This window comes from Homo sapiens, chromosome 6, assembly GCF_000001405.40.
Source record: "Homo sapiens chromosome 6, GRCh38.p14 Primary Assembly".
Classification (NCBI taxonomy): domain Eukaryota; kingdom Metazoa; phylum Chordata; class Mammalia; order Primates; family Hominidae; genus Homo; species Homo sapiens.
In genome coordinates, this window is record NC_000006.12 from 89,055,571 (window position 1) to 89,339,624 (window position 284,054).

Here is a 284,054-nt window from a genome sequence, read left to right on the forward strand (position 1 = left end):
GCATACACACTGGTCAGTGACCAGGGAGTATGAGAAGCCAAGGGATTCATGTGATCCATCTTCTAAAATACCAGTACCACTCAAAGATTGTAAAGTAAGCGGAATCTTGCTTTTTCACATATGAAAATCTGGAAAAGAAAGAAACCGTATGCACTGAGCAAATAGAAAATTTGGCACTTTTGAGAACCTGGTGGCAATGGTGTTGCTGTTGTATCAAAGTAATAAGGGTGAGTGAATTTTGAGAGATAAATTATGCCTGACCATTGGAACCAGTGAGCAGCCGAGCATGTGACAGCAGTAAGCCTCCAAAACCTAATTTTTTGGAAAAACAAGCCGATCAGCTTACAACCAGTGTTTATGATTTTTAATTTTCTTTTTCAAGAGACAGGGTCTCCTTCTGCCACCTAGGCTGGAATGCAGTGGGGCAATGATAAATATTAGTAGCACCTCTGTAGCAGAAACTACTGTATCAAAAAGAAGTATAGGATATTCTTAGATGTTCATCTAAAATATGGATTTTAACCTGTGGTAAATGTGCTCAAACCAAAACCTTCTCTTGAGAATATCCTGACCAAAAAATGGCCAGAGATTTTGTTCCTGCAGCCAGAAAAATCACTCATATATGTCAGATGAGGGTGTAGTATATAGACTATATAAAGAACACTTACATCTCAATGACAAAAAGACAACCCAATTAAAAAATGGGCAAAGGATTTGCCTTAGTCTATTTGGGCTGCCATAACAAAATATCATAGACTGTGGCTTATAAACAACAGAAATGTATTTCTTACAGTTCTGGAGGCTGGAAGTCTAAGATCAAGGCACTGGTAGATTCATTGTCTGGTGAGGCTTCACTCCCCCATAGACTATCATCTTTTTATTATAACTCACACAGTGGAAGGGGGCAAAGGATCTCTCTAGGTTCTCTCTTATACAGGCACTAACCCATTCATGAGGGTTCTGTCCTCATAACCTAATCGCCTCCCAAAGGCCCTTCCTCCTAGTATCACCACCTTGTGGATTAGAATTTCAACGTATGAATTTGGGGAACAGACATTTAAGGACTTAAATTTAAGGATGTTTAAGGACTTAAATAGACATGCTCACTTCGGCATCACATACACTTGTTTGTTCATTTTATATATTTTTTATTTTTATTTTCATCTTGAGACTGGGTCAGGAGGCTGAGGTAGGAGGATCACTTGGACCTGCGAAGTGGAGGCTGCAGTAAGCTGTGATTGTGCCACTGCACTCCAGCCTGAGTGACGGAGTGAGACCCTGTCTTAAAAAAGAAAAAAAAAATCATGTTGTTGTTTGAAGTAAAGTAAGTACTACCAGGTCTAAAACAATCCCAGAGGTCTCCTGGACTCCCTCTAACCACCCTTGCTTCCTGTCTGCTCCCTCCTCCCCCAGACAACCTTTCAATCCTTCTTCTTCCTTCAGTGTATACCTTCATATTTTAAAATAAAATGCATATAGTTTTATACACACACACACACACACACACACACACATATATATATATATATATATATATATTTTTTTTTTTTTAGACAGAGTCTCGCTCTGTTGCCCAGGCTGGAGTGCAATGGCACAATCTCGGCTCACTGCAACCTCTGCCTTCCAGGTTCAAGCGATTCTCCTGCCTCAGCCTCCTGAGTAGATGGGATTACAGGCATGCACCACCATGCCCGGCTAATTTTGTATTTTAATAGAGACAGGGTTTCACCATTTTGGTTAGGCTGGTCTCAAACTCCTGACCTCAAGTGATCCACCCACCTCGGCCTCCCAAAGTGCTGGGATTATAGGCGTGAGCTGCCGTGTCTGGCTAATTTTTTTGTATTTTTAGTAGAGATGGGGTTTCACCATGTTGGCCATGCTGGTGTGGAACTCCTGACCTCAGGTAATCTGCTCACCTCAGCCTCCCAAAGTGCTGGGATTACAGGCATGAGCCACTGTGCCTGGCCTGTATAGTGCTATAATTTTTATATCTTGGTTTTAGATATAAACTGATGACTTCTACTGTGAAGATGAGGTTTTTAGCTCTATTATTACCCAGAATGTCATCTAAAGACATTTAAATATATACATACATTCTCCTTCCCCATCCTCCTAATAGTTATGTCCTAAGTTTGAATTCTATTGATATTTATGTTTACATATATAATGAATTGTGCTATAGAGACCATTTCTTGTACTTTTTCTTTTTTGCAATTAATAAGTGCCTTACACTTGCTTGAAGAAGTGAATGATATGCCTTCCCAAAATATACCAAATTGGTATTTTGATTATTTTGAGTTGAAAACATTGGAGATGTTGTAGTTTTGGAAAGGGCGAGCTGACCATCTTCTCCCGCATGCAGCAAGCCATCAACATTCCTCTGGGAGGGGCACTCTCCTGCACAAGGCTCAGAAAAGAGCCATTATCCCAGAGTGGGATTGCAATGTACCTGACAAATATATTTATGGAAATCACCCTTATCTTCCATATATCTCCTAGTGACACCCCTGGAAATGTATTGCTCCTACTCAGGTCCCCTTAGTCCTGTGTTTTCTTCTCAGATTCATCATTCTTTGTCCCAAAAGTATAAAAAAAACTGTCTTGCTTTGGCCATTTCTTTGGACTTGACGCTCTTGTGAAGATCCCCATGTATGTGTAATACTAATGAATTTGGGCCAGGTGCGGTGGCTCACGCCTATAATCCCAGCACTTTGAGAGGCCAAGGCAGGCGTGTCACTTGAGGTCAGGAGTTCGAGACCAGCCTGGTCAACATGGTGAAACCTCATCTCTACTAAAATAAAAAAATTAGCCAAGTGTGGTGGCACATGCCTGTAATCCCAGCTACTCGGGAGGCTGAGGCGGGAGAATCACTTGAACCTGGGAGGTGAAGTTTGCAGTAAGCTGAGATATTACCACTGCACTCCAGCCTGGGTGATAGAGGGAGACTGTCTCAAAACAAAACAAAACTAATGAATTTGTATGCTTTTCTCTTGTTAATCTGCATGGTGTCGATTTGGTTTCTAGAACCAGCTGAAGAACCCACGTAAGACCAACAGGGGTACTAGAAGTGATCTCTGGCTCTCCTACACTCTTTTCTTTAACCTCATTTTTTATTTACCCAGTATTTATTCATCCCCAAGATCTCTGCCAGAAGTGTACATCTCTTCTTAAGTTCTCCAAACATACCGAGAATTCCAGCAATTTCATCTTCTTCTTTGAAACCTTCCCCTTGCCCCAGGACTCATCTGTCCTCCTGCTGCAGGCTGGGCTAGTCGGCTCTCTCGCCCTGTTGTACAGATGCCATATGGAGACTGCTTCTTACCCTCCCCCCAGAAATTCCTCTCACTCTTCTCCTGAGTGAGCTCTCATGCGTCCTAGATTCCATGTCTTATTCTTTCTTGGTTTACTCTCTTCAGTGAAGCACTTCTTCCGGTAGCTTCCTGGAAAAGACTGCATCGGGAATAAATTTCTTGAGGTGTTATGTGTTTGGAAGATTTTTATTCTACTCTTATGTCTGATTGACAGTTTGGTAGGAAACAGACTTCTAAGTTGGAATTAATTTACCCTTGAAATTTTGAAGTCATTGTTCATTGTCCTCTAGCTTCAAACTGAGATTTCAGATACTATTCCAATTCTGATGCTTTGTGTGTGACCTGTCTTTCCCTTAGAAAGACTGTGGGCTGAGAGTGGGGCTCACGCCTGTAATCTCAGCACTTTGGGAGGCCGGCGTGGGAGTGTCACTTGAGTCCAGTTGTTTGAGACCAGCCAGGGCAACACAAGGAGATTCTATCAATACAAATAATTTTTTTTTTTAATTAGCCGGGCATGGCAGACGCCATACTAAAAGCCAAAATGGCTGCCCCGAGGAAGCGCGCACCGCGTAGCTAGTGAAGGTTGGGGAGCAAGCTTCTGCGGGAAAGAGGGAGGGGTTCTCCAGGAAAAGCCGTTGAGAGGACCATCACACCCCAAGCAGCACAGGTTCCAGTTACAGCCATCCTTTGTCATAAGTCATAACTTTTGAACTATATTTGGAAAAATACTGGCCAAGAAAGAAAAAATGATAAAATTTTTCCTCATGGTGAATAAACAAGGGCAGACTCGACTTTTTAAGTACTATGAACATGTGGATATTAATAAGCATACACTTCTGGAAACAGAAGTCATAAAGAGCTGTCTCTCCTCGATCCAATGAACAATGCTCTTTCATTGAATTATAAGGATTTTAAGCTGATATATCGGCAGTATGCATCTCTCTTCGTTGTGGTTGGAGTTAATGACACTGAGAACAAGATGGCTATTTATGAATTCATTCATAACTTTGTGGAAGTTTTAGATGAGTATTTCAGCTGAGTAAGTGAATTAGATATAATGTTTAATTTGGATAAAGTACACACAATTTTGGATGAGATGGTGTTAAATGGCTACATTGTGGAAACTAACAGGGCAAGAATTCTTGCCCCTCTACTAATTCTTGATAAGATGTCAGAAAGCTGAAAGGAAGTCTCTTCCAGACAACATGGATTTATCAGAAATGCGAGTACCATGGAATACATCTCAACATCTGTAACCCAGAAGAATATGGAAGACCACAATTACAAAATGGGGTATCCTTCCAAAGACATTATAAATAGGCATTTTCCACAGTTCCTAAAAATACAACAAAACTGTACTTTAAAATATGTACAAAAGAAAAAAATTTTTTTAAACTGAGAGCGAAGTTTTACTTTCTAATTGTAAACATATCTTTCCTACTTCTTTAAATTCTGTTGAGCACCTAAGGAACCCTTCTTGGTCTGTGCTGCTTTTTGCAAATTGAATTCAGGAATAGCAGGATGGTAGTGGGAAGAAAGTATGGCAGTTTTCTGTCAGCCAATGAAGTTTTAAAATTTAAACACAAGGCATTTTGAGTAACGTTGTTTTCTGAAGGCTGTCTTTTTTTTGAGACGGAGTCTAGCTCTGTCACCTGGTGCATTCTCGGCTTGCTGCAGCCTCTGCTTCCTGGGTTCGAGCGATTCTCCTGTCTCAGCCTCCCAAGTAGCTGGAACTGCAGGCATGCGCCACTACACCTGGCTAATTTTTGTGTTTTTAGTGGAGATGGGGTTTCACCGTGTTGGCCAGGCTGTTCTTGAACTCCTGGCCTCGGGTGATCCGCCCGCCTCGGCCTCCCAAGGTGCTGGGATTACAGGCATGAGCCATCACGCCCAACCTCTTAAGAGGTGTTTTGTTTTTGTTTTTGTTTTTTTTTAAGAGAAGCAGGTCTTGCTGTGTTGTCCAGGCTGGACAGCAGTGGCTATTCACAAGCATGATCATGTTGTACTACAACCTTGAACCTTGTGGGCCTAGCTTTAAAAGCTTTGTAATGTGGGGCTGGTGCAGTGGCTCACACCTGTAGCCCCTGCACTTTGGGAGGCTGAAGAGGGAGGTTCGAAATTTGAGACCAGCCTGGGCAACACAGACCTCGTCTCTACAAAAAGTGCAGGGGTTAGCCAGGTGTGGTGGCGCATGCCTGTGGTCTCGACTGCTTGGGAGTCTGAGGCAGAAGGATTGCTTGAGCCCAGGAGTTCAAGTCTGCAGTGAGCTATGATCGTGTCACTGCACTCCAGCCTGGGTGACAGAGCAAAACCCTGTCTCAAAAATAAAACAGTCCGTGGGTGGAGGCTCAGGCCTGTAATCCCAACACTTTGCGGGGCCACGGCAGGAGGATTGCTTGAGCCCATTAGTTCAAGACCAGCCTGGGCAACACAGCAAGATCATATCTCTACAAAAAATAAATAATTAGCCAGGTTCGGTGGCTCATGCCTGTAGTCCTAGCACTTTGGGAGGCTGAGGTAGGCAGATCACTTGGGGTCAGGAGTTTGAGACCAGCCTGGCCAACATGGTAAAACCTTGTCTCTACTAAAAATACAAAAAAAATTAGCCAGGCATGGTGGCAGGCGCCTCTAATCCCAGCTGCTCAGGAGGCTGAGGCGATAGAATTGCTTGAACCCGGGAGGCGGAGGTTGCAGTGAGCCGAGATCATGCCACTGCACTCCAGCCTGGGCGACAGAGCGAGACTCTGTCTCTAAAAATAAATAAAGAAATAATTAAAAAGTTAGCCAGCTGTGGTGGTGAGCACCTATACTCCTAACTACTCAAGAGGCTGGGTGGGAGGATTGATCAAGTCCAGGAGTTTGAGGCTACAATGAACTATGATCACAACATTGCACTCCAACCTGGGTAATGGAGTGAGGCCCTGCCTCAAAAAAAACAAAACAAAACAAAAAACTTTTATAACGTGTACCTAACAAAGATTGCAGAGTTAAATTTTATTTGCCAGTTTGTAAAAGCCTTTGATATTCATTTTAAGGGCACTTAGTAATTACAATGCCATTATGTAATTAACTCTATAGAGAACATTACTTCCAAATAATGGATGGTCAGACATTAAGAGAGCCCCAGAGAGTCCCTACAGCTATCCTTTATGTCCCCTTTTTTGTTTGTTTTTTGGAGACAGCATCTCCCTCTGTCTCCCAGGCCGGAGTGCAGTGGTGTGATCACGCCTCGCTGCAGCCTCTGCCTCCTGGACTCGGGTGGTCCTCCCGCCTCAGCCTCCCGAGTAACTGGGACCACAGGCGCGCACCCTCTCCACCCAGCTAATTTTTGTATTTTGTTGTAGAGATAGGGTTTCGCCATGTTGTCCAGACTGGTCTCGAATTCCTGCGGTCACATGATCCATCTGCCTTCGCCTCAGGCCTGAGCCACTGTGCCCAGTCTTTTTATGCCACATTTTAAAGGGTTTGCTTATTACCAAGCTTACTGTTAATGAAATTTAGTTCAAAGTTTAAAAGTAGAATGCAGCCAGGCACAGTGGCTTATGCCTGTGATCCCAGCACTTTGGGAGGCCGAGGTGGGTGGATCATTTGAGGTCAGGAGTTCAGGACCAGCTTGGCCAACATGGTGAGACCCTGTTTCTACTAAAGATGCAGAAAGGTTAGCTGGGCATGGTGGTACGCGCCTGTGATCCCAGCTGCTTGGGAGGCTGCGGTGGGAGGATCGCTTAGGCCTGGGGGGCGGAGGTTGCAGTGAGCTGAGATTAAGATCGTGCCACTGCACTCCAGCCTGGGCAACAGAGCAAGACTCTGTCTCAAAAAAAAAAAAAAAAAAAAAAAAAAAAAAAAAAAAAAAAAGTAAATATCTCCCATCTCAAAAAAAAAAAAAAAAGTAGAGTGCAAGAAAATGTCTCTGTACAGGTAGGCGTGAAATGAATCCTTCTCTTCCTGCCTTTTACTCCTTTAACCCCGTCTCCTGCAATGTCTTGAAGTAAATTACTGTCATTACAGAAGAGCAACACACTGCATCCCCCCAAAACCTTTCTATATGCTTTTGCTACCCAGTTAACAGAAGAATATACAGAACTATCTTAGGCGAAAATATGTACAGTAGTCCCTCCCTTATCCACTGTTTTGCATTCTGTGGTTTGTGTTACTCATGGTCAACTAAGGTCCCAAAATATTAAAAGAAAATTCCAGAAATAAACAATGCATAAGTTTTAAACTGCAAAAATAAATAAATAATAATATTTTAATTTTTTTTCTTCCTTCCTTCCTTCCTTCCTTCCTTCCTTTCTTTTCTTTCTTTTGAGACGAAGTCTCATTCTGTCACCCACGCTGGAGTGCAGTGGCATGATCTCAGCTCACTGCAACCTCCGCCTCCCAAGTTCAAACTATTCTCCTGCCTCAACCTCCCTGAGTAGCTGGGATTACAGGGGCATGCCATCACACCCAGCTAATTTTTATATTTTAACTAGAGACTGGGTTTCTCCATGTTGGTTAGGCTGGTCTCAAACTCCTGACCTCAAGTGATCAACCCACCTCAGCCTCCCAGAGTGCTGGGATTACAAGCATAAGCCACCACGCCCAGCCTCTTTTTTTTAGTTTATAGCATGTGGGGTGAGAGAGCACAGATCCTGGAGGTACTGCAATACCAGGTCTATGTGTGGAGTGGATGGAGCATGCTCCTATTCCATCTCCCTGCTCCAAAAATCCATTTAATATATTGTCCTCAGACAAAGGACGTATCAGATATTAAACTGATAAGAAGAGACACTGTACTTGATCTTAGGCAAAAAGCCAAGAAGCAATTTTAAAAAGGTGTTAATGATCATCTCTTTTTATTATTACATTTCTTGATGTAGGACTCATTTCACACATGTGCTGAGCACTCAGTGAGCTACTTCAACCTGCAGACTCACGTTTTTCAGTTCTGATGTATTTGCATAAATTATTTTTTTGTTAATTTCCTCTCTTCATTTACTCTGTTTTCTCTGTCTGAAATTCCTATTTGAAATATTGGGCCTCCTGGACAGATCTTCTTTCTCTTTTCCTTCTTTTCAAATTCTCCATCCTTAAATTTTACTTTCTGGGAGATTGTCTTAAATGTGCTTATATTTTTCAATTTCAAATTTTTATTTCTGTCACAATAAATATTTTAAATTTTCCTTCCTTCCTTCCTTCCTCTTTCCTTCTTTCCTTCCCTCTCTCCCTTCTTCCCTCCCTCCCTCCTTCTTTCTCTTTCTTTCCTTTTCTTTCTTTTCTTTCTTTCTTCTGTCTTTCTCTCTCTCTCTCTCTCTTTCTTCCTTTTTTTTTTTTTTTTTTTTGACAGGGTCTTGCTCTGTCATGCAGGCTAGACTGCAGTGATATGATCATGGCTCACTCTAGCCTTGACCTCTTCGGCTCAAGTGATCCTCCCACCTGAGCCTCCTGAGAAGTTGGGACTGCAGGTGCATGCCATCACACCTAGCTAATTTTTTATTTTTTGTAGAGACAGGGGTCTCCCTATGTTGCCCAGGCTGGTCTTGAACTCCTGGGCTCAAGTGATCCTTCTACCGCAGCCTCCCAAAATGCTGGGATCACAGGCGTGAGCCACCATGCCCAGCTAGAGGAGTTTTCTTTCTTTGTTTTTTTTTTTTATTATACTTTAAATTCTAGGGTACACGTGCACAATGTGCAGGCTTGTTACATATGTATACATGTGCCATGTTGGTGTGCTGCACCCATTAACTCGTCATTTACGTCAGGTATTTCTCCTAATGCTATCCCTCCCCACTCCCCGCATCCCACGACAAGCCCCAGTGTGTGATGTTCCCTACCCTGTGTCCAAGTGTTCTCATTGTTCAGTTCCCACCTATGAGTGAGAACATGCGGTGTTTGGTTTTCTGTCCTTGCGACAGTTTGCTCAGAATGATGGTTTCCAGCTTCATCTATGTCCCTACAAAGGACATGAACTCATCCTTTTGAGAGGTGACAGCGTGCTGGCAGTCCTCAGAGCCCTCGCTTGCTCTCCGCACCTCCTCTGCCTGGGCTCCCACTTTGGCGGCACTTGAGGAGCCCTTCAGCCCACCACTGCACTGTGGGAGCCCCTTTCTAGGCTGGCCAAGGCCAGAGCCTGCTCCCTTAGCTTGCAGGGAGGTGTGGAAGGAGAGGCGTGAGCGGGAACCTGGACTGCGCGCCACGCTTGCGGGCCAGCTGGAGTTCCAGGGGGGCGTGGGTTTGGTGGGCCCCGCACTTGGAGCAGCCAGCCCTGCCCCTGGCCAGGCGGGGCGCCCGCTCCAATCCGACAGACTCACAGGAACCCATGGAGGCGGGGGAAGGCTCAGGCATGGCGGGCTGCAGCCCGAGCCTCCCCGACAAATGCCGCCCCCTGCTCCAGGGCGCCCAGTCCCATCGACCGCCCAAGGGCTGAGGAGTGCGAGTGCATGGCGCAGGACTGGCAGGCAGCTCCACCTACAGCCCCGGTGCGGGATCCATTGGGTGAAGCCAGCTGGGCTCCTGAGTCTGGTGGGGCCTTGGAGAACCTTTATGTCTAGCTCAGGGATTGTAAACACACCAATCAGCACCCTGTGTCGAGCTCAGGGTTTGTGAGTGCATCAATCGACACTCTGTATCTAGCTGCTCTGGTGGGGCCTTGGAGAACCTTTATGTCTATCTCAGGGATTGTAAATACACCAATCGGCACTCTGTATCTAGCTCAAGGTTTGTAAACACACCAATCAACACCCTGTGTTTAGCTCAAGGTTTGTGAGTGTACCAATCGACACTCTGTATGTAGCTGCTCTGGTGGGGCCTCGGAGAACCTTTGTGTCCATACTCTGTATCTAATCTGATGGGGACAGTGGAGAACCTTTATATCTAGCTCAGGGATTGTACACCCACCAATCAGTACCCTGTCAAAAGAGACCACTTGGCTCTACCAATCAGCAGGATGTGGGTGGGGCCAGATAAGAGAATAAAAGCAGGCTGCCGGAGCCAGCAGTGGCAACTCGTTCAGGTCTCCTTCCACACTGTGGAAGCTTTGTTCTTTTGCTCTTTGCAATAAATCTTGCTGCTGCTCACTCTTTGGGTTCACACTGCCTTTATGAGCTGTAACACTCACCGCAAAGGTCTGCAGCTTCACTCCTGAAGCCAGTGAAACCACGAGCCCACCAGGAGGAACGAACAACTCCAGACGCGCCGCCTTAAGAGCTGTAACACTCACTGCGAAGGTCTGTAGCTTCACTCCTGAACCAGCGAGACTACGAACCCACCAGAAGGAAGAAACTCCGAACACATCCGAACATCAGAAGGAACAAACTCCAGACGCGACCTTTGGAGTTAACAAACTCCAAACTCCACCTTAAGAACTGTAACACTCACCGCGAGGGTCCACGGCTTCATTCTTGAAGTCAGTGAGACCAAGAACCCACCAATTCTGGCCACACTTTTTTATGGCTGCATAGTATTCCATGGTGTATATGTGCCACATTTCCTTAATCCAGTCTATCATTGATGGACATTTGGGTTGGTTCCAAGTCTTTGCTATTGTGAATAGTGCTGCAGTAAACATACGTGTGCATGTGTCTTTATGGCAGCATGATTTATAATCCTTTGGGTATATGCCCAGTAATGGGATGGCTGGGTCAAATGGTATTTCTAGTTCTAGATCCTTAGTTTTCTTGAAGTGACTCTCTTATCTATTACTGCACAACAAACTACCCCAAAACATAATAGCTCAAAATAACCTTGAAGAAGACAAAAGGGATATAGAGAGGAACCACTTTATTTGCTCACAATTTTATAATTTGGGCTAGGCTCTGTGGGTCAGATTTTCGGCTGGGTGTGGTGGCCCACACCCCTGATCCTACCAAGTTTTTAAATTTTTTTTTATTGCATCTTGTTTTTGTTTCATGTATGTACTATATTCCTAACACACTGAGGCTATTAATTAGAGGGGCTTTAAACATTTTTTCTTCTGCTGTATTTATGTCCTACAGGTTCCTTTTATTCCTATTTAATTGTATGTGTGGTTTGATTCTCAAAAATTAAGTCACCCTTGCCTGACTGCTTACACTTTAGGATATTGCAGTAAGAGGCCGATTGTATGCTCTGAGTTTGTTGGGACTCAGAAACCAGTATCCCAAAATATAGTGCTTTGATATGCTGAATGGAAGAAGCTTCAAGTTTTCTCTGACGACACTCTCCACCATCTCTCCCAAAGCACGGGATCAAGCTGAAGTTCCTTCATCTGCCTAAGATCCAGACCCACGAAAAGGAACAATTTTTTTCTTCCTCTTCCTGTAAGACCACATGTGAAGAGACTCTTTCAGGAGATAATGTAGAAATTAAGCTCTGTTCCCCTATCACTCATTCTCTTTACTAATCCCCTAAACAGAATGCTGCTGCTTCTTCCTCCCACAGCCTTTTTGTCTGGATGATATATAAGTTTCTAAACTCCCCTGTGGAGTAAGTAATCACTCTGTGATTCTCCCCAGGTAAAATTTCTATGCCTTTTCTCCAATTAATGTCTTTTGTGAGCTGATTTTTCAGCAAACCTTCAGAGGGCAAAGAGCAAGTTTTCCCTTGGCCCCTGCAGTTCACTGGCTTGTGGACTTCCCTATGGGATGATCTATCTATCTATCTGGCTGGGCTCTATGGTTTTTGTTTTTGTTTTTGTTTTTGAGATAGGGTTTTTAGTCTGTCACCCAGGCTGGAGTGCAGTGGCACAATCATGGTTCACTGCAGCCTCAACCTCCCAGGCTCAAGTGATCCTCCCACCTCAGCCTCCTGAGGACTGCAGGCCCATACCTCTATGCCCAGCTAATTTTTTACTCTTTGCAGGGGTAGGGGTCGCCCAGGCTGGTCTCCAACTCCTGGGCTCAAGTGATCCTCTGGCTGGACTGTATCTTAAAGAACATTAGAAATTAAAGAATATGAGTGTCAATATTTAAACTAATCACATTATATGCACTTGCATATGTTAAGAATAACTGTAATATGCTAATTTACTAGTTAAGCTAAAATATCACCCTCTTCTCTCCCCTGAAACTCAAAAAGCTAATGCCATCATTTTAGATATAGCATTTATAGCAATGAGTCATATTTGGCTGTGAATCATAATCAATGTCTCAAATAAAACTTGGCAGAATATCAGCCACACAGGTTCATCCTGAGCTTTCCTGTGAAGGTGGCTGTGCTTGTTCTTCAGCTCTGAAATCCAAACACACTTCTGGTCTTTCTCTGTGTGTTCAGGAATTTTAAAAATGACATAACTTAGGGAATGTCAGTTTTGTCTTCTTGTACAAACCTTAGATTTTTAAGGATGAACTAAAAACATGATAAAGATAACTCGCTGGGCGTGAGGGTTCACGCCTGTAATCCCAGGACTTTGGAAGGCTGAGACGGGCAGATCACTTGAGGCCAGGAGTTCGAGATTAGCCTGGCCAACAGGGTGAAACCCCGTCTCTACTAAAAATACAAAAATTAGCTGGGCATGGTGGTGCGTGCCTGCAGTCCCAACTTCTTGGAGGCTGAGGTGAGAGAATCACTGGAACCCGGGAGGCAGAGGTTGCAGTGAACCAAGATCATACCACTGGACTCCAGCCTGGATGACAGAGACCCTGTCTCAAAAAAAAAAAGATAACTCAGGCAATGTCAATTTGATTGTTCTGCACAAATCCTAAATTTTTCTGGATGTTATAAGGACATGAAAATGTTCTTTTCTTAGTATGAATTGCCAGAAAATCATTAATCAAATCTCATTTTTCTTCTTATGTTCCAGTGTTACAAACTAAAGAAAAAACTCTATACAGTCTCACTCAGGTTAAAAAATTACAAGCATTTCTCCAAAACAAGTGTTCGTTTTCTAACCTTTTACTATCACATAGTTGAAAGAGCTCTACAGTCTGAAATTTTATTCTGTCATATCATTTTAAATTCAAATACTGTAAAAATTGGGGCACTGCAGTATTTTGTAAAAATGAAATATGCTATTTCCCTTATGGAATTGTTGCTGACTAGAAGGACAGGAATGAACTGACTGTCCTGAGGCCTGAAAAGTAAATGAGATTTGGCAGGGTATGTTTCAATCCATTTTCCTTAATTTATTTTAAACTTCTTGAAAATAATTTTACTCTCATTCTGGAGATGTCAAGTGAAATAACCAAGGATAACTAGAATGATAAATAAATAGATTTCCATATTTTACACAAGAGTAGGAACACTTTTTGTATAAATAGTTCACTGGCAACTAAAAAGCAACTTAGTTATTTGGGGATTCTTTTGTTTTTAAGAGAGAAAACATAAAATTTCAATTCATTAGAATTTTTTTTTTCTTTTTTGGGGGAACAGAGTCACTCTGTTGCCCAGGCTGGAGTGAAGTGATACAATCATGGCTTACTGCAGCCTCAGCCTCCCAGGCTGAAACAATCTTCTCACCTCAGCCTCCTGAGTAGCTGGGACTATAGTTGTGTGCCATCATGCCCAGCTAATTTTTTAAATTTTTTGTAGAGACAGGGTGTCACTATGTTGCCAGGCTGGACTCAAACTCCTAGCCTCAAGTGATTCTCCTCCTGCCTCAGCCTCCCAAAGTGTTGAGATTACAAGTGTGAAACCACTGTACCCAGCTTCATCGGGCTTGAAAGTGAAGAACATGAAAAATAAAACCTGGTTGGGCACGGTGGCTTATACCTGTAATCCCAGAACTTTGGGAGGATGTGGTGGGAAGATCACTTGAGCCCAGGAGTTCAAGAGCTGCCTGAGCAACATAGCCAGACCTTGTGTCTACAAAAAAATAAAAAATTACCCTGGCTTGGTGGCGTGAGCCTCTAGTCCCAGCTACCCAGAGACTGAGGTGGCAGGATTGCTCGAGCCAGGGAGGTCAAGGCTGCAGTGAGCCATGATCGCACCACTGCATTCCAGCCTAGATGACACAGTGAGACCTTGTCGCAAAAGAAAAAAGGAAGAAAGGAAGAAAGGAAGGAAGGAGGAAGGGAGGGAGGGAGGGAGAGAGGGAGGGGGAGAGAGAGGGAAGGAAGGAAGGAAGGAGAGAGAGAGAAAGAAAGAAGGAAGGAAGGAGAGAGAGAGAGGGAAGGAAGGAAGGAACGAAGGAAGGAAGGAAAAGAGAGAGAGAAACAGAGACAGAAAGAGAGAGAAAACCTTACTAAACCAGGATAATCAGACGGGCACGGTGACTCAAGTGCTGTAATCCCAACACTTTGGGAGACTGAGGCGGGTGGATCACTTGAGGTCAGGAGTTTGAGACCAGCTGGGTCAACATAGTGAAACCTCGTCTCTACTAAAAATACAAAAATTAGCCGGGCATGGCAGCAAGCTTCTGTAGTCCCAGCTACTCAGGAGGCTGAGGCAGGAGAATCGCTGGAACCAGGGAGGTGAAGGTTCCAGTGAGCTGAAACTGTGCCACTGCACTCCAGCCTGGGTGACAGAGTGAGACTCTGTCTCAAAAGAACAAAAAATCACAGCTAGGTGCCATGGCTCACACCTGTAATCCCAGCACTTTGGGAGGCCAAGGCAGGCAGATCACTTGAGGTCAGGAATTCAAGACCAGCCTGGCCAACTTAGTGAAACCCTGTCTCCACTAAAAATACAAAAAAATCAGCCAGGTGTAGTGGTGGGCGCCTGTAATCCCAGCTACTCGGGAGGCTGAGACAGGAGAATTGCTTGAACCCAGGAGGTGGAGGTTGCAGTGAGCTGAGATCGCAACACTGCACTCCAGCCTGGGTGACATAGTAAGAATCTGTCTCAAAAAAATAAAAATAAATAAATAAATAAATAAGATAGTCATATTTTCTTTCCAAATTGTCCTGTTGATTTTCATATCCCTGTCAAAGCTATGGTTCCTCTCAAAGTCAACTAGATTTGGAAATTCAGGAGCCAATCTTTTACTCTTCTTTCTTCTCGCCTCTCCTGACCCTCATATTTCCTACCCTGTCTGGTCTCCCAGCTTGACCAATGTCACCAGTTGGGAGGGAGGGAGGGAAGGAAGAAAAGAAGGAAGAAAGGGAGGAAGGGAGGGAGAGAGGAAGGAAGGAAGGAATTCAGTTTTCCAAGAGAAGTCAGAGATTCCTAGAGTTGCCCTAGGATTCTTACTTCCTGAAGTTGCCCTGGATTTCTTACTTTCATTCCTAAAAAAACTCCACCTCATAAAACTACTACATTGGCCTGGCCAATCCTCTCAATGCTTGTCTGTCCATAGTTTCTGAAATGGACCTAAGTGGGTCCTTATAGACAGGTGTCTCACCATCCTGGCCAGAAGCCATCCAGCACAGGTCTAGTAAAAGAGTTCTGTTGAATGTAGATGATATTGACTAATCATCCAATTATCCTGTCTGGACCAATCCATATTGAACCAATCAGCTTCCCTCTCTCTGGAATTTGAACTTTAGGTAAACAGCAAGCTAGGTGGTGGTGATAGTAGAAGTAGAAATACAGAAAAAGAACAAACAGAAAGAGTAGTTGAGTCTTTTAGAGTAAAGCTCAACAAACATCTGCTAAGAAGTAACAAATAACCTAGTAGTTAAGGCTACATTGGATCTTGAATCAATTTTGAGTTTCCAAATGTCATTTCAAGTCGGTCAGGTACTACATCATAATTTTTGTTCCTTCCATGAGTTCTGGGTATGAAGGTTTTCCTGGTATCTTATGAGGCCTGGTATGTGGTCAGTCTTCTTGTCTTCCTTATGTCTATGTGTGCATATCCTTAAAACAACCCATTACTTTAGGTAACCTGAGTTAATTCTTGCAATGAAGAAAAAATAATATAAACAATAATCTCTCTCTCTCCCTGTCTCTCTCTCTTTGTTTTTGAGATGGAGTCTCACTCTATCACCCAGGCTGGAATGCAGTGGCATGATCTCGGCTCACTGCAACCTCTGCCTCCTGGGTACAAGCGATTCTCCTGCCTCAGGCTTCCGAGTAGCTGGGATTACAGGTGCCCGCCACCATGCCCGGCTAATTTTTGTATTTTTAGTAGAGACAGGGTTTCACCATGTTGGCCAGGCTGGTCTCGAACTCCTGACCTCAAGTGATCCACCCACCTCAGCTGCCCAAAGTGCTGGGATTAGAGGCATGAGCCACCGTGCCTGGACTCCTGTATCCTATATATATTTTATAATAAACCAGTAAATGTATGTGTTTCCCTGTGTCCTGTGATCTGTTTTAGCAAATTAATCTAACTCAAGAAGAGGGTAGAGGGAAGCCTGGCACAGTAGCTCATGCCTGTAATCCCAGCACTTTGGGAGACCAAGAAGATTACTTGAGCCTATGAGTTTGAGACCATCCTGAGAACAAAGTGAGACCTCACCTCCACAAAAAAATTTTAAAAATTAGCCTGGAGTAGTGGCATACACCTATAATCCCAGCTACTCAGAAGGCTGAGGTAGGAGGATTACTTGAGTCCGGGAAGTCAAGACTGCAGTGAGCTATGATAGCACCACTACACTCCTGCCTGGGTAAAAGAGCAAGACCCTGTCTCAAAAAACAAACAAACAAAAAGTATAGGTGACAACCTACTACTTGTCATTGGTGTCTGAAGTGGTGGCAGTCTTGTGGGACTGAGCCCTTAACCTGTGGGATCTGACTCTAACTCCAGGTAGACATGTCAGAACTAAATTGAATGATAAATATAGGACACACAGTTCTTGTCCCCTAAAGTGCTTGCTGTGTGAGGCAAAACTCCATGCATCAGGTGACAGAAGTGTGCTGTGTTGATTGTTGTGAGTGTGTGAGTGGAGAGTAGGAAAAACAGTTTGGTTTTTCCTATCTCAGGTCTCATGAGGAACAATCCGATGTTGATCCCTGATGCCTAGATTTTGCTGCTTTTTCTTCATTTAAAGAAATAAAGATTTCTTACAGAATAGAATAGCTCACTCCATGTCTTGGGTCAGAGAAAGGCCAAGATAAGTATGGAACATCTTGTTATGGATATAAAGCAAAAATGTTCTTAAAAATATTTGGGAGAAGTGCTAAAGAGACAATAGTGAGGGAGGAGAAAAGGAAAAATTTAGCAGACAGCTAAAGCTAGTCTTTGGTAAAATTCTTTTAAACAGAAAGACAGCCTGAGAAATCAAGCTAAAGGCACAAATAGAGCAGCCTGGGGAAAAACTCACGTTGCAGCTGCACAGAAAAGAAAGCAAGGCCCAATATAGAAGCTTTTGTTCTTGGTGTAATCAGTTGGCTCCCAGGAAAAAGTTTCCTCCCCTTTTCAGGCATGTACACGGTGGGCTCCAGGGGAACTTGTACAGAGAGTGGGGGTGCTTACCCAAAACATATCCACAGTTGCACAAATGAGAAGCTGTGCTTTGTGTTTGCCTAAAGACATGTCTGCAGCTGCACAGATAAGGGGAGTTACACAGACAGCTTCACATATAAGGGAAGTTACACAACAGCTACAGAGAAGAGAGGAGTGTCTTACAAAAGCTTTGTATTCAACTGTAAAAACGGCAACCCACTCGGACTCCCTCTCTGCTGTGGAGAACATTCCTCTTCTGCCTATTAAACTTTTGCTCCCACCTCACTCTTGGTGTCCACGTTCCTTAATTTTCTTGGTTGTGAGACAAGGAGCTCAGGTAATACTTCAGGCAACAAGACTGCTACAATAGAAATATCTTGGCTTTCATTGGCTACACCCTAAGGTTTGAGCAAAAAAAGGGAAATGATTATAGATAATTGAAACTATTTGAATCTATTAAAGTCCATAATGATTCTCCAAAGGGAAAATTTAGTAATAAACAGTTTGACTATAAAAGATAGTGAATGTGATAATATAGATGTTAATTTTTTTAAAATTGCAGAAATAAAGTTATGTGTATGGATGATTTTTTTAAAATCTAAAGCATATATTAGTTTATAAAGCACAGACATGACTTTCCTTGTGAAAGAAGGGAGAGAAGAATAGCGGGAACTGAGAATCAGTCAAGCAGTCCTGGGAAAAAAATTAACCATACCAAGAACAGAAAGAACTACTCCACAGCATCTGTCACACCTACCAGCCAGGCAGAAGGAAGATCCAATAGTCAGTCAGCACCAGAGTCACACAGGACCATGTAGAAACAGAATTCAATAATGTGTTTCAAAATGAAGATTTGCCTAATCAAATGCCGTGAAGAAGACAGCTGACTGCACATTCTATCCCTGCCTCATGCATGATGAACCCTTTCAATGACTCTATTAATCATAACAAGTTAATGAGGCAAAATCAGTCTACAAAAATGGTTAACAGGCCAGGTCAATACATAATGATAAGAAACTAGGTTCTGCAAGGCTAGCCAACTGAAACTTGAAAAAATACACCGTATTTCAGGGAGAGGCATCAATTTACTAGAAATTAAAAGTTCTGCAGGGCCAGGGGCATTGGCTTATGCCAGCGCTTTGGGAGGCACTGGTGGGAGAACTGCTTGAGGCCAGAAGCTCAAGACCAGCCTGGGCAACAAGCAAGACCCTGTCTCTATAAAAAATTTAAAAATTAGCTAGGTGTGGTGGTACTTGCCTGTAGTCCCAGCTACTCAGGAACCTGAGGTGGTAGGGTTCCTTGAGCCCAGGAGTTTGATACAGTGAGCTACGATCGTGCCACTGCACTCCAGCCTGGTCAACAGAGCAAGACCCTATCTCCATAAACTAAATAAAGAAATACATTCTGCAAATGGCAAGGATTTTTAAAAGCTTGATCAATGTATACAATGAGAGCAAGGCTCAGGTAAGGAAGGCATAATGGAGACTGTTACCCAGCTAAGATGCAATTGGTTAAACATCAGCTGGTCTAAATGACATGCTTTTTCTATTTTTTTTTTTTTTTTTTTTTTTTGAAACAGGGTCTCACTCTGTCACCCAGGCTAGACTGCAGTGGCGCAATTATGGCTCCCTGCAGCCTTGACCTCCTGGGCTCAAGCCATCCTTCCACCTCAAGTCTCCTGAGTAGCTGGGATGACAGGTGGGCAACACCACATCCAGCTAATTTTTGTGGGTTTTGCCATTTTGCCCAGGCTGGTCTCAAATTCTTGAGCTCAAGTGATCCTCCCACCTCGGCCTCCCAAAGTTTTGGGATTACAGGCGTGAGCCACTGCACCCGGCCATGACACGCTTTTTCTTTTGGTTTTATATCTAGGCTGAAATAGAATCAAATGTCCATCATTATTATTGTACCCTAAGGTTGCCACTAGTCCTTTTGACACCTTCATACCAATAAGAAAAAGCCACCTTAGTCCATTCTGGCTGCTAAAACAAAATATCATAAACTGGGTAGATAACAAACAACAGAGATTTATTTCTCACACTTCCAGAGACCGGGATGTTCAAGATCAGGGTGCCAGCTGGTCAGGTTCTGGTGAGGTCCCTCTTCTGGGTTGCAGACTGCAGACTTCTTGCTGTGTCCTCAGTGGTATAAGGAGGAGGGGCCTCTGTGGCCTCTAATCATATGCATGAGGGCTCCAACCTGATGACCTAATCACTCCCCAAAGACCCCACGTCCTAACATTATCACACTGGTTATTAGGTTTCAACATAGGAATCTGGGGAAGACACAAACGTTCAAATCATAGCGATGCCCAGATGGCCCCAGCCCTTGGGAAGATGTCTTCAAGAGCAGAGTCAAAGCTCTGTTTCAGCTCTCCCTTGACTCTTTGGCCAGGTACCCTCATGCAAATTATAACCTGTACAAACCTGTAACCCCAGAGAGATATAAGTATAGGGATAATGGAGACATTAATTTCAATCTATGGTAACAATACTTTATAAGCACTCCAAGTGTCATAAATTTGTCATTATTGTGAAAATTTGTGCATATTTTGCTTTTTAACACAAATTTTAGATTTTTATTTAAACTCTTCAGAGTACATTATAAAATAAGTTTTGTAATCAATGCTGAAATGTTAGGAAAATTTTTACTTGCTAAACAAAAACATTTTGATTTCCTGGTTGTTTTATGTTTAGAAGACTATTATTTTATAAATTTGAAAGATTAATAATTTGAGCATTAAGCAAAACAGAAGGCCGGGTGCAGTGGCTCACGCCTATAATCCCAACACTTTGGGAAGCTGAGGCGGGCGAGTCACCTGAGGTCAGGAGTTTGAGACCAGCCTGGCCAACATGGTGAAACCCCATCTCTACTAAAAATACAAAAATTGGCCAGGCATGGTGGCATGCACCTGTAATCCCAGCTACTCAGGAGGCTGGGGCAGGAGAATCACTTGAACCTGGGAGGTGGAGGTTGCAGTGAGCCGAGCTGAGATCACACTACTACACTTCAGCCTGGGCAACAGAGTGAGACACCGTCTAAAAAAAAAAAAAAAGCAAAATAGAAGTTTGATTAAGTGTTCCTCTTTTCACACAGGTGTCCCTCACACCTTAGACATTACAGATCTAAGCAATAGGCTGGGTGAGGTGGCTCATGCCTGTAATCCCAGCACTTTGGGAGGCCAAAGTGGTTGGATCACTTGAACTCAGGAGTTCGAGACCAGCTTGGGCAACATGGCAAAACCCTGTCTCTATCAAACACGCACACACACAAATTAGCAGACATGGTGGCATGCGCCAGCTAGGGAGGATGAGGTGTGAGAATCTCCTGAACGCCAGAGGTGGAGGCTGCAGTGAGTTGTTATCGCACCACTGCACTCCAGCCTGGGTGACAGAGTGAAGCCCTGTCTCAAAAAAGAAAAAGAAAAAAAAATCTAAGTAATAATAGGTAGAAAAAATGGTAATAAAGTCTATATAAAGAGGAAAAAAGACATTCAGGGTAGGAGGAAAGAAAATGACATTTCATACAGAGAGAGGGAGAGAAAGAGGACAGAGGTAAAATACACGAGAGACAAAGGTAGATAGAAGAGAGAGAAGTGGAATTTGGAGTTCTGCTTAGTGTCAATGCGGGTAAGCTGCTTATTTCATAAATGGGCATTACCTCTTTTTTCTGCTATTTAATACCTAGTTTACTTTCCAATCTTTTATTTTTCTTCTAACCTCCTCTAAAGATTAGCTTAACAAAAATAAAATCAAGATGTACACTGGAGCAAAAAGCTTCAAGAACTCTGAGAATTCTCCTAAAATTTCCTTTACCCTTGGAATATCTTGTTACCTCCAAGTTTGGCCTTTTGGGCCCAAGCAAAAGGATCTGATTTTTTTTTTTTTTTTTTTTTTCCCTGAGATGAAGTCTTGCTCTGTCGCCCAGGCTAGAGTGCAGTGGCGTGATCTCGGCTCACTGCAACCTCTACCTCCCAGGTTCAAGTGATTCTTCTGCCTCAGCCTCCCAAGTAGCTGGGACTACAGGCATGCACCACCACAACTGGCTAATTTTTGTATTTTTAGTAGAGACAGGGTTTCATCATGTTGGCCAGGCTGGTCTCCAACTCCTGACCTCAAGTGATCCATCCACCTTGCCATCCGTGAGCCACTGCACCCAGCCTGATCTTTTTCCTTTATATCATATAGCACAGCTAACACTATATGTTTAAACCTGTAACGCTTAGGTTTAAACATTAAAATTAGACTTTACTAAAGACTAAGGGTTTACAAAGACTACCCACACAGAGTAACATTAAATCCAATCATCTGGCTTATAAAACCTCGACCTCTCTCTTCTAAGTGCCCCATTTCAGCTCCCATTCTGTTTCTTAGTGGTGGGCACCATTTTAGCAATCTCAGCACCCATCACCCAGGTGGTCACAGCTGCAAGGTTACTTTTCTTACAGTACAGAACCCAGGGCAAACATGAAGCCTACACTTAAGGCCTCAAAATGATAAGTTATACACATAATTACTCCAACAATCACCCAAGAAATACACATAGACAATAATAGGTATCTTTGACCAAGGGCCCCACAGAGCTGGCTACCAATGACCAGCTCCCTGAAGGGTAAATTATTCTCTAGGACAGTATGATATTATCCCCAGATAAAGTCAAGCCTAAAATCATGGGATATAGTGAAAAGAACACTGGACTAGGCATCAGGAGTTCGAGTTATTCCTACCTCATTTTGTGAACCCCCCCCCCCAAGCAAGTTACTATATATTTAAATTTATTTACACCATACGTTAAATAGGACCTCTCTATATCAACCTTAAAGTGCTAGAGTAAGAATAAAATGAGATGACAGATGGAAAGTGCTTTGAAAAAGTAGATTCTTTTACAGCTCTGGATGTCCATGATTCCCATCCATCCAATGAACATGAGCACTTACTATGCATTACATGTTGCAGAAACAAAAATGAGTAAAATTCAGCAATTGGAATGAAATGGAGTTTTTTTGGTTTCTTTTTTGTTTTTTGAGATGGAGTATTGCTCTGTTGCCCAGGCTGGAGTGCAGTGGCATGATCTCGGCTCACTGCAACCTCTACCTCCCAGGTTTAAACGATCCTCCTGCCTCAGCCCCCCTAGTAGCTGGGATTACAGGCACATTAGCCTGTATGCCCAGCTAATTTTTATATTTTTAGTAGAGACAGGGTTTCGCCATGTTGGCCAGGCTGGTCTCAAACTCCTGACCTTAGGTAATCCAGCCGCCTCGGCCTCCCAAAGTGCTAGGATTACAGGTGTGAGCCACCACGCCTGGCCTGAAATGTAGTTTTAAAAGCTTATAAGGTTGACTGGGTTTGGTGGCTCACTCCTGTAATCCCATCACTTTGGGAGGCTGAGACAGGCAGATGGCTTGAGCTCAGGAGTTTGAGACCGGCCTGGGCAACATGGTGAAACCCTGTCTCCACTAAAAACACAAAAAATTAGCCAGGAGTGGTGGTGTGTGCCTGTGGTCCCAGCTACTCAGGGGCGTGGGGGGCTGGGGTTGGAGGATCTCTTGAGCCTGGGAGGCGGCTGTTGCTGTAATCCGAGATCATGCCATTGCACTCCAATCTGAGTGTCAGAAAGAAACCCCGTCTAAAAAAAAAAAAAAGTTTATAAAGTGATTGGGAAGCATTTTTCTGGATATGCAATCTGTCCAACTTTGCCATCAATCATAAAACGTTTCATTGCTTACTAATTGCTTACTACTCCAAAGCTGAAAACTATTGTAGAGGCGGTGAGGATACAGAAGTGTAAGATTACTGTGGTCTTCTAATAATGTAGAATCTAGTGTGGCAGGGCTGGACGCGGTGGCTCACGCCTGTAATCCCAGCACTTTGGAAGGCCGAGGCAGGCGGATCACGAGGTCAGGAGATCAAGACCATCCTGGCCAACAAGGTGAAACCCCGTCTCTACTAAAAAATACAGAAATTAGCTGGGCGTGGCGGGTGCCTGTAATCCCAGCTACTAGGGAGGCTGAGGCAGGAGAATCTCTTGAACCAGGGAGACGGAGGTTGCAGTAAGCCGAGATGGCGCCACTGCACTGCAGCCTGGCCACAGAGTGACACGCCGTCTCAAAAAAAAAAAAAAAAAAATTAAAACTTTTGTCTTGCAGTACCTGGACTGGAGATCAAATTCTGATGTTAACTTACCGTTTGATCTTTGACAAGTCCTTTAGCCTTTCTAAGCCTGTTTCCCCAGCTGTAAAATGGGAATAAAATACAGTACTGTCCCTCCAAAAAGAAGCTGAGGCAAAATCAGGCCAAGCTTGAGGACTGCAACCCAGGACCATAGATTCAAGCTGCCCTGAATATACACTCGGATTAGCAAGTTACAAGTAGGTTTTTAAAGGAAAAGAGGCAGCTCCTAAATTGTTTACCAATTTACATTAAAATATCGTGGGCTCTTGACTAGCTATACATTGTTCTTTGTATCTTAAATTTCAGAAACTTAAAGATAATGCGTAGGCAGCTAATCAGGAACAAAATGCCTTTAAACAATTGCCCCAGGCATTAGTAGTGAAAGGAAGAGAATGACAGCCTGCCTACTTCGCAGAGCTGAGGTCTGATCTATTTTTCTTAGTACCTATTCGTAAGGGTTGTTGTGAGGTTAAAGTGAGACAATCTATGTAAAGAACAGTTCCTGGAACATAAATGCTTGATAAATTATGGCCACAATTCTTTTTTGTGGTTGAGCAGTGCGGGGAGATCGCGAAAAATTTCTATTTACGCGCAGCTAACAAAATACTCTATGTTGCAGAGCTGTTTCACTTTCTCCCTTTGAGACGCAAGCCGGCTTGCCGCCTCCTCAAGTAACCAGGCACAATGTTCTGATCCCAAAGTCTCACAATCCTTCAAGTATGAAATCAGTAAAAACTCCAACTTCCATTTATGGATTTACGGAGAACTTTTTATACATCGAGGGGCTAATTCAATCAGTAAGTCACTTTGATTTTTACTCTGATCACCGAGACTAATAAGCAGCGATGCCGAACCAAGTAAATGAAAGAATCGTGAGCCATACTTCAGTAGATAAAATTTAAATGTAGACTGATTTTCTTCACGATTGCTAGGGAAGAAATCCTTACAGCGTACTTAGAAATCTTTGTTTTAAAATGATAACGCTGTTATGTTGGGCTGAAAATAAAACGGATACTTCCCCAAGGTCAGCAGCGGAGGAGGCAACCGTGGCCTTGCCAAAGTCATCCCCTCTTCCCAGCCCCCGTTCTTCCTGCCGCCCTCCCCCTGCCCCCTCCCTTCCCCACCCCCATCAACAAACTCCGCCGGGACATTTCAGTACCACCACTCCCTAGCCCGGCGAAGCGCAGGGGCGTGCTGGGGAGGAGTAAAGAGGGTGGGGCGGAAACCCAATTTCATTGTTCGCGGGACCGATTCTTCCCAAAAGAGCTCGCTGGCAGCGCCTGCGCAGTGCGCCCTCTTTGTGCCAGGCTGCAGCAAGCTGGTTGTTTGTGTGTGTCTACCCGAAGCTGCGGAGGCGGAGCGAGGGGGCGTGGCCTGCCTTGTCGCACTCTAATTGGGCTTTCGCAGGAAAGTGGGCGGGCGCGGGGCGGAGCTTCCGATAACAACACTCGGAGCTGGGGCTGTGGCTATTTGTTGCTGCGCCGCCACCGCCCGAGTCATGTTCCGCGATCTTCTCAGGCTCTCCTAGCAGCATCCATCGCCGCCACCCTATCTTCACTGGCTTCATTCACCTTCTCCTTCTCTCTTCGTTGCTGAGCGACAAGCTTCCTAGCGCTATGACTGTCGTCTCCGTCCCGCAGCGGGAGCCGCTCGTCCTGGGTGGCCGCCTTGCGCCGCTTGGCTTTTCCTCCCGAGGTTACTTTGGGGCCCTCCCGATGGTGACCACGGCTCCGCCTCCTTTACCCCGGATCCCGGACCCCCGGGCACTGCCCCCGACCCTCTTCCTCCCTCATTTCCTAGGGGGAGATGGCCCGTGTCTGACCCCCCAGCCTCGCGCTCCAGCAGCTCTGCCCAACCGCAGCCTCGCCGTGGCGGGAGGCACTCCTCGGGCAGCGCCGAAGAAGCGGCGAAAGAAGAAGGTGCGGGCCAGCCCCGCAGGGCAGCTGCCCAGCCGCTTCCACCAGTACCAGCAGCACCGGCCGAGTCTGGAGGGCGGCCGGAGCCCCGCGACCGGCCCGAGCGGAGCGCAGGAGGTCCCGGGCCCGGCCGCCGCCTTGGCCCCGAGTCCTGCAGCCGCAGCCGGCACGGAGGGAGCCAGCCCCGACCTTGCCCCGCTGCGGCCCGCGGCTCCCGGCCAAACCCCCCTCAGGAAAGAGGTGAGGCCGCCAGGGGGCCGTTGGGGAGTCGGGCCCTTAGACGGTCGCGGCCGAGCTCTGGGGCTGCAGACCCTGCACCCGGGGGGTCGGGCGGGTGGGGGCGGGGTGGGGGGGGCGGCTGTTTACTCGGGAGGGAAGTTTCCGTGACGCCCGCTCCATTCTTGCTTTGGGGGAAGAAGGGGGAAGGGGAGGCATGCGCTGGCGCTTCTGATTGGCTCCCAGGAGTCGGCCAATGAGAAGCGCCGCTGCGCCCCAGCAACAGCCCCGATTTAGAAGGCTGGCGGCGTTCCAGGGGGTTTCGGCGTTCCGGGCGCGCGGCGGGGTGGGGGCAGGGACAGGGCCCGCGGGAGGGCTGACGTCAGCGCGCGCTACGTGCCCGGCGCTCCGGCGCCCATGAAGGAGGCGAGGCCGGGTGGGGGCAGCTGGGGAAGGACTGGGCCCGGCTTTCGGCCTCCCGGCTATCGGGAGCCCCAGTCCTAGTCGGTGAAACGCGGAGACGGCCTCTAACGTCCCGCCGTAGGGGGTGGAGTGGGCTCCGAGCGGCTGGGTTTCGTTTGGTTGGAGTTGTGCCAAAATGTGAGGTGCCCGGTGTGGGACGCGCAGTCCAGTTGGGGCTCTGCCCGCCTCGGGCCTGACCTACTTAGTGGTTCCAAGTTAAGAGTTGGCAGGAGCCGCACAAAACTGATTTTATTACTTTTGCCACTGTGGTACTTCGTGTTAGTGTGTCCAGAGTAAGTTTTCAGAAGAGTTAGCAATTGAATTGACTTAGCCCGTCTGATTGCAGTGCTATTGCATTAGGATAAAATGGATAGAAGTTTAAATAGGATTAAGTCTACGAAATGATTTCAAAGTCTTGTCAGAATAACGTTTTATGGACTTAAGTTCAATGACTTAATCTTCGTAATAATGAAATGAAAAAGTTCCCGTTATTTAGTGAAGAATGTTGCATTGAATTAGAGATTTGCGGTTTATCTGTGCCCTTGGGAAAAAATTTGCCCACCTTGTTTCTTTAAATTATCGTCTCAATGTCTCCCTTTTAAAATTCCACGACTTTTGAAATATCCGTGATTACCTAAAAGCTTTTGTGCTTGTTTCCTGGCCTGTTTTCTAGAACAGGTACTAACTAGGGAGCTCTGGCAGTGAACCTTATTGACGTGGAAAGTTGTGGTCCTCTTTCGTGTCGTGTCTTGCTTACTACCGCGTTACAAGTGTTGGTAGTGCAGTGATCTAGTGGATTACCTTACGCTTTTCCATCCTTTCAAGACTTCCTATAAGGCCCACTTAAGTTGGGAAAGATTAAGGTGAGTGAAGCAGCGTTCTTGAAGCAGTTACTAAACCAGAAAGGAGGTACACAGCAAAGATTGTTTCTGGCACTCGTATTTGGAAGAGAGCTCATTAGTCTTCCTTACAGTTGTAGAAAGGTGGACTTGGGTTATTTCAGACTTTTTTTAGTTTGACATTTTAGAACTGGTTCACGTTGCATACTGGTAACTAGCAGTGGTGATTAACTGCATTTTTAGTGGCGAACAAGAGTGAACTTAAAAGTCAAGGGAAATTTAAGTTTTTTGTTGTTTTTTTTTTCTTGAGACAGAGTCTGCCTCTATCGCACTCCAGGCTGGAATGCAGTGGCACGATCGATCTCTGCTCACTGCATCCTCCCCTTCCCAGGCTGAAGGGATCCCGCCTCAGCCAGCCTCCCGAGGCGCGTGTTACCACGCCGGGCTGATTTTTATATTTGTAGTAGACATGGGGTTTCGCTATGTTGCCCAGGCTGGTCTCGAACTCCTTGAGCTTGAGCGATCTGCTTGCCTTGACCTCCCAAAGTGCTGGGATTACAGGCGTGAGCCACCATGCCCAATTAAAGTTTTTGTAATTTTCAGCTTTTATTTTAGATCAAGGAGGTACTTGTGCAGGTTTGCTACATGGGTATATTTCGTGATGCTGAGGTTTGGAGTATGAATGATCCCATTCCAGGTAGTGAGCATAGTACCCAGTAGGTCCCCATCTCTCTCTCAACCCCCCTTCTAGTAGTGCCTAGTGTCTGTTGTTGTTCCCCACTATATCCATGTTGTACCCAGTGTTTAGCTCCCAAATTCACTTGTAAGTGAGAACTTGCGATATTTGGTTTTCTGTTTCTGCATTAATTCGTCTAGGGTAATGGCCCCCAGCTACATACGTGTTGTCACAAAGAACATAATTTTGTTCTTTTCTATGGCTGTGGGCAAACTTAAACACAACAAAACTAGATATGTGATATGAGGTTCATAACTGATTTTTATCTAGAAACTATATTTACTTTTGTGTTCTTGTCTTTGTAGGTTTTAAAATCAAAGATGGGAAAATCGGAGAAAATTGCCCTTCCCCATGGCCAGCTTGTTCATGGTATACACTTGTATGAGCAACCAAAGATAAACAGACAGAAAAGCAAATATAACTTGCCACTAACCAAGATCACCTCTGCAAAAAGAAATGAAAACAACTTTTGGCAGGATTCTGTTTCATCTGACAGAATTCAGAAGCAGGAAAAAAAGCCTTTTAAAAATACCGAGAACATTAAAAATTCGCATTTGAAGAAATCAGCATTTCTAACTGAAGTGAGCCAAAAGGAAAATTATGCTGGGGCAAAGTTTAGTGATCCACCTTCTCCTAGTGTTCTTCCAAAGCCTCCTAGTCACTGGATGGGAAGCACTGTTGAAAATTCCAACCAAAACAGGGAGCTGATGGCAGTACACTTAAAAACGCTCCTCAAAGTTCAAACTTAGATTTCAGATTTCAGTATGTGTGTAAAACATAATTTTTCCCATATCCCTGGACTCTTGAGAAAATTGGTACAGAAATGGAAATTTGCCTTGTTGCAACATACAATTGCAAAAGATGAGTTTAAAAAATTACATACAAACAGCTTGTATTATATTTTATATTTTGTAAATACTGTATACCATGTATTATGTGTATATTGTTCATACTTGAGAGGTATATTATAGTTTTGTTATGAAAGTATGTATTTTGCCCTGCCCACATTGCAGGTGTTTTGTATATATACAATGGATAAATTTTAAGTGTGTGCTAAGGCACATGGAAGACCGATTTTATTTGCACAAGGTACTGAGATTTTTTTCAAGAAACAGCTGTCAAATCTCAAGGTGAAGATCTAAATGTGAACAGTTTACTAATGCACTACTGAAGTTTAAATCTGTGGCACAATCAATGTAAGCATGGGGTTTGTTTCTCTAAATTGATTTGTAATCTGAAATTACTGAACAACTCCTATTCCCATTTTTGCTAAACTCAATTTCTGGTTTTGGTATATATCCATTCCAGCTTAATGCCTCTAATTTTAATGCCAACAAAATTGGTTGTAATCAAATTTTAAAATAATAATAATTTGGCCCCCCCTTTTAAAATAGTCTTGACTCTTTGTGTGTGACTGTTTCTCATGTTTGAATGTGTGACTAGGAGATGATTTTGTGTGGTTGGATTTTTTTGACTTCTACTTTACTGGCTGAGTGTGAGCCGCCATGCCTGGCCATAATCTACATTTTCTTACCAGGAGCAGCATTGAGGTTTTTGAGCATAGTACTTGACTACTCTAGAGGCTGAGACGGGAGCATCTCTTGAGCCTGAGAAGTGGAGATTGCAATTGAGCTAGGATCAGGCCACTGCACTCCAGCCTGGGTAACAGACGCTGTCTCAAAAAAAAGGCCAAGAGAAAGTAAGGGAGACAGATTTTGAGTGGGAATGTTAAGCAATCAGGTCAAGTAAAGAAGATCGAATATACAAAGGAACTTCTGTTTGATGTTTTGTGTGAGTCACCATTCCTTCCTTACAAATGCAGATACACCTTCCTCACAAATGGAAGGGAAGCTCATTTAGAAGTTTAGTTTGAAGATGCCCCCAATTTTTAGTCACCAATTTTAGCTTTTGTTAGTAATGTGTTGTAAATATTAATACTAATGACTGACTACAGTGAGTTCTGACATCTCTCCCAAATCAGTTTGTGATTCTAGAAAGGGACACATTAACAGGTTTTAACAACACATTTTTGCACATGGTTATAAAAATTCCTACACAATGTAATATAAGTCCTACCGCCTCAACCACCCTTCTTTCCTTGTCCAACATTTCTCAGCTCTTGTCATTTTGAGCAGTATGTCTGCAGTTTAATGTGTGAGGGCTTATGTGTAACGTATGTTCAGGAAATAGAAGGATAAATGGCAGAGCTGAAAGTTTAGGTGGGATGGGGAGAAAAGACAAATATAACTAAAATACAAGCTATATTCCCCACTCTACAACAACAAATGCCTGAAGAGAGAAAAAGGTAAAGTCTCTTAGGGTGAAGGGACTAATTTTGGTGAGAAAATTTTCTCTTTGGGAATCTGACACCTTAGAAAGTAACAGTGAGTTGAGCTGGGCATGGTGGCTCACGCCTGTAATCCCAGCACCTACGGAGGCTGAGGCGGATGGATCACGAGGTCAGGAGTTCAAGACTATCCTGGCCAAGATGGTAAAACCTTGTCTCTACTAAAAATAGAAAAAAATTAGTCGGGCTTGGTGGCAGGCACCTGTAATCCCAGCTACTCAGGAGGCTGAGGCAGAAAATTGCTTGAACTCGGGAGGCGGAGGTTACAGTAAGTCGAGATCGCGCCACTGCATTCCAGCCTGGGTGACAGAGCAGGACTCCATCTCAAAAAAATGAAAAAAAAAATTGAGTTGAGCCTTAAAAGATAAGTATTTGACACACAAAAAAGGAAAAAAATTGTGAGGTAAAAGTTTGAGCAGATGGTGGTGTAAAAAGATGCACAACGCTGAATCCCAGCACTTTGGGAGGCTGAGGCTGGTGGATCACCTGAGGTCAGGAGTTCGAAACCAGCCTGCCCAACATGGCGAAACCCTGTCTCTACTAAAAATACAAAAAATTAGCTGGGTGTGATGGTGGGTGCCTGTAATTCCAGCTACTTGGGAGGCTGAGGCAGGTGAATCGCTTGAACCCAGGAAGCGGAGGTTGCATTGAGCCAAGATTGTACCACTGCACTCCAGCCTGAGCGATGAGTGATACTGCATGTCAAAAAAAAAAAAAAAAAAAAAAAAAAAAAAAAATGTACAATGTCCAGTAGCTTAAGAGAAATGCAAGAAAGGAAGGGAAGTTTTTAAAAGGTATATTGGGGTAAGAACACGAAGGGCCTTCAGTGTCACGCGGAAGAGCTTCAACTTTATTTTGTAAGCATGGCAGTTCTCAAAGGTTTATGAGTAAGGGAATGGAATTCTTGCTTCAAAAAGAAAACGTAGAAATATGGAGGACAGCTTGATAAGGGAAAGCTTGAAACAGATTACTTAGGTGAGGATATTTCAGTAGCTCAAAAGAGAAAAGGGCCTAGAGGGCATTATCAGAGGTATGGGCTTATTTGGGGGAATGTTTTAGAGCTAGAATTGAGGATTGAGCATCTGAATAGAGGGTAAGGAAAAGACTTGAAATTGAGCAACTTGAAGGATAAATCTACCAATTAGGGGATTGCAGGGGGATCAGAATTATAAAGGAAGGTCATTTTGATTTGGCATGTTGAACTTTGGGGTGCCTCTAGGACATCCATGTGGAAAGGCACAGCAAGTAGATAGAAAATAGGTCAGATCCAGAGGTATGGCTTTGGTAAATAGTGCACAAAGCAGTAATTACAACAGGGAAATGAGAGTGGAATATTTTATCTCTATCCTTTTCTTTTTGTCTCATAAGATTTAATGCTTTTAGGCCAGGCACGGTGGCTCATGCCTGTAATCCCAGCACTTTGGGAGGCCTAGGGGGGCAGATCACTTGAGTCCAGGAGTTCGAGACCAGCCTGGGTGACATAGGGAACCCCGTCTTTACTAAAAATGCAAAAATTAGCCGGGTGTGGTGGCACATGCCTGTGTTCCGAGCTACTTGGGAGGCCGAGGCAGGAGGACCGCTTGAGCCCGGGAGGCAGAGGTTGCAGTGAGCCGAGATAATGCCACTGCACTCCAGCCTGGGCAACGGAGTGAGACTCCCTGTCTAAAAATAATAATAATAATAATGCTTTACCAGTAGTCTTGACCTCATCCTCTCTGCCTCCTATGGACTGTCAACTTCACTGTGATAGTAGTTGAATTATAATTTCCTCATGAAACTTATATAGAGGTTGTTTTTTTTTCCGTACCTGTAAAAGTCTGTGTTAGCAGACAGTTCTAATTTAAATTCTGAATTCTGATAGCAGGGGCCCAGTTGGTGCAAAGGAGGAATAAAGTTTCCTTCCCTTTTCTACAATTTGAAATTGGGTGAAACTGATCTTTTGTAACTCTTTATCTCTTCTTGCAGCTCTCTCATCTCCTAATAACCCTCCTCATCTTATTGCTGGATAAACTATCCTTTGTTTTCGTGGGTGGAAGGCAATTTATATGCAATCAATATCTGCTTCAGGTTGAAGGAATCAAGTATATGTATCCTTGGGTATGAAAGGCTGATAGTCCCATCATACTCCTATATTTAAATTTTTGAAGGACATTGCTAAACTAAATACATTTTAAAATCACAGAATTGCCTTGCTGAGTCTGATCCCTGAGCTAACTCCTCCAAGTTGTTTTCTCATTGTTGTACTTCTTTCCTTCTGAATCTAGAAATCTCCCGGAAACTGTTGCATAAGTTTTCAAATGGGGAAAGAAAGTATGCCTGTGTTGTGAGATGAGATGGTGTAGGAGACAGAATTGTGTAAACACAAATAATGTAATTCAGGAACTACTTGTTTTGTTAACTTGAATTATAAAAATACCAAATTCAATAACAATTTAAGATGTATAAAAGGTGTTGCATTTAGTGAGGGTCCACTGTTGAGATTTTAGAATTCATTTTCTAGAGCAGGGTTTATAATAATGTGGGCTTAGTGTAGAACTGGCTACACAAATTTTAAATTCCCTCATTAAAGGAATAGCTTATCATAGATTATGTGGCATTAATCATAGTTTCTGAATTTAGTAATGGTAAAAAGGGACAAAGTGGGACAATTGATAGAAGCAACCTACAAAATTTATGAAAGTCAGATACACATTTATCAAAGGAGGCTACATGTTCTATTCAAGCTGCATTTAATTAGAAGAGGTCAGATAATCTTGAACATTTAACAATACTTTAAAAGACAAAATGACATTAAACAATGATAAAAATACCTCATTTCTCTAGTTATTCACACAATATTTTTATGAATGTGGAAGAAAAGATTCAGGAAAGTTAAGTAATTTTTCTTAGTCTAATACAATTAGCATTCAGAAAAATATGTGTTATGTCTGGTTGTAAAGACACTAGATGATAATCACACTCCTCCAAAGCTGGTTATATATACATGGCTGCTCCTACTAAATTATTACAGATAGTTCTCTTATTCCAAGATTAGAGTTTGTTAATCTGACATTGTCAAATGCAAATTACAAATGTGTTCTTGGCATCTTGGCATTTTAGGATCTTGGGCAAGGGATGGCAAGTAGAAATGTTTTCTTTTTTTGGAGACAGAGTCTCACTCTGTCATCCAAGCTGGAGTGCAGTGGTGCAATCTTGGCTCACTGCAACCTCCACCTCCTGGGTTCAAGTGATTCTGCCTCAGCTTCCCAAGTAGCTGGGACTACAGGTGCACGCCGCCCTGTTTGGCTAACTTTGATAGTTTTAGTAAACACAGGGTTTCGCCATGTTGGCCAGGCTGGTCTCGAACTCCTGGCCTCAAGTGATCTGCCTGTCTCAGCCTCCCAAGGTGCTGGGATTACAGGCATAAGCCACCCCACTGGGCCTTTTCTATTTGAGACAGGGTTTTGCTCTGTCATGCAGGTTGGAGTGCAATGAGTGGTGCGATCACAGTTCATTGCAACCTCTGCCTCCTGGTTTCAAGTGATGTTCCCACCTCAGCCTCCTGAGTAGTTGGGACTACAGGGACGTGGACATGTGGTTTCACTGTGTTGTCCAGGCTGGTCTCAAACTCCTGAGCTCAAGTGATCCACTGGCCTCGGCCTCGCAAAGTGTTGGTATTACAGGAGTGAGCCACCAAGCCCAGCCGAAAACGTTTTCCCTTTTTGTTTTCAGGGTTTTTAAGTGATTTCTTCCTTTTTGTAGCCATTTTGATGATTTTTGGTTATTTCCAATTGCAAATGTTTGATTTAAATTGAACTCACAATTGCCTACTAACAGTAAGATTTTTAAATACAAGATCTTTATTATTTCACTTTACTTGACAACATGGAATCAGAGGGCTTTTTGGTCCCATCAAACCTTTGGATAAGTTACAATTTGAGGGGATTTTCTAACTATAAAACAAGGGCTTTCAACAATCCCTTCCAAAGTTGAGCAAAATTAACCTTACTCTTCAAATGACTAGGCATTTAATGCTCTCAAATTTTAGAAAGGATTACTATCAAAGACTGGAAATGTCCCTTTTCTACCAGACTTTCAAGGCTCTTAGAGTCACTGTTCATTCAGTCCAGTCTCCTTAACCATCCAGGTCTATTTCTTAAGTTCCTGTAATCATGTGATGCCTGAGACCAGATCCTGAATTTCAAAAATAAGAAAACAGAATTGTTTATGAAAGGTATTCAACCAAGGTTTTCTGGCTGTACTTTAGCTAATTAGAATACCTCATGTATGAATATTCCAGGTTTTTTTTGAAATACTTTGTTAAATTCAAAATACTTGGGGGATAGATGGAAATATATGTGGCAAAGCAGGTGTAATTAACTGCTAACTGTAGAATCTAGGTAGTGGGTATATGGATGTTCCACTTTAAAATTCAGCTACATTTAACATTTTTTTATACTGAAGATTTTTATAATAAAGTGTTAAAGAAAATAGAGTTAGGGAAAATTAAGGCTGCTTTACTGGTTCACTCCAACATTATATATAATTTGAATATTTGCTTTTTTTTTTTTTTTTTTACTAATAATTCTAAAAGCTCACTTATATGTAGCATACAGCACAAATAAGCTGATCTTATGAGGTTGTAAACTTTGAACCTTCTGAATGTTTTCCTCTGCATTTTCAAGTAGGTTGGCTAGTTGGTTATAACATCTAAAAAAACAGAACTCTAGTTAATGACAGAAACACCAAGGCCATTGTAAATAAGAGCTGAAAGATTAGAGAAACAATAACATATTTAAGCACTGGCTTATTTAGGAAATGTGACAGATAACATTTAATGTTAATGTTATCTGTTATGTTAATGTTAACATTAACATAAATGTTAATACTTGAAGAATAATTAGAGAAGGATAAAGAGGTAAATTGGGATTATAAAGATTCTGAAAAGGGCTTGGTTTGGTGCTCACGCCTGTAATCCCAGCACTTTGGGAGGCCGAGGCAGTAGGATCACTTGAGGCCAGGCATTTGAGACCTGGCAACGTAGTGAGACTATTTCTACAAAGATTCTGAAAGGGATTTATAACTGTCCGTGGTTTGAGAAGAGAGTTAAAGAAATGAAAGTGGAATAACAAACTGCAAGCAGCAAAAGGAAATGTGTTTATGAAGAATGTCGCCAGGTACGGTGGCGCGTGCCTGTAGTCCCAACTACTTGGGAAGCTGCGGCAGGAGGATGGCTTGAGTCCAAGAGTTCTGGGCTGTACTGTGCTATGCCAGTTGGGGGTCCACACTAAGTTCAGCATCAGTATGGTGACCTCCCAGGAAGGGGGACCACCAGATTTACTAATGAGGGGTGAACTGGCCCAGATTGGAAACAAGCAGGTCAAAACTCCTGCGCTGATCAGTAGTGGGATCATGCCTGCGAATAGCCACTGCACTCCAGTCTGGGCAACATAACAAGACCCTGTCTCTTAAAAAAGAAAAAAAAAAAAGATGCATGTCCCCAGAAAAGAAAGGGGCTGACTGAGGGCTACTTAGCACTGAAGTGACTAGGGAGTAGAGTGTAAGGCAGTGTGCAACTCTTAACATTTCACTGTTTCCTGCCTTTTAAAGCCTTTAATGCTGAGTTAACACCAGTGGAGTAAATGAGATGCTAAAAGCATTGTATGAAATTATTCCTTAAGTGATGTAGTTCCACTTTCTATGATAGACACTGAAACTACAATCTTTTGGTCAAAATAAAGGGTGGACAAGGTGTGGTCACAAAAGCCCAAATGAGTATCAGTTACATTTGACCACTGATAGGCAGCTCAGAGCTTTGTATATAAAGGACTATTTGTACTTTAGAATATAAAATTTTCATCCATGTTTTTAAGAAGATTATAATGGAGCATATATAGAAACCTGATACATGGCACTTAATGTGGTACTGCAGATCAAGTCCCAGAAACATCGCCATTACTGGTATTCAGTAATGGTGCTGGGACATTTGAATTTCTATATGAAAAAATATATGTAAATAAAAATATACATACCATTCTAGATTTGTGTAAGTACACTCTATGTTTGCACAACAGAATCGCCTAACAATGTGTTTCTCAGAATGTATCCTGTCATTAAATGATCTATGACTATATCCATTAAAAACTGTAATGGGCCGGGCACGGTGGCTCACGCCTGTAATCCCAGCACTTTGGGAGGCCGAGGCGGGTGGATCACGAGGTCAGCAGATCGAGACCATCCTAGCTAACACAGTGAAACCCCGTCTCTACTAAAAATAGAAAAAATTAGCCAAGCGTGGTGGTGGGCGCCTGTAGTCCCAGCTACTCGAGAGGCTGAGGCAGGAGAATGGCGTGAACCTGGGAGGCGGAGCTTGCAGTGAGCGGAGATCGCGCCACTGCACTCCAGCCTGGGCGACAGAGCAAGACTCTGTCTCAAAAAAAAAAAAAAAAAAAAAAAAAAAACTGTAATGAACATTCTAACTAGAATATTAGTATTTTAAATTCAGCTACATTTAACACTTTAAGGCCAAAATTTTAAGGTTTACTGACAACAATGTTTAAAGATGTTTTTCCTAATAGTCTTATGAAATTATATAAATACTAGCCAGGTGTGGTGGCTCACGCCTGTAATCCCAACACTTTGGGAGGCCGAGGTGGGCGGATCACGAGGTCAAGAGATCGAGACCATCCTGGTCAATATGGTGAAACCTGGTCTCTACTAAAAATACAAAAATTAGCTAGGCGTGTGGCACACGCCTGTAGTTCCAGCTACTCGGGAGGCTGAGGCAGGAGAATAGCTTGAACCTCGGGAGGCGGAGGTTGCAGTGAGCCGAGATTGCACTACTGCACTCCAACCTGGCGACAGAGTGAAACTCGATCTAAAAAAAACAAAAATTATATAAATACTTCACAGTGTTAAGATAAATTTGAGTAACACTTTTTTTTTTGAGCCAAGGTCTCGCTCTGTCACCTAGACTGGAGTGCAGTCGTGCAAACACCGCTCACTGCAGCCTCGACCTCCTGGGCTCAAGTGATCCTCTCACGTCAGCCTCCTGAGTAGGAGGACTACAGGCCCGCTCCACCACACTCCGCTAATTTTTAACAATTTGTTGCAGAGACAGGGTCTTAACATGTTGCCCAGGCCAGTCTTGAACTCCTGGGCTCAAGTGATCCTGTGGCCTCAACCTCCCAAAGTGCTAGGATTACAGGTGTGAGCCACCATCCCTGGCCCCTTCTTATTTTAAAGATATAAGATTGCTTAGAAGAGTCTGACAAGTTAATAGCTTATATCAATTCTGAAAAGATATTTAACAGAGTAAAATTGTTACTATGAATCTGATACTGCCTCACAAGTGTAATTCCCCCAACCCACAAAAGTCCGTTGATGTTTTCTTATTATTAAAAGAAACAGGGTATCAGTTGGGGCTTAGAAGGCTATTTTATATTGAGATTTTTGTTGACATTAAAGTCAATTTAACAGCATTTTAAGTCCATACTATTAGGAGTAAGCTAAGAAAACTGGAATGTAGTTTTTGTTTTTTTTTAAATTTTTATTATTATTTTTTTAATAGAGATGAGGTCTCACTATGTTGCCCAGGCTGGTCTCGAACCCCTGAGTTCAAGTGATCCTCCCACCTCAGCCTCCCAAAGTGCTAGGATTACAGGCCTGAGCCACCGTGCCTGGCCATAGTTGTTTCTTTAGATAACAGGTGATCAGTCTTATAAGCTACATTTCTGTAAAAACAAAACAGGTGGTCACAAGCAAATACTAAGAATTCTGGATCGTGTAAACAAAAACAGGTGGTCACAAGCAAATACTAAGAATTCTGGATCGTGTCCCTCCATCTACCTCTAAGAAGTAAATTTCTAAAAAGCATGTAGTACTTATGCATTTGGTTAATAGAATTTTACTCCTAGAGAAGTAATTTTGCTTCTCGCTTCAATTACACATTTTCTGAGGAACTACTCACCTTACACAAGCTTTTGCACACAAAAACCAAACAGTAATGAACATGCAAGCAATGTAGTTATAGGACTAAATATTAACTACTGGCTAGGCAGTCTCTCATGTGAAGAGACTGACCCTTTAATCTACCAACATTCTAAAAGAACCTGAAACCTGACACACAGTAAGATTTTTTTTTTTTTTTTTTTTTTTTTTTTTTTGAGATGGAGTCTCACTCTGTTGCCTAAGCGGGAGTGCAGTTGAGTGATCTTGGCTCACTGCAGCCTCTGCCTCCCAAGTTCAAGTGACTTTCCTGCCTCAGCCTCCTGAGTGTCTGGGATTACAAGTGCCCACCACCATGCCTGGCTAATTTTTGTAATTTTAGTAGAGACAGGGTTTCACCATGTTGGCCATGCTGGTCTCGAACTCCTGACCTCAAGCGATCTGCTCGCCTCAGCCTACCAAAGTGCTGGGATTACAGGCATCAGCCACCGCACCGGCCTCTTTATTTTTTTTTATTTTTTGAGACAAGAGTCACTCTGTTGCCCAGGCTGGAGTGCAGTGGCACCATCTTGGTTCACTGCAACCTGTCTCCCAGTTTCAAGCGATTCTTCTGCCTCAGCCTCCTGAGTAGCTGGGATTACAGGGTGTGCCACCACAGCTGGCTAATTTTTGTATTTTAAGTAGAAACGGGATTTCACTATGTTGGCCAGGCTGGTCTCGAACCCCTGGCCTCAAATGATCTGCCCCACCCCCCGGAACCTCCCAAAGTGCTGGGATTACAGGCACGAGCCACTGCACCCAGCCTAGATATTTTAATTTGTAACCTATTTACTAGTTTATAAACAGATGTAGGTTGAGTATGGTGTTTTGAATTATGTGAACCAAACATATACCTAGGGTATCCTCAATATCCTATTTTCATCCAGGGAGTGATTTAAATGCTAAGGTGCATAATCCACATTTAGTACTAGGAAATGTTTTCTAAATATTTAAATAAGAAAAATGAAAGAAGAAATTGACATTTGAATGCCTGTCAGGTACTCGGCATTCTGCTACGCATCTTTTTTTTTTTTTTTTTTTAACCCTAACAACCCAATGGGGCAAATATATCATTTTACAGGTAAAGAAACTGAGGCTCACAGATGTTAGGTAACTTGTCCAAGGTTGCATAGCTAGTAAATGTGTATAGAATTCAAACTGAATTCTGACTTCAAAATCTGTAAATGTCTCACTGAACCATTGGTCCTTAAACCCTTGGGAGTCATGGACTTGTTTCAAAATTGTATAAAACTACATCACCTTTCTTTCGAGAAATGCACACACAGTAGTTTGGCATTTCGCTTTACAGAGCCTAGACCTGAAGCTCTGGGTCTATTATGCCACGTGAAGATACCCTGCACCAGACAGTACTGCATTAAGTAACATATATCTATCTATACAAGTACCCTACATATTCTACTACCCTGTCTTTGGAAAACAAATCTAATTTTTAAATCTAAGAAATTATAATTTTATTTATTTTTGAGACAGTGTCTTACTCTGTAGCCCAGGCTTGAGTATAGTGACACCATCTCGGCTCTCTGCAAACTCCACCTTCCAGGTTCAAGAGATTCTCGCGCCTCAGCCTCCTGAGTAGCATGCGCCACCACGCCCGGCTAATTTTTTTTGGTATTTTTTAGTAGAGACCTGCTTTCACCATGTTGATCTGCCAACCTCAGCCTCCCAAAGTGCTGAGACTGCAGGTGTGAGCCACCAGTCAGCCAGAAATTTAATGTAGTTTAGAAGGATTACAAAAGTATTTCTACATACCTTTAAATTTTGACTAATTTTGCCTCTGGCAATGGGATCAAAATAAATGCAGCAATTCTTATTTGTAATGCAACAGCATGTCTTAGAACAGTTAGATCTCAAGTAAACTTTACAAATAAAGTACTGGAATTAATTTACATTTAAAAATAAATTAGCCCAGTGGCCTAAAATTAAATCCGAGGCTCCAAATAAAAATTTCAGCAAATTCCCCTATTATCTGTTAACACCGAAAAATATCAGCTGCTATAAATTATTTGTGCATTATTCCTGGGGAGAAAGCAAGCAAGCCGCTGTCATGGCAGTCTCTATTTTCTTTGACCCTAACTTATCCTCTATGATCCTGAATAAATGGTAGGTAGTACCCCTGCACTAAACTTGGGAAGTACTTAAATAAATATAGTCTCTTTAAAAGAACTGATCACAGATGTCTAAAATTAAAACGTTTGATTTATTAATAAACAAAGTATCTCTCTTAAATGGGCCAAGAAACAATTCTATGACAAAAGTGAACCCTGGAATATAGATATTCCCAGAAGACAATTTTCCAGGATACCCAGCCAAACAATTTTCACCTAGTCACAAAAGTCATTTTCATCGAAGCCTACAGTCATTCCTTTTTCTAATTCTATTCTCTCATTTCTTTCTAAACATGATTTTAATAAAGCATATACCTGTCAAAGACTTCTCTTTGCAAAAGACATAGGAACAGCAGTCAGGAAGAGGACTCTGAAGCCCAGTCACTCCACAGATCCAAAGTTTATGGCTGTGTGCCCTTGTAACTTAGCCTCTCTGCATCTGTTTCCTTGTCTGTAGTGGTACTAGGTTGGCGCAAAAGTAATTGCGGGATATTTACCTCATAAGAGTGTTGATGGTTAAATACAAGAGTGAATAACTTAAGACATATAGAACAGTGCCAAGCATGTACTAAATGCTCAAAAGAGTTTGAGCTATTATCATTCCAGCTTTTTCATCAAACCAAATGGTATCCTCCTAAGCAGCCCAGGGATTACAATGACAAACCTAGTCAGAGGTAAATCAAAGGATTAAATATGTTCAGGAATACAGAGATTTGTGAATACAGAGTAAAGATACTATAATCAATCCCTAGTTATTATTTTTCACAATGGTACCTAGTTATTATTATTTTTATAGATAAAGGGGTCTTGCTATGTTGCCCAGGCTGGTCTCAAACTCCTGGGCTCAAGCAATCCTCCTGCCTTGGCCTCCCAAAGTGCTAGGATTACTGGTGTGAGCCACTGTGCCCAGCCCCTAGTTTTTAAAATGATTTCACTTATGTGTATGAACCCAAACATTCTGAAAATACTAAAAATTTCTATCAATATCTGTCTTACTCATTCTTCAGATTATCCTTTAGATTTTCAGTAGTGCCACATAATTTTATAACTAAATTTTATTATAGCGGAATAATTCAAAGAGTTGTAGTTTTGAAATAAATTTTGCTATGATTAGAGAAAATCTATTCAGAAAGTACAATATACATTAATTTATGGCACTTGTCCAAATATTACCAGCATACAAATTATTGTTTAAGGTTGTTTCTTACATATGGGATCTAATATGCAAAGAAAACTGGAATTTGTATTCAAAACAAATAGAAGCAACACTGGCTCCTATATACTAAAAATATAAGACAGATTTTTTTCTTAAACACTCTGGATACAAATACTAACTGTATGGATTGAGAACTTTGAAGTTTTCATAATGTAAGTCACAAAGTATACAAGTAGAGCTCTATAAATATATCCCCTATAATAATCATATGCAAAACCATTCTATCACAAACACTACCAAAACCCTTTGAAAAACATAAACTACAACACATTTTCAAAGAAATTATTAGTTATAACAACTACAAAAGCAATAAATATCAATAAAGTTATTTGGCTGTCAGAAATGAAGGGCAGTATAATGTAAAATTCAAATACTGCAAAGTTGTTTTTTGAAGATGTAGTCTCGAGTTTCTTCTTCTTCTTTTTTTTAAATTTTAGAGACAGGATTTCACCATGTTGCCCAGGCTGGTCTCAATCTCCTGGCCTCAAGCAATCTGCCCGCCTCGACCTCCCAAAGTGCTGGGATTACAGGAGTGAACCACCACGCTTGGCCAAGTTTCTTAATACAAGGTACTAAACACTCTTTCAAAAATAATAAGACTTGTTCCATATAAAGTTGAGCAAGAACTCTAAAAAGAAAAAATTAAGCAACAGATGAAAAGTAGGTATGTGGAAATAATGGTATCAAATATGATTTTATACAAAATGTACCATTCTTCAAATGTGTAAGTCTTAATATGAATATTTTTGGATTGTGAGTGTTGCTCAGCCTAATTTTTAAAGAATTAGTCTCAAACCATTCAAAATCCAGTATTTCTCAAAAGTTCTGATATTACTAATGTGGTCATGGTGCAGGATGCAATTTCATGTCAACTTACCTATACTGTTCTACCCAATAAAAATATAACCTTTGAGCTTAGGAGAGAATGTATCTTTTGAATGTTTGATCTCTATATATATTCTACTTTTTGGAACATCAGAATTTTGTAATATGAACTAATATCCACCAGGAATTGGCCCAAGTTTAAACAGAAGACACAAAAGAGACATAGGTGTCAAACAGCTTAAGTCTGCTCTATGCAATTATACAGTCATAGTTACTTTTTACATGAAAGTGCTTTAAAGTCAAAAATATTTGTGTAAAAGGTATTATTAATAGTACTAATACTATGCAAGTAGAATTTTAAAAATTAGTTCCAGTTTACTCATTTCCCTTGAAAAGTACCCTTCTGCCACAATGTAAATAAAAAATGGTCCATAAAATGGTGACATTAGACAAATCATAATTTGTAGTGTGGGCCCTTTAAATGGAGACCAAATTTTTATTAATCCAAAGCTAGAGATTTTATTTCTTCCATATGCCCAAAGTAACTAATATCAACTCGCATTTTCTGTATGCCTTAAAGAATTTTTATTTAACATAATGAGAGTTTAATAACTTATATTAAAGACGGCGTGGTGCTCTTTCTGTTGCTGTTCACCAACTGTTTTTATGACGATAACTTCGAGATCTGGAATGTGACCGAAAATGAGAATGCTTTGCTGTTTGTACTTTAGTTTCAGAATTGGTATACCCTTTGGGAGATTTACACGGGGATCTTGCTATTGAGTCAGAATGTCTTCCATGTGATCTTGATTTTGTTCCTGAGCTAGTCTGCTTTTGAGGTGAACTTGACTGTGATTTTCCTATTGACTTGGACCTCTTTTGTAAGGACTTGGACCTTGACCGTCCTCTAGAGCCAAAATTCCTTCTTGGAGTTCTTGACTGCCTTGCTGAGGTAGACCGCCTTGGTAATGATTTGGAACGAGATTTAGACTGGCTATAAGAAAATCGCCTGTGTCGAGACCTGCAAACATCCATAATGTTAGAGCATATATTTCACACAAAATAAGAGATCAGGAAATAACACTTTCAGGAACTTACATACTTTACATAACATTAGTTATATTTTTACTAGATAAGCTAAAAAAATTTCTCATTTTATTATGCATGCTTTTGGTTCAAACATAAGTAACAAGTTTGTAATATTTGTTATACTAGAATATATGGCCAAAAATTTTTACTTTGCTAGACATATAGGGATCAGTTCTGAAAAATACACTGCATATTTGGTCTGAGTTATACAGCTCTTAAGAGGTACAAAAATCTGAAGAAAAAAAGATTAAAAAAATCAATTATTTACAGTTCAAATAATGCTTATAAAAATAAAAATCTAGATGTAGGACTTTTGGGTCCTGCCATGACAGAACAGCTTGTATTAGACTAATCTTCCCATAGAAAACAGCTCTCTCTCTCTCTCTCCATATATATATACATATATATATGTGTGTATATATATACACATATATATGTGTGTATATATGTGTGTGTATATATATATGTGTGTGTATATATATATGTGTGTATATATATATACACACACACACACACATACATGTTTTTTTTTTTTTTGAGACGGAGTTTCGCTCTTGTTGCCCAGGCTAGAGTGCAATGGCACGATCTCAGCTCACCGCAACCTCCGCCTCCCAGGTTTGAGCAATTCTTCTCTCTCAGCCTCCAGAGTAGCTGGGATTACAGGCATGCGCCACCACGCCCAGCTAACTTTGTATTTTCAGTAGAGATGGGATTTCTCCATGTTGGTCAGGCTGGTCTCAATCTCCCGACCTCAGGTTATCCCCCTGCCTCGGCCTCCTAAAGTGCTGGGATTACAGGCGTGAGCTACCACACCCAGCCGAAAACAACTATATTGAAAAGCTACACAACATTTATAAAACAACTGTTCGAAGGCACTGGAGGATAATCAACACAAGCAGGAAGAACCTGAGGGATTACAAGCCTTGGCTCTTTTACTAAGACCATTTTTCAAATGACAGCATGGAGGAGTTGAGCCCAACCAGAAAATGGCTATTTGACTAAGCTGAAGAGAGAAAAGTTAATTCAGGGCTACCAAAATGGGTGGGACACGAGAGGCAAAAACTCTAGAGAAGAGTGAATTAGAGACCAAAAAGTACCTCTAAAATTTGCCTACAAATTATCCTTAAATCACTGGCCATCTTCTAAGTTGTGTGTGTATGGAAGAGATTCCAAGGGACCAGCAAAAAACCGGAATTCAGAAATTCAAGAACTGCGCTGAAATTTTTATCAGACACACAGTGCTGAGAGAGAGATTAGAGTTCAAACTCCCAAAAGGTCAATGAGGAACATTAGGTAACAACCCAGAAGGGCTACAATCTAGAGGTAAGGGCCATGCCCTAGGAATAAATTCAAAGCCAAAACAAGCAGCTTTAACAACACCCAAAACCAAGCCTTAAGATCAAAGTGATCTGCCAGTACTCTGTCTACCAGAAGAAAACTGTCTTTGGAGAATGATAATGTCATGCAGAGCCTCTATAATTTTTTGTCCATGTCCACATGTTATGTTAAAAAAAAAAAAAACAGGCAAGAATAACTAAAAACTAAGGAAAATAAAAGGCAAAGAATCATTCCCAAAGTGATTTGGATATTGGCATCATCAAACAGGAATTTAAAAAATTACTATGAGTAATATATTTAAGAAAATAAGAGGAAAAGACAAAACAGATAAAAAGATCGTTCAGTGGAAAACTACAATCTATAAAAAGAAACAAATAGACATTTAAAACTAAAAATATATGATATCTGAAATTAAAAAGTCATTAGATGGTCTTAACAGCAATCTAGATATAGCAGAAGAAATAATGAACTAGACTGGGTGCAGTGGCTCATGCCTGTAATCCCACTTTGGGAGGCCAAGGCGAGTGGATCACCTGAGGTCAGGAGTTCAAGACCAGCCTGACTAACATGGTGAAACCCCATCTCTACTAAAAATACAAAAATTAGCCTGGCATGGTGGTGCATGCCTATAATCCCAGCTACTTAGGAGGCTGAGGCAAGAGAATCAATCACTTGAACCTGGGAGGCAGAGGTTGCAGTGAGCCAAGATCGTGCCATTGCACCCCAACCTGGGCAACAAGAGAAAACCTCCAAGACAAAAAAAAAAAAAAAAGAAAAGAAATAGTTAACTAAAAGATCATTAGAAAAACATCCTACCGAAATACAGTGTGAGAAAAGGAATTTTAAGAAATCCCTAAAAGAACACAGCAGATGTATAGCATACAGTCACACAAGCCAGAGGAAAGACTGAATAAGGCAGAAGCAATATTTGAAGAGATAATAGCATAGAATTTTACAAAACTAACAAAAAGCATTAACTCACAATTTCAAAAAGCTCAATAAACCCCACATAGGCAAAGAAAACTACACTGGGCACATCACAGTGAAACTGATGAAAACCAAAGTCAAAGAAAAAATCTGAAAACCGGCCGGGTGCGGTGGCTCATGCCTGTCATCCCAGCACTTTGGGAGGCTGAGGCAGGTGGATCACCTGAGGTCAGGAGTTCCAGACCAGCCTGGCCAACATGGAGAAACTCCGCCTCTACTAAAAATACAAAAATTAGCTGGGTGTGGTGGCGGGAGGCTGAGGCAGGAGAATCGCTTGAATCTGGGAGGCGGAGGTTGTAGTGAGCCGAGATTGTGCCACTGCACTCCAGCCCAGGTGACAGAGTGAGACTCTGTCTCAAAAAAAAATAAAAATAAAAATAAATCTGAAAACCTTGCCAGAGAATGAAAGACAAATTTCTTTCAAAGGAGCAACCACAAGACTGACAACTCACTATGGGTATCAGAAAAACAATGGAATGACATTTTTAAAGAGAAAAATAAAATCACTGCCAATATAGAATTCTATCCTCAGCAAAAATATTTCTCACAAATGAATTTTAAATAAAGATGTTTTCAGACAAAAGCTGAGATAATTCACTATCAGCAGATGTGTACTATAAGAAATACTAAATATTCACTGCCCTGGTACTTCTCGGTGAGCTGAAAGAGGAAAAAAAGAAATACTAAATATTCTTTAGACTGAAGAAAAATGATACTAGATAGTAACATTGAACTAGATGAAGAAATTTAAAAAGCTTTCTTTGGAGAATGATAACACCATGTAGAGCCTCTTCAATTTTTGGTTTTGTTTGTTTGTTTCTGAGACAGAGTCTTGCTCTGTCACTCAGGCTGGAGTGCAGTGGGGCGAGCTTGGCTCACTGCAACCTCTGTCTCCCGGGTTCAAGCGATTCTCCTGCCTCAACCTCCCAAGTAGCTGGGATTACAGGCACGTGCCACCATACCTGGCTAATTTTTGTATTTTTAGTAGAGATGGGGTTTCGCCATGTTGGCCAGGCATGTCTGACCTCAAGTCACCTGCCTCAGCCTCCCAAAGTGCTGAGATGACAGGCATGAGCCACTGCACCTGGCCTCTCTTGAATTTTTTATTATATATTTATACTGAAAATACATTGATGTAGAATATATTCTGGAATAAATTCACAGTCTTTTAGAAATTATTAAATTTCATTCATTTTGTAGACAGCTGTAGGAAGCAAAATGAAGAAAATGTCCTTGAAAAAAAATCCTAACATAGTAAAAGAAGGACGCTATAATATATTTGGACTAAAGAAAAGGGAGTTGAGGAGCAATTTTAACACTGTTCAGGAACATTTAGAGTTCTAACATACACATTCCTTGATATAAAGTTAACAAAGATTTACAGAATACCTTTTTTTACATTTTAATAATTTATTTATTTATTTGTTGTGAGACAGAGTCTTCCTCTGTTGCCCAGGTTGGAGTGCAGTGGTGCAATCATGGCTCACTGCAGCCTTGACCTACTGGGCTCAAGGAGTCCTCACACCTCAGTCCACCCTCTCCCTCCCTCCCAGTAGCTGGAACAGGTGTGTGCCACCACACGTGGCTAATTTTTTTTAGTTTTTGTAGACATGGGGGTCTCACTATGTTGCCCAGGCTGGTCTCTCAAATTCCTGGACTCAAGTGATCTCACCCTGGCCTCCCAGAGTGCTGGGATCACAGGTGTGAGCCACTGCACCTGGCCATAAGACAGTTTTTAAAATGAGAAAAACTGGTGTCAGGGAGGTTAAGCAATGGTCTTATAACAAGTACAAAGCAGAATAGCATTGCCCTGAAAGATGTGGTCCTTCCATCCCTGATACTCCAGGATGATTTGAGACAGTCAAGTATTATACTTTACTTCCACTAGAAGGCAGAAAATGATGTGAATATCCACCTTATTTAAATCAAGCAAGAGAAAAAAACTGGTTCACTAAGGCTGTAATGCATTTAGAAACAATCAATTTAAATTCTTTTTTTTTTTTTTTGAGACAGAGTCTCGCTTTGTCACCCAGGCTGGAGAGCAGTGGCGTGATCTCAGCTCACTGCAACCTCTGCCTCCCAGGTTCAAGCGATTCTCCTGCCTCAGCCTCCCAAGTAGCTGGGATTACAGGCCTGTGCCACCACACCCACCTAATTTTTGTATTTTTAGTAGACACGGGGTTTCGCCATGTTGGCCAGACTGGTCTCGAACTCCTGACCTCAGGTGATCCGCCCCCGCCCTGGCCTCCCAAAGTGCTGGGATTACAGGCGTAAGCCACTGCGCCTGGCCTGAATTTTTAGTAGAGACAGGATTTCACCATATTGCTCAGGATGGTCTTGAACTCCTGACCTCAAGTAATCCACCCGCCTTGGCCTCCCAAAGTGCTGGGATTACAGGCGTGAGCCACTGCACCTGGTCCATATAATTAATTTCTGTTGTGATTCACTATTATTCTAATAGAAATAAACTCCTGGCTAGCAAAATAAATAACTTGAAAATATCTTTTCCCCTGCCCCCAAATTACTATTTAATATGTCTTCTTCAATACTGCCATACTTGGAATTTATTCTTGATAACTTATCTTTTATAAGTAAATTGATTTACATTAACTTTAGTCAACCACCTTTCACAAGGGATTTTATTATATTTCTTTTTTTTTTTTTTTTTTTTTTTTTTGGAGAGACGGAGTCTCACCATGTTGGCCAGGCTAGTCTCAAACTCCTGGCCTCAAGTGATACTCCCACCTCAGCCTCCCAAAGTGCTGAGATTATGGCACCTGGACATTTTATTGTATTTCTTACACATTTAAACATTTTTAAAGTTGAAGATTACAAACTGTTGGGCACATTTAGGAAAATTTTATTTATCTAAAACTCATCACCTTTTTTTTTTTTTTTTTTTGCTTTTTGTTTTGAGACGGAGTCTCGCTCTGTCGCTCAGGCTGGAGTGCAATGGCGTGATCTCAGCTCACTGCAACCTCCGCCTCCCAGGTTCAAGTGATTCTCCTGCCTCAACCTCCTGAGTAGCTGGGATTACAGGTGCGTGGCTACCACACCCAGCTAATTTTTGTATTTTTAGTAGAGGCGGGGTTTCATCATGTTGGTCAGTTTGGTCTTGAACTCCTGACCTCGAGATCTGCCCACCTCAGCCTCTCAAAGTGCTGGGATCATAAGTGTGAGCCACTGCACGCGGCTGAGTATGTATTTTTTTTTACTTTTTTTTTCTGCTCACTATATATTATCTTCTCATGTAAAAAGATAAAGTTAAGTCTGTAACTTTAACAGAAGAATTAATCCCATAAACCCAAGTTAAATAACAATATATGATAAATAGAGAAGAGTGTTATCTTTTAACAAAAATTGATTATGTTTGTACATTAAGCAAAATGACTAAGGTGGACTGTTTATAAAAACTTTAAAATATTTTCCAGGCTGGGTGCAGTGGCTCACACCTGTAATCCTAGCACTTTGGGAGCCTGAGGTGGGAGGAACACTTGAGCCCAGGAATTTAAGACCAGCCTGGGCAACATAGCGAGACCTCCAATCTCTACAAAAAATTAAAAAAATTAGCCCAGTGTGGTGGTGCACACCTGTAGTACCCGCTACTTGGGAGGCTGAGGTGAGAAAATTGCTTGAGTCTAGGAGGTCAAGTCTACAGTGGGCCATGATCGCACACTACTGCACTCCAGCCTGGGAAACAATGAGACCCTATCAAAAAAATATATATCTATTTCCCAGAAAAAGTAGAAAATGAAATTTTCAGTCCTCTTATACTCACTCTTTAAGGCTGTCTGACCGCCTCCTATTTCTTCCCCATGAAGAACTTCTACTTCGAGTTCTTCTTTGGCTGGGGCTTCTTGATCTCCTGTGATCACTTGGAGAACAAGGATGACGTTCTTTTGATTTCATTTGGCCTGGTGCTGGAACATAAAGAACAAGACTTATGACATAATTCGTTACCTGAACACCACAGTAACAACCACTCAACTAGCAATCATTTACTGAAAGAATTTTAAATTAAAAAATCAGTCATCACTGAAACTCATTCTGCTGAATAAATAAAATCTAGCATTCAGTCACACTTACTTTTGCGATCACCTTGTGCAAACTGTATTTCAATCTGACGGCCACATACCCACTTTCTATTGAGGTTATAAAGAGCATCTTCAGCATCTCGAACATCTTCAAATATGACTAGCTGTTAAGGACACTTTGAACATGAGATATCAAGTAAACATATTTTAAAAGCATTATTTACATGTGAAATGAAATTAATAGGAAAATCAAGTTCAAGTTATTAAGCTCACATCTTCAATATAATATGAATAATCAGAAAAAAAACTTTCACTTTTTCTCATGAAAACAAATGACCCATTATGTTTAGAAGAGTGAGTCTAAAAATAAAAAGAACAAAACAAACATGTAACTGTACTTTTAGTGTCTACAATAGTGTGGCTGCAGTATGCATGTATAATTTGAAAACAAGAAAAACAAAAAAAAAGTCCAAATTTGGCTAGCATTATAAAATTACAAACTGTTTAGGACTCACTCCCTTCTTTCAGATAAAGGATCCATCAGATTTTTCACTGAATATCAGCATGCAGAAGCCTTTATTCTGAAATTAAAATTACTCTTTCATTAAAAGGCTTAATTTTAAATTTGACATTTAAGAGAGATTACTTATAAACAAAACTGCACATATACAAGTGAGTTAAAACAAAACCGGATTTAGTGCTTTAAAAATGGTATCTACTTTTGAACCTACCACTTTAAATGTTTATGTTTTTTTCTGTTTTTGAGATGGAGTTTCCCTCTTGTCACCCAGGCTGGAGTGCAATGGCGCGATCTCAGCTCACTGTAAGCCCAGGTTCAAGAGATTCTCCCGCCTCAGCCTTCCAAGTAGCTGGGACTACAGGTGCCCGGCACCACACCCGGCTAATTTTTGTATTTTTAGTAGACACGGGGTTTCACCATGTTGGTCAGGCTGGTCTCAAACTCCTGACCTGAGGTGATCCACCCGCCTCAGCCTCCCAAAGTGCTGGGATTACAGGCATGAGCCACCGCACCCAGCCAAACATTTATGTTTTTACTACTTGGGATATAAATATAAAAGAAACATAAAAGCAATCTGTAAATATCTGGAATTACATATACTGGTTTGTAATATCCCACTAAACTTCCTTATGTATATAAATTATATAATATTAAACCTAGCTATAATGGAAATTAGCTATATAAAAATAAGTAACTTTTTTTAGGAGGTTGTTCACTGGTTTAATTAAAAAAATAACAAACAGAAAAAGCTCAAGATACACAATATAAAACGAGACTGGCAATTACCTCAATGTCACTTGATCTTGAACCTTGACCTTTACTCTTTAAGGCTTGCAAGATGGACTTTATAAGAGACGCAGAACCAACAAAATCAGACTTGGCTTTGACTCTGGAACTCTGAGTAAATGTAGGAAAGCCGAAGTCTCAACCTGGTGTTGGCTTTGTCTTTTGCTTGATAAAGACTTCCCCTCTTCCAGGTCTTTATATCTGTGTCCACCCTCCCTCTTTACTCCTTGATGCTTGAACTTTAGGTGCCTTTTGTCTCGCCTGCTGGGTTTATGCTTGGATTCTAGCTAACAGGTTGGTTCAAACTGGGGGGTGCTTGCCAGCTACTGTGGACTGCTTTAGATCTTCTGAGATAAAGAAATAAACACATTTAATTAGGCAATATTAATCTCATAACATATGCTACTGAATACATATATGTATAAGCACGCATATACAGTATATTCACATGCACACAATAAAATAAAGGATATTGAACATAAGCAAATCCTCTTGGGCGGCGAGTGTAGAAGTCAAGTGGAATGTAAACGTCTACTATAGGGCCATATCGACCAAACTCACGGCGCAAGTCCTCAGGCCTGAAGTGTTTTAGAAATAAGGCAAAGAAATATGAATAGCTGGATTAAAATATTTTGCCTACAGAAATCCACTTGAAACCTTCAAAAGAAAGAACATCATCTAGACCAGCATTATCTAAAATTGTTTTTTGTAAGAATCATGCAAGGTTTTGAAAGAAAGGGAAAAAAGAAAGGAAAAAAACATTCTCAGGCCAGGTGTGGTGGCTCACACCTGTAATCCCAGCACTTTGGGGGACCAAGGTATGTGGATCACTTGAACCCAGGAGTTCAAGACCAGCCTGGGCAACATGGTGAAACCCCGTCTCTACAAAAAAATACAAAAATCAGCCAGGTGTGGTAGCGTGTGCCTGTAGTCCCAGCTACTCGGGAGGCTGAGGCGGGAGAATCACCTGAGTGAGCATGGGGAGGTTGAGGCTGCAGTGAGCCAAGATCACACCACTGCACTCCATCCAGCCTGGGTGACAGAGTGAGACCCTGTCTCAAAAAAAAAGAAAACACGAAAAAAACCTCCCTAGATTCTCAGACCTCTCTTGGAGGTTCTGATTCAGGAAGTATGGATTAGAGGCTGGAAATCTGTATCTTTACAAGCACTCCAGGTGGTTGTTATGCTTAATTTCCAGAAACACTGACCCAGCATATCCACCTCTGAAAGTTATTATAAGACCTAATAAGTAATTGTTTCACTAAGAACACATTCATTTTGCTTCACTTTAATTTCATGTTTATGTTAATCTTGTTTTCAGATAGCAAGAATTAGATTCTAAAGAAGTCCTAAAATTATTTATCAGGCTTTAAAGAAAAATGGATGTTTTAATATTAAACATAAAACAAAGTAACTACTGTATTCCCAAATCTGACAGGTATTTCGAGCCTGCTTATGTGCCTTCTAGTGCGATTAGGTGCTTCAGAAGGGGTACCAAAAAAAAGAAACAGCATGATATTCATCTTCATGGAGCTACAATTTAACTGAAGAGACAAAATATTTAGCAATAATAGCTAACAGTTACAGTGCATTTATATGTTAGCCAGTGTTCACCTTACAACCACTTAATTCTTACAATTTCCCTGTGGTTATTTACAGATGATACAGACAGATTATGGGTGATACAGACAGAATTTCAGGTTATTTACAGGTAATACAGGCAGATTACAGGTGATACAGACAGAGTAACCTATCTAAGCTCACTGAGCCAGCAAGTGACAAAGCTAGAAATCAAATTTTCAGTCTCATACTGGTCCATCTTAACCACTACACCCTACTGCTTCATGGTGCTATCATAGGGATTCAGCATCAAGCTATGATCATAAAATGTGGCTCGGGAGAAATAAAGATTCAAAGATGACTAAGAAGCTTCTAGCTTGGACAAATGGAAAAAAGATGGTGTCAGTGACAAAAATTAGAAGAGAGCTAGATCAAGGAGGAAGAAAAGAGGCAAAAGAAGCAACTTTCAGGTTTAGAAATGCAGTATTTGAGGTGATGGTAGAACACTGATAAGAGTTCTATAAGCAACAGAAAATTGTGATTATATGCATATTAATTAGTGTGTATTAATATAATTATTAGAAGCCAGTGACTAAGGCTAGAGATGGGGATTTAGAAATTACATATAAGATTCAACAAAAATTGACTAAGCATCTACTTTTTGCCAGTAGCTCAGTCAACATTATGACATACTTTATTTCATTTAACACTCATAGAACATGTTTTACTATTAGTTTCTGAGGACAGTGACAATGTCTTTTTTCTTTTACTTATTCAGAATTAAGCAAATACTTATTGAGCACCTACCATGTGCCAGGCTCTAGGAATATAATGAGAAACAAGAAAAACACAATTCCTGCTCCCACAGACCATAGACTGGCATAAAGATTCTCAACCTCTCCTGAGTACTGTAATCATCTGTGAAGGGATGTTACAGACAGAGGCACCCCAACCCGATGCATTAATTCTGGACCTAATTAGTGTTTTCCATAGTGAGGCCCAGTTATGTTTAATTTTTTCAGGACTTCACAGGCAATTCTGAGACTGAAGGTTAAGAATCACTGCTAAAGCAGGTGTCTTCACCAGCATATCTCTGTACCTAATGTAGCTGCTGGGCACACAGTAGGTACTCAATATATATTTGCCTATCAATGAAAAAAGAATACATTACTGTTACCATTTAAGAGTTAAGGAGACTGAGGGTGAGAGAAGTTACCTTGCCCAGAGATCTACACAGCCAGTAGTAGAGCTAGGATTCAAATGAAGGTCTTCTGAGACAACCAATCCCATCAACCAAATGTAGTGGCTAAGAGGAAAGGGATCATAGATAATATAAAAGAGGAGGCTGCAGCACTGTGTGCCACAGAGGTCTGGAGTCTGGAAGCCAAGGGTGATGGGAGTCAGATGGAACAGGTCTTTTCAAAAGAGCCAATTCCCATTCACTGTCTCCACTCCCTCACCTGTTAGCTGTTGTTTTATTTTTGCACTTTTGGTATGATCTACTTCAATATTCAAAAAAGTACAGAGAATAATAAACACCCATGTATCTACCAACAAGATTTATTTTCTGGCCGGGCGCGGTGGCTCACGCTTGTAATCCCAGCACTTTGGGAGGCCGAGGTGGGCGGATTACGAGGTCAGGAGATCGAGACCATCTTGGCTAAGAGGGTGAAACCCCATCTCTACTAAAAATACAAAAAATTAACTGGGCGTGGTGGCGGGCGCCTGTAGTCCCAGCTACTCAGGAGGCTGAGGCAGGAGAATGGTGTGAACCCAGGAGGCGGAGCTTGCAGTGAGCCAAGATCATGCCACTGCACTCCAGCCTGGGCAACAGAGCAAGACTCTGTCTCAAAAAAAAAAAATTATTTTCTCCGTATTTGACATACTTGCCATAATTTTCAGTATTTTTAAAGAAATATTATATCCTTCTGTTACCAATGGAGGGTCTTGCCTATGAGTCCTCCAGGTTCTTGGCATTTTTAACAAAGAATTGGACAAAATGCACAAAGCAATGAAAAAATGAAGCAATGAAAGCACAGATTTATTGAAATGAAAAGATACTCCACAGAGTGGGAGCAGGCTCAAGCAAGCCACTCAAGTGCATTGGTTACAGAATTTTCTAGGGTTTAAATACCCTCTAAGGTTTCCCACTGGTTACTCGGTTACACCCTATGTAAATGAAGACTTGGCCCACCACCAGTCTGGTGGAGGGAGGCGACCAATTAGAGGCTGAAGCAAAGCTACAAAGTTACACATGAAGACTTGGCCTGGGACCAGTCTGATTGGTTGTAGGAGGGGACCAGTCAGAGGTACTTTCCATTTTTTATCTGTAATACAGTGCAAAGGGAGTAGCCTCTGATCCTTTTGTTACTTGGGTGTAGAGAGGTGGAGTTCTCCTTTTGATTCAGTTCTAGGAAGTCACTGTGAATCGGCCTTAGGTTCCCTGCCTCCAGACCCTATTCTCCTGCTTCAGTATCACTAGCAAAGAAATTGGTAGGCTGGAGGGTATGCCTACCTTAGCTTCACTACATGTTCTTCAGAGTGGCCCAACCAACTTACATTTCCAAAAACATGTGTTAGAATTCCCACTGTTGCCCAGGCATGGTGGCTGATACCTGCAATACCAGCAGTTTGGGAGGCCAAGGTGGGAGGACTACTTGAGCCCAGGAGTTCAAGATCAGCCTGAGCAACATAGTGAGACCCCCATCTCTACAAAAAATAAAAAAAAATTAGCTGGGCGTGGTGTCTATAATCCCAGCTACTTAGGAGGCTGAGGAAGAAGAATCACTTGAGCCCAGGAGTTTGAGACTGCACTGAGCTATGATCATGCTACTGCACTCCAGTCTGGGAAGACAGGGTGAGACTTGTCTTTTTTTTTTTTTTTTGGAGATGGAATCTTGCTTTGTCACCCAGACTGGAGTACTGTGGCACAATCTCGGGTCACTGCAGCCTCCACTTCCCAGGTTCAAGCTATTCTCGTGCCTCAACCTCCCAAGTAGCTGGGATTACAGGCATGTGCCAGCACACCTTGTTTATTCTATTATTAGTAGAGATGGGGTTTTGTTATGCTAGCTTTTAAAATTCCTCTTGAAAATATGTTGTAGTTTTTGGTGCAAAGGTTCTGCACATTTTTTGTTAACTGTTTTCCTAAGTAAGTATGCCTTTTGATGCTATGGTAAATGCAACTGTTTTTTAAAATTGTCATTGTTTTCAATTGTTTGCTGTTAATATATAGAAATAAAGTTTTTGTAAATTTACCTTATATCCTCATAACTTACTAAACTTATTAGTTCTAGCAGTTTTTTTGTTCATTCCCTAGTATTTTCTATGTAAGCAAATATGTCACCTAAGAATGGTTACTTTTATCTTTCCAATTTTTGTATTTTATATCTTTTTTCTTGCCTTGTTGCACTGGTTAGGACCTGCAATAAAACGTTGGCGGTTGTGAGTGGCAATCTTTTCTTTTTCCTGATTTTATAAGGAAAGCATTGTCTTTCATCATTAAGTATGATGTTAGCTATGTTTTTTATAGCTGACATTTATTAGGTTAAGAAGTTCTCTTCTATTCCTAGTTTGCTCACACGTTTTGTTGTGTTTTTGTTTTTGGAGACAGGGTCTCAGGTCTCACTCTGTCACCTAGACTGGAGTTCCATTAATACACTATATTTAACATTAAAAAATTATTCCTTTATGCAGTACAAAAGCAAAGATATTATTTTTCCTAAGCTACATCTTGTTTCACCAGTGAAAAGAAACATAACACAAATTTTAAAACTATTTATTTTGAGACCGAGCCTCACTCTGTTGCCCAGGCTGGAGTGCAAGGGCGTGATCTCGGCTCACTGCAACCTCCTCCTCCCCGGTTCAAGAGATTCTCATGACTCAGCCTGCCGAGTAGCTGGGATCCTCAGGTGAACCGCCCGCCTCGGCCTCCCAAAGTGCTGGAATTACAGGCATGAGCCACCTCTCCCGGCCTAAAACTTATTTTTAAAATTTCTTTAGTTCTTGTGTTCAATTTCATTTCTGTCAAATTTTACACTAATTCACAAAGCCTTTTAGTGTCTTCTGCTTTTAATTTTTTAAAAATTTGTTTTGTTTTAAAACATTCTTAGTAAATAAAATTTGAAAAATATTTGAAAAAAGGAAGAAGAAAAGTAAGTCCTACTGTCCAAATTAATTTCTTTCTAGTCTCATTTTCTTTTCTTTCTTTTTTTTTTTTTTTTGGAGACAGGGTCTCGCTCTGTTGCCCAGGCTGCAGTGCAGTGGTGATATCATAACTTGCTCCAACCTTGAACTCCAGTACCTAGGACTACAGGCACGCATCACCATGCCCGGCTAACTTTTTTTTTTTGGTAGAGATGAGGCCTTGCTATGTTGCCCAGGCTGGCCTTGAACTCCTGTCCTCAAGGGATCCTCCTGCCTTGGCCTCCCAAAGCACTGGGATTACAAGCATAAGCCACTGAGCCTGGCCCTAGTCTCATTTTCCATATATAGCTTTTTCCTTTTTTCATTTTTTAATATAGTTATGCACCACATAACAATGTTTCAGTCAATGATGAACCATATATATCATGGTGGCCCCATAATCTTATAACAAAGCTGTCCTAGACAGGTGTACCTTTTAAAAAATCTTTTACACCATATTTTTAGTGTCTTTTCTATGTTTAGATACATGTAGGTAAATGTCTTAAAATTGCCTGCGGTATTCAGTATTGTAACATGCTGTACAGGTATGTAGCCTAGAAGCAACGGGCCACACCACATAGCCTAGGTGTGTAGCTGGCTTTACTGTGTAGTAGGTTTGGGTTTGTACAACAACAAAATCACCAAATGGATTTGTCAGAACCTATCTCTGTCCTTAACTGATGCATGACTGTAACTGAAATCATGCTGCATATATAATTTTACATATGTTTTATTTAACATTTTATCCCAATGATTTATTTTTTTTTGAGACACAATTTCACTCTGTCACCCAGGCTGGAGTGCAGTGGCCGGTATTGGCTCACTGCAACCTCTGCCTCCCAGGTTCATGCGATTCTTCTGCCTCAGCCTCCCTAGTAGCTGGGACTACAGGCGAGTGCCACCACGCCCAGCTAATTTTTATATTTTTAGTAGACACAGGGTTTCACCATATTGGCCAGGCTGGTCTCGAACTCCTGACCTCGTGATCCGCCCACTTTGGCCTCCCAAAGTGCTGGGATTATAGGCGTGAGCCACCGCACCCAGCCCAATTTTTTCTATTATTAGTAGAGATGGAGCTTCACTATGTTAGCCAGGCTCATCTCGAACTCCTGACCTCAAGTGATCCACGTGCCTCGGCCTCCCAAAGTGCTGGGATTATAGATGTGAGCCACCGTGCCAGGCCCCAAAGATTTTGTTTATAAGCATACTAAATGTTAAAGCCTATTTATTTATTTATTTTTGAGACAGAGTCTCACTCTCACCCCCGGAGTGCAGTGGTGCCATCTTGACTCACTGCAGCCTCGACCACCTGGGCTCAGGCGATCCTCCCACGTCAGCCTCTCAAATAGCTGAACTACAGGTGCGCACTACCACACCTGGCTAATTTTTGTATTTTTTGGTGAGACAGGGTTTTGCTATGTTTCCCTGGCTGGTTTCAAACTCCTGAGCTTAAGTGATCTACCCACCTCAGCCTCCAAATGTGCTGGGATTACAGGCATGAGCCACTGTGCCCTATCTTTAAAGCTAATTTTAAAAGTGTCTACATGTCACATTGCTAGTTAACTTATACTGTATACTACTTTGTACTAAAAGGTTAATACAGATTACATGTGATGATTCTAATTTCATATCATCACTCACCTGCTATTCGATCTTAGGCAAAATACTTAACCTAAACGTTGATTTCTCATCGGTAAAATGGGGTTAACAAAGAACATACGGCCAGGCGCAGTGGCTCATGCCTGTAATCCCAGTGCTTTGGGAGGCCAAGGTGGGCGGATTACCTGACATCAAGAGTTCGAGACCAGCCTGGCCAACATGATGAAACCCCGTCTCTACTAAAAATACAAAAATTAGCCAGGCATGGTGGCACACATCTGTAATCCCAGCTACTCGGGAGGCTGAGGCAGGAGAACTGCTTGAGCCCAGGAGGCGGAGGTTGCAGTGAGCCGAGATCGTGCCACTGCACTCCAGCCTGGCTGACACAGCAAGACTCTGTCTCAAAATAAAACAAACAAACAAAAAAACCACCATACATTATAGGGTTACTGCGAAAATTTAATATATGTAATGTTTTTAGTATGGCACCTAGTACACAGTGAGTATTCAACAAATGTTAGAGATTTCATTCATGTAATATAATCTTGTAGATTTTGATTGTCTGCCAGTGGCAAAGCTAAAAAAAAAAAAAAGTGAAAAAATGGAAAAGGAAATCAGTCAATCTCAACTATCAGTCTCAATCACTCACTGGTGAATGAAGTACATAGATCAGAGATCAGGTGTCACCTGCAGATGTGTTTTATTTGGCCTGCATGACGTTTAAACATTTTTAAAATGCGTATAAATATGAAATTGCCAATATTTTACTGCTTTTATTTTTTTAGTTTTTGAGACAGAGTCTCGCCCTGTCGCCCAGGCTGGAGTGCAATGGTACTATCTCGGCTCACTGCAACCTCCACCTCCCGGGTTCAAGCGATTCTCCTGTCTCCGCCTCCCGAGTAGCTGGGATCACAGGCACGCACCACCATGCCTGGTGAATTTTTTGTATCTTTAGTAGAGACGGTGTTTTACCATGTTGGCCAGGCTGGTCTCAAACTCCTAATTTCGTGATCTGCCCACCTCGGCCTCCCAAAGTGCTGGGATTATAGGCGTGAGCCACCACGCCCGGCCACAGCTTTTATTTTTTTAGACTCTCTAAAGGTCTCTCTGTCACCCAGGCTGGAGTACAGTGATGTGATCATCGTTCACTGTAACCTTGACCTCCCGGGCTCAAGTGACCTCCCGGGCTCCCACCTCAGCTTTCCCAGTAATTGGGACTACAGGTGTCATACACCAGGCTACATTTTATAGCTTTCTTTTATTTATTTATTTTTTGAGACAGAGTCTCACTCTGTCGCCCAGGCTGGAGTGCAGTGGCCTGATCTCGGCTCACTGCCAACCTCCACCTCTGGGGTTCAAGCGATTCTCGTGCCTCAGTCTCCTGAGTAGCTGGGATTACAGGCGCCAGCCACCACACCTGGCTAATTTTTGTGTTTTAGTACAGACGGGGTTTCACCAGGTAGGCCAGGTTGGTCTCGAACCCCTCACCTCAAGTGATCCGCCGAACTCGGTCTCCTAAAGTGCTGGGATTACAGGCGTGAGCCACCGCGCCCAGCCTTATATTTTACAGCTTTCAAATCTACAAATGGGGTTTTCTTTTTTCTTTCTTTTTTTTTTTTTTTTTTTTTTGAGACGGAGTCCTCGCTCTGTCTCCCAGGCTGGAGTGCAGTGGCGCGATGTTGGCTCACTGCAAGCTCCGCCTCCCGGGTTCACACCATTATCCTGCCTCAGCCTCCTGAGCAGCTGGGACTACAGGCACCCGCCACCACGCCCGTCTAATTTTTTTATTTTTAGTAGAGACGGGGTTTCATCGTGCTAGCCAGGATGGTTTCCATCTCCTGACCTCGTGATCCGCCTGCCTCAGCCTCCCAAAGTGCTGTGATTACAGGCATGAGCCACCGCACCCGGCCACGAATGGGATTTTCATATGATTCAACTTAATGCATCTAAAGACTAAGATTACACATACAAAATCCAGATTTCTGATTTCTCTTTACAACTAGTAAGATATATCAACAATAAGTCCAGATGTCTACATGGCAGCTGTCAGCTGGAGCCTAGAGGCAGATGCTGCACCTTTTAGATGGCATATTTCCTTTTCTATTTGCTATTCTATTTCTATTTGATAGTCCACACCATCCTACTGTGCCTTATAGGCTGGCAGCTTCACTCGTTTATATTACCCCGGCTGGCCCCTGTGAACCATTAGAATTGGAAACCTCTGATTTTTCTACAGACACCCTGAAGAGGCTTGATGCTTATTCCATTTTCAAGTTGTCTGTTCAACTGCAAGGTTTTTTAATTCTGCCCAAATCATAAATTATGTTCGTGTTTTCTATGTAATATATTGATAAAAAGGCTGACAGAAGAAATGTAAACAAGGCACCTTTTAGATGTTAACTAAGATATATTAACCACAACATATAGTTGTGATACATGTACTTGCGGTGATCAAATAAAAAATACTTGGCCGGGCACGGTGGCTCATGCCTGTAATCTCAGCGCTTTGGGAGGCCGAGCTGGGCGGATCACTTGAGGTCAGGAGTTGGAGATCAGCCTGGCCAACATAATGAAACCTCATCTCTACTAAAAATATAAAAATTAGCCGGGTGTGGTGGCACACGCCTGTAATCCCATCTACTTTGGATGCTGAGGCAGGAGAATCGCTTGAACCCGGGAGGCAGAGGTTGCAGCCAACCAAGATCGGGCCATTGTACTCCAGCCTGGGGGACAAGAGCGAGACTTTGTCTAAAAAAAAAAAAAAAACTAAAAAATAAAAAATACTTAACGTTTATTTACTCCTCAAAGGTAAATTATAATACTCATCTCAGATGACTATGGAGTCAAGAGCTCCATGTATCTATACCTCTCTGGCCCCAGGTAAATCATTAAAACTCTTAGTTTCCGCTCTCCCTTATGTACAATAAAACAGTACTGCATAGGTAGAAAGGCTGGGGGGAAGTAAATGAAGCCCAGTGAAATGAGAATGTCTATTAACACCGTTCCCTCTCCCCCCGCCCCCAATTTCTTCAGCTCCATTAAGGAAGGAAGTGCTATATGAAAAAGTCATTCCTTAGTATCTGTGTTCAGACACTCTGTAGACAAAATTCTCAACGGAGGGGTGGGGCATCAGAATCAACCAGGTGAGCCTATACTCACGCCCTTAAAAAGGGTGTTAATACTGGACTCAGAACTTTAAAGAAAAACGCACTGATCTCATTCATTGAAGTTATTTTTTGTATGCAGAATAAAATTGTGTGAATAAAATGCAAGCAGCACCGTCTGTAAGTAGACCAGAACTGGGGGAAAGAAACTGTAAGGCCCGAGTACGCATTATGGTACAAAACGTTCTCACCAGCCCCAATTCCTCTCCATCTAGGAGGGTTGGATGCGCGCGATTTTATCGGGGCACGGCGACAAAGGAGCTGAAACGCGGGCACTCGCTGGAGCGCAAACCCTCCCGACTCCCGGCGGGGAGCGACCTGAGCTCGGGAGAGGGGCGCCCCGTGTCCCACGGCCCGCCGGCTGCGGTGCTGAACCGCGGAAAGCGACGCGGGCCCGGGACACGATGTGCGCGGCGCCGGGGCTGAAAGCTGGCCGGGAGGGCGGAGGCGCGAGTTCCGCCCTGGGCCGCGGAGTAGTCCGAGGGCTCACACCTCCCCAAGTGGCGCAGCCTGGGCCCGCGGGGAGGCTCCGCGCAGCTCCCCCGAGCCTCCGCCGGGCCTCGGCCGTGCTCCGCGGCGCGGCTGTTACCCCGCCCCTCCTCCGCGCCCCCAACCTGCAGCCGCGGCCGTTCACCTGGTGGCGTCCGCGACGTTCCTGATGAACAGGGAGGTGTTGGGGGGCCTCGTGTAGCGAGACATGACCGCTTCCTCCGTTCCCTCCGGGTCTGCCCGCGGCCGCTGGACTCGCTCCGTCTCCCGCTACCGCTGCTACCACCACAGGAGCTCCGCCGGCCCCCGGCGCGACCCCCACCCCTCGGCCTCAGCCCCGCCAGCGCGCAGCCGCAGAGGCCGGCGCAGAGGGGGCGCAGCGCGGCGCCAGCCTGGACGCACGGGCCGGGGGCGGGGGCGGCGCCGGCGCGGCCCAGGGGCCGCGGGAATTCCGAAGACAGGAGCGCGGCCGTTCCCAGGCCCTATGGGATCCGGGTATGGGGGGTCCTGGAGTGCGACGGGATTTGGGGAGGGGGCGGCGAGGGCCAGTGTATGTCAGGAGGGCGGAGGCCAAGAGGGGGCTTGAGGCCGCGGCGGGGACGCCGGGGGTTAGAGGACCCAGAGGTGGTGGCGGGGCTGCGGCTGGGCGGAGGTGGGGTCAGTGAGAGCCGCTTTCAACCGCGCCCCCGCTCAGCCTCCGCGGCCCTCAGCGCATCGTCCTGAGCGCAGGACCTTGGCAGTTGGTAGGCCTCCTGCCCCTCTGGTCTTGAGCCTTCGGCTTTCCAACTGTGAGGTCTCGGTTTTGTTCGGATTTGTTTTTTTAATAGAGACGGGGTCTCGCTGTGTTGCCCAGGTGGTCTCAAACTCCTGGGCTCAAGCCTCTCCCGCCTCGGCCTTCCAAAGTGCTGGGATTACAGGTGTGAGCCACCGCGCCTGGCCTGTTGGATTTTTAAGTATTATATGATTCTTCATCCTTTATTCACTTGGGGCATAACACTCAGCTGTGAGTACATTCATTCAGATGTTTATTGAGCGTCTACTATGCGCCAGGCACTTAGCGTGGGATATAGCAATGAACAAACAGGCCAAGCCCCGCCCTCTGAGCTTACATTCTAGAGGGGGGACAAACGAATGTACAAATGAATACATGATGTAGAAGACAACAGTTTAAATGCAGGGACAGTTAAGCAAAATTTAAATTACCCTCTCCCTATTCCCCCAAAATGTTGTAGCCCATCCCCTTCTAGTTAGACTCGTCTTCGCCTTGCTCCTGTGGCCGGCAGGCACAGCCTGTTATTCAGGGCTGGGAGTGTAACCAGGCAACTCCTAAGTGTGAAGAGTGCCCCTTTTCGCTCGCAGAAGTGGTAGGCTTTGAAGAATACATGTCGTGGTCACCCTTCTAGCTCACAGCCCTCCCAGAGGCTGTGGAGGTTCCTGGGTCTGCAGCTGTACTGGAACGGTGGCTATTCTTTCATTCAGAAGGGATTGCTCTGGCACTGCAGGCACAGGGCTAGACTGGCACCGTGCCTATTCCCCTAGAGCTTAGAATTTGGTAGGGAGGCAGAATCTAACAATCACACTGGTAAAGATACAAACTATAATACAGGGCTATGAAAAGAACTATATGCTGCTGAGAGCAGGCATTGTGGGATGGTGAGCAAGGCTAGAGGGTCACTTATGTTCCCTGAACAAGTCTTGAAGAGATGGGTAAAGAATGGAGAAGAGTAATTAGTGCAGTGGAACAGCACGTGCAAAGGCTTTGAGGCAATATAGTAAATGAGGCAAAACAGGAGCATGAGGCTGGAGAAGAGTTGGAAAATGAGGCTGGAGAGCAGGCTGGATTCATAATACAAAAGCTTAGAATGCTTACCATGTGTTAGTTGGCTAGGGCTGCCATGACAAAGCACCACAGATTTGGTGGCCCGAAACAACAGAAATTTATTCTCTTGTAGTTCAGAGGCCAGAAGTCTGAAATCCAGGTGTCCGCAGGGCCATCATCTATCTGAAGGCACTCTAGGGGAATCCTCTGTTTCTTCCAGTCTTTGGTGGCCCCACACATGTTTTGGCTGTGGATACATAGATCCAGTCTCCACTTCTGTCTTCACATGGCCTCCTGTCTTTCTCTCTCTCTTTCTCTGTCTCTCTCTCTTTTTATTTTAGATGGAGTCTATGTTGCCTAGGCTGATTTCAAACTCTTAGGCTCAAGTGATCCTCCTGCCTTGGCCTCCCAAAGTTGAGATTACAGGTGTGAGCCACTGTATTAGTCCGTTTTCACACTGCTGATAAAGACATACCCAAGACTGGGGAGGCCTCACAATCATGGTGTAGGGCAAAAGGCACATCTTACATGGTGGCAGACAGAGAATGAGAGCCAAGCGAAAGGGGTTTCCCCTTATAAAACCATCAGATCTCGTGAGACTTATTCACTACCAGGAGAACAGTATGGGGAACTGCCCCCATGATTCAGTTATCTCCCTCTAGGTCCCTCCCACAATACGTGGGAATTATGGGAGCTAACAATTCAAGATGAAATTTGGGTGGGGACAGAGCCAAATGATATCAGCCATCTATCCTATCCAGTTCTATCTCTTATAAGGACATTTGTCGTTGGATTTAGGGCCCACTTGGTTAATTCAGAATGATCTCATCTTGAAATCCTCACTTACATCTGCAAAGATTCTTTTTCCAGATAAGGATACATACCTGGAGATAGGACTTGGACATGTATTTTTGGGGGCCGCCATTCAAACCACTACATTGACTTTGCAAATAAAAAACTTGACCAAAGAAAAGAAACTTGACCTGGTGGGTAGTCACAATTACTCATCCCTGACATACTGTTAAGTGGAGAAAAATCAATTCATGAGACATGTAAACGATTAACCTATTTAGTTAAAAATATATTGGCCAGGCGTGGTGACTCATGCCTGTATCCTGGTGCTGTGGGAGGCCAAGTTGGGAAGATTGCTCCAAGCTAGAAGTTCGTGACCAGCTGGGCAACATAAGAGAATCTCCCCATCTCTACAGAAAATTAAAAAAAAAAAAATTAGCCAACCATGGTGGCACATGCTTGTAGTCCTAGCTGCTCAGGTGGCTGAGGCAAGAGGATTGCTTGAGCCCAGGAGTTGGAGGCTGCAGTGAACTATGTTTGTGCCAGTGCACTGCATTCCAGCATGAGTGACAGAGCAAGACCCTGTCTGTAAATAAATAAATAAATTTATCTGTATGTTCATGTATAAATAGAATTTTTCTATTCTATTTTTACCTATTCAGGTATAGGTATTATACTCTGATACTTGCTTTCTTCTTATCTTTTAGTATTGTCAGATTTTTTTAATGCTTTTTATAAATATAGAAAAAAACCACAAAGCTCTTTACAGTTTGAAAAAAGCTTTTGTAGGAGTATCCAAAAATACTTAGCATGCATGTATGGATAGGGGGTGTTTTTTCTGTTCCTTTTGATGGAAATACCTGAGGAAAGGGTCTTCAACTGTGTAAGGAGTTTCTCTTAGCAACTTGAACTTAAAAGGTAGCTGGAATTGATATAAAATAAGTTGTGGAGCCATAATTATTTATATTACATAAAAACGTATGTTCTTTTTTCCAGATATGATTTGAGGCAGCTAGTGTAAAGTGTAAGAAAGCTGTTTTCTGGTTGGAAGGCCTAAGGAGAGAACATCGTCGGGCACGGCCAACTAAGGAATGTTACAGTCAGCTTGGCCAGTGTCTTGCCCTGGTCCTTAAACCAGTTGAGATGAGTAACTGATGAAGCTGTATTTTGTCTTCCCTTTGGCAGATTAGGATACTTGAAGAGGTAGGGGAAAGGCTTAGGTCAAGAGTAAACACCCTGCCTGTCCCTGGACTCATAAACATATTCATATTTACCCTTTGTTCTAGAACTTAAGTGCCATTTAACAAAAGTATTGCTTTATTGAATCATTGCTTTAAGGCACCAAATGGTACCCTCCAGGCTTAGGAGAGTTAATGTTTTTCTTAAATTGCCTGAGGATTCCCAAGGAGTATACCACTGGCAAATCTGACAACTGTTCCCATAACAAAAGCCTCATTTTTACATGAGAGTTTCATATATTGTTCTTCGAAGTAACTGTTGCTTCCATTACTTTTTATTTAATACATTTAAAAAATTATGATCAATTAAATGCTTTTTAAGTTTTCACCTAAGAGAGACTTTGATTTGAAAATATTTTAGGAAAACCTGTGTCATATCTCATTTAGATATCATCACCTGACTTTTCAAAAGTAAATACATTTTAAACTTTTTCATTGGAATCACGGTTTTATAAAGTGTATTGCAAGAAAAATTCAGAATCTCTTTTCAGTTTTACAAGTCTTTAAAATTAGTAGTCTATGTTGTGTTTAAAATAGAGCCACATGTGAATCTATTTATAATGTTTGGTTGTTTACTCCTGAATCCTGTCTTTGGGGAAATTGCTGATATGACAATAACTTACTGTCATTTAGAATCTAAACACTTAGGACTTTCCTCTTATCTCTACCTACCTGCACATAGTCTGAGCTGACTATCTCTTACATTCTTTTTGTCTCTTAGAAACATCTATTCTGAATGGTACAGGAGAAGCACAAACCTCTCAATATCATCAGTAGATTTGTGGGAGAAGAGTTTGGGTTATTAGTAAAGTTCACAATTCAAGGCTGTCACTATTTCTTCCTAATTACCATGGATAATCAAGAAGTTGAGGCAGGTTTACAATGTTGAGCAATACATACGATATTTGTTATTCTAAAGCAATCTGATAGAGTATGTGGTTGAATAAGCTTTTCTTCCATTTCTTAAATGGCTCAGAATGGGCTAATTATCAGGTCTAATCAAGAAGTCAAATAGTAAAAGACTGATTAATATTTTAACTGCATTAAACAATACATCTGATTAATATCTTAATCAGATTAATTAACTAGTTTTGTTTATTACTGTCATAGTGGATAACTAGAACTAATTGAAAATTAAATTGTATTTAGGTAGGTATTAGTGTCTTGAAATTTGTGTGATTAAAAAGTACCTTGAAGAAACAGTGTCAGGATTAATGAAGTCAACAGAGAATATCATTTTATGTTGTGAACTCACTCTCCAACAGATGGTGCTAGCTTTCCTCTAGTGAGAGCTGCCATGGCCTATCCTTTCTTAAAACAAACCATGAAGAGTGATGTGGGGATTTGTATAGAACACATTGTAAACATTTTTCTATTACCTATGTACTTTGGTTTATAAGACATCATCATTCCACACAATCAGTTGGAGAATCTATGATTGTATCCTTTTATGAATTTGATCTCTTCTGCTATAGCCATAAGAAATCATGTTTTTAAAAAGGTCATTTGTGTGATAATAATGTAACTAGGAGGGATCAAACTAACTTTTTCAGAAAAGTCAACTTAGAAGGCCTGTCACTTTTCCTGTATATTCCCTAAAATGATGTTGGGTATTGAAAATCTTGGGGGGGTGTTTCTTTCTAATTAATTTGCCATTTGCTTAGTGTTGATCTATTGTATGTGAAGCACAGTGCTAGGAACTGGGGATGAAAATAGAAGTTATGCTCCTTAATTCTCAAGGACCTAGTCCATTGTTTCCCAAACTTAAGTCGTTTTCATCCATCCTGTGAGATTTTTGCCATAATGATGTACTTCTTTACCATAATATGTTTACTTTAAATTAGCTCACTTTTATTTAAAAAGAAAGCTCTATCACCAATATTAATTTTTAAAGTTTTATGGACAGAAGGAGAGCCAGGCACAGTTGCTCATGCCTGTAATCTCAGTGCTTTGGGAGGCTGAGACAGGAGGATTGCATAAGGGCAGGAGTTTGAGACTAGTCTGGGCAACATACGATACCTCATCTCTAATAAAAATAAAAACAAATTAGCTGGGCATGGTGGTGTGTGCCTGTAGTCCCAGCTACTCAGGAGGCTGGAGCACAAGAATCTCATGAACCCAAGAGGTGGAGGTTGCAGTGAGCTGAGATCGTGCCACTGCACTCCAGCCTAGGCAACAGAGTGAGACTGTCTCAAAAAAAAAAAAAAAAAAAGGTTTATAGACAGAAGGAGAGCCAGGCACAATGGCTCATGCCTGTAATCCCCGTGCTTTGGGAGGCTGAGGCAGGATGATTGAGGCCAGGAGTTCAAGACTAGTCTGGGCAACATATGATAACTCATCTCTAGTAAAAATAAAAACAAATTAGTTGGGCATGGTGGAGTGTGCCTGTAGTCCCAGCTACTCTGGAGGCTGAGGTGGGAGGATCACTTGAGTCCAGGAGGTTGAGACTGAAGTGAGCTGTGTTCGTGCCACTGCACTCTAGCCTGGGCAATAAAGCAAGATCATGTCTCAAAATAATAATAATAAACAAAACCATGTTGGAAATTCCAGCCGATTACTTTTGTCTGCGCAGGCTCCAAGCCTGCTCTCTCTTATAAAAGGGAAATTAATCACTCAATATAGAGATGTTGAAGACATACTGGCACAAAACTAAAACTTTCTCCCTAATGTAAATATGGAAAGGGCCTAGTCTGGGCAACATACGAAACCTCATCTCTAATAAAAATAAAAACAAAGTAGCTGGGTATGGTGGTGTGTGCCTGTAGTTTTAACTCTCACACTATGCAATTCCACATTTAATGTCTCATCAGTGTAACATATAAAACTAAATAGTACCACCACTGGTGAGTATCTTTAATTTTTGAGAGACGTTCTTGCTAGAGATAGACACGTATGTAAATAAGTCATTATAATATTGTTTCATTAGTGCCACATAAAGGTATTTCGGAGTAGTATGGAGGATATAATGGAAACAGATTAGTTCTCTGGCGGGGAGTACTAGGAGTTATTTTAGAGGAAATCAATGTTTGTGCTATTTATTGGATTAAATTCACCCAGGAATAAAAAAAGCAAAGTGAACTCGATGAGCAAAGGGACATTTGTGGTGAGAGTAGTGTAGTGTTGCTGAACTAGGGGAGAAGGAAGGAAGAATGCTAAAGAGATTGGAATGGAGATTTAGAGCCAAAGTTGTTTTTGTTGTTGCTGTTGTTGTTTTTTTTTTTTTTTTCAATTCGGGGTCTTGCTTTGTTGCCCAGGCTGGAGTGCAGTGGTGCAGTCATGGCTCACTGCAGCCCCAACCTCCTGGACTCAAGCAATCCTCCCACTTCAGCTTCCCAAGTTGCTGGTGCTACAAGTGTGTACCACCATGCCCTGCTAATTTTTAAATTTTTTATAGAGGTAGGTCTTGCTATGTTTCCAGGCTGGTCTCACACTCCTGGCCTCAAGTGATCCTCCTGCCTCAGCCTTCCAAAATGCTGGGGTTACAGGTATGTAACCCCACTGTACCTGGCCCCATCAAGATTTTTTAAGCAGGAGATTAAGATCAGATTTGTGTTTAATAAGGATATTCTGACAAAAATGTGGAGGATGAATTGGAACAGTAGAGACTGGTACAAGCAGATCAGTTAAAAGGGTCTTGTGTGTGATATATTTTCTCTTTTAAAAAGTATTTCTCACCGGGCGCGGTAGCTCACGCCTGTAATCCCAGCACTTTGGCAGGCCGAGGTGGGCGGATCACGAGGTCAGGAGATCGAGACCATCCTGGCTAACACGGTGAAACTCCGTCTCTACTAAAAATACAAAAAATTAGCTGGGTGTGGTGGCAGGCGCCTGTAGTCCCAGCTACTCAGGAGACTGAGGCAGGAGAATGGCGTGAACCTGGGAGGCGGAGGTTGCAGTGAGCCGAGACCGCGCCACTGCACTCCAGCCTGGGTGACAGAGCGAGACTCCGTCTCAAAAAAAAAACCATTTCTCAGCTGGGTGCAGTGGCTCATGCCTGTAACCTCAGAACTTTGGGAGGCCAAGGCAGGTGGATTACCAGAGGTCAAGAGTTCAAGACCAGCCTGACCAAAATGGTGAAACCCCGTCTCTACTAAAAATACAAAAAAATTAGCCGGGCGTGGTGGCGGGTGCCTGTAATCCCAGCTACTCGGGAGGCTGAGGCAGGAGAGTCTCTTGAGCCCAGTAGGCGGACGTTGCAGTGAGCCAAGGTCGCACCATTGCACTCTAGCCTGGGCAACAACAGCAAAACTCTGTCTCAAAAAAAAAAAAAAATTCTCAGCCAGGCACAGTGGCTCATGCCTGTATTCCCAGCACTGTGGGAGGCCCAGACAGGCGGATCACTTGAGGTCAGGAGTCCGAGACCAGCCTGGCCAACATGGCAAAACCCCATCTCTAGTAAAAATACAAAAATTAGTTGGGCATTGGGGTGGGTGCCTGTAGCCCCAGCTACTTGAGAGGCTGAGACAGGAAAATCACTTGAACCTGGGAGGTGGAGGTTGCAGTTAGCTGAGATCATGCCACTACAATGCAGCCGGGGCGACAGAGTGAAACTCTGTCTCAAAAAAAAAAAAAGTAAAGTATTTCTTGGCTGGGCATGGTGTCTCATGCCTGTAGTATCAGCACTTTGGGAGGCCAAGGCAGGAGGATGGCTTGAGCCCAGAAGTTGGAGACCAACCTGGGCAACAAAGTGAGACCCCGTCTCTACAAAAAATTAAAAAGTTAGCCAGGTGTGGTGACACGCATCTGTAGTCCCAGCTACTGGGGAGGCTGAGGTGGGAGGATCACTTGAGCCTGTGAAGTTAAGACTGCAGTGAGCCATGATTGCACCACGGCATTCCAGGCTGAGGGACATAGAAAGACCTGTCTTAAAAAAAAAAGGCCTGGCATGGTGGCTCACGCCTGTAATCCTAGCACTTTGGGAGACCGAGGCGGGTGGATCACAAGGTCAAGAGTTCAAGACCAGCCTGGCCAAGATGGTGAAACCCCATCTCTACTAAAAATACAAAAATTAGCTGGGCATGGTGGCAGGCGCCTATAATCCCAGCTACTCGGGTGGCAGAGAATTGCTTGAACTTGGAGGTTGCAGTGAGCTGAGATTGCGCCACTGCACTCCAGCCTGGGTGACAGAACGAGACTCCATCTAAAAAAAAAAAAAAAAAAAAGGAGTTATTAGCATTGTCCACTGAAAAGGCTTAGAAACAATGACCAGCCCAGTACCATTTGGCACCCCTTATGGCCCAGACCATACTCCCTAAATATAATTTTGTCTTAAAATAAACAATGACTTTTTGGAAGTGTGGCTGATTCCATGCTTGAGGGAAAAATGTACACAATGAACCTAAAATATCTTGTCATATCAGAAAAAAGTTATCAAAAGCTTCTGGGGTCATGTGAAAAGGATTCCAAAGACAATCCTGGCTAGAGATAAGACAATTTGAGTAGCAATAAGAACAATAACTGCAATGAATTAAAACATATCAAATATTTTTAAGTGCACAAGTTCATAATTATACTAAAAAACAACCCTAATTGGTCACCTTTGGATCCTAACTTTCCTGTATAAATTTATTCCTCAGGGTAACCCAAATGGTTGATGAAGGAAGTTTTGTTTTGTTTTGTTTTTCTAAAAGTATTCCAGTCAATAAAATAAAGAGGAGATGATAGAATTATAATGTCATAATTTTGCAACCCCTAATGAAGTAGTGGGTCCAGGCAATGGCCATAAATGACTGCTAAATTAATACAAAGAGAAACATCCATTATATGCTCTTCTGAAGGAAGTTCACATCAGTACCTGTGAAATGCTTTTTTTTTTTTTTTTGAGACGGAGTGTCACTCTCTTGCCCAGGCTGGAGTGCAGTGGTGTGATTTTGGCTCACTGCAACCTCTGCCTCCCGGGTTCAAGCAGTTCTCCTGCCTCAGCCTCCCGAATAGCTTGGATTACAGGCATGTGCCGCCAAGCCTGGCTAATTTTGATTTTTGGTAGAGATGGAGTTTCACCATGTTGCCCAGGCTAGTCTCAAACTCATGACCTCAGGTGATTCACCCATCTCAGCCTCCCAAAGTGCTGGGATTACAGGCCAGAGCCACTGCACCTAGCTGAAATGCTCTTCCAAAAACACTGAGTCTAGCCTAGCTCAGCATTGGTTAATAGAACTTTCTGTAATAATGGAAGTGTTCTATATCTGCACTGTCCAATACTGTGGCCACTAAACACATGGGACTATTTAAATTTAAAATAAAATTTTAAATTCATTTAGTCCTGTTGTGGGAAGTCAGGGACCCCCAAATGGAGGGACCGGCTGGAGCCGCAGCAGAGGAACATAAATTGTGAAGATTTCATGGACATTTATCAATTCCCAAATAATACTTTTATAATTTTTATGCCTGTCTTTAATCTCTTAATCCTGTTACCTTCGTAAGCTAAGGATGTACATCACGTCAGGACCAGTGTGATAATTGTGTTAACTGTACAAATTGATTGTAAAACGTGTGTTTGAACAATATGAAATCAGTGCACCTTGAAAAAGAACAGAATAACAGCAATTTTTAGGGAACAAGAGAAGATAACCATAAGGTCTGACTGCCTGCTGGGTCAGGCAAAAAGAGCCATATTTTTCTTCTTGCAGAGAGCCTATAAATGGACATGCAAGTAGGAGAGATATTGCTAAATTCTTTTCCTAGCAAAGAATATTAATATTAATACCCTTGGAAAGGAATGCATTCCTGGAGGGAGGTCTATAAACGGCTGCTCTGGGAGTCTCTGTCTTATGCAGTTGAGATAAGGACTGAGATACGCCCTGGTCTCCTGCAGTACCCTCAGGCTTATTAGGGTGGGGAGAAAACTCCACCCTGGTAAATTTGTGGTCAGATCAGTTCTCTGCTCTCAAACCCTGTTTTCTGTTGTTTAAGATGTTTATCAAGACAATATGTGCACTGCTGAACATAGACCCTTATCAGTAGTTCTGCTTTTGCCCTTTGCCTTGTCATCTTTGTTGGACCCTTATCAGTAGTTCTGCTTTTGCCCTTTGTCCTGTTCCCTCAGAAGCATGTGATCTTTGTTCTGCTTTTTGCCCTTTGAAGCATGTGATCTTTGTCCCTACTCTCTGTTCTTACACCCCCTCCCCTTTTGAAACCCTTAATTAAAAAACTTGCTGGTTTGAGGCTCAGGTGGGCATCATGGTCCCACCAATATGTGATGCCACCCCCGGTGGCCCAGCTGTAAAATTCCTCTCTTTGTACTTTCTCTTTATTTCTCAGCCAGCTGACACTTATGGAAAATAGAAAGAACCTATGTTGAAATATTGGGGGCGAGTTCCTCCAATAAGTCCCATGAGCCACTTTTCAAATGCTCAATATCTATATGTGGCTGGTGACAACTCTAGTTCTATCAGTTTTCAGGAAATACAGGGGCTAAAAAAGCACATTAATACCACCAAAAGAAAGCAATCAACAATATCCACAATGTGGAAAACTACAGGGCAAGCTACAAAGTTTCTTCAACAAATTGCAAGAAAAAAGAAAAAGGAGAGAAGCTGGTGTAGGCAAAGCTAGAGGGTGTGGTGGCCTCTCATTCTGTGGCCAAGAACCCCTTGACACTCATTGAGGGGTTATTCCTGCAGAGTCAGGGGGCTGCCACCAAGATGTGAGGAGAGAAAAAAGGGAGGTACAGGCCAAAAGGCAGGAGGGTGAGGGAGAATGGGGAGTAAAGGGGATGGGATCATGTCCAATCATGTGTATTTGTACAATAGCATTCTACACAGAATGAAAAAAGGGGTGGACCAACATGCATGAATCCCAAGCACATTGTGTTGAGCAAAAGAAGCCAGATACTGCAATCCTAGCCCTCTGGGAGGCCAACGCAGGAGGATTGCTTCAGCTCAGGAATTTGAGGCTGCAGTAAGCTATGATAGTGCCACTGCTTTCCAACCCAGCCTGGACAACAGAGTGAGATCCTGTCTCTAAATAAATAAATAGTTTTTAAATAAATTACTCAGTTTCAGGTATTATTTTAAAAGCAATAGAAAATGGACCAAGACACCCCTCTTCTCTCTGTTTCTAATTTTTTTTTTTTTTTTTTTTTTGAGAGAGGGTCCCACTCTGTTGTCCAGGCTGGAGTGCAGTGGCACAAATGACAGCTCACTGCAGCCTCACCATCCTGGGCTCAAGCAGTCCTCCCACCTCAGCCTCCTGAGTAGCTGGGACTACATGCATGTCACTGTACCTGGCTAATTTGAGACAAATTTTTTGTAGAGACAGGATCTTGCTGTGTTTACCAGGCTGGTCTCAAACTTTGCTTCAACGGATCCTCCCACATCAGCCTCCCAAACAGCTGGGACTACAGGTGTGTGCCACCATGCCCGGCTAATATTAAAAATATATATTTCTTTGTAGAGATGGGGTCTCAATATATTACACAAGCTGGTCTCAATCTCCTGAGCTCAAGCAGTCCTCTTGCCTTGGTCTCCCAGAGTGTCGGGATTACAGCCGTGAGCCACTGTGCCTGGCTCTTCTCTTCTAAATTAAAAAAAAAAAGTATACAACACTTTTTTTGTTGTGTCTTGTTTTATTTCTGGAGACAGGGTCTCACTGTGTCACTCAGACTGGAATGCAGTAGCATCATCACAGTTCACTGCAGCCTTGACCTCCCAGGCTGAAACGGTCCTCATACCCCAACCTCCTGAGTAGCTGGGACCACAGGCCTGCATCACCACGCGTGGCTATTTTATGTTATATTTTATTTTATTTCATTAGTAGAGATGAGGGCTCACTATATTGCCCAGGCTGGTCTCAAACTCCTGTGCTCAAGAGATCCTCCTGCTGTGGCCTCCCAAAGTGCTGGGGTTATAGGTGTAAGCCACTGTGCCTGGCCAAAACATTTTTATTTAAGGTAAAACATACATACTGTGAAATAATATGTGTGCAATTTGATGACTTTTGACAAATATATACGCTTGTGTAACCAACTCTCCAATCTAGATATAAAACACCTTCATCACTCAGAAAGTTCTCTCATTTCTCCTATCAGTCAGTCTTCACTTCTGAAGAGGAATCGCCACTTTGATTTCTATCCACATCCATTAATTTGGATTCTCCTTGAACTTTTTTGTTTTAATAGACATGGAGTCTCACTATGTTGCCCAGGCTGGTCTCAAACTCCTGAGCTTAAGTGATCTTCCTGTGTTGGCCTCCCAAAGTGTTAGGATTACAGGTGTGAGCCACTACATCTGGCCTTGAACTTCTAATAAATGGAGTCATACAGAATGTATTCTTTTGTATCTGGCTTCTTCTTCTTTTTTTTTTTTTTTTTTTTTTTTTTTTTTTGAGACTGAGTTTTGTTCTGTTGCCCAGGCTGGGTTGGAGTGCAATGGCATGATCATAGCTCACTGAAGCCTCAAACTCCTGGGCTCAAGCAATCCACTGGCCTTGGCCTCTCAGAGTGGTGGGATGACAGGTGTAAACCACTATGCCTGGCCTATTTCTTACAGTTCTGGAAGCTGAAAAGTTCAAGGTCAAGGGGCTGCATCTGGTACAGGCCTTGCTGGTGGAACTCTCTGCAGAGTCCCAAGGTGGTATCACATGCCAAGGGAGCTGAGTGCTAATATGCTAGCTGAGGTCTCACTCTTCTTATAAAACCACTAATCCCACTCCCAAGATAAATTAATCTATTAACCCATGAACTCATTAATCCATGAATGGATTAATCCATTCAGAAGGTGGAGCCCTCATGACCTAATCACATCTTAAAAGCCCCAGCTCTCAATAGTGTCACATTGGGGATTAGATATCAGCATAAGTTTTGGAGGGGACAAATATTCAACCATATCAAGGGGTTACTGAACAGTAATGGCAATAAAGTTTTAAAAATTGAATCTATCTGGCTGAGTACGGTGGCTCACACCTGTAATCTCAGCACTTTGGGAGACTGAGGCGGGAAGATAATTTCAGCTCAGGAGTACAAGACCAGCCTCGGCAACATAACAAGACCCTGTCTCTATTTTTTTTTAATTAAAAAATAATTAATTGAACCTATCCTTTCTCTTGACCAGCTCTACTGGTGGCCTACTTAGGTTGCTAATGTGGGATGGTTGCAGGCATAACTGGAGAGGCCTTAAAAGTTTGTTGTGGACTGGTGGAGGCATGGTTACTTGGTAGAACTCTGTGGTGGGTTTCCAGTGACATGGAAAGTCTTCACACCACTGAGGAGTTTGCCTCAGGCTGGTCCTTGGGAAGCCACAAGAGATGCTGGTGGAACTGTCGCTGGATGACATGAGTCCAATTCCTGCCACAGCCTCTAGCCAGAGTCAGTAGTGTGTGCACCTGTCACTGGCCTTTTAGTGGGTTTCATATTTGTTCAGACTTGTCCAGTTGGCCAGAAGCTGACTTTATGTGAAATGGGAAATGCTGCTTTCACAAACGCTGGTTGCACCGATTCAACTTCTTGACAAGCTGGGCACTGTTCAAAAAGGAGAATGCAAAAGTTAGTCATCTTTGGAGGACATCAACCTCCAAAGAGAAAGTAATCAAAAGTACTGAGCCTATTGGACACCTATGGAAAGCTGACAAGAACCAACTCAATCCTGAAGGAGGAAATAAGTTTCCCAATAAAAGAACCTAATGAAGACAGATCCACTCAAGAAAAAAGGAGATGATGGTTGAAGTTACAGGGATGATGCTGTCACTGGCCTAGCAGTCATCACTTCATAGAGAGCTTATGCAAACAACAGCTTCCTCATTGTCCTTCAGAAGAATGGGCCGTTCCCTTCCCTCCACTCAAACTTCCTGTGCTGCCAAGCCACATTCATTCACCTTCTCTCCAATAGGAGGTTCATTTTTGCCCTGGATCCAAGGAGGCAGTTCCTGTGGAGATCTCCTTTTCCTTCTCATTCTCTTTTGGGAAGCACTTACGGAGCCCTCTCAATGGGCAGGAGTTTTTCCTGCACCATCACATCCTAAAAACAGAAATGAATTCTTTTGAAATTAATTCAAAGTTTGAGTGAACAAATTATTGGAACTAAGATCAAGAAACTAAAGACTGGATGGGCGCAGTGGCTCACACTTGTAATCCCAACACTTTGGGAGGCTGAGGCGGGCAGATCACTTGAGGTCAGGAGTTCGAGACCAGCCTGGCCAACATGGTGAAACCCTGTCTCTACCAAAAATTAGCTGGGTGTGGTGGCACACACCTGTAATCCCAGCTACTCGGGAGGCTGAGGGAGGAGAATACCTTGAACCCAGGAGGCAGAGGTTGCAGTGAGCCGAGATTGCGTCACTGCACTCCAGCCTGGGCGACATGGTGAGACTCCATCTCAAGAAAAAAAGAAAGTAAAGACTTTTTACATCGCTTCTCTTCAAAAGGAATTTTAATCTTTTTTTTTAATTATTTTTTAGCATTTTAAAAACTGCTACTTAATGGCCAGATGCGGCGGCTCATACCTGTAGTCTCAGCACTTTGGGAGGCTGAGGCAGGAGGATACCTTGAGCCCAGGAGTTTGAGACCAGCTTAGGCAACATAGTGAGACCTCATTCTACCAAAGAAATTTTTTTTTTTAATTAGCCAGGCATGGTGATGCATGCCTATGGTCCCAGCTACTTGAGAGGCTGAGGTGGGAGGAACACTTGATCCCAGGAGTTTGAGGTTGCAGTGAGCTATCATCATGCCACTGCACTCCAACCTGGGCAACAGAGTGAGATCCTGTCTCTAAAAAATAAAATAAAATAAGATAAAATATAAAAATTTAATAAAAGAACATACTTGTGTTCAAAATGACATTCGATAAAACTTTAGCTGTTTTATAAATATTTTAATATAAATCTCATAATTATTTGTTTTCTCTATACATAAGTATAGATATTGTTTTATGTAATTATATGTTTATCAATAGTATACAATTCCAAGTGGATTCTATAGAGTCTTCAGAAGCTCTCAGCAGGGTTGGGCCCTGGCTGCATAGAGTGGCAGTCAGTTCACTAATGCACACTGTATTGGCTCTTCTTGCTTGCATCACCCTCCTGCCTCCTTTATGCCTGCTATATTTCTCATCCTCCCTTGCCTGTAGATATGAATATGACCACATTCTGGTCAAAGACATGTAAAGAGAAATGTAATAAGAGATACCCGGAATGGCCCCTTAAGGGACTTTTTTTCAGCTGAGGGGACACACTCTTTGTCCTTCTCTTCTTCCTACTGCCTGAAATGTGGGCATGATAGCTGGAATGCCAGCAGTTATCTTGGACTCATGAAGAAACCTTGAGGAAGGAAGCCACACACTGGGGATAGCAGAACAGAAGTGTGACTACTTGGTCCCTGATGGCAGTGAAGTTGTCCTGGACTAACACCAGACATATTTTATATGGGAGGGAAATACAATTCTTATTAAATTACATGATATTTGGGTTTTAGAATAAATGCTGCTAAATCTAATTTTAGTGAATCCATCTTGCAGGGGTCTGTCCCGCAGACCTTGACCCAACGACGGATGAATAACGTACACTGACACAGGTATTTTGCCTGTCAGTCCGGCTGAGGGTCTGGGCCACTTACAGACACCAAGGAGGGTGCTGTAGAGTTGCAGCCTCGGCCCTGACTCCTGGCCCTGCCGGCATTTATTCAGCACACATTAAATGACAAAGGCTTTGAGTCAACACCATTAGAGGGTAATTAACCTAGTTGCCCCCACCTAGAGCCATCCTGATCTCAATCCTGATCAAAGGTTAGTTTTAGGACCACATGAGTAAACAAGTTATTTAGCTAAACTCCTCTACATTCCTATGCATCTACGCCCTAAGCCTTTAAGAGAATTCAGCTTCCTTCGGCCAAACACTTAAGTGAACTATGCAAACCCCCAGGCCTTCCAAGAGGGTTTGTGTTTATTTCCTATAGTTTTACAATTTCTCCCACCATCCTGACTGAACCCCCACACATCTTTTATCCTACCCCTTCAGCTCGGTCTTTCTTTGGTGGTGACAAAAGGCAGGTGGGATATCATAGTAGTTACTAAAATAGTTAGCAACCCAAGCCTATTCCTCAAACCACTTGAAGAATGGATTCCCCATTTTCTAGCTCAGTTTCCCCTGTGCAGTGATACCAATAAGTAGGACCAGAAATAGATCCACAACTGGGGGAACTTGAAGCTTCTAAAATTTGGGGGCAACTATATAAGAACACAACATTACAAATACAAAATTAGATACTCTCTCAGGTGGGGTTCCTTAAAAGCAGAGCCTGAGATGGAGATTCTTGTGCAAGTGATTTATGAGTGGGCTCTCAGAAAATTGTAAGGGAGAAAGGGATGCAAGATAGGGCAGGGGTAATTAGGCAAAGGGATGGTTTCGGAAGAGATCTAGCCTCAGGCTGATTTCTTGGGTAGCTCTGGAGTGTAAATTACCCTGCTGTGAGTCAAAAGCTTTTACATCGATCAGTCACTGGGGTGGTTCAAGCTCCCAGGCAAGGTGGCTCCCCTAGGCCTGGGCAGTCAGTCTGCTGCAGAAGGGTACAGGTGTGGGTCCTTGGTAGTGAACACCTGCAGGAGCTGGTAGATGGGTGCACTGGCTTGCTGAAGGGAATCGGGGAAGGAGACTAACAACTATTGCTACAGATAAGAAGAGAAAATGGTCATTTAAAATCTTAAGAAATTTGTAAAGATCACAAAATTCAGAAAAATATACCACTTCTCCTTTTTTTACTTCATAATTTTTGATCACCTCTTCATAAGGCAATGGTTTTGTAATGTAGTTTTCTATAGAAAGTCTAGCATAATTGATTTAAATTTGTTTTTATTATTGATCATTTAGAAAAGTTTCTTTTAGCTTCATTATTTAGCTATAATCCATTACAAGTAATGCCATGTATATTTTTAGGATTATCGTCAAATTTGGTAAAGCCTCTATCAAATTTTTTTTGTATATTGGCTGTAAGATTTAAAGGCATTTCAAGTTTTCTTGGACAGTGATAAATCTTAAGTTCTCTTTGAATTGGCCACACTCATTAACCAGTTTGTCTTCAATGTCTTATTTCAATGGCATATGAGTTTATATTATCTTTATTGATAAATTTAAATTTTCTTCCAGTGAGTGACATGTTATCAGCCTTCATCAAGATCAGACAGATTGTGTGTAGTACTGCTAAGTTTGTACCCTATACGCAGTAATTCTGATAAACTCAATTTTGTACCATTCCCATTGAAAGAGAGGAGAAAACTGTGAAACAGTTGTAATTGTGTATATGGCATCATTGAGTATATTCTTCACAAGCAGAACTTCCTTTTTGACCAGGAAGATGAAAACAGACTTGTCCCTCCTTAACAGTTTTACATATCTGGTGACTAGAAGCATTTCCAATAGACTGACTTTTATCTCCATTCATTTCAAGCCTTGTTTCCCCTTCACTATCCATATACTTATGGTGTTGCCCATTGTAGGACAAGGTCATATTGCAATATGATCTCTGGCCCTGAACATTTACCTGTGCGGATGCCAGGTAAGTTGCCATGTGGGCAATAAGAATACTGCTGGATGCCATTTCTGCACCTAGACAGCTAGATGAGTGTTGCAGACGTGACTGCAATACACATAATTATATCCACTAAACCCAAGCCAAATGTATGCCCAGTTCAACTTTCCCTTAGTTGGAACCCAGAATGCCTATGGCCACTTCAGTGTCAAACTGTGAGGTCTCATCATCTTTGTTAGATCGGTGTTCCCAAGTATCTTACTGACCAAGAGACGTCCTTACCAAGAACATGAGTTAAATCATGTTCACTTAACTCTGCTAATTCAGTGTAATTTATTTCTAATATGTTAATACGCAAAATATTTTCAAACATATACATCTTCATGATACTTAAATCTTTTAAAATTTCCAACCAGAGGCCGGGCGCAGTGGCTCACGCCTGTAATCCCAGCACTTTGGGAGGCTGAGGCGGGCGGATCACAAGGTCAGGAGATCGAGACCATCCTGGCTAACACGGTGAAACCCCGTCTCTACTAAAAATACAAAAAAATCAGCCGGGCGTGGTGGTGGGCGCCTGTAGTCCCAGCTACTCGGGAGGCTGAGGTGGGAGAATGGCATGAATCTGGGAGGCGGAGCTTGCAGTGAGCTAAGATCGCGCCACTGCACTCCAGCCTGAGTGACAGAGCTAGACTCCGTCTCAAAAAAAAAAATTTCTAACCAGATACACTATATATACCTTTATATTTGGAAAATTTCCACATTTCATGCCCTTATTAATCTTACAGATTCCCTCAGAATAAATTTCTGTTTTGATGAACTCTATACTTCATTGTAAAGTTGCCCCAAAATGTGGTAGTATAGCAAAGGGATGTCAGACAATTTCTCTGGTACGACTAGTGGAGGCTAAGGGTGGAAGCCATTACTACAGTGTTTTCATCTTACAGACATGTTGATATCTTGTATGAGATGTTTCCTCCAGATTATTGTGTCAGCTTTTAAGGTTTTTCAACTCCCACACAGGCTTGCTGTCCTGTTAGAATCATGGATTGATTAAGGTGATTCTCTATAAAGTGTTATAATTTCTCCTTTATACACAGTTCTCAATTCCACTGAAACTTTACCAACAATTGCTGCTTTGGATATTAAATCAACCAAAAACTAATAAACACTTACTGAGATTCTACATTAATTTAAAAAATATACAGTGAAGCTAATAGAAAGTCCAAAATGGGACACAAGAAGCACTTTATAGAAAGAATTTCAGGCTGGATGCAATGGCTCACACCTGGAATCTCAACACTTTGGGAGGCTGAGTGGGAGGATTCCTTGAGGCCAGAAGTTTGAGACCAGCCTGGGCAACATAGTGAGATCCCATCTCTAAAAAGAAAGAAAGAGTTTCAGAGTTTGAAACTAGAATCTGAGTTCATGTATAGGGGATTTGTTTATTTCACAGCCTTAGGTATTTGAAGATCAAATTATTTTGGTTTAGCAACTACAGTGGATGATCCTATCATGCAACATAGAAGTTCAGGTTTAATATGATCTTGCATGAAAATTATTTAGCCATTAATCAAAAGCAAAGAGGCTGGTAATAAGCTATTTTGGCCTTTCCATTTATTTATTTAGCTTAGCTTGTTTTCTTAAACTTACTTCACCTTCACTGTGTAATGCCTGGGCTAAAAATGCATATTACAATTTTTTATTTTATTATTTTATTGCAGACAGTTTTAAAAATAGAAATATTTAGACCAGACTACAGCAATATGAAAATTTTACAGCTGCATACTGTTTCCTTATTCCCCCTCTTTTTTTCTCTCTTTCCTTCAGACATATTCATTGTTTGTTTCCTTTGGTAGTTTCTCTATTACTCTAAAATTAATTTATGTGGTATAGGTCTCTTCTAATGGTAAATATAAACCATTGGACATTCCAGTTTAATAACTTTGATTTTTAGGCCTTTTATTCACATTTTCAATATAATTTTGGTTCACTTCCATTCAACAGCATACACTGTTCTACAATTAATTTTGTCTTGTACTAACCCTTGGTATTTAGTGCTATGGTCAAATCTGGGGTTTCAAGATTTCTTTTTTTTTTTTTTAATTTTTGCATTTGTTGTAGAGACAAGGTCTCACTATATTTCCTATATTTCCCAGGCTGGTCTTAAAACTCCTAAGCTCAAGCCATTCTCCTGCCTTGGCCTCCCTAAGTGTTGGGAGTACAGGCATGAGACCATGCACCCAGCATCAAACTTTCAAAGCAACATGATAGAACCATATTATATGTCTTCATGGTTGCAGACCTCTGCATGGTCAAGTGTTCCTGGAGAAAGAAATTGGACCACTTGCCAACAACAACACTCGGGTACAATTATAAGCTAATTTTAGACAAGAAAAGAAATGAGAGCATCAACTGCTGCCACTTGGTATGAATTAGACAATGAAGAAAGTATTTACTTTTCTGAAATGGTAATAAAAATGGCATTCTAGGTTTTTGGAAATTTTCCAGGTGAGGTTTCTAAAAAACAAAAGATTTTAAAAAACGAAAAAAAAAATTGGCCAGCTATCACATTTGCCTGAAAAAAATTGAATTAAATATCTCTATCAGTCCTGGCATGGTGGCTTACTTTGGGAGGCCAAAGTGCTAATCACAAAGGCGGGCAGATCACTTGAGGTCAGGAGGTCGAGACTATCCTGGCCAACATGGTGAAACCCCATCTCTACTAAAAATACAAAAATTAGATGGGTGTAGTGGTGCACTCCTGTAGTCCCAACTACTTGGGTGGCTGAGGTGGGAGAATTGCTTGAACTTGGGAGGCAAAGGTTGCAGTGAGCAGAGATGGCACCACTGCACTCCAGCCTTGGTGACAGTGTGAGACTCTGTCTTAGAAAAATAAATAAATAAATAAACAAATAAATAAATATCTCTATCATAGTTCATCTTGAACAAACTTTTCCCCTAAGCCAAATTAATTTATAACAAAGAAAGGTAGTTTTAGTGAAGTCAGGTAGCTTACAATAATAGCAATGATGAAATTTTTGTTAGTTGACATAGAAAACTTAATATTAGAGCAAATAGGACTGTAAAATGAAGCTTTTGAGGAACATTTTAATCTTTGCTTTTTTTTTAGAGACCTAGTCTCACTGTGTTGCCCAGGCTGGAGTGCAGTGGCACAATCATTGCTTACCAAACTCCTGGGCTCAGTTGATCCTCCCTAATAGATAGGACTACAGGCACATGCCACCATGACCAGCTAGTTTTTAAATTTTTTTTGTGTGAGAAGATGGGGTCTTGCTGTGTTTCTCAGGCTGGTCTCAAACTCCTGGCCTCAGGCAATCTTCCTGCCTAGGCCTCCCATAGCACCGTGATTACATTCCTGTGCCACCATACCCAGCTAATTTTTTGTATTCTTTTGGAGAGGTAAAGTCTCATGTTGGCCAGGCTGGTCTGTGCACGAACTCCTAGGCTCAAGCCATTCTCCTGCCTCAGCCTCCTAAAGTGCTGGGATTATAGGCGAGAGCCACCCTTATGACCTTATTTCACTTTAATTACCTCCCTAAAGTCCTGCTCCCAAATACAGTCACACTGGAGGTTAGCACTTGGACCTGTAGTTCCAGCTACTCTGGATGCTGAGGTGGAGGATTGCTTGAGCCTGGGAGATTGAATCAGCAATGACCTGTGATCACGCCCCTGCACTCTGGCCCGCGTGGCAGAGCAAGACCCTGTCTCAAATAAATAAATAAGGTGATAAGGGTGGGGCCCCAGCTGGAGTGGCTGTTGGGTATATATAGGCAGGAAAGGAGAGATGAGTCAGTTGCCAGAGGGAGAGAGGTTCTGGGGGAAAAGAGAAATGCTTAAAGCATTTTAAGGAAAGTTTACAGTGCAAGGTATGATGTAATGCTTTCTTTATCTCCCTTCAAAGCATTCAATAAAATATAACCATCAGTGGTCTGGATTTGAATTTAATGCCTCAAGTCTGGCCTAAAGATAAAAATGGAGCAAACGGAGAAGCTGCAAAAGGGCCCCAGCCATAAACAAATTACATTTGTTACACAAACGTGAGCATATGCACATGCAGAGACAGAGAGCTGGGACTACAGGCACATACCACCACACCCAGCTGATTTTTTTTGTTAACTTTTTTGTAGAGATGGGGGGGTGGTCTCACCATGTTGCTCAGGCTGATCTCAAACCCCTGAGCTCAAGCAATCCTCTTGCCTTGGCCTCCTAACATGCTGGGATTACAGGCATGAAGCACCAGTCCTGTCCTATTTACTAATTTTTAGAACACACATATTTTTATTAATGACTTATCACATTTTTAATAAAAATTTATTCCCACAGAACACCTTGAGGATTGTAACCCTGTGACCATCTATACCTGCCATCCATTCCTGCTAGCATCTTTGAAATATGTAGCAACAAATTGACCAGGAAGTTTGAGAAGTGAATCCTTAGTAAAGGTAATTATTAACCATGGTATGTACACAGTCGAGGTGAACACATTGCTTGAGGGATCAATCTCTTCAAGGACTTTAAAAGCACTGCACCGGGCCCAAGCTCTAGATGTTGTATAGAGGACCAGGGGCAGTCAAAGTTCTCCACCCATTTTCCTAAGCCATAACGGTAGGAGAGAAATGTTCTTGTTAACCACAAGCTGGGTTACGTCTTTGCAGTGTTGTTTTGTACACACTGTGGGGAATCAGGGCAAAGGAAAAGCCTATCCTCTCAGAACCTCCCTGTCCTCATTTCCAGGAATAGTGATGGAGAACAGAGCAGCTAATCTCACTGCCAAGAGAAGGGAAGCCAAAGGGAGCCTCAGGTCATCAGGTACCAGGACATTCAGGGCTTTAAAGTCACTGCCTTCACTTTGTGGGCCATTTGAAGAAATCCGCACAGAACTTGAAAACGAGTTGTAATAGAATCTTGCCCAGCAGAAGCAAGGGTCTGTCAGGTATTTTTGCTCATTCCCTTTTTGTTTTTCAGGGTTGTTTCCTCAGCTTACATTTTTCCCTTTCAACTCACTCACTCCCTGGATGGTTTAATTCCCCTCTGGGTATACCATTACTCATACTAGCTATGTAGAAATGCACTTTCCTTGGTGCTCTGCTGGTCTCCTCCTGGACAACTGCATCTACCTCCTCTCCACGTGTCTAATGCACATCCATCAATTTGCCCCTCACTCTCTTATTTCCCCTATTTTGTTTCATGGCTTTACCATTCACTCAGCTGTTAACCCGAGAAACTTCAGTTCTCTTTCCCCCTTTCTCTGGAGCACCTTCTTCACCTAAACAGACATTCAGTGAGGAATTAAGTCTGGCCATTTCTGCCCACGGAATGTTTCTGGAATCCTTGGACTTTGCAAGAGCCTTTTATTTATTTTTAATTTTTTAAATTATTTTTTAAAGACAGAGTCTCACTCTGTCACCCAGGCTGGAGTGCAGTGACACAATCTTGGCTCACTGCAACCTCCACCTCCCAGGTTCAAGTGATTCTCCTGCCTTAGCCTCCTGAGTAGCTGGGATTACAGGCGCCCGCCCCAACACCCAGCTAATTGTTGTGTTTTTAGTAGAGATGAGGTTTCACCATGTTGGGCAGGCTGGTCTCAAACTCCTGACCTCAAGTGATTCGCCCATCTCGGCCTCCCAAAGTGCTGGGATTACAAGCGTGAGCCACCACGCCTGGCCTGCAAAAGCTTTTAACTTATCTCAGACCTAAGTCTGTTTCCAATTCATCTTCCAAATAGTCATCAATTATTCTTGTAGAACAAATTTCTGATCTTGTCTCTCTCCTGCTTAATAACATCCAATAGTTTAGCCATTGTCCAAGTTTTATTTTACTTTGAGACAAAAGTCTCACTCTGTTGCCCAGACTGGAGTGCAGTGGTGCAATCATGCTTACTGTAGCTTTGACCTCCCGGGCTCAAGCGATCCTCAAACCTCAGCCTCCAGAGGAGCTGGGACCACAAATGTGTGCCACCATGCTTGGCTTATTTACTATTTATTTTATTTTATTTTATTTTTTGTAGAGTCAGGGTCTCCCTATATTGTCCTGGCTGGTTTTGAACCCCTGGGCTCAAGCTATCCTCCCACCTCAGCCTCTTAAAGTGCTGGGATTACAGGCATGAGCCACCAAAACCAGCTAAAGTTGTAATTCCTTAGCAATGTGTTGTACACTTCCTCTATGTCCCTTCATCCCCAATCAAATTCACCTTTCTGCTCACCTACTCTCTTAGTTGTCTGCTTTCTGCCATATGACAACCAGCTCTTCCAACACCTTAGCCCAGATTGATTTTACATGTGCTATCTAGTGCGTGTTACGTGTTTGTTTCAGCTAGAGAAGTTTCTGGAGTTAACCAAGTTTGCATGTGTGTCTGGGGATGCTTAGGAGAATGTTGTAAATGACCAGTATACCAAAGTGACACTGTGATTTGCTTCTTCTCCATGCTGGCAGCAGCAGTCCTCAAATCGTGCAGTGGCCAGCATTTTGTTCAGGAGAAAATTGCTGTAGTTCCAAGTATTGTTAAACTGAAACGATGTAGGCTGGATTCACATGCACTTTTGGAAATATCATATATTTTGAAGGTATTATAAGTTTGATTTTTTTGGTGAAATATCTGCACTCTCTCCTTGGATTAAATCATTTTTGCACTTTTTATTCCTTTCCCCCACAATTATTATTATTATTATTATTTTTTGAGACGGAGTCTCGCTCTGTCACCCAGGCTGGAGTGCAGTGACGCGATCTCGGCTCACTGCAAGCTCCACCTCCCGGGTTCACGCCATTCTCCTGCCTCAGCCTCCCGAATAGCTGGGACTACAGGTGCGTGCCACCACGCCCGGCTAATTTTTTGTATTTTTTAGTAGAGACGGGGTTTCACCATGTTAGCCAGGATGGTCTCCATCTCCTGACCTCGTGAACCACCCACCTCGGCCTCCCAGAGTGCTGGGATTACAGGTGTGCGCCACCGCGCCCGGCCCCCCACAATTATTTTTGTTTGTTTGCTTTTCATTCCTGAAATCCTGCACTGAAGCTCTCTGGTACTTCTATTTACTTTTTCTCTACCTTTAATTTTCTTCATTTTATTTTTCATTCCATTCCTTTTTCTGTTTTCAAAAACTTTTTTTTCTCATTTAGCTCATGCTTTGCCATGAGCTCATGCTTTGCCATGTTGGGGATTTTATTTTATTATTTCTATCTTAATTCAAAGAATATAAACCATACAAAAGCCTGCTGCCTTTTCAAAAGGAGTTCTGAATCTGAAGCCCAAAATAATACCCAGTATAGTTGTACAATTTGGCTGTATTTTAGTTGCTTTTCCAGGGTAAAGGAAATTTTTGATCTACTCTTTCCACCACAGCACTCATTTGTCATGAATGTCCTGTTCTCAAAGTTATTGAGTCAGTTGTGATGACAGCTGGTTTTCTAAGCAGCCAGGAAAGAAGAGGAATCTTTATATATTTTTTCCCCTTTTTTCTCATCAGGAGCCAAGAAAGAACATTTATATACTTTAAAACCAGTCCTCAAGAGAGAACTATCTGCACTCCTCTCACCCCCCCAAAAAGGTTATACATCTTAATACTAAATTCTGGATATTGTATTGTTTCCTCAGATCCAGCACCAGCTAAAGGAAGGGAGCTTGTATACATTTTTTTTTGTTTCTAATAAAAACATACAGGTTCCTTACCAGTAGCACATAGATAGGGTAGACAGTTGTATGAATATTATGGGTACAAATGAAAGTAATAGTAAGAATTTATGAGCTGACCAGATTCTAGAAAGCCACATGTCCAACTCCATCAGCTTCCAGAAGCAATTCTTCCTGCCCCCAGCTCCACATAAAGGACTGAGAAGTCTAGGAAGAAGCATAACAATGTCTATTGGTAGTCAGTGTCGTTTAATGGTTAATTGCTGCCATTATTCAGTTAGTTTATTAGATTCAAGAAGAATAATCAGCCAACAAATATTTATTAACACAGAGGAAATGCTGACCATAAGATGTTAGGTGCTGGGGAATGCAGTGGGAAAACAAAAGAGTTTAAAGCCTGGAGGGGAAGATAAACGGTCAGCAAGTTATCACAGTTTATCAAATAAATGAATTCAAGGGTGCAAAATACCATGAGCAAGAAATACAAGGTGTCAACAGTAGAAACTGAATACATACGTGCCTGTGGGCATGTATACCCACCCACCCACCCACATATATACACAAGGAACAGAGCTTGAAATGAATCTGTCTTTCCTCTACCTCAAGTGGCAGCTTTGTTAATTCCTGCAAAGCAATATAAATAGCAGCTTCTATATGAAATTATATGCATCCCTTTTCTGTTGCTGTTTATTGATGCCTGAGGAGGGCAAACATGGGTTCTACTGATGTCAGCAGGCAGAGTTGCTGCAGTAAAATTTATTCAAAATGAGTGTTGTGGGTTCTGATTTGAATAGATAAACTGGAGATGCATTTATGAATTTGCATGTCTGTTTACACAAGCAATAGACCATGGTGGCTGAAAGTCAGCCACTGGAGGCTGACTCTGGCTTCTGTTCTACAGTGGGTCCACTACTTACTAGCTCTATAATCTTGGACATACATCTGTAAAATGAAGATAAATAACCACATTAACCACCTCATAGTTTGCTGTGAGGATTAAATGAGTTAACAAATGCTAAGCCCTTGGAACAGTGCCTAGCACAGAGTAATTGCTCTACAAATGTCACCTATTGCTTTTGCTCTCCAATCCCCCCTTCTCCCCTTTTTTTAGCCAACTAACTGAGCAGGATAATATTGGATCTCGTGGATACAGGGTAATTTTCTTCAGCAGAATACCAGAGAAAGATTTATTATCGCCAAGGGGGCCCAGGAATTTAATAACACATTTGTTGTTTTTAGAGCTGAGTTTTTGTTGGAGTGTTAACTGAGAAAGAAAGTTTTCAGACGTGAATGGAATGTGACATTTACTCTGGTATTATTAGCATATAGAGTAGTAAAAACAGTAGTTGATAGTCTTCGTGCATGTTAGCTTCCCTTAGACTTATTTTCAAAATATTCATTTGGTTTATCACATTAATATATTGTGTCCCATTTAACATAGTTGAGACAAATTAAGGAAAGATGATAGGGTATGAAGAGCTGATAGAAGCTTTTAATATGTGGAAAACCTCAGAATATAAACATCTACAGTGTTATTAATAGGCATACCGTCAACAACAGTTTTTCAGACTTTGTGGTTCACTCTGGAGAAAAACAAGAGCATGACATCTTGAATTTCTTCACTGGGTAATTAAAAAACTCAGTTATAATGTAACACCAGCTGCACATATCATGTTAGTGGAGTTCAGCATCAATTAAAATTATAAACGAAACCTGTCATATGTTCCCTTTCAAAGCTGTTCAAGACAACTGTCCAAATCAACAAAACAGTATGAATATTTACTACCATAAATCTTTTAACTCTTTGGTTTTAACTCATTTCAAATTTTTAGTTCTACTCTATTCAAATAAATTATTATATAATAGCTAATACATACCAAGAGCTTACTGCATAATCTAGCTGCTGTTCCAGACATTAGTAACCAATGAGAAAACTGTAGAGAGTAGCTGCAGCTTTTAGTAATACAATGTCAAGGAGAAGAAAGTGGGGGCAGTACCGAAACTTACGTACAGTACCGTCGTTAGTACAGCATTGACACTGACGGCCTCCTTCAGGAAATACAAACCTTGTGAGGTTTTAATTACTAATGCTACAGAGTGGCGTTTTTCCGAGGACTGTGTTCCACTTGGTCTGTCTCTGATGGCTATTAACTAATAACCGTTCTCATTCTGCTGCTGTGGGAAATAAGCAACAACGGAAAAGTAATCGATAATCTTAGAGCATAACTCAAAGGCCAGAGCAGCCAAGGAGGTGGAAGAGTCCCGAGCCCTGCCTTCTCCACAGCACCCCCAAAACCCCACGGCGGGGCAGAGCGCCTGGTAGGGTACGAGCGGCCGCCAGCGTTTCCCGCGCGGCGCCGGGGGCGGCCCCGGGACTGGGGGTGGTGCCCTGGGAGCTGTGTGGCCGCGTGCGCGCTCCGCCGGGGTCCTGGAGGCCTCTGGGCGCGTGCGCGGGCGGTCGCTACCTGCGGCCGAGCCAGGGAGCGAGAGGGCGCAGAGGGCAGCGGGCTTGGGCAGCATGAGGCCCGGAGGGGAGCGGCCCGTGGAAGGGGGCGCGTGCAATGGCCGCTCCGAGCTGGAGCTACTGAAGCTGCGCTCGGCGGAGTGCATCGACGAGGCGGCCGAGCGGCTGGGGGCCCTGAGCCGCGCGATCTGGAGCCAGCCCGAGCTGGCCTACGAGGAGCACCATGCCCACCGCGTGCTGACGCACTTCTTCGAGCGGGAGCCGCCCGCGGCCTCCTGGGCAGTGCAGCCGCACTACCAGCTGCCCACGGCCTTCCGCGCCGAGTGGGAGCCGCCGGAGGCCCGGGCACCGAGCGCCACGCCACGCCCGCTGCACCTGGGCTTCCTCTGCGAGTACGACGCGCTGCCCGGCATCGGCCACGCCTGCGGCCACAACCTCATCGCTGAGGTCGGGGCGGCGGCCGCGCTGGGCGTGAGGGGGGCCTTAGAGGGCCTCCCCAGGCCGCCTCCGCCCGTGAAGGTGAGGTGGGGCCCGGGTGCGGGACCCTATCCGACTGCCCGGGTCGGGGGCGACCCGGGAAGGGCGGGACTCTCGTGCGTCCCGCGCGCCTCGGTGCCCTCCCGCCCGGGGCAGGTGTGTGTGGGACCGCGCTAAACCTGCGGTCCTCGCCTCGGCGCAGGAGCAGAGCTGAACCCCCAGTCAAAGTCAGTTCGCGTTGCCGACCTGGCGACATCTTGCAGATTATTGTTTCCTCCTCTCTAGTTATAAACAGCTCTGCTGAGTTGTTCCCTTAGGAAAGAACTTACACCCAAGCCTGGTGTTTGTTACGGGTTATTTTTGGTAACTGAGAGAGGCAACAGCAATTTGCTGACAAGGTTGTGCCATCAATCTCAGGAGGAAATAACTTCTTGTAGGTAATCCTACGGCCCCTTTTTATTCGTCTCCAAATAAATCTTTTGTTTGTGGCAGTCCTAGAAAATGTGATTCAAGTCATTGGTATTTGGATAGGAATTTTCAGTCGCTAGAACCACCAGACCCCTAGAAGTATACAAATAAAGGGGAAGTGAATGAGCATTATACATAGATGAGTTCATCCTTAAGTCTTAATTTTTTTGTTTTATGATTTTAAGAAATACCTCGACTCTTTAAACAGGGAAATGTCGTTTATGTTTGTCGTAGGGCAAGTTTAATCCTGTTTTACTCTGCTTTTCCAGATGGTATATTCTACACTATGAGCTAAGATTCAATCGTCATTCAGTTAAGGGGAAAACAAATGTTTTATTTTCATACTCTTTAGTTCATTTCCCCCAGTGTCAGTAACCTTCCTCTTTTATCCTAACACTACATCTTTTGTGGCTTTTTCACTTTAGCTGCCTTCTTTTTTCTGTCTCTGGAGGCTCGTTTTTGCATTTGTTAGGTTTTTGTTTGGGTTGGGGGAAGCATGCTTTGCCATGTCACAAACACTGGAGAGATTTCGCTTCAACCACGTTTTTAAAGGTTCTGAGTAGTCAGCGAGAGACATATCGTATTTAATGAGTTAAGGGTCAAGAATGAAGAGCGGTGGGCAGATCAGTTGAGGTCTGGAGTTCGAGACCCGCCTGGCCAACATGGTGAAACCTCTGTCTCTACTAAAATATATTAAAAAAAAAAAAATTAGCTGGGCGTGGTGGCTCACGCCTGTAATCCCAGCTACTCGGGAGGCTGAGGCAGGAGAATCGCTTGAACCCAGGAGGCAGAGGTTGCAGTGAGCCGACATCGCGCCACTGCACTCCATCCTGGGCAACAGAGCGAGGCCTCCTCTTAAAAAAAAAAAGAGCGGCGGCTTCATGTCAGAGTTTGAGCACTGTAGAACCGCCAAAAAAAAGCTAAACTTTGAGAAATGTACACTCTTTTTTTTTTTTTTTTTTTTTTGAGACAGTCTCATTCTGTCGCCCAGGCCGAGTGCAGTGGTCCTATCTCGGCTCACTACAACCTCCGCCTCCCGGGTTCAGGCGATCCTCGTGCTTCAGCCTCCTGAGCTGGGATTACAGGTGTGTGCCACCACGCCCAGCTAATTTTTGCATTTTTTAGTAGAGACAGGATTTCGCCATGTTGGCCTGGCTGGTATCGAACTCCGGATCTCGGGTGATTCGCCCACCTCGGCCTCCCACAGTGCTAGGATTACAGGCATGAGTCACCGCTCCCGGCCCACTCTTCTAACTTCAAATGGTTGTTCTCAATTTTAGCAAGGTTAAGTTATTAATTATCTGAAAATGGAATTTAAGTTGATTTCCTTTGCAAGCCAAGACTTTTCCAGCTTGTTTCATTGTGTTCTTATACATGATCTTGAAAATATATTAGTTGTTTATTTTGATTTTTAAAATTGTTTGAAGCAGTTAAGCTTAAATATCAAAGTAAAATGTTTATTCTGTAAAGTTCTCTTTTGTTTAATTAGGTGTTTGGTGACCAATAAATCTGCCTGGTTGAACTGGTGGAATCGAATTAGTAAGTTTGTGTAATAGTTGGCTGTTTCTAACTGTGGCATTAAGACTTGTTTAATGTTCTTCATAAAGGATTAATGAGTTCAGACTTTTAAAATAGGTAGCCCAGTAAGGAATCAGAGTTTAGGCCAGAAGATCAGGACATCTAATCCTAATTCTGCCTGAAGACTTGCTCTGTGACCTGGGGCAAGACACTTCACTCAATTCCTCAAAAACACCCCCTGTAAAATGATGATAGAGATCACCCACCTACCTCACAGGGTTGTTGTGAGGATAAGTAGTAAGTTAACAGAAAGTTTCTGACTCGTAAAGTACTTAAGAATAATTATATACATACATACACTGAAAGGCTTAGTCGAGAGGAACCTTTTTGAAACAAATCCTAACAAATTTTGAGGGACTAAACTTGTAGTATTTTTTTTTATCTTTGCCATTAGTTGACTTGTAAAATTGGGAAAAGCTTTTTATAGTGTCTTTAGTACATACTTTGCACCAAGTTGGTATAACAATGTACATTTTGTGATTAATTTAGCACCATTTGTTGATGCCCATTGCGTAAGCGTCATAGAACAAAACCTGTCTTAATAGGTTAAGGACTTTAATGTAGATTGTGAATACATATGCAGGTGAACCTGTTTGATATATTCCTATGAGGATTTTGTTGTTTTTCCCTGACATGAGTATTTCCTTCTAGGTAGTTGTCCTGGGAACCCCTGCAGAAGAAGATGGTGGTGGCAAAATTGATTTAATTGAAGCAGGGGCTTTTACAAATCTTGATGTTGTTTTTATGGCCCACCCATCACAAGAGAATGCTGCTTATCTACCAGATATGGCTGAACATGAGTGAGTAATCAAGTTGAAGATAAACTTCTTAGGGGAACACAGGCTATAGAATACTTTTATGTCTAAACCAGAGACGAAAACTCCACATTTGTATATTTAAGAAGTAAATTGAAAGACAATAACAAGATGTCTTGATCTATGGAGTGACATTTGGCAAGCCTCTTCTAATTGAGATTCATTATGGTGTTCATAATTGGAGTATTAAAATAGTAGCACTTAGAAACCATAGGAATAACAAACATGTTGACAATTAAGTTCTCTTTTGAACTGTCAATAATCTGGTGTCTGGAAAACATCTGTCCTTTCATATGAAATTGTCTTTGCAACTGAATAGATTTGCGAGAGATCGTTCTATTAGCTATGGGAAGAAACCACACTTATCCATTTTATTTACTTTAATTTGAGTTCTTTGCAAAGAGGATAAATTATGTCCTGAGAGAGAATATGGAACATGAGTAGCTATGGTTTTTGTGGAACTTCTCATTCTGTGCTTTTCCGATTTGTCTGGTGCTGAAACCTTTTATTTGTCTTTCTTTATGTTGAAGAACTCACTTTTTAGTACCTAGGAGCACACATCATTGAAGTGGTTTGGATTTTTTATACCAGAAATTTCAACCATAGTAGTAACTATAGTAGTTAATGGTCCAGGCACAAGGAGCCAGTGCTCAGCTGCTTCAGCAAAACCATGTGTTTTCCTCAGAAGTAGCTCGGTACTGAGGGAATGATAGCAGAACCATCACAGCAGTGCTTCTAGATTGTACCCGGGTATCCCACCTCTTAGCACCTTACCAGGCCCTGTTTTCAAAGGGTGATCATTTTAACTATTAGGGTATCTTCCTTCTTATCACTGGAAATTGGTACTGTGGCAGTAGGAGGAATCTTTGAACTTTGGTTTCAAGGGTGGTGGTAAACTAGTCCATCTCTAGAAAACACTGGGGATTAGAAATCTCTGCCCTTGCCTTTGACTAGAAGGGGCCTGCATATGCAGGCAGGCTCTGCAGCTCATTACCCTTCTGGGACTTAAGGTTAGGCTTCGTGGTCTTGGTTCTGAAGTCAGCGCACTTGACCCCAGACCTTCTCCTAGTATCTGCCTTCTTAGCTTTCTCACTGATCATCTCTTTTTTTTTTTTTTTTTTTTTTTTTTGAGGCTGAGTCTCACTCAATTGCTCAGACTGGAGTGCAGTGGCACGATCTTGGCTCACTGCAACCTCCGCATCCCAGGTTCAAGTGATTCTCCTTCCTCAGCCTCCTGAGTAGCTGGGATTACAGGCGTGCGCCACCACGCCCAGCTAATTTTCATATTTTTAGTAGAGACAGGGTTTCACCGTATTGGTCAGGCTGGTCTTGAACTCCTAACCTCAAGTGATTCACCCACCTCGGCCTCCCAAAGTGCTGGGGTTACAGGCATGAGCCATCACACCTGGCCTTCATTGGTCATCTTTTAAGATAGAAAAGAGAGGTCAGGTGCAGTGGCTCACACCTGTAATCCCAGCACTTTGGGAGGCCAAGGCAGGTGGATCACCTGAGGTTAGGAGTTCGAGACCAGCCTGGCCAACTTGGCAAAACCCCATCTCTACTAAAAATACAAAAATTAGCCAGGCATGGTGGGCACCTGTAATCCCAGCTACTTGGGAGGCTGAGCCAGGAGAATTGCATGAACCTGGGAGGCGGAGGTTGCAGTGAGCCAAGATCGTGCCATTGCACTCCAGCCTGGCCACCAGACAAGTGAAACTCCATCTCAAAAAAAAAGAAAAAAAAAAAGAGAACAAGATCAAGAATTCATTTTTTTTTAAATTACTAATCCACTTTTCTTAAAAATTCTTTTTTTTTTTTTTCCGAGAGAGTCTCGTTTTGTCACCCAGGCTAGAGTACAGTGGCGCAATCTCAGCTCACTGCAGCTTCCGCCTCTGGGTTCAAGGGATTCTCCTGCCTCAGCCTCCCATGGACCTGGAATTACAGGCAAGCACCACCACACCCAGCTAATTTTTGTATTTTTAGTAGAGACAGGGTCACCATGTTGGCCAGGCTGGTCTTGAACTCCTGACCTCAAGTGATCCACCCGCCTTGGCCTCCCAAAGGGCTGGAATTACAGGCATGAGCCGCCAGGCCCAACCACAAATTTCTAATGAATAAGATAAAGCAATCCTGCTGACCACCTTTCCCAAATCCAGTCCTTTTTCTAGAGGTATGTATCCTTTTCAGAGTGTTTTTGGTGTACTTATGGGACATAAATAGAATCCTGTATAAATTGTGAAAGAAGGTTTTCCTCAAGTATTCCACTCAATATATTGTTCTGGCTTTTTAAAATTAAATAGTATGTCTTGAAAATAATTCCATATAATCCTTCTCGTTTTTATAATATTTATCACCAGTTGTGATGAAATTCCGGTTTTGCCAGGCCAGGTGGCTCACACCTGTAATCACAGCACTTAGGGACGTCAAGGCAGGAGAGTCTCTTGAGCCCAGGAGTTCATGACCAGCCTGGGCAACATGGTGAGAACCTGTCTCTACAAAAAAAAATAAAAAATTAACTGGGCATGGAGCACTCCTGTGGTCTCAGCTATTCATCTGTGGGAAGCTGAGGCAGAGGAGGATTGCTTGAACTTGGGAGGTGGTGACTGCAGTGAGCTGTGATCACGCCACTGCACTCCAGCCAGGGTGACAGAGGGAGATGAGTACCAAAAAAAAAAAAATTCATTTCAAGGTCATGGTGATAAGATATATATCAAGGAAATAACAATACAGTATCCTGAAATCTAATACGTGTTTGATGTTTTTACTTGATTTTTGTCCTGCTAATAGAATGTCTGGAATCAGTTGAGAAGAAATATCATAAGCATTCTAAGGACTCCTGAATCTAACCCATTAAAATAAGTCCAGATTGGTTTTCTAATCACCTAAATGTGGGTATTATTAATCAGGCTTAAAAAGTGTTATCAAAGCACGTCAATCACAGAGCTTTATAAGTAACTATTCAACACGCAATCCTTTCTCTAATCTTTTTTTTTTTAATTGTATTAGAGCAGTTAGACTGGTGTGAGAACTTAACAGTTTATTAAAATGTAAAATATTAGTGATGTAGGCATTTTGGAACATAATAAAATATTGGATATTGGTCAGGAACAACTGCTTTAATACTAGGGTATCTTGTGATAACATTGAATATAATCTGATTTTCAGAGGTTGTCTTAACCCACTTCAAATAGTAACTCCTTTCTGGCTTTCCTGACCTTCCACCTCTTAAGACAGAATTTCTGATTTTTTACAGACTTTTGATAATAGAATCATCACAATGCTGTGTAAAAACATACAGGATCCATTTTTTTTTTTTGTAATTTCAGCACCTGATACCATATTGCATGTTTGCATTAGATTGTGTATACATTTAATCTTTTCTCTTTTTCTCTCTTTTTTGGGAATGCTTTCTTTGTGTCAAGCACTATGTTACCTAATAATAAACTATAACTAACATAAATAAATTGCAGTGTTATTACTACAAATAATTTGCAAATCAAAAGTCCAGCAATGTGAATTAATTTTGAATAGTAGTTGGGTAATTCTGACTACCTGGATTTTCTTACTTTAGCAATAATAACAAAAGTAATTTCAAATGATTTTTTATTTCCTAGTGTGACTGTGAAATACTATGGAAAAGCATCTCATTCTGCTTCTTATCCCTGGGAAGGATTAAATGCATTAGATGCTGCTGTGCTGGCCTATAACAATCTGTCTGTGTTCAGACAGCAAATGAAACCAACCTGGAGAGTTCATGGTATGAATGTCAAATACCTTCTATAATAGATGGTGCTTGCTATAGTTCAGTGCAGTATAATTATTTAATATTCAATTTTTAAAAATTTGGAAATATTTTTGTACTTCATATGAATATTCTGATTTTTAAGCATATTTTCAGAAATTCATGTGACAGGATACTAAGATGTTTGTCTATATAGGGTTAGAAAGACAGTTTTGATTATTGTACATAAATGGAATGTCATCTTTGAGTATCAAAGATAAAGGTTTTATGTAAGGGGCTGTGTTCTTTCGGTGGGTGTTTGAAAATTGGATCTTGATTTTCCAGTTGTCCTCATTATTTCTTAATGATAACCAAATTTTGTCAATTAAAAAAAGGTATAATAACTGCTAGTTTTATTTAAGTGCTGTTAGTCCTGAGTAATATCTTTTTGTGTGATTTTTTGTTTTTGAGACAGTCTTGCTCTATTGCCCAGGCTGGAGTGCAGTGGTGCAATCTCGGCTCACTGCAACTTCTGCTTCCTGGGTTCAAGTGATGCTCCTGCTTCAGCCTCCCAAATAGCTGGGATTACAGGCAGGCAGACACCACCAAACCCAGCTAATATTTGTATTTTTTGCAGAGACGGGGTCTTGCTATGTTGGCCAGGCTGGTCTCAAACTCCTGGCCTTAAGTGATCTGCCCACCTCAGCCTCCCAAAGTGCTGGGATTACAGGTGTGAGCCACCATGCCTGGTCCTGAATAGTGTCTTTTAAAATTATATATATATATCACCATAATATAAATACAGTCAAAGTACTGTCTTGAAGGCACACATTTGTTTAATTTATTTCCTTATGATTTAGGAAATTGTTATATTTTAATATCTATTCTTTACCTGATTTTGCTATAGCCTGAGGTCAATTTGTAATTGTACTTTTACCAGTTTTCCTGCTTTAGTTTCTTTAAAAGGAACAAACAGGAATGTGTAGAAATATTTTTTTAAAGTAGGTCATAGGACATTGGATTTTTTGTATCTATTTTAGTTATTACTTCGAATGAATAAATCTTAATTCTTTATAATTCCAAATAAATACATTTGTTTTGACAGTTGATAATACTTAGTGATCTTTGACCTGCATTGGTTTTTTTCTTGGCATGAAAATTATTTTTCCTATAGCTAAATGCCATTTAAAATGCTCATGGGATTCCTGAGGTATGAGGGTAATTATAGAACCTCATACCATTGTTGAGGTATGGTAAAATCTTTTCCAGAAAGCTTAAGATGTTACTAATTTTTTTTGTGGTTATATAATTTCTAAGTTTCATTATAGTCTGGATCATAATTTCTTAACATTATGTAAATTCTTCTGAATGAAGTGCATATGGATAATTATTTTTTCTTATCAGCCAAAAAATATCACCCTATGTAAAGAAATTTCAGTTGTACAACATAACAAAATCTTTGATTGGTGTATTGGTGGAGCTAGTGAGTTTAAATTATTTTTCTTTATGAACATATTGGCTGAAAAACTTAATGGGTGTATTTAAGCTTAAAGAAATGGTCACCAAGCTTAATTCTAGTAATTTGGTTCTTTTTATAGGTATAATAAAAAATGGTGGTGTAAAACCCAATATCATTCCCTCTTATTCTGAATTAATCTATTACTTCCGTGCACCCTCAATGAAAGAACTTCAAGTTTTGACCAAAAAGGCAGAAGATTGCTTCAGAGCTGCAGCTTTGGCTTCAGGGTGCACAGTAAGAACTTTTAAAAGTTAATCTAAGTTACAATCAGAGGTATATATGTGGGCTAGCACTGTTAGATTGAAATCTAACTTGACTCTCTTATTTGGTGACATGTTGAATATGCAAAATGAATTGGCTGAATAGTTAATGTGAAAGTCTTTAATTTTTACACGTTTCATTCCTCAGTGCTTGCAATAGGGAAGATGACAGGTCATCTTACTTATATAGTAATTAGAATAATTCTGATACTTCTATGCTAGAATCCCTGCCTTTTTACAAGTTATATTCTTCCTTGTCGGCAGTTATACTTTTAGAATTGCTATATGTAGTTTCTATAAAGGAAAGTTTATGGCAAAATCAGCAAAAGCTTTTTTTTTTTTTTTTTTTTTTTTTTTGGTGGGGGGACAGGGTGTTGCTCTATTGCCCAGGCTGGAGTTGCAGCGGCACGATCTTGGCTCACTACAACCTCCGCCTTCCAGGCTGAAGCAATCCTCTCACCTCTGCCTCCCACCTCAGCCAGCTGAGTAGCTGGGACTACAGGCACGCACCACCACACGTGGCTAATTTTTTGTATGTTTTTCTGGAGACAGGGTCTCACCATGTTGCCCAGGCTGGTCTCAAACTCCTGAGCTCAAGTGATCCACCCACCTCGGCCTTCTAAAGTGCTGGGATTATAGGCATGAACCACCTCGCCCAGCCAGCGAAAGCCATTTCTGAAGTTAGGGTGTGTATAGTAGTGATATAAATACTATGGCTTGCTGGAATGGAAGATAAAATAGACACAGAAGTTAGTTAAGAGGTTTTATTGATTTGTTTCTGTTTGTTTGTTTGTTTTTGAGACAAAGTCTTGCTCTATTGCCCAGGCTGGAGCGCAGTGGTGCAATTTTGGCTCAACGCAACCTCCTCTGCCTCCTGGGTTCAAGCGATTCTTATGCCTCAGCCTTCCAAGTAGCTGGGACTACAGGCGCTTGCCACCACACCTGGCTAATTTTTTTTTTTCTTTTTTTTTTTTGAGGCGGAGTCTTGCCCTGTCACCCAGGCTGGAGTGCAATGGCGCAATCTCAGCTCACTGCAACCTCTGCCTCCCAGGTTCAAACAATTCTCCTGCCTCAGCCTCCTGAGTAGCTGGGATTACAGGCGCCTGCCTCCACACCCAGCTATTTTTTTGTATCTTTAGTAGAGACGAGGTTTCATCATGTTGGCCAGGCTGGTCTCGAACTCCTGACCTTGTGATCCACCCACCTCAGCCTCCCAAAGTGCTGGAATTACAGGTGTGAGCCACCACACTGACTGGTTTTGTTGATTTGAACTATAAAGTTAGTATTTAAAATCATGTACTGTGTAAAGTGGAGTGAGTTTTAGAATTATACAAGATAAGAATCTTGCCCTAGAGGGAGCCTGTAGTCTAGTTGGAGAGACAAGATCTTGACCCATAACTCTCAGCCTAGCTAATTCTGTAACCTTTAGAAATGTTTAGTGTCTTTGGCTCTCCATTTTCTTGCTTGAAAAATGGAGATAATAACAATTTATCTTAGGATTCTTGTGAGAATTAAATGAGATAATGTTTCTGAAGGGTTTAGAGCCCAGCCTTCATTTATATTGCCTTATTTTTTTCTGTTCTTATTAGTCTAGAGATGTATGATTGATTCACGTAGTAGCAGTATCTCACAGTAGCAGTAATTCTCAGAAAGCATATGTTACGTGTCCTGAGAGTAGTGTGGAATGTGTCGTGAGGATCAGAGGTGGGAAAGAGTGGTCTGGGGCTGTTAACCTTGGAGGAAGGTTTTGTGGAAGACTGTAGACCTGAACTGAGCTTTGAAGGTTGATCATACTTTCAGATATGCATGGGAAAGACAGAGACTGAAAGTTCTTAGGGAATATAGTCAGCAAAGATAAGAATATAGAAGCTCGTGTTGTGTTGTAGTTAATCGATAAACATATGGACAGATGTAGGAGCAAAGATGTATTCTCATATGCCACTAGAGAAGATGGTTATAGTGAATGAAAACTGTGAAATGTCCATAGCTGAGGGCAGTAAAAACTAAATATTTATTCCCTTATTCATTTATAATTATAAATATTTATTTGTGAAATACTTATGGATGTGAACTATTATCATTAGGCAATATCTCAAGGTATACAGTATTCCCTTATGGTAAGGTTTGTTGTTATTGGATTTGAATCTATATTTAATTTAATTTATTTATTTTTAAAGTTTTTTGTAGAGATAGGCTCTCCCTGTGTTGCCCAGGCTGGTCTCAAACTCCTGGGCTCAAGTGATCCTCGTGCTTTGGCCTCCCAAAGTTCTGGGATTGCAGGTGTGAGCCACCTTGCCTGGCCTAAATCTATATTTTAAATAATCTTTTAGTAATTTCTTATATTTTGGCTGACTTGTAAGGTCTGATTTGGTTGTCATAATTTCTACCGTAGATGTTGCTAAGAATAAAAGAAATGTCATCTCTGCCATTTTATGATTGGCTTTTGCTAATATTGGTTTGAGGGAATATTGCCAATTTTTATTTAATCAAAACTGAATCTGTAAATCCACTTAACTGGGCACATAAAAGCTGCTTCCGTATCTTTATATACTGAAATTAATAAATGAGGACTGTTGTCAACCCTTCCTCATTGCAAATCTTCTACATTTCCCTCAGAGTACTTTTCTACCTCTCACACCAGGCAGTGATGTCAGTGTCAGTTTGCATATTGAATATTAGTAAAGCTTAATTTCTTTTTTTTGGAGACTGAATCCTAGAGCAGTGTTCCTCAGAGTGTGGTTTTTGGGTCACCTATGTCAGAATTACTTTGAGGTGCTGGTTAAAATAAAAATTAGGCTGGGTGCAGTGGCTCATGCCTGTAATCCCAGCACTTTGGGAGGCCGAGACGGGCAGATCACATGAAGTCAGGAGTTTGAGGCCAGCCTGGCCAACATGGCAAAACCCCATCTCTACTAAAATACAAAAACAATTAGCTGGGCTTGGTGGCAGGCGCCTGTAATCCCAGCTACTTGGGAGGCTAAGGCAGGAGAATCATTTGAACCTGGGAGGCGGAGGTTGTGGTGAGCTGAGATCACACCACTGCACTCCAGCCTGGGCAACAGAGTGAGACTCCATCTCAAAAATAAAATAAAAATTTCTGGGCCCTTCTCATACCCTATCTAGGTGACTGAAGTTGACACTTGGTAGCTAGTATAGAGCTTGGTGACATTGTGGGGTTTAGTGTATATATAGCATAAAAGAGAGTCCTAGGAACTCTCGTTATAGAAAATAAATCTTTTTTCTTTTTTAAGGTAAGAGATTTGAGAGTGTTTATATCTGGAAGGGAAAGTATCTTCTCTTAAAACCTCTTCCTATTAGAGAACAATCACTGGTTTGAAAATTAGATAGTGAATTTGAGTTTTTTATTTCAAAATTTGTTTTGCAATTTTTTATTAGGTGGAAATTAAAGGTGGAGCACATGATTATTACAATGTTCTTCCCAATAAGAGCCTATGGAAAGCCTATATGGAAAATGGAAGAAAGCTAGGAATAGAGTTCATTTCAGAAGATACAATGTTGAATGGCCCTTCAGGTAATTAAGTGTTTTTTTATATATTGAGCTATTTGAGGAAGAGAAATACCATCTTTGGTTAAATTGGTTGTATTTAATGGTTTGGGAGGTCGGGAGGTACTACTGACGTTTTTAATATTTTCACAAACTTTATGGTTAGGGGAAAGAAACTAATGGACTCTTAAGTGAGTGTAGAATGTCAAACGAGCAGACTTGATTTTAGAAATAGTCAACCTACATTTTTGTCTGTATTCTAAATATTTTCTAGTGTTTAAGTTTCGTTAGTTTTAATTTTTAAGTAAGTTGCTAAGGTGGGATATAGAATTTTAATTCATTCTCAGTCATCACAATAAGCAGGTTACTAAGTACTTAGTTATCTGGGGCATTTTCAGTTTCTGAGGAGCAACAGACAGCTAGAATTGAAATAAGCATATTTGGGGTTATGTTAGTTTTTTTTTCCTTTTAAAAGCATATTATTACTAATACATTTGCAAGTTAGAGATGTATCATCTGTTTTAAAAATAGATGTTGTTGAAGTAGGCCCAAAAGGACTTGGTGGTGAAAATGGGGTGTCGGTGTCATTCATTAAGATAAGGAGTTCAAGAGAAAGAGCAGGTTAGGGTAAGAGGGGGTTGTTATAAATTATTAGTATGTTAAACTTGAGGTGCTTATAGTATTTCTAAGTGGAGCTGTTCAGTACCTGTTAAATCTAGAACCCAAAAAGATGTCTAGTTTGGAGATTTAGGAGTTGTCCATATATGAAAGGTATATAGAAGACATAGATGTCGATGAGGTTGCCCAAATACATAGAGGAAGAAGATTCCCAGAGATCAGACATTGGCAGTCAACGAAGTGGTCAGAGAGAAAGCCAGACAATCAGGAGAGAGGAGAAGTCATGGAAGCCAAGGGAGAAGAAAACTTACAGAAGAGAAGGAGGCATAAATCATGTCAAGTGCTGTAGAGACTGAATAAGATGAATATGGTCTAGTGTCCACTGGACTCTAGTAATTAGAAATTCATGAATTGTCTGGAAGAAAATAGTATAAGACCAGTGGTACCAGATGCTGGGTCTCACTTCTCTACCCAGGGCATTGACTGCTGAGATAGTGGAAGTAGCAAATGAAGACTATTCTTTTTCAAGAGAGTTAGCTTTCAAGGAAAATAGAAAGAGTGGATACAAGCTTGAGGGAAATACGGAAAAGAAAATAGTTTTTAAGGGAAGATACTTGAGAAGTAGATGTAATGTTTAGGAAGGAGGTCAGGGAGTTCAGAGACTTTCCCTCTAGGAAGTAGCACACAGTGAGCATTGAGCTGGTAGGGCTGAGGGATTGAGAGAGAATTGCCACTGAGAGGAGTTGTCCAGGGACATCAGAGTTTCATGTTTTCTTTTGTTCTGGACAGCAAGAAAGCTCAGCTCAGCATGGTTCTGTTCTTTTACCCTAGCAGGTTTCTGCTGTCTAGCTGAAGAAGGGAAGACACATGGCCTGCTCTACCCCGGGTTTGGGTTTTATATAATGGACAAAACAGTAGGATAAAGTGGCTGTGATTTTGGTATGATTTGTGGGCTCTAGGGTCTAGTTCCACAAGTAAGATCTTAAAATATGCAACAGGTTTTTTTTTGTCCATCCTTTTTTGTTTTGTTTTGTTTTTACACTCAGACTCTTTAGACTCTTTAAACACTGGAGAGGCTTTTTCCATCCTGTTCACTGATGTCCCATTACTGTGCATCCTCAGTGTGTGGAGCCGTTTCTGGCACAGTTAAGTGCTTAGTGAATATTTTCTGAAGCAGTACTTCTATAGAGGCTACTATGCCTCAAAGTCTGGCCTCAGTCTGCATTTACCACATAACTAGCAGCTGTGAGACTATCGGCATGTTATTTAATACCCATAAGCCTTGGTTTCTTCATGTTTAAAATGGAAACTGTTCTAAATATTAATGAGAATACATACAAAGCACTTAGGATTGTGTTTGGAACGTAGTATTCCAGATAAATGTTAGCTACTCTTTGTCACATATTCCTTTATTCTCTTACCAATCACTGTGTAGTCTCACTTTGCCTGCATGGTGTTTGACATGTAATAAACATTCAGTAAATATCCATTGAGTGAACATAAGGCTTTGTTTTTACTGTGATTTATTCAACAAGTGCCTGTGTGTCAATCCTGTGAGAAGCTAGATGCACAGTCATTTCAAATACTATTTCTTGCCTCATACAGCCTCATAATTTAGTTTCTGACATAAGCATGAACCAAATCATCCAATACATGGAAAATTAAAAAGTACTGTAAAGGAGAGTAATACATCTCTGTGAGAGCTTATGCTAGAGGAATTTCACTTTATGGGAAGGTGAAGTAAGTAAGGCTTTGCTGAGGAAATGATGCTTAAGATGGAATTTGAAGGTTAAGTAAGAGTTACAGAGATGATGCAGGGATAGCATGTGCAAGGGTCCTGTGACAGGGAGAGCATGGTGAGTGTCTAGAGCGGCTAGGGCATCGAGAGTAGTGGGAACATGGTATGAGATCAGGTTGGAAAGGTGAATGAAGATTGAAAAAAAAAAGACGGCAAATAGAGTAGATGCTGCTAGACCAATTAGGAAACTTCTAGTTCAGGCAAGAGATAATGATAGCATAGGCTGAGGACAGGTGTTGGTGATGGTGATGCAAAGAGCGTTAGGATTCTGAGATATTTGGCAGGTACTGTTGATAGGTGGAGTGGAGGTAGAAGAGAAAGATCATGAGTTTGACTTTAGATATGTTAAGTTTGATCTACCTTGAAGACATCCAAGAGAAGATACCAGGCTGGCAACTGGATGTATGAGCATGGAACTTAGCAGAGACTGGGAAGAGATTTGAGTTGGTGGTGATTTGAAGCAATACATACGGACAAAATCTTGAGAAAGAATATGCAGTAAGAAGAGAAAGGGGCCTGGAATGGAGTCTCCCGTAACTATTATTTCATCGTCAGGTAGAGGGGGCTCTATCCCCAAGAGAGACAGAAGAAGGGGCCATCAGAGAGGCAGAAGGGAAGCCATGCAAGTGCTGTGTCACAGAAGAGAAGAAAGGGAGTAGGTGGCAGTGTGGAGTGCTGGCCAAGAGGGCCAGTAAAAGCCGTGAGACAAGGTGAGGGCAGGTTTGCAGTGACCTTCATGAGAGATGTGACTGATACAGGGGAGTGGGTGGCAGACTCAGTGGAAGGTGAGCCCATGAAAGCATGAGCATACGGACAACTCTCCAAGAAGCTCACTTCTCTGCGTCTCTTCTAACAGGGACTGTGACTTCATAACTCCAGAATACTTAACCACATATACTTAAATAGACTTTTCTTAACTTTGTGTGTTCCAAGGATCTACGGATTTTGGAAATGTTAGTTTTGTGGTTCCTGGAATTCATCCATATTTTCACATTGGATCTAATGCCTTGAATCATACTGAACAGTACACTGAAGCTGCTGGTAAGTGTTGTTGGATGTGACTGTTTTGGCACACACACTCTTCTTCTGGTAGTAGCTGCCTTTCTGTTTAACCTACTATTTCACTACATAACATCACCTCAGTAAATACTGCACTGTGGTGGGCAGTTGGAGAGCCAGTTGAGATACGGGTAGCTAACCTGTGAAATTAAATACAGCTTAAATAAGTAAGGAGGTATTTTATTTTCTCTACCTTTTAGGGTCACAGGAAGCTCAGTTCTACACTCTGCGGACGGCCAAAGCTCTGGCAATGACGGCACTGGATGTTATTTTTAAACCAGAGTTACTGGAAGGAATCAGAGAGGACTTTAAACTGAAACTTCAAGAAGAACAGTTTGTAAATGCAGTAGAATAAAAGACTTAGGGGCCACTTATAAATCAAGAAGACGTGATGATTTTTTTCTTTTAATCTCTTTTAATGAAGGCATGCTTGTTTTTTAATCTTAAAGGAGTAAAATTCTTTTTACCTGATAAGTGAGGACAGGGTGTGGAGAAAACATATTAATTACCTCATATCTAAAGTGAAAATTTTTGCAAATCCGTACTTGATAGGATTATGATATTACAGGAGCTGGTATGTGATGCCATTCTTTCTTTTTTTTTACCCCGCAACCACTCACCTTCACAGTAGTGATACCATTTCTTAACCTGGAGGATACATGGCATCATTTTTATAAAATATGTTAGTAAACCTTTTTGTAAGCCTTAAATGTTATGTGTATTTTTAAAAGCTTAAGAGATTTCAAACCTTATATTCAGAATTGACACCCATGAGAGTGTTTTGTGGTATAGGGTGGTAAACTTGTTCTCTAATCGTATATTAATTCCTCTACCAGATTGTATATTTGAAGCCAGTGTCTTTCCTTTTTTTGTTTTAAGATAGAGCCTCGCTCTGTTGCCCAGGCTGAAGTGTAGTGGCACAATCTCGGCTCACTGCAACCTCTGCCTCCCAGGTTCAAGTGATTCTCCTGCCTCAGCCTACCAAGTAGCTGGGATTACAGGTGTGTGGCACCATGCCCAGCTAATTTTTGTATTTTTAGTAGAGACGGCATTTCACCATGTTGGCCAGGCTGGTCTCGAACTCCTGACCTCAGGTGATGCACCTGCCTCGGCCTCCTAAAGTGCTGGGATTACAGGCATGAGCCACCGCACCCGGCCTGCCAGTGTCTTTTTAATACACATGTGTGTTGGTATTTTTAAATTGTTACAGTATCTAGCATATTGCTTACTCTGAATATTCAGTACTTTTTGAATAAGCAAATATTGCTTCCTTGCTTGGAATCATCAGAGTTTAAAGTAGCTTCGTGGATGGACCATGATCCTAAGATGAGTTTTAATTTTGTGTTTACAGTCATCTCTTGTACAACGTGGAGAAGAAAAGATATACTTACTACTTTGCTTCAGGTACACATAAGAAAACCTCTTTTTTAAAAAAATTTTTATTTTTTTACATAATAGAGACAGGGGCTCGCTGTAGCTTCCAGGCTGGCCTCAAACTCCTGGGCTCAAGCAATCCTCCTGTCTTGGCCTCCCAAAGTGTTGGGATTTCAGGTATGAGACACCACACCTGCCCATTTTTGTTTGGTTTTTTAATGGGCAGGTTCTTGCTCTCCCAGGCTGGAGTGCAGTGGTGTAATCACAGCTCACTGCAGTCTCGAACTCCTGGACTCAAGCAGTCCTCCCACCTCAGCCTCCTAAAGCACTGGGATTACAGGCTTGAGGCACTGCACCTGGCCCTGACCATTTTTTAAAAAGGTTAGGCTTAGTGCAAAGTTTAAAATTATATGATTCTTAAAATACTGAATTAGTTTCTAAACTAAACTAGAGGTATAGGTGGACCTGCTTGAGGTATCTTTGTTTTTATGGAACATTTTTATTACATGCCTTTATAATTTTTCATTGTTCACACCCTGTACTGAAACCTTTTTCTCAAATACCAACTCTTGGCTATGTTAAATTTGTAGACTTTAAAAGATGTTATCTAAATTAATGGTTTAAATATACAAATTGAAAATATTTTCTTTTTAGTGGCAATTTTAAAAGCAGGCCTTAATATGGGACCTGCTTTTAAAGTAAAATATGTGGTACTATGAATTACTAAATTGCTATATACCATGTAATAGTGAGTATAGCTAATATTTAGTATGCCTTTTAAAAATTTTGGACTGCTTTTCGGTTTTAACAAATTCTCCACATGTGAACTACTCAAGAAATTTTCCCTTTTTAATTGCCTCTATAGCACTCATAAGAGCTAGGGCATTAGGATAAACTAGAATATTTTATGTTTATGAATACTTGTATAAACTTAAAAGTGTTTTGATTTCCCACAATTTCCCAAAGGAATGTTTATTTATTAAGAGTTGTGTTGATAATTTAACTGTTACAATTTCAGCAGTTGAATTCAGTGAACACTGGTTGAGGAGTGCCTATTTCTAAGCACTGGGTGTAAGAAGAAAAGACACTTGCAAAGGAAGAGCTAAGATTAACATAATTTCTTTGGTTTTTCTATTGCTTGTTATTATTATGTAAAAACTGGGTGGCAGTTCACAAGGAAGATTGTTGTAACAGAAGAGTGACAACCAATAGTTTTTTGATCATTAAATCAAATTTTGTAAACAGTGGCAGGAGCGTGGACTTAAAACAAGGCTTGCTTATTTGGTTTTGTCAAAGTTTTACGAAAATATATGATATATATTTATACTAAAACTATATAATCCTTAGATTTAGGAAAGCAATCAGTTAATGTCTTTAGCACACTAAAGCAGTATTAAACACAGGTACAAGTTGGAAATTGTAGAAAACTGAAAGAAAACAAGACAAAATGTCTATGGTAGGGAATAAAAGAGTTTAAGATATTATGTAAAATTATGTGTATTTTCTTCTCTTTTACATAAATTGTTTGTGAAAAGTGTGCTCAACTTTTTTACAAGAGTGATATTAACTTGGATTTATTTTTCAATATAATTTGGAGACCCTTTGTTATCCAAATAAAATTGATGAGTTTCTGTGCCTGTAAAAAAAAAAAAAAAAAAAAGAAAAGAAAAGACACTGTTGCATGCCCCAGAAAGCTTGTGGTGGGTGGTAAGTTCTCACGAGATTTATTTATCTGAGCAACATTGGGACTGAGGGAACATCTGAAAGCTACCATCTTGAAAATTTTTGAGGAAGTGTTTCTGAAATATTTAAAAATACTTAAGTCAGTCATTTTGAACAAAAGAAATTGATACAATAAGTTTTTTTTTTTAAGGATGATTGTCTAATTTTGTAATATGTTGTTTTTTAAAAACCTGTCTGATGGTGTTTTATACATTTCTAACTTTTTACCTGAGTTATCTCTTTAGTCTTTTGGAAAATACCCTACACAATACTAACCTTTAAAACTATCAAATTTTTGTTATAAGATAAATGTTATCTTTGTACTAGATAGCAACCCTTTATAAGGTTGTAAGGTATAATAAACTGCTTATTTTTTTACATACTTCATATCAAGCATTTTGCAGTCCAATTATATAGTTGAGGATGGTGTATTTTGATATGTATGAAGTTAATATTTTCAAGTAAGCAATCAGTCTACTACCATCAGATTATAAGCTTTTTTGTAATAATAGGTACATAAAATGTGTATGAAAAATCTACAATAAACATGTTTATCTGATAGCAATTGTCTTGCTTTTTTAATGACCTGAAGATATATGTACGAAGATGAAGCACAATCATCCAAATCCATTGTGATATACTATACTTTTTCTTACGCATCAGTATCATAGATGTTGACTTGCTTTTCCACTATGTGTCAAATATTTTAAAAGAACAATTAAGTTCTTTTGTTTAAAAATGAATGTTTCACTAGTCTCAGAAGCTAAAAAATTGCAGTGCAAATTGTACATGGCAGGAGGTAAATACATATAGTATTGAGTTTCCTTTTTTAAAAAAAGTTTACACATTTAATACAGAGTAATTCCATATAATAACATAAATGCAATGGAACAGGTTTTTGGATCCTGGCTAAAGTATAAGTGCCTCATATGAGAAAAGTCACAAATGTCCATGTTTCTTTGTTTAAACTGGTTTTTAATTTTTATTCTTATTTTTGGAGACAGGTTCTCACTGTCACCCCGGCTGGAGTACAGTCAGTGTTGTGATCATGGCTCACTGAAGCCTCATCTTCTAGGCTCAAGCAATCCTGCCTCAGCCTCCTGAGTACCTGGGACTATAGGCATGTGCCCGGCTAATTTTTAAACTCTTTATAGAGATGGGGTCTCAAACTCCTGAGCTCAAGCGATCCTCCTGCCTTGGCCTCCCAAAAGACTAGGATTAGGGCATAAGCCACTGTGCCCAGCCTTAGACTGGCTTTCAAAATAGAGCCCAAATCTGTTCTTTTTAAAAGAGATTAATAGGCCGGGCGCGGTGGCTCACGCCTGTAATCCCAGCACTTTGGGAGGCCGAGGCGGGCGGATCACGAGGTCAGGAGATCGAGACCATCCTGGCTAACACGGTGAAACCCCGTCTCTACTAAAAATACAAAAAATTAGCCGGGCGTGGTAGCGGGCGCCTGTAGTCCCAGCTACTCGGGAGGCTGAGGCAGGAGAATGGCGTGAACCCGGGAGGCGGAGCTTGCAGTGAGCCGAGATCGCGCCACTGCACTCCAGCCTGGGTGACAGAGCGAGACTCCGTCTCAAAAAAAAAAAAAAAAAAAAAGGTTAATATGTAAGATTAGCTTTTGTTAGTTCAATAGATCAAAGCACCTAACCACCTTAAAAGAGAAACCTCAGAAATACAAAACAGAGAAGATTATCAGGTCAGGGTCTTAAGTGGACAATAATCAACTTGTTGAGGTCAGAGAGAGTAGACATTGCCTCCCTGGATGAACAATCGCATTTGGGAGTTTGAATTTTTTTTCTATTTGTTGTGTTGTTGGTCACTGACAACATATTTAGCTCAAGAGAATGGGAAAGAGTTAAAAACTTGCATCTTTTCCATTTGCGTTTATTTAAGATGAACCAAAGCTTCTAAATTGACTCACTGTTATTGCCTGAAATGATAAGGATTCAGGATTAACAGTAGCCTCATGGCATGTCATCTGGTCTGGCACTTTCTTTGAAGAAAGATTATGTGTTAGAGTACAGAAACTTAAAGAGTTTGATTAGAAGCTGAATAAAAATCCTTGAGTATGAATAGTTAAGAGTTTGCTCATTGGGCTGGGCACGGTGGCTCACGCCTGTAATCCGGCACTTTGGGAGGCTGAGGTGGGTGGATCACCTGAGGTCAGGAGTTCGAGACCAACCTGGCCAACATGGTGAAACCCTGTTTCTACTAAAAAAATTAGCTGGGCGTGGTGGTGGGCACCTGTAATCTCAGCTACTCGGGAGGCTGAGGCAGGAGAATTGCTGGAATCCGGGTGGCAGAGGTTGCAGTGAGTCGAGATCGCACCATTGCACCCCAGCCCGGGCCAACAACAGTGAGATTCTGTCTCAATGAATGAATGAATGAATGAATGAAAGTTTGCTCATTGCCTGAGAGCAGGATAGGATGCCAGGAAGTGAACTCAGATGCAGTTGAAACCTAATGCTTTAAACTAATATCCAAGTCCCGTTATCTCTGAACGTGTGTGGCGGTAAATGATTGTTGAGCCATGACGTTTCTTCAGATATGGAGCAGTTACTCACAGCACCTATTTGGTGTGCTTGCCATAGTTTTTGAAGGCTTATAGGTGGGTTGTGTGTTCTTTAAGAAAAAAGATCCCTTGTAAAAATATATAAGAATAGTTTATAGTAGAAAATCCAGGCTGGGTGCGGTGGCTTACGCCTGTAATCCCAGAACTTTGGGAGGCCAAGGTGGGCGGATCACCTGAGGTCAGGAGTTTGAGACCAGCTTGGCCAACATGGTGAAACCCTGTCTCTACTAAAAATACAAAAATTAGCCGGGCGTGGTAGTGCAGTAGTCCCAGCTACTCAGGAGGCTGAGGCAGGAGAATCTCTTGAACCCGGGAGCCAGAGGTTGCAGTGAGCCAAGATTGTGCCAGTGCACTCCAGCCTGAGCAACAGAGTGAGACTCCATCTCAAAAAGAAAAAAGAAAATCCCAGGCAGAAAGAGATTACAACCATGATTAAGCATTTTCTCGAAGCAGATTTGAGACTATGCTTCCCAGCTTCTGATGTTGCCACTACCCCCCACCTACCCTCTGCTACTTTCCTTTTTTATGTTTCTTATTTTTTGTTTGTTTATTTTGAGAAAGGGTCTCACTAGGTCACCCAGGCTGGAGTGCTGTGGCGTAATCAGGGCTCAGTGCAGCTTCAACCTCCTGGGCTCAAGTGATCCTCCCACCTCAGCCTCTGGAGTAGCTGGGGCTCCAGGTGTGCACCACCATGCCTGGCTAATTTTTAAAAAAATTTTGTAGAGATGGGGATCTTACTATATTGCCCAGGCTGGTCTCGAACTCATGGGCTCAAGCAGTCCTCCTGCCTCAGCCTCCCAAAGTGTTGGGATTTCAGATGTGAGTCACTGTTCCTGGCCCCGTCTGCACTTTCTAAATTCTCCTGGCCTAAAGTTCCACTGATGATGATGAGCCCTGGAATTTTGAGGTCAATAATCCTGTAGCTGAATGTCAGAGAAGTCTAATTTTTTTAACAGAATAATTTTAATAATATAATTACATCATTTAAATCAAGTAGCTGATAATGTAATCGCCCAATGGGTTCTCCTTGCCCACTGCCCAGATAGAGCTGATTTATCAAGATGGGAGTTGCAATAGAAAAGAGTTTAATTTACACAGAGCTAGGCTAAACGGGTGAACAGAGATTTAATACTCAAATTAGTCTCCCTGAAAATCTGAAAACTGGGGTTTTTTAAGGCTAATTTGGCAGGTTGGGGGTCAGGGTGGTGAGTGCTGATTGGTCAGGTCGGAGATGCAATCATAGTGGGGCCCGAGTGGGTTCTTGCTGAATTCTGTTCCTGTGTGGGATCACAGAGCTGGTTGAGCCAGATGGAAAATGGGTCTGGGTGGCTCCGGCTGGTGCAAAATGGGTCTGGGTGGCTCCGGCTGGTGCATCAGAATGGGGCTCTGAAGAATACCTCAAGCCCTGATCTTAGGTTTTGCTATAGTGATGTTATCCCTAGGAACAATTAGGGAGGTTCAGGATCTTGTGGCCTCTGGTTACAATGACTCCTAAATGATAATTTCTAATCTTGTAGCTAATTTGTTAGTCTTAACAAAGGCAGCCTGGTCCTCAGGCAAGAAGGGGGTTTGGGAAAGGGTTGTTATCTTTGTTTCAAAGTTAAACTATAAGTTTCTCCCAAAGTTAGTCTGGCTTACACCCGGGAATGAACAAGGGCAGTTTGGCGGTTCGAAGCAAGATGGCGTCAGTTAGGTCAGATCTCTCTCACTGTCGTAATTTTCTCACTTATAATTCTTGCAAACATGGTTTCAATAATACAATCCAGGGAAGTGGGACTTTGTTTTTTAGATTCAGGGGGTACATATGCTTGTTTACATGGGTGTTACGTGTAACATACATACGTGTATACATGCAATACATACTACATACAATGTCCAATGGACATTGTATCCAATAGGTAATTTTTCAACTCTCACCCCCCTCCCTCCCCACCCCCTTTTGGAGTTCCCAGAGTCTATTGTCTCATCTTTATGTCCATGTGTACCTTTTGTTTAGCTCCTACTTATAAGTGAGAACATGAGATACTTATTTTCTGTTTATGTGTTCTGTTTCTGTGAGGATAATGGCCTCCAGCTCCATCCATGTTGCTGCAAAGGACATGATTTCATTCTTTTTTATGGCTGTGAGAAGTCCAATCTTATGAATAAAGCAATAGTCCAGCAAGAAGTAAAGTACTATATTGCTTAGAAAGGGCAGCTGTCTGAAATCTTTCCAGTGAGCCCCAGTTGCACTTCATTTTATTTCCTGCCTGTGAGATTCCCCTGTATTCTATTTCTTTTTTAAGTTAGTTTGAGTGGGTTACTGTTCATACAATCAAATATCACTAAGGTATAGTTTAATACCCTTTCCTGATTTTTTTAAGTCTTAAAAAGCTAGGGACCTAGAGTTGTACTACCATAATATAATAAAGAAAATTGATCTCAGATCAACCTCATTCTATATGCTCATTGTTAATGAGGAAATAGTCTGTGATAGGAATATAAGGAGTATTCATCACAATATTATTATTTCTTTCAATACTAGGGGAAAGATTGAATTGTATATCCATAGTATGGAGTTATTATAATGGCTACAAAATGTGGAGAGTTTTTAGTAGAAAAATGATAATGCTGTGTTTTGGAAAAGAAAAAATTAATCTTTGCCTTCTAAAACTTGGTGAACTTTACAGGTTACTCCCCTGCCAAAAAAAAACAAAAAAAAATCAACACTTAAATCCTAGGTAACTCGGATTCATACTCCACCAGAATTTAAAAAAAAAATTAACTGAGCTTTGTGGTAGAGGAATATTTTAAAGATATATTCCTGAACAAACATTTCTTCCTATTTTGAAGAGACAATTGTGTTCTTTAAAGCTGGGCTTCTGCCAGGCACAGTGGCTCATGCCTGTAATCCCAGCACTTTGGGAAGCCAGGGCAGGCGGATCACCTGAGTTCAGGAGTTTGAGACCAGCCTGGCCAACATGGTGAAAACCCATCTATATTAAAAAATACAGAAATTAGCTGGGCGTGGTGGCCCACACCTGTAATCTCAGCTACTCAGGAGGCTGAAGCAGGAGAATCCCTTGAACCTGGGAGGTGGAGGTTGCAGTGAGCCAAGATGGCACCACTGTACTCCAGCCTGGGTGACAGAATAAGACTCTGTCTCAAGAAAAATAAAAATTAAAAATTAGGGAAAAAAAAACAAAGCTTGGTGTCTGAAGGTGCAGACCCTAGGGGGATAGTTTAACAATTTCTTTGAGATCAATAGATCAGCTATAGCTCTTAACACAGTGCTTAGCACATATAATAAACGCTCAATATGGAATAAGTTGTTGAATGCATAGATGCAACACTCATCACTTTCTGTGAATGACAAAGGTGTATGGTTATGAGAACCTAGTTTAGAGCTTTGCTAACTTGAATGTGTATATGAATCACCTGGGGATCTTGTTAAACTACAGGTTCTAATTGAGTGGGTCTGGGATGGGGCCTGAGAGTCTGCTTCCCTGACATGTTCCAAGGTAATGCCAGTGCCGCTCTGGGGATACTGTGAGTTACGAGAACCTAATTGTAATTATCTCAATTAAAAATAGGTGCATTGAGGCCGGGCATGGTGGCTCATGCCTGTAATCCCATCACTTTGGGAGGCCGAGGCAGGTGGATCACCTGAGGTCAGGAGTTCAAGACCAGGCTGGCCAACACGGTGAAACCCCCATCTCTACTAAAAATACAAAAGTTAGCCAGGTGTAGTGGCAGGTGCCTGTAATCCCAACTACTTGGGAGGCTGAGGCAGGAGAATCGATTGAACCCAGGAGGCGGAGGTTGCAGTGAGCCAAGATCATGCCATTGTACTCCAGCCTGGGTGACAGAGCGAGACCATCTCAAAAAAAAAAAAAAAAAAAGGTGTAGTGATTACCCAAAAGTGGAAATCCAACTTGAGGAATGCCATGGTAATTAAATTGTGTTATGGAAAAGTATTACAAAATAGGAAAATAGTTCTCATGTTGTACCTTAAATTTTTAGTTTTTAGGTAAAGCTACCCAATATATTTGAGTATAATCATACCATATATCATAACTAAAGACCATTTTACAAAGACTGTTAACTATTTGGGATGGCAAAGCCAGCAACTTTATAGCTAGGTTCATATTAAGCTGTAGTTACAGTGTTTTGGAGACAAGCCAGAACATTAAAATAAGGATAGTTACGTGCAGAGGCATAACATGAGAAACAGTACCAATTTGGGGTGAAGACTGAGAAATTTTCAAAGATCATTTTTTCTTCTCTCATCATGCTTGAACTGTTTCTCTGCACATGTCATTAACTGGGCAATATAAAGTTGATTGCTTTCCAATAGAAAGTCTAAGAGGGCCAGGCATGGTGGCTCACGCCTGTAATCCTGGCACTTTGGGAGGCCAAGGTGGGCAGATCACATGAGGTCAGGAGTTCGAGACCAGCCTGGCCAACATGGTGAAACCCTGTCTCTACTAAAAATACAAAAATTAGCCAGGTGTGGTGGCAGGCACCTGTAATCCCAGCTACTCAGGAGGCTGAGGCAGGAGAACTGCTTGAACCCGGGAGGTGGAGAGGTTGCAGTGAGCCGAGATCACGCCATGCCATTGTACTCCAGCCTAGGGTGCAAGAGCGAGACTTCGTCTAAAAAAAAAAAAAAGAAGAAGAAGAAAGTCTAAGAGAAAGAAACCACTGGAAAATTACAAACAGAATCCTGTTATAACATGCCTGAATGAGATTTAAAACTTGGCCTTTGAACAACAGAAATCTTGGCACTGCAGCCAGTAAAATTTCTTAAAGCAACTTCTGCCTCTTTAATTCTTCTCAATTCCACTCACCTCTCACCCTGCAACTAATGTCTTTTTCTTTGGAATCTATCATTTTTAGGAACAATGTTTTGGAATGACATTCATCGGGGTTCTACATTGCAACAAAAAATTAAATTTGTGGTTGTATTTTTTATTTGTTGCTGGACTTTCTTTCTTGCTCCAGTGGGTTTTCCTCAGTGTTAATGACCACTTCTAGAAATGTCAATTAAAATTTTAAGCCACAGAAATGGTGGGAATTTGAGAGGATTTACTTTTTGCACCTCTTTATGGCATGTGGTGCCCTGTCTTATGTTTATTATTTATTTATTTATTTATTTATTTATTTTGAGACAAGGTCTTGCTTGTTGCCCAGGCTGGAGTGCAGTGGTGCAATCTCAGGTCACTGCAACCTCCATCTCCTGGGCTCAAGCGATCCTCCTGCCAGTGCACCCTACCACACTCAGCTAATTTTTTTTTTAAGTTTTTTTTTTTTTGGTAGAGACAAGGCTCTCTGTTAGAGACCAGGCTGGTCTCAAACTCCCAGGCTCAAGCCATCCTTGCACCTCAGCCTCCCGATGTGCTGGGATCACAGGTATGAGTCACTGTGCCTGGCTGTCCTGTCTTATTTTTAGTTTTCAAAACAAATTAGATTTTTAAAACGTTTAAAGGACTTTTGTTTATTGGAGAATCACAAAGTTTAGATAGGTACATGAGGGTTCAGTCTACAAAATGCCAAAGCAGTTATTCAGCTCAGCATACCAAACTGTCTGACATTGTATACACTCAAAACATATTGCCTAAATTTGTATCTTTCAGTCATTGGGGTTGTGTTTAACTCCATTTGGACTGAAATGGAAGTTTTTCACTTTTTGTTTTGTCCTGCTAACTAGATTTTAAATTTCCAATTTTTTTAAATTTCCTTAATTACTTTCACAAGATTTTATGTATTTTTTTAGAGACAGGGTCTTGCTCTGTCACTCAGCCTGGAGTGCAGTGGTGTGATCACGGCTCACTGAAGCCTTGACCTCCTGGGCTGAAGTAATCCTCCTGCCTCAGTGTCCAAAGTAGCTAGGACTACAGGCATGTGCCCCCATGCCCAGCTGAAGCTAATTTTTCTATTTTTTGTAGAGACAGGGTCTCACCGTATTGTCCAGGCTGGTCTTGAACTCCTGGGCTCAAGTGATCCTCCCACCTCAGCCTCCCAAAGTGCTGGGATTACAGGCAGGAGCCACTGTGCCCGGCTAAAATTACACTGTTTTAAACAGAGTATTGAAGCTTGCAAATCAAGAAAAATGAAAAAGCTAAACACTTCCCTATTTTCCACTCCCCGTTATAGATATAAGGTATAGTTGTGTGGTTGAACACTTCATATAAGTTAACCTCACTTAGGCATGGCTTTGATTCTCAAAGAGATTCGGTTACCTTCATTCAGTTCTCATGGCCAAGGCCTGCCTGCCAGCCAAGTAGCCTACAAATGCATGTGTTTCATCACAATAGGTACCGACTGTGTACAGAGCTATAAATGCTACTTGAAGAAACCCACTAAACTCACCAATAAGGATCTGTTCATTGTTTTTGGTGTAAACTAGAGGGCATTCATAAAACACTCTGGTCTCAAGAAACGTAAGGATATTTCCTTCTACACAAATAGTAATACTTGAAATAATTGACAGGAAATAGATTGAAATTAAATTTAGAATATGGAATTGAAAACACATTCACTTATTTTAAAAGTTGTGATAATACTGAAGTGAGTGAAATGGTTTTACTTTAACATTGTTGACGTGTGCATTGGAGAATGTACTTTCTTATTTACTGCAGGTACTGAAATTTCCCATACATAGCAAGCCCTGAAATTCAGTTGTAGCAATTTTCTTGATAACATCAAAATGAAATTGTTCTTTCTATACGTGGATTATTGTGATTGTGATTTTAGCAACACATGGTGGTGGGCTCCATGGTTCTGAAGGAGGGGATGCAGGCACAGGACTGGGTTATATCAGGGACTCTCCACATTCAAAAAACTCATCATACAAAAAGCTGATGGACTGACATTTTAAAAAATAAAACAAGCTGAACCTTCACCACAGAGAGTTTAAGAAGCACTGGTCTAAAATGTTTCCTACAAAGTAGTAGGTGCTCAGTATTACTTGACGAATATATGAATAAATAAATGAGTTAACGAATTAATTAAAATATACCAATGATCAGTTAAAATATTTCCTTATAGCAGTGTTTATGTATTGTGTATGACAGTTTGGTTGTCCAGTATTTATTATCTGTAATAAGGTGAATGAACATTGAGTAAAGAATCTTTCACTTAAGGTTGGGCGCGATGGCTCATGCCTGTAATCCTAGCACTTTGGGAGGCCGAGGTGGGCATATCACATGAGGTCAGGAGTTCGAGACTAGCCTGGCCAACATGATGAAACCCCATGTCTACTAAAAATACAAAAAAAAAAAAAATTTGTTGGGCGTGGTGGCAGGCACCTATAATCGCAGCTACTCAGGAGGCTGAGGCAGGAGAATCACTTGAACCCAGGAGGCAGAGGTTGCAGTGAGCTGAGATCATGCCACCGCACGCCAGCCTGGGTGACAGAGCAAAACTCTGTCTTAAAAAAAAAAAAAAAAAAGGCCAGGCAAGGTGGCTCATGCCTGTAATCCCAGCACCTTGGGAGGCTGAGGTGGGTGGGTCACTTGAGGTCAGGAGTTCAAGAGCAGCCTGGCCAACATGGTGAAAACCCGTCTCTACTAAAAAATAACAAAAAAAAAATTAGCCAGCCATAGCGGTGTGTGCCTGTAATCCCAGCTACTTGGGAGGCTGAGGCAGGAGAATTGCTTGAGCCTGGGAGGTGGAGGTTGCAGTGAGCCGAGATTGCGCCACTGCACTCCAGTCTGGACAACAAGAGTGAAACTCGGCCTCAAAAAAAAGTCTTTCACTTATTAACCATGTTATCTGCATGTTATTCCATCAGCCTCTCTCAGCCTTTAGAATTTCCTCATTCAGGTTCAAATGAAACAGAATGTGAAAGTATTTTTTGTAAAACTGGATTTACAAATGTGAGGTTTCACTGTCACTAAAATATAAGCCGTTTTTATTCTAAGATCTAGCATCACCACCCTTCCCTATAAAGTATGAATTATGAAAGCAACTAAAGAATATTGAAACTCCAGTTCTCTACTGCCTATAACCCTTCTGCACATCTGGATGATGCCTACATTCTATCACAGTGATAAAAATCCTTCAGAATCCTACAGCGCCTTCTGAACTACCAGGCAGAGAATACATTATGTTTGATATAGTTTTAGTCAAATACATTTTAACTCTTTAAAAATTAATTATTCAAGCCAGGCACAGTGGCTGAGGCAGAGAAAGATTGCTTGAGGTCAGGAGTTTGCTTGAGACCAGACTGGGCAACATAGTGAGATCTTGTCTCTATAAAAAATTTTTAAAATTAAAAAAAATATTCAATATGGCCACATGGTATTTGCCCATTAACCAGACAATATTATTAACCACATCTTCCTACTCATGCCAGTAAAACGTATTAAGTACTATAGATGCTCAGATATATTATGTGGTTTTCTCCAAAATTATCCTTCAAAAAATAGGGAGTTGCTTTATATTTGGGTCCTTACGAAGTCATACTACAGAGCTGTCAATTACATAACTTTGACAGAAAAGTAATGCCTTAAGAAAACACATTAGCATGGAAATTATTCAATTAATGCTAGTTTTAGATACTCATAGTGGTCACCGGGAATTGCCAGAAAAGATAGCAAAGACATTTAATATGAATTTAATCACTGATTCCTCACAATCACTGTGTGACTATCAAAGTAAATAAGTCTTTTAAATATCACTTTAAAAAACAATGCTGCATGTGTTGTGTTGCAAAAATCAAGAATAAACATCTAAAAGATGCATTAGATATACTATTAAGCAAATTGATAATTTCTATTGGCATCTGTTATTGAATGAATTGTGTCTCCCTATGGGCCCCAAATTCATATATTGAAGCCCTAACTCCCAACATAGCTGTATTTGAAGATAGGCCTTTACAAAGGTAATTAAGGTTAAATCAGGTCATTGGCATGGGCCCTATTCCAATATGACCAGTGTCTTTATAAGAAGAAATTAGGACACACACATTACAGAGGAAAGACCATGTGAAGACACAGTGGGAAGATGGCCATCTACAAGCCAGGGAGAGAAGCTTCCAGGGAAACCAAGCCTGCCAACACCTTGGTCTTGGACTTCGGCCTCCAAAACTGTAAGAAAATAAATTTCTGTTGTTTAAGCCACCCAGTCTGTGGTACTTCGCTATCACAACTTTAGCACACTAATAGAGTATCCCATAGGTTGCTTCAAATGGTGGAGTATCCTGTACAAATAGATGGAAGTTCAGATGGTGTGCCCTGGATACATTTCAGCTCACTCACAGTGGCCCTAGTGATCATGAGGAAGAAGACAGCAGCAAAGATGTTTGTAAAGAGTTTGATTGCAATTGTTCTATAAAATAATCATGGAAAAAACCAGCGTTTTTAAAATAACATCTTTAAACATCAAAAGTTAACATTTAGGGGTCAGGTGCGATGGCTCACGCCTTTTTCCCCAGCACTTTGGGAGGCTGAGGTGGGAGGACTGATTGAGCTCAGGAGTTTGAGACCAGCCTGGGCAATATAATGAGACCTTGTCTCTACAAAAACTTTAAAAAATTGGCTGAGTGTGGTGGAGCATGCCTGTAGCCCGAGCTACGCAGGAGGCTGAGGTGGGAGAATCACTTGAGCCTGGGAGGCAGAGGTTGCAGTGAGCTGAGATGGCACCACTGCACTACAGCCTGGGTGACAGAGTGAGACCCTGTCTCAAAAAAATAAAATAAGAATACAAAATTTAAATAGTTAACATTTAACTATTTCATCTAAATCCCTTTAAGTTTATTCAAGCTTGCCAAAAAACTTTCTTTCGGTGAGTTTTCATTGGAGATAATGGGAGATTACATTGTAATTAGGGTTTATGCAAATAGGTTTTTTCAGATTAAAATATAGTCCTGCATATGTAGAATCATAATATTTAGTATTGGTGATGAGTCAAATTAACTTTGAAATGAAAATGACATTATTGTGTATATAATTCACTTTATTAAAGTGAGTTTCAAATAAAACAAATGCTGTTTGGGTAAGTTTGGTGGAGGTTGATCTATATAGCAGATATATAATATAAATAACTGTTTTTAAGTGATACACCAGATTAGAACCCTCTCCTTTACCCCATGCCCTGACATCAGTTGCCATTGGGCCATCCGTCTGCCTGGTATCTGGGCTGTGTGGTCTAGGTGATGGCAGTTTTCTGGTCCATAGAAAATGCTGGTATTTCGAGTATAAATGCAGATGTCCAGTGATATCTTCCCATTTATTTTGCTTTCCGATGTTCTTTTTCTCTTAAGAAACCATGTGAGTATTTCTCATTCTAATGAGTTACAAGTAGTCCCAAATTATGTATTTCCTTGAAGTGTTTATGCAGAAGAAATCATTCTCTACCCAAGTTCCTCAGTGAAGATATCACATCACTGAGAAAGCACTTCTCTTTGAACAAGGACATGCTCCAAGAAGAAGAAACATGAAGTGGTGATTATATAAAATAGGGAACATTTAAACACAAATTTTCTAGCCTAGTTACCTCTATGACACAACAGACAAAATGCATGTGTGTACTCTTATCTTCAAAGTTTCCCTACCAGGGAAAATTTCACCAAAATCAGAAGCAATTGCGCCAATCTAAAGAGCTTTTCTTGTGAAGGGGTAAAGCCTGTGAACCACAGCATATAAAGAAAAATAATGTGAATGTTATCATTGCCTTTTATTAAAATAAACATGCGGAGGTGGAGTCGCATACAAAATAGGTAATAGGTTATAAACTGAAGCATGAGTTTCTGTCAAAGTGAGGATTTAGGTGCATGTGAATTTCATGCAAATGGCCTGTAGGTGCTTCCAAGTTCACGTAGCCTGAACAATGTAATGACACTTGAGGAAAATAAATTATTCATGTGAATAGCATCAAGGGTCTAACGGGTGGAACTAAATGTGCCCACAACACTGGTAGTGTGCTTTTCCAGGGGATCTGGGTAACAACTAACATCAGTCGCTACAGTGTCGTATTTCCTGCAGCACCTAATATAATGCTGTGTATTCAATAGATGGTTAATAAGTGCAAATTAAACCAGTAAGTGTCTCGTCAATGTAGCTTTGGAAAGCTGCAGAAGGGATAGTGAAAACATGGGTGGGTCCTGGGATTTTTTTTTAACCATATCCTTAAATACTTTTTCATTATACAGTTATTTCTGTAGTGCATGCCATGGAAATGTGAAATTTGTAGAATTACAAGCATCTAGGAGAAAATAGACCAGTATATTAAATTGAATAAAATGTATGCTGCTGGAAAGATGATCCTGGAGTATTTATCAATGGCGTGGGTGTCGATTCTCATGCTCACATAGCTGCTTCTCTGACTTTTCCTCTGTGGGGAGCTCCTCTCTGAGGCCAGGGTCAGCTGCACCATCATCCTGTCGGGCTTCTCTCCATTCTCTGGCATGTAGTTGTCCAGGTCATTCACCTCCCCATCACTGTAGTTGCCGTCCAGCATCGCAGTGCGGGGCGGAGGTAATCCGCTGGTGCAGGGAAGCTGCAAACAGTAAACACATGTTGGGGTGTGAGCTCAGCATCATCTCTCAGAAGCCCTTCAAAAGGAACTGCATAGTGGAGGGTGTTGCCTGGTTTCTGGTATTCCCAGTTTGGGAAGAGGGTAGGTATCCTGTTTTGTTTTGTTTTTGTTTTTGTTTTTTTTTTGGGGGGGACTTGAGTTTTGCTCTTGTCGCCCAGGCTGGAGTGCAATGGCACGATCAATCTCAGCTCACTGCAACCTCCGCCTCTGGGGTTCAAGTGATTCTCTTGCCTCAGCCTCCCAAGTAGCTAGGATTACAGATGCACACCACCATGCCAGGCTAATTGTTTTATTTTTAGTAGAGACGAGGTTTCATCATGTTGGCCAGACTGGTCTCAAACTCCTGATCTCAGGTGATCCACCCGCCTCGGCCTCCCAAAGTGCTGGGATTACAGGCGTGAGCCACTGTGCCCAGCCTGGTATCCATTTTTGCTGATCTAAAATCTACATACTGACTCTTAGAAAATATCACAGTGCCATACCAAAGACCAACAAGAATGCTCATGATTCATAGATCACCCTGTTCTCCATGAGATCATAAGCTGTTATGAGCCCTTGATAAAAATGTTTACAGATCACATAATTACAAGTGTGTGCATGAACGTGTGCATTTGTCATGGGGATGGGGATTGGTATTGTGGGGATAGATTACTGTAACATGGTTAGAGTTTGCTGGGGGAGATAACCATTGAGCTGCACACTGGAGGAGGAAAGGAGAGTCAGGTGGGAGGAAAGATAACCTGGGAAAAGGTGGAGCATGCATGAGGTTACATATGAAGGAAGATTTCCTAGAATGAGAAATGTTCTTCCCTGGACAGTTCTTTTATTACACCCTTATGTTCATAAATAATTTGTCCCACTATGTTAAATTGTCATTTATTTTTCTCCTGGGATTCCCTCACTAAACTATGAACATCACCAAGATGTTCCCTAACACTTAACTAAGACCTGGTCCAAGTATGTGGTAGGTGCAAAAAAATTTTTCAATGAATGAAAGATGTCACCCAAAGTAAATTTCACAATGACTTGAAATACACCAATTTGTTTGCTCTTCACAACAACCCTGTGAAGTAGGCACAGGAGAGGGTATCATGACCTTGCTTTACAGAGAAGGTCTGCCCTGCCTGAGGTTCCAGAGCTAGATCAGGTTCCATCCTGACCAGACACTATAAGCGCATGGCAAAGTCACCTTCTCCCGCAGCTTCTGTTCCTTCCTCTCCTGCACAGTGGTCAGGTAGTTGACGGCCGCATACTCCAGCACCGAGAGGAACACGAACACAAAGCTGACCCAGAGGTAGATGTCCACGGCCTTGATGTAGGAGACGCGCGGCATGGAGGCATTCACGCCCGTGATGATGGTGGACATGGTCAGCACCGTTGTGATACCTGCAAACACAAGAATGAGAAACAAGTGTTTGCTTGTCTTTCACCAAACACAGGATGGTTTCATGTCTCTGCTCATTTGTCCCTGCTGCTCCCTCAATCTAGAATGTCTCCATCCCTGCTCCACTGCCCAGCAAACACCTACACATCTTTCAAGATTTAGCTTTTCACGAAGCTTTTCCTGTTCCTCTCCCCCTGCTTCCCTACCCTTTCGCCCCTCTGCATACCCTGTGTATTCATCGTAGCATCTGTGTCACTATTCTTCTGCAAAGAACCCTAGACATTTTGGCATTAAAACATTTATTTCAATTGATTTTTACAAAATAAGAGGTTGCATATATGAGCAGGTATATATGTTTCTTATAACTACTGCTCCATCAAGGGGAAAAAGCCCATGGGGTTTATTTTAATATCATGTCCTGGCTCTTGGTGTGCAGTCCTGTTGTCCTGGGCCTGCGTCGACAGCTGTCAGGGCACCCCCAGCAGCCACCACCATGCTGGACCTAGCTGCCCATTCAGCATTGTCCACTTGAGGACTTGAGGGTCAATTTCACTAAGGATGACAATGTTAACTTCATTTATAGGAAACAGATTTTAAAACTAGAGTGTGTAGCTATTTAGCACAGTAACTGTTCAAGCTATGGAACAACTGTTAGAGGACAAGGCATCTGTCCATGGAAATTTGCCCAGGATTTCAAATTAAGCTCAGAACATTTGTTTGGCAAACATCAAATCACAGGGGATTGGGGTCATCTTAAGGGCCAGCTCCAATCCAGTTTCACTAAAACCTGGTGGGTCGCATTCTCCCCTGCAGCCCCTGAACTGTCTGAGCAATGGTGGTGTGTATAAATGGGTATAATATTTAAGGTGAGAAAAAGAGCTGACAGCAAATAGCCATAAGCGGAATGCTTATAGAAAAGGGATTCTCAGACTTGAGTACACAGAATAATTACTGGGAGAACTTGTTAAAAATGCAGGTTCCTGGTCCTCCCTCAGAGATTCTCATTCTATAGATGCAGATGAGACCCAGGACCCTTCATTTTTAACAATTTCCCACAAAGATTCTATCACAAAGACCCCTTGAGCTACCATTTGAGAAACACTGTTGTAGGATATGATTCATTTTGCAGGTGAGCAAAGAAGGCACCTAAAGACCAGGCTCGCCCACCCTGGAACACGGCTTCGACAAGACTAAAGGTGGGCTGTTTGGATGGGCACCTGCAGAGTCCTGGAAAGCATTTTGCTACATAGATTCCTAATTACAGGATTTTAACTATAAATAAATAACTCTTGAGTTTTTCCAAGTCATAACGCCAAAAGGGATACAGAATCAATTTGAAAAGAATGGTTTTATCTGGAAGGAATTGTTAATACCTATATTTGCAGATGCTTGGAATATGCACTTGAGGTATTCCTTACCTAAGGGGACTCTGGCAGGCACGGCTCTGCGGTCGATCCAGAAGGACACCCAGGACAGCATGACCATCAGGGTAGCGGGGAAATAAGTTTGGAGCAAGAAGAAGAAGATGTGGCGACGCAACGTGAAATTAATGTAGAGACGGTTGTACCAGCCTGGGGGACACAGGAATAAAAGACAGTACACATCATGGCTCCTTCATAAAACACATTTTATTCAGGAAATTGTTAAGTGCCTTAGACACTCCAATGGACTCTTATCATGTCTTTATAAGGTGAAATTGAGAGAAATCATGAAACAAAGTGATTATATAGTAATACATACCACCTGGGTGAATCTATCTCAAGAAACCTTTGGCCGTTGTCCTATTTACAAACGGAATCCCTTGAAAAGACCATTTAAACTTTTTTCTTTTCTTAAGACAGTGTATCACTCTGTCACCAGGCTGGAGTGCAGTGGTGCAATCTTGGCTCACAGCAGCCTTGAACTCCTGGGTGCAAGCAATCCTCCCACCTCAGCCTCCCAAGTAGCTGGTACCACTACACCCAGCTGATGTTTAAATTTTTTGGTAGAGACTGGGTCTTGCTATGTTCACCAGGCTGGTCTCGAACTCCTGGCTTCAAGTGATCCACCCACTTCAGCCTCCCAAAATGCTGAGATTACAGGTATGAACTACCATCACGCCTGGGTCATTTAAACTCCTGTTACTCTCATTACCTGGTCTAGGGTTCAGCAACCTCACCGTCACCTGGGAGCTTGTTATAAATGAAGATACCTGGGCCCCACCCCAAACCTACTTAATTGGAGGTCCATTTAACAATATTCTCAGCTGGGCGCGGTGGCTCATGCCTGTAATCCCAGCACTTTGGGAGGCCAAGGCGGGAGGATTGCTTGAGCTCAGGAGTTCAAGGTTACAGTGAGCTATGATCGCCCACTGCACTCCAGCCTGAGCCACAGAATGAGACCCTGTCTCTATTAGGAAAAAAAATAATTTTATATATATATATGTAATTTGTTCATAGTTCATATGCACGTCAAAGTTTGAGAAGCACTGATTTAAACAATCTCTTTAGATTTCTTTATGGGGAGAAATGTGCTTTAAGTTAAAAAAGAAAGTTAAACACAACATTGTATTTAGGAACACAGTGAACAATCACAGGTCCAGCTACATTTTAGCTCTTCTTTTGTGTCCTTACAAGGAAAACATATGCATGGAGGAGTTGAAGAGAAAGGGAGGATGATGGAAAAAAAAAAAGACAAAAAAAAAAAGGAAAAGGCCTTATATGCGTGAGATGCCTAGGACTAAAAATAAAATGGATGGGGACTTGGCAATATGAACTTGGAAACTTGGCACCCTGGGTCATTATAATGCATGGGACATGCCTCTGGTTACCAGCAAGCTACTGCAGAGGGACTGTCAGAATGCTGAGGGTCAAAAGAACAGGGTTCCTCCAAGGAACCAATACTTTGGGGTGATGGATACAGGAGATAATATGTGCTGGGTTGTAGTGCTATGTTGGTGCTCCCTCTTACAGATTAGGAAGACCATGGGGTACTTAAAAAGAATGTGCTTCCCTGTGCAGTCAATTGCGCAAGTTTTACATAGAAACTGCATGAAGATTTGAGCGAAATCATCCTGAAAGGTGACTGGTCAAAAAAGAGGCAAGAAGCACAATTCACAATTGCAAAGATATGAAATCAACCTAAGTGCCCATCAACAGATGAATGGATATGAATGAATATGGTATATATACACCATGGAATACCACTCTTCCATTAAAAAAAAAAGATGAAATAATGTCTTTTGCAGTAACTCGGATGGAACTGGAGGCCATTATTCTAGGTGAAATAACTCAGGAATTGAAAAGCAGATACCACATGTTCTCACTTATAAGTGGGAGCTAAGCTATGGAAACACAAAGGCATACAGAGTGGTATAGTGGACACTGGAGACTCGGAAGTGGAGAAGGTGGGAGGAGAGTGAGGGATGAAAAACTACCCATTGGGTACAATGTACACCACTCAGGTGACAGATGTACTAAAATCCTAGACTTCAGCTGGGCGCAGTGGTTCATGCCTGTAATCCCAGCACTTCAGGAGGCTGAGGTGGGCCAATCATTTGAGGTCAAGAGTTCAAGACCAGCCTGGCCAACATGGTGAAACCCCATCTCTACTAAAAATACAAAAATTAGCCAGCCGTGGTGGTGGGTGCCTGTAATCCCAGCTACTCGGGAGGCTGAGGCAGGAGAATTGCTTGAACCCAGGAGGCAGAGGTTGCAGTGAGCCCAGACCTGGCCATCTGGCCATTGCACTCTAGCCTGGGCAACAGAGTGAGACTCCGTCTCAAAAAAAAAAAAAAAAAAAATTCCTAGACTTCACCACTATACAATTCATCGATGTAATCAAAACCCACTTGTGTCCCTACTTTTTTTTTTAAGGCAAGAAATGAAGCAAGTTAACCTCAGCTATTTAGCGCAGGCAAGCTCCCAGGAGAAAGGTCACAGAGCATGCCCCCGCAGGCAACAGGAGGGGGTGAGCCTGTCCCAACCCTTGGTTCAAAAAGGAACAACTGGGTCCACAGGGGACTGACCAGTGGTTCTTGCACTGACACTTAGAAGAGAGTCACCAGGAGGGGCTGTGCAAGCAGCATAGCAAGAGCAGACTGGTCAAGAGTGGAGCGACCCCACGGGGCTGGCTGGAGCAGGGAGAACGTAAATTGAAAACAGCAGACCTGAATTGTATTTGTTTCCTGCTGTCAAGGAGGGGACTCGGATCAGCGTATCACGGCTGAGATGCCAGTTACTAAGCTGGCAATGCGATTGTCTCAAATAAACCCACTCAAGTGGCTTATGTTTTAAGTTCTTACTAATTTTTTTAGGTTAGTACTCTGACGCATTGGTAATATCAAAAAAATCACTTCCACCCACTGCTTGCTACCCACTAGACTTCACTTAGGATTTCTGCCTTTAGTTTCTTTTCTTTCTTTTTTTTTTTTTTTTTTGAGGCAGGGTCTCACTCTGTCGCCCAGGCTGGAGTGCAGTGGTGTGATCTCAGCTCACTGTAACCTCCGACTCCAGGGCTCAAGGGATCTCCCACCTCAGCCTTCCAGATAGCTGGGACTACAGGCGTGTGCCACCACACTTGGCTAATTTTTGTATTTTTAGTAGAGACTGAGTTTCACCATGTTGGCCAGGCTTGTCTTGAACTCCTAAGCTCAAGCAATCCATCCACCTTGGCCTCCCAAAGTGCTGGGACATGAGCCACTGCACCCGGCCTCTGTCTTTAGTTTCAAATATAAGTGACACTGCTCACCTGACGACCAATTCAAACCTTTCCTATAATAGAGGGTGAACCTTGGAGACCAAGCTGAAGCCTGCCCTGACTCTCAGCCCTCACTCTACACTTACCTGTGCTGCTGTAGAAAGCCAGTTTGGTGGTGGTGTGGAATTCCTGAATGAGGAACTGGGAGAGTGAGATCCGTTCATCTGTCTTTAAGGAGTCATTGCCCTTTTTCCAGTACAGCATGAGGTCATCTTCTGTATAGGCATCTGAAAAGACAGGGGCCAGCATCAGACACAAGGTGGTGGCAAGACAGGATGGTCTGTGGGGCTATGTAGAAGCTGTGTCCTGACCTCCCACACTGACTACTGGGATTGTGATATGATAGTTTGAAAAACAAACCACAGTCTAAACAAAGCAAAACAATATCCAAAAAGACAAATCTAATTATCTCCACTCTTCCAAAAGTCATCAGAGCAAAGTTCTCAAGCCCAAATGCACATAATTCCTGCAAAAGGGTTCACCCTACAATTCAGCCTGCCATTTATTAGGTTAAATCAAATGGAATTCTATTTTTGTAGGTTAGAAATGGTTAAATATTGGCAAAATTTCACATGGCTCAGCCTTATAAATGGAGAGTAATTTAGCCTTTTCCTTTCTTCTTTCAAAGTGTGGCGACTCATCAATTGATGGCAAGCACCTGTAAACACTATCAGGTAATAAAGGCTGAATTTTAGCAAGAAAAGATCCATAAAGAGACGGGAGTGGAACAAGTCCCTCTCTGTAGGACTCCAGTTACTCCTACTCAGGGTAAAGTCGAAGTGAATCCATGATCATCACCCTTTCTGGTGCTACCATTTCCCCTTCCCTCACCTGCTTCTGGTGAACTCCAAGTGAACAAACCTACCTCCAGCCTGAGCATAACTGAGGAGAAGCCTCATGGCACTGCCAGTCCAGCCTGTTGATGTGTAAACAGTTCCTTCCAGGGGTCCCTGGGACTATTTTATTCTTGTTTTCTAACACTTGACCTGTGTGATGGTCAGTTTCATGTGTCAACCTGGCTTGGCTATGGTACCCAATTATACAATCAAACACTAATCTGTAAAAGTGTTTTGTAGATGTGACTAATATCTACAACCACTGGACTTTAAAGGGGATTTTCCTGGATAATCTGGGTGGGCCTGATTCCATCAGTTGAAAGGCCTTAGAAGCAGAAATGAGGCTTCCTGGAAGAAGAAATCCCACCTGTGGCCTGCGGCATCCGCTCCTGCCCCAGAGTGCCCCTCCTGCACTCCTGATGGCCCGCCCTGCAGATGTGGGACTCTTAGCCAGCCCCCACAATCCTGCTAGCCACTTCCTTGCAATAAATCTCTACTCTGTATGTCCTACTGGTTCTGTTTATCTGGCGGAGCCATGACTGATACAACCTGAAAAAAGGCTACATTCCAGATGGAGGCAGAAGCTGCCCAGGCATAGTGGGGAAAACTAAGTTCTGGAGACAATGAACTCAGTATTTCAGTCTGGCTCTGCCACCGAGCTCTGTCCCTCCTTTGTATAATGATAATAACCTGTTCTTCAGGGTCTTGTGAGGGTTGAATGACAAGGCAGAGGTAAAGCCACTGTGCAATAAGTAGCCACTCCCTTGGTCCTGGGTTTTATTACACCCTTTCCCCACATTCAGTGCCCTATGCAGCTGTCCCTTTGGCCCCAGCGGTGTGTGATGTCAATGTCCCTGCACTCCTTGGTCCCAGATGATTGGAGCCAGGGGACACCTGATCCACTGCTACAAGCCCAGGCTGGCTGATAAAGTGCCCTGGAACAGTGAGAACCCTCACTAGGGCTTTGACACTGCCAGGGAGTGCCAGTGTTCAGGAGGAGTGTAGGAGTCACAGGGGTGTCCACTGTGCTGTGGGAGAAAGTGTTTGGGCAGGGAGGAGAATGGAGCGGACATGTAGAGGGACAGAGATGCATGTGGATCATTTTATACTGCCTCAGCCTGGCTCTTTCTGTGGCCTGGTTTCTGGGGGGTGTGTGTGTGTGTGTGTGTGTTGTGTTGTGTTAAAATACACATAAAATTTACCATCTTAACCATTCTTTAGTGTAACTTCAGTGGTATTGCACTACATTCTTAAGTGTTGTATTTATGATGCATGATAAATATAATTAAAATTATACTACATGAAAATTACTACATAAATACAGCCATTCTTATGGTAGGATACATCATTTGCCATTGTATATTCTCCCATTCGTGGGTTGCATTTACTCTGTTGATAATGTTTTGATGCACAGCATTTTAAAATTTTCATGTAGTATCTGTGTTGTACTACATTACTACATAAACACAACCAGTATGATGGTCATACCACCATCCATCTCCAGAACTCTTTTCATCTTCCCAAACTGAAGCTCCATACCCATTTAACAATAACGCCTCATCCCTGTTTCCCCTCTCCCCAGCCTCTGGCAACCACCATTCTACTTTCTGTCTCTATAATTTTGACTACGCTAAGTACCTCTTAAAAGTGACATCATACAGTATTTGTCTTTTGCGATTGGCTGATTTCACTTAGCATAATGCCCTCAAGTTTCATTCATGCTGTAGCATGTATCGGAAATCCTTGTTTTTTAAGGCCGAACACTCTTCCACTGTATGCAGATACTGCATTCTGTGTATCCATTCATCCATTGATGGACACTTGGGTTGTTTTCATGTTTTAGCAATTGTGAATAGAACTGCTATAAATATGAGCATACAAGTACCTTTTCAAGACCCTGCTTTCAATTCTTTTGGTTATTTACCCAGAAATGGATTTGCTGGATCATATGTTCTTAATTTTTTTTTTTTTTTAGACATGGGGGTCTTGCTTTCTCACCCAGGCTGGAGTGCAGTGGTGCAATCATAGCTCACTGCAGCCTGCAGCCTCAGGCTCTTGGGCTCAAGTGATTCTCCTGCCTCAGCCTCCCGAGCAGCTGGGACCACAGATGCCAGCCACCATGCCCAGCACATTTTTGTATTTTTTGTAGAGACAGGGTCTTGCTATGTTGCCCAGACTGGTCTTCAACTTCTGGGCTCAAGTGATCCTCTTACCCCGGCCACCCACAGTGCTGGGATTACAGGTATGAGCAACCGTGCCCAGCCATTGTTTTAATTTTTTGAGGAGCTGTTTTCCCCAGTGGCTGCACCATTATACATTACTACCCACAAAGGATAAGGGTTCTAATTTGTTCACATCCTCCCCAGAATTGTTTTCTGTTTTGTTGACAGTATTCATCCCAGTAAGTGTAACTCACTGTAGTTTTGGTTTGCATTTTCCTAATGATTAATGATGTTGAACATCTTTTCATGTGCTTCTTGGCCATTTGTATACCGTCTTTGGAGAAATGTCTATTCAAGTCTTTTGTCCATTTTTTTAAGCAGATTGTTTTGTTGTTGTTGTTGAGTTTTAGCTGTTCTCTTTGTATTCTGGATATCAATCCTTTATCAGATAGATGATTTATCAATATATTATCAATATATTCTCCCATTTGTGGGTTGCCTTTTTACTCTGATAATGTCGATGCACAAAATTGACAATTTTCATGTAGTCCAATTTGCGTATTTTTTTCTTTTGTTGACTGCACCTGTGGTGTCATAGCGCCTGGTTTTCAGTTTTTCCAGGATGTCTGTGTGTGTGCAAGCTTCCTGAAATCCCTTGTTGTGCCTGAGCATCTCAACCACCACACGAACTCACAGTGGCAGTTCCCTAGGGCAACTGTTGTCAAACTTGTTTTGGCCAGGAAATCCTTTCTTCAGCAGAAATTACATTTAGAAGAGCAATAAAACACATCAAAAATGAGCTCTCTGGATGAACTCATGTCTGTGTGTGTGTGTGTGTGTGTGTGTGTGTTGGGCAAAGGGCTTGGAAGGAGACCCACATTCGCTTAGCCCTCTACTTCCCTTCCCCAAGCAGTTACCCTGATTCAACAGAACAAAGTTTAAAACCATTGCCATAGGGCATTAAAAAGATCAGTTATGTTTATTGCACACGTATGTTTATTGCGGCATTATTCACAATAGCAAAGACTTGGAACCAACCCAAATGTCCAACAATGATAGACTGGATTAAGAAAATGTGGCACATATACACCATGGAATACTATGCAGCCATAAAAAATGATGAGTTCATGTCCTTTGTAGGGACATGGATGAAACTGGAAACCATCATTCTCAGTAAACTATCGCAAGAACAAAAAACCAAACACCGCATATTCTCACTCATAGGTGGGAATTGAACAATGAGATCACATGGACACAGGAAGGGGAATATCACACTCTGGGGACTGTGGTGGGGTGGGGGGAGGGGGGAGGGATAGCATTGGGAGATATACCTAATGCTAGATGATGAGTTAGTGGGTGCAGCGCACCAGCATGGCACATGTATACATATGTAACTAACCTGCACAATGTGCACATGTACCCTAAAACTTAAAGTATAATTAAAAAAAAAAAAAGATCAGTTATGGCAATGAAGGTTTTAGTTTCAAATTTGTTCCTGATATTTAAAATTACCCTAGACCTAGCTTCAATCTAACACATTACTTTAAAAGTACAGTCATGAAGGCTGGGCATGGTGGCTCACGCCTGTAATCCCAGCAGGTGGTCACAAGGTCAGGCGTTGGAGATCAGCCTGGTCAACATAGTGAAACCCTGTCTCTACTAAAAATACAAAAAATTAGCCAGGCATGGTGGCAGGTGCCTGTAATCCCAGCTACTCGGGAGGCTGAGGCAGGAGAATCACTTGAACCTGGGAGGCAGAGGTTGCAGTGAGCAGAGACTGCGCCACGGCATTCCAGCCCAGGCGACAGTGTGAGACTCCATCTCAAAAAAAAAAAAAAGTCTACTCATGAATAAGGAACACACACTGTTCCTGCAGCTGAGAGTTAGAGGTGTTGAGAATTATCAGGAGCTGTGTGCTGATGCCCGGGGACAAGTCTACTCACAGCTTTCAATTTCAAGAGAGCACGTTTGTGTGTCCAAGGGAAATCGGCTGAAGTCCATGTTGCACATTGCAGTTACTGTAACCCTAGGGCCAAAAAGACAAAATTGATTTATTCAGAGCCTGCAAAAGACGAGTGCAAAATGATAAATGGAAAAGGCCTCTGCTTCCTTCCAATATGATAGATGCCTCTTCTCATACTTCATAAGCAATGTGTCAGGGTTTAGATAAGTAGCTTATGAGTGATACCATCACTGGAGTACTCTTAGGCATTTATGTTTAACCCAAGGGTCAGTGTGAGGCAAATGGAATGTCTCTACTAACTCTTATCACATTCAAGCATTTTAAAGAAGCAATGGTCTCAATGAATATAATAATGTGAAATAAAAACTTACATGATATGGTTTCTTAAAAGAAGCTCTAGGACCATATATTGTTCTCCTGTTTCAGATAAATTCCAGTTCTTTTGTTCTTTTATTGATTTTATTGATATTCAACATCATATACAATACAGTGTACACTTACCCCAGTTGCCAAGCTTGGCACTTTTTCTTTAACGATGTTGATATTTTTATATTGATAATAGTATCTACTAGTGGGCATATGTGTTGTTAGTGGATAATTCCTTGGAGATCAAAGTAATGGAAAAACACTGAAAGGTCTTACTGTGTTAATAGGCAAGCACTTGCTGGCATTGAGTGATTTTATTTCAGAATTTACACTGGGAAAGAGGCTTCCGCATCAAAAGCCAAACACATACAGATCATTCTTCATAGTGAAAAGCCTCCTATCCAGTGGGGAATTTCACAGCAGGACACGATTAACATTTGTTCGCTCGTGCTGAATGGACTCCTTTTCCTTCAACCATGCAATATTTGCTACGCAAAAGTTGTGGAAATTATATGAATAATTCATGGTAAAAAAAGAAAAATCACTTTTAATTTAAATGGAAATTTCAAGGAAAAGAACATTCTTGAAATGGAATTTTTCAAATATTTGCCTCATTTTTTCCCACTGCTTTGAGGGTGGAATGGTTGCATTCTATCTATGAGGCATTTTTGATTGCCAGCAGCTGGGTGGTCTTATGTCTCCTGGAAATCCTGATAAACAGGGAATGTTAGAGTGCAGAGGTCGAGGTGGGGGTCAGGCTGGCAGCTGACTTGGATGCCTAATGGGTGGGTTTCCATTTCTATGGGTACATCATCGCATAACAATGCCCAATGGCATCATCAACATGAAATAAGCTAAGAACTAACTTCAGGGACACTTCGAGCTAACTTTAGAGACATAGAATGCCCAATGAAGGAAATGTTTTGCTACGAACAAGGGGACTGAATACTCCTCCTCATTCTGTTAGTTGGTATAGGAACAGCTGTTTTCAGAATTACAGACATCACCAGAATGGGTCTTCCCACCCTGAGTTGATGCTTCTCTCCATATAACTTACACATAAAGCAACCATTTGTGATGTAATCAAAGCTCATGTTTATTCTTGTTTCCACAAGTCTCTTTAAATTGATTCATTGGAGGGGCTCTTCCCTGCCCTGGATGGAAACTTGGCAGGTCCCGTGGCTCTTCTGCTCACTCTTATGTAATAGTCAAAACCCTCTTAAGTCACAAACCACACCTTAATTCAGAAATTAAGAGTTTTGGTCTGAGGTATTCATCAGCTTCAAAGTTCATTCAAATGAAGACTTCTGCTGTCCCTCCTCAGCTAAGATAAAAGTTGGCATTTGACGGGCGTAGTGGCATGCACCTGTAGTCCCAGCTACTCAGGAGGCTGAGGCAGGAGAACTGCTTGAACCTGGGAGGCGGAGGTTGCAGTGAGCCGAGATCGCATCACTGCACTCCGGCCTGGGCAACAGAGTGAGACTCCATCGAAAAAAAAAAAAAGAAAAATAAAGTTGGCATTTGAGTGGTCAGTTTCTGCCTATCTCCGATCTCTTCCCACACAGGTGGAAGCGCAAGGAGACAGGGAGGTGGGCGCAGGGCAGTTCTGTGGCTGGGCGGCTTCCTGCTTTCTGGGCCTGTTACCTGGTGGAAGCTGATACTTTCTTTCCTGGCTTCCTCACTCCCACGACTGGGCGCCTCCACACTGCAGGTTTCCATTCTCCAGCTCTTGGTTCACCCACCGTCCTCTCCACATACACTCACAGATAAGTACAGTCTGATCCCACTATGGCAAAAACTTCTGGCTCTGCCCCCAGAGTGGTCAGACAGCTCTTCTCTCCCACCTAACTGCACAGTGTCCCAAACTGCAGGCACACACACACCAAGCTTTTTGAGAGGTCCCAGTGAAGGCCCACTCACGGAATGCCCACAATGCTTTCCCGAAAAAATTTCACAAATCTTTCCTTTCTCCCGCTGTCATTGACTCCTCTTCTTCCTCTTCTTCTTCTTCTTCTTTTTTTTTTTTTTTTTTGAGACAGTCTCGCTCTGTCGCCCAGGCTGGAGTGCAGTGGTGCGATCTCAACTCTGCAACCTCCACCTCCCTGGTTCAAACGATTCTCCTGCCTCAGCCTCCTGAGTAGCTGGGACTACAGACATGTGCCACCATGCCCAGCTAATTTTTGTATTTTTAGTAGAGATGGCGTTTTGCCATATTGGCCAGGCTGGTCTTGAACTCCTAACTTCAGATGATCCACCGGATCAGCCTTCCAAAGGGCTGGGATTATAGGCCTGAGCCACCATGCCCGGCCTCATTGACTCTTTTATATCTTCAAGTTGACTAGGGATTCAAAAGTCATGGAATAGGTTTTTCAATATTACCTTAGTAAAATCTACCAAGCATAATAGAGTATCTCACTTGTGGATTTCAGTTTTTATTGTATGCTGGTGCCTAGGAAACTGTTCTCATCATCCTGTTATCTGTGGCTCCCTGCTCCTCCACCCACTGCACTGCTGCATTCCTCATTTGTGTCCTAAGCATTGGGTTCTGTGCCTGTCTCCTCCACTAGCCTGCAGTCCTAGGAAGGACAGTGACCTCTATTCCTGTCTTTATGTCCCCAGAGCTTGATCTAGAATCTGGCATGGCTTTCATTCGTACAACTCCACAGGCCACCGTGGCACCCAGGATGCTGTTAATAAGAATCTGTTGAAGTAATCAATGAATGAATGAAGTGAGGAGATGGTAAATTGGATGTATTTTAGGAGCTGGCCAGTGGCTGACAGAGTTGACATGTTTTCCTTAAAATAAATTCAAAGCGGTGGTCTTCAGAAACTTAGATCTCTCTTTTTTTTTCATTTAAATCAAACAAACTCATCACTTTATTTGCAATGAGAAATCAACTCATCTGCTTTTAGGCACAGGGAGGGAAAGGGGGTGTTTTCCTGGTGGTTGAGGCTCACTGAGGATTTTTATTCTGAACATACAAAAGATTTTCTACTCCCTTCCTGCACTCACATCCAGTGGTGCACTGGACTGGACTTCTACAGGCTTTCGGGAGCTGATTGCTAGATTTTCAGGAAGCTTGTGAGCCAGTTGTTAAACACAGTCACTATTAAGCATTAAAATTAAATGTCACATTAAAAAACATAAATAATAGCTTCCAGTTCCAAAATCGTGGCATAAAGGCAAGCTGCTTCACTCCACACCACAGAAAACCAAAAACAAACATATCACGCCAAGATTTTCAACAGCAACAACCCAGAGCTCATGGATGAGGATGAGACAGTTCCCTGGGCCACAGAGAAGTAGAAAAACTGAGATGCCAGTAGGAGAACTGGACTTACACATCCCCGATGCTCCTCTCTCCCATTCTATTTGCCACCAAATGCATGGAAAATCTCCCCCCAACTCATGACTTCTACACTGGAAAAAGTGAAATTGAGGTGATCAATCAGATTCCCTACCTTCTTAGGTTCCCTGTCAGGAGATTTGTCCTTACCTTAACCAACAGGAAGCATCATGATTGCCTGAAGGGAGAAATAGCCCTGAGAACAGGCTGAGACAAAGGGGAGGCAGGACAACCATCCCCATCCTGGAAACTATGCTCTGTAACTTGACCAAAGGAGATGCCAAATCAGAGTGGCTGTTCAGTAGCACTGTAGGAAGAATATTCTGTAGGTCCCCTGGGCACGAACCCCTAGCCAGCCTTCCCACACTGCCGGGATAATCCCTTCAGGACCTCCCCCATTCGGGACTGGCGGTGCAGAGACAGACTGGTTACTGGAGCGAGGCGAACCTGGGTTTAAGGTGCCACCTGGAGCTGAAAAGGAGGCAGCAACCTAGCGACAGATTCACTAAGCAAATATAGTCAATAAAAAACAAAACTAGACAGAGAAAACTGGAATAAAAAACTAATCCTTCAATGCAAAGACATAGATGTATACCAACAAGAAACAACAGCAAACAGGGAATTAGGACCTCCCCAAAAGGGGATCCTAACAAGACCATGATTTGTAATCTCTCTGACCAAGAATCCAAAATAGCAATTTTAAGGAAGTGCAGTGATATCCAAAAAATAATACAAAAAAGCAATTCAGAAATTTATCAGAGAAATTTAACAAAGAGACTGAAATAACAACAACAACAAAAATCAAACAGAAATCCTGGAACTGAGAAATACATTTGCCGAACTGAAGAACTCTTTAGAGGCTCTCAACAGCAGGATGACCCAAGCAGAAGAAAGAATCTGTGAGCTAGAAGACTGGCTATTTGAAAATATAGTCAGAGGAGAAAAAATGAAGAAAGAATAAAAGGGAACAAAGGCTGCTTATAAGATATGGAAAATTACCTCAAAGGACCAAATCTAAGAATTATTGGTGTTCAAGACAGAGCTGAGCAACAGCAAGGGGTGGAAAGCTTAGTCAAAGGAATAATAACAGGAAACTTTCCAAAACTCAAGAAGGAGATAAATATACAGGTATAGGAAGGTCTGAGGACACCAAACAGAATCAATGCAAATAAGACTATCTCCAGGCATATAGTAATCCATCTGAAAGGTCAAGAACAAAGAGAGGATCCCAAAAGCAGCAAGATAAATAAGACAAGTAACACATTAAAAAGCTCCAATTTGGGCCGGGCATGGTGGCTCACGTCTGTAATCCTAGCACTTTAGGAGGCTGAGGCAGGCAGATTGCCTGAACTCAGGAGTTTGAGACCAGCCTGGGCAACACGGTGAAACCTCATTTCTACTAAAATACAAAAAAAATTAGCCAGGCATGGTGGCATGTGCCTGTAGTCCCAGCTACTTGACAGGCTGAGGCAGGAGAATTGCTTGAACCCGAGAGGTGGAGGTTGCAGTGAGCCAAGATCACGCCACTGCACTCCAGCCTGGGCAGCAGAGTAAGACTCCGTCTCCAAAAAAAAAAAAGCTCCAATTTGTCTGGCAACAGACTTCCCAATGGAAACCATGCCGACCAGGAGGAAGTAGAAGAATATTTTCAAAGTGCTCAAAGAAAAAAACTGTCATCCAAGAATATTATATCCAGCAAAATTATTTTGAATATAAAGGAGAGATAGTCTTTTCCAGATAGACAAAAGCTGAGATAATTCACTATCACCAGACTTATCTTGTAAAAACAAAAGTAAAAAATACTCATCAATTCCTAAGTATTTCACCACATTTTATTATGTATATTCTTGAAGCCATTTACACTTATTGCATCTGTATGGTGGAAACACTGCATAATGGTGTGCTGCCATGAATTTCTTCCTAATTCTGCATTTAGTGACATCAGGTGGGAGCTTGAAATCAGCCACGATGGGAGTATTTATACTACAGAAATCAGCAAACACTACAAATCAGGGCTTGATTTATTGTTTTGTTGATTGTCTAGACTTAAGGCAGATTAAGCCTAAAAGGGTGTTATGCCTATTATCATTACATTGTGAGTAGTACAAAATATTGAGGACATATTTCAGTATTTGAAAGCTATCATCCAATTCAGCAAAGAAGTTGCTTATGTCTTTGATGAATGAGTAAAGTTTCTATATAGTTTTTCATTGTTTCACTTTTGTCTTACTAATGGAAAAGAAAATATCAACCAACATTCATCAGATCTATATTCATTTGTTGATGATAGAATTATAAAAACTTATAGTGGTTTTTCCAAGAACTAGGAAATCATGCTCAAGTTATAAATATATGGAATTTATAATAAAGAGCATTATACGTCCTTTATGTCAGTGATGTTTACAACAAACTTATATACACATAGGTATGCATACTTTCCCCCCAGGTAACCAATTGTTAAACATTTACTAGCATACCAATGGTCACATATGTTATGGTCTAGTACTCTGTAGCCTTGGTGGTGCCATTGAGTTGTGTTGTTGTGTTGGTAGTTTTTGAGCCTTAAGATGCCTTGAAAACCGGTCTCAGTGGGCCAGGTGTGGTGGCTCACACCTGTAATCCCAGCACTTTGGGATGCCAAGGTGGGAGGATGGCTTGAGCCCAGGAGTTCAAGACTAGCCTGAGCAACATAGGGACATTCTGTCTTTACAAAAATAATTTTTTAAAAAATTAGCTGGGCATAGTGACACATGCCTTTGGTCCCAGCCACTTGGGAGGCTGAGGTCAGATTACTGCTTGGGCCTGGGAGGTTGAGGCTGCAGTAAGCCACGATCACGCCAGTGCACTCCAGCCTGGGCAATAGAGCAAAACTCTGTAAATAAAAAAAGAAAAGAAGGAAAGAAAAGAAGAAAGAAAGAAAAGAAGGAAAGAAAGAAAGAAAGAAAGAAAGAAAGAAAGAAAGAAAGAAAGAAAGAAAGAAAGAGAAGAGAAGAAAAAAGAAAAGAAAATAAAAAATCTGCCTCAGAAATGAAGACTTCAGGGAGAACCAGCTCAACATGGCTTGGGGAAGGGGTTGCACATCCTGGACCCGCCTGAGTACTTCTTACGGGAGGAAGCATTTTAAGCATTAAAGATGAAAACCCCATAACCCCACTCTGTGTTAGGTACCTAATTACTTAGGTTCCAGGCCAGAATGAGTATGGAGGGATCATCATAAATATTCCTTTGGGGAATGGGGACAGAAAGTCAGCTTCAACATTGCAATCTCTGACTCCATAGGTTTATAAGTCTACTGTGCAAGCATCCATGAACCCTCTACTTATACACTGATGTGTGGATTCATCTTTACCATTCATCAGCACGGAAGCCAAAGCAAAGTCTGTGAAACTGGAATGCACCGTCCACAAAGCACAAGAGGAGCAGACCACAGCAAGTGACCACATCCCTTCTCTGTGAAGGCCTGCTGCTCATCTCCATGTGCCTTGAGTACCATGAGTTTCTAAAGTTCCTGTGCAGCCTGAAAACCACACTGTGGAGCTGTGTTTAAGGAAAGCTTCCCCAGGCCAGCGCTTCATGAGCAATTAAACGTTTTTAAAGTGTCTGAACTGGTGAGAAGATTTTATTCATTATATTTAAAAAGTGATGTTCAGAATGGCACGTCAAGTCATAAAGTAGCCGGGGGTCCCCATAGTTTCTCAAGTAGGACACTACGGAGAGAAAGGAGAGAAAACATGCCTGTGGTGGCCAGATGAAGCAGAAGAACTTTTTTTTAACCAAAGTTCTAAAATGTTCCCAAAAATGGGAATCAGAGAGATTGTAAGAAGTAAGTCCTTGAGAACACATTATCTATTTCTCTGACTCCTACTAGAGAAATAAACTTGTTTGTTATTGAAATATAACACATAGAATAGTATCAGTTTGAGAAATTGCCCCAAAGGTATTTTCAAGACTGAATAATTCTTTAAAATTTCTACTCATGTATAAAGTTAGTTTTCCTTGATGTTGAGAAGCTGGCAACTACTGAAAAGTTAGAAAGTAGACATTCAGAGCCAAAAACCCAAATTGCTGTTGTGAAACCAATGCTTTTCTTGGTTAATATGAATGATCTGCCTTTCTTCCTACCTGAGACTATAGAGCACTTTCCCATCAGGCTGGACCCGCAACATGACGTTGTCTGTGGTGGTGTCGTGGATGAAGGAGCGTTTGGAGTGCACGAAAAACATGTCAGGGACCCAGATCTTCTTGACCAGCCGGCCGTCAAACGTCATGCTGAGGTTGTTGGTGCTTGGAAAAGACAGCCTCTCGTCCTTCCAGTAGTGCCTCAGGTAGAGGGTCATCGTAAAGTCCTGGGAGCAGAAGGGCAGAGAGGGAACCCCAGACACACACAAACCCACTGAGATGTGGATTCTGTAGCCCCTGTGGAGCCATCACTTGGCTGGGGAATGAAACCGAACCAAGAGAGGTTTTGCTTCTAGTCTCCAGAGTTTGCTGCAGTAGGAGGAAGAGAACGCTGCAGGGGGCGGGGGGCGGGGCACAGCGTGGAACTCAGAGAGAAGCCTGGAGCAGACAGTGTAAGTGTGCCTGGCCCTGCTTCAAGCCCCTGGCATTCACTCTACACTTGAGGGGCTGCTACTGCCACCATGTGTGACTCAAGCCACAGATGCCAGAAAGTTCATACCTGCAAACAGCACTCAATCAGAGAGAAGGCGGTGGATACATACCCCAGAGCCTGCACCCCTGAGTCAGAATAACCCTGAAGTGTGTTCTTCAGTGACTCCCAGAGTACTCCAGTGGCACTGAGTTCTGTGGTTCTATAACTGAGTTCCATACCAGTTCCACAGTAACTGGTTTGATAGCACAGCCCTCTTTGCTTCCTTCTCTTCCTCTCTCCCTTCCCCACTCTGTTCTGGTGTTTCCCAGGATCACTTCCCAAATAAAGTGCTTATACTTATGCTTGTGACTGCTTGTCTCAGGTCTGCTTTTTGGTGGACCCAAACTAAGGTAGGTCCCTAAAATATCCTGTAAGTCAAGGAGTTGGAGAATGTTGCACTTTTTATCTGAACCGACCAAAAAGGGGGCGGGCGGGGGGAAAGGACACTCTTTTGCTTCTTTTGCATTTCGACAGCCAGGTACAGAATCCACAGGAATAAGATGTGTTTGACTACTTAGCAGCTGCAAACTTGGGCCCTGCTGCTTACATTTGAGAGCTTTTGTCCAGAAAATGCATCCCAGTGGCAAGAGCCTGGCCACTGGAGTGAGAAAGGTTAAGCTTGTTATCTGGCTCTGTTTCATACCAATTGGGTGGCTTTGGGCAAATCTTCCTGAGCCATCTGAAAAAGTAGTGTGGGGATTCCCACCGCCCAGGGCAGTTGTGAGACTAAGTGAATTCAGGTGCGTGGAGCTCCTGGCCCTGGACCGGCTTTGTGAATCCCCCTGCCACGGCCCTGGTCAGAGAAGCACTTACCATGTCAACCTCTGAGATGCTATCCAAACTCTCCACCTGCACATCCACACCAACAGGAATGGCAGGGCCTGGGGACAGAGCATGGCAAGAGCATTCACTGTTTTTACTTGAAATTTTACTATGGAGGAAATAGGCAAAAGGAGCATTTCCCCTGGAACCTCAATGTCATATCAGATTTGGAGGTTTGGTCATGGCAACCTGAAGTCAAACCAGAGATAAAAGCATGGAATCATAGGCTGGCTTTCTGAAATATTCCAACAGAAGTTTGAAAACATCCTTTCTTGGTTATATATGCTCATCTGAAGGTATGATGAAGACCTAGGTCAAAAGCTGGGTCTGATCTAAGAGTAACTGACGTCTTAGCATGAGGTCACCCACATTATTCTCTATATTTGCCTTCTGGTGTTGCACCCTCTTTCATCCTGGAAGCCACTGTCTCTTGTCTGGACATGAGAAAGGCGTTGTTTGGTAATAGGAACTCAGAACCAAAGTCATATTCAGGTCATTTGCCAAACCCACAGATCTGCATCTTTGCAACATGATGGAGTAGCTTCCAGGGAAGACAGGATGCCTGTTTTAAGGATGGCCTTAAAACATTAGATTTTTTGTTATTTCTGGGCCATACGGACTAAATATTGATAAAGAGTAAGGAAGTATAATGAAGGGAATCAATTCCTGCCCCCCTTCTTCCCTGCTCTGATGCTCTGAGGATGAAGGGCAGGCATGGAGCACACTGAATCATTTGGAGTAAAAAGGTGGGTTTGGATTCAACAATGGTGGATTGGGGACTGCATAGAGACTCTCTTCTACAGCCTATTTATTCTTTGGGTAAAAGTGACTGGAAGAAAAATAAATGGCAAGATAATTATTTCTTTTTCCCTTTTTTTTTTTTTTTTTTTTTTTTGGAGACAGAGTCTCACTCTGTTGCCCAGGCTGGAGTACAGTGGTGTGATCTCAGTTCACTGCAACCTCCGCCTCCTGGGGTCAAGCAATTCTCCTGCCTCAGCCTCCTGAATAGCTGGGACTACAGGTGCACACCACCACAGCTGGCTAAATTTTGTATTTTTAGTAGAGACAGAGTTTTACCATGTTACCCAGGCTGGTCTCGAACTCCTGAGCTCAGGCAATCTGCCCACCTCAGCCATGGCAGATGAAATCCCAAAATGTTAGGATTTCAGGTATGAGCCACCATGCCCGGCCGAGAATGATTTTTAAAATGAGTATTTTTTTTTCCAGGAAAATAAACCCATAAGGGTGAAAAATTATTGACATTAAGAAGGCTGAAACCCAGTAGCTGCAGGCTAAGCTTCATAGGGCTTTGCTATTCTTCTGCACTAAATCATTATTCTCTCAAGCTATTTTCATTTAATTAAAATGAGCAGACCACATTCCACCGTAAGATACATACCCTGAACTCTGTCTGCCAGCTCCCAGATGACAACAAATTTAGTCCAAGGTTGTTATTTCCAAGTATTTTTAGGAGGCCGCATTGGGCTGCAGCTGCCCTGTGTTCTCCTGCCCTTCCTACAGCCAGCTGTTGGCCTCCCTCATCGTGAGCCATCCTAGAGGGGCAGCAGCCACCCAGCAGCAGATGCTTCCTGAGACTGTTCAGCAGAACCCAGGGCGGGGCAAGACAGATGCTCAAAATGTACTGTGGGCTCGATGTCTTGTCCACCAAGCACAACTGAGGCAGACCGGGTCAGCGGAGAGCAAAGCTGTGCTGTCCCTTGGCTAATTTCCTGCCCACAGACAGAGGACCAGAAGAAAGAGGACACCCTGAGAGCACACATCCCATACCTCCAAAGCCAGGCCTCATGCTGAAATCATGGTCATCTATCCTCAGAAGCTGTTCTGACTTTGTCAGAGGCGATTTGGTGATGTCAGGACTTCGTCTCAGAATTGGGCTGCCAAGGGGGAAGAAACCAGGCTGATCATATATTCCAACCAAGACAAATAAACAGTAACTTGCATTCTGACTTGATCTTGATAGGTGTGATGGGGTGTGCTATTTCTTCTTTTAAGCTATTGGACATCCCCTCTTTCTTTCTCCATCTTTCTGGATAAATGAACTAACCCAGAAGGTCCAAGACATTGGCTTTGACCATGACTGTGGAGCTTTAAAAATACTGATGCCTGGGCCGGGTGCGGTGGCTCACGCCTGCAATCCCAGAACTTTGGGAGTCCGAGGCGGGTGGATCACGAGGTCAGGAGATCGAGACCATCCTGGCTAACACGGTGAAACCCCATCTCTACAAAAAATACAAAAACTTAGCTGGGCGTGGTGGCAGGCGCCTGTGGTCCCAGCTACTCGGGAGGCTGAGGCAGGAGAATGGTGTGAACCCAGGAGGCAGAGCTTGCAGTGAGCCGAGATTGCACCACTGCACTCCAGCCTGGGCAACAGAGTGAGACCCCGTCTCAAAAAAAAAAAAAAAAATACCGATGCCCAGGCCCCACCTCCGAGATGCTGATTTGGACTGTCTGGGAATAGGGCCTGGTATTTTTAAAGCTTCCCAGATGATTTTAATGTGTAACCAAGACTGAAAAATAGCTGGTTCTAGTCTTGTTATTAATAGCCCAAATTCCCTTAAAGTGCCTCAGCCTTTTGAGGGGTTTTGAGCTGGAGGGGAGAGCCAGTGAGTACGGTCTGAGCCTGGTCCCCTGATCTCTGTTGGCCCACTGTGGAGGGAGCGGGACCTTGCCCTCAAGGGAAATGCTGACCATCCTGTTTGCATGGAAGGTGGCTACTCCTGCTACTGCTTCTGAACCACACCTGGGGTCATTTGTATTTATTTTCTCTTTTTCTCGATTGGTAACATACTTTTAGCAGTTGACAATTTTTTAAAAGAAGAAATGTAGTGAAGACTCAGCCTCCCACTTCTGCCTCCACCCGCTCCTAGCCCTCATCCACAGGTGTTTCGTTTTTTTGTTTGTTTGTTTGTTTGTTTGTTTTGAGACAGTCTCACTGTGTCACCCAGGCTGGAGTGCAGTGGTGTGATCTCGGCTCACTGCAACCTCCACCTCCCAGGTTCAAGTGATTCTCATGCCTCAGCCTCCCAAGTAGTTGGGATTACAGGCGCCTGCCACCACGCCTGGCTAAGTTTTATATTTTTAGTAGAGACAGGGGATTTGCCATGTTGGCCAGGTTAGTCTCAAACTCCTGGCCTCAAGTGATCCACCCACCTCAGCCTCCCAAAGTGCTGGAATTAAAGATGTGAGCCACCACACCTGGCCAGGTGTTGCTCTTACTGGTTTCTTGTCTATCTGACCAGAGTTTCTTGTATACAAGTATATACAGACATATATTCTTAGTTATCCCCTCTTTATTTTATATTTTTTATTTATTTATTTATTTTTAGAGACAGGGTCTTGCTCTGTCATCCAAGCTGGATTCAGTGACCTATCATGAGCTCACTTCAGCCTCAAACTCCAGGGCTCGAGTGATCCTGGATTCAAGTGATCCTCCCATCTCAACCTCCCAAGTAGCTGGGACTACAGGTACATGCAACTGAGTCCAGTTAATTTTTAAATTTTCTGTAGAGATGGGGGTTCTACTATGTTGCCCAGGCTGGCCTCAAACCCCTGGCCTGCAAGCAACTCCCACCTAGGCCTCCCAAAGTGCTGGTATTACAGGCGTGAGCCACCGCACCCAACCTGGAAGTACTTCTCAAACTAGAAAGTGCTACACAAATGGGAGGAGCCATTGCCATTTCTGAACCCACCAGGAAGTGTCCTTCTAAAGTGAGGAATTACCGTGCTGGCAGCAAAGGAGGTGGCCCAGGGAAAGAATTGGAACCAGTGAGCTGCTTACAGATATAAGGGAGGAAGCCGGGCTTGTCAAGAGGAGGAACACCAGCTCCCATTGCCGCGGACATCCTCTCTCACCAGCTCGATCCAGGAGCCACCCCGCCACCCCTGACTGCCGTCTCCTTTCAGGCTCCCCTTCCTCTGGTCCCCCACCCTCCACTTTCTGATCCTTGGTGAGGGGTCGGGGAGGGGCCCTGCTGAAAATCACTACAGTTGAGGTTCACGGAGGAAACATCTGCAGAACAGTGTGCACGTGCTTATGGCCATACCTGACTTGCTTGTGGGCATCTTCATGTACTTCTCGTCTTTGTCTTTGGGGCCTACCATGAACATTAAAAATAAAGACATTGTAGAGAAAGTCTAGGTACTCAGATCAACCAAGCACCCCTCTCCCTCCAGATTTGCTTCAAATCTATCCAGAATAAAATGTAAAAGAAGAAGAAAAAACTACGAAGATTCAATGCATTCATTTAGCCTCTTGTTGAGCATTTTCCAAGTACCTACAGTAGAAACTGGAGGGTTCATTACTAAGAAGGCCTAATTTGAAGAGGTCTGAGCTAAAATATCTCCCCCACTGGTCTACCCGGGCGTGAAATGGACGCCATTCTTTTAGAAGGCTCTTAAGGATGTGTACACTTTAACTTTGATCCACCATAAAACCCTCATTACGGAGAGTAACACACTGCCAGGTGAACTGCATCACTTGAGCATCCTCGTTCTTTGGCTCATGATTTCAGCCAAATGGGCACCGACAGGAGATGAGAGAGGAGGAGGAGGAAGAAAGAGGTCAGGGTATTTACTCCTCATTCTCTCCCGGCTTTGATGCCAGGACTAGCAATGCCTGTGTTACTCTGTGATTGCTGATAATCACAGTATCTTCAATAAGCTCCAATAATAGTTAATATTTCCCCTTCTAGTCGAGGGGTAGTCCTGGCTTCCTCCTATTCCTAGTCCTTGGGGGCATCAACGTGCCTGACTGGATCACTGAACTCTGCCCACATCTCTTCGAATTGTCCTTTTATTCGATCATCATGAGTTAAGCCCTTTTGAAGGCAATGCTGTTTTCTGCCAGGACTCGACTGATGCACAGGGACACATCAGAACAGATGCACAAGGATTATGTCATCTGTAGAAAATGGAGCAGAGACAGGTGTGCGCTCTGCAGGCGTGGGCAGAGCTAAGACTGGGGAGTGGCATGCGCTTCAGGCGATGGGCCATCACAGTTGATGGGCAGCGTGAGGCCGAAGGACACCGGGGACAAAGTTCTCTTTGCATTCAGTCCCTTGCACAGTGTTGGATCCCTGTGGACCCTCAATACCTATTAGTTGAATGAAGGAAGGAATCAGCCCCCTACATGGGCACCTAAAAAGGGAGACAGGAGGGAATGAAAGAGGAGATTGGAATGGAAAAAAGCTTGGCCCAGCTCTTACTTTGACTTTGGGCCAGCCTGAAATGGAACCAGTCACTGATGAAAGGAGGTTTGTCAAATTCTGAGATGCCACTGCCTTTGCCTTCATGAAGCCTCGATTCTAGCCAAGAGAAGACGGATGAATAAAATACAGTTATAGTCTTTTTCATTATTAATATTATTAGATAACTTTTTTTCCTGTTTACATGCCCATGTAAAAAAATTTAGAAAATAGATTAATCATAAAGGAGAAGATGAATATAACTCAGAAGGAACCTCTGCCATTCTGCATCTGTATTTTCTTATGATTCTTGGAGAATTATACTGTTTGAAACTTTCTTTTAAACTCAAATTATAATATATCATGGAATTTTTTTGCGTCATTGGCATCTTTTCACCATCTGAGGGTATGGTTATTAATCTTGAAATGATGTATCACACAAAACAAATAATAGGAAAATCTAACACTGCTTGAGCACTTCCTATGTGTGAGTTACCATGCTAACTCCTGTTGCATGTGTTAACTCAGGTTATTCCTCAAAACAACCCTATGAAGTAGGCCTCGTCATTATCCCCATTTTATATGTAGGAAACTGAGATACAAAGACTTTAAATAACTTGTAAAAGTGAAGGAGCCAGAAGTCAGAGCCAGGGGTTCTGGCTCCAGGGTTGGAAGCAAGGCTGGCCACAGCATCACGTTGGAAGATTTGCCTCCCACTGCCAGGAAATTGGCTTAGATGTGGAAGGTCTGAGCTTATCGTCTCCTCATATAGAAGTTAACATAGACCTTGCACAAAGTTGGTGCATGATAAATATTTACTGAATGAGCCCCAGGAGGTTATGAAGAAAGGATAGGCATGTACCATGTTAAGATGATGCAGGATGACATGAGACAGCTTTTTGAACTGAACATAGGGTGTACATTTGTTGAACACCCACTTTTATTTTGGATCAAATGACAAATTCCAACCTACAAGACTTCTTCTTGATGTCTGCTTGTTCTAGTTCTTAGTCTGTGCATGGATGTTTTCCCAAAAGAGGTGTCAGAACTTTCTTGGAGGTGAGCTGGAGCACGGATGGGGGTTTGTGATGAGGGAGGTCTGCTGGAAGGCTCATTCAGCTAATGGCCGAGCATCTGATAAGTTACACTTCACCTTGCTGACTATTTCATCTGAGAAGACAGAGAACTTAATTTTTACAAGGAAGCAGAAACCGGCTAATGAAAATGATCATGCTTTCTCGGCATTTCTAACAGCCAAGAAAAGAAGTCCTTGTATGTAGTGCAAAACACCCAGATGTTGTCCTTGGCACCTCCACCCCCCGCCCCCCCATCTCTCACATCCTCTTCCAGGGACACTGAGAACACTGGCTCTAGCTCCACTTCTCAGACATGTACTGCTCATAGGGCTACATTTTTCTGATGTGCATAAAGGCCACGAAAGGCCAACTGGGGCCCTGCCCACAGCAGTCAGGCAGCCAGTCCTGGCTGACCTCCTTCTCAACACCCCATGCCCCACCCCTGCTGTCTCGCCCTCTCCATCCCCACGCCCCCTGCCTCAGGTGTCATTACTTAGCATATGGGAGGCAGCAGGCTTTCCTGCCTCTGGTCTTATCCTTCTCTAATCCAACCACCCCACCAACACCATGGAATGAAAATCACAATTATGTCACTTCTCTTAAAACCCTTCATCCTCAAAGTAAAATCCGTGGAAGTTGGGCATATAAGGCCCATAATAAGGCTCCCACTCACTTTTCCACTCAGCTCCCACTCTGCCCCCAACTTCTTGCCGTTGTCAATTACATCTCTGTGCTTTGCTCCCGATGTCCCAACTGTCTGGAATGCCCTTCCCATCATTCTTCATACCCTTTGTTACCCAGACAACTCCACGCATTCCCAGATAAAATGCCACCTCCTCCTGAAAGCATTCTTGAGCTTCTCTCCTTTACATGCTTCCATCAGAATGTGCACACCGTGCTATTGTGGTGATAGGCCTTCTGACCATCCCACTCACTTCACCGTGGGATCAATAGATGAGAGACTGTACTTTTTTTTTTTTTTGAAACAAGATCTCTCTCTGTTGCCCAAGGCTGGAGTGCAGTGGTGCAATTATAGCTCACTGCAGCCTCAACCTCCTAGGCTAAAGCAATTCTCCTGCCTCAGCCTCCCAAGTAGCTGGGACCACAGTTGTGTGACACCATGCCCAGCTAATTTAAAAAAAAAAATTGTAGTGAAGGGGTTTCACTATGTTGCCCAAGCTGGTCTCCAAATCCTAGGTTCAAGGGATCCTCCCGCTTCAAACTCACACAGTGTTGGGATTATATTTGTGAGCCACCATGCCCGGCCTCTACGTTACACATCTCTGTAAAACCTTAGCAGTGTGCAGAATTGACTTTACAAAGACAGGTACCAAATATGGAAGGAGAAGCACAAACCCAAGGGTGTATTGCACAGAATTGAAGGGATCCATAAGAAATGAGTCAAGGGAGGCCAGAGTCTAAATTAGACTCAAGAGACATGGTAAAGACAAGCAGAATTCTTTCCAGTTGCATCCTGAGCTAGGAGAGTCAGTAGAAGGAAATATACCACTTGGAGAAGATGAAGCAAGATTAAATTTTTTTTTAATGTTAATTTTTTTTTGAAGACAGGGTCTCACTCTGTTGTCCAGGCTACAATGCAGTGGCACAATCTCAGCTCACTGCAGCCTTGACCTCCTGAACTCAAGCTATCCTCCCACCTCAGCTTCCTGAGTAGCTGGGATTACAGGCATGTGCCACCATGCCAAGCTAAGTTTTGTATTTTTTGTGGAGTTGGGGTTTTGCCATGTTGCCCAGGCTGGTCTTGAACCCCTGAGCTCAAGCGATCTGCCCGCCTCGGCCTCCCAAAATGCTGGGATTACAAGTGTGAGCCACCACACCTGGCAGAGGTGAGGCAATGTTAATAAACAATTATGATAAGGCTGAGATTCTGCTAACAGAATCCAATTTTACTTTGCTATTCTTCATCAAAGAGAGTGGTCTTCAAATTAGGAAGAGAGAAAAGAATTATTTGCTACCAGAATAGTGGACATGTAGCACACAACCATCTAATGCTCAGCCCTGATTACACATTGGAATCACCCGAGGAGCTTAAAAAATCCCAGGCCACAGAGCAGACCAATTAAATCAGAACCTCTAAGGGTGGGACCCAGCCAGCAATAGTTTTCAAATCTCAGGTGATTCCAATGTTCAGCCAAAGTTGTGATTTCTAATTTTTAAAAATGGAGCTCTTTTTCACAGCTCTCTGAGGCCATGACCTGGTACAGTAGGAGGAAGCAGGCAGTTAGGAAGCCAGCACACTGCCTTGAACCCGTTTTGCTTACTGGTGGGAGATGGCAAGTTGCTTCTCTCCAGGTCTGTTTCCTCAGCTGTGAAATAAGGGATTAGGCAATGAGATGGCTTCGAAACCTTTCAAGTCCATTCCAGAAGGCGGCAGCCTCCCTGAGATGTGAGAGGCGCTTCGCTGCTCTAGTCCTGTTGGCTGAAGGCGATGCTACAAGGGTAGGTTCCCTGCCAGAGCTGCACCAATAGGGGTGTGGGTTCCACACAGACCCACTAGCACTGGGTGTGTGCGTGTGTTTAACTTTCATTAATTTAATGAGCATGTATCCATCATGTTATTTATATTGCATTTCCTGAATTGTTACAGAGGCTGTGCATTCTTCCACATAATGAGTTGAGCATTTTGTATTTTTCCTTGGCTGTAAATATTAAATAGTTCATTTCCTTTGATTCCTTCCTAAGTGGATTTTTGGTAACTAATACTGTGCTTTTCAAATTATGTTCTCTAAAATGTGTGATGGTTAATTCTATGGGTCAACTTGCTTAGACCATGGTACTTGTTCTGGTCAAACATCAGTCTAAATGTTACTGTGACGATATTTTTAAAAAATGTGGTTAACATTTAGATCAGCGGACTTTAAGTAAAGCAGATACCCTCCATCATGTGGGGAGCCCCCATCCAGTCAGTTGTGGGCCTTCAGAGAAAAGACTAAGGTTTCTCGAAGAAGAAGAAGGAATTTGCTTCCAGACTGCCTTCCTACTCAAGATGGCAACACGCCAGCTTCTGCCAGAACTTCCAGCCTGCTGGTCTGCCCTGCAGATCTCAGACTTGGCAGCCCCCACAAATGTGTGATCCAGACAGAGAAAGGCATAAGGATGTGGATGTGGACAGCCTACTGGTTCTCTTCCTCTGGAGACCCCTGACTGATACAGTGCGAACACTCCTTGACCCCTGAGGCCTGCACATCTGAGGGAGATCTGAGCTGTTGCCTGCAGCCAAAGGGCTGCCAGGGCTGTCTAGGATGGGCGTACCAGCCCAGCTTTGACCTATCAGCTTCTGTCAGGTCTCAGGGTATTTGATCAAGCTGTCTTCTTGCCACCATTACTGACTTCTGTTCCCACCAACTTGGTGGGCCCCTAACACACAGACAGCCCTGGCCTGCTACTGCCTTGCCACAGAGTAAAAAGAACACATCAAGAATATGTTTGTCTAACTGCTTCTTAGATAAAATCTCAGCCTATCATCCAAGTTGCGGGCTTAAAAAAAAATCTCAGCCTAGATCATCCCTTTTTTTTCCTTGTACATATATGTCTGAATTCCTATGCCTGGGAATACCATATGCCTCCCACTTGAAGACACCGGGTTACTTTATTTTTTTTAATTTAAAGCTCTGAATTTTGTCTACCTGTTCTCTTTATTAGAATTCTCAGATTGTATTATTCCCATTTCTTATAGAACGTACTACTTTCTAACTTGTAGATATCTATTTGACCCTAATGCCAACATTTTAGACTCTTGTTAAATGCCTTTTGAGTGAAATCCCCATAGCCAATTAAATGTCTCAGCTGCCTAAAAACAAAAACAAAACAAACAAACAAAAACAGGTGTTTGTCAAGGGGACAGCCTGCAATGCATTTCAGAATGTGAAATTGCGGACGGAACATCTCTACCTCGCTTCACCTCCTGCCCTCTCGCCTGGGGAGTGGAGCAGAGACCAGGCCTTCAACAGGGGTGAGTCAAGACTCACGAGGTCTTCTCAATGCTATCACCGCAATCCCAAGAGCCACCACTGCTTGTCTGAGGTTAGATTTATTTGATGAGGCAGCTTACAGTATTGGAAGGAGTGCAGACTTGGCATCAGTCAGACTTCAGTGTGAATCCCAGGGGAGCCACAAACTAGCTGTTAACCTTGGGCAGGTTACCTGATCTTTCTGTGTCTCAGTTTCCTATAAGATGGGGGGAATAATACTAACTTTACTGGCGTGCTGTAAGAATTAAGCAAGAAAATGTTAATTTGAACCACAGGAAATGGCTGACATTCAACTGTTTGTGACGTACAAAAACATTTTCACCTGGTTCAACCTGAGTTTTATGTCCATCAATATAACTTTCTTTTGTTTTCTGATGGCGAGAGGAAAGCACCAGAAGTGGAAACATGGGGTCTGTGGGAGCTCTGTGGATATGTTATGTGACCATGGCACAAGTTTGTGTACCCTTTTGGGCCTTGCTCTTTTCACCTTTAAAGTGAGGGGGTTTCTAAGGTCCTTGAAGGTCTGACATTCTGCAGCAATTTTTTTTTTTTTTTTTTTTTTTTTTTTTGGAGATAGTTCTTACTCTGTCACCCAGGCTGGAATGCAGCGTTGCAATCTCAGCTCACTGCAGCCTCGACCTCCCAGGCTCAAGTGATCCTCCCACCTCAGCCTCCCGAGTAGCTAGGACCACAGGTGTGTGCCACCACACCTGGCTAATTTTGCTTGTTTTTGTAGAAATGGGGTTTCACTATGTTGCCTAGGCTGGTCTCTAACTCCTGGGATTAAGCAATCCTCCTGCCTTGGCTTCTCAAAGTGCTAGGATTACAGGTGTGAGCCATCATGCCCAGTCTTCTGCAAAATTTTTAATTTTTGCATTCTACAAAAGTGGTCTGATTAAGGTCTGTCTCCCCCACTAGACTGTCAGCACTTCAAGGGGAGGAGCAGGTCTATTTTGCTTACCATTGCCTCCCAAGCCATGGGCACAGTGCCTGGAGTATAGTGCCCTCAATACATATTTGTTGAATGAATGAATGAAGTACAGGAAATAGCAAGAGTCAGGATTCACTCATTTATTCATGCCCAACACTTCATGAACATTCACCATTGTTCTTGATTGTGGGGAAACAAGGATAAATGCGCCCTCAAGGGACTCATAGTCTAGAAGCAGAGAAAAATGAGATAAAAAAGGCAATGCTGAGTGATTAGTCCTTGGAGAGAAGGGTGGTGGAGAGCTGCAGAAGCTCAGAAGTAAGCCACCTAATTGAGACTTGAGAGGCAGGGGGTGAGGGAAGGCCAAGGAAGGCTTCTCAGAGGAGGTGACACCTCTGCTAAATATTGGAGGAAGAAAAAAAATGGGTCAGAGAAATAAGAAAGAGAATGGTGTTGTGAGCATGGGAGCAGCAGGTGCAGAGGCCTTAGGAGACTGCAAGGAGCAGGGGCAGGTCGTAATCAGCAGGGAGACAAAAGACCAGGAAGCACAAAGTGGGGACTCGAACGTTCAAGCAAACTTTCTGGGGAGCAGAGGGACAAGATGAAGAGAGCACTACTAACTTAAGAGAAAATCAAATTTCAAGGCGTTGAGGGTGATCAGAGATCCAGTCCATAATCCCACAGCTTTCTCTTTGTCATGCAAGACAGGGATTTGACAGCAACTCCTCATGCCACATTGTTGCCGCCCCTGGCCTCTCTTCATCCTTTGAACCCTCCAAAGTCCCTCCTACCCTAAAACTCTCCTGTCTTCCTCTCTCGCCTTCATCCCATCTCAGTCTTTCAGTTCACACCAAGTTTCTTGTAAATACTGTCTATATTCACTCCATTTTCTCTTCTACTCTCCTCAACCCTCTGACATCTGTCTCTTCTTGGAATGATCATTAATGACACAAAACTACCATATCTAGGGCTCACTTCTCAGTCCTCTACCTAGTTGATTTTGACCTTGGAGTGATCTGACCCTATTGACCACTCCCTCCTTCTTAAAACCCTTGACACCTTGCTAGAACACCTTCCTAGTCGGAAGGTCTCTGATGGCACAGCCTGCATCTCATTTTGTGACTGGTGAAGAGCTCATTGCCCAGTGTAGTGCCTGCCCTGTAATAAGCACTTGATAACTGTTGAAAAAATGGGCCTCTTAACATCCTCAACACCTCTGTGTTCCAGCTCTATACCCATTTCTCTGATCACTCATTTCCAGCTCTACATTGAGTCCCCTTCCTTTATCTTCTCCTTAAATGCTGCTCTTCCCCAAGGTCTGTCCTTGATCTGGTCCTTATTTCATGCCACATGCTGTCTCTGGCCACCTCATCCATTGCCACCTATGGGGACTCCCTTTAAATCTAATTCTCTAGGCCCAGTTTCCTTCTTGAGCTGCAGACTTATATCCCTTCCTGCTGACTGGACAGCTGTCTCTGGGTATCTTGCAAGCACATCTAGGTCCATATGTTCATACCAAACTCATCACCTTCACCCCCAAACCTAATCCTCCACCTGCTCTCCTTCCTGGCATCACCATCTACTCAGTCGTACAATCCAAAGACCTGCCGAACATTCACCCTAAACTTCTCTCTCACCCTGAAGCCAATCAGATTCTGACCATTCTAGCTCCTTGAAAGCTCTCATATTCATTCCTCCCCCATCCCCATCCTGTTCATTCCACTATGAATGAGCTTTGCACCAGCTCTTACCTGGCCTCAGACTCTGGTCATAGACTCTGGATTACTTTCTCTGTTTCCCCTCTATCCCCCTTCCTGGTGTTCCATCATGCTGCTGAGCAAGCAAGCATCGTCTCTCTGAAATGGAAATCTGCTGAGACCATTCAGCTCCTCTTCACCTTCAGAATAAACGTGAATTCTTTAGCACGACAAAGAATGCATGATAATGTACTTCCAGCTTCTGGTAGAATCAGTTTGCCCTCCCACAGCCTGAGCTGGCATGGTCCAGGGGCCCATAGTGTAGACAAGTTATGTTTCCATTCTTCCAGGGAAGAGAGGAGGAGAGGACCGGCAGTAAGTTTTGGGTTATTTATTTATTTATTTATTTATTTATTTTCTGAGACAGGGTCAGATGGGCCCAGGCTGAAGTGCAGTGGCATGATCACGGCTCACTGCAGCCTTGACATCCCAGGCTCAAGCCATTCTCCCACTTCAGCCTCTTGAGTAGCTGGGACTACAGGCACACCTCACCGTGGCCAGCTACATTTTTTTGTACTGTTTATAGAAACAGGCTCTCATTTTGTTCCCCAGGCTGGTCTTGAACTTCTGGGCTCAAGTTATCCTCATGTGTCAGCCTTCCAAAGTGCTGGGATTACAGGCATGAGCCACCATGCCCGGCCTGAGACAGTAAGTTTTGATTCTAGAAACATTGCCCAGTGCCCTGGCATTCTGATCTTGATTCTGCATGATTGGTGAAGATGGGTCCTATCTGGATGTGCCTCCCATGGAGATTCTGGGAAAACATGAATTATTTCCTGGAGTGGAGACTAGAGTGAGGCAGGTAAGGTGCATAGGGAGTAAAATGTAAAGAGCCAGTCACTCTCTGGGGCATGTAAGCACCTCCTTCAGTTTTGCACCCTAGGCACCTCACTAGATTCACCCCCTGGTGTGCCCATGTTTACCTAAGCTATTTTATTAGCATGACCATGTAAAGAAGCCTGGATACAAATTACCAGCAGCTTATGGATTTGGAGTCTGGATGAAATTAAGTAAGCCCTTTAAAAGTTTAGGCTACATAAAAATGAAGTTTAACCTGGCTGGTGGGGTATAAGTTGGGTTGACGTAACATTCTGGAAAGAAATTTGCCCGCATATATCTGGAGCTTTCAATGTTCTTGTGCCATTTGATCCAGAACACTTCCAGGAGTCTAACCTGATTAATTATGTATGTGAACAACTCTTCTTATATACAAAGATGTAAATACAGAAGATTTGTAATAACAAAGAGGAAGCAACCAAATGTCTGTAAATAGAGGAAAACACTTAAATGGTGGCACACTGTGCATTAATTTACATATTTGCATTATTATGCAGCCAATCAAATGATAATTCTATTGACTTTTCAAATAAGTGAACATGCAGACTATATGCATGGCATAATTCCAAACTACTTAGTATTCAGTATATGCTTACCAAAAAAGACAAGAAGAAAATACACAAAAATGTTAACAAGGTTACTTCTGGGCTTGGAGATTATGGGTAATTCTTGGGTGTTTTTAAAATTTTTTTCTCTTTTTTTGGTAAATTTAAATAATAGTTATATGTGTCTTTCATAACTAAAGAAACAGAAACACTTCTGATTTTTGCATGCTGAATTGAATCTGCAACTTTATTGTATTTGTTCATTAGTTCTAACAGTTTTCTTGGTGAAGTCTTTAGGGTTTTCTATATATAAGATCATGTCATCAGCAAACAGCAACAATTTCACTTCTTTCTTTCCTATTTCTATGTCTTTTCTTTCTTTCTCTTGTCTAACTGCTTTGGCAAGGACTTCTGGTACTATGGTTGAATAGAAGTGGTGAGAGTGAGTCTTGTTACTGATCTTAGAGAATGAAATAAAATTTCTTTGTAATTTTACTTTTAAAAGCTTTCATTTCTTTTGATATACAAGAATCAACTCAAAATGGATTAAAGACTTAAGTGTAAGACCTGAAACTGTAAAACTGATAGAGGAAAATATAGGAGAAAAGTTACACAATATTGGTCTAGGCAGTGAATTTTTTGCATTTGACTCCAAAAGCTTGGGCAACAAAAGCAAATAGACAAATGAGATTACATCAAACTAAAAAGCTTCTGCACAGCAGAATAAATAACTAATGCAGTGAAGAGACAACCTGCAGATTGGAAGAAAATATTTGTAAGGCATACACATCTGATAAGGGGTTCATATCTAAAATATATAAGGAACTCAAACAACTCAATAGCAAGAAAACAAGTAACCTGATTAAAAATGGGTAAAGGACTTGAACAGACATTTTTCAAAACAAGACATACAAGTGGCCAACAGATATACGAAAAAATGCTCAACATCATTAGTCATTAGGGAAATGCAAATTTGAACCACAGTGAGATATCATCTCACACCAGTCGGAATGGCTATTATCAAAAAGATGGCCAAGCATGGTGGCTCATGCCTGTAATCCTGGCACTTTCGGAGGCCAAGGTGGGAGGATCACTTGAAGCCAGGAGCTCGAGACCAGCCTGGGCAACATAGTGAGACCCTGTCTATAGAAAAAAAAATTTTTTTAATTAGCCAGGCATGGTAGTGCACCTGTAGTCCCAGCTATTCAAGAAGCTGAGGTGGGAGGATCACTTGAAACCATTACAATCCAGTTTAGGTAACAGGGCAAGACTCTGTCTCTAAAACAAACGAACAAAAAACAAAACAAAATTAAAAAGATGAACAAGTACAAGCCTTGGCAAAGATGTGGAGAAAAGAAAACCCTTGTAACACCATTGGTGGGAATGTAAATTGGCACAGCCATTATGGAAAACTAGATGGAGGTTCCTCTAAAAACTAAAAACAGAATTACCGTATGATCCAGCAATCCCATGTCCAGGTATATATCCAAAGGACTTAAAAGCAGTTTGTTGAAGAGATACCTGCACTCTCATTTTCATTGCAGCATTATTCATAACAGTCAAGTTATAGAAACAACCTAAGTGTCCATCAATGGATGAATGGATAAAGAGAATGTGGTATACAATGGAATACTATTCAACCTTAGAAAAAGAAATTCTGTCATTTGCAACAGCACGCATAAACCTGGAGGACATTATGCTTAATGAAATAAGCCAAGCATCAAAGACAAATACCATATGATCTCACTTGTATGTGAAATCTAAAACAACAGAAATCATATTAACAGACAGCAGAATGATGGTTACCAGAGGCTGGGAGATTGAGGGTATGAGGAGATGTTGGCCAAGAAGTAGTTTCAGTTAGACAGGAGGAATAGTTTTTTGAGACATATTGCACAGCATGGTGACCACAGTTAAAAATAGTGTATTATATATTGCAAAAGTGCTGAGTAAATTTCAAATGTTCTCACCACAAAAAAACAGTAAATATTTGTGGTAATGGATACACTAATTAGACTTAATCATTCCACACTGTATGTATAGATCCTTACATCATTTTGTATGTACCCCATTAATATATACAATCATAATTTGTCACTTAAAATTTAAATGTTTTAAATAAATTATTTAAAAGAAAGTCTATTTCACTCTCTTAGACTTCTTAATCACCGATATTTGCAAATAGGTTGCCACTCTAACTCTGGCTTGGGAAAAGTTTTTGATGAAGACCAACAGAGTTTGTTGTCGTTGTTGTTGCTTTTAATCCCTATAAGCACATTTGGATCAAATAATCTCTACGGCTGCACCAATCCACAAGTTCCAGTGTTTGCCCAAGCAACTTCTGACTCTGATGGTAATAGGGCACAGTGGCCTCCCTTAGCACCCCAGGGCTCACCATGACCACTGGATATTTCAGCTCCTAGTTTTGTGATGTTGTTAAGAACAGCTTGAAACAAATGCTGTGAGCTACAGCTGGCTGTTTGGGAGCCCATGTGATGAGGGCTCCCTCCAGCCCCAGAAGGAGGACACTGAGGTGCTAGACACAGCCCTCCTCCTAACCCCAAACTCCCAAAAGCTAGATATCTTTTCATATTCACTGATCTCTCAGACTCTATTTATATTTACACTCAAAAGAAAGGTGAAGTTCAATTTGAAGCTAAGGCTAAGAAAGGACCAAGAATCAACAACGCCCTACTGTCTCCATTTCCTCATCAGTACAGAGAGCACTGGATTAGGTTGTCTCCAAGTCTCCTGTATTATTGACTGATGCCGGGCAAGCAGGTGTGCATCCCAGATAGACATTGCCAGTGCTGCCGTCAGAATGGCCCAGGTGAGGCCGAGTGCTAAGGGGCTGGTGGGGAACCTGGTTTCCTGTGTAAGCTCCCTCTGCAAGTGCTGGCAGACAGGGCACCATGCACCTTTGGTGTTGACCACAGGCAAGCACTTGCCTGCAGGAGGCTCCGTCCCTGGCCCTCCCAATTTATAGGTAGGGAACCATCTAATAATGATCCTTCTAGTCACACAGCTTGGAGAAAGCTGCTTTCTTTTAAAATATTAAAAAATGATTCACAAATCTAACAGAAATAATTAGAGCAGAATCATTCTCATGAAATACAGGTCCCATTGGTAATTTGAGAATTCACAGAGTTGTTCTAACCCTAGGACACAGACAGCAAACAATTGCCCTTGATATTTTTTTTAAATGTGCATATATTCTATTTTCCAGAATCTACCTTTCACCCAGGACAATTCATAAGGAATTTTAAAAATGCACTGATAAAATGATCTAATCTAGCATCATTTTAAAAGAAAACGTAATTCTAACTTTCTAAAAGGGGAGCAGCAGGAGAACAAAGGGAAGGGGAAGAAAAAGGCATCCACACAAAACACCATACGCTGGAAATGATGCTCAGTTTCTAGAAGAACACTGTAAGCTCACTTTGTGCATCCTCTTTTCCTAAATCCTCTATCCCTAAATGTCCACTCACCTGCCTTTCTTAGACATCTCGTGGACTTCTCTTCCGGGCCAGTGCATTCTGCTTTCAGTGGCCAAAACCCATCCCCACCACAAAAGAAAGATGCCAAATCTCATATTTGGGACAGCCAACATGGGTTTCCAAATTCAAACAGCTCTCTCCAGAAACAGCAAAAAGGAAAAGATTGTTCTTTTTCTCTCTTAAGACATTATTGGTCTGTTCATTATTAGAAGGATGTTTACTCATGCAAAAAAAAAATCAACCCACAGGATGCAATCTGGAGAGCAGGAGAAAGCAATTTCCACTAAACCTATAAATCCTCCTACGTCAGATGTCAGGGATTTTCTGAACTGAGGTTGAATTCCTGTGTCCCAGTGGAACAATTATTTTAGCCGGTCTAAATTAGTTCATCGTCAAATGCAGTAAAAATGTTGGTAAAAGTCTTATTTTCTGGTGCGTCGAATAAAAGGAAGTAAAAATGGACCAAAGCAATTTCCAAGAGGAGTAAGGCCAGAGGTGCGGAACTGCTTTCTATGTTCACGTTAATGAGCTCCTCCCTGGATCTATTTTAAGCTTACGGCCATTATTATTTGCTTTAGCTGAGGGCTGGATTTGGACAGCTTCCTGCCCCCACTTCCTGTGGCTGAATCCCTGAAACCCCAGGGCTCGGTACCTGCGTGGGCTGTCTATATGGCTGAGATTGGGAGGGCAACTGGGGAAGAGGTTTTTTTGTCTTTGTTTGGCGCAGAAACAAGTAAATTTCCTTGTCAGTTGCATTGTTCTTATCATGAACCTTGCTGCACTGTCCACATTTGAAAAATACCAGTAATAAATTAACTGTAGCCTCAAGTCTGTGTTATTTGTAGACAGTTTTTCTTTTGCTTTGATGCTTACTTTAAGACTCTGCTATAATCTACAGGCCGGATCTTGTGTCTTCATCAAAAGACAGTCTCAGAGCCTCGTGGAAGAGACCGCATTAGGTACTCCAAACTATTGACTCTTCAAAGCTGAGCTGACATGGTTTTGGTAACTTTCAGACTGTACCGGTAAACTGAGTCAGGATTCCCATAACTCTATAGCTGAAAAGCGGTTTCACACAACTGCTAACCCAAGATCCAATAGAATGAGAATTAATTACACAAGACTGAAAAAAAATTGATGAGAGAAATTTTTTTCGGGTTATTTGAAATGCAGTTGTTTTAAGGTTCTGTTCCCAGATCGTAAGAAGCCTTTTCTTTCTCTTCTTGTGCTATCTGTAATTCACAATAAGCTTTTAAATTCTGCTTTTATAAACCAGAATGAAGTATTCTTAAATTATATATGATTCTCACTAACACGATTCTTCTTATTTGAATTCAGAAACTCTTACCCAGTCTCTCTACATTTCTTGGCAATATAGTTGTTTGCATAGGTTTAGTAAGAATCTGTCCTCCCTTTTGCCAAAATACAACTGGAAGCATCAATTATGCAATGAAAGCCTTGCCTTGAATGCCCTATTTGAGAATAATGTTCATTTAACGAGGTGTGACAAGCCATTTTAAGGAATAAAGGTTGGCTGTACTTACGGAACCAATGCCTATAATGTCCTCTCAGGAAACCTGACGTAGGTCCAGTTTATAGTGTCCAGTCTTACAGTTAGTAAGGAAAGTCACTTCTAGGCAAGTACTTGGAGGTATTTTTCTGAAACCTCTAGAAGAAAGGAATTCACTCAAATCTATAGGTACTGCAGGTAAAATTTGGTGGAGTTTCTTGGGCTTGGTCTCCTAATCTTAGCAGGATAGAAAATAATAGACATGGCGGGGCACGGTGGCTCACGCCTGTAATCCCAGCACTTTGGGAGGCCAAGGTGGGAGGATCACCTGAGGTCAGGAGTTAGAGACCAGCCTGGCCAACATGGTGAAACCCTGTCCCTACTAAAAATACAAAAATTACCTCGGTGTGGTGGCGGGCACCTGTAATCTCAGCTACTTGGGAGGCTGAGACAGGAGAATCGCTTGAACCTGGGAGGTGGAAGTTGTAGTGAGCCGAGATCGCACCACTGCACTCCAACCTGGGCAATAAGGAATGAAACTCCGTCCCAAAAAAAGAAAAGAAAATAACAGACACTTTTAGAAGTCCAAGCTAAGATTCCTTATGATAACTTCTAGGCAGGAGCTAATTTGGAATCATTCAACACCGTATGGCTCTAGGTTTTGCAACGCAAACTTCAAAGGAGGCATCTATGATGCACTGTAGAAGTAACCAGCCAAACCTAAGGAGCCCAGCTTTTTTCTGTGATCAAGAATAATCTTTAGAATTATATATAATAACAAGGAGAAGGAAGATGGTCAGGAAAAATCGTCAAACTTTGAAATGAGCAAAATAGATTACTGGGTGTTCTTTCAATAGAATTCTAAGCCTTGTCCAGCGGGTCCTCCAGGGATTGTCTGATCCTATAGGGATGTATGACTTTGATTGTCTTTAGGCTATTTTACAATTCTGTAATAGTAGATGTTAACACGTAGCAAACTGATAGTAACGCATAGCTTTCCTGTCCATAGCTATGCAAATTATTCCTTTTGTGCTGTGGAGAGTATAAATCTCTATAAATCAAGCCCTTATTTGAACCAGTTGTAACATCTTACTGGTCCCTTAACTAAATAATGAGTTAAATAAAATCTTCAATGTCTGTTCATTTTATAGTTATGTGAGAGTCATGATTATATCCTCTTATATAAATCATCCTTTAACGTGCTTTCAATTAATAGATGTCAAAAACATTCAACATATAGAAATAAAGGCAGAATATGTGATGTCTCCCGAGGTCAATGTAAGCTAAGCATGGTTGGATACTTAAGTTGTAGTGACTTGCTGATTTAAAGACCAAATTGTCTAAAGGGAGATATTCTGGAGCTGAGTACATCAAAATGAACAGGACAATAAGGCATTAAATTGGGGAGGTAGAAAGGACATTAAATGGCTCCTAATGCCCAGATTGGAAAATACCTTTCTTTCTTGTTTAGAGGATCCTGGACTAGCTCCAGGGGCCAGGAGCCTGGGCATAACCAAAGAGAGCAAACCGGAAGGCCTCAAACACGCATTTCCTACCCTCTCTTAGCTAAGGAGAGCTGGTTCAGCAGGTCCCCAGTTAGTTTGATGGCAGGACAGGCGGTACCAGCTGCTGAGCCTTTGCAACAAGGCCACTTCCTCCATCCAGAAGTTCCTATGGCAGAACCTTGAGGGGAGGGGCCCTGTCTTAGAGCCCTTTCTGCTTTGGGCTTGAGCCAACCATGCATCCCTCTTACTGCTGTCATGAGAACTTAGAAAGTCATGGCATTTCACTACTTTGTTGCTTGTAAATGTTCTTAATCAACTTTATTTCCCACTAACACCACGTGGCTCTAATGCGGAGAGTATCTGTGCCCTCTTTATAGGACAAGGATGTAGAAGGGAGTTGTAAAGAGGCCTGAGAGAACCAGTTAGGGCCAGCATCAGAGCATATTAAGGATCCAGACTGACTTACTGAACTATAACACTTCCAGACCAAGTTTTAAAAATGCTTTTTTTTTTGAGACGGAGTTTCGTTCTTGTTGCCCAGGCTGGAGTGCAATGGCATGATCTCAGCTCACCACAACCTCTGCCTCCCAGGTTCAAGTGATTCTCCTGCCTCAGCCTCCCGAGTAGCTGGGATTACACGCATTCGCCACTACACCCAGCTAATTTTGTATTTTTAGTAGAGACGGGGTTTCTCCATGTTGGTCAAGCTGGTCTCCAACTCCCAATTTCAGGTGATCCGCCTACCTCAGCCTCCCAAAGTGCTGGGGTTACAGGCATGAGCCACCGCGCCTGGCCAAAAACACTATTTTTTGACAAAACTCTTCTTTTCCTTTATTGAGTATGCCAGCCTTCTCTCTCTTCTCACTCTCCTTTTTATTCCTCAGCCATCATGGCCTTCCCTACAGCAATGCAGGGTCTCCAGGGCAATAATTTCTTCAGCAGAAGAGGGACCAGGCAATGCTTAACTCCAGCTTATCTTCTCATGGCCATCAAAAGTCTCCCTGCCCCAAGCCCTCAGAGCCAACCCAACACCACACACAAGGCACTCACTGACTGATGGGTGAACGGCAGGCAGCACACCCCAGCTGCTCCCAAACAGGGGCTGCAGGTGCTCATCAGCTGTTTCCACGTGCTCCCTGCAGCACATTTTCTAGCCACAGTCAGCCCTCTGCATCCGTGGGTTTTACATCTGTAGATTCAACCAAGTGCAGATCAAAAATATCTGGGGATAGAAAAACAAAGAACACAAATTCAAAAAACTAATGTAGTATAACAACTACTTGCTAGTATTTACATTGTATTAGATATTAGAAGTAATCTGAGATGATTTAAAGTATACAGGAGAATGTGTGTAGGTTATATGCAAATACTACCCCATTTTATGAAGGGACTTAAGCATCCATGGATTTTGGAATCCTTGGGGTCCTGGAACCAATCCCCTTGGTACCGAGGGATGACTGTACACGTGCACCAATTTGGCTCTGAGCTCAATGCCTAAACATAATCTCCCAGCATTGGACTGGCCCTTTCCAGGTAGGGGATAAGGGACAAATAAAAAGGCAAAGGAAAGGAATTTGATGAAACAATGACCCGAAGAGCCATTTTTCAGTTCCTGATGCAGCTGCTTCTTTACTCACTGTATCGTCAAGCCTACTATTTAAGCTGCTGCTGTAATCGAGCCATGGAAAGATCAATAAAAAGAATAGCATTTCTTTGTCATGGAACAGCTTAGAGGTGAGTGGTCCAGACTGAAGGGAATCTGCTCCAGGACGAAGTGCCTTTCGTCTTGTTGCCCTTTCTCAGGGTATGGTCTTTGTGTACCTGGTTAAAGTTGGGCTGCCAGTAGGCAGAGAAGACATGAAAAGCAAGCAATTTCTGTTTAGGCAAGTGACATAGGAGCTGCACTCATCACTTCAATTCACATTTCACTGGCAAGAAACTTGGCCTGATAGTCACTCCTAACTGTAAGGAGTCCAAGAAATGTGGTCTCTCAATGAGTCATCTTATACCTGGATAAAATTATATCATGATGAAAACAAAAAATAAATTTGGGGGAACAGTCAGCAATGTGCTGAACTCTCCAATTTTTCTTCCCATCCCAAGAGTCAAGTAGCAGTGGCTTGGATCCTAAATTCGATTCCTGTAAACCCACTTTGTGGGGCTCCTTTTCCCCTTGGCCCACTGCATATCTGGAGCCAAACACTCAGATTAGTCAGAACATCCAAATAAAACAAAGAAGGGACAAAACATCAGTCAGACCGTTAATATAAGTCCTGTCGGGAAGGCTGTGGTATTTATAGTGTGCTTCCAAAGGAACCACCCCCGTTCTGCATCTGCTCGTTTAATTCAGGTCAGATTCCTTGATCTTGAGGTTTTTTAATGCCCATCTGTAATGTGCTCTTTTTGTCATTTCCCTGTCTCTCCTTCCCTGCTAAATTACCAATGCCATAAACCAGCTGGTGTTGGTGTCACTCTGAAAGCACTTTACTTATTAATTTACGATCATGACAATAGGCTTTTTGGAGACTGCCCACCATCTAAAATGAAATTTTCATGATTGATGAGAGATCTAGATGGACAGGAAGCCTCAATTAGCTTGAGTTAAATTTTTTTACAGTCTAAGTTTTGTGGTCTGAACACACCCAGCCCAGCGTTCCACAACAGCTCCAGCCACAACTGTGGTGCCAAGGATCAATAGACCGTTAAACTATGACGTTTTGATAGCAGAGGCTTAATTTTATCCACACATATTATTTTGTCATCACAAGCATCATCATGAACTTGATGTCTGACAGTGGGTAGAAATCAATGTCCTTGTCTAGATTTTTTTTTTTAATTTCCATAGGTTTTTGGGGAACAGGTGGTATTTGGTTACATGAGTAAGTTCTTTAGTGGTAATTCGTGGGATTTCGGTGCACCCATCACCCAAACAATATATACTGAACCCATTTTGTAGTCTTTTTATCCCTCACCTCCTTCCCACCCTTTCCCCGAGTCCTCTAAGTCCACTGTGAAATTCTTATGCCTTTGCATCCTCATAGCTTAGCTCCCACTTATGAGTGAGGACATACAATGTTTGGTTTTCCATTCCTGAGTTACTTCACTTAGAGTAATATTCTCCAGATCCATCCAGGTTGCTGTGAATGCCATTAATTCATTCCTTTTTATGGCTGAGTAGTATTCCATTGTATATATATGCCACGGTTTCTTTATCCACTCGTTGATTGTTGGGCATTTGGGCTGGTTTCACATTTTTGCAGCTGGTAATTGTGCTGCTATAAACATGCGTGTACAAGTGTCTTTTTCATTTAATGACTTCTTTTCCTCTGGATAGATACTCAGTAGCGGGATTGCTGGATCAAATGGTAGTTTCTACTTTTAGTTCTCTAAGGAATCTCCACACTGTTTTCCATAGTGGTTGTACTAGTTTACATTCCCATCAGCAGTGTAGAAGTGGTTCCTTTTCACTGCATCCACACCAATATCTTTTTTTTTTTTTTTAATGGCCATTCTTGCAGGAGTAAGGTGGTATTGCATTGTGGGTTTTTTTTTTTTTTGAGACGGAGGTCTTGCTCTGTCGCCAGGCTGGAGTGCAATGGCACCATCTTGGCTCACTGCAACCTCTGCCTCCTGGGTTCAAGCGATTCTCCAGCCTCAGCCTCTCGAGTAGCTGGGACTACAGGCATATGCCACCATGCCCAGCTTATTTTTGTATTTTTAATAGAGACGGGGTTTCACCATGTTGGCCAGATGATCTCGATCTCTTGACCTCATGATCTGCCTGCCTCGGCCTCCCAAAGTGCCGGGATTACAGGCATGAGCCACCACGCCTGGCCGCCAGGGGTTTTGTTTGTTTGTTTTGTTCTGTTTTGTTTTGTTTTTTGAGATGGAGTCTTACTCTGTCGCACAGGCTGGAGTGCAGTGGCATGATCTTGGCTCACTCAACCTCCACCTCCTGAGTTCAAGCGATTCTCCTACCTCAGCCTCCCAAGTAGTAGCTGGGATTACAGGTATGCATTACCACGCCCAGCTAATTTTTGTACTTTTAGTAGAGACAGGGTTTCACCATGTTGGCCAGGCTGGTCTCAAACTCTTAACCTCAGGTGATCTGCCTGCCTTGGCCTCCCAAAGAGCTGAGATTACAGGTGTGAGCCACCATGCCCAGCCTGCATTGTGGTTTTGATTTGCATTTCCCTGATCATTTGTGATGTTGAGCATTTTTTCATGTTTGTTGGCCATTTGTATGTCTTCTTTTGAGAATCATCTATTCACGTCCTTAGCCCACTTTTTTATGGAATTTTTTTCTCCTGTAATTTGTTTGAGTTTGTTGTAGATTCTGGATATTAGTCCTTTGCCTGATGTATAGATTGTGAAGATTTTCTCCCACTCTGTGGGTTGTCTGTTTACTCTGCTGAGTGTTCCTTTTGCTGTGCAGAAGCTCTTTAGTTTAAGTCCCACCTGTTTATCTTTGTTTTTGTCACATTTGCATTTGGGTTCTTGGTCATGAAGTCTTTGCCTAAGCCAATATGTAGAAGAGTTTTTCTGATGTTTTCTTCTAGAATTTTTTTTTTTCCCCAAGACAGGGTCTTGCTCTGTCACCCAGGCTGGAGTGCAGTGGCGTGATCTTGGCTTACTGCAACCTCCGCCTCCCAGGTTCAAGCGATTCTCCTGCCTCAGCCTCCCAAGTAGCTGGGATTACAGGCACCCAACACCACACCCAGCTAATTTTTGTATTTTTAGTAGAGATGGAGTTTCACCATGTCGGCCAGGCTAGTCTTGAACTCCTGACCTCGTGATCCACCCGCCTTGGCCTCCCAAAGTGCTGGGATTATAGGCGAGAGCCACCGTGCCCAGCCATCTTCTAGAATTTTTACAGTTTCAGGTCTTAGATTTAAGTCCTTGATACATTTTGAGTTGATTTTTATATAAGGTGAGTGATGAGAATCCAGTTTCATTCTCTTGCGTGTGGCTTGCCAATTATCCCAGCACCATTTGTTGAATAGGGTGTACTTTCCCCACTTTATGTTTCTGTTTGCTTTTTTTTTTTTTTTAATTATACTTTAAGTTTTGGGGTACATGTGCACATTGTGCAGGTTAGTTACATATGTATACATGTGCCATGCTGGTGCGCTGCACCCACTAACTCGTCATCTAGCATTAGGTATATCTCCCAATGCTATCCCTCCCCCCTCCCCCCACCCCACCACAGTCCCCAGAGTGTGATATTCCCCTTCCTGTGTCCCTGTGATCTCATTGTTCAATTCCCACCTATGAGTGAGAATATGCGGTGTTTGGTTTTTTGTTCTTGCGATAGTTTACTGAGAATGATGATTTCCAATTTCATCCATGTCCCTACAAAGGGCATGAACTCATCATTTTTTATGGCTGCATAGTATTCCATGGTGTATATGTGCCACATTTTCTTAATCCAGTCTATCATTGTTGGACATTTGGGTTGGTTCCAAGTCTTTGCTATTGTGAATAATGCCGCAATAAACATACGTGTGCATGTGTCTTTATAGCAGCATGATTTATAGTCATTTGGGTATATACCCAGTAATGGGATGGCTGGGTCAAATGGTATTTCTAGTTCTAGATCCCTGAGGAATCGCCACATTGACTTCCACAATGGTTGAACTAGTTTACAGTCCCACCAACAATGTAAAAGTGTTCCTATTTCTCCACATCCTCTCCAGCACCTGTTGTTTCCTGACTTTTTAATGATTGCCATTCTAACTGGTGTGAGATGGTATCTCATAGTGGTCTTGATTTGCATTTCTCTGATGGCCAGTGATGATGAGCATTTTTTCATGTGTTTTTTGGCTGCATAAATGTCTTCTTTTGAGAAGTGTCTGTTCATGTCCTTCGCCCAACTTTTGATGGGGTTGTTTGTTTTTTTCTTGTAAATTTGTTTGAGTTCATTGTAGATTCTGGATATTAGCCTTTTGTCAGATGAGTAGGTTGCGAAAATTTTCTCCCATTTTGTAGGTTGCCTGTTCACTCTGATGGTAGTTTCTTTTGCTGTGCAGAAGCTCTTTATTTTAATTAGATCCCATTGTCAATTTTGTCTTTTGTTGCCATTGCTTTTGGTGTTTTGGACATGAAGTCCTTGCCCATGCCTATGTCCTGAATGGTAATGCCTAGGTTTTCTTCTAGGGTTTTTATGGTTTTAGGTCTAACGTTTAAATCTTTAATCCATCTTGAATTGATTTTTGTATAAGGTGTAAGGAAGGGATCCAGTTTCAGCTTTCTACATATGGCTAGCCAGTTTTCCCAGCACCATTTTTTAAACAGGGAATCCTTTCCCCATTGCTTGTTTTCCTCAGGTTTGTCAAAGATCAGATAGTTGTAGGTATGCGGCGTTATTTCTGAGGGCTCTGTTCTGTTCCATGGATCTATATCTCTGTTTTGGTACCAGTACCATGCTGTTTTGGTTACTGTAGCCTTGTAGTATAGTTTGAAGTCAGGTAGTGTGATGCCTCCAGCTTTGTTCTTTTGGCTTAGGATTGACTTGGCAATGCGGGCTCTTTTTTGGTTCCATATGAACTTTAAAGTAGTTTTTTCCAATTCTGTGAAGAAAGTCATTGGTAGCTTGATGGGGATGGCATTGAATCTGTAAATTACCTTGGGCAGTATGGCCATTTTCACGATATTGATTCTTCCTACCCATGAGCATGGAATGTTCTTCCATTTGTTTGTATCCTCTTTTATTTCCTTGAGCAGTGGTTTGTAGTTCTCCTTGAAGAGGTCCTTCACATCCCTTGTAAGTTGGATTCCTAGGTATTTTATTCTCTTTGAAGCAACTGTGAATGGGAGTTCACTCATGATTTGGCTTTCTGTTTGTCTGTTGTTGGTGTATAAGAATGCTTGTGATTTTTGTACATTGATTTTGTATCCTGAGACTTTGCTGAAGTTGCTTATCAGCTTAAGGAGGTTTTGGGCTGAGACAATGGGGTTTTCTAGATATACAATCATGTCGTCTGCAAACAGGGACAATTTGACTTCCTCTTTTCCTAATTGAATACCCTTTATTTCCTTCTCCTGCCTAATTGCCCTGGCCAGAACTTCCAACACTATGTTGAATAGGAGTGGTGAGAGAGGGCATCCCTGTCTTGTGCCAGTTTTCAAAGGGAATGCTTCCAGTTTTTGCCCATTCAGTATGGTATTGGCTGTGGGTGTCATAGATAGCTCTTATTATTTTGAAATACGTCCCATCAATACCTAATTTATTGAGAGTTTTTAGCATGAAGGGTTGTTGAATTTTGTCAAAGGCTTTTTCTGCATCTATTGAGATAATCATGTGGTTTTTGTCTTTGGCTCTGTTTATATGCTGGATTACATTTATTGATTTGCGTATATTGAACCAGCCTTGCATCCCAGGGATGAAGCCCACTTGATCATGGTGGATAAGCTTTTTGATGTGCTGCTGGATTCGGTTTGCCAGTATTTTATTGAGGATTTTTGCATCAATGTTCATCAAGGATATTGGTCTAAAATTCTCTTTTTTGGTTGTGTCTCTGCCCGGCTTTGGTATCAGAATGATGCTGGCCTCATAAAATGAGTTAGGGAGGATTCCCTCTTTTTCTATTGATTGGAATAGTTTCAGAAGGAATGGTACCAGTTCCTCCTTGTACCTCTGGTAGAATTCAGCTGTGAATCCATCTGGTCCTGGACTCTTTTTGGTTGGTAAACTATTGATTATTGCCACAATTTCAGCTCTTGTTATTGGTCTATTCAGAGATTCAACTTCTTCCTGGTTTAGTCTTGGGAGAGTGTATGTGTTGAGGAATTTATCCATTTCTTCTAGATTTTCTAGTTTATTTGTGTAGAGGTGTTTGTAGTATTCTCTGATGGTAGTTTGTATTTCTGTGGGATCGGTGGTGATATCCCCTTTATCATTTTTTATTGTGTCTATTTGATTCTTCTCTCTTTTTTTCTTTATTAGTCTTGCTAGCGGTCTATCAATTTTGTTGATCCTTTCAAAAAACCAGCTCCTGGATTCATTGATTTTTTGAAGGGTTTTTTGTGTCTCTATTTCCTTCAGTTCTGCTCTGATTTTAGTTATTTCTTGCCTTCTGCTAGCTTTTGAATGTGTTTGCTCTTGCTTTTCTAGTTCTTTTAATTGTGATGTTAGGGTGTCAATTTTGGATCTTTCCTGCTTTCTCTTGTGGGCATTTAGTGCTATAAATTTCCCTCTACACACTGCTTTGAATGCGTCCCAGAGATTCTGGTATGTTGTGTCTTTGTTCTCGTTGGTTTCAAAGAACATCTTTATTTCTGCCTTCATTTCATTATGTACCCAGTAGTCATTCAGGAGCAGGTTGTTCAGTTTCCATGTAGTTGAGCGGCTTTGAGTGAGATTCTTAATCCTGAGTTCTAGTTTGATTGCACTGTGGTCTGAGAGATAGTTTGTTATAATCTCTGTTCTTTTACATTTGCTGAGGAGAGCTTTACTTCCAAGTATGTGGTCAATTTTGGAATAGGTGTGGTGTGGTGCTGAAAAAAATGTATATTCTGTTGATTTGGGGTGGAGAGTTCTGTAGATGTCTATTAGGTCCGCTTAGTGCAGAGCTGAGTTCAATTCCTGGGTATCCTTGTTGACTTTCTGTCTCAATCTGTCTAATGTTGACAGTGGGGTGTTAAAGTCTCCCATTATTAATGTGTGGGAGTCTAAGTCTCTTTGTAGGTCACTCAGGACTTGCTTTATGAATCTGGGTGCTCCTGTATTGGGTGCATATATATTTAGGATAGTTAGCTCTTCTTGTTGAATTGATCCCTTTACCATTATGTAATGGCCTTCTTTGTCTCTTTTGATCTTTGTTGGTTTAAAATCTGTTTTATCAGAGACTAGGATTGCAACCCCTGCCTTTTTTTGTTTTCCATTTGCTTGGTAGATCTTCCTCCATCCTTTTGTTTTGAGCCTATGTGTGTCTCTGCACATGAGATGGGTTTCCTGAATACAGCACACTGATGGGTCTTGACTCTTTATCCAATTTGCCAGTCTGTGTCTTTTAATTGGAGCATTTAGGCCATTTACATTTAAAGTTAATATTGTTATGTGTGAATTTGATCCTGTCATTATGATGTTAGCTGGTGATTTTGCTCGTTAGTTGACACAGTTTCTTCCTAGTCTCGATGGTCTTTACATTTTGGCATGATTTTGCAGCAGCTGGTACCGGTTGTTCCTTTCCATGTTTAGCGCTTCCTTCAGGAGCTCTTTTAGGGCAGGCCTGGTGGTGACAAAATCTCTCAGCATTTGCTTGTCTGTAAAGTATTTTATTTCTCCTTCACTTATGAAGCTTAGTTTGGCTGGATATGAAATTCTGCATTGAAAATTCTTTTCTTTAAGAATGTTGAATATTGGCCCCCACTCTCTTCTGGCTTGTAGGGTTTCTGCGGAGAGATCCGCTGTTAGTCTGATGGGCTTCCCTTTGAGGGTAACCCGACCTTTCTCTCTGGCTGCCCTTAACATTTTTTCCTTCATTTCAACTTTGGTGAATCTGACAATTATGTGTCTTGGAGTTGCTCTTCTCGAGGAGTATCTTTGTGGCATTCTCTGTATTTCCTGAATCTGAACGTTGGCCTGCCTTGCTAGATTGGGGAAGTTCTCCTGGATAATATCCTGCAGAGTGTTTTCCAACTTGGTTCCATTCTCCCCATCACTGTCAGGTACACCAATCAGACGTAGATTTGGTCTTTTCACATAGTCCCATATTTCTTGGAGGCTTTGCTCATTTCTTTTTATTCTTTTTTCTCTAAACTTCCCTTCTCGCTTCATTTCATTCATTTCATCTTCCATTGCTGATACCCTTTCTTCCAGTTGATCGCATCGGCTCCTGAGGCTTCTGCATTCCTCACGTAGTTCTCGAGCCTTGGTTTTCAGCTCCATCAGCTCCTTTAAGCACTTCTCTGTATTGGTTATTCTAGTTATACATTCTTCTAAATTTTTTTCAAAGTTTTCAACTTCTTTGCCTTTGGTTTGAATGTCCTCCCGTAGCTCAGAGTAATTTGATCATCTGAAGCCTTCTTCTCTCAGCTCGTCAAAGTCATTCTCCATCCAGCTTTGTTCTGTTGCTGGTGAGGAACTGCGTTCCTTTGGAGGAGGAGAGGCGCTCTGCGTTTTAGAGTTTCCAGTTTTTCTGTTCTGTTTTTTCCCCATCTTTGTGGTTTTATCTACTTTTGGTCTTTGATGATGGTGATGTACAGATGGGTTTTCGGTGTGGATGTCCTTTCTGTTTGTTAGTTTTCCTTCTAACAGACAGGACCCTCAGCTGCAGGTCTGTTGGAATACCCTGCCTTGTGAGGTGTCAGTGTGCCCCTGCCTGGGGGTGCCTCCCAGTTAGGCTGCTCGGGGGTCAGGGGTCAGGGACCCGCTTGAGGAGGCAGTCTGCCGGTTCTCAGATCTCCAGCTGCGTGCTGGGAGAACCACTGCTCTCTTCAAAGCTGTCAGACAGGGACATTTAAGTCTGCAGAGGTTACTGCTGTCTTTTTGTTTGTCTGTGCCCTGCCCCCAGAGGTGGAGCCTACAGTGGCAGGCAGGCCTCCTTGAGCTGTGGTGGGCTCCACCCAGTTCGAGCTTCCCAGCTGCTTTGTTTACCTAAGCAAGCCTGGGCAATGGCGGGCACCCCTCCCCCAGCCTCGCTGCCGCCTTGCAGTTTGATCTCAGAGTGCTGTGCTAGCAATCAGCGAGATTCCATGGGCGTAGGACCCTCCGAGCCAGGTGTGGGATATAGTCTCGTGGTGCGCCGTTTTTTAAGCCGGTCTGAAAAGCGCAATATTCGGGTGGGAGTGACCCGATTTTCCAGGTGCGTCCATCACCCCTTTCTTTGACTCGGAAAGGGAACTCCCTGACCCCTTGCGCTTCCCAGGTGAGGCAATGCCTCGCCCTGCTTCGGCTCGCGCACGGTGCGCGCACCCACTGGCCTGCGCCCACTGTCTGGCACTCCCTAGAGAGATGAACCCGGTACCTCAGATGGAAATGCAGAAATCACCCGTCTTCTGCGTCGCTCACGCTGGGAGCTGTAGACGGGAGCTGTTCCTATTCGGCCATCTTGGCTCCTCCCTACAAGGGAATCTTTCCTTTTGTTTGCTTTTGCAAAAATCAGTTGGCTGTAAGTATTTGGGTTTATTTCTGGGTTCTCTATTCTGTTTCATTGGTCTATGTGCCTATTTTTATACCAGTACCATGCTGTTTTGGTGACTATGGCCTTATAATATAGTTTGAAGTCAGGTAATGTGATGCCTCCAGATGTTCTTTTTGCTTGGTCTTGCTTTGCACATGTGGGCTCTTATTTGGTTCCATATGAATTTTAGGATTGGTTTTTCTAGTTCTGTGAAGAATGATGGTGATATTTTGATGGGATTTGCATTGAATTTGTAGATTGCTTTTAGCAGTATGGTCATTTTCACAATATAGATTCTACCCATCAATGAGCATGGGTTGTATTTCCGTTTGTTTGTATTGTCTATGATTTCTTTCAGTGGTGTTTTGTAGTTTTCCTTGTAGAGGTCTTTCACCTCCTTGGTTAGGTATATTCCTAAGTATTTTATTTTATTTTATTTCATTGCAGCTATTGTAAAAGGGGTTGAGTTCTTGATTTGATTCTCAGCTTGGTCGCTGCTGGTGTATAGCAGAGCTACTGATTTGTGCACATTAATTTTGTATCCTGAAACTTTGCTGAATTCATTTATCAGTTTTAGAAGCCTTTGGGGGAGTCTTTAGGGTTTTCTAGGTATACAATCATATCATCAGCAAACAGTGACAGTTTGACTTCCTCTTTACCATTTGGATACCCTTTATTTCTTTCTCTTGTCTGATCACTCTGGCTAGGACTTCCAGTACTATGATGAATAGAAGTGGTGAGAGTGGGTATCCTTGTCTTGTTCCAGTTCTCAGAGGAATGCTTTCAACTTTTCCCCCATTCAATATTATGTTAGCTATGGGTTTGTCATAGATGGCTTTTATTACATTGAGGTATGTCCCTTGCATGCTGATTTTGCTGAGGGTTTTAATCATGAAGGGATGCTAGATTTTGTCAAGTGCTTTTTCTGCATCTATTGAGATGATCATGTGATTTTGTTTTTAATTCTGTTTATGTGATGTATCACATTTATTGAGTTGCATATGTTAAACCATCCCTGGTATGATACCCACTTGTTTATGGTGGATTATCTTTTTGATATGCTGTTAGATTTGGTTAGCTAGTATTTTGTTAAGGATTTTTGCATTTATGTTCATCACGGATATTGGTGTGTAGTTTTCTTTTTTGTTATGTCCTTTCCTGGTTTTGATATTAGGGTGATACTAGCTTCATAGAATGATTTAGGGATTATTCCCTCTTTCTCTATCTTGTGGAATAGTGCCAATAGGATTGGTACCAATTCTTCTTTGAATGTCTGGTAGAATTCAGCTGTGAATCCGTCTGGACCTGGACTTTTTTTGGTTGGTATTTTTTTTTATTACCATTTCAATCCCCCTTCTTGTTATTGGTCTGTTCAGGGTTTCTAATTCTTCCTGATTTAAGCTAGGAGGCTTGTATCTTTCCAGGAATTTATACATCTCCTCTAGGTTTTCTAGTTTATGAGTGTAAAGGTGTTCATAGTAGCCTTGAATGATGTTTTGTATTTCTGTGGTATCAGTTGTAATATCTCCCATTTCATTTCTAATTGAGCTTATTTGGATCTTCTCTCTTCTTTTCTTGGTTAATCTTGCTAATGGTCTATCAATTTTATTTATCTTTTCAAAGAATCAGCTTTTTGTTTCATTTATCTTTTGTATTTTTGTTTGTTTCCATTTCATTCAGTTCTGCTCTGATCTTGGTTATTTCTTTTCTTCTGCTGGGTTTGGGTTTGGTTTGTTCTTGTTTCTCTAGTTCCTTGAGGTGTGATTAAATTGTCTATTTGTGCTCCTTCAGACTCTTTGATGTAGGCATTTAAGGCTGTGAAGTTTCCTCTTACCACCGCCTTTGCTATATCCCAGAGGTTTTAATAGGTTGTGTCACTATTATCATTCAGTTCAAAGAATTTTTAAATTTCCATTTTGATTTCCTTGTTGACCCAATGATCATTCAGAAGCAGGTTATTTAATTTCCATGTATTTGCATGGTTTTGAAGGTTCCTTTTGGAGTTGATTTCCAATATTATTCCACTGTGGTCTGAGACAGTACTTGATATAATTTCAATTTTCTTAAATTTGTTGAAAGTTGCTTTGTGGTCTATCATATAGTCTATCTTGGAAAATGTTTTATGTGCTGATGAATAGAATGTATATTATGCAGTTGTTGGGTAGAATGTTCTGTAAATATCCGTTAAGCCCATTTTGTTCTAGGATATAGTTTAAATCTATTGTTTCTTTGTTGGCTTTCTGTCTAATGACCTGTTGAGTGCTGTTGTATCCAGAATTGGTGGGTTCTTAGTCTCACTGACTTCAAGAATGAAGCTGCGGCCCCTCGCAGTGAGTGTTACAGTTCTTAAAGGCGGCGTGTCCAGAGTTTGTTCCTTCTGATGTTCAGATGTGTTCGGAGTTTCCTCCTTCTGGTGGGGTTCGTGGTCTCACTGGCTCAGGAGTGAAGCTGTGGACTTCCGCGGTGAGTGTTACAGCTCTTAAGGCGGCGCATCTGGAGTTGTTCCTCCCAGTGGGTTCGTGGTCTCACTGGCTTCAGGAGTGAAGCTGCAGACCTTCGCGGTGAGTGTTACAGCTCATAAAGGCAGTGTGGACCCAAAGAGTGAGCAGTAGCAAGATTTATTGCAAAGAGCGAAAGAACGAAGCTTCCACAGTGTGGAAGGGGACCCGAGCGGGTTGCCACTGCTGGCTCCAGCAGCCTGCTTTTATTCTCTTATCTGGCCCCACCCACATCCTGCTGATTTGTCCATTTTACAGAGAGCCAAGTGATCTGTTTTGACAGGGCACTGATTGGTGCATTTACAATCCCTGAGCTAGACACAAAGGTTCTCCACGTCCCCACTAGATTAGCTAGATACACAGTGTGGACACAAAGGTTCTCTAAGTCCCCACCAGAGTAGCTAGATACAGAGTGTCGATTGGTGCATTCACAATCCCTAAGCTAGACACAGGGTGCTGATTGGTGTGTTTACAAACCTTGAGCTAGACACAGAGTGCCAATTGGTGTATTTACAATCCCTGAGCTAGACATAAAGGTTCTCCACCTCCCCACCAGACTCAGGAGCCCAGCTGGCTTCACCCAGTGGATCCTGCACCAGGGCTGCAGGTGGAGCTGCCTGCCAGTCCTGCACCGTGTGCCCATACTCCTCAGCCCTTGGGTGGTTGATGGGACTGGGCGCCGTGGAGCAGGGGGCGGTGCTCGTTGGGGAGGCTCGGGCCACACAGGAGCCCACGGAGGGCTGGAGAGGCTCAGGCATGGCGGGCTGCAGGTCCCAAGCCCTGCCCTGTGGGAAGGCAGCTAAGGCCCAGCGAGAAATTGAGCACAGCAGCTGCTGGCCCAGGTGCTAAGCCCCTCACTGCCTGGGGCTGGTGGGGCCAGCCGGCCGCTCCGAGTGCGGGGTCCGACAAGCCCACGCCCACCCAGAACTCACGCTGGCCAGCAAGCACCATGCGCAGCCCCAGTTCCTGCCCGTGTCTCTCCCTCCACACCTCCCCGCAAGCTGAGGGAGCCTGCTCCGGCCTTGGCCAGCCCAGAAAGGGGCTCCCACAGTGCAGCGGCAGGCTGAAGGGCTCCTCAAGTGCTGCCAAAGTGGAAGCCCAGGCAGAGGAGGCGCCGAGAGCCAGCGAGGGCTGTGAGGACTGCCAGCACGCTGTCATCTCTCACTGTCAGTGGAGTATCGCAGTCCCCCACTATTATTATGTTGCTGTCTATCTCATTTCTTAGGTCTAGTAGTCATTGTTCTATAAATTTGGGAGCTCCAGTGTTAGGTGCATATATATTTAGAATTGTGATATTTTCTTGTTGGACAAGGCTGTTTATCATTATGTAATGTCCCTCTTTGTCTTTTTTAACTGCTGTTGCTTTAAAGTTTGTTTTGTCTGATACAAGAATAGCTACTGCTGCTTGCTTTTGGTGTCAATTTGCATGAAGTGTCTTTTTACACCCCTTTACCTTAAGTTTATGTGAGTCCTTATGTGTTAAGTGAGGCTCTTTTTTTTTTTTTTTGAGACGGAGTCTCACTCTGTCACCCAGGCTGGAGTGGAGTGCAGTAGCACGATCTCAGCTCACTGCAACCTCTGCCTCCCGGGTTCAAGCGATTCTCCTGCCTCAGCCTTCTGAGTAGCTGGGATTTAGAGGTGCCTGCCACCATGCCAGCTAATTTTTGTATTTTTAGTAGAGACGGGGTTTCACCATGTTGGTCAGGCTGGTCTCAAACTCCTGGCCTTGTGATCCACCTGCCTTGGCCTCCCAAAGTGCTGGGATTACAGGTGTGAGCAAGTGAGGCTCTTGAAGGCAGCAAATACTTGGTTGATGAATTTTTATCCATTCTACAATTCTGTATCTTTTAAATGGAGCCTTTAGACCATTTATATTCAGTTAGTATTGAGATGTGAGGTATTATTTTATTCATTGTGCTATTTGTTAGCTGAATACCTTGGTTTATTTATTTACGTATTTACTGTATTGCTTTATAGGTCCTGTGAGATTCATGCTTTAAAGAGGTTCTGTTTTGTTGTGTTTCCAGGATTTGTTTCAATATTTAGAGCTCCTTTTAGCAGTTCTTTTAGTGCTGGCTTGGTAGTGGTGAATTCTCTCAGCATTTGTCTGTCTGAAAAAGACTGTCTCTTTCCTTCATTTATGAAGCTTAGTTTCACTGGATACAAAATTCTTGTCTGATAATTGTTTCGTTTAAGGAGGCTGAAGATAGGGCCCCAATTCATTCTAGCTTGTAGAGTTTCTGCTGAGAAATCTGCTGTTAATCTGATAGGTTTTCCTTTATAGGTTACCTGGTGCTGCTTTTGCCTCACAGCTCTTAAGATTCTTTCTCTCATCTTGACTTTAGACAACCTGATAACTATGTGCCTCTGCGATGATCTTTCTGTGATGAATTTCCTAGGTGTTCTTTGAGCTTCTTGTATTTGGATGTCTAGATCTCTAGCAAGGCCAGGGAAGTTCTCAATTATTTCCCCAAATGTGTTCTCAAAACTTTTAGATTTCTCCTTTTCCTCAGCAATGTCAATTATTCTCAGATTTGGTCATTTAACATAATCCCAAACTTCTTGGAGGCCTTTGTTCATTTTTTAAAATTCTTTTTTCTTTGTCTTCATTGGATTGGGTTATTTCAAAAACCTTGTCTTTGAGCTCTGAAGTTCTTTCTTCTGCCTGTTCAATTCTATTGCTGAGGCTCTCCAGGGCATTTTGCATTTCTCTAAGTGTGTCCTATATTTCCTGAAGTTGTGATTTTTTTTTTATTTATGCTATCCACTTCACTGAAGATTTTTCCCTTCATATCTTGTATCATCTTTTTGATTTTCTTAAGCTGGATTTCACCTTTTCTGGTGCCTCCTAATAATCAACTTCTGAATTCTCTTTCTGGCAATTCAGGGATTTCTTCTTGGTTTGGATCCATTGCTGGTGGGCTAATGTGATTTTTTTTTTAGGGGGGTGTTAAAGAACCTTGTTTTGTCATATTACCAGAATTGCTTTTCTGGTTCTTTCTCATTTTGGTAGTCTCTGTCAGTGGGAAGATTTGAGGCTCAAGGCTGCTGTTCAGATTTTTTTGTCCCACGGGGTGCTCCTTTGATGTAGCACTCTCCCCCTTTTCCTAGGGATGTGGCTTCCTGAGAGCAGAACTGTAGTGATTGTTATTCTCTTCTGAATCTAGCCATCTAGCAGGGCTACCAGGCTCTGGGCTGGTACTGGGGTGTGTCTGCACAGAGTCCTGTGATGTGAACTGTCTTCAGGTCTCTCAGCCATGGATACCAGGACCTGCTCCATTGGAGGTGGCAGGGGAGTGAAATGGACTCTGTGAGGGTCCTTAGTTGTAGTTGTTTAATGCACTTGTTGTAGTTTTATGCTGGTTGGCCTCCTGCCAGGAGGTGGAACTTTCAAGAGAGCATTAGCTATGGCAGTATAGGAGAGGACCAGGTTAGGGGTGAGGCCCTGGAACTCCCAAGAGAATATAACCTTTGTCTTTGGCTTCCAGGGTGGGGAGGGAAGGCCCATCAGGAAGGGGTAGGGTTAGGCATGTCTGAGCTCAGACTCTTCCTAGGCAGGGCTTGCTGTGGCTGCTGTGGGAGATGGGAATGTGGTTCCCAGGTCAATGGAGTTATGTTCTCAGGAGGATTATGGCTGCCTCTGCTGTGTCATGCAGGTTGTCAGGGAAGCAGGGGAAAGCCAGCAGTTACAGGCCTCACCCAGCTCCTATGCAACCCAAAAGGCTGGTCTCACTCCCGCCATGCCCCCACTCCAACAGCACCAAGTTTGTTTCTAGGAAATGGTTGAACAGGGCTGAGAACTTGCCCGAGGGTACCAGCCTCCTGGCTGAGAAAGCAAACAGGGCTTTCATGCCTCCCCACCTGTGGGATCTGCACACCGGATTCATGCCCTCCCCCAAGTTCTGGCCAAGAAACTTCATGTTTGGTTGGAATTGTTACAAAGTTCAGCAGGAGTTTTCCTTCTCCCTATGATATTTTCCCAGTTCCTCTGGCAGCCCTCCCCAAGGACCCCTGTGAGACAAGGCAGAAACGGCTTCCCTGGGACCCAGAGAGCCCACAGGGCTTTTCCTACTGCTTCCTCTACCCTTGTATTTCGCATGGCTCCTTAAATTGTCTCAGCTTCAGGTAAAGTCAAATCCTTTTTCTGTGATCTGGACCTTCAGGTTCCCCATTGAGGTTGTGTGGTTGTGGGTGGACAATTCCCCTTTCCCATTATCACAGTATGGGCACTTGCAGTATTTGGGCTCTCTCCTAGGTCTTGCAAGAGCAATCCACTTCCTTCAAAGGGTTCGTGGATTCTCTCAGCTTTACTGGTATATTCCTGCAGTAGATCTTGGAGCAAAATTTCACAGTGCAAGTCTCCACAGGCTGCTCTGTCTGTCCAAGTGAGAGCTGCAATGTGATCCTGCGTCCTATCCACCATTTTCTGCCAGGTACCTTCCATGTCTAGATTTTTTTTTTTTTTTTGCGTGTGGCAGTCCACTTCTTCCAGCACCATTTTTTGGAAAAAAACTATCCTTTCTCCATTGAATTGCCTTTGATCCTTTATCAAAGATCAGTTGAATATATTTGTGTCTATTTCTAGGTTCTCTATTTCATTCCATTGATCTATTGTCTACTCTTTCACCAATACTACACTGTCTTAATTACTGTACTTTGTAACAAGTATTTAAGTTGAGTAGTATATGTAGTCCAATTTTGTTCTTCTTCCTTGATATTGTATTGACCATTCTATTTTTTTGTTTCTGTATAAATGTTTAGAATCTGTCAATATTCACAAAGTAACTCACTGAGACTTTGATTGGAATTGCAATGAATCTATAAAGTTGGGAAGAACTGACATCTTAAAAATATTGAGTCTTTCTATCCATGAAAATGGAATATCTCTCCATTTATTTAAACTTTTTTATTTATTTCGCTACACAAATAAGTGAATTAATAAGTACTGCCACTAAGACTTCATGTTTGGAATTATTTATGTAATGTTAAGAGCCTGAGTCATACCATGGAATTTTCCTATTTTCAATATTCTCTTCTAATGAATAATTAAAGATGTTAACTTAACATTTTTGAGCACCCACCTCCAATAGATAACTTGAATGAGTCTACTTCTCCAATTATGTTGCCACCACTCTCATCCAGCCCCCATCAACTCTCCCCTTGACCACTGCAATAGCTTCCTAAAAGCTTCAACTCCAAGTCCACCCTTTTTTATTTATTTATTTTTATTTTTTGAGGCAGGGTCCAGGCTGGAGCGCAGTGGTGTAATCACCACTCACTGCAGCCTCAATCTCCTGGGCTTAAGCGATTCTCCCACTTCGGCCTCCTGAGTAGCTGGGACTATAAGCATGCACCTTCATGCCCAGCTAATTTGTTATATTTTTTGTAGAGACAGGGTTTCACTATGTTGCCCAGGCTGGTCTTGAATTCATAGTCTCAAGCAATCCTCCTACTTTGACCTCTCAAAGTGCTAGGATTACAGACATGAGCCACCACACCTGGCCACCAAGTCCACCCTTGATCCCAGTGCCAGTTATCCACTTATTTGCTCTTATCCTCAAGCCCACCTTTCTTTGCCCTACTGTATAATACTTGAACTGACTCTATAAACCACATTTCTACTTTGCCAGTCAATACAATGCTGGGTGCTGCCAGTAGAGGGTGCAGGATGAAGTCTACAAGCCTGGAAGAGGGAGAAAAGAATCTTTTTTTCTATTTTTTTTTTTTTTTTTTTTTTAGTGGCAGGAAGGGGCACAGTGTGCAGCTATTTCCTGTGGTGTTCTTCAAAGCAGCTGAGGTCCTTATGGTTCCAGCAAGCAGCCCCCTGCAAGTTTCTTCTTCCCCGCAGTGGTGAATAGCGTGTTCCTGCAGGAGTCACGCCTTCCCATCAGAGCATTGATCACAGACCTTACAGGACCTCCTCCAGATTTCCAAGTTCCTTCCTTGTTCTTCTCTCAGCCCTACAGGTGTTCTCTGCAGTTGTTCCCTCTTCTACACCTTTTAAAAGTTATCTACCTTGTGCATAGTTAACAACTCCTTCTATCAAATGTTCTCTATTGAAGTCACTCCACTGGTTTCTGCCTCTCCACTAGATCTTGACTAGGCTCCCTATTTTATTCTCCCCAAAATACACTCTTTATTTTATTCTCCAGAGAGTAGCCAGAGTGACTTATTTTTTCATTTGGGTCCCACTGATTAAGAGAATGAAAAATAGGCTCTAAGATGCATGAATCTCCATTCCCTGCTGATACATTTCTGTGGTTTCCCAATGCACTTGGAATAAAAGCTAAACTCTATCTTAGCCTCAAGACCTCTATCCAACTTCCCAAATTTATCTGACTTTCTTGTCCTATCTCACAGTACTCCGACACTGTGCTAGATGTGATGGTTTCCTGCTGGGATGGTTGGTTTAATGTGTCAACTTGGCTAGGTCATAGTACCCAGTTATTTAATCAAACACTAACATGGATCTAGCTGTGAAAGTATTGTGTAGATGTGGTTAGCATCTACAATCAGTTGACTTTAGGTAGAAGGAGATTACCCTCAATTATGTGTGTGGGCCTTAGCCAATCAGTTCGAAAGCCTTAAACGCAACAAAACTGAGGTTTCCTGGGCGAGGAAATTCTGCCTTAAGACTACAGCAATAGCCGGGAACAGTGGCTCACGCCTGTAATCCCAGCACTTTGGGATGCCGAGGCGGGTGGATCACGAGGTCAGGAGATCGAGACCGTCCTGGCTAACACCATGAAACCCTGTCTGTACTAAAAATACAAAAAATTAGCCAGGCATGGTGGTGGGCGCCTGTAGTCCCAGCTACCCGGGAGGCTGAGGCAGGAGAATGGCGTGAACCTGGGAGGCAGAGCTTGCAGTGAGCTGAGATAGTGCCGCTGCACTCCAACCTGGGTGACAGAGTGAGACTCTGTCTCAAAAAAAAAAAAGAAAGTATTACAGCAATAGCCCAAGAGTTGTAGCCTACTGGCCTGGCCTGCAAATTTCACACTTGCCAGCTCCTAAAATCACATAAGCAATTCCTTGAAATAAATAAGCAAATAAAGTAGGATATATAGCATATATAATGTATATGATTTTATATACATATACATACAACCTACATATGATGCTATACCTGGGCACCTCAGACTAGCCCTGGGGGCCTGCCTGGAGCTCTGCTCCCCACTTTGCTGGCTTGGCTTTGCTCATTCTTTAAATCTCAACCAAAGCTCTCCCTGACTGTTCTACCTAAGTAGATTTTACATCTGTTATTTGCTGTCACTTCAATTTGTTCTTTTCCTTTGAAGCATGTCTAACTACTTTTTTATTGTTGGTCTCCCCAAGGCTTTAATAATCAATGAGACATATTTATTTTGCTCACCACTTAGAACCTTGCCTGGCTTACAGTAGGTGTTCAATAAATATTTAACGAATGAATAAATTAACCTATCAAATGCCTAAAGCTTTTATTTCCTAAAAAGGAAATGCATAAATACATTTAAATTTTTTCTGAGTTTAATTCTGAAGTATTTTCAAAATATAGGAAACAATTTCAGATGTCCATATATTCCTACATTTTAGGAAAAACGTCAACAAGGGTTGAAATAAAAAGTATTTCTGATTAGCATTGATTTCATTTTTAAAAACCCAATACCATAATTGCCCCAATTTTTCTCACCTTGAAAAGTCTATCTAAACCCAAACCATTATGTGAAGCTCATCTCCTCCATAAAATAACCTCTCCTGACCACAGTAGCTCACTGGGAGCTCTCTTTGTCCATGTACCAGTGGTATTTATTTTGTACCACATGACTTTAGGGTTTAATTATTTGCTGCCTAAAATATTTGGCTACTGTTTCACATATTCCTTGTTAGTCCTCTTTCTCAAAGGACAATCTAAATGGCATCACTGTATTTTATTCATCTTTTTATTACAGTCAGCACCCAGAATAACACTTTGTACACTATTGGATGAAAAATTACATTTCTTTTTGAGTTCTTATTTCTCACCATTTTTTGTTTTTGAAACGGAGTTTCGCTATTGTTACCCAGGCTGGAATGCAATGGGCATGATCTCGGCTCACTGCAACCTCCACCTCCCGGGTTCAAGCGATTCTCCTGCCTCAGCCTCCCAAGTAGCTGGGATTACAAGCGCCCACCACCACACTTGGCTAATTTTTTTGTATTTTTAGTAGAGATAGGGTTTCACCACATTGGCCAGGCTGGTCTTGAACTCCTGACCTCAGGTGATCCACCTCCCTTGGCCTCCCAAAGTGTTGGGATTACAGGCGTGAGCCACTGCACCCGGCCTATTTCTCATTGTTGATCAAATAATAAACATCTCCTGCTTAAAGGCCTGGCTCACAAAAACCCACAAATAATAAATGTCTTACAACTACTCAGACCAATTATCTGGTGACTCTCTGAGCAATCCATTAAATACTTGACCAAAATCCTTCTTAGGAAGTTGGGCACTTTAGTCTCCTTCCAATGAGGCAACCCCTACTTCTTACTTTTGCTAGCTCTTTCCACCAGGAGCCATAAGTGATTTTTAAAATGTAATCTCCAGTTTAAATTAGAGGTTATAAATATGAACTATCAATGAAGAGTCAGTAAGAATATATAACGTGCCTTGACTGCTGTTTCCAAATGCCCTAGTGGCTTTTGTGATCAAGAGACACAAACTCATTTTGGAAGCATAGCTGAATTTGTAATGGCCTTCAGCCATGTACTTTCTCCACCAAGGGGCATTAAAATCATGACTACCATGATTTGATGGAAAAGGGAAGGAAGGAAGGAGGGAAGGAAGGAAGGAAGGAAGGAAGGAAGGCAGGCAGGCAGGCAGGCAGGCAGGCATGCTCTTCATATTGTAAACCTTTAAATTAAAATGCATATCCTGTGGGAAAGTGCAGTCCTGTCTCCCTCTGCTGGAATCATAGTAAAAATTGTTTAAGGCAACCTTTTCTTCATTTCCAAGCCTGCCTTTGATTGAAATCCATAGGCTTCTAGGCTCAAATACAGACTCACAAGAAGTCCCCAGGCTTCTTTTTGATCAAATTCGATATGCTTGTCAGGTTTCAGGGACGTCACTAGGGGCAGATGTGGTGGTGAAAAAAGGAAATGTTGTGAGATCAATTAGGCTTAAAGCCACGGTGGCAGTAAGAAGCCCTTCATGGGGGCTGCTAGGATGGAAGAGGTGTGTGGAAATGGGGTCCCCTCAGCATGTTGTCTGAGGACTGAATACAAAATGCAAGGACTTCTTTTGTTGTGCCCCCCAGCAAATCCAACTGCCTTGGAATAATAATAGTTTGCAATTGAATGGTGCTTTGGCATTTACAAAACATTTTCACATCAGTGATTTCATTTGGCCCCAAGAACAAGCCCTTGAAGTAGGCATAGCAGGTTACTACCTCCACTTCCTTGAGGAAGCACCTGAGGCCCAGAAACATAAAGTCATTTGCCCCAGGACACATGATTAATAGATAGGAAAACCTGTGCTTTTGATCCCGGGCTTGGGCTTTTTTGTGAGCTCTGTCCTCTCCTGCCCCTTCCTGAAATGGCTGATCTGTAAAATGATTTTATTTGTGACACATTCTCCTTATTTACCATGTTGCCCAACAGGACATTGTGATGACAACTCAGATCTTTTAGTTAATTAATTCCAGATTCTTCCCTGCTAATTAGAGGAGCTGATTCATTGGAATGAAATAGAGGCTTGGGGGGATGACAAGAATAAATTCTTTGAATGAGAAGCCACATTAGAAACTGTCAACTCTTGAAGAAAAGAAAGAGTGTGATTTAATTTTGTGATAAAATACACAACACACTTAAATTGAACTCATGAGTAAAGATACAATAGGAAGAACAACATAACACAAGTTGTGTGATTTAATGTATTACTATTTAACTTTTTTCAGCATGTGATTGTCTTGACTCACAGAGTAACTTTGATTGCATATAATTTCTTAAAATAAGTTAATATAAATTTCACTGTCTTTTAATCTATTGAAAAATGAAAACAAAATAAGCTTCAGAGTGTTTTCATTCATCTTCATTTTTTTTTTTTTTTCAGATTATTTGGTTCTTTGCTTTAAGGGAAAGAGAAAACACGGGCTCTTTATGAACCAGTGGAACTAATTTTTGTGGACTTCTGCCTTGTGAGGCTTAGGGCTGGGCTTTCCCTAGGTTATGCTTTCCCTAGGGGCTTCTGAAGTCACCATGAATCTTGCTCCATAACCTGGGCCCAGGAGAACATCCAGGGCAGCTTGGATGTGACTATAAATCACAGGTTTGTGGGGATTGCAGCTGATCGTTGATGGCATGAACTTACCTTAGGCATCTTTAAGAATCATGACTATTTTAGGTGGGATAGATGTTGGGGCTCCTCTAAGTTAATCTACCTCATTTACCAACAGCGAACTCATTCAGATGGGTTATTCAGTGTTGTTTGCTTTCCCCAAGTGGCTATAAAGTTGTAGGAGCTTCTTGTTTTTTATTAGTACCATTTAGGTACAACTGGTAATTTCCTGTCCCTTTCAGTCAATGCTGGAGATGGAGCCAGCCGATCTCTAGTGATGTGGTCTTTGGGGCTGTGACCTCTGCTTCTAACTGTTCTGTAGAAAATGCTAAAGTTGGCAATGCAGGTGGTTTTCTCAGTTGGTTCTTCTTGAGTTGAATATTCAGTAGTTTCTGGAGTTGCTGAGTGAAATTTCACCTAATTTAGAATTTCCATAGCTCATGCTCTGAAACCTCAGTAATCGGGACATGCAACTTTTAGAAAACCAGAATTATTTTGCTTAAAAAATGTTTTGCTTTCTGGTCAATTTACAGGTGTTAACTAGTGGTCCCTAGTTGTTTTAAAATAGAAAAGAAGGAAATAGTGCTCTCTCCATCCCCACGTGTCCCTACCCAGTCATGCAAGGTACCTCTCCAGTCTGGTTACCATAGCCTCTCAGGCAAAAGGAGGCAAAGCCTGAGGCACCAGAGAAGTCTGTAAGGAGCAAGGCCAAACTGTCCAGGCAGTGAGGACAGAGATTGACCTTGGATATGGGAATGCTTCCTTCTTAGCAATCAAAGCCAAAGGGTATTTCCCACCTCAGTTGAACACCATGTTGCACGTCCTGGGAAAGACAGCCTCATACAGGAGCTCATGAGATCTGCTCTATCAGGTTGGCGGTTCTAGTTGTCCCATAAATACAAAGATTGGTATAGTGTGCACGAAGCATATGGCTTACCCAGCCATCTCATTACAAACCTCTAGAAGACCAAAATGGAAAATCATTAACATTTTATGCAAAGTTTCAGCATCTTCTGTTATTTCTAATGGGTAACACTCCAAAGAATTTGAAGATAGCACAATCCTCCCACAAGTAAGCAAAGGCTGTGGATGGAGAGAGTTACTATAATGTAGGGATGCTACTCAGAGGTACGACAACATCTTCTTAGAAAGACAGACAGCACAATAGTAGCAGCTCAGACTTCAGCCAGTTCTGTCTGTGTTCAAATCCCAGCTTGGCCATTTATACCTGCGTGGACTCTGGAAGGGAAACCTGTCCACGCCTCAAGTTCCTCATTGTGAAACTGGATGATAGCAATAATACTTACTTCTTAAGGAGGTAAACAAGTTAATAAATGTAAAATGCTTAGAATCATGCATTACATGGGTAAAATGTTTGCAGTGGGCTAAATGTTTGTGTCTGCCCCCAACCAAATTCTAGGCTGAAACCCAAATTCTCAATGTAATGGTATTTGGAGGCAGGACCCTTTGGGAGGTGATTAAGTCGTGAGGATGGAATCCTCACAGGTGGGATTGATGTCCTTATAAGAAGAGACATGAGAGAGATGATCTCTCTCTGCTTGCCTCCAAGTGAGGATATTGCTAACCAAGAAGAGAGCCTTCACCACACACTGAATCAGCCAGGGCCTTGATCTTGGACTCCCCAGCCTCCAGGACTATGAGAAACAAGTGTTCATTGTTTAAGCCACCCAGTTGATGGTATTGTGTTATAGCAGCCTGAACAGACTAAGATGAAGTTCTACAACAGTTGCTCAAGGGAAAACTGTGTGAATTTATCGTAGACAACATCACCACTTTGCACTTATACAGGACTTTAAGCTGACAAGTGCATTCCCATGCATTCACTCATTTGCTTCTCACAACTCTGTGAGTTAGGCAAGGTAGGAGTCAGCACCTCCATTTTACACATAAGGAAACAGAGTCCGGGAATTTTCTCCACTGTAAAATGGAGACATCAACAGCCCACCAGGAGCAACTCATCTACAAATTGTAAACATGAATTTTCAAACCAAGCCTATTTTCTTCATTTGATTGAATATTGGTAGATAACTTTTAAAAACTGCATGAACTTGTATTTTTTTGCTTCATCTTGGCAACTTCTTCCACAAATTCTTCACTTGAACTTCACAAAGGGTCTAGTTGTATATTCACCACCCCTGAGCTTCGTTCACGAGTAACTATCTTAGATGAGCATGTTTCTGTGCTAAGACATGCACAACTCACATAACACCTTCAGGATTTTATAAGATTAAACGTACGCCTGACTTAGGTATGACACCAAAAGCACAATCAACCAAAGAAACAGCAGATAAGCTGGACTTCACTGAAATTTAAAATTTTGCTGCTTCAACAGACACCATCAAGAAAGTGAAAAGACAACCAACTGACTGGGAAAAAATATTTACAAAGCGTATATCTGATAAGTATCTGATAATTATATCTAGAATACATAAAGAACCCCTACAACCCAATAATTAAAGACAACCAAACTTAAAAATGGGCAATCCGAATAGACATTTCTCCAAAGAAAATATACAAACAGCCAATAAGCTTATGAGAAGATGCTCAACATCATTAACAATCAGGGAAATGCAAATCGAAACCACAATGAGATACCACTTCATACCCATTAGAGTGGCTATAATAAAAGACAGACAGTAGTAAGTGTTGATGAAGATTCAGATAAATTGGAAGCCTCATCAATTGCTTGTAGGAATGTAAAATGGTCCACACTTTAGCAAATAGTCTGCTCCTCAAAAAGTTAAATATAGAGTTACCATATGACCCAGCAATTCCACTCTTAGATTTATTCCCAGGAGAAATGAAAAAATATGTCTACACAAAAACATGTACACAAATGTTCATGGCAGCATGATTCATAATAGCCAAAAATAAAAACAAACCAAATATCATAAATAACATGTGGTATATTCATACAATGGAATATTATTTGGCAATTAAAAAGGAATAAAGTATTGATACATGCCACAACATGAATGAACCTTGAAAACTTACACAATGTAAAATAAATCAGTCACAAAAGACCATACATTGCATGATTCCATTTATATGAAGTGTACAGAACAGGCAAATTTATAGAAACAGAAAGTAAATTAATGGTTACTTAAGGCTAGGGGAGGGGAGGAATGTGGAAATTGGGGATGAAAGGACAGGCAGTTTCTTTTTGGGGTGATGAAAATATCCTAAAATTCATTGCAGTAATGGTTACATGACTCTGTGAATATATTAAAAATCATTGAATTGTACACTTTAGATAAGCAAATTGTATGGCATGTGAATTATATGTCAATAAAATGCTTTCTTAAAAAAAATTCACTGACCTAGTTAATACCTAATAATTCTGCTCCTGGGTACGTGCTAGGAGAAATAGGAGCATATGTTTACACAAACTCTTGTACACAAATATCTGTAGAAGCTTTATTTATAAATACATTTATTATTTTAAAATCATTTTAAATAATTTATTGTAAGAAGATTTATTTCTCCAAACTGGAAACAACCCAAATGTCCATCAACAGAAGAATGGATAAAGAAATTCTGGTTATTCATACAATGGAATACTGCTCAGCAGCAAATCAAAATGAGCAACTGATACGTGCAACAACATGAATTAATCTAAAAAATGCTATGTGGAGTGAATAAAAGCCAGACATAAAAGAGTACATACCTCATGATTCCATTTATGTGAAGTTTTAGAAATGATAGAACCAATCTAATGGCGATGGATCTCAGAACAGTAGTTGTGAAGTAAGGGAAGGTGATTATAAGGATTAATCTGGAGCATGGAAGAACTTTATGAGGTGCCAACAATGTTCTATCTCTGTAGATTGTGGGCTAATGGGTACACACATTGTCAAAACGAATGGAAATATACACTTAAGATCTGTATATTTTAGTGCATGCGAATCATAACTCGATAAAAGTTGTCAGCTGTATCTGGTAATAGTTTATGAAAAGGTAAGTTTCCCAGAACACAGATATGACAGATATGACTACATATTCCCACTCTTTAGATGCCCATATTCATGTGGCATGTGTACATGACATGCAATAAATAGGGGCAGAATAGTATTGTGGAAAACGAAAGATGTCATTATTCTTGGACACTATGGCCTTAAGATAAGCAGTAACTTGAATCCCAGGTGTACAAATGGCCCAGATTACTGACTCATGTAGTCATACATTATTATTCACAGTGTTGTTTTTAAATGCTGTCTTATTTCTTGTATTATTTTATTATTAAGAAGGAACATCCAGAAAATTATACAAGCTGTTTATCTCACTCTGGATTCTTTTTTTTTTTTTTTGGAGACAGAGTCTCACTCTGTCGCCCAGGCTGGAGTGCAGTGGCATGATCTTGGCTGACCGTAACCTCCGCCTCCCATGTTCAAGCGATTCTCCGGCCTCAGCCTCCTGAGTAGCCGGGATTACAGGTGTGTGCCACCACACCCAGCTAATTTTTTGTATTTTTAGTAGGGACGGGGTTTCACCATGTTGGCCAGGCTGGTCTCAAACTCCTGACCTGAGGTGATCCACCTGCCTCCACCTCCCAAAGTGCTGGGATTCCAGGCGTGAGCCACCGCGCCCAGCCCTCATCTGTTCTTTTGGTGAAAATGTCCAGGATAAAGTGCAAACTGAGTTTTCTTGGGAAGAATTTCATATATTCTGAAATCAGACCTTCCCACAGTTTCAGTGTTCAAATTTTTGTTTTAGAAATGACAGTGGGTCAGTGGCTCACCCCTGTAATCCCAGCACTTTGGGAGGCCGAAGGTGAGGGCGGGGGTGGATCACTTGAGATCAGGAGTTCGAGACCAGCTTGGCCAATATGGCGAAACCCTGTCTCTACTAAAAATACAAAAATAAGCCAGGTGTGGTGGCTTATGCCTGTAATCCCAGTTACTCGGGAGGCTGAGGCAGGAGAATCACTTGAACCCGGGAGGCAGAGTTTGCACTGAGTGGAGATCATGCCACTGCACTCCAGCCTGGGCAACAGAGCGAGACTCCTTCTCAAAGAAAAAAAAAAATGACAGTGATAAGAGATGGAAGTAATATTTTGAGTTGTGGGTGGTTTTAAATCTTTTCATTTGGCAAAGTTAAAACTTAGCAATGCTCTTCCCCTTTTGGGAACATGGCAACACTCTTCTCCTCCTTCCTCACTTTCCTCCCCTCTCCTCATCTCTTTCTTCTACTTCATTTTTCCTCAGGGACCAGACACTGGGCTGAGTATTTTAGTTTTTGTTTTGTTTTGTTTTTTAGAGATAGAGTCTTTCTCTGTCACCCAAGCTGGAATGCAATGGTGTAATCACAGCTCGCTGCAGCCTTCAACTTTTGGGCTCAAGCAATCCCCCTGCCTCAGCCTCCCAGACAGCTGGGACTACAGGTGCATGACACTATGCCCAGCTAATTTTAAAATATTTTTTGTAGAGACAGGATCTCACTATGTTGCTTGCGCTCAAGTGATCCTCCCCCCTTAGGCTCCCAAAGTGTTGGGATTACAGGCATAAGCCACTACACCCAGCCTGGGCTGGGTAGGTACATTGGCTCACTCACTTCTCACATCCACTCTGAGAGGCCAGAATTATGTGTGTGTGTAACACACAAACACACACACATTTTTTTTTTCACGTAAAGAAACTAAAACTCAGAGTAAATAAATGGCTCATGGCCACAGAGCTAGCAAAGTGCATCCTCTGAATCTCCAGGCTCCTGCCCCCACAAAGAACATGAATGAGATACCTCAGTAGCTAACAATAAATGACACAATGTAAGTAAGCATTCAGCACAGTCCCCAGTGCCTCATGGGCAAGAAGAGTTCACTCATTTCTTCCATAAATATTTCCTGAGCATCTATCATGTGCCAAGCACTGTTGTAGACCCTAAATTACTGCAATTAAGGAAATGGACAAAAATCCTTGCTCTCAGATAGCTTACCTTCTAGGGCTTCTTATTACATCCATGGTTAAATTCTCTGGGGCAACCTCCCCTCCTGTACCCTTTCTGCTCACAGGAGGATGAGAAAGGTCTGTGGCTAGGTGCCACTCTACAGCCTCTCCAATGCCATGGTAGAGCAGACACCAGGAAAGAGTTGGAGATGTGGAGGCAGCAGCTGCCAGCTTCCTAGCGGAGGTGGAACAGCGGTGCTTTCTTAGGGAAAGGAAAAGAAGAGGCAGGTGAAGGCCGGAGGCCAGAAGAGGGCTGGCAACCAGAGGCCCAGCATCCAGGGCTGGAAGCTTCTTCCAAGCAGCTCAGGCAAATCCAAGCTCTGTGGGTGCTTGTCTGACCCTCCCACCCCTGATTTCCGTGCCTGCGGCCAGGAAGTCAGGTGCCTTCTGGAATGATCTGAAAGGACGTTGGTAGAAGAAGACTAAAACCTCCCTTGGGCCATTTTTTTTTTCCTGGAACTCCGTAGCTTTCTTATAGGAAACTGTGAAAAGTGAAAAGGGCTTGGGGACAGAAGCCCCAGTTCCAGCCCTGGCCCTGGAACTCACCCCCTTTACCTCTTCTCTCTCTGTAAATCCTTCTTCACTGGGCTCCTGGAAGAACTAAAGCACTGGGTTCCTGGAAGAGCACCTGCTCATAGTAGGCTCTGTATTCTTTGTTGGGCTGGTTGGCTGACTCCATCTCTTGTCCCCATGCACTGTGTTCCTTCTTGTTCTTCTGTCTCCCACCCATTCCTCCAGAGTAGACCTTAAAGCCCCTCCAGAGAACCCCTTGTTTCCAGGGAACACAGTTTAGAAACCATGTCCAGACAATACTCTCCCAGAGAAATTTATTTCAGACTTTAGTACCAGCCTTTATTTTTTTCAGACACAGGGTCTCACTCTTTCACTCAGGCTGGAGTGCAGTGGCACAATCACAGCTCACAGCAGCCTCAGCCTTCTGGGTCCAAGCAATCCTCCCACCCACTTCAGCCTCCTGAGTAGCTATGATTATGGGTGCACACCACCACACCCAACTGATTTTTAAACTGTTTTGTAGAGGAGTCTTGTTATGTTGCTCAGGTTGGTCTCGAACTCCAGGGCTCAAGTGATCCCCCTTAACAGCCTTTTAAAAATAGTGTCATTTAAAAAGAGAGAGAGAGTTGAGACCACAATAAAATCAGAATGGGGCTGGGCTTAGGCACTGATACTTTTTCAAAAGTTCCCCAGGTGACTCACATACAGCCAGCCTGGGAACCATTGTTCAAGTAGAATAATCACAACATAAAGGAAGTGCCTCAATGCACAAAATGCTTTGGGATCACAGATGAGATAATAATACATTCTGCCTTGGGAGGGGAATGTGAGCTCTCTTGTCAGGATGCCACAGACGGGAGGTGACACATCTGAGTTTCACTTCAAATGATGAGCAGGGGTCTCTGGGGCCTTGTTACTTAAAGCCTGGTCCGCAGACCAGCAGCACCAACATCTCCTGGGTGCTTGTTAGAAATACATAATCCAGGGTCCCCTCCCAAAACTATTGGATCAAAATCTGCATTTTATGAAGATATCCAAGTTATTCATATGCACATTAAAATTTGAGCCATGTTGGGCTAAATGGACACAGTGCAGAAGAGTATTCACCACCATTAACCTGGTCAGTTTAGATTAAACAACAGAGTACTACAGCGAAGGTTTATTTTTCAATTTAGCTTTTAAAATAAATCCGAAACCTAATGTTATCGATGGCTGGCCCAAATGTCATTTTTTAAATGCCATCTGAAGGTCAGAGGGTCAGGACTGAGTGCTTTATCCAATCTGCTAATGGGGAATGTTCTTATGCTGCAGATATGAGCAGGCTCCGGATGGCTCTGGAGGCTGGGTAGGCTGGGCCATGAGACCCTCCTAGCACAGGACTTAACTCTCCATGAGAAGAGTCCAGCACACTTGTCCTCAGACACATGTAAGGCACACAGCCTTCTTTACCGGTACCGTTTCCTAGTGATTGGTGGGAGTGGGGAGTCAGCTGCTTCCATACCGGTGCTAATCCTCTAGGCCACAGCCCTCCGTTCCTTTGCAATGGAATGAAAAAGACAAGACGTTTCAAATGGTGGTGGTCACGGCGGCGGCTGTGGATTCTCCTTGCGCACTGATTAAATGAATAGTGCTTTTAACAGAGTCGGTGATGGAAACCCATAATGCCTCTGCCCTGGCTGCCCTGAATATGTATGTGTCTCTCAAAGCCAGCTTCCAGCCTCAAGAAGCTAAACCAAGATGTCCTGGTTTAACTCCAAGTTCTCACCTGAGTGTAGAGATAACCATGTAGATGTGTTTCAGCATAACCCAGATTTTCTATCTGCTCTTTCTAACCACTTCTCTGTCCATCTAAGTGGGGAATGAATCACCTTTTTCCTGAAAATACTATGAGAAATGGATTGTTTCATGCAAGATCCACCTACGTAGATGTGTTGACTGCAGTTATGGGAGGCCCCACAGCTTAGCAGGTATGGAGTACGGGAAAGTCCTTCCTACCACAGCAGGGTTGATGTGAGAACTGAATCAGGAATCACACGTCTGGCGTTTAGCCTGGTGCTGAGCGGAGGATGCACTCTATACTTGCCATTTACCTCATATGGTCACTTTAATGGCTGTTCTCTTATCTTCTGTGACGACTGGATCTGATGATCCAGTTATAAACGCTGTTCTTGTGCCACTCCCCCAAATTCCAGTGTAATAGTTTGGGGAACCAACCATTGAGAACACAGCCCTTATTCAGGCTGGGTCTGCTACCATGTTATGTTTTAAGCCTTCAAAAATATAAGAATCTATAATAGTCTTTCCATAATAAGTAACATAATTCTCTGAACATGTTACTTCTACCTTCCTCAATCACTGTGGTTAAGACAGCCAAGGATGGCTGTCTACCTGGTGTTTGTGGCCACCGAGCCTCCTGCCTACACCTTGTCACATCTGTTCAGTCTTTACCCTTCTTGTTTTTATGGTTATTATTTGCTCCCAGCCCCACCCTCCTCCTGTTGAGAAACTCCCTCCTCCCAGCTTCTACCACAATCCTCCTCCCACCTAAATATATACTCCCGAGCTCTTGTCCACAGACCTGCTGTCTGCTGCTTCTTCCCCTTCAGTTTTGGCCATTTTCATAGCTTCATTCAGCATATCTAGGATATGGTTCCAAATCTTTATCTCCCTCTCAGGCTCACACCAACATTTGCTACTTTTTATTTGACATTTCTAGTTCCTTGTGAAACTCAAACTCCTCATCCTCCACGCATGCCAGCTCTTTCTCCTGGCTTTCCAGTCTCTATGAACATCAACACATAGACTGTGGCCCTCACACATTACTGAATTTAGCATGAACTTTCTCCACTATTTTTAATGTTATTTTCCTTCTTCACTGGTTTCCTCAAACTAAGCAGCCTTTCATTTTTCAAATTCATGGCCTCCCTTTAACAGATGTTTGCAAAAAGGTGGAACCAAATAAAAGTGTTTTTGAAGAGTTCTAGCTTTCTCAACTTAAACACATCACAGAGATCTGATCACCTTCAACATACATGGCCCAGCCCAGACCAGTTAAATTCATTCCCCAGGTTTATTCTAAGTGGAATAAACATAGAAAGACCCTTGACACTGGGTGATTGAACTAGAAAGCTGTGGGCCTAAGACCGTCAAGGCCACTTCACCCACCCACCCACAGCAGGTGGAGGAAACTTGTCTGCAGTGGGTGAGAATGAAGACAGACAGAGTGTTGGATGGAGATATGACCCTGAAGGGACATGCTGAAACCCAATTCCAGACCCTTAATTCCCTAGAGCTTCCCTGCTGCCTTCAAATCCCCTTTCATTCTATGAGCCCCTGGAGTATCCTTCCAATATATCTTCTTTTCATTTGTACCATTTTTAGTTGAATTTCTGTCACTGGCAACCAAAATGGTTAAAAACTACACCAGTTTATATTCTGATGGCAAATTAATTGATTTTCCAAAAGATTATAACTTCCCTGCTCAAAGCCCTTTTTCTCCAACTTACTTTTCCTATCTTATGTCTTGTACATTCCGTAGAGTGTCTATTCACTGACCCCTGAACATACCTGAGCTTTCCTTCTGCCACGTTATCATCCCTTCCTTCCCTTTTCTAGTACTCAAAGCTGTGTTTATTCATCACTCAATATTTATCAGAAAACACTCCTCAAATTCTGTGATCATTCCCTCCTTTGAGCCACACCCATTAGAGTGTAAGCTTCTTAATGACTGAAGAGTGTTTCCCATTCATTTCTTTACCCGTCACCACCATCCCTCACCTCAGCACAAGACCTTGAGGACAAGTGCTAAATAAATGTTGGCTCCTTGGTGTCAATGAAGTATGTCCAATCACCAGTTTTTGTATAAAACCCATTTCTTTTATTGTAACATTAACATTTTTTCACAGTTTCATATTGGTGAAATCAGGATTCATATTATAATCATTGGCATTCCAGAATTTGATTGTTAGTATTTTTTCTCAGTACATAAAATATGGGTGCATCTTACATTTCACCATGTCTTAGATTCAGTGAAGTAAAGTATCATTCATGCATTCCTGATAACAATTGTGTTTGCTTCTCTGTCTTCCTGCCTCCAGGGTGAATCATCCCATGTTCTCACTATTTCCTTAGTTCCTGTTTTCTACTCCTACCAATGTTGTCTCCACTTTACCTCTTTAAATTTCCTACTTTTCTCAAGTAGTGTCAGACTAGTATACTGTAATAAGGCAATGCTAAATACAATGGTGTCATTGTATCATGGCCCTGCATGATAAAACACTGTTTATGATTCTAAATATGTCTGCTATAGAATTAACTCCAGTTTAACATAGAAGCTAGCAAAAATAAATATTTGTTTTAATTTGTGAACAGGCAACTATGTTATATGAGCCATAATGCATGAAAACAATGCAGTCAGAAGCAGAGAAGGGTTGGAATTAAATAAGACTTACAAGCAAAGCAATATGATATATTTAATGACAATAGAATTATCATTCTTCGAGCAGCACTGTGGCCTGGGAGAGTCTCTATAGATAAAAGGTTTCTGGCCGGGTGTGGTGGCTCACGCCTGTAATCACAGCACTTTGGGAGGCTGAGGCAGGCGGATCACCTGAGGTCAGGAGTTCAAGACCAGGCTGACTAACATGGAGAAACCCCATCTCTACTAAAAAATACAAAAGTTAGCCAGGCATGGTGGCGCATGCCTGTAATCCCAGCTACTCCAGGGCTGAGGCAGGAGAATTGCTTGAACCCGGGAGGCAGAGGTTGTGGTGAGCCAAGATCAAGCCATTGCACTCCAGCCTGAGCAACAAGAGTGAAACTCTGTCTCAGAAAAGAAAAAAAGGTTTCTAAACAAGTCCAGATGCCCTGTACCACCCAATTACCCATATTTATGCATTTTTGTTCTTCATTGGTCTGTGAGACTGGGAAATCTAGTAGTCTTGGGTCCAGCAACTCCATAGTGGGGAAGCTGTCCTCATAAGCACCGGCATGGTGGGGACCTGCCTTGATCCCTAGTGTTGTGGAAAAAGCTAGTCGCTCACCTCCTCTTATCACAGCCTAGGATCCTGCCAAAATGAATGACTTGCCCACAAACCCTGTTCTCTGCAATGGCAAACCTTCCCATTCTCCCCATGCGTCCGCTCAAGCTGGTCTCTTGGCTGGTAGAGCTTCCTGGTCTTTAGGCTGCCCAGCCCAGTGCAGTAGCTACTAGCAACTGTGCTTACTAAGCCCACTTGAGTGTGGATGGTGTAACCAAGGAACTGAGTTTTCAATTTTATTTAACTTCAACTAATTTAAATAATAATAATTATTATTTTAGAGATAGGGTCTCGCTCTGTCACTCAGGCTGGACTGCAGTGGCTTGATCACAGCTCACGGCAGCCTGGAATTCCTGGGCTCAAGCAATCCTCCCGCCTCAGCCTCCTGAGTAGCTAGAACCCCAGGCACACACCACCACACCTGGCTAATATTTTTAATTTTTACTAATTTAAATTTAAATAGACATGTGGCTAGTGGCTACCATATGAGACAGCCCAGATCTAGGATGCATTCTGCTCCATTTCTTCTTCTTAAAATCCTGACCTTCAAGGGGCATCTCAGGGCTGCTTTCTCCATGAGGTCTGTCTCCCTGGTGGGACTGTTTTTCCTCCCTTGGAATTCCCATCTCACACTGAACTATTACTGAGGCACTAAACACTCTTAATCTTATATTATAGATATTTGTGTGGTATTTCCTTTACTAGTTCCTTCTCTGAGAGCTTCGACTACTCTTATTCTTAATTTGGACCCCAATGTACCTAGTGCAGAGATACTTTAAAATGTTTATTGCCTGAATATATAATAGTAACACCGCAATTAACATTAACAATAGGGAATTGACAAGAGTTGCTGTGTAGTAAAGGACTAACCTTTACTAGGAAGCAACCTCTATGCCCTTGGAATGTCCTGTGAGATAGAAGGGTCTTTGTCTACTGGGGCCTTGGGCCACACCAGATAGTCTATGCCAACAATGTGATTTATGATAGGTGCCCTGGACCTCAAGGTACCAGCTTAACCTCTGGAGGGGCAAAAGACTAAAGTCAGCCATGTGGGCAATCAGCTATAAATCCATGACCGACCCCAATAAAAAAACTGTACACCGTGGTGAGCCTGGGTAAGTTTCTCTGGCTGGCAATACTCCATGCACATTGCTACATGTCATTGCTGGGCAAAATTAGTGCTATCTGTGTAACTTCACTGGAGGAGGATAGTTGAAAGTTCTGGACCTGGCCTCTCCTGGACCCTGCCTTATATGCCTAAGAGTAAAAGCAACAGCAAACAGAATGGGTCTGTGGGGTAAGCGGGGTTGAAGGAGGGGAAAGAGCAGAAGTACATCATGCCATATGTAGAATGAGCACAACTTAGAGAAGATCTCTAAGGAAAGAGACTATTTTCTCATTTCTACCGTACCTGGCACAGAGTGGGACCTCAATATTTAATGAATGGTTGAATGGATGGATAAATGAATAATCTCCTCTAATATTGCAGAATCCTGTGGGTTGCCATACTCCCACAGGCCAAATCATTTCCTGTCTGGGATCTCAGCTCTTTTCCCTTCTAGGTAGGCACTTAATCAAGTTCAATGGGTTTACAGGGTGTTTTTTGTTCTTAATTTCCTATCTCCTATCCAGAATGCCCCTAAGCTTGTACTTCAGTTTTTCCTTTTCCCTCCACAACTGACTCCTAGGCAATCTGAGGGTCTAAGAATGTCTAGGAGGCATTTGAATCCTTGTTTATAGGAGGGGAGTTCTTGTGAATTAGTTCACACACAAGAACAGAAGGTCCCAGAGAGATGTGAAGTGTGACGCGAGACAGCATGAACATGGAGCAGCCCCACGGGGTCTGGGGTCAGGGCAGCTGGAAGGCTCCTGGGCTTCTCTGAGAGATGAGTGCTGCTCAGGGTGGTCCAGTAGCTGCTGCATTGTTTGGTGAGGGGCGTGTGGTCAACAAGTCCGTCTGTCAATGACTGGCCAGGCCCCCTCGATGTCTATGCCCTCTTCTAGGAACAGCCTTGGAGCCCCTAGGAAAACACTGACCAATAAATTAAGTTGAAAAATATGTAGGAGGCAGGGAATATCAACCTAGAGTATTTGTCAATGGCATGGGTATTCTGGAAGATACGAAAACCCGTCTGGCCCTTCAGAAGCCCCTTCTTTCTGGCAGCGTTGGCTTCACCACTCAGGCCCAGGTGGACCACTATTTTGTCTTGCCTTTCTTCTTCTGTCAGGATATGGCTTCTGGGGTACCCAGCCAGGCTGTTGGCCTCAGACTCACTGTAGCTTCCATCCAGCATCATGGTTTTTGAATGAAGCATTCCACACATGCACGGGAACTATGGGCAGCAAGCACAAAGAACATCATTAAGCCTTGTGAGGTGGGCAGAGGAGGGGGCCTGGCCCAAGAGCAAAGCCACATTGCTACTCAGAACCACAGAAAGATAGAACTAGAAAGATCTCCAGAGGTTACTTAGTCCAACGATCCTCTACCGTGGCTGCATATTAGAATCATCTGCACAGCTCTTTAAACTGGCCATGCCCGGGCTGCACTTTAGAGCAATTAATTTAAAATTCCCAGGTGATTCTACTGTGTAGCCAGAATTGAGAATCACTGATCTAGTCCAAATCCCTCAGTTGTAGAGACAAAAACTTAAGACCCAGAGAGCTATACGATTCTGAGACCACACAGCTGGTGTCAGAGCAGGACTCTAAATCCACATAGTCTGATTCCAGCTGCAGGACTCCACCTTTCTGTGCATGAATCAAAAGATGATTAGGAGCCAGGCGCAGTGGCTCATGCCTATAATCTCAGTGCTTTGGGAGGTCAAGGCAGGAGGATCGCTTGAGGCCAGTATTTCAAGACCAGCCTGGGCAACATAGTGAGACTCCTTCTCTAAAAAAAAAAAAAAAAAAATGTTTTTTTTAATTAGCCAGGCATGGTGGCATGCACCTGTAGTCCTAGCTACTCAGGAGGCTGAGGCAGGAGGATCACTTGAGCTCAAGAGGTCAAGGCTGCAGTGAGCAGTGATCATGCCACTGCATTCCAGCCTGGGTGACAGAGCAAAACCCTGTCTCTTTTTTTTAAAAAAAAAAGAAAGAAAGAAAAAGATGATGAGGTAGAGAGTGTCCTTATCTTAAAAATTACATTTGAGAGTCAAGGGTCATGGTATCTGCAATGTATTTTTAGACAGTTCAACTGCACCAACAGATACATGCTTATATGGAGAAAATGTATTATGCATTGAATGCATAATACATTTTCTCCATATAAGCATGTATCTGTTGGTGCAGTTTTTGCCACACAAAAATGGCAAAATGTTAGCAATGTTGGATCTAGGTGCTAGGTACCTGAATGTATATGACCCTATTCTTTTAATAGTTTCTGCAAGTATGAAAATGTGTATGACACTCTAAGTGGGAGGAAAGGAAATGGTTTCGCTTGACTTCTCCCCATAGTTTAGTCAGTAGAGAGTGGGCTTCCACTGGTGCCTGGATGCTTGGTGTTGACTGAGAGCAGGAGGCCCACTTGACACATCCAATTGGCGTTGATTTGAATATGTTTCTGACCTGGCTCTCAGCCCTTCAGGGCGTCTGTTTTTCCATCTAGGAAAGTGAAATAATGAAGTTTCACAACCTGCCTCTTATTGTTATGGATCTTGAAACTCTCAGATGAATATCATAAAGCTTTAGAATGCAGAAATAGATGAATGATTTTATGCAGAATTAGAATTACTTGAAGTATTCTTATCCTTGAAGAAATTGTTCGTGGTTTGGGGGCTATTTTTTTTCATCAGGCATGATTGTTTCATTATTAGTTTCTGTGTCTTTTTTCCATCAGTAACACTTCTTTTTTTTTGTTTTGTTTTTTTTGTTTTTGAGATGGAGTCTCACTCTATCCCCCAGTCTGGAGTGCAGTGGCTCGATCTCGGCTCATTGCAACTTCCGCCTCCAAGGGTCAAGCGATTCTCCTGCCTCAGCCTCCTGAGTAGCTGGGATTACAGGTGCCCACCACCATGCCCAGCTAATTTTTGTATTTTTAGTAGAGACAGGGTTTCACCATGTTAGCCAGGCTGGTCTCGAACTCCTGACCTCAAATGATCTGCCTGCCTAGGCCTCCTGAAGTGCTGGGATTACAGGCATTAGCCACTGCACCCAGCCAACAATTTTTGAATAATTATCATAGACTCATAGCTATAAGGGAATTGGGGATAAAAGGTAAGAGGTCATCTCTCTCTCTCTTTTTTTTTTTTTTTGTTTTTTTTGTTTTTTTTGTTTTTTAGACAGGGTCCTGCTTTATTATTACCCAGGTTGGAGTGCAGTGATGCCATCTCAGATCACTGCAGCCTCCACCTCCTGGGCTCAAGGGATCCTCCCACCTCAACCTCCCGAGTAGCTGGGATTACAGGCACACACCACCACACCCAGCTCATTTTTGTATTTTTTGTAAGATGGGGTTTTGCCAAGTTGCCCAGGCTGGTCTCAAATTCCTGGGTTCAAGGGATCCACCTGCCTTGGCTTCCCAAAGTGCTGGGATTAGAGGCATGCACCACCATGCCCAGCCCTATTCAACTCTTTGCATTTAGATATAATCACACCCAAACTGATAAAATTGTGTGATATTATCATTGGGGGGTTATTTATTTATTTAAGGCACAGTTCTTCTTCTCCTTGCTCTAAACTGAAAATCTTTCTGCTAAAATGAAAATAGACTCTTCTCCTAAGATTTTGAGTTCAAATCAGGAAATACCAAAAATTAGGATAAAACCCCTGTTTCCCAGATTGGCTTGCTTCTAAGAAAGAGGAAGTGGCTCTTGGCATGTCAGACAAGGTCTGGCTAATCAGCCAAAGTACTGGAGCAGCTGAGGGGAGGTAAGCCCTGGGCTCCCACGTGTTCCCGCATGCTCTCGCCTGCACTTGTCTGCCCTTCAAACCAGGGGTGGGCCTAACGGGTCCCAGGCAGCTTTTACCTTTACAGAGTGGAAATCACACTTCAGTGAGCATCAGAATCACCTGGGAACTTGCTTAAAATCTTGATTCCAGGGTGCCATCCTCAAAGATTCTGAATCAGTAGACCTAGGGTGTGGTCTAGGGAATCTATTTTTTGAGACCCTGTCTCAAACCCGGGAATCTATTTTTAACAGACTCAGGAGGTGATTCCAGGGAAGGTACTCCATGGCATCCACTTAGGAACCTCAGCTCTATTGGGAAACATTTCAATACTATGAATATTAGTTTCTCTGTGAGGCAGCAGATGGTGCCTTCTCACCTCTGTCTGCTCTCCAGCAACTATGCTTCTTGGTCTTAAATCCTACATTTGACAACAGCAGAGTACGAGCTCTCACCTCAGGATGTCTGTTCTCACACAGACAGAGGGGGAGACTTAGCGGCCTGAGGCCCTCTCCATAGATGACTTCCTTGTCTCTTTAAACAAAGTCATACAGTTGCTGGCAAAGATCCAACATGATATGGAAACAGGGCAAGTTGTGCCGGTGAACCGTTCGTTTGTGAGCCTTGTCAGATGAAGGCTTTGCTATTTTTTTCAACTGCTCTATACAGGAAAGTCTAATGATTTATAAATCAAAAGTGTTTAAATATGGTCCAAAGTCCTGTGATAATGGTCAGTGTACAAATTACTGAAGTTTAAACAAGTCAATTTTCTGAAGTAAAAAATGTTTGACTAGAGCTTTAAAAATAAGCAACCTAGTATAATATATTTGGAGATGTAAACTAAAAATAAAGTTCTAAGCCCCCAAACTGATGAACTGACCCCCCTCTTGGTCAAGGGGACCCCAGAGAAACCTTAAAAACTGAGTTCCCAGTCATGACGAGACAAGAGGCTGAACACACCTTGTTATTCCTCCTCTCTTTTGGGATTTAGACACAACTGACCAGCATTAATGCTGAAATAGAGATTGTAAGACAGAACAGATTCTTTATGGCCATAAGATACCAAATTACAAACAGTACCTAAGGCCATTCTAGGGCCAGGGTGAAGTCACACACCCCTGCGCTTAAAGAATACACTGTGTGCTAACTGCCACAAGGTTTTTCTTTTTCTCTTTCAGCTAAACAAGCACTGGCCTTGAGATAAACAACGTTAAAACAATTTGGGGCTGGTGCGGTGGTTCATGCCTGTAATCCCAGCACTTTGGGAGGCCAAGGTGGGCAGATGGCTTTGACTCCAGAAGTTTGAAACCAGTCTTGGCAACATGGCAAAATCCCATCTCTTTTAAAAATATAAAAACTAGCTGGGCGGGGTGGCGCATGCTTAAGGTCCCAGCTACTTGGGAGGCTGAAGTGGGAGGACAGCATGAGCCCAGGAGATGGAGTGCAGTTAGCAACCACTGCATTCCAGCCTGGGTGACAGAGTCAGACCCTGTCTCAAAAAAAAAAAAAAAAAATTTGCAGCTCACCAACCATCAGACACTGACTAACCAACCAACCCCTGGCCCCTGTTCCACCAGCCATAACTACAGCTTTGATTGGACAAGAGAGTGATTTTAGTAACCTTCTCTTGATAGACCATCAATCATGGACCAGTCCTGGTCAGTTTACAGAGGCTGTTCACTTGAGTGACTTTGTGTCCCTTTTGCATATAGGGTCCAATTGTAATACATTGAAATGTTAAGTCTCCGCCCCAGGGTGAACATGGGTTGTATGTTACATGCACATTTGTTCAATAGGCATGTGTCAGGACTACCTTCATAAATATTCATAAATCTTCCTATAGCCTGTTGAATATGTATATTTAGCCATATTCAGCATGAAGCCCCTACTCCAACACCTTCTCCTTCAAAGTGCCTGTTTCCAGGTCTTTACAGGAGGCTGCACTCCCCAGCCTGCAGGATGGCCACCTTGCAGACTGGAATCCTTTATAAGAAATAAAGTCTCCTTTTTCAAATTTATAAATTTCTGATTTTTTTAAAGTTAACAGAGACAATGTGGAAATACTTGATAGGTATAATGCAGGTGTTGAAAGACAATTTTTGAAAAGGCAACATATTCTCTTTTCCTAAAATTTAAAGGTCCCATTGACCAAAATGTCGTTACATGGCAAAAATAAATTATTTTAATTTTAAAAGCTCCCTTATGCTAAAAGGCTAATGGCCACTTGGTTGTTCATAAATATGAGATTTTCATGTCCCTTTATCTCCACAGCTTTTAGATGAACACCCATTTTGATTAGTGCAATGATTGGCAATGATCAGGTAGCAAGTCAGCATTATTTATTTAGTATTAGGTTGGTGCAAAAGTAATTGCAGTTTATATCATTACTTTTGCACAGACCTAACACTAAAATGAATAAGAGTCTGACTATGAATGGAAAAGACTGCCTCCCTGTGCCAAAGGCTCATGAGCATGGCTTTGTAAAATCTCCCAGTTGTATTCTGTCTCATAGTTTGCAGTTGACCCTTGAACAACACAGGTTTGAACTGTGCAGATCCACTTAGATTTTCTTCCACCTCTGCCACCCCGGAGACAGTAGGACCAAACCTTCTCTTTCGTCCTCCTCCTCAGCCTACTCAGAGTGAAGATGACCAGGATGAAGTCGTTTATGATGATCCACTTCCATTTCATGAATTGTAAAGATATTTTCTCTTCCTTATGATTTTCATAACATTTTCTGTCTAGCTTACTTTATTGTAAGAATACAGTTTATAATACATATACAAAATATGTATTAATCGACTGTTTATCTTATCAGTAAGGCTTCCAGTCAACATGAGGCCATTAGTAGTTAATTTTTGGAGGAGCCAAAAGTTATACTTGGATTTTCTACTGCACAAGGGGTCAGCCCCCCCAACCCCTGCCTTGTTCAAGGATCGACTGTAGTATAATATAGTACAGTACAGTACATTATAGATAGTATGGTATTTTTATTTTATTTTATTTTTGAAATGGGGTCTTGCTCTGTCGCCCAGGCTGGAGTACAGTGGTGCAATCTCAGCTCACTGTAACCTCTGCCTCCCGGGTTCAAGCGATTCTCTTGCCTCAGCCTCCCAAGTAGCTGGGATTACAGGCGTGCACCACCATGCTCGGCTAATTTTTGTATTTTTAGTAGAGATGGGGTTTCACCATGTTGGCCAGGCTGGTGTTGAACTCCTGACCTCAGGTGATCCGCCCACCTCGGCCTCCCAAAGTGCTGGGATTATAGGCGTGAGCCACCACGCCCGGCAGATAGTATAGTATTTCCAATTTCCTTCTGCAGCTACACATAAAAGGTTTTTTTTTAAAGAAATATATATAAGGTATTTAGCTTTAGTCCTTACTGTGGCTGAATTTTCACTGGGCACTGATAAATAAAGGCACTTTTTGTTCTAGAACTCTCCCTTCTCTGGTCATAAGACAGGGAGGCACTGTCCCTAGACATGTTCAGTAATGATAGTGAGAGTTTGTTTGTCTAGATCCTGATACATGTGAAAGATCAAAACAACTTTCACATACATTATCTCATGTGACTCTTACAGTAGAGGTGAGGGTTCTGTAATCTCCCTTTTACAGATGAGAAAACTGAGGCTCAGCATAGGTGTCAAAGTTGAGTCTGAGACCCAAGTCTTCCAGTTCCTAGTCTTTGTCTAAAGACCTTCTGCTTTCTGGAATCCTTTGGGGTAGAAGCCAGAACCTATTCTAAAACAAGATCCTCCTCGTTTTGCACAAACATCTCCTTTTTCTACATGCAACCCCTGCCTCTGCCCCCTGGCCCAGAAGACCTTCATTTTCACCCAGCAGCATGGACTTAGACAAGGGCCGAAGAAGCCCTCTCACCTTCTCCCGCAGCTTCCGTTCCTTGCGCTCCTGCACGGTGGTCAGGTAGTTGACAGCCGCATACTCCAGCACCGAGAGGAACACGAACACAAAGCTGACCCAGAGGTAGATGTCCACGGCCTTGACGTAGGAGACGCGCGGCATGGAGGCATTCACGCCCGTGATGATGGTGGTCATGGTCAGCACCGTCGTGATACCTGCAACACCCGGCCTTAGTTGGGCTGCTGACAGCGGTCTAGAACTGCCCTCATATCTCACTAAGTCACGATTTTACACTCTCTATCTCTTAAACCACATGAGAAAGTCCCAGGTGTGTTTCCACCTCGGAGAGGGGCAAGGATCTGCCCTACTAGCAGCCAGGCCTATTCTCCTCAGAGCCAACCTGCTTGCTTGTCCCATTTTCCTTCAAGCACCTGAAAGACTGGGTTTCTGTGATGTGGCTGACAAAGAGAGGACCTATTCTCATGTGGAATTAAAGACAGCGACTAAAGGACACCTCTGAAGGAACGTTCTCAAACTTCTCATCTTTAGATGAGAGAGAATGTGCCTATTCCTTGAAGTTTGAGAACGTGCCTTCAGAGGTGTGCTTTAGTCGCTGTGGAAGACTGTGGAAATTCCCAGAGGCCCATCATGCGGGATTCTTCTTCACTCTGTCTTGCTGCTTAAACCCTCACCTTTCTCAAAGCCCAACCTAATGTTGTCTAAATTTACAATGACATGTTGTAAACTTTCACTCTGGAATTCAGGGTCTGTAAAAGGCTAAAACACAGCTCGAGGGAACGTGGTCCTCCTTTTCCCACAAATCTCATATTCTGTGCCCTACCTCCAAGCCCTCAGTCTGTCTAAACACGGCCAGCAAATGAAGTTTTTGTATTTACAGAAGGAATTGTTGGCATTTGCAGAATCATCTTGTTTATCTAAATACTGAGCTCTGATATTGCCAGTTGTCGAAGTCTGTACCCCAAATCTTTCTGAAGTGATACAATCACAGTTGATGTTGTTTTAGCTCCCTGTGGCTCTCATAATGTGGAGGAAACTGAGGCCAGCATCTAGATGGTAAAGGCAAGAAACATGAAGTTGCTCCTTCTGACTCTAACAGCTCATCAGTTAAGAAGTCTAAGTAATGATTTTTACTTTTTGTAAACATAGTGATAAGTTGAAAAAAATAACCACCCTACCACACCTTATGAAATGCTTTTACCCAGTGAAACTCTGGCAGGCACAGCTCTGCGGTCGATCCAGAAGGACACCCAGGACAGCATGACCATCAGAGTGGCAGGGAAATATGTTTGGAGCAAGAAGAAGAAGATGTGGCGACGCAACGTGAAGTTAATGTACAGACGGTTGTACCAGCCTAGGGGATGCAGGAAGAAGCCAATGAGGTTCCATCTGAGAGGTGAAAGCAAACTGTGTCCCTGGGAACCCGTCTTTCACTGACTTGGCTCTCCTCAGCAACAGAAAGTTGAAATTAATGACCAGTTGGCTTAATATAATACCTTTCTTTTCCAAAATCTAAGCCCTTTCTCCTATATATAAATATCTTGCCAATATCTAGTACATTTACTATCTCAGTTGGTATTACCTAACTTTTCTTCACAGTATTTTGGGAAACGGCAGAACTAAACAGAAGGGAAGTTTTAGTCGTTTGGGTTTTTGTTTGTTTGTTTTTGAGACAGGGTCTTGCTCTGTAGCCCAGGCTGGAGTACAGTGGCACACTCACAGCTCACTGCAGCCTCAGCCTCCCAAGCTCAAGCGATCCTCCCACCTCAGCTTTCTGAGTAGCTGGAACTACAGGTGTGTGCCACCATGCCCAGCTAAATTTTTTTTCTTATTATTATTTTGTAGAGACAGGGGTTTCACCATGTTGCCTAGGCTATAGTTGTTTGTTCTGTATTTGTAATTTGCAAATTACAACCATATTTCTTGAGTGACTTGCTGCTCAAAAGCATAAGAGGTTGGAATAGTTCTATTTTGTTGAGGCCAGTGCCACTGGGGCAGGAGCTGGGAGAGCTAGGCTCTGGTCACTGTCACCTTTATTGTGAAATTGTCACCTTTATTGTGAGACCCTAATCCTTTATCATGCAAACTCCACATCTGTCACAAAAAGAAATAGGCTGTTCACATGATTCTAAAGTCTGACATTTGGGACATGAGGTAATGAGACATTTAGAGGCTTTTCCAAAGCCTTAGCTAGAGTCAGTTGAGCTTGGTTCAACCCAGGCCTCCAATGCCCAGGCGAGTGTACAGTTCACTGGCACTAAGTATATTATTCACAATATGGTACAACCATCACCACTATTCATTGCCAGAACTTGTTCATCATCCCACACAGAAACTCTGCACCCATTACACAATAACTCTCCATTCCCCCTCCCATGAGTTCCTGGGAACCTTTATTCTATTTCTCTCTCTTTATTTTTTTGAATAGAGACAGGGTCTCGCTCTATTGCCCAGGCTGGAGTGCAATGGCACAATCATAGCTCACTGCAGCCTCAAACTCCTGTGCTCAAGCAATCCTCCCTCCTCAGCCTCCTGAGTAGTTAGGACCAGGGGCATGTGTCACCATGCCTGGCTAATTTCTTTTCTTCTTTTTTTTTTTTTTTTTTGAGACGGAGTATCACTCTGTCCCCCAGGCTGGAGTGCAGTGGCGCAATCTCAGCTCACTGCAACCTTTGCCTCCTGGGTTCAAGCAATTCTCCTGTCTCAGCCTCCCGAGTAGCTGGGATTACAGGTGCATACCACCATGCTTGGCTAATTTTTATATTTTTAGTAGAGATGGGGTTTTGCCATGTTGGCCAGGCTGGTCTCGAACTCCTGGTAGGTAGAAGCCAGAACCTATTCTAGGCTACATTATTTTAATAATCAAAATTTAGGCTGAGCATGATGGCTCACGCCTGTAGTCCCAGCACTTTGGGAGGCCGAGGTAGGAGGATTGCTTAAGTCCAGGAGTTCGAGACCAGCTTGGGCAACATAGTAAGACCTCATCTCTACAAAAAAATTTTAAAAATTAGCTGGACATGGTGGCAGCGCCTGTAGTCCCAGCTACTCAGGAGGCTGACGTGGGAGGATCACCTGAGCCTGGGAGGTTGAGGCTGCAGTGAACCATGATTTCGCCACTACACTCCAGCTTGGGAGACAGAGTGAGACCTTGTCTCAAAACAAAAAACAAAACACACACAAAACATATTTTCCTGGGGTTAAGGCTGAAGAAGAATTCAAATGTGCTTTCTTGCACATTTGAATCAGATTGTGGCAAAAGATAGCTACCAGTGCTGCTGTAGAAGGCCAGCCTGGAAGTTGTGTGAAATTTCTGAATCAGAAACTGAGACAAGGAGATCTTCTCATCTGTTTTTAGGGATTCATCCCCATTCTTCCAGTACAGCATTAGATCTTCATCTGTATAGGCATCTTTGGGAAGAGGAAAACAAGTTAATTTGACTCCTTCGCTTCTGATGCAGGGTGAAGTAACAGGGAAATCCTATGCCAGTCCAGAAGTAAATAGGTCTTAACGCTGGCGGGCAGTGCTCAGTCTCATGATTACTAAAATGGCACAAAGATCAGAGAGGAAAGAAAGTGAAGGAATTAGGAATGCTGATACTTACAGCTCTCCAGCTCCAAAGAACAGGTCTGGGAGTCCAGGGGAAAGTGGCTGAAGTCCATGTTGCACATGGCAGTGACCGTAATCCTAGACAACCCAGAGTCACATATTGGCTTGTGCGGTGAATTATTGGCTCCTACATCTGCCCAGAGCAAGAAGGCACAGCACACAACTGAGTAGCTGCCTCCTCACATCTGCTGCAGAAGTTTGGAAACAGTTATCTGAGTTATAGAACCTTAACTTCTAGAGTTTTGTCTTCTGTAGTAGAGTATTAGTGCTCTGCCAGATCCCCATTACTGGGCTGGTGCTCCCCTTCCCCAGCCACTGGTGGTGCTGGCTGCTAATGGCTCTCTCCTGTGCCTCTCTCTGGGCTTTGCCCTCAGCCAGCAGGGCCACCTCCTCCAGAGATGCCTGGGAGGCCCCCTCATCAACTTCCACCAAAGGCCAGAAGTGTCTAGTATCAGCAATGCATTCTGGTGAACTGTACAAGCAGACCAGGGGGATGTGGGACAATGAGCTTCATCAGTGACAAGTAAGAAAAAAGCATTTTTTTAAGATGTGGAACATGACTTCTTATGTGACTCCCCGTACTCCAGAAGCCAATCTGCAATAGCACTCAAAACACAGTAGCTATTTTTTTGGGGGACGGGGGGGGGCTTTTTTTTTAATCTATTTTTTTAAAAGCTTTTTTTTTAATCTTTATTATCAATCAACTAGAATCACATGCTCTCAGGGAACAGAAGGTACAGTATGTGGAAGGTCATTGTCTCATTCAGGCCAAAGTAGTCTTCTCACCCAAGCTTAAGACCCCCAGTGATGGGGAAGTTGTCCCCTGCTGGGGTGGCCATGTCATGTTTAGATAGTTCTGACTAGCATCAGAAGGCTCCTCCCATCCACGAACCCACAGACCCAACCGCAGTGACAGTCTTCAGGGCCAAAGGGCCTGACCACACATACCAGAAAGGCACTGGACAGAGGAACAATGGCCCCCAGACAGCTACCTCATGCTGTACAGCACGTGTCCATCTGGGAACACCCTCAGCATGATGTTGTCAGTGGTGGTGTCATGAGTGAACGATCTTTTGGAGTGAACAAAGAAGACATCAGGGACCCAGATCTTCTTCACCAGCCGGCCATCGAAGGTCATGCTCTTGTTGCTGGCGCTGGAGAAAGCTAGCCTCTCATCCTTCCAGTAATGCCGCAGGTACAGGGTCATAGTGAAGTCCTGTGGGAGCCGGGGTGAGACCAGACAAAAATGGCTTAGAAGGTTTTCTTCCTTACAATCAACCCACCATTCACTACTGTGGTGAACATCTCAGGCTCAGCATCCAGATTCAGAGGTAACAGTTCTGCAGCCCTGTGGCAGGATGGCACTGTGCAGTTGGAAAGAGAATAGCTCATTTTTATGCATCATGCGCTTGGAGCCCAGGAGACTGAGCAACCAGCCCCTCAGGCTTTGCAAATGAAAACTGCAGCTGTGATGCTCGCAGCCTGGCCTGGTGGCCAGTGGGGAAGGATTTCTCCAAAGCTCTGCTCTCTCTCACTTAGACCTCTGCACACATGGTTCCTTACCCATTGGCTAACCATTCCATTTCAGCTTAGTGGCCACTTCCAGAAACCTGGATTGTCGAATGTCTCTCTTAGGAGGATTCTTGCCGTTAGGCTTATAAGATCCTTGAAGGAAAAATTGTGTCTTGCCCACCATTGCATCCCCATTCATCACAGAATTTAGTGCCTGGCAAAGCACAGAGTAGATGCTCAATAGATATTTGCTGGTTGAAAGATCGGGGAGATAAATGGATGAGGGGATGGGCAGCTGCATACCTACTATAATTTCTGCCTGAAATCTTACCTTGTTCAAAAGTGTCTCCTTGCCTGCATGGTTGATTCCTTAAGAGTTTGGTCCTTCCCCATAGCCAAAGCTGACACAGGTGCAAATGGAAAAATAACTGCCCAAAAGATCCTCTTCTGGGTGGAGGAAGGCTGGAAAGAGTTCGTGGTTGTGGTGGGCCCAGAGGGAGCCCCAGGAAGAGAGGAAAGAATGAGTGAGCACTGGGATAGTGCATGCATGAGAGTCTGTCCCTAGACTGATCCTGGCTCCCAGTGCATCAGCAGCTGCCAGGAACTCCCCCTCCACACACACGGAGAGCAGCCAATACCTGAGTAGGAAGAGACCAGCCAAATGCCCCTTCTGGCTATTTCCCTTCTCGGTCACAAAGCTGAAGAGCAGGCTCTGAGGGCCATTGCCCAGGGGAAGTGCAGATTCACAAACACCAGCTGTGTATGGCTACCTTGGATGTTACCTACCTACTGCTGGAGTCCACCTGCCTTCCCACAGGTTGGTGGTTGCTCTGTGAGAGGCAGGTCATTCTAGATACCTCTCCCTGTGATCCTGAGCCACACAGGACAAAGTCTTCACACTCAGCACAGACATCTGGGTTGATTCAGTCTAGGGCAGCCAGGCTGTTCTAGACACAGCTGGTTCTGGAACTGGGCTCAGCTGTTGGATATCCAAAGGGGCTGGCAATGTAAAATCTAGCATCTTGGAAACTGTCATACCTGCACCTTTCACACCTGGGCCCCATATTTTACCAGGTGCTGGAGCTATGGGGGGTGTACAACCTCAGTATCAATCATATCAGCTCTGCCATGCTGGGTCCGTTAGGAGCAAGGGGCGTTCCCACTCTTCAAGGGCAGATGACAGCATTGCAAGTGGGATGCAGTGCTGGCAAGTGGAGCCTCCCCGACTTTTATTTATTCCACACATTTTCAGGGCCCCTGGGGGACCACACTGGACTAGACTTGGAGATATTGGGGTAAAGAAAAACATGAGTCCCTGCATTCATGGAGCTTATAGTCAAGCATGGAAGACAACCAATATATAAGAAAACTCCCCAAATAAATATCTAGCACAATTATAAATGATGATGTAGGCTATGAAGAAAAAACAGAAATTCTTTAGATCAGGAGGTCAGGGAAGCCTCTTTGAAGAAGTCTCATTTTAGCTAAGTCCTGAAGGATAAGAAGGAGATAGCTATGGGGAGGGCCAGAGCTGAAGCATGCTCAAGATCCCTGAGGCAGAAGAAAGAGGAAGTTTGCAAACTGAAAGAGAGGCATACAGAAGAAGGAAGAGAGGAGGCTGGGGCCCTGGGGTGGGGGGCACACCTCTCCACTGTGAGCCTTGCAGGACACCCAGGCCTGTGGTGGTAGAATTGGGGTAGACATGGAGTGGGGGACACTGCCACAAAGTGAGTAGGGGGACTGCACTTGCAGCAGGAACTGAACATCAGAAAGCTGCAAAATTTCAGCCTGAAACTGTCCACCTCCAGTACCCCACCAGGTGTGGTTCGCCTGATCACTTGCATTATTTGTGGAGTGTGTTGAAAATGCAAAGTATCACTCCCAGAGATTCTGAATCAGGAAGTGTGAAATGGGGCCCAGAAACCCACATTTAACCAACTCCTTAGGTTATTTTTACCCACGCAGCGAGAATGCCCGCTTTAGATTTTACTGCTCCAGGGCCGACTTCCAAGCGCCCATTTTATCACCTCCAGCTCCCGCTCTGCCCACACAGGCACAGCCTGCACCACCGAGGCCCACTACACTACAGGCTCTCACGCTGTGTCACTGGAGGCCGCTGCATACCATGTCCACCTCGGAGATGCTGTCCAGGCTCTCCACCTGTACGTCCACGCCCACCGGGATGGCAGGGCCTGCAGAAGAGCAGAGACAGCTGGTTAAGGCACCTTCCTCTCTACCTTTGGGCTGGGAACAGCCCCAGTTGGCTTCCCCCGGGGAGCCAGGACTGGAGCAGAGTAGGGCAGAGGTTTAGAATTCTATGAGGGTTTCTTGCTGGTTCCTGACCTGTTGGGTGTCTGAGCTCTCTCCACAACGTCAGGGACTGTGCCTGCCTTATGTGCCATCCCTGGGCCAGGCTGAATGTGTAATCCATGCTTATTGGATGAATCAATGAGCTGATCACCACTTTTTACATCCCAGGGCTGTCTCTGTAGGGTAGAGGTAATAATGTGGCTGTAGTGCCTGACTGGAGACCCTGGTCATTGGGCCTCCTGTGACATCTGAAAAAGAGAATGAGGCCTAAAAGCATCCAGCTCTGGGCTGGGCACCTGCATGCCCTGGTCTGAATTCATTCAGTCATTCAGGCTATACCTACAGAGACCCTGACATATAGCTGGGGTCCAGCCCTCTAGAGGCCTTCAACCCAGGGTGAGACAAGATCTTCTCTGTGCGATGTCACATCACAGCAAAGGACAATGAAACCTTGTCAGGCCATGTCAGATTAGAAGTATGAGAAAACCCAGCACGGAAACTAGCACTGAACTTCATCTGGCCTACGGCAAGATTTCTAAAACTGAGTTTGTCTGTGGGGTCCTGTCCTTTTCCTTGAGCTGGGTGATGGTTACGTAGATAAGTTCACTTTAGGAGAATGTAGTGAGTGGTACACTTACAATGGGTGCACTTTTCTGGGTGTATGTTATGCTTTAGTAAAATGTTTTTTGGATTTTAATTTTTTTTAAACTTAGAAAGGGAAAAACCAGCAACCTGCATCTATCAGGCGTGTTAATGAATGCCATTACACTGCAAGTCAGGTGCAGCTGGGCTGGGCCTCAGCGGGAGAGGGCATTGTCCAGAGGCCAGCCTAGCTGCACGTGGGTCCTCTGAGCCCTGACCAGGGAACACAGGATCAGGACGTTGTGACCCACTGTGGTCTGAGCGGGGAGAACCTTGGGGGGACTTGGTGAGTCTGAGTCCTGAGGAATGAGCAGAACTGGAAGGGCTGAGACTTTGGCCATGGGCGGGGAAGGAGGACCAGAGATTCCCACACTGCGTACGTAGGAACTAGAAAGCCCAGTCCTCAGCTCCCGCCCAAATGCAGGGTAGAGGTCCTCTTGGAAGTAGTCCCGGGTGGGAGATGGCCTCGCTGACTCCCCCACGGCTCCCCATAGGCTTGCAAACACTTGAAATCCCACCGTTAAAGATTTCCTGTTTTGGCTGAGCCTGATAGAATGGAAGTATTTTATTCATTACTGGTGAGGTTGGGTGACTATTTTCTGTGTTCTTAAACGTGAAAGAAAATAAGTACAATGCTTTAATTTTTCCCTCTCAGATAAATCAGGGTATAAGTTGAACGTTCTATTTTTCTGTGTTCCTCAGATGATAGCTAAGATCAGGGCCCATGAGAAATCTTTGCTCTGACAGTCGTCCGTATTCTCTTCTTTTGAGACAGAGTCTCGCTCTGTTGCCCAGGCTGGAGTACAGTGGCACAATCTTGGCTCACTGCAACCTCTGCCTCCCAGGTTTAAGCAATTCTCCTGCTTCAGCCTCCTGAGTGGCTGGAATTACAGGCGCCTGCCACCACACCTGGCTAATTTTTTGTATTTTTAGTAGAGGCCAGGGTTTCACCATGTTGGTCAGGCTGGTCTCAAACTCCTGACCAAAAGTGATCCGCCCGCCTCGGCCTCCCAAAGTGCTGGGATTAGAGGCATGAGCCACCGCACCGGCCTGCATTCTCTTTTTATTCCAGGCTCCAGAAGTGCTTTGAGGGTGCCAGAAATGGGATGGTCCCTGTGGGAGGAGGCCCCTCCTCAGGGCTTACCAATTAACCTATCTTTCTCCCCTGAGGGCCTTGCAACCTGAAGGAGGGTGTGTGGGCAGCCTGGCCAGAGCTGTCTCCTAGTACCTAGATCCCGCTCCCTGCTAGAGGCTCCCAACACCATTCATTCCCTCATCCTGGGGACCCTTCATTAGTCTGAGGTGTTAAAATGGCCCAGAGTGGCACTTTAAATTCTGGGGTAGCACAGCCTCCTGTGGAAGATGTACTGTACTCTCCCTGTTCCCCATCTCTCCTGTGCCTACTTTCTCTAAAGTGCCAGGTGACCTGCTGGATACAGCAGTCCCAAGAGCCGCAGGGAAGAAACAATACAGCGATGGCCCTCTTGGATTCATGTTCTAGTGGCCTGGTTTTCAGATAACATGCACAGTGTTTGACCAGGAGCTAGTTTTGGCTCAGGCATTTTCCAGATAAAATGTCAGCTGGCTTGGTGTTAGTTACTGTGTCTGTCTGTTCTCAGGGCCTGGCTTGCTCTTCAGAGCTCCAGTGCCCTTTTAAGGAGAAATTTGATAAAAACTGCAAGGGAGGCATCAGTGCTCTGGAGGTATTGCCCATGCGGAGTGCAGGTCAAGGCCTCAGATGCCCCAGGTTGTTGGAGGAAAACAATCTTTCTATTCAGGAGGTCCCAAAGCCACATTCAGGGAAACTCGCACCTCAAGTTTCAACAGAGACCAAAGGCCCTGCCCTCCTTGGTCTGAGCGCTGCCTTTGACCTGCCCCACTGCCTGGCTCTCAAGATCTCCACTTTGTGGCCCTTCCCAACCTAGATTTGGGAGAAATTCTTGCAAATTACTGGTCTTTCTTCTTCTTCCATGAACAATTTTATGTTTTGAGTGGGGCTAAGTCCTAACAAGTCCTATTTAGAAGGAAAGTAGTCTCATTAAACTAATGAGGCTTGGCCCCTTAACACTGCTGTAGGGTTTTCTGCTTTAAGAGAGGGGCTGGGCTGGGTGAAGTGGCTCACATCAGTAATCCCAACACTTTGGGAAGCCAAGGTGGGTGGATCATCTGAACCTAGGAGTTCAAGACCAGCCTCAATAACACGGCGAAACCCTGTCTCTACAGAAAATACAAAAATTAGTTGGGCATGGTGGCATGCACCTGTAGTCCCAGCTGCTCAGGAGACTGAGGTGGAGAATTGCTTGAGCCAGGGAGGTCCAGGCTTCAGTAAGCTGTGAGCGTGCGCCACTGCACTCCAGCATGGGCAATAGAGTGAGACCCTGTCTGTAAATAAATAATTTTTAAAAAAATAATGAGGGATCTGGTAACGCAAAGAGACTTCTCTTTGGGATTTCTCTTCTCTGGTGAGATTTCAGGCAGTGTAGCCAGTTAGGTGACAAATTCAAGGCAGCATAAGGGAAATACATGCTTAGCCAAGGGCTCTTCTTGGTTCCTAACTTTCCGCTTTAATTTTTCTTCTCATGGTCCTGGAAAGCACACTTTAGGGATTTATCACATCCAGCAAAACACTGAAAAAGATAATAAATCATGTCCAAATCAGGTTCACTCCAGGAATGCAAAACTGGTTTTAACACTAGAAAATCAATCAAGGAATTCCAGTAATAGCAAGCTAAGTAATTCACACTAACATTTCTATTGAAAATTTAAAAATTGGACAAAAATAGAAAAATTTACTTTTTTTTCTGTTTTTAAGACAAAGTCTCGCTCTGTCACCCAGGCTGGAGTGCAGTGGCATGATCTCGGCTCACTGCAACCTCTACCTCCCGGGTTCAAGCGATTCTCATGCCTCAGCCTCCCAAGTAGCTGGGATTACAGGTGTGCACCACCACACCTGGCTAATTCTTGTAGTTTTAGTAGAGATGGAGTTTCACCATCTTGGCCAGGCTGGTCTGAAACTCCTGGCCTCAAGTGATCCGCCCGCCTCAGCCTCCCAAAGTGCTGAGATTACAGGTGTGAACCAATGTGCCAGAAGAAAAACTTACTTTTGGAGGCATCAAAGTTAACAAAACAGGCCAGGATTGGGGGTCTAGGTGAAGCAGAGTCCCAAGGGGATGGCCCGGTATTTGGATCTACTTCTCTTAGGGGCATTTGCCAATTCAGGAGGGGAATTGAGAGGCAGAGAGATGCTTTTGATGACTTCAAGGGGCTGTGGGACAGGATTAGGGCCCAAGTGCTCATTTAGTGGAGCTTCGTACTTCATATATTGTACATCCCAAAGACTGCATTCTAGAAATGAAGGTGGACCAGAGTAGATAAACCTTTGTAGGGTTCGCAGCTTAAATTATGTCAGTCACCGAACACGGATTAAAGCTCTCCGGAGTGGTAGTCCCCTCAAGCAACCTCGGGTGTTAATGCCACCAGGCACCTGGCAGAAATAAACATAAATCCCCTCTGGAGGAAGATAACATCATCCTTGGTCTCTAATTTTTTCTATTAAAATATTATAAATATAAATTATAATATAAAATATAAATATAAATTATAAATCATTATTTATATTATATACATTATAAATCATTATTTATATTATATACATTATAAATTATTATTTATATTATTATATAAATAAGTTCATAAGCAAAAATAAGCAGGCACATCAGAAAATAAGGCATACACAATAACCAGCAGGAAAATAAAGAATATAAACAGATCCATAGGGGTCTTTGGATACTGAAATAAGATAGACTTTAAAATATCGAAGTTTACTATGTGCAAATAGATTTTTAAACATTAAGATTGAGAGTTTCTGCATAAAACTGGAAAACTATAAAACTTAGAATCAATATAAATTTCCACATTAACAGACTACAAAAGAAAATTCTTTACCTCAATAATTGCAGAAAAGCGTTTGTTAAAATCAGTACCTATTTATGATTTTTTAAAAAATGAATAGAAGGGAATTTTCTCAATGTGATGAAGGAGAGCTACCAAAAAATCTACATCAAATACCATCTTTAATAGTAAACCGTTGTAAGATTTCCTTGGAAATTGTAAATAAGACAAGAATGCCATTGATGCCACTACCATTGTCCTAAAGGTTTTAGCCAGTGCAATAGGAAAAGAAAAAAAAAGTTATGACCGTTGGAAAGTTATGACATTATTTGCATGTTGTATGATTGAGTACATAAAATTTAAAAATCGTAGATAAACTATTAGACTGATAAAAGAGTTTAACAATATTGTTAAATATAGAGTCAGTATATAAAAATCAATTACATTTCTCTATACCAGCAGAGTTTTAAAAAATGATTTTTTTAAAGTATCATTTATGAAATCATCAAAAGTACCTAGAAATAAGTACATAGAAATAGGTCTATGAAACTATCTGAAGTCCTCCATGTAGAAAACTATGAAACATTATTGAGAGAAATTAAAGCAGACCTAAATAAATGGAGAAATATATCATGTTCATGTATTGGAATATTCACTATTTGACATGATTAGGCTTTCTGTCCCCACCTAAATCTCATCTTTAATTGTAATCCTCATTATCCCCATCATCCCCACTTGTCAGACCAGGTGGAGGTAACTGAATCATGGGGGGTGGTTTTCCCCATGCTGTTCTCGTGATAGTAAGTGAGTTCTCTCAAGATCTGATGGTTTTATAAGGGGCTCTTCCCCACTTTGCTCAGCACTTCTCCGTCCTGCTGCCTTGTGAAGAAGGTGCCTTGCTTCTCCTTCACCTTCTGCCCTGACTGTAAGTTTCCTGAGGCTTCCCAAGCCGTGCTGAACTGTGAGTCAATTAAACCTCTTTCCTTTATAAATTACCCAGTCTCAGGCAGTTATTTATAGCAGCATGAGAATAACTATGTAATACAAATAACTGACAAAGAGCTAGTATACAGAATATATAAATAACTCCTAAGAGTTCCATTAAGAACAAGTCAAATAACCCAATACAAAAACAAGCAAGAGATTTGAATAGGCATTTCACAAAAGAGGAAATTAACAATAAACATATTTGTGTGATGGGTACACTAGAAGCCCAATGCCCACCATTACACATGTATTTAACAAAAACACACATGTACCTGAATCTAAAATCTAAAAAAAAAAGAAAAGAAAATAATTACTACTACCACAACAACAAAAATGATAAACATCTGGAAAGGTGCTCAACCTCATTAATAGCTCCATTAAAACCACAATAAGATATTCTTACTATATACTAACAAAAGTGGCTCAAATGAATGGGTGACTATCCCAGGTGTTGGCAAGGATATGGGGCAACAGGAACTCTCATACCTTGCCAGTGGTGGGCGGGGGTGGGGGGGGGTGGGGGCTGCAAATTGGTACCACTACCTTTCAATGCATTACCTAGCAAAATGGAAGCTATGTACACCCCATGACCCAGGGACTCTACTTCGAGAAATGTATGTGAATGTGCACCAGAAGACATACACAAAAATATTCACAAAGCATTCTTTGTTATAGCTAAAAGCTGGAAATCTCCCAAATGTCTGTCTCTAGTATAGGATACATTGTGGTGTATTCATACAATGGAATTTCATAGTTACATGCAATAACATAAGAGATTTTCATCTTATGGATGAATATGTACGGTATGCTTTCATTTATATACAATTCCAAAACATACAAAGCTAAATTATGGGGTTGAAGATTATGTATGTTGGAGATGAAAGAATAAAAAGTGAAGGAAGTAATGGCCAAAAGGTACCTGACTGGAATGGCATATGGATAGGTGATGGGTTTCTGGGGAATAGAAATATTATTTTTCTTGATCTGAATGATGGTTCACCTGGGTGTTTATTTTAAGCTATTTCACTGTACACTTGTTTAGCGTCCTTTTCTCAATGTGTGTTATAGCTCAAAGTTTTAAAAATAGTAAAGAAAAATAACACCTATTAATATTTGAGAAACCAGTATTTGGAAACAGTGACTTAAAAGCTTGTCTGAGAAGGTGAGGCTGAGGGGCTTGAGTCTCACATCTAGGCAAACCGACTAGGGTCTCAACTTAAACTCTACCTTTCTTCTAGGGGGCTTTTCCTGAGCCCCTGGGTAAGGTTGTGGGGTCCCCACAGTGTCCCATTCTTTTCCTAGTGTAACACTCACCTGCTTCCTTCATCAACTTTCAGGGAGAGCAACTGTCTTTCTGCTTTGTCAGCCTCCAAAATCTGCACTCAAGAAAACACCAGAACCCCCAACTCCCACTCACCCACACTAGTGTGGGGCGGGGAGGTTGGCATATCAATAGAGACCAAGATCTAAGGTCAAATGGCACAAAGTTCCACTGAGGTGTGGGAGGAAGAGGAGGACGGGAGGTGTTGATGGCTTTGTGGTCCCACAGGTGGGTCATTCACCAACCTGGACTCAGGAAGCGGGCCCCTGAATTTCCTACTCCTGGCTTCCCCAGCCAGCTCTCCAGTGGTTGAGGGGCCTCTGTTTGCTGTGGCTCACAGTATGGGCCAGTACCAAGAATGACCAATACCAAGAAGTGGATGATAAGCCCGAGAAACCGCCATGCCCTGTGCATGGGCTGCAAGACGAAGCCAGCTCCCGAGCAGGGTGGAGCCGTCTCTCTGTCCCTCAGATCCCCGGCCTGGCCCTGCATCCCCTCTCTGGTCCTTCATGCCACCCACAGCTGCTCCTGACAGTTTGCTTGTGTTTGTGCTCTGTTATCCACCATCATCCTCGTGTTGAGATTGTCTGTGTGAGGCAGGCAGCGGGGAGCCCTGTGTCCATGGAGTCCCTGAAGACCGGTGAAGGGATTCTGTGAACACCCTGAAACTGCATATAAAAAAAGTGTGCATGCGTGTGTGTGTGTGTGCATGCATGCGGGTGTGTGCTCACTCTGGTGTGTGTGTGACAGAGACAGAGAGAGGCAGATATTTTTAATTACTATTCTGGGAAACAGACTTTCAAAGGACTGTGATTCAAAAAACTTTTTTTTGGTTTATTTTTAGAGATAGGGTCTTGTTCTGTCACCCAGGTAGGAGTGCAGTGGCAAGATCATAGCTCACTATAACCTGGAACTCCTGGCCTTAAGGGATCCTCCCTCCTCAGGCTCCCAAAACACTGGGATTACAGGTGTGAGCCACTATGCCAGCTACAAAAAAAGTTAAAAAAAAAAAAAACCCCACTGATACACTGCCTGTATCTGAATTTTGTCACTATCATTTCTTAGTAGTGTGACTTTGTACATACATAATTTCTCTTTCCCTCAGTTTCCTCATCTCTAAAATAGGTATAATAATTGTACCAACTTCATATGCTTATCAGGCTATCATTAGGATTAAATGTGCTCATCCATGTAAAGCCCATGGAAAGGTTTGACATATAAGATGTTCTCCATAAATAGTTACACTGTCTGGCTGTGGTGGCTCACGCCTGTAATCCCAGCACTTTGGGAGGCTGAGGCAGGTGGGGCACCTGAAGCCAAGAGTTAGAGACTAGCCTGGCCAACATGGCAAAATCCCATCTCTACTAAAAATACAAGAATTAGCCAGGTGTGGGGGCTCATGCCTGTAATCTCAGCTACTTGGAGGCTGAGGTAGGAGAATCGCTTGAACCCGGGAAGTGGAGGTTGCAGTGAGCCAAGATCGTGCCACTATATTCCAGCCTGAATGACAGAGACTTAGTCTAAAAACAAATATATATATATATATATATATATATATATATATATATATATACATACATATACATATACACATACACACACATAGTTACATCAACATTGTCATTATTATTATGGCCTAACTCACTTACCTAGAGGACAGAGCCTGAGGCTCTTACTCCCATACTTCCCTCAGCACTCACAGAGCAGACAGTCTGGTCTGAAGGGGGCTGAATACACACTGGAGGAAGGAATGACTCTGCCAACCTCTTAGCACTGGTGTCTATGTCACTGAGGGTCACACTCTGCAAATCTGATTTCCTGAGGGGATCACAGGCACCCAAGATGGGTTGCCTGCCATGCCAGCTTACTGCCCGCTGCCCCTAGACTCCACAGGCCCTAACAAGGGTCCTGAACTGTCTCCTGGCCCTGGGCTCCAACGCTGCTGTCATGGGTGAATGCGGTTTTGCTCAGCTCCAGCAGAGTGGGCGGAAATAGAGCATTCCAACCTGTGCCATGGAATAAAAGGTGGAAGCCAGCAGCAGAAAAATCTGTGAGCCACACTTGAAGAAAAGTTGGTCATTGTCAGCAATGTGTGCTCCCAGTTATTATGGAGATTTTTAAAAAACTATTTCTGAAGTTCTGGATTATCAGTCAAGGAGAACTTGCCACATTACACTGAAACAAGAACACAGCAAGGATTTTCCCAAGGAAATGCTGTGCTCAGTGAATTCTTCAGGCTCTCTCACAAGGCTTCGCCTTAGGATGAAATTTTGTCAAACTTGTGAAATGAATTGAAGCAAAAATAAGTAATAACGATTTTTCACTGTTTCTCTGAATTTGATATTTTAAGGGTCACGATATTTAAAGAAATAGATCCACATCAGAGATGAATTTGAATAAGACCTTCCATGTGTCAGTGCTTCCTAGGGTCCCTGTGCCTGCACTGACTGAGTGGTTCATACCTGTCCTGACTGTGTCCACCAGACCAAGCCCTGAGCAGACTGCAATTCGCAATATGGAGATGCATAGGCCGCAGTTCCTTCCTCCAGGAGCTTAAAATCCGTGGAGAGGAGCAACTGACTCTGTTTCAGGACACATCACAGAAGTGAAAAAGAAGCATTCATAATATGATCCAGAGGAAGGATCAGTGAAGTCCAACGAAAGGCATTGGAGAACATTTCACACAAGAGACAGCTTTTGCTGAATTTAGGCCACAGGCACTGGAGAAAGCATCACCAACGGGCTGCATTTGGGTTGGACTTTGAAGCACTAGTTACTTCTAACAGGTAGCGGGAGGAAGAAGGGCACTTCAGGTTGTGTGATGAGCATAAGTGTAGTGTGGCAAGTAGATCATTCCCCCACACTTCTCAGATGTGCACGTTTTTTTTTAAAGGCAGTTTCTTTGATCCATCTCACAAGCCCTTATGTCTGTTAAGATGTCTGTTAAGTGTGGAAAAGTTGTAATGAACAGCAGCTCCGTGTAGTCCAGGTTTTAAAGTGTTTCAGATTTCCTCCCACCGTAGATGACCTGTGGCACAGAGGCAAAAGGGGGCCCTTGAATCCTTGCTTGCTGGCTGGTCTCTGCCACTAAGCGCTTCTCTGGACTGGTGTCTGCTGAGGTCCAAAGGATCTCATCTGTCTTTTGGCAAATCCATGGTCCTCTGGCCTCCAGCAGGGAAATCCTCTCACGCTAGGGCCTCTGGGTCCAGACCGGAGCCTATGTTGGTCTGCTGTCCATCTCAGCACCCGCGTCTGCTTACTGCACACTGAGCACTCATGGACTTCAGAAGGCTGTCATGCCCCTCTCTGACCTGGTGGGGGCAGTCACTCAGCTTCAACTCATCCGTCCAGCCACCTCCCTCCATCACGACTGCATCACTACTCCTTCCTCATACTCAATGTAGCAGCAAACGCTTGCATACGTGCACACACATTCGCACATATATACACACTCTCTCACACACACATGCAACCTCCCATGCTAGGCCCAGCCAGCGAGCCACCAGCCCCCCTCCTCCACCACACCCACAGAGATCTTGGGCTCCCTCACATACTGATCTTGCTCTCCAGAAGGAAGCAAGGACACGTGCATTTGACCTCTATGTCTACCCATCTGTCTTCTTCCCCTACAGCTCCCCAGGGGTTGGGCTTGCCATGTCCTCTTCCTGTTCATTAGGAATTCCTCTTCAGGTATCCAGGCATTCCATCTCACAATTCTGCCTTGATGGCAGAAGTGGTGTTTTATCTTCACAGTGAAAAAACCCAATGGACTAAGTTGACATGGCTCTTGCTATGAGAGCCCAGGGTGATTTGGACTAGAGGTTTCTGATGATGAAGACACATTGCTTCAATATCCACCATTATCTTTGTCACCATGAAATGACATGAAGATGCGACTGTTTGTGGAGTCGGAAGCAAAATATATAGGAGTAGCATAGGGCATGGAAAAGTTTGTTGTTTGGGAGAAAGTGTGGCAAGGTAAACTGGGATGGGATCCTGGAAAGGCCTTCTATCCAACAGCAGCCCAAGCCCACCACCAGGCCCACAGAGGCAGCCCGAAGTGGGGCTTCCCACAAGGTCAACCTGCCCAGCTCAACAGGCTTCAGACCGAAGTGGAGAGTGGCAGCTGTCTGCTCACCAGTCTCCCCCTTCCAGATCCTCACTTCCCCAGCCCCTCCCAGAGTCCTCCCATTCCCACGATACTGTGCAGCTCCGTGTTCTTGACTTCGGGCAGACACGTGGAACTGGTGACTACGGTGCCGACTCCATCCTGTGTGCTGCACACGTGGTCACACTCACTAGCTGAGGACTGACTCCTCAAAGCCCAGAGACTTTCATGATTCAGCTTTCTAAGGCTCACTTATCTGATAGGTATAAAGTTCTTTCTCAGTGTTTTCATTTTTATTTCTCTAATTACCAATGAGTCTGATCATTTCTATGTTTCTGGTCCAGGATTTCGTCTTCTGTGAATTGCCCGTTTCTGTTCTTTGCACATTTTTCTATTGGATTTTAATTTTTTTTTTTGCTTGTTGTAAGGAGAGTTTGCCAAGGATTCTTGTCATCAATAGGTGTTCTTTATCAAGAGTTTTTTCCATATCTATTTAGAGAATCCTATGATTTTCAAAATTAGAGATGTACAAAATTTTAAAAATGACATATATACATATGACTTGTGATAGCAAAATAGTGGAAACAATTTAAATATCCTTCAATAAGACAGTTGGCAAATAAAGTATGATAGATCCATACAGTGGAATAATAAACCATTAAAAATATGAAGAAGTTGTATATGAGCTGATAGATTCCCAAGATATAGTGCTAAGTAAAAAAAACCAATGTACAGAAGAGTATGTATAGTACAATAACAACGAGAGTATATATAGCCATACAAGAGTATGTATAGCACAATCGTCTAGAAAGTGGGGTGGGGAGGATATATATGCATATTTCATATGCATAAAATAGCTTTGGAAGGACATGAAAAAGATTTTTATAGGCATCTAGAAAAACAGAAGGGATAATTCCCCTGGCTCTGCATGAGCCAAGTACATCCAGGAGGGACAGCGTTTGGAACCAAGAGCTCCCTGTGAATAGCACAGGCTCAGGGAGAAGTGTACGGGGTGGGCACGTTCACGATCACACTATATTAGAGTCTATTGAAGGGCATGGATTATTGATCTTGTAAAAATTAAAAACTTTCGGAAAACAGTCTTCAACTATTTGAAGGATAGTCATGTGGAAGAGAGACTTCTTCTGAGTAGCACCATAATTACAGCTCTTAAGGTGGTATACGTAGGAGCCTCAGAGAGACAGATTGGCCCTCAAAATGATGCAAACTCTCCGATGGTCCCACCACTCCAAAGATGGTTGGGGTTGTTTCAAGAGAGAGGGTCACATGCTGTATGATTTCATTTACATGCAGTTCAAGAGTAAGCAAAACTAGTCCATGGAGACAGAGGTCAGAAAAATGGTTACCCTTGGGAAGTACCAAGGGTACCTTGGGAGGGGGTGTGAGGGAGCCTTCTGGGAGCTGGAAAGTTCTGTATCTCGATCTGCATAGTGTTTTCAAGGGTAACTGTTTACATATGTAAAAATTCAAGCTATACACTTAAGACTTGTGCACCTTACATATATATGTCGGTAGTAGGCAGAATAATGCCCCAGAGATTTATACATCCTCACCTCCAGAACCTGGGGATGTGTGTGGTTGGATGGCAAAGGAGAACTAAGAACATGTGCAGATAATTAAGGTAGCGAATCAGCTGACCTTACAATGGGGAGAGTAGCCTGAAGTACCCAGGTGGGCCCAATGTAATCACAAGAATCCTTAAATGTGGAAGAGAGAGGCAGAAGAGAAGGTCAGAGTGATGCCATGTTTAAGCAACTTAGCCCGCTGTTGGCTGGCTTTGACCACAAAGAAAGGGAGCCAGGAGCCACAGAATGTGGACGGCCTCTAGAACCCAGGAAGTGCAAGAGAATGGATGCTGCCTAGAACCTCCAGAAAGGAACATGGCCCTGCTGACGCCTTGCTTCTAACCCAGCGAGACCCATTCCGGACTTCTGAACCACAGAACTGTAAGATAATACATCTGTGTTGTGTTGTCTCCGCATTTGTGATAATTTGTTATAAAACTTAGAGGAAAGTAATACAATGTTTTACCTCTCAAAAATTTTTTAGTAGAGTGTCTGAGGTGGACTAGGGAGTGTGCTAGAACAGGGCCGGAACAGTTTACCCCTGCATAAACTATAAAGAATATGTTGATGGACTACCTCAGCGTAACATTCAAAATTCCCTGTCCACAGCCGACTCCCCAGGCACACAGCCCCGTATCCCTCTCCTCTGTGAAAACGAGTTTGCCTGTGGGCAGCCTTGCCCTTTTCCACTGACTCTAAGCTTAATTGTGTGGGGAAACATTTCAGACATTCTTCATCCCTGAGGAAGGAGGTGCCTTCTGCCCTGCCTCTGTGAGGTTGGAAAACATCCAGTCCCCAGCAGCACCTGGGCTTCTCCCCATGGGATAGCCAAGGAGTGGCCAGACTGGGCCCAGCTACCCTGGCATTGCTGGCGCAAGGGAATTGTTGTTACTGGGGGTTATATGGCTTGACTTTGCATTTGCTGCATGTTCCTTTCCTCAAGGGCTTCTTGCAAAGTTTGAGTTAATTTGAACTGTTGGCAATGACTCTTTTTCCCTTGGTGGGGGTAATCGAACGTTTCAGTTTAGAAATAGGCCTGATTTTTCTCATGGTGAGGGCCGGCTCCTAAACAGGTGATGAGCACCACGTGTGAGCATGCGATTGCGGGTGGGGAGTGGGTGAGGCTGCACTCGATCTGTGGCTCCTCCCTCCAGAGCAGCATCACCATCACCCGGGCACTTAGAGATGCAAATTCTTCGGCCGCTCCTCCCCAGGCCTGATGAATCAGACACTGTAGGGATGTGTTCAGGGGTCTGGGTTTAAGGTAGCCTGGTGGGTGATGCTGATCCACACTCAAGTTGAGAACCCCTGGATTACCGACCTTGAAGGAGACATTCAGGAGTGAGACTACAACTTGCCATGTCCTGGTGGCCGCTTCCTTTTTGCTGTCAGACTTCCACCATCCCATCTGGACCAGCTATGGGTATCTCCCACTGGCGCGCCCCCTCCTTCCCCAATGTCCTTGCTGAGTGGCAAGACTTTTCCTAGGCCTCGGCCTCTTTGACCTCTCTCCATGGGGTGCCCTGCTTGAAACTCCCTCCCTCTGGGGTCTCTGTGACACAGCTCTCGCCCGACTCCTCCTCTCCCTCCCAAGGGCCTTGGGCCCTTTCTCTTCTCTGCAGATACTCAGCTCCCCGCCCGCACCCCCAACAACAAACAAACTCTCACCCTAAAGCCAATGACAGTCTTCCTCCTGGGCCTATCTCTGACCCGAATCCTATGGCCTAAATGTTTTTCAATGCCTACAAGAGATCTCCAGGGAATATCTGGCCAATTTCTTAAATTTGACCTGTCTAAATATTGTATGATCACAGTTAGACGTGGAATCTAAAATAGTCAAATTCACAGAAGCAGAGAGTAGAATAGTGGTTGCCAGGGACTGGAGGATGAAGAAAATGAGGAAATACTGATTAAAGTGTACAAGTTTCAGTTACGCAAGGTGAGTACGTTCTGGTGATCGAATGTACAGCAATGTGACTATAACTAACAACACTGTATTGAGTAGTTGGGATTTGCTAAGAGGGTAGACCTTAAGCATTCTCATCACAAAAGAAAATGGTAACTATGTGAGGTGATACATTTATAAGCTTGTTTGTGGTGATTTTATAATACATATGCATATCAAGGCATCAAGTTGTATACCTTAAATATATACAATTTTTACTTGTTAATTATACCTCAAAGCAGAAAACAAAATGAAAAAAAAAAACTATGACAGACCTGTCTAATGGGACCCAGCCCTGCCCCACTGCCCAGCGGCCCAGTCCTTCAGGAGCATGGTGACCTCGATGGTCACCTCCACACAGATGGGGTCCTTAAGTACCAGGCAAAGGAATGAGACTGCCACGAGGGTGGGTGGCTGCAGAGGAGGGGCTGTGTGGGACACAGGGCAGGGAGGGAAGTTTAATTTTAATGGAAGGAGCAAGTAGGAGCGTGTCATGGTGTCAGGTTGCGGCTTGTGTTCCAGAGGGAAGCTGGGGAAGGGTCAGAGGTGTCCCCTCCTTCAAGGGTAGAAGCCCCTGGGAAGAAGCCCGAGGGAGCCCCAGAAGACCAGCTTCTCTCCAGCTCCTGTACCCCATCCCATTTCTCCTAAAATGTAGCAATGAAGCACTAACCTCACCCAGTGTGGGGAAGACGAGAGGCAGAGCCAGGGAGTCCAAGAAGCAGCTCAAAAAGGAGGCTGCTGCCCCAAAGTGAGCCAGTGCCCTTGCTCTGAGTCGGCTCCGTGAGCCTTGGTGGGACCAGAGGCGCGGCAACCGGGGCCCTGCTGACCAGGATCCTGTGACTTGTAGTCCAGGGGTCAAACCTCCTCTAGGGAAGAGGCCACAGAATAAAGCACCAGGAGAGCCAAGGGGGCACGAGGGTCTCTGCTCACAATCTGGGCACCCCAAATGCAGCACACTTGGGTGCTAAAGTAGCCAGCAAGGTGAAAGTTGTGTGACAGAACGACCCTAGAAAGTTCTTCAGAAGGCATCACATTGGAGACAGTCCAGCTGGGGAAGCAACCAGGCAGAAACCTAAGAAGCAGTACAAGTCTTTGCCCTGAGAGAGACCCTCAGAGCCAGGAGCTGTGTCGAGAAGGCACAGGCCCACTGGCTCCTCAGGAACAGGGCCCGTGTCTTTGTCATGTCTGCGTCTGGAGCCTTTGCAGTGCTGCATGCACCCCCACCTCCATCGCCGCCTCGCACACACTGGCTGCGCTGGCCAGGCTGCGCTAAATGCTTCCAGAGGGACATCTGAGTCCATCCTCACAACGGCTGGCTAAGGTGGGTGCTGATATCACCCCCATTCCACAGGTGAGGACTTGAGGATTAGAAGGTGACTGAGTCCCCAGCTAGAGGGAGGCACAGCCATGAGCTGATCCCCAGTGGTCTACCTCCAGAGCCCTGTGCTTAGTCACTGCCCTGTGTTATGCAGAACATTCTTAATAAATAAAAATATTGTTTACTGAGCACTTCCTATATGCCATGTACTGTGCTAGAGACATCACACAGATTACTCACTTAATTCTTAGAACTCCCCTCTGAACAGGTGCTATAATTATCCCCACTTTATGAGGCAATTAAGGAACAGAGAGGCTCAAGAACATGCCTGAGGCCACACAGTGAGAGACAGAGCTGAGGTTTGGACTTCCCAAGGTAGTATTGCCTCAGAGTGGTGGTTTTCAAACATCTCTGCAAATTTTTTAACACTTCTCCTAGCAAGAGATGAGGTTTAGTTCCCCTCCCCTTGAACCTAGGTGAGACTTGGTAATCAATTCAATGAACAGAATTCAACAGGAATGATGATGGCTGCAAACTTCCATCTGCTGGTTTCTCTTCAGTTGCCATGGAGATCACAGAGAAACCAGAGAGGGGAGGACCAATGGGGAAAAGCATCTGGGGTGGGGTGGGGGCAAAGACAAAAAAAAGGAGGGCTAGAGGGGATCAGAGAGAGGGGAGCCAGAGAGTGGAAAAGGAGGAAAGGAGGAAACCAGTGAGAGAGAGCAAGGGGGATGATGCCAGGATGCCTGAGGAGCCCCAGCTTTGGGGTCTTCAGCCCAGGCACCAGACACAAGCATGAAAACACCTTCGAGTGTTTTCACAAGCATGAAAACACCCATCAGCTGCCACCATCTGACTACAACTGCATGAGAGCCCCAGTGAGAACTGCACAGCTGAGCCCGGTCAATCCAATTTGTGAGCAAATACATAAATGCCTGTTATTTTAAGTCACTGTCTTAGGGTGGCTTATTATGCAGGAGTAGATAACCAGAAACCCAGTGTCCATGTTTTATTTTGATTTTGATTTTTAGAGACAGCATCTTACTCTGTTGCCCAGGCTGGAATACAGATAGCTCACTCCAAGTCTTGAACTCCTGGGCTCAAGTGATCCTCCCACTTCAACCTCCCAAGTGGCTAGGACTACAGGTGTGCACCACCAAGCTCAGCTAATTTTAAAAAATTATTTTTTTATAAAGACCAGGTCTCACTGTGTTGCCCAGGCTGGTTTCAAATTCCGGCCTCAAGAGATCCGCCTCAGTCTCCCAAATTGTTGGGATTGTAGGCGTAAGACACCGTGCCCAGCTAATGTTTTTAATCACTACACTGTGAACAAACCAATTAATCAATAAGTGACTGAAAGAATGAATCAATGATGTCAAAGGAAAAAAAGGTCATATACTGAGTTCAAAACAGCCGAGAGATGCTTCATGTAAGAGGAAAGAGATTAAGCTGGGCTCTAGGCATGGTGAGTCCGTCAGAAGGAGCAAGACCATGCAGAGGGGTGCTGTGAACAAATGCTCGCAGGCAGAAAGAAGCACAGATGTGCAGGGCCAGAGAGCATGCTAGGAGAGAAGAGGCCTTGCCTGGGAGGAGAGAGGAAGTAAGCAGAGGAGGCAGTGGGCCAGGCTGCAGAGAGGTATCGAGATCCAGCTGCATTGCATCCTGTAGAACAAGGGAAGCCTTGAAGCTTCAGAGGGAGCAGTGCTGAGGAAGGGGTGTTTGGAAAGTGAACCTGCCTAAGAGATATGGGAGAGCCAGAGGTGATGCTGGAAGATTAAGGCCATGGTGTTGGGGGATGGCAATATTCTCAACTTTATCAATATCACTTCCTAAAGAGAGAATTTAACTTGAATTTGAATTCTGATTTAAATTAAATACTAAGGATAAGATTTTTTCAGAGAGGGCGCAGCTAGGATTCCTTCACCCTCCAAGATCATGTGGAGAACATGGGTGTAAGGGATGGGGGGCACGCCAGAGCAGGGGAATAAGGGACAGATCTGAATTACAGTCTGATGGATGGATTGATATAACTTGATTGATCTGGAAGGGGAAGGGGAAGGGTGAGGAGGAGGGCAAAATCAACAAGGTCTTTGTCTTAGTTCATTTTGTGTTGCTATAACAGAATACCTGAGGCTGGGTAATTTATAAAGAAAAGAAGTACATTTAGCTCATGATTCTGGTGGCCAGAAAGTCCAAGAGCATGGCACTCACATCTGTTTGGCTTCTGGTGAGGGCCTCGTGCCACGTCACAACATAGCAGAGAAGCAGAAGGGGAAGTGGGTGTGTGCAGGGACCAAGGCACAACCTTGCTTTATAACAACCTACTCTTATGGGACTCTTTGATTCCTGAGAGAACTGATCCAGTCTCTTGAGAGTGAGAACTCACTCACTACCAAGAGAACAAACAGTGCCAAGTAGCGCTCCATGACCCAAACACCTCCCATTAGGCCCATCAGCATTTTAGAGACCCTGTCTCTAAAAACAAACTGTAAAATGATATATATCCCTATCCTGCTGTTTTGACAAATACACCTTCCTATCAGCCCAGAATGGCTCAGTCCAGCTTCAGAACTTGCAGACTCCAGGGAGTAGCAGGCTGATGTGTGCCAGCACAGGCAGACTGGGCCCAGCACATGAGCTGCCTTTCTTCTTTTCCTGCCACAGCAGGTCCCTGCACAGGGAAGAGCCTCTGTGCATGCATGTGGTCACCCTGCCCACATATTTAAGCCATTCACTCCCCTTGAAACAGCCACCCTCAGCCACCTCTCAGGACCAGGGGCAGGCACAGGCAATGCAGCAGTGCCCTCAGGGGCTCGCCTGGAAAAGAGGCATGCACAGGCCCTGGAGGCAGGCTCAGGGCTGTGTAGACAGTGATTCTGGGGCCCAGTGCCCAAGTGTGGCCGGGAAGGGCAGGAGAAGCAGGAGGGCAATCTCCCCTGAGCCTCACAGACTCGACACTCTGAGCCGGGTGTGGGGCCCGAGCAGGGCCCCTCTTGCCTGGGTCTGAGGTGGCCACTGACAACAGGTCCTTGCCCTCCACCTCCTGCTTGGTTCTGCCAATGAAAGTGCCAGTCGGTATCAGAAGGCAGGAGGTATCGGAAGGGAGGAGGAGGATGAGGGGAATGGCTTCTCCTGCATCGCTCTTGGCCCAGCTACGGGCTGCATCCTTCTTTTGAAGGCCACAGCTCCCATCGGGCGGCTTTTTCCAAGAGCTACAGCTCTTTTCCAGGCTCAGGTAACTGCTTCCTCCTCTCACACTCAGGCCTGGCCTGGCAATGGCTCCACATTCTTTGCAGCCTCTGGGGCTTTGCCACAGCTGCTACTTTCCCTTGACCCTGCCCATGCCTCCGTAAACGCACTTTCACTAGGCTCTCTTCAATGACCCCTTGGAGCATGCCAGCTGCTTCCTGTTACTATATCCTTTCCTCATTGCTTTTTCTCAGTGCTCTATCTCAGTGAATGGCCTCACCCAGGTCACACACTCAGGAGGTGCCCTAGGTTCCTCTGATTCTGTGGGATACCAAGACCTGGCTCTCTTCCCTCTGTAGCATCTCTCAGGTCCCTCCATTTCTTTCTGTGGTCTTCAGCCCCTCATCAGCTGTGGCCTGGAGCATCCCTGAAGGGCCCAGCCCGTGCCCTGCATCCAACCTCAGCCCGTCTAGCCTCCTCCACACAGGCCCACAGTGAGCTTCCTAAAGCCCAAGACGCATCCTGTTGCTCCTTAGCTTAGGCTGTGCTGCCAAGAGTCTGAACTCAGCAAAGCCCTCCCAGAGCGGCGCTGCCCATTGCTCCAGCCTTCTTTTGGTATGCCCCAGCTCTGCACTCCCTCCTGTCTACACACGCACACACTAGATATAATCCAGCCACGTGGACCTGCTCCTGCTCCCTGACACTTCGCTGCTTCCTGCTCCGGGGTATACCCTTCTTCTTGCCTTTTCCTCACCGCTGGTGCTCACACACTGGGTATCCTTCCAGATTCACTGCAGGTGTCACTGCCTGGATGCAGGCTTCTGCAATCTCCTCTCGGGGCAGAACTGAGCATTCCCTCCTTTCTCTTACTCCATCAGTAGAGACACCCTACATCACTTCTGTCATACTTGATTACACTTAATCATTTATCTGTTTCCCCCCAATAGACCATCAGCTTCTTGAGAACAATATTTCATTTCATGCAAAGTAATTTAATGTGAAAAGAGTTCCAATAGTATGAGCTTCCCAGGCAAGGGCGGCTCTTCCCCAGGGCAGCCCTTCCCTTGTGCCCCTGATCAGACCCAGCTGTGCACCCCAACAGCTCTCCAGCCTTTTCTTCCCAGTGGCCCTCACAATTTGGTATCTCCACATGAGGATTTCATTAAACTGCCCTTCCAACTAGAGCATAAACTCCAAGGACTATGTCTGTCTTGCTGCCTACTGGGTCGCTAGGGCCAAGGACTGCCCAACACATAGCAGCAGCTCAAAAAATACATATGTGTCTTATGAAAAAAATCATTTTGGTTGGAGAACCTGACCTACTTTGTTGTCTCCATTTTTTCCCGGCCATTCTGACAAACTCCTTGGATATATTTCAAAAAATTCCATGATGATACTATATCCCTCCAGTATCTCCCATCTATGCAGTTTGAGTTAAAAACCAGCATTGTGCTGGTGGAAGTGTAAAATGGTGCAGCCGCTGTGGAAAACAGCATGGTGGTTTCTCAAAAAAAAATTTTATATATATATATATATATATATATATATATATCAGATATATATCGTATCTCTGATATATATATCAGATATATCGTATCTCTGATATATATATCAGATATATATCGTATCTCTGATATATATATCAGATATATATCGTATCTCTGATATATATATCAGATATATATCGTATCTCTGATATATATATCAGATATATATCGTATCTCTGATATATATATCAGATATATATCGTATCTCTGATATATATATCAGATATATATCGTATCTCTGATATATATATCAGATATATATCGTATCTCTGATATATATATCAGATATATATCGTATCTCTGATATATATCAGATATATATCGTATCTCTGATATATATCAGATATATATCGTATATATCATATATAATCGTATATATCGTATATACGATATATCGTATATATCGTATATACGATATATCGTATATATCGTATATACGATATATCGTATATATCGTATATACGATATATCGTATATATCATATATTATATATCTATATATCATATATAGAGAGAAATGAGCTATATATATATATATGCTCATCTATTACTATATGATCTAGCAATCCCACTTCTGGGTATATTTCCAAAAGAATCAAAAGTAGGGCCTTGAACAGATATTTGCACATCCATATTCATAGCAGCACTATTCACAATAGCCAAAAAGAAGAAACAACACAAATGTCAATCAACAGATGAATGGATACACAAAATGTGGTATACATATCCAGTGGAATATTCAGCCTTTAAAAAAAGGAAATTCTATCACATACTACAACATGTACCTTGAAGACATTATGCTAGATGGAATATGCCAGTCATAAAAGCCACTCAAAAGTAGTATAATTCCTATATGATGTTGTTAGAATAGTCAATTATGGAGACAGAAAGTTGAATGGTGGTTGCCAGGGGCTGAAGGGGTGACAGAGAAATAGGGAATTCTTGTTTAATGAATATAGAGTTTCTGTTTGGAGAGATGAAAAAAGTTCTGGAGATGGATGGTGGCGATAGTTGTGTAACAATGTGAATATACTTAATGCCACTGAACTGTACACTCAAAAATGGTCAAAAGGGTCAATTTTATATTATATATTTCTCCACAATTTTTAAAATGAAATTTAAAAGAAAATCAGGGCTGGGCACAGTGGTTCATGTTCATGCCTAGCACTTTGGGAGGCTAAGGCGGGCAGATCACTTGAACCCAGAAGTTCGAGACCAGCCTGGCAACGTGGCGAAAACCTGTCTCTACACAAAATATAAGAAATTAGCCAGGCACGTTGGTGCACGCCTATAGCCCCAGCTACTCAGGAGGCTGAAGTGGAAGGATCACCTGAGCCCGGACAGTTGAGGCTGCAGTAAGCTCTGATCCTGCCACTGCATTCCAGACTGCGCAACAGAGCGAGACCATGTCTCAGATAAATAAAAGAAATAAAAGAAAATCAGCATTGCAGCATTTCTCCCAACAAAAGGAGGAGAAACCCTGTGCCCCTGGAGGTTCTAACCAGGGCATACTACCTAATCAAACAGCTGGTTGCTTAGACAAGGTATTTTTGTTTCAACTGATCCATGGGATTATTAGGAAGCTGACAGATTTTTAATCTTTTCTCTTTCTAGACTAAAAAGGTCACCCAACGGGTATCTAGTCCTAAGCTGATTCCTCTCTCTCTCCACTACTTTTAATTTTTAAAAAATATTTTGTTTAAAAAATTGGTGCTTGGGTCCCACCCCCAGAGATTCTGATTTAATTAGTCTGGGGTATAGTCTGAGCACGATAATTTTTCGTTGTTTTTGAGCCAGAGTCTCACTCGTCGCCCAGGCTGGAGTGCAGTGGCGCAATCTCGGCTCACTGCAACCTCTGCCTCCTGAGTTCAAGCAATTATCATGCCTCAGCCACCCAAGTAGCTGGGACTACAGGCGTGTGTCACCACACCAGGCTAAATTTTTGTATGTTTAATAGAGATGGGTTTTCACCATGTTGACCAGGTTGGTCTCAAACTCCTAGCCTCAAGTAATCCACCCACCTTGACCTCCCAAAGAGCTGGGATTACAGGCATGAGCCACCACACCCAGCCTCTATCAACTACTTTTAAACACCATTCCACAGGAAGTCCCTCTTGGAGAAATAAGATGGGAATGAGGACATAGTCCACAACAATATTGAGGATATTGAGGGACATCTTTGCTCAAATGACCTGCTTAGTATGGTGGGCGCTACTGGAAGGGGGTGTTAGGCTGAGCCGGCACTTTGGGTGGGTTGGGCCCAGGCTCTACTTTTTTTTTTTTATACTTTAAGTTCTAGGGTACATGTGTACAACGTGCAGGTTTGTTACATATGTATACATGTGCCATGTTGGTGTGCTGCACCCATTAGCTCGTCATTTACATTAGGTATATCTCCTAATGCTATCCCTCCCCCCTCCCCCCACCCCACAACAGGCCCTGGTGTGTGATGTTCCCCTACCTGTGTCCAAGTGTTCTCATTGTTCAATTCCCACCTATGAGTGAGAACATGTGGTGTTTGGTTTTTTGTCCTTGCGATAGTTTGCTGAGAATGATGGTTTCCAGCTTCATCCATGTCCCTAAAAAGGACATGAACTCATCCTTTTTTATGGCTGCATTGTATTCCATGGTGTATATGTGCCACATTTTCTTAATCCAGTCTATCATTGATGGACATTTGGGTTGGTTCCAAGTCTTTGCTATTGTGAATAGCGCTGCAGTAAACATACATGTGCATGTGTCTTTATAGCAGCATGATTTATAATTCTTTGGGTATATACCCAGTAATGGGATGGCTGGGTCAAATGGTATTTCTAGTTCTAGATCCTTGAGGAATCGCCACACTATCTTCCACAATGGTTGAACTAGTCTACAGTCCCACCAACAGTGTAAAAGTGTTCCTATTTCTCCACATCCTCTCCAGCACCTGTTGTTTCCTGACTTTTTAATGATGGCCATTCTAACTGGTGTGAGATGGTCTCTCATTGTGGTTTTGATTTGCATTTCTCTGATGGCCAGTGATGATGAGCATTTTTTCATGTGTCTGTTGGCTGCATTAATGTCTTTTGAGAAGTATCTGTTCTTATCCTTTGCCCACTTTTTGATGGGATTTTTTTTTAATTTGTTTGAGTTCATTGTAGATTCTGGATATTAGCCCTGTGTCAGATGAGTAGATTGCAAAACTTTTCTTCCATTCTGTAGGTTGCCTGTTCACTCTGATGGTAGTTTCTTTCGCTGTGCAGAAGCTCTTTAGTTTAATTAGATCCCATTTGTCAATTTTGGCTTTTGTTGCCATTGCTTTTGGTGTTTTAGACATGAAGTCCTTGCCCATGCCTATGTCCTGAATGGTATTGCCTAGGTTTTCTTCTAGGGTTTTTATGGTTTTAGGTCTAACATTTAAGTCTTTAATCCATCTTGAATTAATTTTTGTATAAGGTGTAAGGAAGGGATCCAGTTTCAGCTTTCTACATATGGCTAGCCAGTTTTCCCAGCACCATTTATTAAATAGGGAATCGTTTCCCCATTTCTTGTTTTTGTCAGGTTTGTCAAAGATCAGATGGTTGTAGATGTGTGGTATTATTTCTGTGGGTTCTGTTCCATTGGTCTATGTCTCTGTTTTGGTACCAGTACCATGCTGTTTTGGTTACTTTGGGGGCCCAGGCTCTACTTCTAACTAGAAGCCTGTCAGGGGCTGCTTCCAGGGAATGAGACACCTTCTATATCACCTGCACAGAGTCACCTTTGTGCTGTCTGTGCAGCCTCCTTTCTCACAGAGACCTGCCCATGAGGTGCTGAGTGAAATGGGGACACCCAGGAGCACCTGCAGGGAAGGTTTCTTGGCTCTAAGCCATCTTCAAATGCTCCCATAGGGTTCAGGTTATAAAGATCATTGACAGCACAAGCAGTGGGAATCCCCGTCCTGCGATCATCCCATCTTGCCTGGCTGGCCAGAACTCTGGGTGTCTTATTTATGGACTCATGGAGGCAGGGAGCCCTGGTACCTCACTATGTGCTCTCCTCCCCCCGTTTCATCCAAGTGACATCTGGGCATCCAGGAAAGCCCTGCAGGAGATTACAGGTGCCCAGAGGACCAACTGCCATGGGGAGGAGGCTTGGAAGGAAGGAGGAGTGGCCCCCACCTATACTGTGGTGGCTGAGATCTTGACTTCTATGGAAGGTGATGCCTCTTTCCTTAGCAGCTTCCCCAAAGTCAGAGCCCTCCCCAGGGTCAGAAGCTTACCCAGGCAGGGGCAGGGAGCAGTCCTGACCCTCTACGCTCTGGAGGGCCCCACAGAAGGGCCCAGCAGATGCAGTGGTCACACCACAAGGAGTCCACTTTCCTCCTGGAACTGGCTTGAGGAAGGAGCAGCGTGATGGGGACTGTGGCGTGTTGCAGCATTCTGCTCAGAGTCAGGGTTTCTGGGAACATGGCAGGATTTCATCTGCCGTTCCAAGAGCTAGCTCCTGGTGGGAGCATTTTCATAAGGCTTTCGCTTTTGCAGCTGATGTCACAAAAGAAACCTAAGTTCTGCCTCTGGCTGTTCGGTGGCCATCACCTAACTCCTTGGACCCCAGGCTCTTCTTCTACATACTGAAGGTACTGACCAGGTGATGGCCCAGGCTCCTGATAGCATCACTAGCCTTGGGTAAAAAGGTACAACACATTGTTCGGAATAGCACCCACACTCGGTGCACACCCACAAAAGACCACACTGAGGCACGGCCACGTTATGACTTTTGAGGACCCTGGGCACTTTTGCTTCATGGGCCTCTTCCTCTATAAAAAAATATCAAAAAGCATATTTTATGATTGTGTTGGTTTAATGATGAACATATTAATAGTATATATTAAAACAACTTCTGCTTAAAAGTTTGTTTTTCTTATTTTAAGATAAAGCAAAAACATTTTGTTGTGGGCCCCAGGCAGTGTGCCTATGCCGCCTAATGAATATGTCAGCTCTGCGCCAAGACATGCAAGTAGGAGACAAGAAAGGGACCCAGCTAGGAGGGGGGTCCAACCTCAGCTGACCTGGGACATTTACTTCACCTCTCTGTGCCTCAGTTTCCTCATCTGGGGACAATAATAGTATCTACTTTGTAGAACTGATGAGAGGATTAAAATAAGATTACATATATATATGTACCTTGATTAGAATGGTGCCTGGCATAAAAAAAAATCCCTATGAAAGTGGTAGTTGTGGCTGGGCACAGTGGCACACGCCTGTAATCCCAGCACTTTGGGAGGCTGAGGTGGGTGGATCACTTGAGGTCAGGAGTTCAAGACCAGCCTGGCCAACATGGTGAAACCCTGTCTCTACTAAAAATACAAAAGAATTAGGCATGGTGGTGCATGCCTGCAATCCCAGCTATTCAGGAGGCTGAGGGAGGAGAATCGCTTGAACCTGAGAGGCAGAGGTTGCAGTGAGCTGAGATTGCGCCTCTGCACTCCAGCCTAGGTGACAAAGTGAAACTCCGTCTCGAAAAAAAAAGTGGTAGTTGTCATGCATGTTATTGTTGGTTATTGTGTTTCCTAGCCACTGTACGCCTCTATGCTCTTAACTGTTGCTGTGCAAGAAAAGTGGAGCTTCTTGCTTTTGGGGACGCCTTGCTTAGACTTCCTGGAGCAGATGTAGCTATTTTAAAGCTGCTTATTAGTATAACTTTATTTTCGTAAAATTCCTTGGCAGGCTTGCCCATGACGAATCCCCGAGGAAACCCAAGAGCTACCAGAAATATGGTGGCCTCTTCTTGACCTTCCGTGGGCGTCAATCAGGTTGCGGTTGGAAGGGAGATGAGTCACAGGCCTGTAATCTGCCACCTGCTTTTCTCCTTCTGCTTAGCAGGTGTCAGAGCTCAGGGAATTTAGTGGGAGGCTTTGAGGCCTTTTAAAATGCATAGGCTTCTGGGATAAATTAATTTCTTAATCCCTTAACAGTCACACAAGAGGAAGGTCTGGCAGCTGGGTTTTTCAGAGGGGACAGGAACAAATGTCTGTCAGGGGTTTTACATACATTATCTTGTTTAATCTGGACAACAACCCCATATGTGGGGATTACTCTCCCCATTTTATAAACAAACAAATGGAGGCTCAAAGGATTGGTGACCTGCCTGGAGGTCACAGCTACTCCTTTTTACTGCCCCAGAATGATAGGACCTACTAGAGGATCAAGGGCAGAGAAAAAGGAAAAAGGGAAGCCAGCCCGCCTGGGTCTGTCTTGGCCAAGGTTCATCAACTGAAATTCTTGGTGCCTCAGTTTCCCCAAGAGGAGAGGAAAGTTGGCCCAGGGATCTCATACATTCTGCTATTCTTACCCCACTCTCTGCCTAGTCAGAGCAGATGACTGATTCCTTTCCCAGCTGCTATGGCCTGAATGTTTATGTCCCTGACAAATGTGTATGTTGCAATCCTAACCCGCAATGGGATGGTACTAGGAAGTGGGCCTTTGGAAGGTGATGAGATCCTGAGGGTGGAGCCCTCACCAGTGGGATTAGTGCTCTTAGAAAAGAGGCCCTAGAGAGCTGCCTTGCCCCACCCACTATGTGAGGTTACAGTGAGAAGGCACCGTCTATGAACAGAAAGTGGGCCCTCAGCACACATGGAAACTGTTGGCACCTTGATCTTACTTCCGGCCCCTGGAAACATGAGAAATACGTTTCCATTGTCTATAAACTGCCCAATCTATGGTGTTTTGTGTGAAAGCCAGAACTGACTAAGACACTGTCCACCTTCTCCATAGCATTTCTCTAGTTCCTGGGAAGGACACCCACTGGCCATGCCTCCCCTCCCTGACCCCAAGACTAACAGAGCACCTTTGGGGGCAGGTGTGCAAGAAATCTTTGTAATGAGTTAAGCTCTTGTTGCTGCACTGGAAAACAGGTGACTCCATCAAAACAGCAAACTCCCAGGTAGTCATGGCAACAAAGTTGCAATGCCTTGTTCAGAATTCCACTCACACCCAGACACACACACATGCCAAAATAGTGCAGAGGGAGGGCCACACTAGGACTTTTGAGGATCCTGGGCACCTCTGCCTTCATGGGCCTCTTCCTCTATAAAAATGACAGAGGAGCTATTTTGTGTCCTGATTCTCCTTGCCTGCTCTTATATTTGTAGGACAAAAAAGTTGGCAGCTGCAGGGCCTGTCTCCTTTGTGAATGTAAATGGCTTAGTCACTGGTGGGCCCTCTTTAGTCAACGGCCCTCTCCACTACTTCCTGCTCTTTTCTCCTTGGGAAAATTAGGGACTCAGGAAATGGAGTCAGATTTATGTGAGTGGGAAAATTGCACCATCTGAGGAAGCGCTGTGCCAGAGGGAGCCAGAGAGGGCAGCACATCACATCCCTGGGGCCAACCTCCCACCTGGCATCAAGGAAGAACAGTCCTACCTCCGAAGGCGGGTCTCATGCTGAAGTCGTGCTCGTCCACTCTGAGAAGCTGCTGAGGCTTTCCCTTCCGGATCTTGGTCACATCAAGGTTCTTCTTATATAAGTGACTGTGAAGACAAGCAAGAAACTATTTTCCATCGGCTCTTCAATGCATTGAGTGAGATGATTTGGGCTATTACTCCCTGCAAGATCTACCTGTTAGGTACCTTTTCTCCATTCTACTTCTTGGCCCAGGGGAGAAGGAGGGCTGAAGGACCCTCCACACACACGCCAGATCCTCACAGGTAGACTGACCTGAGGACCAGGTTCTTCTGGAGCCTTCTGAAAGTGGATGCCCTCCTGGGCAGGACAACATTCTACCTTGGTAAAGGCTATAATTGGATGAAAATGGTTGGATTGGCTGCTAGCTAGACTAATAAAGAAGAAAAGGGAGAAGATCAAAATAAACACAATTAGAAATGAGAAAGGGGGCTAGGTGCAGTGGCTCACACCTGTAATCCCAGCACTTTGGGAAGCTGAGGTGGGCAGATTGCTTGAGGTCATGAGTTTGAGACCAGCCTAGCCAACATGGTGAAACCCCATTTCTACTAAAAATACAAAAATTAGCTGGGCATGGTGGCACACACCTGTAGTCCCAGCTACTCAGGAGGCTAGGGCACAAGAATCACTTGAACCAAGGAGACGCAGGTTGCAGTGAGTGGAGATTGCGCCACCCGGGTGATAGAGTGAGACTCTGTCGCAAAAAAAAACAAAAAGAAATGACAAAGGGGATGTTACCACTGACCCCACAGAAATACAAATAACCATCAGAGACTACCATGAACAACTCTGTGTACACAAACTAGAAAACCTAGAAGAGATGGATAAATTCCTGGACACATACACACCCCAAACCAAATAGTGAACCAGGAAGAAATTGATTCCTTGAATAGACCAATAATGAGCTCCGAAGTTGAAGTTGAATCAATAATAAATAGCGTACCAACCAAAAAAAAAAAAAAAAAAAAAGGCCCAGGACCTGATATATTCACAGCCAAATTCTACCAGATGTACAAAGAACTGGTACCATTCCTACTAAAACTATTCCAAAAAATTGAGGAGGCGGGACTCCTCCCCAGTTCATTCTATGAGGCCAGCATCATCCTGATACCAAAACCTGGCAGAAACACACACACACACAAAAGAAAGCTTTAGGCCAATATCCTTGATGAACATTGAGGCAAACAATCCTCAACAAAATATTTGCAAACCAAATCCAGCAGCCCACCAAAAAGTGAATCCACCACAATCAAGTAGGCTTCAATCCCAGGATGCAAGTTTGGTTTAACATACGCAAATCAATAAATGTGATTCATCACATAAAACTAAAGACAAAAGCCACATTATTATCTCAATGGATGCACAAGAGGCTTTCGATAAAATTCAACACTCCTTATTAAAAACTCTTAATAAACTAGGTATTAAAGAAACACACTTCAATACATATGTGACAAACCCATAGCCAACGTCATACTAAATGGGCAAATGCTGGAAACATTCCCCTTGAAAACCAGCACAAGACAAGGGTGCCCTCTCTCACCACTCCTATTCAACATAGTATTGTAAGTCCTGGCCAGGGCAATCAAGAAAGAACAAAATGAAGGGCATCCAAATAGGAAGAGAGGAAGTCAAACTATTCTTGTTTGCAGATGATGTGATTCTGTATCTAGAAAACCCCATAGTTTTGGCCCAAAAGCTCCTTCAGGTGATAAACAACTTCAGCAAAGTTTTGGGATACAAGATCAATGTAAAAAATCACTGGCATTCCTATATGCCAACAATGGTCAAGCCTAGAGCCAAATCAGGAATGAAATCCCATTCATGATTGCCACAAAAAGAATAAAATGCCTAGGAATACAGCTAACCAGGGAGGTGAAAGATCTCTACAATGAGAATTGCAAAAACACCACTCAAAGAAATCAGAGATGTCAGCAGCCAGCCCAGCCCGCCTGCCCGTCCGCAGCCGCCTGCCAGACACGCCCAGTATGAGGGAGATCCTGCACATTCAGGCCGGCCAGTGCGGCAACTAGATCGGGGCCAAGTTCTGGGAAGTCATCAGTGATGAGCATGGCATAGACCCCAGCGGCAACTACGTGGGGAACTCGGACTTGGAGCTGGAGCAGATCAGCATCTACTACAACGAGGCCTCTTCTCATAAGTATGTGCCTCGGGCCATTCGTCGACCTGGAGCCCGGGACCATGGACAGTGTCGGCTCGGGGCCTTTTGGACATTTTTTCAGGCCTGACAATTTAATCTTTGGTCAGAGTGGGGCCGGCAATAACTGGGCCAGGGGTCACTACACGGAGGGTGCGGAGCTGGTGGATTCCCTCCTGGATGTGCGGAAGAAGTGTGAGAACTGCGACGGTCTGTAGGGTTTCCAGCTGACCCTCTCGCTGGGCGGGGGCACAAGCTCGGGTATGGGCACGCTGCTCATCAGCAAGATGCATGAGGAGTATCCCAACTGCATCATGAACACCTTCAGCGTAGTGCCCTCGCCCAAGGTGTCACTGTGGTGGAGCCCTACAACCCCATGCTGTCCATCCACCAGCTGGTGGAGAATACAGATGAGACCTACTGCATCAACAAGGAGGCGCTCTAGGACATCTGCGTCAGCACCCTCAGGCTGGCCACGCCCACCTACGGGGACCTCAGCCACCTGACATTGGCCACCATGAGCAGGATCACTACCTCCTTGTGCTTCCCGGGCCAGCTCAATGCGGACCTGCACAAGCTGGTGGTGAACATGGGTGCCCTTCCCCTGCCTGCACTTCTTCATGCCAGGCATGAAGCCCGGGCAGCCAGCATTACCGGGCCCTGACCGTGCCCGAGCTCACCCCTCAGATGTTTGATGCCAAGAACATGATGGCTGCCCGCGACCGGCACCACGGCTGCTACCTGGCAGTGGCCACCGTGTTCCGGGGCTGCCTGTCCATGAAGGAGGTGGACGAGCAGATGCTGTCCATCCAGAGCAAGAACAGCAGCTACTTCGTGGAGTGGATCCCCAACAACATGAAGGTGGACGTGTGTGACATCCCACCCCCCAGCCTCAAGATGTCTTCCACCCTCATCAGCAACAGCACGGGCATCCAGGAGCTGTTCAAGCATCTCAGAGCAGTTCACGGACATGTTCCAGCACAAGGCCTTCCTACACTGGTACATGGGCAAGGGCATGGACGAGATGGAGATCACCGAGGCCAAGAGCAACATGAATGACCTGGTGTCCGAGTACCAGCAGTACCAGGACTCCATGGCCCAGGAGGAGGGTGAGATGTTCGCAGATGAGGAGGAGGAATTGGAGGCCCAGGGCCCCAAGTGAAGCTGCTTGCAGCTGGAGTGAGGGGCAGGTGGCGCCGGTGCCAAGGCCAGCAGTGTCTGACCTCCAGAGCCATCTTGCTGTCGACACTGTCCCCAGCTTTCCCCCACCAGCTTGTCACTCACGCTAGGGCTCCCTTGCCACCCTCCTGCAGTGTTTACACCCGTCCTCCCCACCTAGGCCACGTGTGTGCTGCTCCTGTCTCTGTCTTATTGCAGCTCCAGGCCTGACATTTTATGGATTTGTTTTTTACTGGTTTGTGTTTATATTTTCAGGGATACTTAATAAATCTATTGCTGTCAGATAAAAAAAAAAAGAAATCAGAGATGACACAAAGAAATGAAAATACATTTCATGCTCATGGATAGGAAGACTCAATATCATTAAAATGGTCATACTGCCTAAAACAATTTATAGATTCAATGCTATTTCTATCAAACTACCAGAGATATTCTTCACAGAACTAGGAAAAACTATTTTAAAATTCATCTGGAATCAAAAAAAGACCCCAAATAGCCAAAGCAATCTTAAGGAGGAAAAAAAAAAAAAAAAAAAAAACCCAAAGCTGGAGACATCACATTACCTGACTTCCAACTATACTACAAGGCTATGGTAACCAAAACAGCATGGTACTGGTACAAAAACAGGCACATAGACCAAAGGAACAGAATAGAGAGCCCAGAAATAAGGCTACACACCCACAGCCATCTGATCTTATGCAAAGCCAACAAAAGCAATAAGGCAAGGACTCTTCATTCAATACATGGTGTTATGAGAACCGGCTAGCCATATGCAGAAGATTGAAATTGGACCCGTTTTTTACACCATATACAAATATCAACTCAAGATGGATTAAATACTGAAGTATAAAACTCAAAACTATAAAAACCCTGGAAGACACCCTAGGCAATACCATTCCAGACACAGGAAGTGGGAAAGATTTCATGATGGAGACACCAAAAGCAATTACAGCAAAACCAAAAATTGAGAAATGGGATCTTATTAAACTTAAGAGCTTCTGCACAAAAAAAGTATCAACATAGTAAATAGACACCCTACAGAATGGGAGAAAATATTTGCAAGCTATGCATCTGACAAAGATCTAATATCCAGCATCTATAAGGAACTTAAATTTACAAGAAAAAAACAAACCCCATTAAAAAGTAGGCAAAAAGTGGGCACAGTGGCTTATGCCTGTAATTCCAGCACTTTGAGAGGCTGAGGCAGGAGGATCACTTTGAGAAGATGAGGCAGGCGGATCACTTGATGTCAGGAGTTCAAGACCAGCCTGGCCAACATGATGAAACCCCGTCTCTACTAAACAAAAGTTAGCTGGGTGTGGTGGCGTGCACCTGTAATCCCAGCTATTTGGGACACTGAGGCACGAGAATCACTTGAACCTGGGAGGCAGAGGTTGCAGTGAGCTGAGATCGTGCCACTACACTCCAGCCTGGGTGAGAGAGTGAGACTCCATCTCAAAAAAAAGAAAAAAAAAAAAAGAAAAAAAGTGGGCAAAGGACATGAACAGATGCTTTTCAAAAGAAGACATACACTCAGCCAAAAAACATATGAAAAACAGTTCAATAACACTGATCATTAGAGAAATGCAAATCAAAACCACAATGAGATACCGTCTCACACCAGTCAGAATCACTATTATTACAAAGTCAAAAAATAACAGATTCTGGTGAGGTTGCAGAGAAAAGAGAACGTTTATACACTGTTGATGGGAATATAAATTAGTTCAACCATTGTGGCAAGCAGTGTTGTGATTCCTCAAAAAGCTAAAAACAGAACTACCATTCTACCCAGCAATCTCATTACTGGGTATATAGCTAAAGGAATGTAAATTGTTTTCCCATAAAGACACATGCATGTTCATTGCAACACTATTCACAATAGCAGAGAGATGGAATCAACCTAAATGCTCATCAGTGACAGATTGAATAAAGACAACGTGGTATGGCCACACATGGTGGCTCACAGCTGTAATCCCAGCACTTTGGGAGGCCAAGGCAGGTGGATCACAGGCCAGGAATTCAAGACCAGGCTGGCCAACATGGCAAAACCCTGTCTCTACTAAAACTACAGAAATGAGCTGGGCATAGTGGTGTATGTCTGTAATCCCAGCTACACAGGAGGCTGAGGCATGAGAATCACTTGAACCCGAGAGGTGGAGGTTGCAGTGTGCTGAAATTGTGCCATTGCTCTCCAGAAAAAAAGAAAAAGAAAATGTAATACACATATACCATGAAATACTCTGCAGCCATAAAAAAGAATTTGATCAGCTGGGGGTGGTGGCTCACACCTGTAATCCCAGCACTTGGGAGGCCAAGGCAGGCAGATCACTTGAGCCCAGGAGTTCAAGGCTAGCCTGAGCAACATGGTGCCACATCCAGCTACTTGGGAGGCTGAGGTGGGAAAATCACTTGAGCCCAGGAGGGAGGTCAGGGCTGCAGTGAGCCATGATCATGACACTGCTCTCCAGCCTAGGTGACAAAGACCCTGTCTCACACACACACACACACAAAAAGCATGAGATTATGTCCTTTAGCTGGAACATGGATGGAACTGGAAGGAGGAACAGAAAATCAAATACCACATGTATTCTTACTTCTGAGTGGGAGCTAAGTGATGAGAACACATGGACACAAAGAGGGGAACAAAAGACACTGGGGCCTACTTGAGTGTGGAGGGTGGGAGGAGGGAAAGGATCAGAAAAAATAACTGTCGAGTACGGGGCTTCGTACCTGGGTGTCAAAATCATCTGTACAACAAACCCCTGTGACACAAGTTTACCTCTATACCGAGTCTGCATGTATACCCCTGAACCTAAAATAGAAGTCTTAAAAATAAATAAGAATCTCACCCAGGATAAGTAAATAAATATAAATAAATAAATAAATGTGTGATGAGAAAAAAAGAAAAAGAAAATGATTGTGTTGAGTACTGGAAGATCATGATTTTTTTTTTTTAATTTCTTGGCCGAGTGCAGTGGCTCACATCTGTATTCCTATCACTTTGGAAGGCCCAGGTAGGAGAATGGTTTGAGCCCAGGAGTTTGAGACCAGCCTGGGCAACATAGCAAGACCCCGTCCCTTTAAAAAAAAAATGTAATAACCAAGTGTGATGGCATATGCCTCTGGTCCCAGCAAATTGAGAGGCTGAGACAGAAGGATCACTTGAGCCTGGGAGGTTGAGGTTGCAGTGAGCATTCTAGCCTGAGTAACAGAGTGAGACCCTGTGTTTAAAAAAAAAAAAAATTCTCGTGATGTTATAAGAATGGTTTTGTGATAAATATACTTCTAAGACAAATATAGTCAAAACTTTTAAATGCTGGTTTTATCTTTGCCAAATATGATGCTCCTTACTTCAGTCCAGGTCTGCAGAACCTACCCTGGGACAAAGCCTTCCTCCTTAGAAAGACAATTCACAGCCAGTGGAGGACAGAGTTGCTCTGACCATCCACCTAGGTGGTGCACCCAGAGCTGGAGCCCAGGACACAGCCCTGGTCAGTCCTTCCTCTAAACCAGGTGACGGCAAAGGAGTGATTCTCTCTTCTTTCTTTCACGCTCACTCTTTCCAGATCATTTTCTTCACCACAACTGCACACTAAAGCAGTCAGATCCAAAATGTTCTAAGGCAATTGTCTGCTGACAGTTATTACTAAACAAAAAAAAAGAGAGAGAAAAGGAAAGAAGGAAAGAGAAAAAAAGAAAAAAGATGGAAAGAAGGAAAAAGGAAAAAGGAGGAAGAGAAGGAACCTTCACACAGCCAGGCTAATCCACAGTACGTTACCTGTTCCTCTTATAGGCTTTTGGTTTGTGCCTGGCACTGAAGTTACTTTGTGTACATGTCTCACTTAGCCTTCTAAGAGCGTTAGGCTAGGGTTTATCTCTGTCCATTGCACTTAGCACAATGCCCGGCATGTAGCAGGCATTCAATAAAAGGTAGCAACATGACCACACAAACAACTTCTAGGAGAAATTTAAACCAATTCCATTCTAGTACATTTGGTCAACATCATCTGTAACCCAGATGCTTCTCAGCCTTAACCACACTTTAGAATCATCTCAAGTGGCTTTTAAAAACCCTGATGCCCAGGCTGTACCCCAGAACAACCAAATTCACCTCTCTGGGGTGAATTCCCTAGCTATTCCCATGCAATCAAGGCTAAGAATCACAGTCATTCCAAACTTAGCATTTTTAGATCTTGGAATACCTTAATGATAATAAACTCTATGTGGCTTTGTGTTATGTTGGCTAGACCTATGATTCTCAAACTTAGCTACAGATTATAATCACCTGGGGAGATATTAAAACCAATGATGCCTAAATCCCACCCCTAGAGATTTGAATTTGACTGGTTGGGATGGAGGTCTCAGCACTGGAAATTTATTAAAGCTCCTGGATGATTCCAAGGTAGAGCAACATTTGAGAACCGCTAGGATAAGCCTTAATCTAATGCCTTTGGCAATGTCCTGAGAGCTGCCCAGGGCACCTGTTGGTGCTGACAACTTAGTAGTAGCAAGTGAGAAACTGCTAACTCACCTGCTGAAGAAACCAGAGCCCTCAGGGCCTGTGACTGTTGTGTGCAGCATATTGAAGGTTTTTAGAAATCAATGGAGATTTGGTTTTGAGTGTTTGTTGTTTATTTACATATACCTCTATTTTCCTCCCTGTTCTTGTCAAACTTCATTCACTTTTTTTTTTTTTTTTTTTTTGAGATGGAGTCTTGCTCTGTCGCCAGACTGGAGTTCAATGGTGAGATCTTGGCTCACTGCAACCTCTGCCTCCTGGGTTCAAGTGATTCTCCTCCCTCAGCCTCCCGAGTAGCTGGAATTACAGGCACCCGCCACCACACCCAGCTAATTTTTGTATTTTTAGTAGAGACGGGACCACCATGTTGGTCAGGCTGGTCTCGAACTCCTGCCCTCAGGTGATCTACCTGCCTTGGCCTCCCAAAGTGCTGGGGTTACAGGCATGAGCCACCGCGCTCGGCCTTCATTCACTTTTGAGGGCAACAGGTGTGTTTCCTGTTTAAACTCTGTAAGAGGAAAGTGATGGTTTCCTCTCTGGAGGTTCTGATCTTGGAGGCATCCTCTTATGAAATCCTTAAGTTTCATTCCTCACCGGCTCTGCCCAGATGGCATAATTCAATGGGAGGCCTAAAGCTGCACTGATCAATAAAGTGGCCACTAGACACATATGGCTATTTCAATTAATGAAAGCTAAATAAATGACTGTTCGGTTTTTCCATTATACTAGCCACACATATGTGTTCGATAGCCCCATGCAGCTCGTTGCTACTGTACTGAACAGTGCAGCTATATAATCTTTCCATTACCTCAGTGGAGTGTGATAATAAAAAAAAATTAAATAAATAAATAACATTTCCATAATCACCAAAAGTTTTATTGTTTGGTGCTAATATAAAAGTTAGCCTGCCCACCCCAGATTCCCCTATAAGCCAGGGCTTTCCGATTTACACCCCTACTTCTAACACTGCCTGGCCCAGCTTCTCACTGCCCCAGACCTCCCAGTCATTTCCCCACCCGCTTGAGGGCTCAGGAACAACCTGCTTCTCTTTCTCTCCATTTAGTTCCTCCCATCAACCTTGAGGATGTCAACATCCACACAGACAGTTGTCCCACACCCTGGTCACACAGTTCCCCAATTCCTAGACTCAAATTGATTTGTGCAACATATTTTTATAGAGCATCTACGTTTCTATAGAGCCCCTACTCTGTGCAGACACTGCCCGAGCCATGGGGAGGGCATATATTCACGGTCCTCACAGGGCTTCCAACCTAGTCGGGGAGGTGGACGATAAACCAGTGGACAGATAAATCACGTGACAAAGTAGGGTAAGGAATAGAGAGCTATGGGTTGGAATAGAGGGCTGTTTAGATGAGGTGACTGGTGATTCTTCTGAGTCCTGGAGGGAGGGAGGGAGTCATGAGAGGACCTGAAGGAAGTAATTCTGAGAAAACAGCAGAGCAAATGTCCTGAGGAGAGCCTGACTTGCATGAGGACAGCCTCCCATTTGGCAGCCATCTCACTCAGCCACTCTCACATCTGCTTTCCAAACTCACCCACCCTCTTGTCCTTCCACCCTGCTGCTGCCTTCCACATTGTCCTGCCCTATTTGCACATCCTCCAGACGTGTAGGTGGTGAGGTAACTGAGGCTCAGCAGAAGTGCCTAATGCCCCTTCTTACAGAGTCCTTTGAACCCTGCCCTCATGCCCCCTCCCCACAGCTTCCTCAGCTTCTCCCCCTTTCATGGCTCATTCCCACCAGTATTCAAACTGGATTCTAGGCTCTCCCACCTGGAATTACAACTAAGCAGAAAACCCATCTAAACTCCACATCTTCCTCTAGCTCTCAATTCATGCAAAATGCATTGAAAGTGATGGCAATATAGGTGTGTTGGTTATATTATTTAAACATTTCCTTTTTTAAAAAAATGTTTAAGACTTTTTTTAGAGTAATTTTAGGTTTGCAGCATAATTGAGCAGAAGGTACAGAGTTTCTATATGCCCTCTGCCCCTAAACATGCATGGCCTCCCCACTATCAGCATCCCCCCTGGGTTGGTGCATTTGTTACAATTGATAATCCTGCATTGACACAGCATTAGCATTAGCACCCATGCTTCTTCTTCTTCTTATTATTATTATTTTTAGAGACAGGGTCTTGCTCTGTTACCCAGGCTGGAGTGCAGTTGTGCAATTGTAGCTCACTGCAGCCTCAAACTCCTGGGCTCAAGTGATCCTCCCACCTCAGCCTCCTGAGCAGCTGGGGTTAACAGGCACATGCCACCGTGCCTGGCTAATCTTTTTTTTTTTTTTTTTGTAGAGACAGGGTCTCACTATGTTACTCTTGGCCTCAAGAGATCTTCTTGCTGCAGCCTCCCAAACTGCTGGGATTACAGGCATGAGACACCATCCTCAGCCTAGTGTTGATATTCTCTGGGTTTGGACAAATGTATAATGATGTATATCCACCATTATGGTATCATATAGAATAGTTTCATTGCCCTAAAAATCCTCACTGTTCCACCTAAAAAAAAATTTATTTCCCCCCCAGTAAATAATTAACTCTTCCAAATAGCCATCTTCCACAGGCTGCTGGCACCGCCTCACTCCAAGCCCTCTTGCCTACTTATGCCCAACCCCTGGTCCTACAGGTGCTCTTGCTGAGGTCTGGCTTCTCCACAGCTGCAGACAGGAAGGTCCCTGCTTCTGCCAGAAACTGTGTCTTTCAGAACAAAGTACTCTGGTTTTCCTCCTACCTCTCTGACAGGCGCTTCTCCACTGCAGCATCCCCCTATTCTTCACCCCATCCCTTAAATGTCAGTGTCCCCAGGACCTTGTCCCAGCCATCTTCTCTCTCTACCCTCTCTTTGGCAGACTCACCTAAGTTGATGGCTTAAATTGTCATCAACATGCTGATGTTCTTAAATCCCTACCCTCTACTCTCAACCTTTATATCTGATTCCTAACTCAGCATCCCTAATTGAGTATCCTATAGGCATCTGAACTCAATGCATGCATAGTTTGGTTTGGGCCGCACTCAGTTTGAAGTGGCGTAGGTTGAAGAATGAGTGAGCATTAGATGAGAAGCGGGAGGGGGTGGGGGGTGTGGTGGGAATGAATGAAGAGAATGAAGCTGCAGGGACAAGCAGAGGCCAGGCCAGGCAGAGCCTTGAGAGTCATGTTAAGAATTCTGTCTTTATCCAAAGGTAATGGGAAGACAACGAAGAGTGTTAGGCAGATGGAAGAGGAAGCTATGATAAGATTCGCTTTTAGACAAGCCTATTATAGCTTCACAGGTCAAAGAGGAAAGTCCAATTTAACTTCCTCCCCTGTGGCTGAAATACGGGACTGTCCAGTCCCCTTAAGCCATGTGTAGTCATGGTCGGGTGCTGCCAAGGAGCTTTCACACACACACACTGATCTCTTCCTCAAGCCTTGCCTCCAGGAGTCAAGTGGGGCCAGGCCTGGGTCTCTGGGCAGTGACCGTGTGAGGTGCCACGTGCAGACGCCCATGAAAGACGCCTCCGGAAGGCAGATGAAGAGCTCAGCCCGAGGGCTTAGCAGATCATAGACATTAAACCGTAAGTGCAGCCGGCTCACTGCCCCTCTGACTCACAGGGAGTAAATCCCTCCTGGTCAGCACAGTTTTACATCCATTTAGGAAAAGGCTTAGGAGAGCGGAAGTCCCAGAATGCCACCCACCCCAACAAGAGAGAGATTTAAATCCCACTGCCATTGAGGGCCCAGAGTTTTTTTAAGAGATCAAGCCACTAAGATCCTGAGCCTTGGGCTATTTGTATGAGCCATATGCTCTCCATTCATCCTTTCACAGGAGATGGCCCACACAGTCTCGGCCCTCAGACCCTAGACTCCTTCCTGAGCCCCCACCCACCCATGGCAGGGCAGCCAGGACCTTCATGGAACCTCAAACCCGGCCTTTGGGTGAGGGGTGAGGGAAGAAGAAAAATGGATCCACTATGCCTTTGGAAGCAGGGCTGATGTCACCGTGTTGTGGTTTTTTGGCAATAACAGCAACCAGGATAATCAGGTGTTCGTGGGTGCCCCTCCTCCCTGTGCAGGCCCTGAACTGCAGGACGTTAGGCAGACCTCACCCCATCTTCACATCATCCCCATGGGGAAGGGCTCACCACCCCCCTTTTCAGCTGGAGAAACGGAGGTTCAGAGAGAGCAGGAAACATGGCCACATACGCTAGATGGCGGCAGAACCAAGGTCTGAACCTGATTTTCCTGAATTCCCAACTCCTTTTCCTTTGCCAAGACCCTCAGCAGTGGATGAGGGTCACTGTGTGGCTGGAAAGCAAAGCTGCTCCTGCCTCCAGCGGAACAGAACCACAGTGCAGACCCAGGAAGGATGGCCGAGGTAGGGGTAGTGAGGAGGCAGCAGATGGGGAAGGAAGCTACAGAGGGGGCTCCACGTTGAGACCTGCAGGGGCCTGACAGTACTGTCCAGGGCACAGCCCAGAGTCAGCTCTCAAGGGAGAAGTGCCTCCCTTGGCAAGAAAGAAGGGCAATCGTGTGGTCAGGAGGCCAACTTTGGCAGCAGGCCAGGAGGAGTAGGAATAAAGTTGGAAGGCTGAGAGCTGGGAGAACAGAACAAAACCAATAACAGCCAAGAGGAAACAGACTCACTCTGCAGCCATTTAGTACACAGAGACACAAAGCAGCAGAAAATAGGGGCTGGTCTTTGTAAAAGCAGCTGCTGGGCGGAATCATTGTTCTGTGTGCATGCCTTGGCTGGGGTGAGGCAGGGAAGGCTTCCAGGTTCAAAGAAGTCTTCACAGTGTGCATGTGTGAGGGTGACCATGTGCATAGTGTGTGCCCGTGAAGTCACATATGTGGCATGCGGTATGTGTGTGAGTGTGACCGTGTGTGTGAACAGGACTTCTAAGAAAAGGAGCAATCCTAAAGAGAGAAAGCACTCTAAGACTGTAATCAGAAGGGGTCTGGTCATTTTCTTATTTGTTCGTATAGCTTGACACCTGCGTGTCAATAATGAAAGTAATTTGGAAAAATAAATTGTCAGAGGCTTGGCTGAAATGTTCACAAGGAGGCGTCACCCTGTTGACTGTCTGACTGTGTGTGCATTCTCATGGATGCAGAAAGGCCCAGAACCACATTCCCTGTCCTTTTCCCCCAGCCTCAGTTTAATAAATATTTTACTTCCTTGAAATGTATGTGTTCATCTTTTCCCACTTTAACACCTCATGGGCTGGATTTCAACAAAGTCTCCTCCCCACTAAGAGTCAGAGCCCAGCTGTGCCCAGGCTCATGCGCGGGTTTGGGAATGAGACTGTGGACTTCTGAGGAAAAGTGAGACGGAGGTGCCGCCAAGCCCAGGCTGCTGAGTGGGGTCCCTGGGCACCCCAAGGGACTTGTGCTGAACCCCAGTTCTTACAGAATAGACAGTTTTGAACAGATTTTCCTCCAGTCTAAGTAAATCAGGAACCTACATTCTAGTGTTGGGAAGCCACTAGCAGGCCGTGTGACTTACTCATGCCCCTGAGCCATTTCAGCATCTGTCAAATGAGTTGACTTGGACAGTTTCCCAGTGTGTGCTCCATGGAGTAGGAATCCCACAAGACAGTCCAAAAAACTGTGGATTTTTTAGTTGTTTCTGAGAAGCCCTGCATAATTTATCCCTCTCTTCAAGATTCTCACAGTGCCTATTTGCATAACAAAGGTTCTAAAAGTTCTGCTGTAGAGACATCTGTTGAAAATGGTCTAAACCAGGGTTTTCCACGTTTTGGTGGCCCTGGAACCCCATTTCACTCAACAGCCATTCACGTTTCCCAAAATTAGAGTTCAGGGGACTTGCTGGGCCGATGACATCTGAGGCTCCTTCCAGTTTAACAGCCTATGGTTCTGGCAACCCAACCCGCATGGGTTGTTCAGAGCAGGGCCTCTGAGGGTTTTGATCTGTTTGCCTTCCGCTGAGTAGGACTAGGCTCCAGAGAGAGTAATTATAGGCTGGGTGTGGTGGCTTCTGCCTGTAATCCTAGCACTTTGGGAGGCCAAGGTGGGTGGATCACTTGAGGTCAGAAGTTTGAGACCAGCCTGGCCAACATGGTGAAACCCTGTCTCTACTAAAAATACAAAAATTAGCCAGGCATGCTGGTGCACGCCTGTAATCCCAGCTACTCGGGAGGCTGAGGCAGGAGAATCGCTTGAACCCGGGAGGTGGAGGTTGCAGTGAGCCAAGATTGCGCCACTGCACTCCAGCCTGGGTGACAGAGAGTCCATCTCAAAAAACAAACAAACAAATAAACAAAAGAGAGTAATAACCTCTCCCAGAGCAGCAGTTGCCACTGGGATACTGGAAGTAGAGGCTGTAACTCTTATTTATATTCAGGGTTTTTTTTTTTTTTTTCTAAAAATAAGAAATCAATTAAACTTTAACATACATATTTATAACAGCACATGTATGTGATTTGTAAGTAAATATGCATGTATTAGAGGTACAGTTTCAAAAACTTGTCATTGACAGCAGCGCATGTTCAAAAATGTTTGGGGACTGACCTAGAAAATGTGCCTCAAGATATTAATTTATATTCAAAACCACTAGTTTATCTGATGCTTAGTAGAATGGAAAATAAATGTGTAACATGCCACACATGGTGTTTATATCTTAGCTGCTTGTTCTTTTCTTATCTCCATGTCTAACAGTCCTTATGTCTACTTCAGGCCTGGAGTATGATGCTTCGTATGTCAATTCAAAATAAACTTCCTAAGGAACTTAGATTTGTAATGTAATGATTTTGAATGCAGATCCTGGGCTATTATTTCTTGGGAATGTCTCCATTACATCATGAAATTGCATTCACTGTTGTTCACACATATATTTCTGATAATTAAGCAAATTTCTGAACACCTCTTCTAAGATTCAAAACAGTAAAATGAAACCCAATATCATTATAAAGTTATTCTCTGGCAAATAATTTAAGGAAGACAACTCCCGTATGCATTTTTTTCTTAATAGTTCAGGCTAGGTTCCTATATACAGTTCTCCCCAAAATACTTGAGTGTAATTATTTAGCAGGTCATCGGTTGTAACCCTGAGAAACAAAGCAGCACAATGTGATTTGTACAGAGAATGATTTTACCCACTACGTCTCCAACTATTTATATCTGCCTCAAATCAAAATGCTTTGGCTGAACGCAGGCATCCGAAGGAAGGCTCATCCCAGTCTAGTTCTGCTCTCAATGCTTGTGACACATAGAGTATGTGTGCCCAGGGAGAGGCTGCGTTCAGTGAAGTAGCTGGGTTCTCATTCTCATAGGGCGATATCTCAATAGGACCTTAGCCCCCTGGGGAGCCATCCCACTGTGCCACTGCTGCTGCTACTATGCAGGGTAACCTCCCTCCTTTCCCACCTATGACTTTACCTTGGCTTGGGCATTTCCACCTGCCCTGTCCATCGCTTCCTCTTGGGTTTTCTGCTCTCCACGAGAACCATCAAGCAAAACAAGAACAAAATGAGTCTTGTAAAATAAGGCATTTTGTGGACATCTGTGAGGCAAAAAGCTGCTTTCCAGTAGCCTGTGGCAGAGCAAATCCCCCCTGGCTTGACCATTGATCCATCTGCTGCCTCCTGACGGGCTGCTCTGAGGGGCTGTGAGGGCAAGGCTGGCCAGGCTAGTTGTCCCGATTTACTATTTGATACTGACGCCCCACTCACCCCCTCCACTCCGGGCCATGACACAAACACCAGGCTTTGCCCTCCCTGCTGATTAGTGATTGGCCATTAGTCGAGAAGTTTGTCCTCATGAAATTCTGCTTCCACTGAATCCTAGAATAGCTTTGGCTAAAGCTGTTATATAAAAAATTAAATCTCTTGAACATGCCAGCTTTGTGCTGAGATTATTGGTCCATCTTCTGGCTGCATAAAACCAGTCTGTCCCATCCACCAGGGGGTCAGCTCGGATTCCAAGTAGATTTGCAGAGAGGACTTGGTGGACATTTAGATGGGTACATAAATGTGTTCAGGAAATGCTGAGTAAACATGAATGACCTGTTTCCTTAGGGTTGATTTATTTATGGAGCTAAGAGAATATGCTTTGCCTATGAGCAAGGATACTTCCTTTCTCACAAATATAGATCAACTTTTTCCAGTGAAAACATCAAAGCATAAAATACATTTTTAGTTTCAAGGATGACATTAATCATAGAATTCATGATTATGTAAGCTTTTCTTCCTACCATAAGCATTAAATTAACTTTGGCCTTTAACCCTAAAATGTATAAAATCAATCATAAATTAGGCTTTATTCCTATCCTGGGATATGGAATTAAGCACATTAGAATTGTAGAGATACATGTGGTTATGTCTAACCTACTGAACAAAATAGAATATGTTTAAAAACTACTCATTGCTTGCTATGTCCTGGCAATGGAAAATTTCATGGTAGAAACATAGGGAGATGAGGACAGAGATCAGGAGGTGGGATAGCCGTAAGTGAAACAGAATTGGGATTTTACTATGTATAAATGACAGAATCAAAAGAAGCTCTTTGATTCCCTTAAGCAAAGTGAGATGGCATGATCTACTTTATTTTTGAAATAATTCCTAATTGGGATCAGTCGAATCAGGGAACTTATGATGACAAAAGAGAATAAGGTCCTGCTCTGAGGGAAGCGAAGAAGGAAGAAGAGAAAGGAAGACAGAAGAGTGAGATACTCAAGTTAGTTCTGCGGTAGCATACATTTGGTGCCTGTGCAGATAGAGTAGAAGGTGAGAGACAGAAAAGTCAACAATAATATCAAGAATTCTACGGTGGCTCACACTTGTAATCCCAGCACTTTGGCAGAGGCAGGTGGATTACCTGAGGTCAGAAGTTCAAGACCAGCCTGGCCAACGTGGTGAAACCCCATTTCTACTAAAAATACAAAAATTAGCCAGGTGTGGTGGTACGTGCCTGTTAATCCCAGCTATTCAGGAGGCTGAGGCAGGAGAATCACTTGAACCTGGGAGGCAGAGGCTGCAGTGAGCCAAGATCACACCACTGCACTCCAGCCTGGGCGACAGAGCATGACTCCGTCTCCAAAAAAAAAAAAAAAAAAAAAAAAGCTAGAGCATGAGCCTGGAGTTCAGGAGAAAGTCTAGTTCTATTTCTAGACTATAGAAATAGATCTGGAGCTGTAGAGACCAAGTGAAAGTTTTCCCTTTGCCCCATGGAGGATCACCAAAAAATCAACTGACAAAAGGAAGATTAATAGGGGAAAAGGCATACAGATTTATTAACATGCATGGAGGAAAATCACATCATGATTACCCAATTACCCAGCATGGTACAGACATTTATATACCCTTTTTCATAAGGAAGAGATGGGGGATGTAGGCAATTCTTTTGAGGGACAGTAAATCATTAGGGAGGATGAATGGACCCAGGAGGAAAGTGAGGGGTGGAACTACACAGGAACTAAAGTTGTCTTATACAGATAAAGTCCAACAGGTAATCTCTTAAAGCTGCCCTCAGAAGACTAGATGAAAAGTCTATCTGGGTGCAGTGAGAACTCCCAGTCTCTTCTCTTCTCAGATGGTTGATTTTTCCTGGTTATTTTGTGAGATCCCTAGGTAGGGGGTCTTAAGTGCATTTAAACTTTCTTAGATAGGGAAATTCCAGAGAGTCCCTCCCAGTTCTTTGTGCAAGAAGAGCAGAGAGCCTGACCAATCAGTAGGTTAACAAAGAAATTCAGACAGAAATTTAAAAACTTTTTGAAATGAAAAAAAGTACAGCATACCAAAGCCTGTGGCATATAACAAAAGCAGTGCTAAGAGAGAAATTTACAGTATTCAATGCCCATATCAAAAAAGTAGAAAGATCACAAACTAACAAACTCCTATGGCACCTCAAGGAACGAGAAAAGCAGAAGAAACCAAACCCTGAGTTAGCAGAATAAAAGGAATAACAAAGATCAGAGCAGAACTAAATGAAATAGAGACCAATAAAACGATACAAAGGATCAATAAAAAAAAAAGTTGTTTTTTTGAAAAGATAAAGAAAATTGACAAACCACTAGCTAGACTAACCAAGAAAAGAAGAGAGAAGCTCCAAATAAACACAATCAGAAATGAAAAGGGAGACATTACAAATGATACCACAGAAATACAAAAGATCATCAGAGTCTGTTATGAACAGCTTTATGCTCACAAACTAGAAAACCTAGAGGAAATGAATACATTTCTGGAAACACATAATCTCCTGAGATTGAACCAGGAAGAAATAGACCTCCTGAACAGACCAATAACAAGTAGCAAGATTGAATCAGTAATAAAAAAAATCTCCCAAAAACTAAAATAGTCCAGGACCAGATGGATTTACAGACAAATTCTACCAAACATACAAAGAACTAAAACCAATCCTCCTGAAACTATTCCAAAAAATCAAGGAGGAGGGAATTCTCCCTAACTCATTCTATGGGACCAGTATCACCCTGATACCAAAACCAGACAAGGACACAACAACAACAAAAAAAACTACAGACCAATATTCCCAATGAATATAGATGCAAAAAATCCTCAACAAAATACCACAAATTGAAAACAACAGCACATCAAAAAGTTTATACACCATGATGAGGTACGATTTATCCCAAGGATACAAGGATGGTTCAACATACACAAGTCAATAAACATGATACATCACATAAACAGAATTAAGGAAAACTATGTGGTCATCTCAATAGATGCAGAGAAAGTGTTCGATAAAATTCAGCTTCCCTTCATCATAAAAATTCTCAACAAACTAGGCATAGAAGGAAGATATCTCAACATAATAAAGCTCATATATGACAAACCCACAGCCAACATCATACTTAATGGGGGAAAGTTGAAAACATTCTAAGAAGTGGAAGAAGACAAGGATGCCCACTTTCACCACTCTTATTTAATATAGTACTGGAAGTCCTCACCAGACCAATCAGGCAAGAGAAAGAAATAAAAAACTTCTAAATTGGAAAAGAGAAAGTCAAATTATCCGTGTTTGCTGATGATATGATCTTGTTTCTAGAAAACCCTAAAAACTCCACAAAATCCAACCATGGAGGATGATGAAAAATTAAAAAAGACTCCATAAAAGCCCTCTTAGATTTGATAAATGAATTTTGTAAAGTTTCACAATACAAAATTAATGTACAGAAATCAGTAGTGTTCCCACACACCAGTAAAGATCTAGCCAAGGACCAAATTAAGAAGGCAATCTCTTTTACAATAGCTACAAAAATAAAATAAAATACCTAGGAATATATTTAACCAAGGAGGTGAAAGATCTCTTTAAGAACTACAAAACACTTATGAAAGAAATCCTAGATGACACAAACAAAAATGAAAAAACATCCCATGCTCAAGGATTGGCAGGATCAATATCATTGAAATGGCCATACTGCCCAAAGCAATCTACAGATTCAATGCATTCCCTATCAAATTATCAAAATCATTTTTCACAGAATTAGAAAAAAAAAATTCTAAAATTCACATAGAATCCAAAAGAGCCTGAATAGCCAAACCAATCCTAAGCAAAAAGAACAAAGCTAGAGGTTTTACCTGACTTCAATTATGCTACAAGGCTGTAGTAACCAAAGCAGCATAATACTGATATAAAAATCAACACATAGATCAATGGAACAGAATATACAATCCAGAAATAAAGCCACATACCTACGGCCTGGGCAAATAATTTATGACCAAGTCCTCAAAAGCCAGTGCAACAAAACCAAAAATAGACAAACGGGGCCTAACTAAACTCAAAAGCTTCCTGCACAGCAAAAGAAACAATCAACAGAGTACACAGACAACCCATAGAGTAAGAAAAAATATTTGCAAACTATGCATCAAAGGGCTAATATCCAGAATCTACAAAGAACTCAACAACAACAACAACAAAAACAAGTAACTCCATTAAAAAGTGGGCAAAGGACAAGAACATTTTTCAAATGAAGACACACAAGCAGCAACAAGCATATAAAATAAAATGCTCAACATCACTAACCATCATAGAAATGCAAATTAAAACCACAATGAGGTACCATTTTGCACTAGTCAGAATGGCTATTATTATAAAGTCTAAAAACAAAAGATGTTCACGAGAATGCAGAGAAAAGGGAATACTTATACACTGTTGGTGGGAATGTGAATTTGTACAACCTCTATGGAAAACAGAATGGATAGTTCTCAAAGAACTAAAAATAGAACAACTATTCAATTCAGCAGTTCCACTACTAGGTATATACCCAAAAGATATCAAAAAATACTGCACTCATATGTAACAGAGCAGGAGCTTCACCATCTTGGACAAACACCACCATTTTAAATTTCCCTTGATTAAAAAACAAAACAAAACTGCCTAAATCCAGCCCCAAAACATCAGCCTAATGGCTAACGTCAGAATAACCAGAAACATTCCAACCCCTAAGATAAACCCGCTCCAACCAGAAACATGCCAACCCGGAGATAGCTTCCTCTCTAACCAGAGACATTTCAACCCCACAGTAACCTTTTCCTCACATAGAAACACTCTGAACCTACAATAAGCTCCCCTCTTCCTAAACCCTTAAATATCCTTAGTCTGTAAGAGAGAACACTCCTGACCAAAAATCGGCCAGAAGCCCCTCTCAGGTTTATTCTCCAAAATAAACCTGTCTTTGACTGTTGAGCCACTTTTCATGTTTCTTTCCTTTTTCTTTAACTCTTACAATACGTTTATCACTGCACTATTTACGATAGCAAAGACATGAGACTGATGTGCTGCCTCCTGCACTAAGGAGGCAACTTCCATACCAAAGATACAGAATCAACCTAAGTGTCCATCAACAAAGGATTGGATAGAAAAAAATAAGGTATCTATTTATGCCATGGGATGCTACTTAGACATGAAAAAGAATGAAATAACATCTTTTGCAGCAACATGGATAGAACTGGAGGCCATGATCCTAAGTGAAATAACTTAGAAACAGAAAGTTAAATACTGCATGTTATATAAGTGGGAGCTAAACAATGGGTATACATGGACATACCGAGTAGAATAATAGATACTGGAGACTTCAAAATGTGGAAGGGTGGAAGCGGGGGTGAGGGTTGAAAAATTACCTATTGAGGCCAGGCATGGTGGCTCACGCCTGTAATCCCAGCACTTGGGGAGGCCGAGGTGGGTGAATCACCTGAGGTCAGGAGTTCGAGACCAGCCTGGCCAACATGGTGAAATGCCATCTCTATAATAAATACAAATATAAATACAAAAAATTAGCTAGGCATGGTAGCATGTGCCTGTAGTCCCAGCTACTTGGGAAGCTGAGGCAGGAGAATCCCTTGAGCCCGGGAGGCGGAGGTTGCAGTGAGCTGATATTGCGCCATTGCACTCCAGCCTGGGCGACTAGAGAAAGACTCTGTCTCAAAAACAAACAAAAAACAGAAAAATTATCTATTGGATACAATGTTCACTATTTGGGTGATGGTTACACTGAAGGCCCAGATGTCACCACTAAGCAATATATATGCATGTAAGAAATCTGCACGTGTACCCTCTAAATATATACAAAGATAAAAGTGTTTTTAAAAAGAGGAGCAGACAGGGATATGGGAGAAAGGTCAGAGAGAGACCTTGCTTTTGAGACTTATTTCTGAGGCCTTTCAATTTTCAAAGCACGCAACATGCTGAATCATTTTCTGCCCCCAACAGAGGCATTAGCGTATGGCATGTCAACTTAAAATCATGAGACCCATACGTTTGGAAAGGAGAAATTTATTTCTTATAGAGAATTGTAACCTGCAGGCTGGGAAACAAAGCCTCAGGCTGAGACAGAAAGCAGGCACTTCTAGGGAGGGAGCATGTTATGGGAGTTTTATACTTGAGGATTGGCTAGGCATGCATATTTGTCAGGATATGAGGGCTATGAATATTTATGAGAGGAGATCACAGGTGATAAGCAAACATGTATGTCACATACGTCCCATTTTCATGTTAGGGTGGAGACAATGTTAAAATGCAGCAAAATTAGTCTCTATACCTCAAAAGGTGAAACGGAAGACACAGAAGTACCTTGTGTGCAGCCTTCATGGACAGAACTGCAGAACCACTCTGCGGTCAGTGGTCACTTATCAGGAAGGAATGCCTTGTCAGTTGTCGTGTGGAAACTGCAGGAGGGGAGGGAAGTTCCCCTGCAGCATTAAGCAATTGGCTAAAGTCAGCAAAGGAGTGTCTTGTGTTCTTTGTCTTTCTAAGTTTGGTTTCTGTTTAACTCTTAGGAAAGTCTGGCGAGTGTTAGTGAGGAAGGGGGTTCAGTGAGGCATGACTGACCTTCCCATGGCTGGGAGACATAGTTTTTAAAGTTTTTCTGGGGTCACCTTGGCCAAGAGGGGTTCATTCAGTCAGGCACTTAGGATTTTTCTTTTATTTTTATTTCAATAGCTTTGGGGGTACAAGTGGTTTTTTGTTACATGGATGAATTCTATAGTGGTAGATTCTGAGATTTTGGTGCACCTGTCACCCGAGTAGTTTTTTATCCCTAGCCCCCTTCCCAACCTTCCCTTTCAAGGTCTCTTCTAAGTCCATTATATCACCCTGTATGCCTTTAGGTACTCACAGTTTAGCTCCCACTTATAAATGAGAACATACAGTTTTATACACCAACAACAAGCAAGCTGAAAATCAAATCAAGAACTCAATCCCTTTTACAACAGCTGCAAAAATGAAAATAAAATAAAATAAAATAAAATAAAATACCTAGGAATATACTTAACCAAGGTGGTGAAAGATCTCCACAAGGAGAACTACAAAACACTGCTGAAAGAAATCATAGATGACACAAATGGAACACAAAACCCATGCTCATGGATTGGAAGAATCAATATTGTGAAAATGACCAGACTGCCCAAAGCAATCTACAGATTCAATACAATTCTCATCAAAATACCAACATCATTTTTTGCAGAATTAGAAAAAGCTATCCTCAAATTCATATGGAATCAAAAAAGAGCCCAAATAGCCAAAGCAATCCTAAGCAAAAGAAACAAATCTGGAGGCATCACATTGCCGGACTTCAAGTTATACTACAAGGCTATAGTTACCAAAAAGCATGGTACTGGCATAAAATTAGGCATGTAGACTAACAAAACAAAATAGAGAACATAGAAATAAAGTCACATACATACAGCCAACTGGTCTTTGACAAAGCAAACAAAAACATAAATTGGGGAATGGACACCCTATTTAATAGATGGTGCTGGGAAAACTGGCAAGTGACATGTAGAAGAATGAAACTGGATCCTCATCTCTCACCTTATACAAAAATCAACTCAAGATGGATCAAAGACTTAAATCTAAGACCTGTAACCATAAAAATTCTAGAAGATAACATGAGAAAAACTCTTACAGACATTGGCCTAGACAAAGAATTCATGACTAAGACCTGAAAATGATTTTATTTTTATTTTGCAGGTGGTAGTTTAGCTATAGGAAAGGATGAAATCTTCAGGGACATATTAAGAGGTCAAAGTTCAAGCACAGAATCTTGGAGAATCTTCACTCTTAAAGGATGGATGGAGCAGCCAGAACAAAAGCATAGAAATGTCAACCTAAAATAATGAAAAGTCTCAGGATCCAGTTAGAGTTCATTCAAGTGCAAAGTATGAGGGTGGCCATCAGGGAAGCAGAGCTACACCCAAGAATGGTGATCAGTTGCACCAAGTGTGGGAAAAAATGAGGATTGTTTATACAAATCAAAACAAAACAAAACAAAATGGTGGTGTTGAACAGAATTACGTTTCCTCTACAAAGGCTCATGTGTAAGATTTGATTGGCTGCTATTGATTACACTCTAAGAGGGTTGCTTAACATTCTGTTGCATAGAGGTAACAATCACAAGAGTCTCCATTTCCAATGTCATTTAGCCTAGGTTTGAATGAAGAATGAGGTGTCTGGTTAGCGTATAACATTTCAACACAAAGGTCAGGAAGTAATGGTCATGTACCAGAGAGGAAAAACAGCCATGTGCTGTGAGTCAGTTTCCAGGGCTTAACTTTTCCCCGTGGCTTAATAAATCTAGGAGGTTCCAAAATTTTATTTTCTTCTTACAGAAGAACTAGAAAAGAAGTTGACTATGAAAACCAAAGAAGGAGCTTCAAGGAGGAGGGTAGTCAACATGCAGTGCTGTGAAGAAGTCAAGCAAGGCAAAGGCAGAAAATAGGTTACTGGATCTGGCAACAGCACATCATTCCTGACTTCCGTAAATGCAGTTTCACTTGTGAAATGCAGCAGGAAGCCAAATGACAATGGGTTAAATAGGTACTTGAGGCTGGGAGTAATTCATTACAGGGACTAATTCAGTGGTTCCCAAATCTGACCACGCCTCAGAATCATCAAGGGAATTTGTTTAAAAGTCCTTCTCCTCCTGAAGCCTTAGTAGTGGGAGGCATGAGGCCTATTAAAGTTCTTTTCCATAGATTTTGTTCAAAGGATCTTTCTTTTCCTTACTTCCATTTGGAATAAGCTTATAAAGGACTGGCTTGAACCCTAGGATTGTGCCTGGATGTGTAATCACCCAACAAGTTCCCCTTGCGCACTGTCCAGGCAAAGCCAATTCATCAAGACAGGGGAATTGGAATAAAGAGTTCAATTCATGCAGAGCTGGTTGTATGGAAGACTGGAGTTTTATTATTACTCAAATCAGACTCCTGGAAAACTCAGCGATCGTGGCTTTTCAAGATAATTTGGTGGATAGAGGGCTTGTTTTGGAAAAGGGCTGTTACTGTCTTTGTTTCAAAGTTAAACTATAAACTAAGTTCCTCCCAAAGTTAGTTTAACCTACGCTCAGGAATGAACAAGGGCAGCTGGGAGGTCAGAAGCAAGATAAGAGTCAGGTCAGATCTCTTTTACTGTCATAATTTTCTCAGTTATAATTTTTGTAAAGGCAGCTTAAGGTGGTGGTTTTCAATAAATATTTGTTTTGTTGCATGTAGACAACTTTAGGTCCTACCAATTTTTTACTTTAAAGCCCTTTTATCAATAGTTCAATTATTGTAATTACAGTCAGGAGAAAACCATTGTAGGATGGTATAATTATTTTTTTAATCACAACTTTATTGAAATATCATTCACATACCATAAACTCACCCCTTTAATGTGTGGCTTTTGGAATATTCCGTTATGCAGCTCCCCTAAAAGAAGACTCATACCCATTAGAAGTCATTCCCCTTTCCCATTCCCTTCAGCCCCTGGCAACCAACACTAGTTTCTGTCTCTATGAATTTGTCAATTCTAGACATTTTATGTAATTAGAATGATATAATATGCAGCCTTTTGTGTCTGATTTCATTCACTCAGCGTAATGTTTCCAGGGTTCATCAATGAAGCATATATCATCACTTCATTCTTTTTTATGGCCATAATATTCCATTTTCCATAGACATACAATATGTCCATAGACATACAATTCCATTTCCATATACATACAATATGTTGTATGTATAGATACAACATATTGCTTATCCATCAGCTGGGCATTTGAGTTTCTGCTTTGGGGCTATTAAAAATAATGCTGCTATGAATATTTGTGTACAAGGTTGTGTGTAAATGTTTTCATTCCTTTTGGATATTATATGTGGCAGTGAAATTGCTGGGTCATATGGTAACTTTATATTTAACCTTTTGAGGAACTGCCAAATTGTTTTTCAAAGTGGCTGCACCATTTTACCTTCCCACCAGCAATGTATGCGAGTTCCAATATCTCCACATCCTCACGAACACTTGTTATCTGGCTTTTTTGTTCTGACCATCCTTGTGAGTGTAAACTGGAATCACTGTGGTTTTAATGTGCATTTCCCTAATGACTAAGGATGTTGAGCTTCTTTTCAGGTGCTTATTGGGCATTTGGATATCTTCTTTGTAGAAATCTCTATTCAAATTATTTGCCATTTTAAAATCAGGTTATTTCCTTTTTATTACTGAATTGTAATTATTTAGATATTTCAGATACAAGTCCCTTATTAGATATGTGATCTGCAAATATTTTCTCCCATTGTGTTGTCTTTTCACTTTCTTAGTGGTGTTGTTTGATACACAAGAGTTTTTTATTTAAAGAAATATAATTTTCTTTTTTTTTTGGTTGCTTGTGTTTTTCTTTTTTTTTTTTTAAGAGGTACGATCTTGCTCTGTGGCCCAGGCTGGAGTGCAGTGGTGCTATCACAGCTCGCTGTAACCTCAAACTCCTGGGTTCAAGCAATTCTCCCACCTCCACCTCCTGCATAGCTAGGGCTACAGGCTAATTTTTTTTAAATTTTTTGTAGACACAGGGTCTTGCTATGTTGCCCAGGCTGGTTTCAAACTCCCAGCCTCAAGTGATCCTCCACCTCCCAAAATGCTGAGATTATAGGCCTGAGCCACCATGCCAGACCTGCTTGTGCTTTTGATATCATATTTAAGAAACCACTGCATATCCCATTGTCACGTTTACTAAGTTTCCAAGAATTTTATAGTTTTAACTCTTACATTTAGGCCTTTGATCCATTTTGAGTTAATTTTCTTATATGGTGTATGAGGTAGTGGATGGTATAACTTTATTTACTCATTTTTCTCAGGGCAGGGTATAGCCCCAGTGGATCGAGGTCAGAGCTGTGGGAAGGCCCCAAAGGCATTTGCTGAGGTCTGATTATGCCAGACACCTAGGTGGGACTCTAGTCATGCACAGCCTTGTGCTTTATGTTAAGGGTTTCACCCTATCTAAGAGCAACAGGAGAGAAGAGATCAGGTCTGTATATTGAAAACTCTGGCTGCAATGTAAGGAATGGGGTGAGACTAGAGACCTGTTAGGAGGTTACTGCACCAATTTGGAGGAGTTAATAGCTAAATAGGATATAGTGCCTAGTTAGGGAAGTGGAAAGATGAGAGAGAAATATTCTAGGAGGTAGAATGGATGAGAGACAAGACTGGATGATGTAAAGAATACAACCTTTGGTCAAAAACAAGGTATGAGTAAAGTCACTGGTTTTATTGAGCAGCTCAAACTAGTTCTGAAGGCAACTGTTCAGAAGGCGTTCCCAACAGCTTTTGAGCAATGCACAGCCTCCCATAAAACCTTAAAAAGTACATCTGTTAATGTGCACATTAGTCTTTGTTAGTCACGTTCACTAAATGCATTAACCTTACATATACTTCCAATTAAAAAAACACATAGGCTTTTCAGTATTTTGGCCTAGATTTTTGTTCAAATGAGTCCAAATGTGTGAGTGAGGTTTACCTGTTTTCTGATTCTGATCTATAAAAATGGGTGGTCTCAAAAGACCAGAAAGTTTATTCATAGCCAAAAATGACAAAAAGAGTTCTTATTCTCCCAAAATAGGAAATTTTGTATTCCTATAGTCAAAACAATAAACAATTTTTGAAATTAAAAAAGTTGAGAATCTTGAAATTCATTTTTTTCAGTAGAATAAAACAATAAGCAGCATGAAAACGTAAAGTGCTACATAAAAGCCCCACATTACATAAATTTTGAAAAGTTTATTGGCTTAAACAGTTACAGGTGAAACAGATTACGTATTTTTTTTTCAAGCATGCTATTTTAATTACCTTGATATCTCATCATGTGCTATGTTGGTCAAATAAAATGTCATGAGTTATCTAGATCTGAGGATTAAAGAGGAGTCCTCAGCCTTTACTTGCCAGAATATACATCCAGTTTTAGCTGTATGCTGGAATTAAGGAGTTAAAGTAGGGCTTTAAAGATAATAGTTTTCTGAAGAGGCCTTTCAGTGGGGCTTGGACAAAAAGGGCCCCAAAGACCAATTTTGCTCATTAACCTCACACTGGGGATCAGATTGACAACTTAAGGATTTTTAGGGAGCATATGTGAGATCAAAGGGAAGAAGAAAATGGTGCCCCTTTCAGATGGTGCTTCAGGTGCTAAAAAATATCCCAACACAAACAAGCAGGTGGCTAGCTGACAGGTGGGGGAAGAGATGCAAGTCAGATAGCAAAGGATCTGCACAGTGCAAAATCTTCTTGGCTTTTTATTTAACTTAGCAGTGAATGCAGCAGGATTGGCTTAAAGTATAGGTACACCCCATGGAAACATGCAATAAGATCACATCGATCCAGAGGCTGGCTCAAGTTTGACTGAGGGGAAACGGAGGGAAGGCTGTTCCTAGCACACAATCTCAGCAGAGGTTGAGGTGGTGGGGATTTCTTTCTTCTCATATGACGCTACCGTCGGTGACTTCTTACTAGGAGACCACTGAGCACTGAATCAAGGTTTCTAATATGTTTCAAATCAAGATTTTAGAGTGTATTTTCTTATGGCAATAGAGTTATAAAATGGTAACCTATGATTTTCCTCATATAATGAGATCTTCATAAAGTCCTTGAGCTTTTTAGACTTTAACAAATTCAGCTACAGATATAAAAAATAATCTGTAAACACCTTTAAAATGCGAATTTATTAAAGTTTAAGACAATTCTGTATTATATAATAGTGTACAATATGTTCTTATTTTAGATGTAGAAATAAAGGAAAACTGGCTCTCAGATGAAAACAGAAATTGTGTCTGACAGTTAATAGAACGAATGTCCCATAAACAGGAGTAAAAATTAAATTTTCCTTTAAGACGATTTTACAATTATTTCTCTTGTCCATAATTTCACTTAGTTAAAACCACATAAGGACTTTATGAATACCCTCCCCTATACTATTCAAGATATACATATGGGCTAACTTTCGTGGACCGATCTAGAACCTAAATACCACTTCCAACATTGTTTGACTTGTAAAAAAATTAACTTACAAATAACACTTTTGGAGCATAACCTATTTGAAAGCTTGGAACCACCTGTATTTAAAAATTAAATCTTCATTAACAACACCCTCAAGAGTGCCCTCAGTGCTGCGAACTGAACATGCTGAAGGCAATGTTTTTCTGTGATTATATGGTTTCACCAGCCATTATGATGATAATATTATCTACTAGAGTCTGTGGCGCTAGCTAGCACTAAGTTATATATTGATTTTTCCACTGAAAATTCTTTCTTGGGCTCTGACTAGGTGGACAATTCTAAGTAAAGGTTTTTCTAACTTCTATCACTGTTACTTGGGCCCTGAGGTTTTCTATTAAAATAGGACATGAAATATTTCAATATTATGCATATTCCTGGAATAATTAAAATTTATACTGATTATAAAGCTAGGCATATAATACATCCCAAAAGACATACATTTCAAAGCAGACCAAACATTCAAATCTTCAGATCCCCCCATTTAACTTCTGGAAGAAAACCAAGCGATCTCCTGGCTTGGGCCCTTTCTTCCTTAAAAATCTATGGAAGACTGTTTTCTTTCTTTTTAAATTTGTGTGATTATGGCAGCAGAGGGCAGGGGGTGGTGATAACAGCATATCAAAGTGGTTACAAAGTACTCCCTCTTCAAGTAGCATCCAGTGACAAAGATGTGATCTCATTTCCTCATAAATGTTTGACTGAAATAAAATTATTTTCACTGAAGAATGTTTAGGACACAAATAAAGTCACAGAATGAGCAATTCCAGTACATCTCCTATGAATGACATTTTAAGGAAGCTACTTGAGGAGTTTTGCTTTCCCTTTTCAACTCTTCTATCCCTATACATTCTACATACGTAGAAACAGAGTACTCAATAAGTGGTATTGAGTAACTAGTAATACTCATTGGAACTTAAAACATCATCTTTTATCCAAAAATTTCAAAGGGCAATATAGGAAAGTATTACAAATTTACATAAAAAGAAGATGAAACATGAGAAAAAACAAGTTATTTCCCTGCAAAGCAGATCAAATAGTGAGACAAGGAACTTTGACTTCTAGTCCCTTTAAGCAGGACGTAACTGCTAGACACAGTCTGAATGTCTAGATATATTTATACTAAACTTACAAGGATCAAAAAAAGGAATGAAGGGTAAATACAAAATAATCTTTTTGTAAACAATTCTTAGATTATACCCAATGCAGAATGTTTAATGAAGCAGTTGAGTCACAGCTCATAAGTCACAAAACCATATTATAACTCAAAGTCAAATATGTATTCGTTTGCCAGATATATTCGTCGGAATATAAGAGCTGCCAATGCCAAAGTCAGGATGACAATCAGTACAGCTGACCCACCATGATCAGTGTGGTTGTCTCTTGGCTGGTGGCCCTGGATTACATCTGGTGAAGTAGACAACCTTCTCTGACTCTGCTGCTGGGCCCGGCGCTGTCGAGGGCTCATGGAGGTATTCTTAGCTACAGGTTGGGTAGGTTGATGAAAGGATGCTGCTGAGGAATTCTGGAGTCCGTACTAGGAAATTTTAAGAAACTTTGTTTGAAACTGGCAAAGAAGATTTGTAAATACACTTGTTATCTATTCAAGAATACACAATCTCAGAGGACAACATATGACTAAGGGCAACACTACCAAGAATGATTGTTACTAATAATACATCCCTTGAGGGGCATCTAAATTTAGGTTCAAAAAAAAGTCATAAGTTAGGACAGCTTTTTGGCCTTTTAATAGTTTTATTAATATATTTAGAAAAACAATCCCTTAAAACATTGGTCTAGATGATATTTTAACACATACGCTTAATGAAAATATGTATATACATATAATGTTTTAATTAGGTTCCTATGTTTCAGATGCCTTTTGTCTCTATTTTTTTAATCATTATTTTTTTAGAGATGGGATCTTGTTACATTGCCCAGGCTGGTCTTGAACTCCTGGGATCAAGCGATCCTCCTGCCTTGGCCTCCCAAAGTGCTGGGATTATAGGCATGAACCAACGTGCCCAGCCTCAGATGCCTTTTGGATGGTATATCACTAACTAAAAATTAAGTGCCTTGATATTATAAAATTCTAAATTTTTTCCTATTTAAAACAATCATACAGCACTTTGGGAGGTTGAGGCAGGAGGACTGCTTGAGCCCAGGCATCTGAGACCAGTCTGGCCAACATAGTGAGACACTATCTCTACAGAAAAATTTTAAAACTTAGCCAGGTGTGGTCATGCCCACCTGTGGTCCTAGCTACTTGGGAGGTTAAGGCAAGAGGATCACTTGAGCTCAGGAGGTTGAGGCTTCGGTGAGCTATGATCACATGCCTGCACTCCAACCTGAGCAACAGAGTGAGACTCTCCCTTAAAAAGATAAAAAATCACATTCTTAGTTAAGTCCCTAGTGATATATATATAAATTTTTCTAGAATAACCAGCATGTGTGAGGGAGTTTTGCTTTTTATTATAAAATGAAATGGCTTATTCAGAACCTCGATCCCTACCCTGGGAAAAGGAGAAAATCTGACAGACTGCAAGAACAAAACTGCCTTCAGTGTTTTTCCCATTTCTACATTTCCCATTGCTTTTTGATGCTAAAATATCTGCATTAAAAAGCAACAGATGGCCTGATGTTATCTGAGGTATTTAGAGTTGTGGCAATCTCTTGCCTCTCCTTCAGGCTAACAACAACAAAAAAATCATAGCTTATCTGGGATTTGATGTATAACATCTCAATTAATTTATATTATACTTAATGTAAAATAACCACCCTTAGCCAAACCAGGTTTCAGTTACTTTCATAGTGGTCAAATTATATAATCATACTCTGAGATAGTTTATATGTAAATATAATTAAAAACTTAACTTGCAATTTTAGACAATTTATTGCTTGTTGGTATTTTCACTAAAAATAGTCTCAATTAATGACCTGTATCTATGAATAAGAATTCTAAGTTTTATGTACTAAATCAAAACAAGAAATACTACTATAATAACATCATTATTTGTACACTCTAATTTACTTAAACTTCTTGATTTATTTAATTGTATTCTTAGCATTTTTTAAAGTACCAATCCTAAGATTCATTCATTCAATCAACAAACAAACATTGGCAATCTACTATATAGAAGGCACTAAGCCAGGCACTGGGGATACAGTGGAGAAGCGGAAAGAGACCCCTGACCCTCACAGAACTTACATTCTGGGAAGAGAGATAGACAATAAATAATTACAAAGTAAATTACAACTGGAATAAGTATAACTGGAATATGTAACAAGGGGACTTAACATAGATTGAAAATACACAAAAGATTTAAATACATCACAAACATTAGGAGGCTGTCCTAAAAGGTGAAAAAAGATTACCACCTTCCTTTTTGTAATAGAATGCTTCTATTAGAAAAAAAACTATGAAATAAAAAGTAATTAGAAAGCTTTTTCAATATCTTGAACTAAAACATATTGACCTTAAAATTAATTCATTGTTTTCCCCTGCAATTCATAAAATTACATTGGGATCACACAAAAATGATTTAAACTCATCGCTACACACTTTTTTCTTGGACCTCCATCTTCAGTCCCCCTAGACTACCACCCTGTTCTTCTTCAACCAACTTTTCTCTGCCCAGCTCACTCTCTGAATAGGAGAGACTCACTCAAGACTATTCACTCCCACTTTACGTACGTTATTGCTGGGTAAAGGGCAAATCTATATTTGCCCAACTTCTATTTCAATTTTCCCTCACCCTTTAAAGTCTTCAATAAACTGGAGAAACAACAACAAAAAAAATGTGACTACTTAACCAAACAATCTGTTACCAAAAAGACTTCCAAAGACAGTTAATCTTTTATATATAGGAAGGAAAATCATTTTTTTCCCATAATCCTTATTTTTTGGCACCAATCCAGTCATATTTTTTAAATCACTCTCTCTGATCACCTAGGCCAAACAATTTCTTAGACAACAGGTCAGGGCACCACTAACAACACTCATAGCATTCATTCTTTTATTCAACAATTATTTATTGGACACTTAGTATATACGAGGTAGCATTGTCCAACAGAATTTTGTGATGATAGTAATGTTTATGTCTACACTGTCCAATATGGTACCCATTAGCCACATGTGGCTATGGAGCACTTGAAATGTGGTGTGACTGAGGAACTGAATTTTAAATTCTACTTGATTTTGATTAAATTTAAATGTAGACACCTGCATGTGGCTGGTGGCTACTGTGTTGGACAGAGCAAGTCTAAGTAAATTTTTGGCTCTACGACTTTATTAAGTCAGTACCTTAATGCAGCTGAACAATCCTGCCAAAAATAGTGTCTATTTAGAAAGTGGCTAACATATGGATATTTTGTTTTATTCAGTCTAACACTATATTAAAATTAACTTTTCAGAGAATCACAGAATTCTGGAGGGACAAGACAAAAATTATTTAATCCAGCCCCATTTAACAAAAAAAGAAAACTGAGGCCAGAAAGCATGAACAACTTGCTCAACATAATAATTCATTAGCGGGACTGATGAGTTAGAATCCAGTTGTTAAGAGAACCAAATTTTTCAGATATTTGATCCAGGATCTTCTCCTCCTATTGCAAACAGTGATAATGATAGAGACATACATATATATTAAAAGATAAGAGCCATACCGATGTACTGGCCGTAGCACCCTGGAATGTTGTAGGTATATCATCTTGTAAATCAGTTAGTGAAAAAGAGTGGTTTAAGTCTGACTCAGAGATAGTCTTTCCAGATGAATTGACTTCTGCCTATAAACAAGATAGACCCAAGAGCAGTGTGACAACAGGAAACAACAGGAAACATACACAATCTACAACCTGCTAAATCCTCTCTGTTGGATTTATTTTAATTGCTAGTTTAATATCTATTATCAGGCAGTTAATCACTGAGCACTCTTGTGTCCAACACTGTACTAGGTATCATAGGAAGAAGCATACACAACACCTGTTCTCAAGAAGCCGTTACTTGATGAGGGACAAAACTAACACCCATGGTTCACAATCCACAATGCTAAAAAGCTCTCAAAACTCAAGGTTTTTTTGGTAATTTTTAGGCAAAGCCTGATATGAGCTGATGTGAACCTATGAATAGTCTTTATCCCACATTAGTGTAAACATTAATCCCACATTAATGTAATATTCCCAGATTTGCTGAAGAAATCCTAATGGATTTGATTATGAGGTGCTGCCCCAGATCGCACGGCAGGTTAGTTAATATATGGTATATGTAAGATCTTTTCTTAAGTCTGAAAAATTCTCATGTACAAAACACATTTGGTCCTGAGATTTTTCAGAAGCAATTTTAAGTGTAATAGGAATCCTCAGAAGGAAGAAAGTAAACATGTTCTGAGCAACTCCTCCTCCAGGCACTACAATAAAAGAGAAGGGAACTGGACCTGGAAAGACAGACAGTCCATAGAGAAGTGGAGAGGGAAGAGGAAGAGAGCATGCTGCTTAATGCAGGTTGACATTTCTGTTTGTGAAGCTAATTAAATTCCAGAAGGATTAAATACTTAATACTTTACGTCTGTATGTATGTATGTATTTATTTATTTATATTTTTTTGAGATGGAGTCTCACTCTGTCACCCAGGCTGGAGTGCAGAGGCACAATCTTGGCTCACTGCAACCTCCACCTTCCAGGTTCAAGCGATTCTCCTGACTCAGCCTCCCAAGTAGCTGGGATTACAGGCACACACCACCATGCCGAGCTAATTTTTTGTATTTTTAGTAGAGACAGGGTTTCACCGTGTTAGCCTGGATGGTCTCAATCTCCTGACCTCGTGATCTGCCTGTCTCGGCCTCCCAAAGTGCTGGGATTACAGGCGTGAGCCACTGCGCCCAGCTAATACCTTCAATAATTAAATATTTAATACTCAAAGTATTAAAATATTATATAATCCTATGTTCGGGTAAAACATATACAGAAAAAAGGGATATATAGGAGGGATGCCAAAATATTAACAGTAGCTATTTCTTGGCGGTGAGATTATGAATGTCATTTTCTTTTTCTTTTTTCTTTTTTTTTTTTTTGAGATGGAGTTTCGCTCTTGTTGCCCAGGCTGGAGTGCAATGGCGCGATCTCGGCTCACCGCAACCTCTGCCTCCCAGGTTCAAGCAATTCTCCTGCCTCAGCCTCCCGAGTAGCTGGGATTACAGGCATGTACCACCATGCTTGGCTAATTTTGTATTTTTAGTAGAGACGGGGTTTCTCCATGTTGAGGCTGGTCTCGAACTCCTGACTTCAGGTGATCCGCCCGCCTTGGCCTCCCAAAGTGCTGGGATTACAGGCGTGAGCCACCGCGCCCGGCCATCATTTTCTTCTTGTTGCTTATCTATATATTCTGTAATAATAGCTAGAATTTATTAAGCACCAGGGACAGTTCTGAATGCAACACATGTATTACATATATTAATTCAATCCTCACAGCAATCCTATGATTTAGGTACCATTATTATTTATAGATAATAAAAAGGCACAAAGTGGTTAATTAATATGTCTGACATCATACTACTAATAAGCAACAGAGCTGGGATTTGAACCCTGGCATTGTATACCAGAGTTCAAGTTTCACTCCCTCACTATTCTATAAAGCTTTCATGAATGTAGTTAGGAATTTTGTAATAAGAAAAACATTCCATGCCAGTATTAAAACATTTCATGTACCCTATACATATATACACCTACTATGTAACCACAGAAATTAAAAATATAAAAATATGAAAAAAGAAAAACATTGGCAAATGTCATATTGTAATAGAACTGCATCGCTTTCCTTTCTATGCAGAATCCAGCAGTAAACAAAAGGGTTGCAAGATTAGCATTTATTTAAGAATTTATAGTACCTTAAAGCTTATTTGCCTAGCCAGTTCTTTGGCTTCTTGGTCAGCTTGGCTTGAATCGCTTCCAGATTTTAAAGGCAACAGGACATCCTTCATGGCAGAGCCACATCCTTCACAACAGAAATCTTGTGATCTAGTAGAAAAAGATTTTTTAAATGAAAATAAATAGTTAAATGTTTAATTCCCTCTCACTGAGACACTCAAATGCTCGATCATTAAACTTAAAAGAAAGGAACACTGGAAAATTCCACATCACATTTATCCACATGCTATGAATTAGAAAATTAATGTAATGATTATAGTCCTGAGACAAGTAAATGTTAGGCTGGCTTTAAAAAAATCCAGGGCTCAGATGCTATTTTTTCCAATAAACTATCTAAAGAAAAATAAGTTTTACATCTATACAATGAGAAAATTGTCTATTATACTGTCCTTGAGATCACATATAACAAACCTATTTTAAGGCTGTGAAAAAAGTCCTTTAACAAGATCAAATTATCTGTTAGCAGAAATATATATAAAGCAGTAAAGAAACTAATTAAACATAGAATTTACAGATATTTCTAGGGAAAAAAAAACCCCTCACAAATAGCAGTATAACTTGAAAGACTTGGGAGAACTTGCAGAAAATCCAAAGACTTAATTTATTGCTGATTATACATTAGGTAGAGACTCAGGATATGTCTGTTAACTAGATTATTTTCTAAAATATATTTGTTTTTCCATTTTTCCCTTTGTATTCCAGATATAGTCAAAACTTCCTTGAAGTTTACAAGAGTCCTCTGAGGATATGAATGACTGAAAGTAAACATGCATCATATATAAAACATATATTGTTACACTGTTAAACTTCCTTCTAAAAAATTGTTTTTCATAGTACTTCTAGTTCTATTAAAAAACCTTAGGTCTTGAAGAACATGCTATTTAAAATTATGAAATATCATATAAACAAAATATATGTAAAAGTAGCAATAATTTAGTTTTTCTGTTTGTTTGTTTGTTTGTTTGAGACAGGGTCTCCTCGTTCTATCACCCAGGCTGGAATGCAGTGGTGCAATCATGGCTTGCTGCAGCCTCAACCTCCCAGACCCCAGTGATCTTCCCACTTCAGCCTCCCAAGTAGCTAGGACCACAGGTGTGTGCCACCACACCCCGCTAATTTTTATTTTATTTTATTTTTTTTTTTTATTTCATTTTATTATTATTTTTTTTTTTGTAGAGACAGTGTCTCCCTGTGTTATCCAGATTGGTCCAGAACTCCTAGGCTCAAGCGATCCTCCTGCCTCAGCTTCCCAAAGTCCTGGGATTACAAGCATGAGCCACTGTGCCCAGCCTAATTTAGTATTTATTGATGAGTATTTCTTGTTTTACCAGAAGTGGCACTGTTGACCACACACCTTTGAGAATTGGTTATATACAAATTATTTGCTTCAAAATGTATTCACTTTTAACTGAGTCAGATGAACCTTAAGGGGAGTGTTTATTTTGAATGTATTAGTTTATCCACAATGGTAGCATGCTACCACGGTTGAATGCAAAAATCTTTGTTTTTTTTTTTTGAGACAAGGTCTCAACTCTGTCCCACAGGCTTGAGTGCAGTGGCACAATCATGGCTCACTGCAGTCTCAACCTCCCCAGGTCAAGCAATCCTTCCACCTCAGTCTCTAAGTAGCTGAGACTACAGGCACGTGCCACCACGCCCAGCTAATTTTTGTATTTTTTTGTAGAGCTGCAGTTTCGCCATTTTACCCAGGCTGGTCTCGAACTCCTGAACTCAAGCAATCCACCTGTCTTGGCCTGCCAAAGAGCTGGGATTACAAGTGTGAGCCACCATGCCCGGCCCAAAATCATTTTTTAAAAGGTTTCTATTATAGACTGAGAATCTAGAATATACAGTGAGAAGCCTAGAAGAACAAGAACTCCAGTTCTTTTTTTTTTTTTTTTACCTCGCACATGAAATCAACTGGATAAAGGCATCAAGATAAAAAAACCAACGTAGTAAATCGAATGAAAACAAATACTATGTATTCAAAGTACATAGTGTAATCTATGAAGAGCTGTATAAATAAAGTACATACCCATAGTTTGGAAATAAGGTTTAAAAAGAAAAGTTGCTTATAAGACCAAGAAGTCTACCAAATCTTCCAGATGCTAAAATCTAACTGATTTAGCAAATATCTGTAGAGGGCCTACTCTGGGGTGTGCTAGGGTAAAATATGATATAATTTAATTAACATAATATGTCTGAAGGGTGGTAGGCAGCAGACTCCAGAGCAGAAAAATTATCAACATCAAAAATTAGGTATCAGCACTACTCAAAGAGGGGCTACTCTGAATGGAAGGACTGATCTTGGTCATATAGACAAAAGTGCACCTGCACCTGAAAAAAACAGAGAAGGCATCACTTCTCTGTTTGTGATTGCCACTGGGCAATCACAACTTGATAAAATCTCTTTTGCTTTATTCCAGATCATTTATTAAGCACTTGCTATGAGCTAGATGCAAAGATGGATAAAGTGGATTACCTCTTGGCCCTCAAGAGGTTTGTAATCTTGTGGAAAGCTACAAATAATTGCTCTGGTTCTTTTCCATCTATAATGCCATAGTGGAAACAAATGACTGGTATTGTTTTCCAGGAGAATATATCTCCCACTGAATTTTTTAAAAATAGTGAAATAGTATCAACTACTTTTTAAGACTAGATAGCATTAAATAAATTACTTAGATTCTGGTCACTCCAAGGAAATTATTACAACTGAATTCCTAAAAGAGCAAAACTGAGATAAGATCCTGTAGCTACAGTCACTCAGAAAATAAGTCACATAGTAAGAGGTAGGCCCTACCTCCTAATAGCCATTACCCTGAATACTATTCAGACCTCAAGAAGAATGAAATGCAAAACTTACTTTTTGGCAAGTGCTCTTCTTTCCTCAGGAGTGTAATCTAGAGAACCTATGGCTCCCTCTCCTTTTGTTGGCATAAACCCAATGATGGCTAATAATGCTGTCCTTACTGAAATAAAAAAGTAAATATCAATCTAAATTGCTTTGTAAAAGCAACTGGGTTTATTCTGGAAAAAGAAAAAATCAGAGTATTATACTTCATAACTATGAATTGACTGAAGTTATGAGATTTATATTCACTATAAATTAACACTTACTACTCCACGAAGGCTGCCAAGTTTCAGGATGATGGCCTGAGATGCTCAAACAGATTTTCTTGCCCACTTCAAATCGACCATTAGCCTGAGGAATAAACAATGCATTTAGAAAATTAAATACATGTGCTTAATGTTTATACTTTCTGTAAAAATATACTATTTATATATAATAATTTTAGAGATTATCTTAAAAAGTTTGTTTTTTTTTTTTTTTTTTTTTTTTTTGAGATGGAGTCTCGCTCTGTCACCCAGGCTGGAGTGCAGTGGTGTGATATCAGCTCACTGCAAGATCCACCTCCCGGGTTCACGCCATTCTCCTGCCTCAGCCTCCCAAGTAGCTGGAACTACAGGCGCCTGCCACCAGGCCTGGCTAATGTTTTGTATTTTTAGTAGAGACGGGGTTTCACCGTGTTAGCCAGGATGGTCTCGATATCCTGACCTTGTGATCTGCCCACCTTGGCCTCCCAAAGTGCTGGGATTACAGGCATGAGCCACCGCGCCCGGCCAAAAAGATTTTTTTTTAAATGTAACCTCTCATGGGACACAGATTTTTTGTCCTTATAGACTCCAAAAATACTTGTTGGATGCTGAATAATAAAAGCTGTTTTTAGAAGGTGTTTTACAGCACCTTTTGAAACTGAGTTGCACAAGTGAAATCTAAATAATTAACATGTAAAGTTTTACTGGCCAGCGAAGTGGCTCACGCCTGTAATCCTAGCACTCTGGGAGACTGAGGCAGGAGGATCACTTGAGGCCAGGAGTTCAAGGCCAGCTTGAGCAACTTAGTGAGACACTGTCACCAAAAAAAGAAAAGAAAGAAAATTAGCCAGGAGTGGTGGCATGTGCCTCTAGTCCTACCTACTTGGGAGGCTAAGACAGGAAGATTACTTGAGCCCAGGAGTTCAAGGCCACAGTGAACTATGACTGCATTGCTGCATGCCAGCCTGGGTGACAGTGTGAGACCCTGTCCCCAAGAAAAGAAAAAAAAAGAGGAGAGGAGGGGAGGAGAGGGGGGGAGGGGGGAGGAGAGGGGATGGGGGAGGAGAGAGGGGAGGGGAGGGGGGAAGGGAGGGAAGTGGGGAGGGGAGGGGGGAAGGGATGGGGAGGGAAGAGGGGTGGGGAGGGGAAGGGGGAAGGAGAGGGGGGAAGGAGAGGGGAGGGGGAAG

The 284,054-nt window shown here is 42.6% G+C and overlaps 6 protein-coding genes, 2 long non-coding RNA genes and 4 pseudogenes across 38 annotated transcripts in view, besides 22 other annotated features; 5 read left to right on the forward strand and 7 right to left on the reverse strand.

Moving 5' to 3' along the window:
• Positions 2,114-2,642: an enhancer, noted in NCBI's record as "OCT4-NANOG hESC enhancer chr6:89767403-89767931 (GRCh37/hg19 assembly coordinates)". NCBI's record gives its function as "activates a minimal SCP1, AML or CMV promoter by ChIP-STARR-seq in primed H9 embryonic stem cells {active_cell/tissue: H9 hESC(primed)}" and the evidence as "EXISTENCE:reporter gene assay evidence [ECO:0000049][PMID:30033119]".
• On the forward strand, positions 3,858-4,352 carry LOC100131124 (adaptor related protein complex 4 subunit sigma 1 pseudogene; annotated as a pseudogene).
• RNU2-61P (RNA, U2 small nuclear 61, pseudogene) lies at positions 7,937-8,120 on the reverse strand (annotated as a pseudogene).
• Positions 24,286-24,375: an enhancer, noted in NCBI's record as "active region_24818". NCBI's record gives its function as "activates an Ori minimal core promoter by ATAC-STARR-seq in GM12878 lymphoblastoid cells {active_cell/tissue: GM12878}" and the evidence as "EXISTENCE:reporter gene assay evidence [ECO:0000049][PMID:35858748]".
• On the reverse strand, positions 24,592-25,010 carry PNRC1-DT (PNRC1 divergent transcript). The gene has a single exon (NR_187250.1). It is a non-coding gene; the product is annotated as a PNRC1 divergent transcript (long non-coding RNA).
• Positions 24,806-25,015: a silencer, noted in NCBI's record as "silent region_17382". NCBI's record gives its function as "represses an Ori minimal core promoter by ATAC-STARR-seq in GM12878 lymphoblastoid cells {active_cell/tissue: GM12878}" and the evidence as "EXISTENCE:reporter gene assay evidence [ECO:0000049][PMID:35858748]".
• Positions 25,066-25,215: a silencer, noted in NCBI's record as "silent region_17383". NCBI's record gives its function as "represses an Ori minimal core promoter by ATAC-STARR-seq in GM12878 lymphoblastoid cells {active_cell/tissue: GM12878}" and the evidence as "EXISTENCE:reporter gene assay evidence [ECO:0000049][PMID:35858748]".
• PNRC1 (proline rich nuclear receptor coactivator 1) lies at positions 25,181-29,590 on the forward strand. Of its 2 annotated transcripts, none has more exons than NM_006813.3 (2): positions 25,181-25,864; positions 28,183-29,590. In NM_006813.3, the coding sequence occupies exons 1-2, from the start codon at positions 25,325-25,327 to the stop codon at positions 28,624-28,626; spliced, it is 984 nt and encodes a 327-aa protein (NP_006804.1). In that variant the 5' UTR covers positions 25,181-25,324; the 3' UTR covers positions 28,627-29,590. The 2 variants fall into 2 exon arrangements, with proteins under 2 accessions (NP_006804.1, XP_047274062.1); XM_047418106.1 differs by lacking the exon at positions 28,183-29,590 and adding an exon at positions 26,981-27,165.
• Positions 25,606-25,985: a silencer, noted in NCBI's record as "silent region_17384". NCBI's record gives its function as "represses an Ori minimal core promoter by ATAC-STARR-seq in GM12878 lymphoblastoid cells {active_cell/tissue: GM12878}" and the evidence as "EXISTENCE:reporter gene assay evidence [ECO:0000049][PMID:35858748]".
• Positions 25,606-26,854: a biological region, named in NCBI's record as "NANOG-H3K27ac-H3K4me1 hESC enhancer GRCh37_chr6:89791183-89792143".
• Positions 25,894-26,854: an enhancer, noted in NCBI's record as "NANOG-H3K27ac-H3K4me1 hESC enhancer chr6:89791183-89792143 (GRCh37/hg19 assembly coordinates)". NCBI's record gives its function as "activates a minimal SCP1, AML or CMV promoter by ChIP-STARR-seq in naive H9 embryonic stem cells {active_cell/tissue: H9 hESC(naive)}" and the evidence as "EXISTENCE:reporter gene assay evidence [ECO:0000049][PMID:30033119]".
• Positions 28,937-29,464: an enhancer, noted in NCBI's record as "OCT4-NANOG-H3K27ac hESC enhancer chr6:89794226-89794753 (GRCh37/hg19 assembly coordinates)". NCBI's record gives its function as "activates a minimal SCP1, AML or CMV promoter by ChIP-STARR-seq in naive H9 embryonic stem cells {active_cell/tissue: H9 hESC(naive)}" and the evidence as "EXISTENCE:reporter gene assay evidence [ECO:0000049][PMID:30033119]".
• Positions 29,465-29,991: an enhancer, noted in NCBI's record as "OCT4-NANOG-H3K27ac hESC enhancer chr6:89794754-89795280 (GRCh37/hg19 assembly coordinates)". NCBI's record gives its function as "activates a minimal SCP1, AML or CMV promoter by ChIP-STARR-seq in naive H9 embryonic stem cells {active_cell/tissue: H9 hESC(naive)}" and the evidence as "EXISTENCE:reporter gene assay evidence [ECO:0000049][PMID:30033119]".
• Positions 35,376-35,672, forward strand: RN7SL336P (RNA, 7SL, cytoplasmic 336, pseudogene; annotated as a pseudogene).
• PM20D2 (peptidase M20 domain containing 2) lies at positions 38,370-109,995 on the forward strand. Of its 8 annotated transcripts, none has more exons than XM_047418221.1 (8): positions 38,370-42,100; positions 92,955-93,004; positions 93,695-93,843; positions 97,473-97,615; positions 99,178-99,332; positions 102,755-102,890; positions 106,213-106,320; positions 106,539-109,995. In XM_047418221.1, the coding sequence occupies exons 3-8, from the start codon at positions 93,788-93,790 to the stop codon at positions 106,691-106,693; spliced, it is 753 nt and encodes a 250-aa protein (XP_047274177.1). In that variant the 5' UTR covers positions 38,370-42,100; positions 92,955-93,004; positions 93,695-93,787; the 3' UTR covers positions 106,694-109,995. The 8 variants fall into 8 exon arrangements, 7 of the variants coding, with proteins under 7 accessions (XP_047274177.1, XP_047274176.1, XP_011533783.1 ...); XM_005248662.5 differs by lacking the exons at positions 38,370-42,100; positions 92,955-93,004 and adding exons at positions 65,733-65,921; positions 84,753-84,871; XM_047418220.1 differs by having other exon boundaries at positions 92,955-93,843.
• Positions 40,389-62,501, reverse strand: SRSF12 (serine and arginine rich splicing factor 12). Of its 7 annotated transcripts, none has more exons than XM_047418223.1 (5): positions 62,253-62,501; positions 51,111-51,221; positions 49,857-49,968; positions 49,549-49,690; positions 40,389-43,377 (listed from the first exon to the last, which is right to left on the reverse strand). In XM_047418223.1, the coding sequence occupies exons 4-5, from the start codon at positions 49,677-49,679 to the stop codon at positions 43,008-43,010; spliced, it is 501 nt and encodes a 166-aa protein (XP_047274179.1). In that variant the 5' UTR covers positions 49,680-49,690; positions 49,857-49,968; positions 51,111-51,221; positions 62,253-62,501; the 3' UTR covers positions 40,389-43,007. The 7 variants fall into 7 exon arrangements, with proteins under 7 accessions (XP_047274179.1, NP_001363826.1, NP_001363827.1 ...); NM_001376897.1 differs by having other exon boundaries at positions 49,857-49,980; positions 51,111-51,454; NM_001376898.1 differs by having other exon boundaries at positions 51,111-51,457.
• Positions 62,085-62,354: a silencer, noted in NCBI's record as "silent region_17385". NCBI's record gives its function as "represses an Ori minimal core promoter by ATAC-STARR-seq in GM12878 lymphoblastoid cells {active_cell/tissue: GM12878}" and the evidence as "EXISTENCE:reporter gene assay evidence [ECO:0000049][PMID:35858748]".
• Positions 67,205-67,334: an enhancer, noted in NCBI's record as "active region_24819". NCBI's record gives its function as "activates an Ori minimal core promoter by ATAC-STARR-seq in GM12878 lymphoblastoid cells {active_cell/tissue: GM12878}" and the evidence as "EXISTENCE:reporter gene assay evidence [ECO:0000049][PMID:35858748]".
• Positions 72,820-73,114: an enhancer, noted in NCBI's record as "tiled region #5254; HepG2 Activating non-DNase unmatched - State 23:Low". NCBI's record gives its function as "activates a minimal TATA promoter and a strong SV40 promoter by Sharpr-MPRA in HepG2 cells {active_cell/tissue: HepG2}" and the evidence as "EXISTENCE:reporter gene assay evidence [ECO:0000049][PMID:27701403]".
• Positions 72,820-73,114: a silencer, noted in NCBI's record as "tiled region #5254; K562 Repressive DNase matched - State 9:DNaseU". NCBI's record gives its function as "represses a minimal TATA promoter and a strong SV40 promoter by Sharpr-MPRA in K562 cells {active_cell/tissue: K562}" and the evidence as "EXISTENCE:reporter gene assay evidence [ECO:0000049][PMID:27701403]".
• Positions 74,680-91,296, reverse strand: LOC101929004 (uncharacterized). 6 transcript variants are annotated; one of them, XR_942769.4, is made up of 5 exons: positions 90,123-90,415; positions 89,605-89,639; positions 88,177-88,263; positions 76,766-76,908; positions 75,411-76,412 (listed from the first exon to the last, which is right to left on the reverse strand). It is a non-coding gene; the product is annotated as an uncharacterized LOC101929004 (long non-coding RNA). The 6 variants fall into 6 exon arrangements; XR_942766.4 differs by lacking the exon at positions 89,605-89,639 and having other exon boundaries at positions 74,680-76,412; positions 90,123-91,296; XR_942768.4 differs by lacking the exon at positions 89,605-89,639 and having other exon boundaries at positions 74,680-76,412; positions 90,064-90,432.
• Positions 78,311-78,949: an enhancer, noted in NCBI's record as "OCT4-NANOG hESC enhancer chr6:89843600-89844238 (GRCh37/hg19 assembly coordinates)". NCBI's record gives its function as "activates a minimal SCP1, AML or CMV promoter by ChIP-STARR-seq in primed H9 embryonic stem cells {active_cell/tissue: H9 hESC(primed)}" and the evidence as "EXISTENCE:reporter gene assay evidence [ECO:0000049][PMID:30033119]".
• Positions 78,950-79,587: an enhancer, noted in NCBI's record as "NANOG hESC enhancer chr6:89844239-89844876 (GRCh37/hg19 assembly coordinates)". NCBI's record gives its function as "activates a minimal SCP1, AML or CMV promoter by ChIP-STARR-seq in naive H9 embryonic stem cells {active_cell/tissue: H9 hESC(naive)}" and the evidence as "EXISTENCE:reporter gene assay evidence [ECO:0000049][PMID:30033119]".
• Positions 90,302-91,231: a silencer, noted in NCBI's record as "silent region_17386". NCBI's record gives its function as "represses an Ori minimal core promoter by ATAC-STARR-seq in GM12878 lymphoblastoid cells {active_cell/tissue: GM12878}" and the evidence as "EXISTENCE:reporter gene assay evidence [ECO:0000049][PMID:35858748]".
• An 11,938-nt stretch (positions 109,996-121,933) lies between the features above and the next one.
• GABRR1 (gamma-aminobutyric acid type A receptor subunit rho1) lies at positions 121,934-175,718 on the reverse strand. 5 transcript variants are annotated; one of them, NM_001267582.2, is made up of 12 exons: positions 175,646-175,718; positions 165,705-165,876; positions 149,026-149,124; positions 147,865-147,918; positions 145,589-145,695; positions 143,792-143,859; positions 142,450-142,673; positions 134,595-134,677; positions 129,740-129,880; positions 126,335-126,487; positions 124,722-124,918; positions 121,934-123,493 (listed from the first exon to the last, which is right to left on the reverse strand). In NM_001267582.2, exons 5-12 carry the CDS (start codon positions 145,605-145,607, stop codon positions 123,200-123,202), a joined length of 1,179 nt encoding a protein of 392 aa, NP_001254511.1. In that variant the 5' UTR covers positions 145,608-145,695; positions 147,865-147,918; positions 149,026-149,124; positions 165,705-165,876; positions 175,646-175,718; the 3' UTR covers positions 121,934-123,199. The 5 variants fall into 5 exon arrangements, with proteins under 5 accessions (NP_001254511.1, NP_001243633.1, XP_016866178.1 ...); NM_001256704.1 differs by lacking the exons at positions 165,705-165,876; positions 175,646-175,718 and adding an exon at positions 161,631-162,207; XM_017010689.2 differs by lacking the exons at positions 165,705-165,876; positions 175,646-175,718 and adding an exon at positions 161,631-161,788 and having other exon boundaries at positions 147,865-147,915.
• Positions 198,894-259,729, reverse strand: GABRR2 (gamma-aminobutyric acid type A receptor subunit rho2). 6 transcript variants are annotated; one of them, XM_047418599.1, is made up of 10 exons: positions 259,483-259,729; positions 244,189-244,295; positions 216,085-216,152; positions 213,441-213,664; positions 212,444-212,526; positions 212,109-212,249; positions 210,043-210,195; positions 208,842-209,038; positions 202,354-202,411; positions 198,894-202,110 (listed from the first exon to the last, which is right to left on the reverse strand). In XM_047418599.1, the coding sequence occupies exons 1-10, from the start codon at positions 259,668-259,670 to the stop codon at positions 202,100-202,102; spliced, it is 1,230 nt and encodes a 409-aa protein (XP_047274555.1). In that variant the 5' UTR covers positions 259,671-259,729; the 3' UTR covers positions 198,894-202,099. The 6 variants fall into 6 exon arrangements, with proteins under 6 accessions (XP_047274555.1, NP_002034.3, XP_011534017.1 ...); NM_002043.5 differs by having other exon boundaries at positions 198,894-202,411; XM_011535715.4 differs by lacking the exons at positions 244,189-244,295; positions 259,483-259,729 and adding an exon at positions 216,304-216,333 and having other exon boundaries at positions 198,894-202,411; positions 213,441-214,939; positions 216,058-216,152.
• Positions 204,974-205,033: a silencer, noted in NCBI's record as "silent region_17387". NCBI's record gives its function as "represses an Ori minimal core promoter by ATAC-STARR-seq in GM12878 lymphoblastoid cells {active_cell/tissue: GM12878}" and the evidence as "EXISTENCE:reporter gene assay evidence [ECO:0000049][PMID:35858748]".
• Positions 216,046-216,115: an enhancer, noted in NCBI's record as "active region_24820". NCBI's record gives its function as "activates an Ori minimal core promoter by ATAC-STARR-seq in GM12878 lymphoblastoid cells {active_cell/tissue: GM12878}" and the evidence as "EXISTENCE:reporter gene assay evidence [ECO:0000049][PMID:35858748]".
• Positions 232,367-232,456: a silencer, noted in NCBI's record as "silent region_17388". NCBI's record gives its function as "represses an Ori minimal core promoter by ATAC-STARR-seq in GM12878 lymphoblastoid cells {active_cell/tissue: GM12878}" and the evidence as "EXISTENCE:reporter gene assay evidence [ECO:0000049][PMID:35858748]".
• Positions 241,759-242,958: an enhancer, noted in NCBI's record as "BRD4-independent group 4 enhancer chr6:90007048-90008247 (GRCh37/hg19 assembly coordinates)". NCBI's record gives its function as "activates an origin of replication core promoter dependent on BRD2, P300/CBP, MED14 and CDK7 cofactors, and independent of BRD4, by STARR-seq in HCT116 cells {active_cell/tissue: HCT116}" and the evidence as "EXISTENCE:reporter gene assay evidence [ECO:0000049][PMID:35650434]".
• Positions 242,344-242,653: an enhancer, noted in NCBI's record as "active region_24821". NCBI's record gives its function as "activates an Ori minimal core promoter by ATAC-STARR-seq in GM12878 lymphoblastoid cells {active_cell/tissue: GM12878}" and the evidence as "EXISTENCE:reporter gene assay evidence [ECO:0000049][PMID:35858748]".
• Positions 243,080-243,149: an enhancer, noted in NCBI's record as "active region_24822". NCBI's record gives its function as "activates an Ori minimal core promoter by ATAC-STARR-seq in GM12878 lymphoblastoid cells {active_cell/tissue: GM12878}" and the evidence as "EXISTENCE:reporter gene assay evidence [ECO:0000049][PMID:35858748]".
• TUBB3P1 (tubulin beta 3 class III pseudogene 1) lies at positions 246,156-247,738 on the forward strand (annotated as a pseudogene).
• Positions 271,055-284,054, reverse strand: part of UBE2J1 (ubiquitin conjugating enzyme E2 J1) — a 26,098-nt gene continuing 13,098 nt past the window's right edge. Inside the window, exons 4-8 of one of the 3 annotated variants that reach the window (NM_016021.3) lie at positions 282,889-282,973; positions 282,635-282,740; positions 279,732-279,861; positions 277,516-277,635; positions 271,055-274,387 (exon numbers count right to left, since the gene is read on the reverse strand). In NM_016021.3, coding sequence (NP_057105.2) covers positions 274,109-274,387; positions 277,516-277,635; positions 279,732-279,861; positions 282,635-282,740; positions 282,889-282,973 — 720 coding nt within the window. In that variant the 3' untranslated portion in view covers positions 271,055-274,108. Of the gene's footprint in view, positions 274,418-277,515; positions 277,636-279,731; positions 279,862-282,634; positions 282,741-282,888; positions 282,974-284,054 lie in introns of all 3 variants that reach the window. The other 2 variants (XM_011535888.4, XM_011535887.3) reach the window with 2 other exon arrangements.

What these genes read in the sequence shown, in the direction of transcription:
- PNRC1 (NM_006813.3), top strand. Translation starts at nt 25,325, where the DNA reads ATGACTGTCGTCTCCGTCCCGCAGCGGGAGCCGCTCGTCCTGGGTGGC. An exon ending in AAACCCCCCTCAGGAAAGAG is followed by an intron (nt 25,865 to 28,182) that starts GTGAGGCCGCCA and finishes TTGTCTTTGTAG; the next exon opens with GTTTTAAAATCAAAGATGGG.
- SRSF12 (NM_080743.5), bottom strand. Translation starts at nt 62,317, where the DNA reads ATGTCTCGCTACACGAGGCCCCCCAACACCTCCCTGTTCATCAGGAAC. An exon ending in AACGTCGCGGACGCCACCAG is followed by an intron (nt 51,689 to 62,252) that starts GTGAACGGCCGC and finishes AAAACACTTCAG; the next exon opens with GCCTGAGGACTTGCGCCGTG. An exon ending in AGAGGATTTGCTTATGTTCA is followed by an intron (nt 49,961 to 51,583) that starts ATATCCTTTATT and finishes ACAGCTAGTCAT; the next exon opens with ATTTGAAGATGTTCGAGATG.
- PM20D2 (NM_001010853.3), top strand. Translation starts at nt 90,575, where the DNA reads ATGAGGCCCGGAGGGGAGCGGCCCGTGGAAGGGGGCGCGTGCAATGGC. An exon ending in ACCAACCTGGAGAGTTCATG is followed by an intron (nt 97,616 to 99,177) that starts GTATGAATGTCA and finishes TTCTTTTTATAG; the next exon opens with GTATAATAAAAAATGGTGGT. An exon ending in CTTTGGCTTCAGGGTGCACA is followed by an intron (nt 99,333 to 102,754) that starts GTAAGAACTTTT and finishes ATTTTTTATTAG; the next exon opens with GTGGAAATTAAAGGTGGAGC.
- GABRR1 (NM_002042.5), bottom strand. Translation starts at nt 161,752, where the DNA reads ATGTTGGCTGTCCCAAATATGAGATTTGGCATCTTTCTTTTGTGGTGG. An exon ending in GCATCTCAGAGGTTGACATG is followed by an intron (nt 142,674 to 143,791) that starts GTAAGTGCTTCT and finishes TTCTGCTCCCAG; the next exon opens with GACTTTACGATGACCCTCTA. An exon ending in GGCTTTCTACAGCAGCACAG is followed by an intron (nt 126,488 to 129,739) that starts GTAAGTGTAGAG and finishes TGTGTCCCCCAG; the next exon opens with GCTGGTACAACCGTCTCTAC.
- GABRR2 (NM_002043.5), bottom strand. Translation starts at nt 259,595, where the DNA reads ATGCCTTATTTTACAAGACTCATTTTGTTCTTGTTTTGCTTGATGGTT. An exon ending in TTCTTTGGAGCTGGAGAGCT is followed by an intron (nt 212,250 to 212,443) that starts GTAAGTATCAGC and finishes CTCTTCCCAAAG; the next exon opens with ATGCCTATACAGATGAAGAT. An exon ending in GGCCTTCTACAGCAGCACTG is followed by an intron (nt 210,196 to 212,108) that starts GTAGCTATCTTT and finishes TGCATCCCCTAG; the next exon opens with GCTGGTACAACCGTCTGTAC.